The 281,116-nt window shown below is 49.8% G+C and overlaps 2 protein-coding genes and 7 long non-coding RNA genes across 12 annotated transcripts; 6 read left to right on the forward strand and 3 right to left on the reverse strand.

Annotated features, from left to right (window-relative positions):
* Positions 1-384: 384 nt before the first annotated feature.
* LOC147649720 (uncharacterized) lies at positions 385-1,175 on the reverse strand. Its single transcript, XR_015278185.1, has 2 exons — positions 1,086-1,175; positions 385-911 (listed from the first exon to the last, which is right to left on the reverse strand). It is a non-coding gene; the product is annotated as an uncharacterized LOC147649720 (long non-coding RNA).
* Positions 1,176-21,958: 20,783 nt separating this feature from the next.
* On the reverse strand, positions 21,959-23,849 carry LOC111937056 (uncharacterized). Its single transcript, XR_002868393.2, has 2 exons — positions 23,788-23,849; positions 21,959-23,298 (listed from the first exon to the last, which is right to left on the reverse strand). It is a non-coding gene; the product is annotated as an uncharacterized LOC111937056 (long non-coding RNA).
* A 15-nt stretch (positions 23,850-23,864) lies between these two features.
* LOC111937055 (uncharacterized) lies at positions 23,865-27,411 on the forward strand. The gene is made up of 3 exons (XR_002868392.2): positions 23,865-23,918; positions 25,759-25,870; positions 27,122-27,411. It is a non-coding gene; the product is annotated as an uncharacterized LOC111937055 (long non-coding RNA).
* Positions 27,412-67,647: 40,236 nt separating this feature from the next.
* Positions 67,648-200,281, forward strand: COL5A1 (collagen type V alpha 1 chain). Of its 3 annotated transcripts, none has more exons than XR_015278313.1 (66): positions 67,648-68,062; positions 97,324-97,491; positions 102,674-102,887; positions 103,474-103,636; positions 125,764-125,895; positions 127,534-127,680; positions 127,776-128,024; positions 131,025-131,177; positions 131,439-131,495; positions 135,112-135,153; positions 135,372-135,434; positions 141,525-141,599; positions 143,091-143,183; positions 145,764-145,820; positions 146,975-147,028; positions 147,640-147,693; positions 148,975-149,028; positions 150,507-150,560; positions 151,089-151,142; positions 152,430-152,474; positions 155,074-155,127; positions 156,500-156,544; positions 157,197-157,250; positions 157,773-157,817; positions 159,086-159,139; positions 161,471-161,515; positions 162,544-162,597; positions 163,970-164,014; positions 164,687-164,740; positions 165,228-165,335; positions 165,790-165,843; positions 167,574-167,627; positions 171,715-171,759; positions 172,036-172,089; positions 172,909-172,953; positions 173,491-173,544; positions 174,059-174,112; positions 176,106-176,159; positions 177,662-177,769; positions 177,932-178,021; positions 178,105-178,158; positions 178,779-178,886; positions 180,098-180,205; positions 180,745-180,798; positions 181,472-181,525; positions 181,699-181,806; positions 181,901-181,954; positions 182,038-182,145; positions 182,249-182,302; positions 182,646-182,753; positions 183,734-183,787; positions 183,938-183,991; positions 184,896-184,949; positions 185,388-185,441; positions 186,077-186,184; positions 186,569-186,622; positions 186,718-186,771; positions 187,256-187,363; positions 187,804-187,857; positions 188,448-188,483; positions 189,231-189,284; positions 189,637-189,895; positions 190,231-190,343; positions 192,215-192,407; positions 197,104-197,337; positions 199,419-200,281. XR_015278313.1 is itself a non-coding variant. In XM_086858824.1 (66 exons), the coding sequence occupies exons 1-66, from the start codon at positions 67,963-67,965 to the stop codon at positions 199,563-199,565; spliced, it is 5,514 nt and encodes a 1,837-aa protein (XP_086714950.1). In that variant the 5' UTR covers positions 67,648-67,962; the 3' UTR covers positions 199,566-200,281. The 3 variants fall into 3 exon arrangements, 2 of the variants coding, with proteins under 2 accessions (XP_086714950.1, XP_086714951.1); XM_086858824.1 differs by having other exon boundaries at positions 192,215-192,283; XM_086858825.1 differs by having other exon boundaries at positions 192,339-192,407.
* On the reverse strand, positions 128,029-131,025 carry LOC147649721 (uncharacterized). Its single transcript, XR_015278315.1, has 2 exons — positions 130,174-131,025; positions 128,029-128,292 (listed from the first exon to the last, which is right to left on the reverse strand). It is a non-coding gene; the product is annotated as an uncharacterized LOC147649721 (long non-coding RNA).
* Positions 200,282-201,884: 1,603 nt separating the features above from the next.
* On the forward strand, positions 201,885-207,551 carry LOC147649722 (uncharacterized). The gene is made up of 5 exons (XR_015278314.1): positions 201,885-202,514; positions 202,620-202,801; positions 202,911-203,076; positions 204,300-204,406; positions 205,951-207,551. It is a non-coding gene; the product is annotated as an uncharacterized LOC147649722 (long non-coding RNA).
* An 11,408-nt stretch (positions 207,552-218,959) lies between these two features.
* On the forward strand, positions 218,960-221,167 carry LOC111937154 (uncharacterized). Its single transcript, XR_002868459.2, has 3 exons — positions 218,960-219,000; positions 219,534-219,659; positions 219,987-221,167. It is a non-coding gene; the product is annotated as an uncharacterized LOC111937154 (long non-coding RNA).
* A 25,194-nt stretch (positions 221,168-246,361) lies between these two features.
* Positions 246,362-278,425, forward strand: OLFM1 (olfactomedin 1). Of its 2 annotated transcripts, none has more exons than XM_086857892.1 (6): positions 246,362-246,963; positions 259,290-259,439; positions 264,598-264,753; positions 267,129-267,348; positions 273,486-273,592; positions 276,596-278,425. In XM_086857892.1, exons 1-6 carry the CDS (start codon positions 246,898-246,900, stop codon positions 277,268-277,270), a joined length of 1,374 nt encoding a protein of 457 aa, XP_086714018.1. In that variant the 5' UTR covers positions 246,362-246,897; the 3' UTR covers positions 277,271-278,425. The 2 variants fall into 2 exon arrangements, with proteins under 2 accessions (XP_086714018.1, XP_086714017.1); XM_086857891.1 differs by lacking the exon at positions 246,362-246,963 and adding an exon at positions 257,211-257,453.
* LOC147649723 (uncharacterized) lies at positions 247,535-252,951 on the forward strand. The gene is made up of 2 exons (XR_015278125.1): positions 247,535-248,164; positions 248,289-252,951. It is a non-coding gene; the product is annotated as an uncharacterized LOC147649723 (long non-coding RNA).
* Positions 278,426-281,116: the final 2,691 nt, after the last annotated feature.

Here is a 281,116-nt window from a genome sequence, read left to right on the forward strand (position 1 = left end):
ACAGGAAGGGAAGGGAAGGGAAAGGGGGAAAAGAAAAGAAAAGAAAAGAAAAGAAAAGAAAAGAAAAGAAAAGAAAAGAAAAGAAAAGAAAAGAAAAGAAAAGAAAAGAAAAGAAAAGAAAAGAAAAGAAAAGAAAAGAAAAGAAAAGAAAAGAAAAGAAAAGAAAAGAAAAGAAAAGAAAAGAAAAGAAAAGAAAAGAAAAGAAAAGAAAAGGGGATCTTGGGAGCACCATATGATTTCACTTTCCTAAGACAACTGCAATTATGCCTTTGAGGCTTTACCAGTCACTGTAGATTCAAACCATGCTGGATGATGTCAGTGGGAAAATATGAAGGCCCTACTGGCTGCTCAAAAGAAAGAAAAAAGGAAAAAAATAAAGCAAAGTCTCCTTTTCTTGCATTTTATTTCCCATTCTGAATCAGGAGAAGGGTGTTGTCCAGATGGGCTTTTTCTTTATTGCTTTCCTGGGCTTGGTTGGGCCTTGCTGATCCCCTGGGAGAGGGGAAATTCCTCCTGGATCCCTCCAAATGAGCTCCTCCTCTGTCCTGCTGCTTTCTGTGTCTGCCACGAGTCCCGAAATCCTCACGGACTGGGAATGGATTTCTCCCAGCTCAGACACATCCCAGGCTGGGCTCTTCTTGCTCAAGCTGAGCAGGGACCATTAATTTTTGGAAGCTGGTGAATGGGATGAGCAGGAGATGTCAATCCCAGCTTAGCAACCATGAGAATTCCTGTGTTCAGGCAACTTCCAGCTGCCCTGTCTGCCTGACCCTGGCCACTCTGGGGAGTGTGGATGTGCTGAATCCGCAGGGATTGGGGTGTTGGAGAGCCAGAACCCAGCTCCAGCACGGGAAGGGTTTGCCAAAGGCTGGTTTCCATACCCGCTGGAAACACCAAAACACAAAACGTTCCTGGAAAGCAAAAGCATCAGGGCTGCAAATGTGGGCTCAGGGACAGCTGTGGGCTTCAGCAAAGGCAAACACAGAAGGCTCGGGGAGGGAGGGAACAAGAGGATCAGGAACTCGTACAGAGGAGAGGGATGAGCCCAGCAGCTGGGTCTGGTCATGGTGGAACCTCAGACTCACCTTGCAGAGCCCTCAGGAGCAGGAGGGGAGCTCAGCTCAGCAGTGCCAGGACTGATCTGTGCCTGGAGCACGACAATCCCACCCTGTCCCTCAGAGCTCCTCCAGTTGTGACACTCTTTGTGCTGTCACCATTCCCATGGAATTCCAAGAGGCTGTCTCCATTCTCCAGCCAGGGCAAGGCAGGAGAGGAAAGGTTTCAATTTATCCAATATTTGCCAGAAGAGTTGTGTTTCCAAGTGTCACTGGGATGAGATTTCTCAGACCTTGTGGCTCCTGGCAGTGCCGTGTCCTGTAGAGGTGGCAGAGCTCCGTGAGCTCCCCGTTTCTGCATTCAATCCACGCAGTCACTCCCAGCCCAGCTGTCCTGGGAATGTGTGTTTTCCCTGCCCTGACCTTTCCAAGCTGTTTACACTGCTCAGGAGCGATGTCCTGAACCCACTACAAGATTTTTCAGTGGTGACAGCAAAGAGCATCCCCTGACATGTCTGTGGAGATGCAGGTCAGGCTTTTGGACAATGCACCCTGAGCACCCTGCCCAGGCTGCTCCCAGCATCCTGAAAGGCTTTACTGGCCCTTTGCAGACCCCCAGGAGGAGGCAGAAATGCAAATAAGAATTCAGATATTCTCCAGCCCCTCCTGGCAATGGATTCTCCCATCCACGCATCCTTTGTGTCACACAGAGTGCACTGAAAATCTATTTAAGGACCTGATTCCCAGCAGTTTCCACCAGCTGGATGTTGAACAGGAGGTACCCAACCCCTCCAACCCCCTCCAACCCCCCACCTTTGCTTTCTGAATCACCACATGAAGAAAATATTGTTTCTTTGGTGCTGTTCTTGACACAGGCTCTTGCCCTGTGCTATTGCAGCTTGGGTTCCAGCTCCAGCCTCCCTGGCTGCAGCCAAAACTGATCCTAAATCATGGATGGATGGGAGGCACTGCACCCCAGGCCTGGGAGCTGGAGGTGCCTATCAGCCACATCCCAAGTGCTGCTGCTGTGCCTCCTCCTCCTCCTCCTCCTCCTCCTCCTCCTCAATCCCCTCCCTCGGTGCTCAGCCCCAGCACAGCACCCATGGGTGCCCGGTACCTCAAGGTTTTTGGCTCCAAAAGTGCTTTAAAGTACTGAATTCCCCTCTGCAACCCAATTTAAATGTTCTCCAGGACTCGGATTACAGCAATTAACTCATTTCCATGTCCCCAGGCACATTTTGCTCACTTGCTTGGGCAAATTTAGGAGAAGCATTTGGGTTTCTGTCTAATCCCCTGTCTCCAGCTCTGCCTTTGGTGGCTGGGAACTGAGCCTAGACATGAAATAATGAACTCAAACCCTTCCATGCATTGACCAAAGAAAACAAGCTGTCAGCTAGAAATATTCCCTCTCTTCTTTTCCAGGCACAGCAAATCTTCCTCCCATCTGTAGGTATCGCTCTGGCGGGGAGGCAGCAGGAGTAACTCAGCATGAAATTGTCAGCGACAGCGTGTGATGCTGTTTGGAGAGCATAAATCAGTCCAGGAAATGAAAAGCACTATCTTCTCCCTCTTTCCCCCAGGTTTGCTCAGCGTTTTATCCCTCTGCAGGGATGTTAGGATGGAGATTTTTTTTGGCAGCTTAAACCCAAGTCCAACATTTGTCGTTAGGGCCTTAATTATGTTCAGTCTTCTCAGTGCTGTTTGCATTAGCCCATAATATCTCCCTCTCCCGAGCTCCAGCGACTCCACTTGAGCATGAAAATGCTGCTGGAGAGGCTGAACCTCTCCAGGTTTTTCAGCTCTCAGCTCCTGGCTCAGCCTGGAGAGTGACAGAAGCTGGGAAATTTCACCTTTCCCATCACAGAAGCTGGGAAATTTCACCTTTCCCATCACAGAAGCTGGGAAATTTCACCTTTCCCATCACAGAAGCTGGGAAATTTCACCTTTCCCATCACAGAAGCTGGGACGGGTGATAATGGCACAAATTGGGAAGAGATTTCTGGGTGTCGAGAACTGAATGAAGTTTTGGGAAGGGCAGGTTTGGGCAGAGGCTCCCTGTAAATGCCAGGGGTTGGTGCAGGAGGAGCAGAGCTCAGGCACGGCTGTGCTGCAGCATTTACAGCCCGATGGGGTTGGCACTCGCTATGAAACCTTGGAAATGCCTTTTAATCCTGTTTAAAGATGATCTGGGACATGAAACCATGTGCTGAGGGCTCCTCTAGGCTAAATCAGAGAGTCAGAGCATCAAGGAGTATCCTGAGCTGGAAGGGACAGCCCAGCAATCCCACCCTGTCCCTCAGAGCTCCTCCAGTTGTGACACTCTGTGCTGTCACCATTCCCTGGGATCCATGGAATTCCAAGAGGCTGTCTCCATTCTCCAGCCAGGGCAAGGCAGGAGAGGAAAGGTTTGAATTTGTCCAATATTTGCCAGAAGAGTTGTGGTTCCAAGTGTCACTGGGATCAGATTGGTCAAATCTTCCCTCCAAGAGGTGCCTGGGTGGTGATGGCACCGTTGGCTCACTACAGGCTCGTCTGCCTTCTTGTGCCTCGGCATTGCCACTTTTAGGGCTCAACTCATCCCCCTCAGCCTCTTTTCCCTCCCCAAAACCAAACCAGAGCTGATCCCCTCCTTGCTGGGAGCTCTCCCTGCTCCAGGAGCTGCGTGGAGCCGAGGCTGTGAATTCTCCAGCAAAGCAACAATTAGTACCAATTTTCCCAGACAGCTGCTCCCATCTGCTCCGGGGGTTGTTTGTGTTTGTGTTGTGCAGGGAGCAGATTTTTTTTTTTTTTCCTGAACTCACATGGTTCTTGCAGTTGAATTTGTCAGTGAGATGAGCCATTTAATTTAAACCAGTCTCTTCTTTTATTTTTTTATTTTTGCAAAGAGCCTCCCTGAGAGTTTGGGCTTGGTCTGGGTGATGGTGCTGCAGCCACCAGCAGTGGCTGCCCCATCCCTGGAACTGTTCAAGCCCAGGCTGGATGGGGTTTGGAACAGTCTGGTTTAGTGGAAGGTGGTGTTGCACCTTGCTGAGGAGCAGGAGGAACCAAAAAATCAGTGGAGAGGCCTCAAATTGAAATATACACCAAATTCAAATTTTCTGCCTGGTGAAGGGTTATCCTGAGGTGCTGCTCCAGCAGTCCCACAAGGCTGGACCCTGCTGGGCTCTGCCACCATCTGGGATGCATTTGGATAATGTGGGATCAGCCTTGTGTGCTCAGCCCTCAGGTCATGGCCCAGAGAGCCACGAGGCCTGGAGGAGGTGATGAGAGGGGTGGGAAGGGCCAGGAGGAGGAGAGTTCCATCAAACCTGCTGCCTTCTGCAGGGAATTCTTATGAGGGCAATGGGAAGCTGAAGTGTGAGCAGGAAATGATAAGTAAATAATCTGATTTTCATAAAACATAGATGCCCCAAGCTCCCATCCATGTCCTGGTGCTTGTTCATTTGGTGACACAGAGGTGGCTGCTGTGACATTTCTGTCCCCACCGAGCGCAGGGTGCGGCACCTGAGCCCACAGAAGATCCCACATCATTCCAGCGTGGACAAAACATCCCATCCCAAAAGATCTGTGCCAGCCTCACCTGGGAGCCACTGTCCACACCGACCTCAGGGTCTGCTGAGGGGGATTCTGGAAGGGCTTGAGCTGACAGAGAATGAGCAGGGAATGAATGGAGCTTCTGTTGGGTGGGAAGGGCTTGGATTTCAGCTCCGGGAGGGAGGGAGGGCGTGCTGGAGCAGCGCCGGGAGGGGCCCTGGTTTACAAAACAAACAAACCACTGTGGCTTCTGAGTACGAGCAATCTGCTCCCCGGGAGGGACCGGGGGTAATTCAGCACCTGATGTCAACATCGCCTCCGTTCCGAGAGGGAATTGAACAAATGGAAGCTCAGAGATGGGCAGTGTTGTGTTTTGTAGCTCCTTTAGGCCAGGCTGGTGAAGCCCAGATGAGGCTGAAGGTGGCCAGAACTTGTCCCTGACATCAAGCAGAACATTTGGTGCCACCCCAGCTCTGTGCATCCCATTCCATGTGCTGCTGACCCCTCAGTGCCTCCAGTATCCTTTGTCCCACCCCAGAGGCAGCTCCAGCAGGACACGGGGGAACATCCTGAGATGCCACCTGCATCTGCTCTGGGGACAAACCCTGGAATTCTCCAAGAGAGAAATAACATTACTGTAGTTTTTGGCAGCTCCATCTGACTCCCAACAAGCCTGGCCACAACTGTGGCCACCCCTCCCCTGTTTATGTGACACCGTCCCAGCTCGGTCTGCCATGATTAGAGTGGGCCTTTTTTGTTTGGACTGATTTAATCTTCCCAGTTTTTACATTGCTGATTTTTATAAACACTTTAAAGCTCTGGATGCTCTGCTTCCTTGGAATATGGCACTAACCCAGCAGAGCTAAAATCCAATCTGGACAATACCATAACCTCGATGGCTGAAATTCCTGGTGCTGGGAGCCAGCATCCCACTCCTGCCCTGCTGCTCTCAGGGTCCTGCTGGAGCTGCGGCCAAACCCAGCTCTGGGCTGCTCTTCCCTGGCTCTGGCAGCAGGATCCATGTGGAAAACACTAGATGGCAGCTTGAGGCCACGTGTGAGCATCCCCGTGCCCAGCCCCAGAGCAGGGCTGTGTGTGTGGCATCGCTGGTGGCTCTGTTGGCACTGCCAGGCTGCTCTAGGGATGCTCCCGCCTTTCTCCAGCTGCACCTTGGCCTGGAACTTCTTCAAAACTCTTCCCCCGGGGCCTCTGGGCCTCAGCCAGCTTTGGCAGGAGTCGGCAAAGAGGTTTGGGTGGAGGTTTGGCAGCTCTTCAACAAAGGGCAGCCTCGACACTGGCTCTGCAGAAATTCAGGGATGGCCTGAACGAGGCAGATTTGGGGAATTAGGGAATTAGGGAGAGGGTGTTCATAACCCCTGTGCTTTGTGTCACTTCTGAGCTGCTCAACACGACCTGGAAAGAGCCCCAGGGGTCAGAGCCGGTCCCACACCCCAGAGCAGAGGGAACTGCATCCCAAAATGCACCAGGCATCATCAGCACCCCATGAGCCGTGTCAGAACACCCTCAGCGAGGCACCCCACGAACCAGGACAAACTGGGATTTCTGTCCCACAAAGGGAGACTTTTGAGGAACAGTTTTTCCTTCCTCCTTTTCTGACATCTGTGCAAGCTGGAATGACAGATTTTTTACTCTCCAGGGATCCAGCAGGCACATGAGGGGCTGATTAGAGACATTCCAGGGCATTTTAAGGACAGGGACAAGAGGTAAGGCAGCGACCAGGGTTCTGTGTGCCTTTTGTGCACTTTTGTGGCTGCTCTGTGTCTCCAAAGGCTGCCAGGAGCTGTGGAAAACTGGGAAGCAAAGCAGAGAGGTGGGATGTTTCAGATCAATGTGTGATAGTAAATATCTCTGCACCTCTTTGATTTTTGGACAAAACATCACTAAAACAGGAGAGGTGGGAGCTGTGGGGTGCTGGATCTCATCTCGGAGCAGAGTTCAGTGCAAACCCTCCTGGAGAGGGGTTGGATCTGAGGTTTTTATCTGCTCTTGGGATTTTGACTTTCAAGAGCAGCCAGGGGTTGGGACGTGGCTTTTCCAGGCTGATTTTGCAGCCTGGAGATGTTTCACAGCCATGCAGCTGCGGCTGAACTCCTGAACTCCTCCAGGCTTCCAGAGCTGCAGCCCAGCCCTGGACTGGCCCTGGCTCTGGGGACAGCCTGTCCTTGGGGACACTGGGGACGTGGCTCCTCAGGGGTGGCTTTTTCACCCATGCAAGGGCTTGGACCTCACAATTTTGGGTGCCAAGAGCTGGGGGAGGTGACCAACACTGGGACTTTATCCAAATAGCCAACAAGGATGGCAAAGCCTGTGTTCAGCCTGGGCACACAGAGCAGCTGATCCAGGCAATATTTAGTGCAAGATCCCCAGGGAAAAAGGGAAATCCACTGGTGTTGCAAAGGTTTTTGAGTGCTGGAAAGGGGCTGTGATGAGATCTTGCAGCTGTGGGGGATTTAGGTTGGAAGGGACCTTAAAGATCATGTTCTAATGGGAAGGGACAAATTCCACTAGACCAGGTTGCTCAAAATCCCATCCAATGTGGCTTTGAACACTTCCAGAGACAGGACAGTCCCCCCAGGGCCCTTCCCCATGGATCTGGGGGCCCTGCAGGTGCTCAGGTCCCTGTGGGGTTCTGGGGTGTCTGTCAGGAGCTGCCGTGGCCATGTGTCAGCAGAAGAGAATGTTCTCCAGAATTTTCGAGGCAGCCTGAAAGTCAGGATCCAGATCTCATGAGTCACCTCCCCTGCACATGTGGGCTCTGACACAGCCAACATCCATCCCCCAGTGCCAACAGCAACACGGCGTCTCCTAGCAATGGGAGCAACCCCACCACAATAAACCAGTGGAGCAGTGCCCCGACAGCAAAGCTGCATCCACTCAGCGTGCCTGATGAGGATTTTCCAGCTCAGTCCTGCAGGGAAAGCAGAGGGAAACCATTTGTCTGAGGCAGCCTCGAGGTCAGGGCTGCGTCTGCCTGCGGCTCTCACACCTCCTCCATCCTAATTGTCTTCTCCTGTTCTCCCCACATTTATTTTTTCCATGAAAGACTTACTTTTTTTTTTCCTAATGGTCAGGGTGGGTACATCCCACGAGCAAGCTCCTCCTTGAAAATTTGGAATAAATGGATATCCTTGATCCCCTCCTTCAGCACAGGATGGTTCCTCTGCCACAGTCAGGGCAACTACTCTGCCCTCAGGAAAATATTTCATGGGCACTAAGGTGACTGTCCCAGCTCTGGTCATTTAAGCTGTCTTTCAGCTTAAAAAACACTTGCAATTTCCAAGGATTTAATGTCTCCACCTGCTCTTAATGGGACTATTCTCACAGCTATTGCTGTAGGTAAAGACTTAAAGTCAGCCAATAATTACTCCCACGAAAGAAATGCTGTTTTCTTGTCATGTTCCATTAAACCGTTCACAGCAGGAGCCAAAGAATTAACGGCCTTATTATCTGCCCTGTGAAATAAATCATATTAGAGAGGAGAGGAACACAGAAGACACCAGGGGTGCCAGTGCTTAACATGTTTTAAGGGATGAGGGTGGCTTTGGGAAAGGAAAGGATCAAGGGAAGAGGCTGGGCAGGGGTGTTCCCTCCCCGCTGGGATTTGCTGGGGTTTATTTTCCATCCTGGGTAAGTTCCCTTGGCTCCATGCAGGCCTGGCTGGGGTGGGTGTGTTGTGGGAGGTGTTTTTGATGTGGGAGGTATTCCTGGGCTGGAATCCACCTGTTTTTCCCCGGGATGGCAGATGTCAGCTGGGGAAGTGGATGTGTGGCAGCCACGTGCTGGCAGCAGGAGCACGAGGCTGCTTTGATTAACGAGTTTTGTTGTTGAGCTGGAGAACCTGGCAGCCTCAGGATGGATTGGAAGAACATCAAATCCTCCAAGGAAGAGAGACAGAGCTCCAGCCCTCCCCCAGCACTTCAGGGCTGGTGCTGGAGAGGGTTTGGAGCAGGTCTTCTCCCAGACACCTGCAGACACACAACCAGGCACATTGTTGGCCACAGGGCTCCTGTTCCACCTTCCTGGGGCTGAGGATGAAGAGATTTGCTCAGTGGAACAACGCTCAGCTCTCAAGCTTCCCCAGTCCACGAGGGATTTGGACACTGGGTCAGGGCTGTGTCTGCCACCAGGCACTGGGAGGCCACCACGAGTCAAATCCAGGCCAGTTCTGCCTTGGACTTGGTGCCACATTTCCCTAGGACACAGTTTTAGCTGGGAAAGCAAAGTCAGGGCTGACTCCATCTGCATTTCCCTCCTGGCCTGGGAAGTTTCTCTCTGGCCCACGCATCTCCCTGGGCTCCCAAATACATCAGGCAGCCCAGAAGTGCACGGAACAGAAAGGAAATAAATCTTCCTTAAATTGCTTCAAGTTTTGAATTTTTTTATTTATTTTTTTCCAGGTCCTTGCAGACCAAATGTTCTCTCTCCTTTGTGGATGCACAGAGCAGCTGTGACATTTTGAACAGCACCTTCCTCTTCCAGCCACCAGCCTGGCAGGTTCACGTTTACACACCTTGGTCTACATTGATTTCTTTACCTGTTTCAAGGCTGATATTCCTGAAAAAACTTCATTTTTTAAGACCAAGGGCCTCTGGTGATTTCTTTGCAGCTGCAGCCTGATGGCTTTCAGCTGCTTTGAACAATTTTTTAATTAAGGGGTCGAGGCCTAATGGCACTTTAGGGTTGAAAAATGTCCCTTCAGACTTGCAGGGTTCTCCCAGGACATGATCCTGGTCCCATAAATGTCATTTCACTGGAGGAATGACCTCAGCTGAGGACAGGTGGACACTTTGGAGTGACACCAGACAGGTCTGAGCACGGCTGCTGTCAGGGTAGGAAATACCTCCATGAAATCCAGGCACAGGAGGAATCCCTGGACCCCAGCAAACCCCCTGAACCTTCTTCCTTTACCATTTCCAGAAGTTTATTTAACATTCATTCAATTTCTTTTGTGCCCATTCAATTCCTGCAGGCAATGGAAATATTGTGGCTTGGGTTTGTTTGTGTTTTTTGTTATTTTCAAAATGTTCTGCTTTTCCCACTCCCTGCATTTCCTCTTATTCCGTGGAGGCAACAAAAAGCCAAATTGCAGGAATGAAAAGGAAGCCAAGCTGCCTCATTACAGCTTTAGGAATCACTAAATATTCCCACAGTCATACCTGGGAGCTGGGAAATGGAGTAGGATCAAGGAAATGTCTTGGATTTCTTTGGATAGGGAAAAATATAAATCTAATGCCCTCTTGTGGCTCCTGACAGAGTGTGGCTGCTGAGTGGTGCCAGGGCTGGCTCGTCCTTGGGTTGTTTCGGGGTAGGAAAGGTAATTTTGGGGTAGAAAAGGTAATTTTAGGAATTTAGAGCTCATAAAATTGCTGAGAAAATCTGAAATCAACTCAGTGATCCCCATTACTGAAAATTCCATCCCAGCAGTGAGCTCCCACTGCCTGGGGGAAGTTCTCATCTTGGAGAAAGCGTCTTAAAATCAGAGAACCACTGCTCCTGCCTGCTTTTGTTTCAGTCCATCTTCTTGGTAAGAAAAAATCTCTCATTCCGAATAAATCCTGATCTGATCAAGCCCTATCAGCCTCTTGTGGTGCTCCAGGATCAGCATCACTGCTGGGATGGCTCTTCAATTTTTATTTTTTTTTTATCATGAGCAATTTTAGCAGCGACAACTTTTCTGTCAAAATAATGACTTCAGGATTTCTGCAGAGATATTTTTGATTTGAAGTTTTCCTCTGAATGCCAAAAATCAGTGAAAAAATTGACTTTAAAAGATGAGGGTTGGTTGGTTTTATTTTTTTAAATTTTCATTTTTTTGGTAGGGAGCCAAATTTATTTTCTTAGGGAAAAGTGTGAGCTGAGAGAGGGCAGAGTTCCTCTGGTGATCGCTTCACACCCCAGGAGGAGGATGCTTACAAAAATAACACTCAAGAGTTGAGACTGCAGACATGTTTGAGACTCTGCAAACATCCCCCAGAGCGAGCATCCACAGTGATCCTCCCTGCTGGGATCAGCCTTTCCTGCCCCTTTCCTGCTCCCTCTGTGGTCTTGGCCACAAGAAATGGGATTTATGTGGACACAGCACAGAATCCCTGACTGGTTTGGGTTGGGAGGAACCTCAGAACTCATCCCATTCCACGGGCAGGGTCATCTTCCATTATCCCAGCTTGCTCCAAGCCCTGTCCAACCTGGCCTTGGCCACTTCCCCATTTGCAGCAGAAAAAGTAGAAAATGTGACCTCACACCCCGAGGAGCCCCTGGAAGTTTTCCTCAAGCTGGGATGCAGGGGAAGGAGCGAGCAGGGATTTTGGCAGGAAGGCCCCACACATCTGCAGGCCCAGCACTCTGCTCATTTCTCACTTTTTCCTTTCTCAGTGTCCACTTCAGGCAGAGAAATGGCTGAGAAAAGAAGAACCAGCAGCTTTTTTGGCTGCAGGCCTGGAGAGGATCTGCCTGGTGGCTCTGCTGCTGTGGGGGGGCTTCCCAAGCTTTCTTTTATCCTGGCTTGTGTTTGGGAGTGGGAGTGGGATAGGAGGCAAACATGGCCAGCAGTGCCTGACAGCTGCTGGTGGGACTGAGGGCTCAGATGCCGTGACAAGGGAAGGGCTGCAGAGGGGAGTTGGCAGCTTCTCCTCATGTTTTTGGGAGGATTTCCCTCCTTATTCCAGGCTCAGCTCAAACCAGGGTGCTGCTTTCTGCCCTGAGAGCAGAGGCTCCTTAGAGGGGCTTTTCTTCCTCCCAACCAAACACAGATCTATGAAAAAGCACGGCTCTGCTCCATGCCAAGAACTCAGTTTCCTCCAGGATTTCAGTAACTCCATTTCCTGGGAATCTCTTTCCAAGAGCTTTGTGCTGATCCCTTCGCTGTGGGTGTTTGGGGTGAGCACTGACACTGCTGGGCTGGAACCACATCCAAGCTGTGCCTCCACACGGTGCTTCCTCCAGGCCCTGCCACTTTTACTCAGGTGAAACAAAGCCTTGAGAGGACTGGGAGCATTTTCCTCTGGCTGTTTCCCACTGGGGTGTGTACATCCAGCTCCAATTTCCATAACCACAGAGCAGGGGAGTGTCAGGACACAGTGGGAGCATCACCTGGTCTAACACCCAGCCAGGCTGAGACAGGTCTGGGGGAGTGTTACACACTTTGCACCAGTCAGAGCTCCTAGAGAGAGAGACAGGAAGGTGCTACAGGCAGGGAATGGGAATTTTTGCCTGTTGCTGCTGCTCAGACCAAAAAATAAAGATGGAAAAGCCTCAGTCCTCAGGATTTTTTTGTGCCCTGGACAATATGAGTCGTTCTGAGTGCCTGACAGCTGCCTGCTGTCTCCACTGGAATTCTGGCTGACCCTTTGTCCCCCTCAACACGCTCCTGCCTTGCATTCCAGGTGGGAATGCAGAGGGACATGTAGGAGAGGATGGAAGGACAGGGGAATGGAGGCACAACAAACCCCAGAGAGCTCGGAGCAGAGCTGGCGTGTGGCAGAGGGCTCCAGCAGGAGCATTCCCAAGCCTTGGGATCAGCAGTGGGACAGAGGAGTAAATTCAACACATATTTTCCATCTTCAGCTCTCCATGCTGCCCCTAACCTGATCCCAGTCAGAGACACACAGGCAGCAGCCAAGGAACTTTTATGACTCACTGGAAAGGGAGCCTGTGCTAGAGCGGGCGCGTTCGGATCCAGCTGTCTCCTCTCTGGTGTTGTTTAGGGAGGACATTTGTGCTTGCTGAGCTCACCTAGGAAAGGGCCAGCAAGCCTCTGGATGCAGGGAAAACTGCTCCTCAGCCCAGCCTGGGAACAGGCTGCATATCCCTTAAAAAAAGGGAGAGAGGGAGCTGGGCTGGCAGGGAGCACAGCTCAGGATTTGGGGTGTGGGCAGCAGTCCTGCTCTGGGGGAGTCTCCCTGGCACATCCCCTTCACCTTCACAGGCTTCAATAGAGCCATTCCCCACCCCACTGTCCCCAAACCATCTGGGAAGTGGAAATCCGTGGGTCTGGCAGTTGTCCTTTCAAAGCCCTCGCCTCTCACAGAGGTGATGCACCCTAAAAACAGGGTGGTGTTCGGCAGCAGGGCTGAGTGACACCAAACCTTGCCCAGGAAATCCAGGTTAAATGAGATCTTAAACCCATCTGGGTCTGTGACAGCAGCCAGATTCTGCTGCTGGGTGTTCCTGCCCCTATTGAGCCTCATCCCTGTCTTTAGGACAAACAGATCCACTTAAACCCTGAAGAGTGAGACTGAAAATCCCTTCCCAAATGCTTCCTGTTATTTTAACTCCAGTGATCCGTGCTATAGCCACGATCCACAAATTACCTGCCTGTCTGCTGGTGTGCTTTAGGTATGTGGGACAAGGTGTGTGGCATGTCCTCAGCTGGAATTGGGGGGAAAAAACTGGGAATGTGGTGAATATTTTGTGTTAGGAGCTCTGAGCCTGTCAAATGAGGCTTTGTTAGCAAAATTCATCATTTCTGATTCCAGGCTGGTAGCAGAAAGCGGGAGGTTTATCTTTAAAGCCATGACTTTAAAACCAAATAAACCAGCTCCTTGTGAGGGAGAAAAGCAGGTTTTTGGTGTCTCTGCATTGCTCAAAATGTGGTTCTACAAAACGGGGCCTGGAGAAGCCCCAGGATCAGAAATCCTTGTCCCATGCAGGGTTGATTTTTTAGGCAAAACCCCTGACTTGTGAACATTCTACTTGCAATATGCAACAGGCCCCACATTTTCCCTCAGTGCCCTGAAAATTTTCATGGAGTGGAACTGTGCTTTTCCTACTCATCCCTAAAATCCTGTGTCTGCAGCACAGCTTGCACTTGGCTTTTCCAGTTTCTGAACCCTGCCACTCTCTTAGCTCATACTTTCACAAGATTGAAATGGATACTGTTAAAAATAGCTGAGATTTCTGTACATTTAAGTGATGGTGAAAAATGGATCATTAAGAAAAGTACCTGTGACACCAAGACCCTTCCTAGGAAGTGCCATTGTGTCCCCTGAGCCTGGGCAGGATCCTGCTGCCATCTACCTCCTCTGCATTTCCAGGGCAGGGATTTCCAGCATCTGACACAATTCCTCATCCTCTGGGATGAGCTCTCGGCAAGGGCTGTGCCAGAGGCCGATGTGAAGGGGTGGGAAGGGATGGATGAAGAGCTGCAGTGGGATCTGGAGGGCTTCAACCACCCAGGATTTACCCAGGGACAGGATTCCCGAATTTCCCTGGTGCCAGCGCTCCCCTCATCCCTCCCTGGGGGTGGAACGCTGCACCCAGCGCCCAGCAGAGTGGTACCCAACCCATCCCAGGACCCAAGCGCGGCTCCGTGGTAGCAAACCGAGCACAGCCCGGTCCGTGCGGGGCTTTTGGGGCCGGTGGGGTCCCCACGGAGGGGACAGCCCCGGGCCTGCTGCCGGCATCACTAGATGGTGCTCACGCCTGCCTTTTCCCGAGCACCCGGAGCGCCGGAGCCGCGCCCGGGGATGCTCAGGGGGCTCCTGGGTGTCGCCGGAGCCTTGGGAGCCGGTGCCACTAATGACGAGGATGAGGAAGATGTTTCCCATCTCTCTGCTTGTCCCCAGACTGTCAGGGGGGCGGGACAGGGTGGAGGTGCTGCAGGACCTGTCCCTGGGATGCTCATGGAACCTTGCTGCTCCTCGCAAGCATCAGCCCCTCTCGCCAGACCCCTGCAGCTCCCTGGGGCTCCCAGGGCCGTGAGTCAGTGCAGCCGGCCCTGCACCACATCCTGCGGGACAAACCCACACAGGAGCAGGACACGCTCGGGGCACTCTCACAAGGAATTGCTTCCTCGTGACTAAACATCAACGGACAGAAAAAAAATGAACCATGACCATGAATTTAATTCAAACCCATCAGCGAGTGCCCAGCGCAGAGGAAGGGCTGGTGTGGGTGTGAAACAGATGCAGGGAGAGAGTCTGGGTGTGTTGGTGAGGGCTGCTCCAAAGCAGCTCCTCTGCACGAGCTCCCCGTGTCCAGCTGATGACCTGAGTGGCAGGGAGCTCGCTGGGGTGGCCTCTGCTGGGACAGCTTCTTGGCTTTATTTTTATAAATAATGAGCTATTCCTCAGCAGCTCGTCGAGGCACGAGGGAGAGGAGCATCTGGGATTGCACTGACACGCAAAACTGCTGGGGAAGCTCCAAACCCGCCCTGGTTCTCAGCAAGTCCCCAAGTCCCCTTCCCTGGGCAGGCTGGGCACAGCAGAGCATGAGTGGCTGCCAGCCCACAAGCTGAAACTGATTAAAAACCCACTCCAGCCTGCAACTGGGACCCTCATTTTGCTTTATCATCCCCTTCCTCCTTGGCTTTGGGGTTAGAAAAGCGGCAGCACCACGCAAGATCCAGAGTTCTGGTGGGCAAGGCTGGGTGTCAGCCACCCTTGGAATTTTGTTAATGGATGAATTGAGGAGCAAACTAAGCCATTGTAGGTAAAATTGTCACTGCACAGTCCTGCCATGGTCAGGAAAAAATCCAGGCTACATCAACAGCAAATTTCCTGCTGTGGGATCTGATTTGCCCTTGGTTATGCCAGGCCTGGGCTGGTGTTGGGATCAATCCCTCAATAAAAATGTCTGGGCAAAGCAAACCCCATGCTGCAGAGCAGAAAGAGGAATGGGAAGGGCAGAGAGTGCTGGCCATGGGGACATGCTGGCTCGGAGCAAGCAGGGAGGGGAAGGACACAGCTCCAGGAGGAATCTCAGGGAAAACCTAAGGACGCAGAAGGGATGAGCCAGGATGAGTTACATACCCAGCTTTTCGTGCTTTCACCCAGGGCTGGAGCAGACCTGGACCAATTGCAGGAGGATTTGGGATGGTTTTGGGGAGTGCAATGCCCATGGGATCTGATATCCCAAAGGATCCCTGTGCTCTGTGGGCACTGAGAGCTGCCTGACCTCCTGCTCTGCCCTGGGAATCCAGGAGAGAGGGAAAAGGAGCTGGAGCAATACAAGCGAACCCAAATGTGTTTCCACTTAGCTGCTCCTCCGAGGCCAAATGATGTAACTCCCGTGAAGCCCTGCAAGATGTTGGCAGGAGGAGCCCAGTGACAACTCCAACTGTAAGTTCCTGAGCTAATGAGCACAAAAGCTGAATAAAAATAATAAAAATAAAAGGGCTGTTTTTTTTTTTTGGCGTAACACAGCGATCCTCCCCAAGACTGTTTTCTGAGCAGAGAACAGCGCACTGAAGGAAAAGTTCCAGCCCCAAAGACTCCTCTCCTCTGGGTCTAATGGGGCACAGCCAAGGGGTCACCACCCATCAGGACAAGCTTTTCAAACCAATAGAGCTGGGTTTTCCACATCCTGAGGAGATGCTGAGGCACATCCCCGCTCCAGAGGAACCTCCTCCAGCCTTTATGGAGTTAACCCCAATCATTCCTCCTGAGGTTGGGTTTTTCTGTCTCTGTGTGTGTGTGTGTGTGTTACCAGCGAGGAATGTTTTACTACAGCTCTCCACACAGCCACCAGCCTCCAAATGGACCATGTTACAGGAGAGCTAAATATTGTGTCAGGGACCATGTGTTTCTTGTAAGACGGGCTTGAGCCACAACTGTGTAGGAAATTGTTTATCTCTCCCCCCTTCTCCCTCTCCCTGCCTTTATCCTCCCACGGATTGCGTGGATGGCCGGGGCGCTGGAGATGGGAACTTTCCTGGGGATGCTGGCAGGGCTTTTTTACAGCTGGGACTGTGGGGAGGGCAACTGCAGGCCATGAAATATCCTTTTCTGCTGGTGGCATGTCCCTTTCTGCCCAGTGACACACCAGTGCTGCTCCCAAGGGCCACGGGTGGCTCTGTCCCTGTTTGTGTTCCATGAGGGACACTGGGCATGGCCAGCACCCTGATGGGATATGGCTCAGCACCACAACTGCTTGGGGAGCCTCTGTTAGGGGGTTTGGATGGAGCTGCTCCAGGTGTGCACGGGGAGATTTGGGCACAGGAAAATGTTGCCCCAGGGTCAGGGTGGAGATGAATTTTCTCTGCTTTGCTGGAGATTCAGTGGCTGCAGGGTGGGTTATAGAGCCAGAGGATTGATGCAGCAGTAGATCAAAGTCTCTGAAAATTGATTTATTGCTGCTGGAGCCAAGAGGGAGCAGAGCAAGGGCTGCTGCCTGTGCCATGGGCAGGACACAGATGTCACCGTGGGCATGGTGAGGCCTGGGCTTGCTCTTCCACTCCTGAATCAAAACTCAGCAGACGCACCACAGCAAAAGCCCTTTTGCCTTCCCTGAAGCAGAGTCAGCAGATTTGGGATTTGTTTGTTCCCTGCACTGCTCTGCCAGAGGGATGTGAGGGAAACCTGAGCCCCTGGTGCCTTCTCTCCTTGTCCTTATCCGTCCATCTCGACGCCGTCCCCAAATGGAAAAAGGCACTTTTCCTTTTTACTGTCTCTGCACAAAAGCATAATTGTACATAAACATCTGATTTCTTTTACTTTGCCTCAGTAATAGCTTGTAGCAACCCTTTCCAACATCTATTAATGGTGTGCTGTGTATTAGATCCAGACTGCACAGAGCCCCAAATGTGACTGTCTTCCAATGAAGTGGGGGAAAGGCTGAGCCCAGATCAAACTTTTCTCTCTGGTCAGTTTTAGGTGCAGTAAAATCTGCATCTCTATAAATTTAGCAAAAGATCTTGCTTTTAAACACTTTGGACTTTTCTCTTAGTGAGATACTGGAGATGAGGCCCAGCTGGAGGAGACAGATGATCCCTAAATTTCAGTATCCCAAGTTTCAGGCAGCTGAACCAAATGTAGAGCTTAGAAAAGGGGCAGCACTTCCATTGGGAAATTGTCTTTCTATGCCCCCCAAAAATCCACCCAGGTTTTAATGACATAAAGGCATGGTAACCCTCATTGCATTTCTGAGAATGGGAAAAACAGCCAGGTTCAGACTTCCAGCTGGTTATAAACCCTGGGAAGTGCCCTATGCCCTTCCTTGTTAGGACAGCATCAGGGTACCACCCCAGATTTTTAAAATATGAGGGGTTTTTTTTTTAATAAATAAACCCTAAATCTGCATTCTCAGCTCTGTTTTCTTCCCTTGAGCATGACAGCATCACTGGCAGTGGCTGGTGTGAGATGACAGTGACAGCTCTGGACATCCCACTGCTCCCTCAGAGTGATCCAACAGATGATCCTTAACGAGAAAAAGACATGGAAGAGTTTGGCTTGGAGAGAAAAACTGTCTGGGAAGATCAGCTGGGGCTGTCTCAAGGTGTTCAGGCTTTGTAGGGCTGTTAAAAGCCATCAGATTGTTTTTCCTCTCCAGCAGAAGCAGAAATTTGGGGATTTCCCTGGCTCTGCTTTGTTTCTTGCTGCTGTCACTGGTCTAAACTGGGCTGGGTGAAGGGAAGTGGCTCCTGACGCTTGGGATTATTAAAAAGCCTGACCTGAACCATGAGCTGGACCAGCCTTTCAGATGCCAACCTGCTTTACCACCTGCCAAATTTATTGGGCTGCAGCTGAGAATCTTCCCCTTTGATCCACCTTTGCTATTAAACAGCTTCAGATAAAACCACGGAGCTTGTTTCTAGGAAAGGAAAAGGAACAACTCAAATCTTGGAGCTGAGCAGCAGTGGGGAGCCCATCTTCAAACTGCATCTCCTCAGCAGCTTCAGAAGCAGAGCAGCTCATTTTTAACACCCTGCACGGCTCTTCAGCAATGATTAAAGCCCCTTAAACGTGCACCTTTTTCATCACGGGCCCCACTGCTGACAGGGTGCCAAGTACAACAAACCCCATCAAAAGCGCCGTCCCTGTGATGGATTTAATTGTCCTTCTCTTGTTTTCTGAGCAAGGAGAGCTGGAGGATGAATAAAACCTGGAGAAAAATGTCCATCCTCGTGCAGAAACAACCCCCTAAAAGGCTGTGGAGGAGCCGGTCTGCAGGCACAGGCACAAAAAGGAGCGTGGGGAAATAATGCCCTAAAACCCTTCCGAACCCATTCATCACCGTGGCTGCAGTGATCATCTCAGCAATAAATTCCCTTATCATCCGATTGGAATCTGGCATGAATGCCCTGCCTGTTATTTCAGAGGGAGATGGGCTGGAACTGGTGGGTAATTGGTAGGAAAAATTGCTGGTTCTAGCAAAGATCTGATACCATCGGAGGAGTTACCCCACAAGAGAGGGGGATTAGAGAAATCTGTTTACCACAGGGGGATCATTCATCCTGAATAAACGTGTTCACTTCCCAGAGACTTCCCCTCACACCCTGATTCCCCTTCAGTGGCATCTTAACATCAGCACTAACACAGTTTTTTCCCAGTCAGGAAAAGGAGCTGCTGCCTGTGCACAGCTGTCTATAAAAATGATTAAAACCTTCTCATCAAACTCCCATTAATTTATGCATTTATTTCTAAGTTGTCTCAGCAAAGACAACTCTAATTTCTTAATCATTCACATTACTCCCAGTGCTTCTGCAAACACCTCTGCTCTGCAAAATTTTTCTCAGCCAAAGGGTGCCTGACTCAGGTTTTGTTTCTGTTTCTCTGCTGGAGAGACACAATTGGTTTATTAACATTTTTCTTTGCACCTGCAGGTCAACTTCCAGCCTGCTGTACCCAAATAATTGAGCCCAGGTTTGCAGGGAGAGCTTGCAGCCTAAACCAAAAATAGGACAACTGGAGCTCTCTGGAGAGTGTTGGGGTAGAGCCAGCAGCAAATCCAGAGGTAAGATCCTGGCTTTGCTGCAGCAAACAATCCCTGTGCCCTGACTCGATGGGTCTCTGCCTTTCTCAAAGGTCTCCTGCTTTTCCTTCCTCTTCCCAGCTCATATGAGACAGAATTTTGGTGAGCATTCCTGCTTTTTAAATGAGCTCCCCAGAGGATTCTCAAGAACAAAGCTGCAAGGCAGGGCCGCAGGAGGACTGAGGCTGCTGCAGGAGCACCGGCACAGATTCCTAATAAACCATCTGCATTCCTTGCACGGCTCTGACTGCAACTCCCCAGCGTGTCCTTCACCTTTCTGGGAAGGCAGAACTGGTGAGGGTGGTGGGGAAATTGTTTCACTGGAGCCAAAGGGGGTTTTGCAATCAGGTTTAGTGGAGCCAGGGCTGATTTTAACCCTGTGTGTTCCCATCTCTCTGGACCACCCTGTGGGCTGCCAGCACTTCAAGGGTGATGGAGGAAAAATAAATTATTCCCTTTCCATACAGATTCTCCCTGGGTGGTAGGGATGGCTCCAAAGCCTCCCTCTTCAGAAGCCTGGCTTTATTTGCAAGGATCCTGACAAAACTCACCTTCCAGGCTCTACTCATGAGCCCTGGAATGAGCCAGGCTGGGTGTGAGCACAGGATGATCATCCCTGTATCCTCTGTCCTTGGCTGGGAACAATCTGCTTCCTGCCCATGGCATCACCACAGGATGCCAGGATTTGGTGACAAAACACACGGCAGCAAAATCCTTCCAAACCGAGAAAATTACCCAGGGAGAAAATCTGGCTGGAGCTTTTCTCAATATTCTGTAAAACAGAAGTTGGACATCGGGCTCGGAGCAGGGACAGAGCATCAGACCCTGAAACAGAGAGCAGAGCTTGGAATGATGGATGGAAAATTTGAGCTCTGCATGAGGAGCATCTGAGACAGAAGGCTGGAACAGCTGCCCCCACCAGCGCTGAACCTACCCCTCCAATGGCTTTACCAGCAGCTGGGACACGATTCCCACATCCCTGGTGCCGATTCCCACATCCCTGGTGCCAATTCCCGCATCCCTGGTGTTGATTCCTGCATCCCTGGTCCGGATTCCCACATCCCTGGTGCCAATTCCCGCATCCCTGGTGCCAATTCCCGCATCCCTGGTCTGGATTCCCACATCCCTGGTGCTGATTCCTTCATCCCTGGTGCCAATTCCCGCATCCCTGGTCTGGATTCCCACATCCCTGATGCTGATTCCTTTATCCCTGGTGCCAATTCCTGCATCCCTGGTCCGGATTCCCACATCCCTGGTGTCGATTCCTGCATCCCTGGTGTCGATTCCTGCATCCCTGGTGCTGATTCCTTCATCCCTGGTGCCAATTCCTGCATCCTTGATCCGGATTCCTGCATCCCTGGTCCGGATTCCCACATCCCTGGTGCCATTTCCTGCATCCCTGGTGTCAATTCCCACATCCCTGGTGTCGATTCCCGCATCCCTGGTGTCAATTCCCACATCCCTGGTGCCAGCAGAGGTGCAGGTAACGAGCTGTGGCTCCTGCAGCCGCAGGGCTGGAATGTGGCGCTTGGATTCCTCCCCTCCAGCCATGGAAAAGCTGTTCCCTGCCATGGTGAGGACAGAGACAGCATCTGGGTGCTGCTCTGCTTTCCATGAAAAAAAAGCATCCCCAGAATGAATTAAACACCATTGCGGTGGCCACGTTCCCGCAGGCTCCTGGTGCTCTTCACTTGACTCACCAACGAGGAAGCCAAGATATTTTGTGGAGGGTGTTTTGAAAACACTTTAATTGACTTAATTCATAGCCAGAGCCCTTGCAGGAGTTGTCCCCAGGATGGTGTTTAATCCCTGCTTGCCTTGGGCCCATGGAGATTGTCTTGTTCCCTCCTGGCTGCTGCCCCGTGCCTGGGGACTGCCTATTTTCTGCTGCTCTTTGAGGCCATCACAAGAATGAAAACATTTGTGACAGCCTGACCCAAGCTTCAATTTCTCCTGGCCTTGTTGAAAGGCACGTTGTTCACCGCAGACAAACCCGAGATGAACACACTGCAACAAGGCCAGAGGGTTCATAAATTAAACCCGGAATAATTGCAATATCCCTGCAAGAAGGGTTTTCTTATCTTGATTTTACCCCTTTTTTTTTTTCTGTCTCTCCCCTCCTCCACCTTAGATTAATCAATTCCAGACCATGAACCTTCAAACAGATTTGTTTGGAGATTTGGCTGGAGCTTTCTTGCTTTCCCTACAAAAAGCAGAGCCCGTTTGGAGAAGAGGGAGAGGTCCAGCACTAAAATCAGAACCCAAACAGCAAACAAGATGAGAAGTAAAAGGTTCCCTAAACCATCTCTGGCTCCTGCACATCTCAAACAGATCCTCTTCCCAGAGGCAAAAGTGGGGAAATTGGGAATTTAATGTCTTTCTCAGCTTGAAATTTTAATGGAAAATGATCCCAAAAATGACCAGAGTCCCATCCTAAGATGCTGCCCCACTAAGCAGGGGCAGGGATGATGCCTGGACAGGAAATATCTCAGTTTTTTGATTGTTTGAATCATCCTGGTTGTGAACATCACACAAGCTTTGGCTCACGAGTACATCAAGACAGTTCAGTTCTCCTGAACCCTTCTCTCCACCTCTCTGTCCCAACCTGCAAACACTCCAAGGGGGATGATGCAGCAAAGGAAAAAAAAAATCCACAAAAATGAGATTTACATATGTTTTATTGGAAAAATATCAAGTTTTCCCTGTTAAGAAAGGAAGGTGCTGGAAATCAGGTTGTAAAAGGGATTTGCTGTGGGACTGTCACCTGTACTGGCTGTTCAGGAAAACTCCTCGACCCTCTGTCCCAAAGGGAAGGTTGCTGTGGATATTTGATTGAGGGATTTGTGCAGGAGCAAAGCCTGGTCAGGGAAGTAATTGGAGCCTTCCTTGAATCCAGCAGTGGGAGAAGAAAGTTTGTGGAATGCAGAATTACCCTCAGCTTGTTCCCAAGGATCTTGGGAGAGCAGTGATAAATGAATTTCAGGAAGCCTCATGGTTCAGCCTGGCTGAGGGAAAAGCTGCTGGTGTCCATCCCAACACTGCAAAGCCGATTTTCCACTCTCACACCCGACTATAAATCAGCTCTAAATGTACTTCTGCTGACATGCCAAGTTTTCCCTTGGATGTCATTCCACAGGCACACTCTCCTTGTACCGCAGGTGATTTGGTTTGATGAAGGAACCTCCAAGAGGGGAGCTTTGGTGGATATCAGTGGGAGATCTGTTGGATTAGACACCCCAAATGGATGCCAGCAGAGACTCCAACCCAGCCAGTGGAAATCCTCTGCCTCCAAAGCTCCTTGAGTCTGGAAAAACCACGTTGGAAATCTCTTAAGAGGTTTTTGATTAATGCAAATTGATTTTTTTTTCTTTTTCAGCAAAGTAAAGCTTTGGTTTCTGTTCACCTCCCCTTGAGGCTTGTTGAGTCTGAGGTTTCTTTGCTGCAACAAGCACAGCTTTTCTTCTAGATAGGACAGAAAGCATCCCATTCCTGTATTCCCAAAGAATTCCAGTAACCAAAACCAAAGACGTGAGAACAAGGCAGGCACTCCAGGCTCCTGTGGGCGGCAGGAAAGGAGAAACTGGGGCAAAAGTTGAACCAGGATTTAATTTTATCAGGATTGATTCATCTGTCCCTAATTAGTGACAGCTTCCCAGGGCATGATGTAAGAATATGCAGAGGTTTTTAAGGAATAACTCTGGGCTAAGATAAAGTGTAGTCGTTCACAGAGAGTTCTTTTTTTTACGCCAGCAGAGATTTGGGCAGTCAAAGATGAAAAATAGATGAGATTCCACAATCACACATGTTGGAAACTAAAATCTTTTAGAGTACAGATCCTGCCTTCTTGCCAATTTATTGTGGAAAAAGCAGTAATTTTTCCATATCCTCTGGTTTAATACCTGTATTTACTTCTGCTCCTAAAACTGCACAATTCATGGTGCTGTGCAGAGGGCTGCTGTACAAAAATCATGTATGATTGTTCTGGAAGTTCCAAAACCAGCTGGAAAAAAGAAGTGGTGATGTTTAATGGCACTTCAACAAAACAAACAAAGCAGTTAGCTCAATTAAAAATGTCTATTTTCTGGCTTTTCATGGCAACAATATGAGACTAGGCCAGAGGCTGATCTCCCTCACTTTGTGCTGCACCTTCCCTGTGTTTCCTGTGCTCCCAGTCACACCTGTGAGGCCAGTTCCACATATTCCACCTCAGTTCCCTGTGCTCACACCCTTGGAATCCTTCCAGGCTGCTTTTCTGCCCATTCCTCCACCTCCCCGAGCCAGGCTGGAGATCCAAGCTCTAATTCCCTGCTATAAACAGATCCCTCTGGCACCCTGACCATGTCCTGCTATTTCCAGGGGCTGTGCAACATGGGAGCTCCTTCTCCTCTTTCTGACATCCATAAAAACCCAGGATCTTTTCCCAGAGTAGGGGAAAATCAGGATTTTGGGCTCCTTTGGGATGCTCAGGGATGCTATGCACGGCCTTCACCTAGAGGCGCAGGACCAGGCCGGGACACGTTGAGCAGATGGCGGTTCTGGCCTGCAGCTGAGGCCCCAATTACTGTGCTCAAATCCCATCTTTGATACCCTTCCAGCTTTTATCAGATGTTTCCACTCAAGGTTTGGCATGGCTGATGTGAGGGGAAGGCCAGGAGAGCACTCAAACAGTGAGAGCAGCTGAAGGGCCCGGCACAGGAGAAGGGCCCTGTCCCCAAGGCGTTCTCACCACACCAAGTGGGGACATCCCTGACTGCTCCAGCACTTCAATATTTACCCCTCTGTGCAAAAAAAACCCCAAAACCACAGCACTGAGGTGCTTACACAGCCTCTGCTCCCCTCTGCCACATCACACAGCAAGCAGCCTGCCCAGGCAGTGTAAATCAAAGTTTCTGGGAGGATTGAGAGCATGTGAGCATTTTCTGGGAGTTAAAAGCCTTTCCTGCCTGGGTTTGGCTTTGGATGACCCCTGCTCCTAATGCACTCCTCACTTCATTCACCCCTGCCAGTGCCAATGCTCTTATTTATGACTTCAGTAATGGCTTTCTATCAACAGGCCCTGAAAAGCTGCTCCTTCCACAGAACATTCCTCCAAGTAAATCCTGCCCCTGGAGCATTCCCAGTCTGAGCTCAGTCCAGGGCCTGCTCAGGGCAGAGGAGAGGACTTTCAAAGGACTCCCACTGAGTTCAGCTGGCTCAGACCCCAAAAGAACACACATCCACACCCACAAAGCTCTAATAAAGGGCCCCATGGAAGCTCACAAGTAGGAATCCAAAGCTCTCCCAAAGTCTTCAGGAGGCTCTGTGGCTGTTTCGCCATCCTTTTGCTGCTGCACATGGACCACAGGGTTTTACCTCTCAGGCAGCCCCACAAAGCTGACTGAAAACCCTTCTACAACACTGAGCCTGGGCTCTTTTTTCTCCCTTAACTTAAAAGCCAGAAAAACATTGAGAAATGCCTGTGCAGGAGAATCAATCACACACAGAGGAACCTTCTGGGTCCCGTGAAACAGCCTGTGCTTTCAGCCTTGGCAGTTTGTTCTTCCTCCTTTTGGGAGGCAGCACAGACATGTTTTCCATTTGGAATATCCCAAGGGTCTTGCAGCTCATGCTGAGCCCTCAGAAGTAAACGAGCCACTTTTCCCAGCAGCAATCCCCATTACAATTGAGAAATGTTGGGGTTTTTCACCATACCCAGGCTGACACTTGGTTCAGGCCACAGGAAAGTAGAGACAGAGGGTCCACTCCAGAGCAGGCCCAACAAATACATGAATCAGAACATCTTTAGCTCCCCCTCAGCTGTTCCACAGGCCAAACACAGCCCTTTATTGGTGTCATTTACTCAGCTGTCGAGTGGGGGTTTTATCCTAAAGCTCAGCAGTGGGGAAATAGGAACCTGCAATGAGCTCGCCTCAGATTGAAACAGATATTTCAGGAGAATAAACCAGTCCCTGGACTGAATAAACACAGCAGGCACTGAAGGAATGTGCAGTTGACATAAGATCTGGTGGGTGAGTTCAAGGAATAGGAGACTTGGTGGTGGAGTCATAAATCTTCTGGGCTGGAAAGGGGTCAGAGCTGAGCTCTGCACCTTGCTGGGAGCGACTGGAGGAGGTTTGGTGTCCCCATGGACGGGGGGGCTTTTTCCCCACCACAGCTCGTGGGGAGTGTGGATTTTCTCCATCTTCTGTAGCTCAGGGAAGCCTCTGGCAGAGGGTCCCGTGGGATCCTGGATGTTCCTGAGGAGCTGAGTTGGTGCTGCTGAGCCCTGATTCACAAAAATCCTGAAGAACAAAACCCAAGGTCTTTGGGCCTGAATATTTGTCCCAGCTGGGAGAGCCCCAGCTGCTGCTGAGGGCCAAGGCAGGGGTGAGACCCAGAGAAGCTGCTGCAGCTCTTGGTGTGTTTGGAAACCACAGTGTCCTCGTGTGACCCTGACTCTGCTCTCCTTTCCCTCTGACAGGCAAGGATGGAGGAAGGGTGGATCCAGCTCTTGGCTCCTGATCTCCTCCAGCAGCCTGGATGATCTGAGGGACGAGTCAGAGCCCGTTGGCTCAGGATGGTAGCTGCAGGAGGTGTGAATTCTCTGTGGCTGGGCTGGGCATGGAGCACCCAACAATTTCCTGCCCCCTCCCAGGGCACAGTGGAGGTGCTGACAGCCCTAGGGAACCTCCAGCTCCATGCTAAGTAGAGCTAAACCTTAACCAGCCCCGAAATCCCATCTAATTCCATCGGGCAGTGGGACTGTGGGGACAGGCTGCACTAACTGGGGATTGTTGTCACTGCACAACAGAAAAAAAAAAAAAAAAATCAGTTTGGTTATTTTTTAAATGCAATTGCAGTGATTAAAGCCAAGCCTTCAGAAAAGTGGGTATCACTGGAGGCCTTGACACCATCCTGGGATGGATGGCCTGGGATGGCAGGAACTCCTAATGGAAGTGTCTCTGCTCCTGGTGGGGATTTGGAACAAGAAGAGCTTTAAGGTCCCTTCCAACCCAAACCAATCCAGGATCATGTGACCTGTGGGCTTTGATCAGCCAGCCCTGGCAGCTGAGAGCCTTGGGAAGGTTTGGACATGACTTCCTCCACCTGAAGCCCCCGTGGCTGAGGAAGGCAGATCCCATTCCCTGGGGAGGGGCTGATTCCAGCCAAATGCTCCCTAAGCACCTGCAGGGTGGATGGAGCAGTGGCCCACGGGGTGAGAGCTGGGCCCAGCAAGTCAGGCTGTGCTAAAGCATCCCAGATGTTTCATATTCCTGCTCCAAGGAAAGGGAGAGAGGAGCTGCACAGAGTACAGCAATATTTTGTTCAATCCATTCCATATGTTTCCTCCATAAGTCAAGATTAAGCAGCGGTGCTGGTTGGAATAGGAATCAGCCAGAGGCTGCTCGGGGGCTCTGGAGGCAGAACAGCCCCAGCACAGGCCCTGACCTGACTCCAGAATCCATTTCCATGGGGACAAGTGGAATTGTCACCTCTCCTGCTGCTGCTGCTGCCTCTGCAGGAAAGATTGGTCAGCCCTCACCTCCCCTGCATGGTGGGAAATCCTGGATTTTGGCACAGCTGCTGGGAGGATTCGTGTTGTAATCATGGCTGAGGTGACATTCCCAGGAAAAATGCAATGTCCTTCAGATGCCTCAGCCCTGACACACCTTCAGTGTGAACATGAAGGCAGCAAAAACTTCCCAGCTCTGCTACCTTGAGCTTCCAATTACCACCACTCCCACCAGCACACAGAGAATGTGTTTAATTTAAGTAAAAAAATAAAATTCATATTTTTTTTCTGGTTTTTTCTTTATTTTTCTGATTTTTTTCACTCATTTCAGCCATCCCCACTCTGGTTGCTCAGCTCCAGCCACTGCAAAAGCCATCACTGAGGATGGAAGTTCTTCAGGGAGGAGGAAAACCCAGCAACCAGGAGGGGAAGGAATTTGCTCCCTCCTGAAGAACACACTCAGAAAAATTGTGCCAGCCAAGTGTGCCCAGAAATCCTCATTGAAATCATTCTACATGTGGGGGATTTTTTAGGCTAAAGTCTAATTACAGCTAGTCAGTGCTTGATTTTGGTCCTGTTTCTGTAGCCATTAAAGGAATTGTTGAAATGTCTCTGCTAAAAGCCTTTCTTCTTTTTTGCTTTTCCTCTTTTTCTTAAATCATCCTGGAAAAAAAAAAAAAAGAAAAAGGGATCGTGTTGCAACACTGGGAGTTCATGAATGGCCATTAGCTCTCCAACGATCCTACAACAAAGAACCATGGGAAGCCTGATGTTTTCCCAGTGCTGGGAACTGTGAGCTCTTCAATTTTGCAGAGCTGAGGAAAATTCTGCTGTTTGTTAATGAAACCCTTCTGGGCAAGAGGCTCAGTTCCTGGGGGGAGATGGGAGCATTGGAGAGGTTTGCAAACAGGAGGGAAGGTGCCCTGGTTTGGGGAAAGAAATAAATGATATTTTTAGTGTGTGTTCCCTAGGGTACAAAAATAGCCTTGGTTTTGGAGTTTCTCATTATTTTCCTTTCCCTGACCCACATTAATTTCATATTTTGTCCATCTCCTAGAACCAGCAGAGAGAGAACTCTGGCAGGGCACTGGTGAGTCCAGGAATCCACTGGGAGCTTCCCTTGGCACGGCTTGTACCAGGACCATCATTAATTATTTTTCTCAGTCCTGGTTTTTAGCACAGCTGTCCCAGGAGAGAATTAAACATCCTGTGTGCTCCAAATCTGGAGTTCTCATGATCTAATGGCCTGCAGCAAAACCAAACCCTCTCTTATCAGTTCCCCAAAATCTATACACACACCTTCCAGCCATCCCTCCCAATGGCTTTTCCAGGGTTTATTTTTCCATTGGAAAATTGATTTTATGTTAAGGTGTTGAGCAGGTTTTGGGAGAAAGAGGAGAAAAAAGTCAAGTTTTCCTGTCCTGGGAGATACCTCCATCCCCCTGTTTCATCTGGAATAAAAAGGTGGAGTTGGGATTGATGCTGAAAGGTGAAAATATTTTTTGCTATGTCTATTTGGTTTATTCAGCATTTAGTAGATAAAAGTGTCCCCCTAAAAAAATCACACACAAAAAAATAAATAAAAATAAATTTTAAATAAAAAAGGTTTTTTTTGGGCTTCACCACAAACAGAAAACTCAGAGCAGGGAGTGATCCCAGAAAACACAGGATTGCAATGCCAAAGTGATTGGATGGAAAGAGGAGCTGGTGCCATCCCAGCCCTTGGAACACAGGGCCTGTGTTTGCTCTGTATTTTTTTTCCTTTTTTCCCCCCTTTTTCTCTCTGGCTTCTGCCTCTGCTCTGAGAAGCCAAATGAGCTCATGGTCTGAGGCTCCCGGGCTGGACATGAGCAGGAGGAAGATGACATTGGCTGGAAAGAGGAGTGGGAATGGAGCTGTTTGACATCCTCCTTCCCTCTGGCACTGGGAGACAACAGGAAACAACCTCACGGCATAGACATGCACACAACAGCCACCAAAATCACCTCTGGAACTGTGGAATCATAGAGTGGGTTGGCTTGGGAAGAACCTTAAAGCTCATCCAGTCCCACCCCCTGGGCAGAGACACCTTCCACTATCCCAGGTTGCTCCAACCTGGCCTTGGACAATTCCAGGAATGGGGCAGCCACAAATTCTCTGGTTAATGTTCTCCATGTGGTTTCGTGGCTGCTGCTCATTCCCACTCCAAAACCACATCAGCTCCTTCACCTGGAATGTCCCACCCCATCCAATGGACTTGGAGATGATTTCCCAGACCAGAAGATGGGAGCCCGAATCTCAACCAGGAATCCACAACAGACATTGAAAACCACAGTATTCCAGCTGATTGCTTATCCCAAATTAAAATCCTTTCAAGCTGGTGGGTGCTGCCCCCCTGGCCACTGAAGCCTGCATGGATTTGTGGGATATTTTTATCCAGGCTCTTTGAAGCAGGATAATGATATGGTGGTGCCTCCTCCCTGCAATTCTGTGAGGTCTCTGCATTTGGAAGATGATTCCAGCCATGGCACTTCCATGCCAAATAGCAGGAGGGAAAAGAATGAGCTCTTGATTAAAATCTGTCTAGACAGCAACAGCCTCCTCTATTTTTAGGTCCCAATTTAGAGGACCAAGGTATGGAGGGATTGACATCAGTTCCCAAAAATCTGATCACTCCTCAATTTATCAGCAGTCTTGGGATATTTGGTGCTTTTTTGGTGGCCCCCTGTGGCTCCCAGAGCAAATGGGACCTGTGGAGGTGGAATTTAATCATGGAATCATAGAAGAGTTGAGCTGGGAGCTGGAAGCTTTTAAGGTTGGACAACACTGATATTAAATGGGATGTTTTGCACCATCTCATGGATTTTGAAGGCTGGGGGTTGCTGTTCCCACAGAGAAGACCCTGTTAACTTTCAGGCCATTTGTGTACTTTAAAACTCCTCGAGCCCAGAACTTGCAGCTGCCTGTGGAATTTCTTCCCCAGCATCCACCAAACCCTCTGAAGGGAAAGGCTGTCACACAGGGCTGATGCCCCAGGGGACTCCATGCGGCAGCTGGGCCTTCCCACGTGGAACTCAGCTTGTCCCAATCCCAGCCATCCTAAGGATAAACCCAGTTTGAAGCCTGGCCTTGAACTGCTGCTGGCAGGACACATTTTTCAGGCTCAGCCTAAGAGCAATTTTCTCTGCCTGTGGAACAGCATCAGGATCCCAATCAGCTGTGCTCCAGGTGGCTGTGACAGCACAAAACCCCCTGATCTGGGGAGACTCTGAGGCCACATCTCCAGTGCAATTCTTGCTGGTACTCACTGTGATTGGGAAATCAAGTCACTTAATTGCCCCATTATTTAAAGTTGCTGAGCAGAGCCTGAGTTGAGGCTGCATTTTCCATCCCCTGACAATCCTGGTGAGTGGTTCTGCTGCTCTCAGCCCTGGGTTTGGTTACTAACTCCACAATTATTGGCCTCTCAAGCACACTGTCGATCTCCAGGGTTAATCTGGCTGAAACACTTTGGACTCCACGAAGAACAAACAGTGGTGTGTGTGAAGGTGTGGAGAAAAACAGGGTCTGCAGTGTTTGGGTATAAAATTGCTTCTGCCACAATCAATTTCTCCTGCAGAAGAGCCTGATTTGGCCAGGCAGGGGCTGCTGGGGGCTGCTCAGCACTGCAAAAAGCAGTTTTTAAAGTGGTGACTCTCTGATCTCGTGAACTAAACAGAGGGAAATAAAGTTAGACACTAATTGAGAAGTAATTAAATTTATATTAATTCTTAAAAGGGTTAGAAGGAGAAAATCAGAGCTTTTTGGTCCTGGTAGAAGAGCTGATTTACAGTTGCTCTCCTGACCAGTGGCATTAGAAATGACAGGATAAGATGAAAAATGAGGAAATCTGTGCTTTTTCAATTCCTCTGTCCAGTTGGCCTTCGTGGCTCTTTCTTTTTGGGAAATGCTCCATGCCATGAGAGTGGAAGCAGCAGCAGGAAGAGGCTGGCATGGCATATCTGGAATAAAACTTCCTGAGCTCTGTGGAGGTGGTGGGACTGCAAAACCTTAATGAGAATCCCAAGCTTTCCAAAAGTGGCTGGGAAAGAGGGGTAGGGAGACAGCAAAGTGGTTTTCATCCAGAGCTCAGGAACATGGAATGACTCAGTGTGTGCTGACTTTTGTGCCTGAGATATCTTCAAGCCCTTAATGATTCCTCCATCCATGGGCCCACGGAGAAGGGTTTAATGTGCTTTAGATGTGAGTCACAATTCCAGCCCTTCCAAGGCAGAGAAACCCAGGTAAAAAGAAGGAAAAAGGAGAAATGGATCTTTATTCTGCCTGGGGATGGATGAGTAACCCCAGGCACCCTCTAACTTTCATCCCAAGGGTATCATTCAGAGCCAGCCTGGGATCCTCCCAGTGCCACAGGGCCAGTGTTATTCTGGGAGCTGTGTCTGGCTTTCCAAGACCATGATCCCTGCCCCCTTTCCTGGTCAGCATCCCAGGCTTCTCCTAGCCCGGGACCATCCCAGTCCCTTGGATGACAGCTCATTTCAAAGGCAGACAAGGCTTCCCACAGCTATTGTCCTGTGGCTGTCTGCATACTTGAGCCCTTCCCCATGCCTGCTCCTATTGGAAGCTCTGAACTTCAGCTGAAGGCACACAAATTAAACTTTGAACTAAATAAAAGACACCCCACTCCCCTCTCCCCATCCAACCTTTACTGAAATACTCTTTAAAAACAAATCCTGATATATTCTAAACTCAAAACCATCTGGGTTTCCAAGCCTCAGGAAATTACAACTCCCATTCTGGAAATAAAATACATGTTTGTCCATAGATTGTATTAATTAAGCCCTATAATATGGAGAGAGACCAGGGAAATGCTTTCCTGCTGGCTGGCAGATTTGCATAGCAATTTATTATCTTACCAATTGTTATTAATATTATTATTAATAATCATTATCAACATCTTTTCTTTCATGTCTGCTGTGACAGACAGGGTGTTCTGTGTTGATCAAGAGAGAGAAGTAATTGGCTTCAAAGTGATCTAATTATTATTTATCTGCCCTGTTTCCCACTGGGGAATCACAAATCCTTGTAGATTTGCTGACTTATTGATTGCAGGGTGTGAGCTTATAAAGGAAAAGGTTTAGGATTGAGTGACAAACCTGGCAATTTATTAAAAAAAATATTAAAAAATGCATAAAAACAATCAGTGGCTGCCTGAAGGTGACAGATCTGCCCTCCAAGACTGTAGTTGTGTCCCCCTACTCCTGTCCCATGGATAATTTCCCATCTGGGAAGCACTGGATGGGGAGTTCCCTCATGGATAGAGCCTGCCCAGTGCCAGCATCCCTGCTCCTGAGCCGTGTTCCTGCACCTCCCAGTCCAGCAGCACGCTAGGAAATGCCACATCAGAAACATTCCAGCCACCGGGCAAAATTCTCCAGGGATTGGGAAAAGTGCAGACCTCAGTTGTTCTTGGTGGCGTTTGCATTTTTTCCTGGTGAGGTGAAGGGCACGGAAAAACCACCGTGCTCCTTGTGGTCAGAGTTATTCCCAAAAAGCAGAGCAGCTTCTGCTTGTTGAATCACTCTGAGCTCAGGGAAGGTGGGGTCAGCTCCTCCAGCAATAAACACAACACCCAGGGGGTGCAGAGCTCCTGGAGCTGCCCTTCCCCAGACCCCGACCCTTCCTCAGGGGAGAGGAGTCGGAGCAGCCTCGGCAGCAGGAATTCTTTGCAAAGACAGGCCTTGAACTTGTGGATTCTGAGCAGAGGCCAAATTGTCTCAGACTTCAATCCATGCCTTCATTCCCCAGTTGTGTCAGCCCATCCTTAGTTGGAGAAGTCACTGCCAAAGGAAATCTGCATGCAGATTTTGAATTCCAAACCCTGGAGCTGACGATAGTTGTATCAAGAGCTACGAGAAAATTTAGGGAAGATTTTCACGGCAAATTTTTTCTGCCTGGATGCAGCTCACAGCATCCAGGTGCTCCAACACCAATGCTGATTTTGTGAGGTATTTCTATGGCATTTTGCTGTGCCTATGCCATGGGGAAAGGGGCATTATTTATTCAGGAATGATCTGTAGGAAGAGCACGTAGCAAATCCAATTTCTCATCCTCATCCAAGGGGCATCAAAACAACGTTTGGAGCAGAAGCAGCTGCGAGCTGGATGTGGAGTGCCCATCCCGGTGTTTTTAGGGAAGGAGGATTTCAGGAGGCAGCCAAGAAACGTGGCAGTCTGCAGCTGTCACCGCCCTGCCACGGGAGCAGCCCCAGCTGGCCACAGTGTGTTCAGTGCCCAGGAATTGCCACAGGATGGGAACGTGGCTGGGATCCCACCCCAGCTCCTGCCCTCACACCTCAGCCTGCCTTCACCCAGGCTTCCCCTCCCTCACAGCCCCACAGGATCCCTTCCCTGCAATTTACAGCCCAGGAGCTGCCTATTCCATCTGGGACATGCTGGAATCTGGTGACAGCTCCCTCCCATCGCCGAGCAGGCCGTGTTGAGAGAGACAAAACATCCCAGTCCCTCTCGTCCCTTGTTCAAATAAATGTCAGCTCCTCTGATCAGCCTCTGTGTACAAGCACGCAGCCAGCAGGAGAAAATCAAACATCAAAAGGAAGGAAAAGCCCCGAACAGGATATTGCCATCAATAGGAGTTCTGGGGATGGAGATGAAATGGAAAATTGAGGCTCAATCTGGCTGAGAGAAGTTAAAGACTCCCTTAACCCTTGAGCTGACATGAAAGGCAGGAGAGCTGGGAAAAACTCAGCGTTACTTCTTGTTCCACAGGCACCTGGGCTGTGCTTTCCTCAGGCATTGGAGGGAATTTGGCACTGAAATTCCTTGGAAAGAAATGCCACAGGTTCCCTGGGAATTGCCACTTTAATTGCTGCCACAGATCCAACATGGCACTGGGGAGAATCCAAATTTCCTTCATTTTTCTCTCACCATAATTTTTCCATTGTTCTTTTCCTGGTGGGAAGAGCTCTCTGTTGCAGTGATGAGGGGGGAAAAATAAAGGAAGATAAAGGAGAAAGGGAGCAAAGGTACAGGACAAAATTTTCTTCCAGAATTTTTACTTTGAGCTGAGAAATAAGGAACTAAAAGAAGTCCCTGATGAAGAATTCCTGGCAGCTTTAATGTCACAACCTCTGACCTTTGGCCACGTCAGCCAAAAGGCTCCTGCAGACAGCCTGACCTATTCCCAGCTCCGTTCTCTGAGCACTGGGTCAGGATTAATCCACCCTTGACTGGGAAATCAGAGCCCAAATCCAGTCCTGGGGGTCAGCAACCCCACCCCATTCCCACTGAACTGGACACCCCAAGCAAAGACTGTGCCCTAAACAGCCACGACCCCCAGCTGCCACCTGAAATGCACATGAGATCCAGATCTATCCTTAGAAAACTCTATTTCTTTTCCTAACATCTCTTTTTTGTTTATTTTAAGGAATAATCAGCTGCCGAGTTTGTATTAAGGACTGTCTCTTCTGGCACATTTTTATCTGACAGAACAAAGAGATTTATTTCTGCAGTGAAGAAACAGAAAAATAACTCGTAAAGGCGACTGTAATTCTATCTATTTGAAGTTGTTTCGAGCTCTGCAGCAGCCCCAGATAACTCCAGGAATTGTAAGTGTGGAAGGGACTTTTATCTCACTGCCTGGATAAGCATCTCCTTGACTTTATCCGGGATTTCTCGACATGAGACTCTTGTTTAATAACAGGAAGCAACATAGAATTATTCATGTTGGAAAAGACATCTGAGATCACCGAGTCCAAATCCCCAGGTCCAAATTCTCCCCAGGATTTGGGATGAAAACCTGGCTGGCTGGTGGGGAACCCCTCTCCCCAGAACAGATCCATCCCATGGGATGGATCTGGGAGAGACGCAAACCCGGTTGTTTCGCTGGCTCGGGATTTTCCCAGCACTCCAGGGAACCTCAGCACAGAGAAAAAGGAATAAAAGAAGAGAAGAAAGAGGAATAACTCTGTGCTGAGGCTTCCTGGAGCAGGGCAGGGTGAGCAGGACCCAGACAGACACATTCCCACCAAGACTCGGGTCTGGCTGTCCCTCGCTCCGGCCGCTCGCACCGTGCCAGTTCTTAACCAGCACCACTTGCTTGGCCTGAGCTGACCCCGCCAGTACCTGGAAGCAATAAAACAGAGAAGCCACGGAGGCAAAGGGGTTGTTATTTAACAGGTTTGACCAGCAGGGAAAAGGGAATCTGGACCCTCACTCCGAGATCCCCGAGGTGCCGGTGCTGGAGCTCCCGATGCCGGGACTGCAGGAACCCAACCTTGTCCCTGTGCTGCATCCAAAGCTCCCTTCAGGGTTTGTAAGCCTTAATTTCAGGTGTTGCTTCCCCTGTTTTGTTGGAATAGGCTGATTTTTTCCCTGTTGCAGAAGGATTAGGGCAGAATTGATGACCTGCAGATTTTCCTCAGGCACAAATTCCCTCCGTGCCTTGCTGCAGTAACAGGCAGAGCAGTTGGGATTGCACTGGGAATTTTGGGATAAAACACCCCAGAGGGGCAGGAGGAGGCCTGGGGTGCTCAGGAGGAGCATTCCCAGTCCTGTTGTGCCTTTTGGGATGCCGGCCATGCATCCCAAAGGCGGTGACACGGGACATATGGAGCTCTGGGTTCCAACATACATTTTCCTAAAGCTGTTGAAGGCATTCCTGTGCTGCGAGTAACGTTCTGGAAAGGAGCCAGGCTCGGGGATGTTTCTCTAAACACGTCATCCCTCGCTGCTCTCCCACCTCTGAGGGATGTGGTGTTTCCCTCTCCTGCTGTGCATGTAGCTTTGGATTTCGCCGTGCCGTTAAAGCCCAATCTTGCATTTTTGTCCAACCTTCAGGTTGAGCACAGTCCACGTCAGAAAACCTCTGGAGCTTTTTGATATCGCTGGTGCCTTGAGGAGATGGTTTCCTAGAAAAAGCCTCGGATTTCTCCAGCTATGCAAACATTCCCAGGACATCCTGTGTGTGGATGTGATTAAACACAGCACACACACACCTATTGCACTGGGGGTTCTGCTTGTATTTGCTGGAATTGTCACTCAAGAAAGGCGGCATTTCCTCCTTCCAACCTGGTTCCAAAATAGCTGAGTGCCTTAAAAATGGACATTGAACCCCTAATTCCATCTTTTAGGGAAAAACATAAGCACCCAAAGTTGATAGGAATAGCAAATTGTTAGGAAAAATTCTAGATTTGTATTTCTATAGAAGCAGCAAATAAATAAATATAATAATTGAAAATTCTGGATCTATTAGGTTGGGGTTTTTAGTTAAAAGAGGACCAATATTAAAGCTTGGGCTCAAACCTTTGTTCAAGCCAGATGTGTTCCAGCTGAGGAGGAATATTCCAAGCAAAGTTTGGTTGTTTCCCCACCATTTCTAAAGCCAAATCAGCACCTTTGTCTGCCTGCAAGCAGCAGAAAGAGACACTCTAATTAAGATTTTCTAATGAACACAAAATCTCCAGAATTCATTTTTTCTGCCCCCCTGAGGCTCAGGATCAGTGGATGCTGCCCTAAAGGAGGGGATAAATGAGGACATGGACAGAGGGATTGGGGTTTCTTGAAGGGGACAGCCTGGAGCTCAGCTCTGCTGGAAGACGTGGGAATTTTAATCCCTATTTCCCTGCCCTGCAGCACCCAGAGGTTTCTCAGATGGTTCTTTCCCCCCAAATCATGAGGGCCCAGAGGGGACAGAGTCAGGTAGCAAAGAACTACACAAACCCTGCTCATTACTTATTAGGATGTGTTTAATTAGAGTCACAAGGCAATCATTTAGGACCATGTTTTTATTTTATCCTAAAATGTCATTAAAGTCTTTAAATCCAAGCAGAGACCGGCAGCTTCTGCTGTGCTTTGCTGTCCTGTTACAAGTGTGACACTTCCCTTTCAACAGATGATGTCCCTCAGAAATCCAGAGTGAACCGATGGAATTAGAGCAGGACTCACGTGTCTGTGTTCAGAAAGGAAAATCATTAAATCCAGTTTGCATTCAGAGCAGCCTGGAGTCAAATCTAGGGCTGGATCCAGATATCTCCAATTTTATTCTAAATGCTAATTTGAGTCTGGGGCTTCTTTGATTGAGGGAACAAGGAAAAGAAACCAAACAACTACATGCAGTTTCCACAGACAAGGAAAATTGTCCTCCCAGTTTAATTTGTGGTGAGAATCCCTCTGCATAATTTCCAGCTCTTCTTAACAGGGCTGGAGCGTCTTTCCCTGTGTTCTGGTGGGAAGCAGCTGTAAATCCACCGTGCTCCTGGGATGATTGCAAAACTTCCATGGAACCTGACTCACAGTCTAAAAATGTGCCTGTGGAATGGTGGTTGCATCACGTAGGTGCTGCAAAGCGACCACAAATTCAGGGATCTCCTCTCCTCATCCACACTCCTTCCCACCACGAGTTTCCTCCTCCTCCAAGGCACTGGGAAACACTGGAAGTGCATCTCCAGGAATCTGCAGTCTCTGCTTCCACTGTGGCTCAGCAGCAAAAGGATCTGGGATCCAAGAGCTCCAGCCCTTGAGCTTATTCCTGCAGTGGAGGAGAATGTGGGAGAAGGGAGAGGAGAAACATCTGGAGGTCGGCTGGTGGCAGCTCAGCCCTCACTTGCAGGGAGCAGCTCCTGGAGAGGAAACTGCCCCGTGGATAACTGAGAGCAGTGTTTGCTCAGAGGGGTGCAAAGGGGAATTCCTGAATGCCAAGGAAAATACAGGGGAAAAATAAAGCGGATTCTGCAAGAAATAATAGCCAGTGGAGCAAGTCAGCCAGCTGCTTTGCAGGGATGGACACCCTGGATGGGGATGTCCTGGAGCGTGTCCTGGTGTTCTGGCATCCTGCATTCCATCCCTGGGCCCCACACTGCCCTTGGGAATGCGGGCATGGCACGGCCAGCTACAATTTCTCACATTTTTTCCATTTTTGGAGCCACCTTGCAGCATCTCCCAGCTCCTTTACAACATGGAACCAATAGCGAGGGGGAAAGAAAAGAAAAAGGAAAAAAAGCAAAGCAACACCATTTTCTGTGACCCTCCTCTGGCTTGGGCCTCCAAAAAAATCCACCCATAAGGATCAGGTTTTTGAGTGAGTGGCACTTTCATTTGGGTTGTATTAAACCAGCATGTTTTCCATGGACAGCACAGAAAGGGAAGAGGAGGCTCCCGAGAACCTCCTCAGCCCCCAGCGTGTGCCCCAGATGCCATCACGACATCTGTGACAGGCAGGCCAGGGGACTGCAAAGGGGGCAGGAGGGCTCAGCTAATTGAAACCATCATTTTATGACAACCAAATGTCCCACGTCTTGTGCATCTCCTCAAGATGGCAAGGCAGACTGAGGAAAAAAAAAGAGAAAAAAAAAAAAGAGAAATAATAATAAAGCTCTGTCCGAGATCAAAGGAGCTCCTGGAAAGAAGAGCCCAGTTGTCCCTTGAATGCATCTGGGCTGCAGACAGCCTCTGGAAAAGCCTGTTCCCTCATCCACGAGGCTGAGGAATGCTTTCTGGGTGCTTGGAAAGTGCAGGGGCTGCTTGGAGGAGGCTCTGTGTGAAGGGAGCTGTTGTCACCAGGTGCCCTCACCTCCCCTGCCACTGCAGTGGGGTGCTCTGCTCTGGGGTTTTCAGCAGGGGACACAGCTGGTGCTGTGCTGCTTGGAGTGCTGATGGGCCTGGGATGGGATGGGATGGACAATGGGGGAGTGGGAGATCAGTGACAGCTGGGGAGAGGGAAATCCAGTGTGGGCCTGGTGCTGGAAAGCACAGCTCCCCATCACTGCTGGGATACTCTGAGGTGAGAGGCCTTCTCCAAACTAATCCCTGTTAAGACAATGTGCTCCTTGAAAGCTTCTTGGCAGGAACATTCCTTCATCCACGTCCTGGGAGGCAGCTCTGCCCACACCTGCTCCCGGCCTGGATCCGCTCCAGCGGTGCTGGGTGCAGCAAAGCTTTCCCTGCGGAGAAGGAGGTGCTGTCCACACGAATCAGGATCATCCCAGCCCAGCTCAAAGCAGATGTTCCTCTTGGGATGGCCCTGACACGTTCCTGTACAGAACATCTGCTCCTGCACACCCAGCTGCTGCTGCCAGAGTCACCCTCCCCTTCCTGCTCCCAACAGCTCCAAGTGTCCAGGAAACTCTCAAAAATGGCTTTGCCTCTTAAAAAGGGAGGTATTTCCCTTTGTTTTTAGGCTATCACTGTTCTGCAGTGAGGGAAATGGCAGTGCCTGAGCATCAGGTGGTCTGAAGGAGCCCTTAAAGGCTTTAAACTGACAGAGATTTGGGTTAAATGGGATGCTGGGGAGAAATCCTTCCCTAGGAAGGTGGGGAAGCCCTGGTGCCCAGAGAAGCTGTGGCAGCCCCTGGATCCCTGGGAGTGTCCAAGGTCGGGTTGGACGGGGTTTGGAGCAATCCAGGATAGTGGAAGGTGTCCCTGCTGTGGAACTGGTTGGAACTGGTTTAAGGTCTCTCCCAACCCAAACCGTTCTGGGATTCTGTGAACTTTGCTGTGCCAAATTTCTTCCCAAAAAGGCAAAAGGTCACCAGTGTGCCCTAAAACACAGCCCAGACTGAGCCCTCAGCACACGAGGAAAAGGACCAGCCCTTTTCCTCATGACAGTCTGAATCCCAACACAGGAGAAATTAAAAATAACATGGACATGATTAGTGGAAATTAGAAACAGAAGATGGAGGGGAAAGGAGAGACTTGTTCCTCCAAATTTGTCCTTGATCTGGCCCTGCTCTGGCAGCCTCCAAGGATGCCTCTGTCCCTTGCTCATGAAGATATTTCTGAGGAAAATGGGAAGGCTTGGATGATTTTGGAAGGTGTCTGATTGCACCAGATGGTAAATATGTATTTTTTCAGTCTCCTGGGAGGCTGCCCTGTGAATCACCTAGCAGGGTTTTACTGCTTTATCCTTCATCCCCTGGCAAATTTCTGAGTGCAAAAACTTGCTTTTGTTTGTATTTATAATGAGGCTTTTGGAAACATCTGCAAACAGCCACCAAACAGAAAACCCACTTTCCTTTACATGTATTTCAAACAACAGTTAAAATGACAGACCTTCTCCTTCCAGAGCAGAAACTGGGGAATGGCCTCTAGAAACCCAGAGTAACTGGAAGCAGAGCCTGTTTCTATGCGAGCAATGCTGTGAATACAGAACATAACCCAAAAACCCCTTCATTAAATGCACAGCACCGAGTGCAGGGTTGAGTGAAACGTTTATGAGATATTGGAAAATTCAAGTCCAGCCCTCGTGTTTCATCAGCTGCAGCTCGAGAGCCTCAGCGCACATGGACAGGACCCAGATGGCAACCTAGGATCTGGAATTTGTCCCTGCTGCTCCAGAGGGAAGGGAAGGGAGGGGAAGGGAAGGGAAGGGAAGGGAAGGGAAGGGAAGGGAAGGGAAGGGAAGGGAAGGGAAGGGAAGGGAAGGGAAGGGAAGGGAAGGGAAGGGAAGGGAAGGGAAGGGAAGGGAAGGGAAGGGAAGGGAAGGGAAGGGAAGGGAAGGGAAGGGAAGGGAAGGGAAGGGAAGGGAAGGGAAGGGAAGGGAAGGGAAGGGAAGGGAAGGGAAGGGAAGGGAAGGGAAGGGAAGGGAAGGGAAGGGAAGGGAAGGGAAGGGAAGGGAAGGGAAGGGAAGGGAAGGGAAGGGAAGGGAAGGGAAGGGAAGGGAAGGGAAGGGAAGGGAAGGGAAGGGAAGGGAAGGGAAGGGAAGGGGATGCAGGGCTGGCTTTGTAGCCGTGGGAGGAGGGTGCCACATGGACACCGCCAGCTCCTCATCTGCATGTGACTGAGCCACGACCCTGGTGACATGGCAGGGACAGGCTCAGTGCCATGGAGAGCATCTGAGCAAGGAGCAGGGAGTGTCCCAGGGACACCCTTTGGGATTCCTGGTGCCATTATGGGATGGGCAGTCACACCAACAGAGGTGTCACCAGAGCCAGATGTGCTTTGTGGATGGAGTTTGAAGAGGGAGAAAGCTCTGGGAGAATGGGATGAGCCCTTGCCTAAAATCAGGCAGTTTTTCTTTCATCAGGATGTTAAAGGTGATCAAGCATCTTCAGCAAGAGCCCTTAGGAGTCTGCATCTGAGTTTTGCCTCATTCCTGATGTGCTCCTGCTCTGAATGTAGAAGTCAAGGCCTCCTTGGTGCCTTCCACGTTCCTGTGACAGATTCATTTCCAGGTGCCAGGCTGGGGATCAGTAACATTCCCCAAGTGTGCACCGGTTTTAGCACGTCAAGGCGAGCCAGGGAACCAACATGTGAAGAGAAAGAGGAAGAGGAGGGCTCTAAACTCATGCCTAATTCCTAATTTTCATCCTGGAGTCTGCTGGGTCTGTCTTGGCACTCAGTGGCAAACTGGGGACAAGGCTGCACAGAGGGACACCTTTAATGAGCCCCGCACCGAGTGCCCAGAGCAGAGGGAGGATTTGGAGACGATAAGATGCAAGTGTCAGCCAAGAGAGACACTAAAGGCTGCTGGAGAAGCCCCAAGAGGGGGAACAAACAGACTTCAGCAAGCTGTGTTTGCTCACCTCTGTTCAACCTTTTATCCTGGGTGCAGCTCATGGCAAACTCCTGGAGAATTTTCCATCCTTTTCCAGGGAAAGGCGAGTGCAGCGCAGCTGGGTGGGCTCCATCCCACCCTGCCCTGCAATTCCCAGCTCCCTTCCCTGAGCAGGGACCTTCAGAGAGCCCCGTGCAGCACTTGTGTTTCACAGACATATGCTTTTAAAGGGAGCAGATGTTGAGAATGCTGTTTGCCAATTCTCTCTGGTTTAAGCGCTGCTCTGGGAGCTTCCCCCTGTTTGTTACCTTGGGAAAGCAGGAGCGTGGTATCAGCCTTCATGGAGATGCATTTTATTGATCCCACCTTTTCCTCCTCCCCTCGCACTACACAACAGTTTCTCCTTTCCCAAGCCCTTGGCATCACTCAGATCTGGGCACTGAGGGAAGATCTGCATCCTTCCCCTCCCGTTTCCCCCCCACCTCCTGCTCCCCATCTCACATTTTGGCAGGGCTCTAACGGAGAAGGAGAGAGCATTTTTATTGCACACACAGCTCTGTGTATCCTTTCCTTAGCATTTGTTTTTCCTAGATATACATGTGTTTATCCCCATCCATTTCTGCAGGCAGGGATGTTAATTTGGCATCCTACGTGGAAAGTCTGAGGCATCTGATCAGAATCAGCACAAGCTTCTGGGAGCTGCTTGCCAGCTGAAGGAGAAAGGAAAGGCCAATATTAAAAAGAAGCCTTTCCTTAATCAACACAAGCACTGCAAATGTAAACATTTAAAAACACTATTAACTGCATTCAGAATGTCCTGGTGAATCAATAAAGTATGGAGGTGAAAGAGTCAAGCAGAGGCAATGAAACACAAACTTTGTGTTGTTTTCTTCGAGTGCCCTGACAGATCCAAGCTTTAGAAATCCACGTCCCACCCTCCAGGGCTGATTTCCTTCGTGCAGCTTCCAGTGTTTGCTTTGGGCATGACCCAGAGTCCCTCAAAGTCCTGGGGCTGGGCTGCACTGGGGCTTCCCCCAGCACTCTGCCCTGCAGATGCTGCAGGAGCTGCAGCTCAGGCAAAGGATGTCCCCAGCACTCGGTGTCACCCATGGAGTGCCACCAGCTGAGGGTTTGGTAGCTGCTCTTCAACAATTCCCGTCCACACAGAGGTGGAAACCTCTGGGCCAGCCCTTCCTGCACTCCTTCTTTAGGTTTATCCTAAACCAGTTGGGCCAGGTGGGGAGTCTCACATCTGGTCTGGTTTAAATTGAAGATTGGGAAGAAATTCTTCCCTGGAAGTGTCCAAGGTTGGACAGGGCTGGGAGCAACCAGGGATAGGTGTCCCTGCCCATGGCAGGGGGTGGAATGGGATGAATTTTAAGGTCCCTTCCATCCCAAACCAGTCTGGGACCCCATGATCCCACCCCATCCTCACTCCTGCTGGCTTTAGAAGCCATGAAGGCAAAACCTCTGGATTCAGAAACTCTGGCTTCAGGCAGCTCACCCTCCTGCTAAGGGCTCTTGTGAGCTCTTCCTTTTTTAATCTTCTGGATTGTTCCCCCCACAGACAAAGATGTTTGGCACGTCCAGAGCTGCAGGTGCAAAGTGCAGGGGAAGCCTGGCTGGGAAAAGACCACGATCTTTACAGAGGGGATTGGAGTGTCTCAAGGAGGACTTTCCTGATCATGCAAAAACCAAATCCTTCCCAAGTCCCAGATCCAGGGACATCCAGAATGCTCCTGGCTGCTGCCACCCCGGAGCAGATCCTGCCTGTCCCCGGTGGCCACCCACCGCTCCCCCACGCTGTGCCCTCCCTGCAGGGCACGTGTCAAAAAGCCACCTTCATTTTGTGACATGCTTTTCCTGCTCCCAGGGCTGAATTAACACCAAATGAGCTCAGATTCCTCTGTAATTGAGAGCCTCTGTTCCGCATCAGGCTGTCCCTGAAGATCCTCCTGTCCCAGGGGAGCTTGCCCGGTGCTTCTTCTCCTCCTCCTCCAACTCCACCATCCTAAATTTCCTCTTTCTCTTTACATCTCCTTGTCTGATTCCCATGGGATCCAGCCTCATCTTCCCTGCTGTGCTGTCAGCAGGGATGGGAGCACACAGAGCTGATGGATTTATCCCACCACTGCCCCTGTTCCCTGAACCGAGCAGGGAGCACATGTTTTTCATGAATGAGAAAGCAATTGGAAGCCATGCAAATAAAAATAGCAGCACCAACCAAATCTAACAGGACAAATCACGCCTGGGAAGGGTCAGAAAATCCTTGTTTTCTCTTTTCCCATGCAAGCTTCATTTCTTTTCTACCTTTCCATTTTCCAGCTACCAAACTTTGAAATCTCAGGAAAGGGTCGGCCCGTGGTGGCCTAAAGAGAAGGGAACAACCTCTGCAAAGAGCTCATTTGCAAGGATGTGCTTTTATATCCGTGTGATTTTGCAGGTTGTGGTAGGATTAGGGCTTGTCTCCTCCACTTAAGCTCCAGCACATGTTCCTGGCTCCCTTGGAGGCACCACTGGACATCTCATGCCAGAGAGAGCTCCAGAAACTTGACCTTCTCCTGAACTTTGGGGCTTTTTTTCTGCTCTGCGCCCAGCTCCGTGCAGGCAGCGCTGTCTGGCCAGTGGATCCTGGCCCTTCTGGATGGAAAATGTGTCAGCCTGCAGGGGACTTTGCCAGCTGTGTCCCTGACAGTGCTTCCCAGCCTCCTCCTGCTGCTCCCTCATCCCACCAGTGGCTCTGTGCAATCCCTGCACTGAGGGATCATCCTCTGGGACCTGGGGCCAGCTGGCCCATGCCCAGCTTTCCCACTGCAGCCACCAGGGTTCTCCTCAATGCAGCACAACTTCATGTTGGACTTTTCTTTCTCCATTTCTTCCCCTCTCCACAACTGCTCGATGTTTTAGTGGCATTTTCACCCATCTCCTCGGTTTTTGGCACAGGGTTTGGGGTGATCCTTGTCCCTCCCCTGGCAGCAGCTGGGGTTGGATTGCTGGCTGTGGTCCAGCTTGGGCTGGAGATCGACCCAGCAGCACTCCCAGCTCAAACCAGTGTGATCTACCCCAGCCTAAAGCACTTTATGCTGATATCTCAAATTCCAGCACTGAGGACCTGCACGAAGCTTTAATTGAATTTCACAGCAACCTCAGCTTTGTTCCTGGGGTCACCAGCACTCACAGGGGATCCCAAATCTCACCAGGCAAGCCCCAGCCTGGAATTCCTTCCTGGAAGGTCAGGGACACCCTCAATACTCCCAGGCCACTTTCCTGTTTGTTCTGTGCTTGCTGCCTCACAGGGACATCTCTGCCTAAGTGGTTCTTGCAGTAACCCCATTAACGAGCCTTTTAATTAGTGTCCTCCTTTTTGCTAAGTAATTGCTGCAGCGTGAGATCCACTTGGGAGATGCAAATGAGCTGGAAGGAGGAGGATGCTGTGAGGCAGTGGAGGAGCTGAGTGTTGCTGTTAATGCCTTCTGACAGCCTTGGGAGGAGCAGGACAGGCAGGAACCTGCTGCATTTGGAGACTTTTCCTTCCCCACACCTGTCCCCGGTGCCAGCAGGGCCTGGGCAGCTGCCACCCACCTGCCACTGGTGCTGCAAACACGTCACAGGTTGAGTGCAGGAGGGTTCGAGTTGCAAGATTAATTCTGCAGAGAATCAGGGCTCTGGGACAGGGAGAGTTCTCTGGGCAAGAGTTGGAATCACTGGGTTGAACATCCTGGTGTTGTTAAAGCCTGCTCAAATTCCCAAGGAAAAGAAAGAATAAAGGTCTGGAACCCCATTGTGGGGCTGGTGATGCTGTGACAGGTAAAAATGTCTTGGGGGTATTCCCAGTTTGGCTGAGCTCTGCAGCAGCGCTGTGCAAAGCTCCCAGCAACAGGAGCAGCGTTTCCTCTGCCAATCCAGGGGATTTTCCATGAATTCACCCCTCACTCCTCTCCTGGAGGCTGCACCCACATGTGCCTCAGTTCTTCTGCTGCTGCCTTTTATCCTCTGCATCCCTGAGCAGAGCTCACAAGTGATGCTTTGTGCCAGAGCTGGAAAAATCTGAAAGCCCCACGCTCTGCCACACAAAAGGAAAAATCCCCATCTCACCTCCCGCGTTTTTCCTGGAAGTGGAAAGTGCCTTTAATGCATCCAATGATTGGAATCACTTCTCCCCCTCTGTTTGCCTTGGCCCTCGCAGCTCACGTGCAGCAGGCCAAGACAAACCTGTGTGCACCACAGGAATTCCGGGCACAGCCTCTCCCATGGGCTCAGGGTGGGGAACGACTCCCAAAATCCACGGGCTGGCTCTGCTCGGTGGGTCTGAGCAGCTCTGACCCCAATGGCCAACCCTGCCCCATCCAAAGGCTTGGAATCACCCCTCCCAGGGACTCACCTCTAGGAAACCCTCAGCTGTGACATCAGAGAGGGGAAAATCGGGAATGGAGCTTGGATTTGTGGGATATTTTGCTGGGAAGCAGCAAAGGCTGAGGAACATGTGTTGGACTCGGAGCTGTCAGGGATGCTCAGGAGAGGAGAGGGATGATCCAGCCCCCAGCAAATCCAGCTCCTGTTCCCCTCTGCCTGGCACTGGTGCTGCTGTTTCGTTTATTTTATTGTCTTTTCCCCTTTGTGCAGGTCAGGACAGAGTTTGGGATAGCCAGGGCCAGGAATTCTCTTGGGATGGCACTTGGGAATGAAGGATCTGCAGGGAGGGAGGTCCCTGGTGCTGATGCTGGGGAGGAGAAGCAGCAGCCAGAGCCCATTTTGGCACCAGAACTGAACTGGTGTCCAAGAGGAAGGTCTGGGAGGGATGCTCGTGCTCCAGAGGGGTGGGTGTGTCCCTGAATTCTCGATGGGATGTGGAACAAGGAACTTCATTTCTGAAACTGGGATGTGGAGGCAGACCTGAGAGGGGAGCACAGATCTTTGCCAAGCACTGGGAAACCTCCTGTCCTGGAAAGGTGGGTGCTGGACCATGAATCCAGGTTATTAAATAAATATTTATTTTTATAAATAAGTATTTATTGAGGGTTTGCTGGGCTATAGGTACAGCCCCCTCACAGATTTGCTGCGTTTCAGCAGGTATGGTTTCAATAATTGGATAATATTTTTTAAAAAATCTATAAAACCTCTTCTATTAAATCCAGTCCTTGGTTTATTATAAGACATTCATAAAGCAGATGTCTTTAACACCTGAAGAAAAAATAATCTATAAAGGACCTCTTCTTAAACTTGAACCCATGAATGTCTGAAATCATGATGACAATTATTTTTTGTCATCAAACACACACTAATGAAACAGAGAAACCATCATTTGTAACTTTGTAACACACATCATTCAGATATGAAGACATATAAAGGAATTTCCCTGAGAGTGGTTTGAGATTTCACCAGGCAAACGTGTTTAGGTGTCCGTGCATCATTCAGGAGATTTGTAGACAAAGTGGTGGCTTTCTCAAGAAACTGTGGAGCTGTGGAAGCCAGCCTCACTCCTGATCCCTGGTGATTATATTCCTAAAATTGGGAAAGCCCCTTGCTGCTGTCACAGGCTGGATTTGTGCAGAAATGCATCCCCTGGCTGACTGATTTACAGAGACACCAACATCACCTTTCTCCCAGCCAGGAAATTATTGTCCAAATTCTTGCTGGAGAAGAACCACGTGGTTTTCAGATGATTTTTTTGTCTGAGAATGCAATCAGCTGAGGTCAGCCCTGCTCTCAGAGACCTGAGCAAAGCTCCTAAATATTCCTCAGGGAGTTGTTTTTGTATCAAAGGGAAGAAATCAGCCCTGGCTGTGTGCACATTCCTAATGATCTTCCCAGCACCTGATCCAGCTCCTTCTCCTCCCTGCAAAACACATCCACAGGAAATAAAAAGGGAAAATAGGCCATGCTTTCCTTGCAGGGAGCGTGGTTCAGCTTTGGAAGTGGTTCCCCAGGGATGTAAAGCACCCACAGCTCTTGGAGAATTGAAATCCAGATGGGAGGAGATGCTTTGCTCAGAGCAGCTCTCCCCCACAGGGATTCCCCGTGGGGACTGGGGTCTCTGCACCAGCTCTCAGTGGGATTTTGGACAAGAAGTTTGGCCCAGTTCAGCTTCCAGCGATCCCAGTTCAGCTTCCAATGTGACAGCTTTTGTTACAGGGCTAAATCAGTGAGATTTGAGCATGACTGCAGGCAACCAGACCCACCTGCAGCTTTTCCTGCCGTGTTTAATGGCATCTGTGTGGTACTGGGAATACCTGAGGCAGCCCAGGTTCCTCTCCAGCAGCACAGGGGGTTGGGGGGCACTACTGTGGATTTTTTTTTTAACCTTTGATGTGAATAAAATCATTTCCAATCCCCTTAGAACAGCATGAGGAGACACCACCTGATCTTCCTGACTTCCAATTCCATCAGCCCTCAGAATTCCCAAGCTCATGGATGCCACAAGGCTCCACAGTCCCGGTGTTGCTGAGGCTCTGTCCACAGCAATTTCACTTTCTTGTTTTAGGCTGGTGTTGGAGCTTTTTTGGCTCGCAGGCAGATTTTCCCTTCCAAGATTTCCGTGTCAGAGGACTGTTTCCCTAATCCCCAATAGTTGCAGATTATCTCCAGCCAACTATTAATCAAAATCAGAATCTAGCACTGCCTGCTTGTGCACTTGAGCACATAAAAGAAGAACTCTTTTTCCTCTGAAGAAGCACAGTTGTAGTTTTTTCATCTGTCCCTGGTTCCTTCAGCAGCTCCTCAGCCCCAGAGCAGCCACATTTCTCCTTCAAAGCTGAATATTGTGCTAAGATGCCACCTGGACCAAGGGGGGCTTTAAAAACACAGGGAAAACAAGCAAACACCAATTCAGGGAAGGCTTCAAATAAGCCAGAAAACAACAAAGAAACTTTCTTATATTTCCTCCTTCCACAGCCCGCTCCTTGGAGTGCAGGAGAAGGAATTGCCCTATAAAACCCTGGCATATTGATGGGCAATTAACTCGTGCACTGACAGGGGTTATAGAGCAGGAGATGGATTTTTACAGCCCCTTCCATATGCCAGGGTTCCAAAAGCCTTCCTGGAGAAGTGAATTAGATGCCACTGAGTTTTTTAGGGTCGCTGGCTGGAACAGCACCTTCTGCTTCAATTGTGTTTCAAGGTTGGTTGACACAGAAGAGGAATCCCACAGGAACAAGAAATCCACTTAAAGGAGAGTCTGGCTCCTCCACTGACCTGGGAGTGAATTCCATGCACAGGGTTTGTCCTGGGGCAGGGATTTCTCAGTTTCCCTTCCTCTGCTTGGTCATTAAATCCATTCTGGATGGCCACAGACTGGCACCCAGGGACCTGACACCGGGGAGTTCCTCTGAAAATTTTATTTTTGGGTGCACAAAGCACCAGGAGGAGCTCTCTGGATGCTGTGTCCTGGAGAAAGATGAAAATGCAATTCCAATTGCTAAAGGAAACGAGAATCTTTCCTCCCATGCCAGCATCTCACTGGGACTGATTGACACATGGAAATGCTCCATGACCCCAGTTTGGACTCCATCAATCCCAAATCCTCAGGCAGGAATTCCTGCTCTGGGAGACCCAGCTACATCCAAACTTTTCGTACCGCTGCACGCCCTGTGCAGGGTACCCCACCATTTTCCAACCCCACCATTTTCTGATGGGACTCCCACCAGCCCAAGCTGCCCCTCTATTTCCATCTCTTCAGGCTAAAAAGAAAACCCTTCCCCAGCACCCCAAACCGGGGGAACTTGTGCTGCTTTGTCAGATTTAATCCCAGGCAGCTCTTCTCCTCCAGCTGGTCATGAACAAGTGAGGGTAAAGCAGCACAAAAATCATTTCCAAAATAATTCTCCCATGCTGGGTCCTGATCCAGCCCTGCCTGGGATGGGATTTGCATTTGTCCTGCTCATCCTGAGAGCTGCCACAGGGGAGATGCTGCTCTCAGCTGGCACTGGGTGTCTGAGGGAGCCACGTTCTCCCAGGCTGGGTGTTGTGCAGAGCTGCCAGCAGGAGACAAAACCTGAGCCTGGGCACAAAGCTGGGGTTTGAGATTTATTCCTTGAGAATTGGATGTTCCTCTCCCTGTGCCAGCCTGGATGGGGCCAGCTGCATCCTCCTCCCCAAGCAAGGACTGATGCAGGGCTCAGCAAAGCCAGAGGAGCAGTCAGTGGCACCGGAGGTTTCTGCAGCAGCCCTGAGGATGCTGCTCAGGCTCTGTCTCTGTCCCTGGAGCTCCTGGAAGGAATTTCACACCCTCCCAGCCCTGGGCTCAGCCCTGCTTTGAAGTCAAGGTGTGCTTGGATCTTCTCCTGGGGAGGTTTTACCAAGGTTTTGCACAAAACCTGGCTGAAAATGGGAAGTTCCCATAAAATCATCATATAATAACCATGAAGGGCTCAATTTGTAAAGGCACTGTCTGCTGGAATAGTTCTGCCTCCTCTATTTACCAGCCAGCAATTATCCTCACTCGAGTTACTTCTTATTTAGCTGCTCCCGAATTGGAATGAGCAGGAATGGCATTTCCTTGCTAAAGCATGGAATGGAAATCCTGTCTTTGCTGAGGAAGCACCAGACAAGCCCCAGCTCTGGCTGCTCCCTCCACCTCCAGCAGTGCCCTGCCCTGGGCACAGGCTGCAGGGAGGGAGATGCTTTTAGGGAATTTGTTATTTTTTGTCACACCAGAGACACAAAATCCTGCTGGGCTGAAGAGGCTGAGCTGCTCCAGAGAGGGCAAATCTTCAGCTGCAGCTGATCCATCTGTTCATGTCCTCTGTTAAAAGGGGAATTTGGGGATTCCTTGTGGACTCCCAGCATGGTCAGAGGGAGCTGCCAGAGCAAACCTCGAGGGGAGTTACCCAGGTGAGATAAGGGGTGTAGAAAAGAGCCATTTGCTCATTTCTGTGCAGCCCAAACACAGAGCAGTGAAAGGGTCTGCAAAGGTCACGTGAAGAGCTGAGATGGAATCCAGACCTAAAGCCTTGTCCCAAAGGCTGCTCCCCCACGAATCCTCATCCAGGGAGAGGCACCAAAGCTGTGTCCCAGCAGGGCTGAGCCTTCCCCTGCTCTCCTCTTCCAGGGTGGCTCCTGATGTCCTGAGAGGTGAGCTGCAAAGGGAAACTGCAGGATGGGATTTGGGATGGGATGGGATGGGATTTGAGATGGGATGGGATTTGGGATGGGATTTGGGATGGGATTTGGGATGGGATGGGATTTGGGATGGGATTTGGGATGGGATTTGGGATGGGATGGGATGGGATTTGGGATGGGATGGGATGGGATTTGGGATGGGATTTGGGATGGGATTTGGGATGGGATTTGGGATGGGATGGGATTTGGGATGGGATTTGGGATGGGATTTGGGATGGGATGGGATGGGATTTGGGATGGGATGGGATGGGATTTGGGATGGGATTTGGGATGGGATTTGGGATGGGATTTGGGATGGGATGGGATTTGGGATGGGATTTGGGATGGGATGGGATTTGGGATGGGATGGGATGGGATTTGGGATGGGATTTGGGATGGGATGGGATTTGGGATGGGATGGGATTTGGGATGGGATTTGGGATGGGATGGGATTTGGGATGGGATGGGATTTGGGATGGGATTTGGGATTTGGGATGGGATTTGGGATGGGATTTGGGATGGGATGGGATGGGATTTGGGATGGGATGGGATTTGGGATGGGATGGGATTTGGGATGGGATTTGGGATGGGATGGGATTTGGGATGGGATGGGATTTGGAATGGGATTTGGGATGGGATGGGATGGGATGGGATGGGATTTGGGATGGGATGGGATTTGGGATGGGATGGGATGGGATGGGATGGGATTTGGGATGGGATGGGATTTGGGATGGGATGGGATTTGGGATGGGATTTGGGATGGGATTGAGGGGCAGAGGGAGGATCATCCCAGCATTTGCTGTGGCTGCAGCAGAGCCAGAGCAGCAGCCTCAGGTGCCAGGGAGGCCCTGAACCCTTCTGCAAGGACAAACTCCACCTTCACCTCTCACCTACGTCAGAATTGCCTCATGTTCATAACTCCAGGAATTTCCAGCTGGAGCAGCCAAGCCTTTGCACCGCTAAATTAAAGTTTCTACCTCTCCTTGGAGAGTTATTCCCCCCCTTTTTTTTTATTAATAACTGACTAATAACGCATTGTGCTGCAGAGATGTGGTGGGTTTGGCTCCGAGCACGGCAGAGCAAAACAAGCACAAACCTCAGTTTATGAGCACATCTGGCTGCAGGGTCTCGGTACCAAAATGCAAATTCTGCCCTCAGCACTTGCCAGAGCAACTGGAAGGGGTGAGGGATGATTTTACAAGAGAGAATCCCCCTTGCTTCTGCCCACAGCTGGTCCAGCCAGGCCCTGCTTCCTGGTAGGATGGTGGGTGTCCCTTTCCTCTCCTAAAACTAGGATTTCCTCAGGAAACTCCTCTGGGAAATTTTCTGGGAAGGATTCTGGGATCTGCTCCTCATTCAGAGGGTGCTGCAGCAGCTGGGGAGGGCTCCCAGCCTGGGATTGGAAGCAAAAGGAGGATTTTCCTTCCTAAAGCTCCCCAGAATAATTTCCTACCCAGGACAAACCCTGTTCCACCCCCCTGCTGCAAGGCAGGAGGCACATGGACCCCCAGCTTCAGAACTAAAGGAAAAAGGCATGAGCAGGGTTTGAAAAACCATTCCCAATCCCCATCCCAGCAAATGTGTCACCTTGTAGGGTTCAGCCAAGAGAGGCAGGTCCTGGACCTCTGTTCCCTCAGTGTCAGCTCTTTCCATCCTGAGCAAGGGGATTTGGGGATGTGTGTCCTCCCTCCCTGCCAGCTCCCTGGGAGAATGAATCCATCTGTCCTGCCCTGCCTGTTGAATGTTCCTCTTCTGCAGAGAAGTGAGACACTGACTTACACTTTCCAGCACGCTGGGACAGTCTCTTGGCCTCCAAACGCTCCAGAAGAATGAAAAGGTCTATTTACAGTAGCTAAAGCTCCGTCTGTTACCTCCTGGGATGGATTTCCTGCCCTGGGATTTCTCAGCAGGCTGGTTTCTGTCTCACAGTCACTGTCTTGGCAGCTCCCTACTAATGCCAGGTATTAAATTTTTGCAACATTACCATGGCATTTATTTCTCCAAGGTTTGTGGGACCTGTATTTTGAGGGGGAAGGGAGGGAAGCACGGTTCATCCCCCACTCCCAAGGCCTTGGAAAGCTGTGCTGCATCCCAAGCACAGCAGCTTTTCCCTTTGTAGGAGTAATTCTGCTCATGGATTTACAATCTCTGAGCTGAAATTGGGCTTGGAGCTGCAGCTTTGATTCCCAGAACTCCAAGCTCATGTTGCTGGAGGCAGTTAAGGGAAATAAAAGCCCAGAAGAAATGCAAATCCCAGCTGTGGAGTGTGGATAGTCCAGGTCACAACTGGGATGTCACTGGTGCCACTTGTGGGACATCAGTCCCTGAGGGCTTCAGAGTTTCTTCCTTGCAGCTTACAGATCCTGAAAAAGACAAATTTTCCATTACTGAGATTCCTCTGGATCCCAAAGTCCCTGAACTTAACGATTCCTAAAGCTGAGCAGCTCATAAATTTCCCATTTCATTAAATGGATTGCTCTTGTTAAACACCCAAACAAGGTCCCAGCTGTTCCCTGAGTCCATCCCAGCTCTAACAAGGGGAAAAAGGAGCCTTTGCCCAGGAGCCTGGAGCTCTGAAGCTTTTTCCATAGGATATCTCAGAGGGCTCGTGGATTCCTTATGGTGTCTTGGAGCTGCCTTGTTTGGCAAGGCAAAAATTCCCTTTTTTCTCTCCTTGCATCAAAATCTGTGAGAAATGCAAATATCTTGGATGGTTTTGGAAGGCAGGGAAGAGGATGAGGTGTATTCCACAGGGTGGGATTGAGCCTGGCCCTGGCTCTTCCCGTTGTGTGCTGTCAGCTGGAGCTGTTGTCAAACCTCTGGAAGTGATGGAAATGGCAAAGCCTGGAGTAATTCAGCTCTTGGAGGAGGCTGATGCGCTGTGCTGTTTTTTCCGTGGAAAATATTTAATTAAACCTTCCTAAATATCCTGAAAATGCTCATGTTTGGCTCTTCCATGGATGTAAAACAGAAATATTTGTTGTTTTTTTTTTTTTAAATCCATATTCATGCTGCCTGCTCTCCAGAAGTTCCAAGTCTTCGTGCAGGATTTTAACAAGCTCCAGAGAAAAACATTTTTTATGGCACTCGCCTCGTCTTTCCACCTTTCCCTGAAGTGTGGCAGGAGTCTTGTCTCTCACCTCTGAATATGGGGATTTTTCCAGACTAAATCCAGGGAGGAGACACTTCCAAAACACTGGGAAGAGACGGTGGCAGTGCCACGAGGCACAGCCATGACAAATGTGATTTATTGCAGGATCTGTGGCAGCAAGGGTTGGGCTGCTGCTGCTCCCCTGGCACAGATGTGTTCCTAAACTTCTGCTTGGCCCCAAAAGCCTCTGCAGTCACTGACAGCTGGGAAAGGGGGGACACTGGAGAAATTCCTGGGTTTTTTTTGGGAACAAACAAGTGCTGAGTGCCCAGGACGGGCTGTTTGGCAGTGCTGCTGGAGAGGGATGCTGATGGAATTATCAAAATCTGGAGTTCTCAGCCCCTCCTGCTGCTAACAAAGGCCACAGATTATCTCCTGCTCATATTCCTGAGCTTTAATGGGAGCCATGCTATGGAGAGCAGCTCTTTTCCTCCTCCCCAGGGTTTTGGTGCCAGCAGAGCATTTGGGGAACAACAGAGCTGCTGTTAATAACATTAACTGCCTGCCATGGCAGGGGCTGCCAGGGCTGAACTCACCCTGGTAATTTCCACTTGGCCTCAGCTCCGTGCTGGGAAGGCTCTGCCTGCTTTGGGGGACCTTTCCTGGGCAGGAGGGATGGGAGGGAAGGGGAGAGCTCCTGCCTGGGAGCAGAGTTACCAGGAGAGGGTTGAGGCAGCTCCAGAAGGGTTTGCAGCCCCATTCCAGCTGGGGAGAGAGGTGGGAAATCAGTGAGAGAGGCTCTGCTGGGCTGCTGAGGAGCTCCATGGCCATGGAGAGCTCCACATCCATGTGGAACCCCTGGAGACAGCATCTGTGGGATGCTGGGCTCACCCCTCATCTCTTCAGGACTTTCTTTTAGTGCCCATGCTCTCACCACACACCACTCTTCCACAGCTCCTGGCACAAATAATCTGCCCCAGGGGCTTTGTGCAAATGGCTCAAACTTCACCCCAAATTTTCTCTTGATTATTGTTTGATTTTGGATGTATTCTTATCCTCGAGGCTGATTCTGCTCTGTTGTTTGGATAATTCCCAGCAAAGTTTCATTTTGGGAGTGAATTTCCTCATGCTTTGCGAGGATCTGCAGGTGAACCAGCTTTAGTCCCCCTGAATGGACATTTTGAACAGCAAATGTTGGTCTCAACCCTGCTTTTAAAACTGAAATTCTGCCCTGAGCTGAGGTGCTCGGTGACTCTGAAGGCCACAATTTATTACAAAATATTTTCCTGCTGTATTGGTGGGATTTCAGTGAATGGAAATGATGAGGAAGACACAGTTATGGCTACAGCAGATAAAACAGCCCCAGGCACCTTCCTATCATATCCCAGGGCAGGATTTGGGTGCTGAAATGAATCCCAGGGAAAAATGAGCAAAAGGAGTCAGTGCTGGGATTCTGGGGAGCTGCTCTGGGATTCCCCTGGGAGAATGGAATTCCTGCAGTGTCAGGGTTTGGGATGTAGCAAGGAGAGCACAGAGCAGTGCTGGGCTGGCTTTATTCCCACCCAGGGGATCTGTGGGATAATGATTTTCCAGGGGACCACGGGCTGAGGTTTTGGTGGATTTGTTTCCAACCTGGATGAGGAATTTGCTCAGGCTGTGCTTGAGGAATACAAAGATTCAGAGGTTTTTAGTCATTCACTGGGAGATGCAAAAATGCAGGTGCTGGAGAGGCCCAGCATGTTGGGAAAGGGTTGGGCCAGCAAATCTGGGATGTTCCTCACACTAAAACACAGCTCAGCTTCCACAAAACATGCCAAAAATCCCTAACATTTGTATGTTGTGACTGACCAACTTCAGTTCAGCACTGCCCAGGCACCCAAACCCTGCACCCCAAAATTAGCACTGAATTAAAGCTCTCCATGCCTGGAAAACAAAAGCTGCTTCTGAGTTTTTCCCTCCATCCTGCCTTGGATTGGATCAAGTGAAAAGCCACAGGTGGAAGATTTGCAGGATATTTTTCAGAGCTGTCTGAGAATGATTTTGACATGTTTGCTTCCTTTGGGGTTGGCAAGCTCTGCTTCTCTGGGACTGAACCTTGTGGAAACTTCTCATTCCTCTTCAGTGGCTGGGGAGGAGGGGGAGGCCAGGTGTAAATCTGTGCTCTGGATCGGTTCTGCAGCTCAAAATACCCAAAATCAGGGCTTTTCTCAACAGAACTTTCGGAGCCAGTGCAGGAACTGCTGTTCAGCTTCAGGGATTGATTCACTGAGAGTCAGTGGAAGAGCTGGGAAATGTTTTCAGTCTCTTCCCCATGCCAGTGACTCACAGAGACGTTTTTTACCCTTTTTCCCTGGGTTTCCATGGCCAGCTCCAGGCAGGAATCCTGCACCCCTTGCTGCTGGAAGTTCTCATCCCAGTCCCCGCTGCTGTCTCTGGTATCTCCCAGGCTAGACTGCTTCCTGCTGCAGGGAGACAAATCAGCAGAGCTGTGGGACAGGGCAGCTTGCTTGGAGTGCCTGCCCCTGCTCCAGAGGCTTTTTATTTTGGATAAAACCCCGGGATCCAGCAGGACAGGTGCTGCTCCCGCGGGCTCTGCGCTTCCTTTCCCTGTCTCCTGCAAACCTGATTTCCTCCCCTCTCACATCTGCTTCCCACATTTGCTGCCTCCTGCTCCATCCTGGGGTCTTTCAGAGGAGAATTGAATTATTTTTATTTTTTTGGGGGGGGTTTCAAGGGTTTGTTTTAGATTTACTCTGCTTTGGAATCACAAATTTCTCGTGGGTGTCTCCGGTGTATCAGATTGAGCTGGTCCTGGAGGGAAAAATCCACAAATTCCCCATGGAGCCATTCTGTGGACTCTGCAATTCCCAAGGATGTATAAAAAAAATAATCAGGTTAGAGAAAGAGTGAGGTTTTTGGGTGCTTAACCCAGCAGCAACACCCTCCTTCAGGGTACTCAGTGCTGAACAGAGGAGAAAGAGTCCTGATGAAAAGTGAAATTATTTGGAAGTCAAGGAGCCCTTGCAGTGGAAGCAGCTGAGAAAATGATTTGTTTTAATCAGTTTTTCCTTAGGAATTGAGCATAATATCTAAGCACAAAGAGGCTGTTGATGTGTAGCAGGGAGGAATTTGGAGTAAAAGCTGTTTTACTGCAGTGATGCAGCGCTGGCTGTGACAAACCGAGGATGGGCACAGCCCAAAGGCTTTCCTGAGTTATTGGTGGTGGAAGCATGGCCAGGAAAGGGGAAGATGTGGCAGCTGAGTCTCTGCAGCCAGAGAATCAATCCTTACTTGTGGGATTTGTTAAAGAGCTGGAATCACCTGCAGGAATTCTGTGTAAGGCCATTTATTCCAAAGAGGTTTGCGAGGCCCTAAAATCAGAGGGACACGGAAGGATTTAAAGACAAATCAACTTTTTTCCAATATTATTTCCAATACTGTGGAGCCTAAACTAGGATTAGTCTCCTCCTAACCTCTTTAAATGTCAAAGGAAAGCTGTGACTCCCTTTGGAGGGGAAAATGCCATCCCAGAGGTGTGAGAAAGGCAAGGAAAATCAGGAAGCAGCACTGCCTCTGTGCCATAAATGCCTGTGATGGGATTTGCCAGGCCTTGGTGGTGCCAGGAGCTGTCTCTGGGGAAGGAAATGCTGTCACCCTCTTCCCAGATCCCCCAAAACCCTCCTGCAGCTGATCCTTACGGAACAAACCCTTCCAGCAGGAGAGACAGCACAAGGGAACTCTTTGATTGCCCCTAATTGCATTTCAGGGTCTGTGCAGGGTTTCTGCACGAGTTCAGCAGTTTTGGCCGCTGGCTTCCTCTCCTTGCTGACCCACAAATACCAAACAGGGGGAGATTTATGAGCAGCATGAAATTACCATCCTGGAAAAGCCCAGATCAGGGCTATAAATAGGGAGGGGACTGGAATATGCACAGGAATAGGGAATATCCCCTGGGAACAGGGCCTGGCTTTGTGCAGGGCAGCCCTGCTAACCCAACCTGGGAGAAACCCAGTGCTCTGAATTATTTCTTTTTTAAGCTGGCAGAATGCCACCAAACCTTCCCCTAATCCCTCTCCTTGCAAGGATGGGAATAACATCTGGCCAGGCTGACAGTAGTCAGGCTTTGGAGGAGCTGAGAGCTCTGAAAACTGAACCTCCTCGGGCCTGGTGTGCATTTATCTTCCTTTGCAGGACATTAGCAGGCAGAGTTTGTTTTCAGTGAGTTATTTAGCAGAAAGAGGGATTAGACCTTGGGCTAGCATTGATTAACCCCTGCATGTTGAGTTGTTTAACAGCATAATGGATTAGTCATGTTTGCTGCTGACCTTTGTCAATTGAATCCTTCAGCTGGAGTTCCTCGTCTGCCTTTTTAAAATACACAGCTCCTTAAAAAAAAATAAAAAAAAAGAAAAGTGGGATATGTGCTAAAATATCCCTCGAGTGAAGAGCTGAGCACAGAATTGGGGCAAAGAGTCCCAGAATTTCTGGTCTTGGGTTGGGCACAGCCCCCAGTGCTGAGGGCTCTGCAGGAGCTGGGAATGAATTGAATGGAAAAGTGTTCCTGGAAAGGGATTGGATTTTCTGTGGGTTTTGGAGGCTGTAGAGTGAAAGTCCAGTTAGCAATAGGATTTATGGTCATCCTGGCAGTGAAATCTGACATCTTTGGTGATTAAGAGTTGACTTTTTAAAGGAAGGGATGGGGCAGAGGAGCTGTGAGCAGAAACAGCTAAAGCCTCACGGCCTTTGATGGAACCTAATTAAATCAGTTGAGCATCTTAGCTGGCTAAAATATAATAAAAAATACCCATATAATTCTGCTGCTGGGGCCAGGGACCCAAAGGAAAGGAAAAACTGCTCAGTGGGACCAAACATGACACCAAGAAAAGCATCTTAAAGTGCAAAATGGCAATTTAAGGGCTGCCAGAATTGTATAAAGAGCTCTCACAGAGATCAGATTCGGACCCAGGAGAATGTCTGAGCTGAGGGTGTCTCCTCAGACCTTCCATTCCCTCAGCAGTGCCACAAGAAGCTGTTTCACTTGACTTCTTTTAACAAAGAAGTTAAAAGAACTCCTTTGCAGCCAGGAGCTGTTTCTGGGCTCCTTCTGCTGCAGTACAAGTCAGGTCAAGGAGTTTGTTTGCTTTACTAAAACGATCCTCCAGTTCAAACAAAACTTAATTTGTGGAAGCCCCGTGGCCTCTGTGAAACAAGAACCCCTCTGGCCTCCTGATTTATGAACACAGAGCCACGGGGAAGCCTGGCTGGAGCAAAAGGAGCTGGGGACAGGTAAAGGACAGGCAGGAAAAGGGGGAAAAGCACCCAGAATTTGGGAACCATGGGGATGGGAGGTGGAACGAGCTGGAAAAGGCTCTGCTGGCCCAGGGGCTTTGCTTCTGTGGAAAGGGAAAGGCTGGAGTTTAACAGAGGATTTAGGACAGGCCTAAGGTAATCCCAGGTTTTGGGTTTGTCTCTGAATGTGGATAGGCTTGGAAGGAGAATGAATCTCCAGCAGCGTTTTGAGGGTGTTTTGGGGTGTTCAGAGATGGGAGGGACTCAGCAGAAGCTCCTTCCTTTGACTTTGGAAGGCACTGGGAGGGAAATTCCCCCAGTTTGGGTCCTGGGGAAGGGGCAGCAGGGTCTCCCAGCCTCTGTCCCATTCCTCCTGGGCAGCTCCAGGGAAAATTCCTGTTGCTGGGATCACCAGCAGTGCGAGCCCACACATCAGGTCCTGGTCAGGAGCACGAGAATCCATCCCTGCGCCAACTTCATTTGCTGATCTCTATCCCTTAGGATAGAGCTGTCTGCAGGCCTTGGATATCTCTCTATAAATCTCTAAAACCCCTAAATGACACCAGTGCTGCTTCCCAGGGTTAATTAAACCACCCAGAAAATGAAATTATAACATCCAGGGGGAGCTTCAGTGTTTTTAGAGCTGTCCAACCCTCTGAGGAGGGGGCTGCAGGTAAAAAGAAAAGCAAATCAATGTTTGTGTGTTCCCTGATGCTGATACCTCAGGAAAGAAGGATTAGGGCTGGTTCAGAGACTCAAAGGGATGGGAAATGTTGGTGGATAATTTGCACTGCTGCTTTTGGAGATGTGCGGCCAAACCTCCTTGGACTTCTTGGAGAAATGCAGAAATAAATTTTAAAATAAATAAAGGTGAGGTTTCAAGGTGCTGATCTGGTCTGGAACTGAACAAACCAAGGGCTAGATTTAAAAAATAATTCAGGAAGAGGTGAACAACTCATCTGTGGGTTCACCTGGTAATGACCTCAGGGGACATATGGTGCTGGATCCTGGAATTCTGGATCCTGGAATTCTGGATCCTGGAATTCTGGATCCTGGAATTCCAGCTGAAATAATGGACATGTGGTGCTGGATCCTGGAATTCCAGCTGAAATGATGGACATGTGGTGCTGGATCCTGGAATTCCAGCTGAAATAATGGACATGTGGTGCTGGATCCTGGAATTCTGGATCCTGGAATTCTGGATCCTGGAATTCCAGCTAAAATAATGGACACGTGGTGCTGGATCCTGGAATTCTGGATCCTGGAATTCTGGATCCTGGAATTCTGGATCCTGGAATTCCAGCTGAAACAATGGACATGTGGTGCTGGATCTTGGCTATCCCAGCTGAAATAACAGATATGGGGTGCTGGATAATGAAATCCCATCTGAAATGATGGATTTTGGGTGCTGGATGACAAAATTCCAGCTGGAGGAAGGGGCTGAGGGCAGGGGCAGAGCTCAGGGCTGTCCTGAGGTGCTGCTTTGGGTAAATGTGGGTGGATGGGCACTGAGTGCCCAGGGAAAGCTGCCCCTGACTTGGTACCTGGTTCTGGCTCTTTCCAGAGCTCCCCAAACTGGAAAACTCCGTGGGGAGAGGAAGGAGTGGGGATCTGAGGAAAGGTGATGTGTCTGAAGGTGCCTGACTGGAAACACTGGGCTGAGAAATGAAAATGAGTCAGGGCAGAGCCCACTCTGAGCTGGATTGGATTCCTCCAGTGATTCATCCCCAAAAATGATGGAATTTTTTTCCTTTCTGTATTTAGGGAGCAGCTCAGCCTCAGGAAGACTGTGGCCTCTTGTCTGGAGTGCTTTGGGACAGCTGGGTGGTGCCCACAGCTCCCTGAATTCTCATTTCTCCTCATTTCTGCTCCAGCCAGAGGAGGAAAATCCAACAAATGGAAGGGTTTGTCACTCCAGGAGGGTGGGAGGAACCTGGAATCCTGGGGAAGCAAAGGGGATCCTACAGAATGGGACTTTTTTTAATTTTTTTTTTCTTTTTGCCACAAAATCTAGCAATGGAAAGAGCTGTTTTGAAGTTGTGTGCCGTGGCTAATTGACAGAAATATTAGAGATGGGAAATTGGGGATGAAAATTGTTTGCTAAAGGGAAATCTGTAGGCATTAAGTTTGTTTATTTTTCTTTTAAAGGGCAACTAGAGGATGATTCAACCAAAATGTCTTGGGATGCTTTAATCCATTCCTAGACCTGGGAATAATCCTGGAATGACAGTGATTTTGGGTGTGCTTGGATGAACATTTTTCTTAGGTTTTTTGGTTATTGATGTATTTGAAGAAGCTCTTTTTGCTGTTCTTGACCAGATTTAATTCCAGATAGGCCTTGCCCTTCCTTATCTCATTTTTCTTACTCTGATGGCATCTCTTATCAATCAAAATGAACACCCCAGGGGTGTAGATGGAAATTTTGGGATCAGGCAGCCTCTGGAGCTGCTGCTGGGTGATTTGGCTCCATAAATTTGTGACCTTTAATCTTCAGTCATGATTATGATGGACAAACCCAAGCTAGAAAATGAAGTTTGTGGTGTCCAAAGGAGCCCTTGTGGGGTCAGGGGGAATTTAGGAACTTCTTCAGTGCTTGACCCTTGTGGAGATCAGAGGGAAGTGCTCCCTGCTCCTGGGCAGCTCCTGGTTTCACACACTTTGTGTATCCCCAGGGATTATCTCCTGGAGTCCAGACAGATTATCTGGGTTTAGCCTGAGCCAGTGCCTGCAGATCAGAGGGAGAGGGGGAATTCAGCCCCAGGATGTGAGCAGGGAATGGCAGCTCCTCCCTGGCACTGGGCACCCAGAGGGGAAGGGCAGCTGAGTTCAGCCTCCTTACCAGGCAGCACGGAGCAATTTATCCTGAATTTCATGGCTTGGGATGGCTCAAACACATCCAAAGCTTGGCCTCATTACCGTGGAGCTGGAGAGGAGGCAACAAGGCTGGAAAAAGAGGAGGAGTGGAAAGTCTGTTCCCTTTATAAAGCTATTTCCTCTTTTAAACAGAGCTGTGAAACATCCAAACATGCACAAAAACAAACCCCACCTTGTGCTGCCTGCTCTTTCCATGGATGGGGCTGCTCCTGGTGCCACCTCATGGCAAAAAATCCCATTGGAATTCCCACTGGAGCAGCTGGGATTTGGGACAATTGCCTGCCCAGCTCCTGCTTTTTTGGCCTGAAAAGCCCAAACAGATGCTCAGAGGGGTGGGAGTTTTTATTTCTGTGTGTTGTGATTTGTTTCTCTGGGGGGAAAATGTAATTCTTCAAAGAGGTTTTTGTGTTTGGGTGGTACCTGTTGAATATTTTCATCATGCCTGGGTTCTAATTAGAGCATTAATTACATGTTCTACCTGAAAACTTGGGTTATTCTGCTATCAGTGATGATGGGCTGCCCATCACCATCCTTGAAAAATGTGAGTTTGGGATTCAAACCAGAGTTTCCAGGAAGGTTTTGGGGAAAATGCTGCCACTGTGCAGGGTAGGAATGGGTGTGAACAGTCCTGGATAATGCACTGAACTCCTTGTTCAAATTAAAGACCACCCAGAGCTCTGAGTTTGGGGCAGTGTTGAGCTCTGGGATTCCAGATGTGAAGTTTCCTCTGTGGATAAATGGAGAGTTTCATTTGCCAAGCCTCTCCATCCAAAATGTCTCTTCAGGGCTAAATCCTCAATTTTTTTAAAGCTGAATTTGGAAGCAATCCTTTCCAGGCCAGGAGGTGTGGGATTATAAATGAGGATTGGGATTTGGGATCTCATTTGGGAGCAGAACAATTGATAAAAGTGGAGTTAATGGCAGAGATGCAATCGTGTTTACAGATTTTGAAGAAGTAAAGGCTGGCATTAAGACTGTGGAGAGAAAATCTGTTTTTTATAGATGTGTTCTCCTCATAAATGATATTGGAAATCATTCCTGAGAGCAGCTGCCTGTCCTAATTATTTATACAACAGCCCAGGTCATTTTAATTTTTCATTTTAGCCTCTTCCCCTCAGCTGGCCACGGGGTGTAACTGGTTATCAATAATTATTTCAAACTTTTCCCAATTCTTTCAAAGCACACAACAATGGCCTTTTGGCTGAATGCTGGTGATGGTTTCACAGCACATAAATGAGGTTTTTTTTACATTACCTATATCCCTTAAGCCTTTTTCTTTCTTTTGGAAGCTTACAAACCCGTCCTCCATCCTATAAACAACACCCAGCTGGGCTCAAGATGCATCTAGGCATGAAAACACTTCCATAAAATGCTGTTCCTTAAGGAAATTTGGCCTCCAGCCTCTGCTGTGTTCCTCTGGCTGGTCAGACGTGCCCCTGGCTGGCTGCTGCAGGGATTTGGGGTTGGCATCAGCCCCCCCAGCTGCTGTGACCCCTCCTGGAGCTCCCAGCACATCATCTGCTGGCTGGCTCCCCAAACTCGGCACGTGGCTGCTGGAATTTTCCTGTTGGCCACCACAAGCTGATTTCTGAGTTTCTGCTGCTGTTGAGGAGGGGCAAACAGGTCTGTGCAAGCTCCCAAATCACCTGGGAAGCAACTGGGAACTCAGACTTCCTGCTCAGCAGGAAACCCTGGGCCAGGTTTTCTACTTTGCATCTGATCAGGGTCCAGGTTTGGATCTGGGGTCAGTCTGGAGCAGGGAAAAAGGGAGCTGTGGGAATTCACTGCTTAATTCACTTTAATTTCCTTGTCTGCTCTTGGTGCTTCAGGTACCCCCTTCCCACGGCTGAGTGCCTCTGGGAATGGCTGGGTTTGGTGTCCAGGGGTTTGGGATTTTCTCCCACTGCTGGAGAAGGCATTCCAGGCACTCATTCCCAAACACTGCTTGTGTGGCCAGAAATCTGCGAGGGGAAGATCTCAAATCCTGGAATTTGGGGCAGAAATGGGACCCCACACCTGGCAGGGTGAGCAGACATCCAGGGAAATCCTGGACTGAGCGATTACTTTGGTGCCATAATCAGGGATTATTTGGAATCACAGGATTATAGAATGAGTTGGGTAGAAAGGGACCTTAAAGATCACCAAATTCCGAGCCCAAGGGACAAGGGAGGGGATTTGCAACCCACAGGCTCTGCTGGTGCTTTCACCACCCTGGTTCCAAGTCCAAATTCTTGGGATACCTCACAGTCTGAACACATGGAGGGGAGAGAAAGGATCTCCATCGTGGTGTGGAACAGCTTCTGCTCCACAGAGGCAGCTGGGAACCTGTGGGAAGGCCCAGCTGGGAATATTGGGATATTTTAGAGCAGGAGGGAGGATGGATGGTGTCAGCCCCAGGATATTTGGATATTTTGGAGCAGGAGGGAGGATGGACAGTGTCAATCCCGGGATATTTTGGAGCAGGAGGGAGGATGGACAGTGTCAATCCCAGGATATTTGGATATTTTGGAGCAGGAGGGAGGATGGATAGTGTCAATCCCAGGATATTTGGATATTTTGGAGCAGGAGGGAGGATGGACAGTGTCAATCCCAGGATATTTGGATATTTTGGAGCAGGAGGGAGGATGAACAGTGTCAATCCCAGGATATTTGGATATTTTGGAGCAGGAGGGAGGATGGATAGTGTCAATCCCAGGATATTTGGATATTTTGGAGCAGGAGGGAGGATGGACAGTGCCAATCCCAGGATATTTTGGAGCAGGAGGGAGGATGGACAGTGCCAATCCTGGGATATTTTGGAGCAGGAGGGAGGATGGACAGTGCCAATCCCGGGATATTTTGGAGCAGGAGGGAGGATGGACAGTGTCAATCCTGGGATATTTGGATATTTTGGAGCAGGAGGGAGGATGGACAGTGTCAATCCCGGGATATTTTGGAGCAGGAGGGAGGATGGACAGTGTCAATCCCGGGATATTTGGATATTTTGGAGCAGGAGGGAGGATGGACAGTGCCAATCCCAGGATATTTTGGAGCAGGAGGGAGGATGGACAGTGCCAATCCCGGGATATTTGGATATTTTGGAGCAGGAGGGAGGATGGACAGTGCCAATCCCAGGATATTTGGATATTTTGGAGCAGGAGGGAGGATGGACAGTGTCAATCCTGGGATATTTGGATATTTTGGAGCAGGAGGGAGGATGGACAGTGCCAATCCCAGGATATTTTGGAGCAGGAGGGAGGATGGACAGTGTCAATCCCGGGATATTTTGGAGCAGGAGGGAAGATGGACAGTGCCAATCCCAGGATATTTGGATATTTTGGAGGAGGAGGGAGGATGGATGGTGTCAATCCTGGGATAATTTGGAGCAGGAGGGAGGATGGACAGTGTCAATCCCGGGATATTTGGATATTTTGGAGCAGGAGGGAGGATGGACAGTGCCAATCCTGGGATATTTTGGAGCAGGAGGGAGGATGGACAGTGTCAATCCCGGGATATTTGGATATTTTGGAGCAGGAGGGAGGATGGACAGTGTCAATCCCGGGATATTTTGGAGCAGGAGGGAGGATGGACAGTGCCAATCCCAGGATATTTTGGAGCAGGAGGGAGGATGGACAGTGTCAATCCTGGGATATTTGGATATTTTGGAGGAGGAGGGAGGATGGATAGTGTCAATCCCAGGATATTTGGATATTTCGGAGCAGGAGGGAGGATGGACAGTGTCAATCCCGGGATATTTGGATATTTTGGAGCAGGAGGGAGGATGGACAGTGCCAATCCCGGGATATTTGGATATTTTGGAGCAGGAGGGAGGATGGACAGTGTCAATCCCGGGATATTTTGGAGCAGGAGGGAGGATGGACAGTGTCAATCCCAGGATATTTTGGAGCAGGAGGGAGGATGGACAGTGCCAATCCTGGGATATTTTGGAGCAGGAGGGAGGATGGACAGTGTCAATCCTGGGATATTTGGATATTTTGGAGCAGGAGGGAGGATGGATAGTGTCAATCCCGGGCTCCACCCCGTGGGTGCTCAGCAGAGGTGGCCGCAGAGCTGTGCAGGTGTTGCCCTGGAAGATTTCACCTCCAGGCTCCTCCGGGAGCTGGAGCACGGTGTGATTTTCCTGCCAGCCTCCAGTCACCCGGTAAGCCACGAAAGGAGGAGCTGGAAGGGGTTTTCACCGGCGGGATTTGCCCGGGAGAGCCGCTGGCACCGTCCCCACAGGTGCTGAGCTGCTCCTGCCGCTCTGCCTCTCACCTCGCCTGCTGAAAGGCTCTTTCAGCAGGAATCCCTTCCTGCGTGAGGCTCAAGCTCCAGCTTTTCCAGTTTCACAGCGAGGCTGGGAGCTGGGGGAAGGTATCTCAGCAGGTTCAGAGGGAAAGGAGGGATTTCCTGCAGCTCTTCCCCGCTCAATCCTTAGAAAACCTTCCCCGAGTGGACTGGGAGCATCCCTTTCCCATTGCTTGACCCGGGGGGTTTGGCCTCCTGTCCTTTAAGGTTTTGGTGTGTTTGGCATTGATTATCCATCCAATAAACTCTCATTCCACCAGGTCAAAGATTTATGGCTAAAACTCATCGAGGAGCCGGGTTCTTCCATCCAACAGCCAAAAAATCAGGCTCAGGATGAGCAGAACTCCTTCACTACCCTTGGACGGGACCTTGCCCAGGAGTGCTGGGTGACCAAACCCACAAAGAAATTGGAGTCCAAAGGGTGGGAATTAAGTGTTTTTTCCCCCTGTGGATGGTGAGGCTGCTGCTGTGCAGGGAGAGTGGGGAGGGCTGGGATGCTCTGGTGTGGCCTGGGGTGTGGGGCTAGAGGGGACATCAAGGGAGCTGGGACTGTCACCTGGCTGTGACATCAGTGCTGCCAGCAGCGCCCTTCAGGTCTTTGATGGCACTGACAGAGAAAGTGTTGATACCAGCAAGCGTCTTCAAAGCATTTCTTTAAGGGAAAGGGCTGATTTTGCTGTTTTTTCTTTCTCTGGTCTCCATTTAATCTGATTTTGGTGTTGTAGAGGGGTCTGCAGCAGTGTGGGCTACCCAGTTCTGCAGTGTGATGTGTCCCCTCCTGGGACCTGAGGGCTGGGGATGGTGTAGGAAAGGAGATTTGATTTTTTTCTGTAGAATCAGAGAAAGGCCTGGGTGGGGAGGACCCTTAAGGGTGATCCAGTTCCAGCCCCGAGCACTGCTCTGGTACTGCTGCCCCACAGTGCCAGAACATTTCAAGCTGGGTTTCAGCAGTGTGATTTATCAGTTGTCACTGGTGTGGGGAGGGGGGACTGAGTGGAGAGAGCCCCAGGAGCTGGGCTCAGTCAGGTGTGCAGAGCAGGACCAGCAGCTCCATCCTTCCCATCCCAGGAGCTGCATCTTCCATCCAGCCAGAGCTGGGTTTTGCCACCACAACTCCCAAATATCCTGGGAAGGGAAGCACCTTCCCTTTCCACTCCTCGTTTGCACTTTTACCCTTTGTGCGTGCTCTTTATTGCCAAATCCTTGCGTTTTCCACCCTCCACGTGCCCCGTCTGATGGAATCACAGAATATCCTGAGCTGGAAGGGACCCACAAGGGTCGAGCCCAAGAGTCCCAGCCCGAGTAGGAGTCACTGGGGTTTGGGGCTGGGACCATTCCCTGGGGAGCCTCTCCAGTGCCCGGCCACCTTCTGGCTGTAAAACCTTATCCTGATATCCCACCCCAAGCTGCTGTCACAGCTCCAGCCCTTCCCTGTCACCCGCCAGCAGCGGGGACATCAACTCCTCCTGAGCCCGGAAAACGCAGGGAAAAGCGAGGAGACGGGAGGGGGGAAGAGGCGGAAAAACTCCGTCTGCTGCTATTCCAGCGGGGGGAAAAGCGAGGAAAAAGAAAAAAACCCTCTTTTGGGGGCCGGGACACGGCGCTGGAAGCGGCGGCGGGGGCGGGGGCTGGCCCGGGCTGGGGGGGCTGCTCCGGCCGGCCCTGATTTGCTCCCTGCTCCGAGATTGACAAACTCGGGTTTAAAAGAAGGGGGAAAAAAAGGGCGGTGTGGGGAGAGAAGGGAAAACTTTTTTTCGGCAGCCCGGGAGCAGGCAGGGCCGGAGCTGAGCGCGGTGGAGCCCCCGCACCCTCCGCCCGCCCCATGGCTTTATAAAGGGCTGCTCCCGTGGGGGGGCTGCCGGGGGGGCTGAGCGCCTGCTCTGCGCTTCTAGATCCAGCTTGGATTTTAATTATATTATTATAATTATTATTTTATTATTATTATTATAATTATTATTATTATTATTATTATTCTGAGGGTTTTTTTTTTTTAACCCCACCCTCCTCGAGCTGTCCCGAGCTGGTGCCCGGTTTTTTGGGGGAGCATGGATACGCACACGCGCTGGAAAAGGCGCAGTTGGATACGGAGCTGCTCGGTGCCCACTGCGCTGGTGCTGTTGGGTGCCCTGTCCCTCGGCCGGGCAGGTAAGGGGGGTCCCCGAGCCCCCCCAAACCGCGTGGGAGATGCTGCGGGGTCGTGGGGGAGAGGGCGATGGGGGGGGGGGGGCTTTGGTACGGGGCAAAAAAAATTCTTGGCTTTGCTTCCTCCCGTATATTCCAGCAGAAAAAAAAAAAAAAAAGGAAAAAAAAGGAAAGAAAAAAAAAAAAAAGGAAAAAAAAGAAAAAAAAAAGAAGGAAAAAAAAAAGAAAAAAAAAAGAAGGGAAAAAAAAGAAGGGAAAAAAAAAAGAAAAAAAAAAAGAAGGGAAAAAAAAAAAAAAGAAGGAAAAAAAAAAGAAAAAAAAAAGAAAAAAAAAAGAAGGAAAAACCACCCAACAAAACCCACCCAACCTCCTTTAGCTGCCCGACTCTCTGAATGCCATTTGTCAGGGGGCCCGTAAAAGGGGAAAAAACTTAAAACAATTCTTTATTCGCCTTTCTTAGAGCAAGAGCTGCCTCTTGCCGGGCTGCTTTTTCCGGAGGAAAGGTCGGGGATGAGTTTCTGGAGGCTCTGGTTCTTTCTATCTCGCTGTGGATATATATGTGAATGTATATTTAGTCCGGGCTTGCGTAGTTCCTCCTCCTTGAGGAGCTGGAAGTTTTTTTGTCCCGCAGGAATCTGCTCTCCCTCCTCACATCAAAGCTCGGGACACAAAAGCTTTGGAGCTGCTCGGGGATCCCAAAGCTCGCTGCCCCCTCTCCAACCCCAATCCCGCAGGGTTTCTCCCTAAAACTTGGGGCTGAGTACAGCAGGAGGAAGCTCTGAACTTCCAGATGTGCAGCAGCACAGAAAACCACTGGAATGTCTTATTTTTTTTTATTCTTTTTTTTCCCTAATGGTGCAGAAGAGAGACTAAACCCACTCCTGTTTCCATTCGGAAATTCAGTTTGCTGCTCTGCTTCCCAAATTTCTGCCTTCCCCGGGTGGGCTGGGAAATGCCACAGCACAGGGAGGTTTTGTGGGGCTGCTGGAAAGGTTTGCTGGGTGTTTGCAGAGTTTTTTCCCGGTTTGCAGAGGACACTCGGAGCCACCGGCTCTGTTTGTGTTGGATTTCAGGACAACGAGAGCGGGGTTTGTTGGCAGAGCCTGGGTTTGAAATCTGAAAAGTTAAACTCCAGTTCTTCGGGGTAACTTGAGAAGCCGGGAAGTGCCTGAAGAGCTGGGCTGTCTGAGATTCAGCTTCCCTGCCCGGATTTTGGTGTTCTGGGGGTGTTTTTTGGCTGGGAAGAGCTGGCAGTGGGGCGTGCAGGGTTTGTTTGAGTGGTACCAGCACAAACACCGCTGAGATTCTCTGTGTAAAGCAGCGGGGATGCAAATTATTTTCATTTCTGGGCTCTTCAAATGACCTTAAGGAAGAAGAGGTGGGCGTTGGAGGAATGCTTCCCTTAAGGCTTTTCTTGTGGAGGCTGAGCAGGGTGGAAAAACTCAATGAATAAAATGTCCTGAACATCCCTGCAGGGAGAGCTGGGGACGGTGGGAGATCCCAGAGTTTGTCCTGCAGAGGAATTGGGATGTTGGAGCTGTTTTCCAGCTGGCAGAGCACTGGAATGACACCAGCTCCTCTTGTCAGGCCGCCTGCTCAGCTACTTTGTATCAGCTGAAAATTGAATTATCACCAGACCCACTCCGTTTCAAAGAGAAAACAACAAATTTCTCCTTTCACTCTTGCCCCTGCTGACGCTTTAGAGCTTCCAGAGCATCCTCAGGCACTTCCCTGGCTGTGTTCATCCTTCAGAGAGCTCCCACACCGCTTTTTAGAGCCACCAGGTGACTTTGGAAACAGCTTTTGGGGGCAGCTGCCGGAGCAGAGGATGGCTGGGAGCTTTTGTGGGGCCAGCGTGCAGCTCTGAGGAATGACTCTTGTGGTGAAAGGCTTTGAGTTTTCCTAATGAGCCGCCTAATAGGACATCAAATCATTTGGATGAGGGAGGAGCCAGTCTGGGGCTGCTGATGGCGTTGACTAATGGTCTTGATGGCTTTTTTTTTTTTTTTTTTTTAATAATTTTTCCACGTTGTCTTTGGTTTTGTTTCAGCTCAGAGGGTGTTTGAGTTTCAGGAGGGTTGGTTTCTCTGTGTGGAGAGGTGAAACTCCCCTGTAATCAGTGGCATGGCACCTGGCACAGAGCATTTCCAGCAAATTACAGGGAAATAACAATGTCAGAGCTGCCTCCCACCACTGCCCATCCAGCTCAGATTTTCCCATATTTGCACAGATGATGTCACACCAAAATCAAACCCACAGACAAGGCTGGAACCCGTCTCTGCTTTTACAAATCCCTATAAAAACCAAATCGGGTTTCTGGGTGAAACTTTTTGGAGGCAGCAATTTCCTTTAGTGGCAAAGAGTAATGACGATCCAAACTAAAATAAAAATGCTGGAAATTATGTGGTATCCTGTTACCAGCTTCTCCCCTTGGCTCTTCCCCAGTCACCTAAACCAAAAAATCTTTGTCCAGCCAGTTAAAAGTGAGGTTTTATAAAATACTTTGCCAATCAAAAGTGTTGATATTGTTTTACAAGGAGAAATCTGACTTTGTAAGTCTGGACTGGATGGCAGTTCCAATTTCCCCTGTAAAAACTGGATTATGCTGTCAATGCCAGGCTGCAGTGGGAATTTGGAAGTTAAAAGCACCCAGCTGTGGGACATGGCCTGGCCAGGGGACAGCAGAGAGCTTGTCTTGTTCTTCCTGGGCTTGTCTTGTTCTTCCTGGGCCAGGAGGAAAACTCCGTGCTGAGCATCCCCTGATCTCAGGGAATGCTGAGGAGCTGATCCTGTCAGCTTCCTCCAAACTTGGGAACAGGAGGAACCCCATTTCAAATCCCATTTCAAATCCCATTTCAAATCCCATTTCAAATCCCATTTCAAATCCCATTTCAAATCCCATTTCAAATCCCATTTCTTCTCTTTGGGGTGACTCTAAGGCAAAACCTGCTGGGGAGTCGCTGATTTTTGGTGTGCACACAGGGACAGAGTGAGGACTCAGCTGGCTCTGACCAAAACATGTTTTCCATGGCAAGTTTAAATAAAAAAGTTGCTTTGGTGTTGTTCCTAGTGCTTATTGTGCACCCTGGGAGAAATCAGGAGGGGCTGGAAAGGGGTTGTGAATCCTCATTTTAAATGGGTGCTGTCCCTGCCCTTTAGGATTTGGAATTGGAGATGGATTTTTCAGGTTGATTCCTTTTTGAAATAGTTTAATCAAACTGGTTTTGATGTGATTTTGGTGTGACCCATCTCTGCTGAGCTGAGGGCAGCAGTGCAGGGCTTGTGCTGATGTCTCCCACAACTGGGGGGGACTCAAATATCTGCAGTGAGATCTCAGGTGTGGAGCTGGGACAGCCCTGCTGTGCCTGGGGAGTTCATCTCTGTTCCTTTGGCTGTGGCAGCAGCAAGTGCTCAGCACGGAATCCCTGGGGTTGGAAAAGACTCCCAAGGGCACCGAGCTCAGCCTTTGAACACCACCCTGGCAATGAAACACCAGCAAATCACAGCTTGAATTCTGCAGGAGATTTTCTCTTGTTCTCCTGTCCCAGAGGCCCTGAGTGGCACAGAGATGTCACAGGCAGTGCCTGGCTGCCTTCCCTCTGCCCTGGAGCTGTGCTCAGCTCCTGGAGCTGGCTGTCCCTCTGAGTCCTCCTGTCCCAGCCTGTCCCCAGGATCTGCATTCTCACGCCTGCTTTGAGTCACATTTCATTTCTCAGATGAGACAGAGGAGCAGGAGGAGTTGCTGTGGAACATGTGAAGTGTCATTTAGAGTTGTTTTGAGTTTTGTCTGGACTTCAGGAAAGATCTGGGAGTGCTTTCCAGGAAACTGCTCCTCACTCCAAAGGGTTTATCTGCTCGGGAGTTAAAATTGGCCTTTAATTCTCTCTGTAATCGCTTTTTGTGTTGTGTCCTGCTCCCTGGACCTGCTGGATCTGGGTGCTGGGGTTGCCCTTCCCAAAGTGGTGGTGGATGGATGGCATCCATGTGGAAATCTGCACTTGGGAGAACTGCAGGGAGCAAAGAGCTGGGGATGCTTTCACAGGGATTTTGGGGCTTTCTGGCCCTGTCCAGCCTGGCCTTGGACACTTCCAGGGATCCAGGGGCAGCCCCAGCTGTTCTGGGCACCCTGTGCCAGGGCCTGCCACCCTCACAGAGAGGAATTTCCTCCCAATATCCACTCTAAACCTATTTTCTGTCAGTTTAAAGCCATTCCCCCTCACCCAAAGCCCCTCACAAATTTTGTTAACACTTGAAGGGGCTCTGAGGCCTTTCTGGACTCTTTGGGATGAGCAGCTCCATTTAGAACTGGTGCTCTGCTGTCACGGGAATTAACTTTAAAGTGAGCAGCTCCTGGGACAGGAGAAATCAGAATACCAGGATAAAGCTGGAATTTCATCCCCTCTGTCCACACTCTCCCACATCTCCTTTTGCCTGCTGAGTTCAGCTGGGGTTTGATCCTCAGGGTGCAGCCATTGTTCTAGAAAATGGAATATAATTTGGAAGAGAAGGGTATAAAATGTTATTTGGGTCCTGTGGGAATCGTGGTTGTCACTTTGTAATTCCTAGAGTTTGGTAAATGGGAAGTGCTGGTTCAAGTGAGAAGAATTCTCTGGGAAATGAACCAGGAATAGATCCCAAAGCACACCTGAGGTGTTTTTCATGTGGGGGAAGAATCTGTGCTTTTATCCAGCATTGACTTCCCATCATGTATTTAGGACTCTGCTGGGTCTCTGATGCTGCTGCTGCTCAGGATATTTTTGGGAATGCTGAGGCCTTGAACTGGTGGAATTGGGTCAGATTTGATCAGCAGGATTGGTCCCACAGGAAAATCAGTGTTGGGGGATGTGCACACCTGAGCTTCTGGAGCTCAGGGTGATCTTCCCGAGTAAATTCTTGGATTTCAGCCTCTGTTTTGGGTGGAATGTGTCCATTCTCTTGGATATATGGCAAGGCTGGTTGATAAAAGCAGCCCTGGCGTGGTGTGGGAGATGCTGTTAAAAAAAAGGGGATTCCACTTGGATCAGCAGCCTGAGGGGAGCTGATGCCATCAAAAGCATCTCCTTTTCCCTTTTCCCTTTTCCCTTTTCCCTTTTCCCTTTTCCCTTTTCCCTTTTCCCTTTTCCCTTTTCCCTTTTCCCTTTTCCCTTTTCCCTTTTCCCTTTTCCCTTTTCCCTTTTCCCTTTTCCCTTTTCCCTTTTCCCTTTTCCCTTTTCCCTTTTCCCTTTTCCCTTTTCCCTTTTCCCTTTTCCCTTTTCCCTTTTCCCTTTTCCCTTTTCCCTTTTTCCCTTTTTCCCTTTTCCCATTTTTTCCTTTTTTCCCTTTTCCCATTTTTTCCTTTTTTCCCTTTTCCCATTTTTTCCTTTTTTCCTTTTTTCCTTTTTTCCTTTTTTCCTTTTTTCCTTTTTTCCTTTTTTCCTTTTTCCCTTTTCCCTTTTCCCTTTTCCCTTTTCCCTTTTCCCTTTTCCCTTTTCCCTTTTCCCTTTTCCCTTTTCCCTTTTCCCTTTTCCCTTTTCCCTTTTCCCTTTTCCCTTTTCCCTTTTCCCTTTTCCCTTTTCCCTTTTCCCTTTTCCCTTTTCCCTTTTCCCTTTTCCCTTTTCCCTTTTCCCTTTTCCCTTTTCCCTTTTCCCTTTTCCCTTTTTTTCCCTTGTCCTTTTTCCCTCCCCACAGTGAATTCCCTTTCCTTTTCCCTCCTCTCTTCCTTGGGAGAAGTTTTTTCACTTCCAGCCTCACTTTATGTCAAACATTTTACTCTTCCTACTAAATCTGACGTGATAGGGACTGAATTAAAAACACAATAAAACCTTTGTGTGAAACAAAGCAACACCGAGGATGGGAAGAATGAGCAAAACCAGGGGACCAAAAAAAAAAAAAAAAAGGTTGAGACATGAAAGAATGGAAACATTTTGTTGAAATCTAATGTTATATGGAAAAAATTGGGTTGGCAACGTGGTATAATTAACCACTGGTTACTGCTGGCAAGTCCCAAGGCTCTTGAAACTCAGCCTAGCACTGACTGAAGCATCCAAATGATGTCGTGGTTTCTCTGTGGACGTGTCTGGAAAATCTGTGGAACTAAAATAAATAAATGAAGGAACTACACAAAAGGCATTTTTGAGGTTGGTTGCTCCAAGTCTGGGCTGTTTTTTGGTTGTTCTTTTTTTTCTTTCCAGAAGCCAAGAGGATTCTTAACATCATCTGGAAGCTTTCACAATGATGAGATGTCATTTTTTAAAGGGAGGAAAGTTGTATTAATGTATTTACAACAAAGTTTTTCTTCAATTTTGTGTAATAAGCCTGAGAGAAAAAGGAGAGTTTGGGGGTTGAGTGAGTGGAAAAGCTGCATCAGGGCTCATTCCTAAACTCTGCTGTGGATTTTCTCCCAGCCCTCAGGCAAACCCCTGGGTTTGCCATGTCCTGGGGGCTGATCCTCATCCCTGTGTGGAACCTGATGTGCCAATAAAATCTGTGTTTTCAGGCAGCTGCAGGAGTCTCTTTCCATCCCTGTACCTCAGCTTGTGTTGGTGATTGATCCTTTCTACTTTAAAAATGCTTTTGCTCCTTGGACTGTTTTGTTTTCCTGTTGGGCAACACCAGTGCCCCTCACCCAGCAAATCCAGGAGTTATTGGATTTTTTCTTCAGATTTGGGACAAGTTTTTTACAGATTATACCAGGAGCACTGTGCTGTTCTATTGGCTACTCCCAGAATCCTTTGAATTAGATCTAGAAAGGAAATTTGGAGCTGAAGATCCCTTGGGCAGCCACAAAAATCCTTCAGTTTTCTGGGAAAAAAACCCTTTTTGGGGTGCAAATTGAAGTGGGATATGCTGGACACTGATGAACTGGAGTTCATCTTTAATAATGATATTTTACTTTAATAATGATTTTTTACTTTAATGATTTAATAATGATTTTTTTTACTTTAAAAATGCTTTTGCTCCTTGGACTAATTTGTTTTCCTGTTGGGCAACACCAGTGCCCCTCACCCAGTAAATCCAGGAGTTATTGGATTTTTTCTTTAGATTTGGGACAAGTTTTTTACAGATTATACCAGGAGCACTGTGCTGTTCTATTGGCTACTCCCAGAATCCTTTGAATTAGATCTTAAAGGGAATTTGGAGCTGTTTTCCTAAAGAGGGATGGGATGGATGTTTGGAGGCCTCTTGTTCTCCTTCACCTCAGTGAACAGAGGAATCATCTTTCTTTAAATTTATATGATACACATTTATTATTAAATGTATTTATTACACAGATTATTAATAGATATTTGTCTAAATCTCCCTGTCAGCTGGGGGTGACCCCGTGTGCCATCCCTGCCTGGATCCAGCTGTGCATCTGCAGCCGGGGGGCCACGGGAAATCTTTCAGAATAAATAAAGCAAAAAGTGTTTCCTGAGCTCAGCTTTTCAACAAACTGCTTCAAGGCCTTTTTATTTTTTTTTTTCCTCCCTTCTTCTCTTTCTGCTCCAGCTTGCAAAGGAGGGGAGTTTGCAGCACTCAGGAAGGAGCTAATTGGGAAAGGAGAGGTCACTGAGGGGTCTGCTCAGATTTAGGGACCTGATTTTGTGTTTTTTGTGCCTGACAGCTGGAGCTGCTGGTTCTGAGTAAGGAAATTCAGGAAGGAGCCACGCTCTGCCTGAGCTCATGAGCCTGGCTGGCCTCTCCTCCTCTGCTTTTCCTCCCTCCACCCCCTTTTTTGTTTCCAAGACAATACTGGAGTAAGAATTCACTGCAGCCGAATTCCTGGAGATGACACTGCCAGTTTCCCAGGATCTCTCATCCTCCTGCAGCGCTTTACACAGGGATTTTTTTGGTGCAGCTCATTCAACTTTCAAATATGAATTAAGCAGCGAGTTTGTGGGATTTTACTTTATTTTTTTTCGTGCTGGATGTGCTGGAATGAGATACCTACTGTGTGTGCTCTGGTGTGCTGCAAGGGAGAGATCTGCTGCGAGGGCTGCAGTTCACCAGCTGAATAATGCAAGCATTGTTTGGGTGCCCTTATTTCCAGCTTGCACCATTAAAAGTGAATAGAAAGGTCAAGGAGATGAGTCACAGTGAACACAAGTGTCATTCTGCTCAGGAGAAACGCGAAAAAGGAGCTTCCAAGTGAGGTGTTTCAGCTGGTGCCAGCTCTGCTTCGCTGGATTCACGGGGAGTTACGAGAGGAAAGCTTGGCTGGGATCTGCTGGAGTGTTCAAGCACCCCAAAACAGCAGCGAGGGGCTGGGGCTGGGCTTTGGCAGCCGGAGCTGCAGTGGGCTCTGCTCAGAAAACCCGGGTGATGCTCTGGAAAAGCTGGGCTCTGTGCTGCTGGCCTGGCAAGGCTTGGCAGCTCTTGTTCTCTTGTACAGCCACTGGTACCCACAAGGAAACAATTCCTCCAGATCCATGTGGAAATTCCTCAGCCAGCAACACCCTCCCTCAGCTTTTAGAGCCAGGGTGGGGTGAAGGTGCTCTTGGAGAGGGACCTGGGACAAGGACCCAGGGAAAGGACAAGGGGGAAGGGCTTTGAACTGCCAGAGGGCAGGATTGGATGGGATGGGATAATGGGAAGGAATTGTTCCCTGTGAGGATGATGAGGCCCTGGCCCAGGTTGCCCAGAGCAGCTGTGGCTGCCCCTGGATCCCTGGAAGTGTCCAAGGCCAGGCTGGAATCACCCAGGATAGGGGAAGGTGTCCCTGGATGAGCTTTAAGGTCCCTCCCGACCCTAACCATTGTGTGATTCCAGGATTATCCCTGAAATTCTGGTGGGATTTTGAGTGATGGGGTCCCCATCTCTCCCTGCAGCATCCCAGGGAAGGATTGGAGCAGCGATTCCCTGGATCTGAGGGCACCTGGAGCTGAGCCCTGCCCGGCCCTTTGCAAATGCCCATTTGTAAATGAAGCTTTTTGGATTTCCTGCCCAAATCCCGATCCAACACGCCCCAGGCAGCTGGGGAAGCACTGGCAGAGCCCTGGGAAGGGGAATGTGGCTCGTGGGCTGCACGTGTGGAAGGGCTGAGGAGCTGGGGGGGCTGTGCCAAGTGGGTGGGATGGGCTGGGGACCCGGCCAGAGCTTTTCCCTTTAATTGCTGCTGGAATTGCACTGGAACAGCAGCAGTGGCCAGGGCACAGAAGGAGTTCAGGGCTTGTTAATGCTTTTTTAATGGGGTGGAGTTTAAATCCTGGGCTCCTGTACCTGTGGGTTTCCTTTTTTACATTCTCCTCTGGGTTTATCAGTTTGGCTCATTGCTTTTCCCTGACCTGGCAAGGAAACAGCCCCGGTGCATTTGGGATCGTGGTGTGCTGCCACAGACTCCCCTGCACATTGTCCAGCACTCCTTTGGGTTTTGGCAGCATTTGAGCCCTGAAAGTACAGAGGAATATTGAAATTTTTGATTTCTAGCCATTGGATTTTTCAGTTCTGAAGTCAGTCTGCTGGTGTAAAATAGATATTCCCCTGAAAAAGAGCGAAAGCTTCAGAATCCTGATTTATTCTGCACATTCAAAACACACCTTCAGGAGGGAACCAAAGCCAAGCCTTTTTCTCGTCCCTCTAATCGGGGCTAATTTCCATAAACAACTTTGCAAATGAATTTGCCAGTTCGGCTTTGATCCGAGGTGGCCAAAAATTCCTCTGGAATTCCAGTGGATATCAAATGTCTGGGAAGTGGGGCTGGTTTGCTGGTGATGCAATAGAATCATGGAATGCTTTGGGCTGGGAGGGTGAGGGCTGTGCTGCTGACCGAGGGCTGGAGCTGATTTTGGGAGGCTGTGCCTGGTTGTGGGGTGAAACATTGGGATTGTAATCTTTGTGCTGATATTCCATGGAAATGCAGGATTTCTGCAGAGGGATGAGGGGGTGAGAGGAGTTTTCCTGTTGACAGGAAGGGAGAGGTGTGGCACAGCAGAGCTGATTTTGGGGGCTGAGCCTGGCAGTGGGGTGAAACTTTGGGATTAGAACCTTTGTGCCAGCATTCCATGGAAATGCAGGATTTCTGCAGAGGGAGATGGCAGCAGCAGAGCTGGGATGTGATTCCATGGGAGAAGCCCTGAAGCAGGGCACAAGCCTCCCTGGAAATGCCCCTAGGAGGGTTTTCCCTGGCAAACACGAGGCTGTCCATGCCTCAAGCACAGGATCTGCTGCTCAGTGGAAAGCTGTGGATTCCTGGAAGGATCAGCTCTGCTCTCCCTGGGCTCCAAATGCTCATCCTGATGTTCTCCTCATTCCCTCCTCGTGTGTGACAGGGAGGGCAGGTCCCTGTGAGTCCCCCCTGGTGTCTGTGCTCCAGGAGAGCCACCAGGGCAGGAGAGGGAAGCGGATTTATCCCTCTGGCACTCGGGATCCGATCGGAAAAGTGCGAGGAATGTTCTCTCAGCAGGGCTGTCCGGCATCGGGAGAGGCACATTATCACGTCCTGTGCTCTTGGGGGGAGAAAGTCCCTCACTCTGCCTCTCTCAAATGTTTAAATTAAAACAATCTGTCTTTTCTGCAGCTCTTGGATGTTTTCCCTGCTGACCTCAGGAGCTGGGATGGGAGGAGGAGCCAACAGACCCGAACTGGCTCTGGGTTTTTATATTTTTTTTCCCCTTCCAGTCCTGAATCCCTGCAGGATGAGCAGAAGAGCAAAACAATGAGGGCCATATCTGCTCTGGAAACATCCATCTTTTCCCAGAGCTCGGTAATGAAGGAGCTAGATCAGGAAGCTGTGAGCCTGGAGGGAGCAGGCACACGCTTTTCCAACCACAGACATCCCCACAGCAGGGGGATGGCAAAGGCTGGGGAGGATCAGCCTCCCACCCCTAAAATGGGACAGCAAAAAACATCTTGGGATGCTCCAGAGTCTTTGACAGCCATCCCTAAGGATGCTGGATGTGGCCCCTCGTCCCCAAATTCCAAAAGCAGCCGTGCTCTCTGTGCTGGGAATTCTGCTTGGACTCACTGATCCTTCATTTCCCAACTTCAGTGACTCCAAAAGTCATCCCAGGCTTCTGCTCTGACCCTCTGACGCTGAGGCTGAGTTTTGTCCTGGCCCAGGGCCCCGTGGTGGGGCAGAAATGGGATTTTTTTGGCTCCCTGGCTGTGCCTCAGGCTCTTGCAGCTCTGCCCTGGTCTACGTGGAGCTGGGGGTGGATCCAGGGCTGGGAGCAGCCTCTGTTGACTTTGGGAATTTGGGCATGGAAGGAACACGGCAGCATCGCTCCTGACTTACAAAACTTCCCTTCATCTCTTCCTGCCGCTGCTCTTCGCTGCCCACAGGAGCTTTGGGGGAGTTTTTCCAGCTTTTTACAGTCCTGGGTGGGATTCAGGGCAGGAAAATGCAGTGTTGTTTCTTAGAGCAACAGGGATAACACCAAACTCATCCAGATTTTTCCTGTGAAATAGGAACCAGAGCTTGGTTTGGGTGTGGAAATACCCATAGAAAGAACTTCGGGTTCCTCAGTTGAAGGGACATCAAAATCCACAGCAATAAACCCTGGGATGCTCTGAGACACTCAGAGCCCGAGTTAAAGATGTTCTGAGGGGCACTGAGAGCCCAGCAGGGTTTCCCTGCCTGCAGCTCCCTTCTCCAAAGCCTTGGCCAGACCAGCCGGGGCCCTCCTTGCCCTGGGGAGCCGATCCCAAATCCTGAACAGCCGTGCTGCTAACAGGGGCACCAACCCTGCCAGCCTGCAAAGAGCTGAGCCTCTGCTGCTGCTGCACAGCTGCCCCATCCCTGTGGCTGGGATGGAGCTTTTCATGGATTTGGCTGAAACATCTGGTTTTTGGGGGAGTGAAATCTGCCCCGGTCTTTGCTTCAGCTCAGGAACCCGGGGTGGGGTTTGGGGCTGTGTTTGGGTCAGGTTGGTGATTTCTCTGATTGTGGCAAACTCAGTTTTAGTCAATGGAAAGTCTAAAAATTGATGTGAGAGATGGGAGGGAGCTTCTGTGAAACTGAGCTGGGTTCTCTGATGCTGAGTATCAAAAGTGCCCCAAGAAATTCATTCTGGGGGAATTCCCACACTTTCTTCCCGTTTTATTGAGGCAGGGATGAGAGTGGAGGGAGTGCTGGGGCAGACAGGTAGGCCAGGCCTGTGCAGTGTCATTTGATGCAGGAAAATGTGGAAAATTCTTCTGGGAAGTCAGGCCTGGTTGGGAACAATCATTGGGGAACCCTGGAGGTGAAATAACCTGTGAAGACTCCCAGAGTAGAGGGAAGGGATGGGCGTGAGACAGGAGCTGCTTTAGAGCTGAATTTGACCTGTAATATCCTGGGGTTTATATTAAATTATTCAATTACTTGTGCATGGCAGTGATGGGCTTACAGCTGGATCTTCTCTGCATCCATGTCCTGGTGGGTTTGGGCAGGAGGAACCAGGAAAAGGGCAGAGCCCTTTCCAAACTCTCACAGTTTGATGTATTTTTTAGGATGATTTCTCCCTTCTCCTTGCTCTGGAATAATCTCTCAGCATGCTTATGAAGGGATCACTCTGAGTGACTTCTCTGCATTATAAGGACAACATTTCTTTTCCTGTAGCTATGGAAAATCTCCTTTCCCTCTGAGTTAGAAATGAGGGCACAGAAAATGTACTCAGATCACTTTTAACCCCAGTGCCAAGCTGTTTATATACTGCTTACTCAGTGATGAGGAGAACATCAAAATGCTCCATGTAGGAATCAATCTTTGTAAAATACAGGATAAAATAAACCAATAACTCAGCATCTGCCTCGTATCCAGGCTCCTGAATATTTCCTTCCCTCATTTCTCTCACAGTGCCTTTAACTCCTCAGGGTGCTGAGTGCTGCTGGGCTGTCCTTGGCCACGGGGATTGGTGTAAAAACACCAGCCACGGCTTCTCTGTGTTCACAGATGATTGGAAGTGTCATCCTGTGCTTTTCCAGATTGCTGGAATTGTGTTCCTTCCCTCCTTTATCCCAGCTGTCAAACCCAGTGGAATGGGTGGTTCCCAGAGCCGAAGTGGCAGAGGGATTCTTGTCTCAGCCTCACCACAACCAGAGCAGGAGCTGAAAGGCAACCCCGAAAATGTGACCCCAAAGATTTGCAGCAGGATGGACCAGCTGCTCATGGGGGAAAATGGGATTGGGCTGGGAAGGGGTGGAATGTCTGTCAGGAAAGGTGCACTGGGGAGCCAAAGATGAATTTTGTCTTGGATTTCTTTCCAGCTGTGCATGGCAGGGATGCAGCAGCTTCCCTGGGAAGGGCCTTGCAGTTGTCCTGCTGGTTCCCTGACATCCCACTGCTCTCCAGGGAGTTCTGAATCCACCCTGAACCCTCTGCCCTTCCTCATCTGTAAGGAAATGATGTTGTGGGGCTTTTTATTTATACTGATGATAAATCCTCAGGCTCTTTGAGGGAAGGACCCAAAGAAACCCAAAAAACCCTTGGGCCTGATGAACCTTGAAGCTGATATTCCATAACTCTGTGATGATAATTCTATAATTGCAGAATTTGGGCAGGGTTGTAGGGAAGCTGCTCTGGTCAGAAGCTGGCAAAACTCCAGGGGTAAAAGCTGGATTTGAGTGCCCAGGTCAGGGCAGGGGAGGACTGAATTTCAGCTTAAACAGCTCGGAGGGAAAGCTCTGAGTTCCTGGCACAGCTGGAATTCAGGTGGCTGAGTCTCCTGTGGCAATGGAAGCAGTCACAGTGAATTCCTGGTTGCTGCTGTTTTGCTCCTGGTTCTGGGAATTCTGCAGAGCTCCAGGGAGTTTCCTGGAATTTTGTGCAGCCCCTGGGTGAGAGGCAGAGCTGAGAGGCTTCCTAGGAGAAATAACCCTGCCTGTGCTTCAATGTGTTTATTTTGCACCCTGCCTTTTGCCTCATTCCATGTCCTTGGAAAGGCTTTCCTGGACAATTCATCCCAATCATCCCTTGCATTTCTCAGCCACACTTCTCCTTCTTTTCTGATGATACCTTGCAGCATTATTTAGGGACATCCCCACTTTGCCATTCACCTCGAGGAAATGCCAGCAGAGAATTTGTGCCTGATTTAGGATTCCCCATTTTTAACCTCACATCCCTGATATTCTCTGGACTGATCCTTCCCCTTCCTCAATGGCCATTTTTGTTATTATCCCAACCTTAACCCAGCCCTGCCTTGTTTTACCATCCCCACAAAAATAACCAGCCCCATCTCCTTCTGCCCTCTATTGTTCCTCTCTTTTGTGCTAAGTACAGAAATGCCTCTGACCACCCCAGGGCTCCCTGGTTCCCATCCCTCTCACAAAGGCTCTCTTTTCTCCTTCTCTCTTCTCTTTTCTCCTTCTCTCTTTTCTCCTTCTCTCTTTTCTCCTTCTCTCTCCTCTTTTCTCCTTTTCTCTTCTCTTTTCTCCTTTTCTCTCCTATTTTCTCCTTCTCTCTTCTCTTTTCTCCTTCTCTCTTTTCTCCTTTTCTCTCCTCTTTTCTCCTTCTCTCTTCTCTTTTCTCCTGACTTTGGGGGCTCTGGGGCTCTGCAGAGGACCCTTTGCTCCAGAGGAAAAGAGCCCCTGCCTTTTTGTAGCTGTCACTATTTAATTTATTTTATAAATTCCTTTAATTAGACTAGACTCATCTTTTTGTTTCCCTCTGACCCTGCTTTTTTCCTGCAGGGAGGAAGTTTTGGAGGAGTTTGCCAGCTCCTTTCCTACCTGGCTCACACAAGTCTTCTTCTTGGGTTAGGTTGGGAGGAACTTCAATTCCAAGGCTCCAAGCTCTCACAAATATTTCCCATTTGTGGCATTGCACACCCAGAGTTCAGGCTGAGAAAAACTTTATTGCCAGGCTCCAAACTTTCTCAGTATTCCCTATTTGTGGGTTTGCACACCTGGACTTCGGGTTGGGAGAAACTCCAATTCCAAGGCTCCAAACTCTCACAAATATTTCCTGTTCAATTTTTGCACACTTGGAGTCTAAGTTGTCTTTCCAGCTCTTTGTGTGCTTTCCTCCAAATTTTTGCCTCCCTGGATGTGTAGATTCTGCTGTTTCCTGTTTCCCTCTTGAAAGTAAAATATTTATGAGTATTCATAAATATGCAAAAATATTAATAAATATTCGTTCTGGTGGCACCTTCCCTCCTCCTGCCTGGCTGCTTTTCCAAACCCAGGACATCTCCTCATGCAGCCCCTGCCCTGTCTCACACCTTTCTCCAGGTGAGAGATCTCTCCCTGCCATGATTTCTGCTCCTGCTGGGATTCCAAGGATTGATGAACCGAGCTCTTTTCCCACCTCATCAATATCTCATTAGTGAAAATGCCCCTGCTCAGAGCCCTGGCACTCGCCCAGGCACAGCTTTGGGTGGAAATCATTCCCAGCTCTGTTTTCTGTGGCCAGGCTGGGGCAGCATCCCTCGGCCACCTTTGCCATCCATTCCACACCGTGCTTGTCCTTTGGCCGGATTCTTTGGGATATCTCTGCACACCCAGCTTCAACCCCTGCCAAAATTAAAGCCTCTCCTCCCTCTTCCTGTGCTGCTGCCTTGGGCTGATACCTGTGATGGTCCTGGGGTGTTTTTGGGCTGGCTGCATTTCCAGAATCATCTTGGAGTCAGCTGCCATAGACTGGAACTGTTTAGGCTGGAAAAAACCTCTTAATCCCAGCACTAAACCATGTCCCAGAGTCCTTCCAGAGCATCCTTGTCAGCACTGGGAAGGGTTTTCTGATCCTGCTTCCATTCCCTGGGTGACATATTGTTTGTCTGAGTGCCAGGAAAACAGTGTCTGCATCCTGTTTAATCTCGAGGGTTTCCAGAGCCAAATCTCACTCTGAGGTGCTGAAGGAGAAAACCTGGAGGTGAGTTTGGCACAGCCAGCTCTGGACAGGGCAGGGATGGAGGTGACAACAGCTTTGTGTGGATTTTTGGGCAGGGTCCTGTCCCTTGTCTGCTCCACAAACCTGAGGTCATGGTAAAAACTGTCCCAGGTCCATGGGGACATTGGTGGCCGTCCCCAGGGAATGACAGAATCACCCCAGGGCTCTGCTGGAGGCTGGGAAGCTGAGGCAGCTTCTGGTGCTTGAGGGAAAGTGATGATGCTTTTGAGGTGAGAAAACTTCCATTTTCAGGTTTATAAAGCACCTGTTTAATTAAGACATAATGGCGAATGTGGGTGATGAAGGAGAGCTTTATTGGTTGCTCAGGTCAGCAGGGCTGATGTTCAGAGCTGCTCAGGAACTGTCTCTTCACTCTCCCTGGCTCCTGCAACCCTGCTCGAGGCCTGTGTGCCATCAGAACAGAGGAAAATAAATTCAGCAGGGAATTTTGGGAGCCTCTGGAGCAATGAAAGGGATAATGCCAAGGTAAACGCCCTGTGCTGTGCAGAGAGCGGTTGAAGAAGTGGTTGATGTGTCAGGTATTGATTTCTTTGCTGCTTTTTACTCGCCTGTTTTCAACCTGCTGCTTTTTTGCACCCTGTGGAAGGGTGAGAATGATGTGGGCTCTGCTTGTTCTGTAGTCAAGACATGGGCAGAGAACAAATCAACCCCAATCTGTTCAGTCCAGTGATTTGGGATTGATCCTTTGGAGCCAAAAACCTCCTGTGGGGCTGCAGAATTCAGTGCAGGAGCAAAATCTCTCAGCCCTGGGGCTTGGGGCACTGATTTTGCTGCTGGAGATGCCCAAGGTCATTGTGTTGGATCTCGTTTGTGTCTCTGTGCTGTGATTTCACTGCTCAGCACCCTGTAAATGAAGGTTTTTGTGTTGTGTTCTTAGAGAAATGTGGGGTTTTTTATTGCCCATCTCTTAGGGCCAGGTTCTGCCAGGCTCATTAAGGAAATTACCACGGAGCAATTGAGGATTGTTGGAAAGCAAAGCCATATATTCTTCCTCAGTGGGATTTAGGGTCTGGAAGAATTCCGTGGGGAGCATCTGGCTGGGCTGGGCTTCTGCACAAAACCTCCCTCTAAAAGCAGATTTATTTCTAGAGCTGGGGTTTGTTTGTTTCCCTTTTGAGAATTCAGTTATCTGATGGCAAACTGGCTCTTCAAAAAGCAAAATAAAATCAAAATGTGGTCACTGGTCATTCCATGCAAGGCACTGATGGGAATATTGAGTTTTATCTCTTTTTAAATACATTTCACAAGATTGGAAGGGATTTAGGAACCAGCACTTGAAGCAGTGATGGGAATATTGAACTTTATCTCCTTTTTAATAGATTCCAAAAAATTGGGAGGGATTTAGGAATGAGCACCTGAAGCATTGATGGGAATGTTGAGTTTTATCTCTTTTTTAATAGGTTTGAGAAAATTGGAGGGGATTTAGGAACCAGCACCAGAAGCAGTGATGGGGTTTTTAGGAGGCTGCATTTGCAGGGACTGGCTGGAAGAAGTCAGGAAGGGAAAGTCCCCTCTGGAGACTCAGCACCAAGGGATTGAAGTGTTGAAGACTTGCTCAGATTGGTGAATTTCATGGCATTTTGTGTGGGACTGGAGAGTCGAGGTCTGCTTTGGGTGCCCTGCAGGAACTCCAGGAAAGGCCCATCCCAAAAGCTGCTGTGTGAAGAAGAGTGGGCTAAAAACGCCACTTCCAGGGTCCCAGCCTGGAGCAGCCAGGAGTGGGCATTTCTGACCCTCTGCCCATTCCCAGAGGAGGCAGAGCCATCTCTGCTCCATCCCCTTGTCCCAATCCCCCCGGGATTTTCCCAGGGGAGCAGCAGGGCTGGGACCTCACTCCAGTCCCACTCTCCCAGCAGCACTGACAAGGAGAGCTCAGTGATTTTTATAACTGTCATTGGCCCCTAATTAGATGTTTGATGCCAAAGTAATGATCATAAAAGGCTCTTTATTTCAAACAAACCCATGTGAATAATTATGTAAATATTTGTCTGGGCCAGCCTTGGGTTGAATCCTGGGAAAGCTTTTTGGATGAGGATCTTGGATATTTCTTGTTGGCTTTTATAGGAGCATATTTCAATTTTTTAGATGCTATCTTTGGGTCTGAGGCCTCCTGTGTGGAGAATGGAAGACCTGAAATGACATCTCAGCTCTTAAATGCAGCAGACATTTCCAATGTCACCTTGTAACCAGCTTTATAGGGAATATCTGAAAGGAGGGAAGGGAAAGAACATGCAGCTCTGACCCAGATTCCCTAAAATCACCCCTGGAAGCCCTATTGTGACAGCTCTGGGTTCCAGGCAGATGAAGCCAGGATTTTATAGGAATATTGGTGAGGAAAGATCCATCAGCTCTTGGAATGGTAGTGAGGGATGGGTTTTGGGGTGGCTTTGCAGCCTGGGAGAGGTTTGGATCCCCATAAAGGGAATCCATGGAAGGGTTTGGATCCCCAGGGAGGGGTTTGGATCCCCAGGGAGGGGTTTGGATCCCCAGGGAGGGGTTTGGATCCCCATGGAAGGGGTTTGGAACCCAATGGAAGGGTTTGGATCCCCATGGAAGGGGTGTGGAACCCCATGGAAGGGTTTGGATCCCCAGGGAGGGGATTTTATCCCCATGGAAGGGTTTGGATCCCCAGGGATGGGTTTGGATCCCCAGGGAGGGGATTTTATCCCCATGGAAGGGTTTGGATGCCCAGGGAGAGGTTTGGATCCCTGTTTTGGGGGTTTGCATCCCATGCAGAGGTTTCTATTCCCATGGAGAGGTTCCTATCTCACGGCAGGTGGGATGGGGAGGGAGGAGCTGGCTAATTAGCTCAGTAATTAGCTGTGACTGGGCTCCTGAGGGCTGTTTGTAATGCAGATGCCGCCGGGGTGGTTAATGGGGTTGCCTTTCTCCCCTAATGACCGAGGAGCAGAGATCACAAAGCTCTGTCAAGGCTGAGCAGGAGTTTCCCAGCGCTGCCCTAATCCCTCTGGATGTGCTCATTTACTGGGAACAAACCTTCTCCCTGAACCAAGGGGAGGAATTCCGGGATTTTAATGCAAAAAAAACCTCAAAATGTGCCATTTCTGAGCTTGGGCAGCGAGGAAATACACCCTGTACCCGTGTTTTTTTAATAATGGGAAACAGGAAAGGAATAGGAGCTGGATGTTGTGCTTGGATGAGCCTCTGCCACATGTTTAGAATCACCAGATTCTATATTTTCATAAAAAACCGCCACTGGCCTACAGTAAAATAACATTCCCTGGCGATGTTCACAAGGAAATCCATCTAAACACCTAATTGGGAGCAAGACCTGCTGGATAAATGTGGATTAGAAGTGAGAAAATCACTGGAAACTGGGAGTTTAAGCGGTGAATTTCTCCCTGCTCTCAAAGACATCCCTTGAGGGCATCTCAGCTCCTTGGGGGCTGAGGAGGGAATGAAATTCAGTTAATTCTGGGCTTTTTTTCCTTCTGCTCTTCCCGTGAAAGCAGCACCTGCGTGGTGCAGTCTGGGTTATATAAACTCAGGAATTAATGCTCCGGAGAAAACTTTGGGAAACAAGCTTCAGAAACACTTCTCATGAAGTCAAGCAGGTATTAATTTGAAATTTGCCTGCTGGCTGTATTTTTGAGGAGAATCAGATATGAACTAAATGCTCAGAGTTGGTTGGTTTAAACATCTAAGGGAAATAATTGGTTTTACATTTCTCTCCCCGTGTCGAAATAGTGGAGTGTAGAGCAGGGCTGGAAATAATTCAGTGTTGGGCTTTTCTTTTTAAATCAGCCAATGAAATATTTAAAAATGAAATTACTTCTGCCTGCTCCCATTAACTTTGCAGACAACTGAAAAACCCACAGCGCATAAAAATGAATCTTTAACTCCTGAATTCCTGTATTTTTGGGAGCATCCCAGCCAGGTTTACCTGGGCGTGGGGCAGTGCCTGGAGGGGGATTTGCTGCCTTTGAAGTGGTGATGTGATGTGCGAGGCTGAGCCTCAGCCTGGCTCTAGCGGGCTGGAAGTGATGCTAATTCTGCAGGTGCTTGTGTTAATTAATTAAGCTCAGGGCTGGCCCGTTCACTCAGCAAAGGGCAGGGCTCTGGGAAGGCTGGAGAGAGGGGGTTATTCTGGAATAACTCCAGTTCTGCCCAGGTTTGCCCATTTTGGCTGCTTTTTCCAGATTTTTCTTGATTTAGAGAAAAGATGCTCCTTGTCCTTCTTGTCTCCTGTGTCCTCAGGGCTTCCAGCACTTATCCTGATCCAGTTTCTTCAGCATCTCCCACTTTCCCGGAGTGCTGCTGGAAGATACAGAATCCTTTGCCTTGGTGTTTTCCTGGGCACAAAATTCCACTTCAATGTGGCTTTATGGCCCTTTTTGATACTCCTGAGGTGTCAAGAGATGTGTTTTAGGTTATCCTATAAGGCTGTGTGTGTCCTGGAGCATCCTGCTGTGTTTCCACTGGCTCAGGAGGGAGGAAAATAAAACCCAAATTATTGCTCATTCTTTTCCCAAAGTGCCCTGACACCCACAGAGGCTGCTGGCTGCATAGAAATCCCATAGAAATCCCACAGAAATCCCATAGAAATCCCATAGAAATCCCACAGGCATGGGCTGGGATTTCCTGGGTGGAGGACACCACTCTGAGTGTGTGGGATGGCTCCAGCCCGGTACAATAATTCCCATTCCAGTGACACCCTTGGGATGCAGGGAGACCATCACCCACAGAAAACGATCCAGAGGGCTGCAGGAAATGGATTTACAGGGAAAATCCCAGTTTAGCTGTGGATTTTGTTCCTTTTTGGGAGGTTTTGAGAGAGGCTGTGAGGAGGAGGCCACTCTCAACTCTGGCCTAAGTCTCTCTCTAAGTCACTCTCAACTCTTTCTCTAAGTCTCCAGCTCTCCTTTATTCCCTTCCCTTTTCCAGATGATCCTGCCAGCTCTGGCTGCTTCTTTGCAGGAATAACTGTTCCTCACCCCATTAAAACCGGTTGTAAAGCTTCTTGTTGATTTTAATGTGCTGCAAGCTCGGGCCTTAATTAAGCTTTGCAGGGCTTGAAGTGGTTAATTATTACAAATTGCTTTGAAAATGTAGCTGCTGTCCCAGTGCCAGATTGTCTGGGAACACTGGGACTCTTTAGAGCGAAGATAAAAGGTTGAAATTTCCTTTTCCACCTTGAGGTGCACCTGTGTGAGAGGTGCAGGAGGCCCTGTGCTTAGGAATGAGTCCCGTGGTGGTGGAGAGAAGCTGGAAAAGGCCTCACCATGCTCCCAGGGAAGAATGAATTCCTAATATCCATCCAAAGCTGCCCTCTGTGGGCTCTAGGCTGTCCCCCCTCGTCCAAAGTCTTGGAAAGCCTCAATGCTCCACCTGCAGAGGAGTGCCAAGGTTTCCTTGGGAAGAATGGCAGATTCCTTGGATGGGATTTCCAGCTCTTGCTGGTTCGTCTCCAGGTGCTCCCTGAGGGCTGAGCCAATCCAGGGGCCTTGCAATGATGTTAAAATGGGATTTTGTGTTAAAAAAAACAGAGCCTGGGGGTGAGGGGAGCAAAACTTGCATCCCTTTAAGGCTGGTTTTAAGGAGCTGCTCCTAAACCCAGCTCTCAGTGAGTCATTCCCAAGTCGGGGTCCTGCCCCATCAGCTTTTCCATCTGTGGATGTGCTGAGGGCGTGGGTTTGGAGCTTTCCCAGCTCCCAGAATTGCGGCCTCCATTCACCCTCAGTCGTTCAAAGGGCAAGGCCCCTGCCAGGAACGAAACTGGGGCTGGAGCACTTCCCAAAATGTCACAGTGACCCAGAAATTCCTGCTCCACGCCAAGGGGGGAGCTTGGGAAGCTCTCCTGGGATGGGATGAGAGGGGCAGGGTGGGATGTGAGGACAGCAGGGACAGCCCCTGGAGATGCTGATTCACCTCATTCCTCTGATCCCACTGTTAGGATGAGCTCCTAAAAATTCCCTGGGCACTGAGCAGTCAGTGATGTGGGTCAGAGGGTGACAAGCCTTCATTCAGGCTCTGCCCTAAAAGCCTTTGTGTTTTTTACTCCACGAATGAGATTTTTCCTTCAGCCAGGAAGAATTTGTGCCCTGGACCTGTCTTGGGGGCACGTGGGGACAGCCAGGGAGAATCCCAGCGATCCCTGCTGGGATGTGGAGCTGCCCATGAGCAGGGAAAGGGAAATGCTGTGCCCTGAACCCTCAGACCTGCCCTTTTAGGGACCCCAGCACCCCCTGTCCCTGTGTCCTGGGGGTTGCCATTTCCCAGGATTTGTGGTGGTGGGGGGAAACAGCTCCTTGGTGTCCTGGAGCAGCAGCTGTCCCCAGATGTCCAGGGCTGGATTTGTCCCTTGGCCACGTCCTGGCTCCCAAGCTGGCGTGGGACAGGGATTGTCCTGGAAAAGCCCATCCTCCTCCTCTGAGCCATCCCTTTACTGCTGGATTGTTTTTCACTCTCCCAAGGGAGAATCCCAAATCCTCAGCTCTTAAAACGAGCAGGATTTTTGCTGTCCTTGAGCAGGGCTGGGATTTCCCCTCAAATCCTCAACATTTGCCTGATTTCTGGGCCTTGTGTCTGTAAGCTTTTGCATGGAATTTGGAGCAGACTGTGTAATTATATTCCATGAAGGAAAACCTTGCTCTTTGCTCACCGTTAGCTTTGTTAGAAACCCAAATGATTGATTATTTTTTAAAAAACTAAATAAAAATTTCTGCCCATTTCTGCTTAAAGGAACAGGAATTATTTGATTCTTTGAATTTCATGAGTCTCTGAGCTGCTCCAGTGTCAGTTCTGGGTTTCTTTCTTTTCCTTTTGGGATTAGATGTAGGATCCTTCCAATCTGACTGTGCATAATGGTTTCCTTTGTTCCCAGTTGGGACTATTTGGGCTTCTTTAAAAGAAAAAATAAATAAATAAGGGGATGTCATGAGTCATTGGTGAAATATTCTGCAATCTGGAGCAGTGTGAATTGACACAGCTCTGTGGCAGCTCTTGGGAGGAGCAGATCAGTTCTGACCCTTTCTGTAGCTGCCTTTTTATTTCATTCCTTTTATTCTACTCCTTCCTGAGGAGCAACCCTTAATACCTTCAGTCCTGCAGCTCACATTCTTCAATTCTCCTCCTTAAAATGCCTTTTCTCTTTGCCCAAATAAATAATTGTGTTTTATTGGGCTGCTGGGATGCTGAAGAATTTAAGAGTCTCTGTTAAACCCATCCAAGGGATGCTGGAGCAACAGCAGCTGGGGCTTGATATCCTTATTTTAGGCCCTGTTTTATTTTAGCCTCTGCCACCCTGTTTTAGTCAGTTATCCCAGGGCTGCAGCAGGGTCAGCTGTGGTGAAAAGTGTTTAGATAAGGAGTCAAAATTGTTGAAATCCCAGAAGGCTGAAAAGGAGACTCTCAGCTCCATAAAAAAAGCATCACTAAGGGGAAGCAACTTCCAGTCCTCACTTGCTTTTATTTCTTCTGGATCTGACACAGGAACTCTAGGAATAATATAATATCCCTAAATTAGGATATAATGTATAAATACCTCTTGGTTTTAATTCCAAATCTAAACCCAGATATTCAAGGCAACCTCTGGGGACTGAGAAACCCAGAGCCCAGGGGAAGGGCTCTGCCCTGCCTGGGCTGGGCCCACCAAAGGCAATAATTGAGTGTTTATTTAGGGCTAAGAATATCTTGGAAAAGGCTGGTTAAAGCTGGAAGTGGAGCACCAGTCCCTCTGCCATGAGGATTCGCTGCTTCTTCCTGGTGGGACCCTGACTTTGGATGGATTTTGCAGGTTGGGATTGGATCTTTGGGGTCTCAGTGGCTCCTCCTGTCCCTCCTCAGCTGCTCTGACCCCTCATGGTTTGGGTTTCTGCTGGAAAACACTTTTCCCCTTAAAAAAAGCTTCTGTGTGAGGGTGAGGAGGCCCTAGCTCAGGTTGTCCAGAGAAATTGTGGATTCCCCATTCCTGGAATTGTCCAAGGCCAGGCTGGACAGTGCTTGGAGCAGCCTGGGACAGTGGAAGGCATCCTGAAATTCTTCTCAAAGGGATGCTACTCCTGAAGTGATCCTTACTGGCTTTATTTGCTGTCACTGTTTGCTGGGAGATAAATGACAATTTTCTGTTGTTGCTCATATAGGAAAGCTTTATTTCCAGCAGATCTGCATCCCTGCTGCTGGGATGCAAATCCCCAGCCTGGTGGCACTGGTGGTAAATGATGAGGAAGTTGCAGAGGGCACCTGGAATGAGCTGGGAATGCTTTTTCATTCTTGACCCTGTGGCCTCAAGCCATTGCACACAAACCACAGTATGACTAAGAGCTGCATCATAAAGTCCTGGAGGTCTTTGGGATGTCCTTTGCCTGTTCCAAACCCGAATATGGAAGAAAATTCTCCTTTTCCAGGCTGTCCATCCCTCCTGCAGACCCTAAATGTCTCAGTTAAAACAACAACAGGGCAGCTGTGCACAGTAAATCTGTGTCTCCAGATGAATTTTTTCCGCTTTGAAGGGTGGTGGAAGGCAAAAACTTGAAGAAAGATTCCAGGGAATCTCCTGAATTTTGTCACAGAATCCCAGACTGGTTTGGGTTGGGGGGGACCTCAAAGCTCATCTCATTCCACCCCTGCCATGGGCAGGGCACCTTCCCTAGACCAGGCTGGGCAGAGCTCAGCTTTAGAATTCCCTGGAATGCAGACCGTGCTCTGTTTAAAGGCCTGGCTTTTCCTTTTGCCCAGTGCTGCCCAGTTCCTGCACTGGGAGAACTGGGAGAACACAGGGAATGTCTGCTCCAGCACTGGTGATCCTCAGCAGCTCCAGCCCTCAGCTCAGTGACAAGTTTAAACACTGTGGCTCTCCTCGGGGATCAGGATTTAATTAAAGACCTTGAAAAATGAGATTTGTTTTGAGGTCTGTTGCTTGCAATTTGTAATTTTTCAGCCACTGGGAACATGGATATGCACAAGGAGCACATAAGTGACTTATGGGAGTGCTTTGGGGTTGTTCAAGGTGTTAAAAATTATTATTACAGGCATAAATATGGCTTAGATTAATGACTTCTGGCTGAGGCTGGGATTTGCAGTGTGCTCTGCAGGAGCTGCAGCTCCCATCTTGCACTCAATTTCCAGAGCAACATTTCCATTGGGTTCTTGGGGTTTTCTGTCAGGGTTTATTTTTGGGTGTTTTGGTTTGTTGCAGGGTTGGTTTGTTTTGTTTGGGTTGTTTGGTTTGGTTTGATGTTGTTTTGTTGGGGATTTTTGAGGGGAGAATAATATTTAATTCTTTTCCTCACTTTCCCTTGGCCAGGGAAGATGGATTTAGGAGGGGAAACCAAAAATGAGGATGGGGAAATGAAATTTTGGATGGTGATGGAGTGGAGAAAGTGTTTCCCTGGCCTGCAGTAGCTAAAGCAGGGCTGGTTGTGCTGAGCTCTGTGACTGACAGGTGTAATGGATTGAAATAAAATCCTTGTTTGTTATTGCACATATCCTGAAGGATCAGCAGGGTTTAAGGGATCTTTTCCTCTAAAACTTTGTCTTAAAGAACAGTCAGGGGAAGGAGAGTTGGGAATGGGGTTTGCCCCCAGGCCAGGGGGGTTTGGTGGGCTCAGACATTCAGTGGATGTTAATGGTGGCAAAATTCTGGTTTCCTTTGGAGTTCTGGGGGGATTTTTGTGCTCCTGCATCCCCTGGCTGTGTCCAAGAGGGTGGTTTGGCTGTGGTGTGGTGGCAGGTGGATGCCCAGCCCAGAGCCAGGGGTTTGTTCCAAAGAATCCTGCTTGGTTTGCTCTCATATTGAAGTGGGAGAAAGAAAAAAATCTCTGTTGGCCACTTCTGGGTGAGGGTAGTTATAAACTTAACACCAGCAGCCTCTGATCCAACTTCTAACAAGTGTTTGAGGAACCAGGAGACAGGTTGTCACAGGTGGTCACAGAAAGATGGTGGTTAATTGTGGTGATGGAAGAATTGGGGATTTAATCCTCTTCTGGCCACTGGTGGTTCATCACCAAGAGTGATGAATGACTATTCACAGAATGACTGAATCATGGTGCCATGGGCAGGACACCTTCCAGCAGCCCAGGCTGCTCTGAGCCCTGCCCAACCTGGCCTTGGACACTCCCAGGGATGGGACAATCACTTTGTTCCACATTTCCCTGGAAATGAAAAAAAAAACCCAAACTTCTGGCACTGATTTTTATCTCTCTGTCCCTTCCTCTGATGCTCTGCACCATTATTTCTTCTCTGGGCATTGCAGAGCATGTTTAGGCCCTGCCAGCTCTGCTGAGTTAAAATGGGAAGTCAAGCTCCTTTTTTAGTTTTATTGCAGGGCTTTGCAGATTTTTGGTGCAGCCTCTGGTCTGATTTTGGCCTCGTTTGGGGTGTTTGGGGTTTGTGTCTCTGTGTGCTGGGCAGGGACTGAGCTGGTCCCTTTGGGGAGCCCTGTGCACCTCGAGCAGAGAATGCTCCTGTGTGTGATGCTGCACAGGGATGTTATTCATCACACAGAGAGTGAAAAGGAAGCTTTCATAAAGCACCAGCTCCTTCAGCCCTCAGATGGAGGCCAGGCCCAGAGCAAACCTGCAAGAAATCCCCTGCAGTTAGGTCAGTCAGGTCTCTGTCCTCCCTCACAGGAGATTGCTGAGCTTGGATTTGGCTGGAAAACCCTGAGGAAATAACTGAACTGCTTGGCTGGGCAGGAATGAGAGCTGCTGCTGTGTGCAGCTCGTCTCTGTGGGCAGAGCTGGGCTTTTCCTGCTGCTGAGATCCTGCTCAAAGGATGCTCTCAGTGAGGAGGGGGCCGTGGGGCTTTGGCTGGCTCCTCACCTCCTCTCTGATTTCCAGGAGAGGTGGGACACTGGGAACAAAGGTGGTTCCCTCTCCTGCCTGGTTTCCAGTTGGTTTGTGCAGCACCAGATTGGTTTTCTCCTTGAATCTCTCGCCCTGACCTAATTCACCGTGGTTCTGGAGGCACAGGGGATGGTCCTGGGGAATGAAGATGGATTGCAGTGTTTGGAGGCACTGCAGGTGCTTGGATCATCCTCTAGGGATGAGAAGGGCCCCACCAGGGCACTGGGGATGTGTTGGGGTTGCTCACAGGGCTCCAGGCAGGGGCTGGAGCTCCAAACCTGTGGCTGGTGGCTCCTGGAGAGGGTCCAACCCCCCTGAAGCTCCACCTGTGACCACTGCAGGCACTGGTCTCCAACCCATGCAGAGGATGGATTCCTCTGCAGATGTTCCTGTTCCTGCAAGCACCTCTGGCTGGCTGATGTGCACACAGAGCTCCAACACCCCCACCTGGCACAGGGACCCAGCTGATGTCAGGAGTCTGGAATTCACATTCCCCCTTGCATGTGCCTTTTCCCCACCTCTCCTCCCTAAAGAAATGTTGGAGGCAGCGTAGGAGCTGGCTGCTCTGAAGCTCTTGGAGCACAGGGATGTGACTGGAAGCAGGGACGGAGTTTTATTGCATTTTGGTTGTTTAAACACAGCTTGGGCTGTAGATGTGCAGATATTTTGTGCAGAATAAAACGTGGTTGAAGGCAGGGAGAAGGTCCAAGTGGCAAGGACAGCTTAGAGAAATGTGTCCTGCATCCAGTGCCTGATGAGGATGAGGGATGAGGAAATATTCCAGCTGTTTGCTGCTCAGGCCAGGCTCCCTCTGCTCCTTTATTATCTGCACTGTCCCCTTGGCTTTGCCATATGTTTGTAATCTCTCATTGAGAGCCCAATTTTTTAGGATTGTGGAAACTTTCAAGAGCTGCCTAACAACAGTCAGAGATTTTCCGTGCAAATGTTGGGCTGAGCTTCTTGGTAAGCAAAATTTCTGATATTATAAAAGGCCTATTATAAAAGGCTCTGTCTTCCCACTGCTGTTTGTGCTGATGGACACGATGTGGCCCTTCCCCAGGGGTGCAGCCAGGTGGGATGGGGCAGAGAATCAGAAAAAGTGTTAAAAAAATAATTGTGACTTGAGATAAAGACAGTTGAATAGGTAAAGCAAGGAAAATAAATCAAGGAATTCTTCCCCCCATGGGCATGCAAAGCAAGGCTTTATCACAAATAATGATTTTATTTTTTTTTGGGAAGACAAACACCATCACTTCAAGTGTGCACTTCTTTTTCCCACTTCTCACCATGCTGGGCATGATTCCATAGAGCATGGAATATCCCTTGGAATATCTCCACATCACACTGATGACACTGAGGAGCAGAAAATCCTTGGAGTCTGTGCAAGCCCTGCCCAGCAGTGATGAAAGCATCCCGGAGTTATCAGCCCTGTGTTCAGCCCAAACCCCGAGTGCAGCCCCAGATCAGCCCCAGATCAGCTGCTAGGACGAGGTTTAACCCTCCCCCAGTCAAAACCAGCACAGCCCAGTTTGCCTCGGGCCCTGCTGCCCTGGTTTGTATTTCTGACACCCTTTGGCTCCAACTGCACAGTCAAAATTCAGAATAATTTCATTCAAGAGTTTAAAGTCAGGTCTGGCTGTTGCACTTCTGGAGCCTCCACCTCTGCTGACGTGAGCAAGAGCAGATTAGGAATTTAATGAGATGCAGATTAGGAATTCAATGAGATGCAGATTAGGAAGTTAATGAGATGCAGATTAGGAATTTAATGAGATGCATCACTTGCATGACTTAATTGATGTCCTGAGCCCTGGACATCTGGAGGTGAAGCTGCCCTGCCTGTGCTGCTGTGGGATGTCACCAAGGGCTCCTCATTAATCAGAGCCTCAGGACTGAAGCCTGACGGGCTGTGAGGGAGGAAAGGAGCCTTTTGCTCAGTGCCATTAGTTAAAATTCAGATTTTTCCTCTTTTCTGTGAAGCACAGGTGGATTTTTGTCCATCCAGCTGCACCTTTGGGTGCACTGGTGGTTGTGCAGGAATCCTGGTGAAATCATGGAATATCTGGGGGATGATTTGGTGGGAATTGCCTGGACTGGAGCTGCCTGAGGAGGGCTTGTGCAGCATCTTTGCCTCCTCACCTTGCTTCATGTCCCAAAACTTTCCTTGTGGGTTTCCTGTCATCACAGCCACTCTGTTTGTGTGATTATTTTGCACGGTCTCTCTCCCTCAGGGAGGCTTGCTTAGGTGTTTGCTTCCAAATAACTTTTTGCCTCAGTCAAAGAATGGGAAGGTTTGTATTGGTGTGGTGAGAAATTCCTGATTTAAAACCTTTCCCTCAGATCAAGAATTTCCTGCCTGGTGCTTAATCTCCAGGATATACTTGAGTGATGGATGCTGGGTGAAGACATCCAGGAAAATCCAGCTCCTGGGACAAAGAGGGCAGGGCATTCTGCCCTGTGCCCCCGTGCAGACAGCTGATCTGCTGCTCCTCTCTGCCCTCAATCAGTGCCTTTGACCATGTCCCAGATCTGAAGCTGGCATTAACCTTGCACTGAAAGCAGATTTCAGCTGGGTTTAAGGTTGTGATGATTGATTTGTGCGATGCAAGGCTGATTTGGAGCCAGGGGCGCCACTCCTGTCGTCTCCTAATTCTTCTTTCTCCTTTTCTCTTTACAGCTGAACCTGCAGACCTCTTGAAGGTGTTAGATTTTCATAATTTACCTGACGGTATCACAAAAACCACGGGGTTTTGCACAAGCAGAAGATCTTCAAAAGAAGCAGATGTTGCTTACAGAGTAACAAAAGATGCTCAGCTCAGTGCCCCAACAAAGCAGCTGTATCCTGGTGAGTCCAGCTTTTCATTTGTCCCATGGAAATGTCTGATTCCTTCATTTCCCCAGTGTGTTTGCAGAGGTTCTGCTGTTTCAGGGGGCTGCAGATTTCCAGCCATCAAATAATATCCTTTTATCCCTGTGTCTTCACGAGGTGCTGGCTGTCACTGCAGAAGAGATGGCCAGTGCCACATCTGCTCCCTCCCAGGCTGGAAAATTCCCCATCCCCCTTTCTCACAGGGTGACACCCAGCTGGGGACAGAGGAGGAGGAGGCAGAGGAGCCCAGGCTGTGTTTTGTTCTGTGCCCTCCCAAGCACAGTAGGGTCTGGTTCTGGGGCTGTGGTGTCTCTCCTAACACAAATAATCACCAGATAAAAATAACAGGCTGGCCCACAGGAACAGATGTCCCAAGAAAAGTTGTTTGAAGGGATGGGAGGCTCGTTAGAGGAAGGCACAAAACCCTTGAAGAGCACTGAGCATTTTATTGCTGCCTGAGTTGAATTTTTCAGGCCAAGACATAATCCCTAGAGTCAGATGTGTTTGTAAGGTGTGGACCCAAACTCCTCCCTGCCTGAGAGATGCAGTCACCACCAGAATTCTTCCTTCCCAAGCCATCCAGGCATCCCTGTTTCACCTGGGGGAGCTCTGGGGTGCTGGGATTGCTCATGGCAGGGCTTGGGTGAGAAAAGTGATTTTGCTGAGGCAGCTGTGGCAGGAGGCAGAAGGAAGCTGCCTGTGCCTGGTGTGGGAGGCAGGAGGGGATTTAAGCAGAGCAGGCACACACGTCCTCCCTCAGTGTTTGGGAGGGGATGAATGGATTGGCTAAATCAGAGCTAATGGGCTGTGCCACCATCAGTGCTCCTTAATTAACCAGGGCATCCCTCAGCCCTGGCCTGGCAGAGGCACAAATGGAGACTTTGAGGCTGGGCTGGGGATGTGCCTCCAGCCCTCCCCTCCTGTACTTCCCTCGCTGCTGAGGTTATTTCCAGCCTTTTTCATCCTGCTGGAACAATAATTGTATTTAATCCATGGTGAGCAGGAGCACAGGCTGTGTCCCACCTGAAAACTGAGCCTGATGTGAGGACAGATGTGACAGGCTGGACATCACCACATGGGCAACCCTCAGCAAGGGAGCTGCTCAGTCTGGCCTAAAGCTGGGTTTAAATGTCTGCAGAAGGACAAACCAGACCCTAAATTTGTCTTTATTGCTGTCCAGGGCAGGAAAGTTCTTTCTGATCACAGATAAAGTCATTGTGTGCCCCAAGTGCCCACAATGTCCCTTCATGTCATGCTCCTGAAATGACTTAAAGTTTTAGACCTGGTATCTACAAGCTGAGAAGTGTTGAAAGGAAATGTTCCAGTTTGAAATATCCAACTGGAGTGGATCTGAGAGCTTGCCAGTAGTTTCTGTAGCCACTGTGAAGTCTTGCCTGGTCTCTTTTATGTAACAGAAACCAGCAAACAGTGGTGAACTGAAGGTGTAAAAACAAGGCTGGAATGTTTTGGCTGATTGTTTAACAAGGGGATTGGATCACAGCAGTGCTGACATAGGAAACACAAGCAAGGAGAACTGAGTCCTGGTCCCAGGGGAGAACTGAGTCCTGGTCCCAGGAGAGAACTGAGTCCTGGTCCCAGGAAAGAACTCAAGTGTTGTAGAAGATTTTCTTGGTTGTCTCTTTTATACCTTTTTACTTTTATATCCTCACCCTCACTGAGTTCTTGGTTTCCATCTTCCTTGTGTGAGAAGATCTGGATGGATTTAAGGAGCAACTTTTCCATCATTTCATCACCTGGACGACCATGGGGTGTTTGAAGCAGCTCAGTCCCAGCCTGAAACCTTCCAAAGTCCTTGAGGCTTCTCTGCTGCTTGCTCAGGACATGGGCAAGAGCCAAGTGAAGAACTCCCAGTGTTTTCCAGCAGATCCACGGATGTTTCCTCATCTCTTTAAGAAGACTTCAGCTCCCACTCCCAAATGAGAGAAGGGAATAAAGATAACAAAGTAATTGCAGGGCAGTGTCCCAGGGGAATGTGGTTTTAGGGCTTTTGTGCCACCAGGAGGGTGGGTTGGAGCAGAGCTTTCCCTCTCTGCTCCACAGCACCCTTGGCAAACACTCTCTGTACAGAATATTTTGTGCTAATTAGAAGCTGGTGCTTTTCTAAGATGTAATTTCATGGGCTTTGCATTCTGCTGCCACAGCCAGCAAAGCAAGATGTATGTGTGTGTATATATATATAAAACTTGGGTTTTATGCTCAAAAGAGTGAAAAAAATCTGTTGAGATGCTTTTTGTCCTGGCTCCCTGAAGTCTTGCTTTCCAACAAAATCTGTGTTTTTCCAGAAAGAAAAGCAAGAGAAAAAGAAGCAAGAAAGGCAAGGGTTTCAGTGCAGCCAGCAAAATGTCATTTGTGTGCTTCCATCAAGTTTGCAATTGTCATTTGCCTTCTCAGAAATCTCTGTTAGAGCTCAAACAGTCACCCCTGTGAAGAACAAGTCATTGCACAGCTGAGTCTCCTCAGATGAAGGAAAAGGCCAGAAATTGGTGAGACCATTGGAAAACAGCTTTGCTTCCAAGAGGAAAAGTGTAAAGGTTCAGGGAATGCCACCTTCTCACTTTGTGTTTGTGTCAGGAACAGGATCAGCTCACTGCTTCTCGGATTTTTGCTATTTAGCAGCTCAAGCTTTCCTGCCCTTCCCAGATCAGGAGCAGGACTCTGTTTTAGGCTGTGCTTGGCTACACCTGGATTAGGAAGAAGCTCCAGACTTGCCCTGCTTCGAAGACCACAAGGTTGTTCAAGAGCCTTTAATCACCGTGCTCAAGCAAGAAGATGCTCATCCATTGGAGCATCCCATGGATTCAGCCATGCCCACCCTGGAGCTCCTTCAGCTTCAGCAGGACTGGGGGCTCCCCCCGTGCTGTGGGAGGGCCCGGGGGGGGAGTTTGGGGGGTTTTGGCCACGGGGTGGGAGGAGGATGCGGAACCAGAGCCGGCGATGGATGCACAGCATCTCCCAGCGTGAGCTCGTTTGAGGAGCGAGTCAAGGACGAGGACTCCACCCCAAAGCCTTTGTTGGAGGGGTGTCTCCATTGTTTTGGAGGGATTTGGGTCAATTTCTCCGTGCTTGGTGTATTTATGCCGATGTATTTATCGGTATTGGTGTGTGTGGGGATGTGTTTTCATCCCTCGTTCCGCAGCCCGGGTCATTTCTGCCTCTGACAGTGCAGGCATTGTTATTTTGCCAGGACAGCGGAGCAGTAACAGAGTAATGTCAGCTATAATTCATCCATTATGATTATTTGGGTTGAGAAACTCGCATCACCATGGAGACATTTTGATAATAATGAAAAAAAAAATTAAAAGCAGCTTTTTAATGAGTTGGCAGCTTGTCCAAGTTGAAAGGTACTGTATTGTGGGTTCATAATGAAATTTTGGACATGAACTATTTTACATAAAAGGCCCAAATCTGTAGGCTGTAATTGGAGCCAGGAAGGCGTATGGTCCTGACTCAGTCCTCCAGGAGGGTTTGTGCACAGGGGAGGGAGATAAAGCTCCGGGCATCCTGTGGGAGGCACCAAAATTGGGTGCTGCTTCTGCCAAATATCTGGGGCTGAGTCCTGGGGATAAATCAGGCTAGCATGGCATTTAATTCCCGACTGGGAGGCCTCTCTGCTGCTTTCTGCTGCTTCCCAAATGTTATTTATGCAAGGTGATGGGGGTTAACTTGGTACAAAGTCTTTCTCCATAGGTATCCCCAGTTGTCCCCCTTGGAATTCTGCCTTTGCTCTGTAGCAATCCCGGTTTTGATGCAGCTCCTGCCTCATCCCCTTCCCTGCTGTAGGCAGATAAATACATTAAAAACACTTTGTTCCTAAAAATTAAAGCACCTCCCAGTCAGAAGAGGAAGAGGATGAGCTCAGGGCTTCTGTGTTTGAGCTCCAGCTTTGCTGTGGTGCCAAGAACTCCCCTCTGCCACGTTCCTCATCCTCTCCCTGGGTCAAAACCCCCTGGGATACCATCTAGGAAAAACCTCAAGTAGTGAAGAAAATCTATTTGAAGCTTCTGGGCACTAAGCTTGATGGTTTTTGTGGTTTATTTGGCTGCACATCCGCAGTTTAAACAGGATCCCCGTGTTCCCTGGGTGCTACCAGTGCCACACGTGTCACAAACCCCATGGGGGGCTGCCCCACTTTGCTCTGCCCTGCTGTGGTCGAAGATTTCTCCAGAGGTACAAAGCAATCCTTGTTTTGGAAAGCCTGCACCTCCAAAGGGAGGTTCCCTGCAAGCCCCACACTTTGAAGTGCAGCATCAGAGGGGTGGTGTGTATAATTTGATCAAGAAATCTTCTTTATGAGTGCTCCTGGTGGTTTTCAAGCCGCCCTGTTTGGGATGTGCATCCAGGATTTTTAGTTTAGGCTCATTTTTTTCTGTCTGAAGGGTAGAGAAACCCAAAGGAAGGGGAGGAATTTGGGTTTCTGCAAGAGGGTGATGCCCAGATTGCAACTTTAAATGTGTTTGCCTGGCCTTGCAGAATGACCCTGTACTGATGGACTTTAATGGCTTTAATCCCCCAAACCTTGCAGAAATAAAGACAGAAATCACCTGTGATCAGGCACAGCTCTTTCCTGAGAGGAGAAAGAGCCAGGAAATGAGATGTTACTTAATAAGCAGACAAATTAGCATTTTCTATTGATTGCCAGATTTCTTTCCTTTTTCAGATTTTTTTTTGTGTGTCTGCAGCAACCCTGAAAGCCAAAACCACGAAATCATCTGTTCTCATCTGGAATAAACAAATCATGATGCAATTCTCTGCTCCCTTAAATAAAACCCATGAAGATTCTGTTGATGCTTGATTTCCTCTGGCCCCTCAAGAACTTAAATTCATCTGGAGCACCCCATGAGAGTTTTTGCCTTGTGTCCTAAAAAGCTTTAGGGGAGCTTCTTTGGAAGGGTTGGGTGCAAATAATACAAAATTAAGGCAACAACTTTTGCAGAACTTGTGTTTCCCCAGCACAGGGGTTTCACCCCAGAGTATTTGGGGAAAAGCCACATCTTCACCTGGCCCTGTATAAATTTTAGGGCTGCTGATCTGCACACATCTGGAGACAAGCCAGCCACGGCTTCTCAGACAACAGGACTGTTTATGCAGGGATTATTTCCGAGGAAACCTCACTAACCTCTTTGCTTTTCCACTCCAGCTTCCCCCTTCCCAGAGGACTTCTCCATTCTAACCACTGTAAAAGCGAAGAAAGGAGGTCAGTCCTTCTTGATCTCAATTTACAATGAGCAAGGGATCCAGCAAATTGGTGTGGAGTTGGGTAGATCTCCTGTATTCCTGTATGAAGACCATACAGGAAAGCCAGGCCCAGAAGACTATCCTCTCTTTAGAGGCATTAACCTAGCAGATGGCAAGTAAGTGACATTTTGTGCACCAAGGAAAAAACAGTTCATTGTTTGTTATCGATGCCAGCATGTTGAACATTGTATAAAATAGGAATCGTGCCTATAGAAATGTATTTGCACACCCCTGGCTGCTGACAGGTGCTCCAGTCTGTCATTTTGGTCTTTGGGGAATTAATTTGACATCTGTAAGAATTGTAAATGAGCAGTCAGCTCTGCTGTCTGGTACTTGTGGGGATAGGAACATTGATTTTGCTGCGAAGGGCCTTAAAAAAAAATCAGTTTGTCTTGCAAAATCCATGCTGAGACTTGTGCAGGGCTTAAAAAGAGGGTGGAAAAGGGAGGCATCAGTGTGGTTTTATCCCTGCTTCTTGTTGAAGGCAGAGCTGGCCCTCTCCTGCCCGCTTTGGAGGGATGAAAGTTGTCAATCAGCATTTCTCTTGCCAACCAACCCTTTAGGCTCTGCCCAGGGAGGATTTCCAAGAAGCCTCACAGAACATCAATTCCTGAAAGTTCATTTTTTATACAAAATACAAATTGCCTTGTCCTGCAGAGCCCGGGGCTGTGCCTGACGTGTCTGTGGGCTGTGTTCTCACAGGTGGCATCGAGTGGCTCTGAGTGTGCAGAAGAAAAATGTCACCTTGGTTCTGGACTGTAAAAAGAAAATCACCAAGTTCCTGGACCGGAGCGAGCATCCCATCATCGATGTCAACGGCATCATCGTGTTTGGCACCAGGATATTGGATGAGGAGGTCTTTGAGGTGAGCCATGGCAAGGAGCAGCTCTGGAATTGTTCCACAGCGATGATGAGACACTTCCAGCTCGTTTTTTGAATTTTTTTTGTTGGTTTTTTTTTTTTCCTTTACATAGTAGGATGCTGTTGTTTGTGATTTTTAAGTTTTTATTTTGACTTTTTGTAGTAATGATGAAAATTGGGGGGCCAGGTGACCTTGGTGGAGTGAGCTCCTCTGGTTCTCTGGTTTCAAGCCTTTGCTGGGGTTCTAGACCATCTCTACACTGGGATTTTGTAGCTCTTGGCACATTTAAACCGGGAAGGGCTCACAAGGTTTTTTTCATTCATGCCTGTGCTGGGATTCAAAGCTGCAGGGGCAGCGAATAAAGGCTGAGGGAAGCAGATCCCTCCCAAGTCACAGTTCACCCTGGGGCTGTAGGAATTTGCTCTTTTTCCACTCATTGGCCATGGATTCTTGGTTCTTTTGCTCCATGACACGAGGAGACTCTCCTTGACAGCTTGGTTGGCCTGGTTGTCACCTCCCACACTCTGCTTCCAAAGGCAAAGCAAATTCCTGAGGGGTGGGATGTTCCCGTGAGCTCCTGTGATGGAAGCAGAGAGGCAGAGCATTATTTATAGACAAGGTACAGATGGGAGAAGCTTTTTGCCATAGTTCAGCAGCTTGTTTAATGTCTGCATTTCCCTGGCAAAATCAACTTCTGCACTCTGCTGCACTTGTGAGGCTTTCCGGGAGATGAGAATCCCATTCCTGATCTTTCTTGTGAGCTGGAATTGCTTCCTAAAATCAGCACCAAGTGCTTGGTGTAAACCAAGCCCTATTGATGTCTAGCTCCTTATTTTTGTGGAATTTATTTAGAGGAAGAGCTGGATCTCCTGGGCCTCCCCAGCCCAGCAAAGGGATGGGGAATATCTCCTATCCCTGGCTAATTAGAACCACAGCAAAGCCAGTTCTTGCCTGCATTTTGCTGTCACTCAGAGGGAAAGTTCCAGTCTGTTTAATATTACCAACATCTGGGAGCTGGTCTGCTGTAAACAGAGCAGGAATGCCTGGGTTGAATATATCTGCCAAAATCCCAGCCACGGAGCGAGGCCTGGATATCGAAATTGTATTAAATTAAGAGATGTTCCCTGGGAAGTTGAACAATTAAAATGGAAAGTAAAATCTGGGTTTAATGGGCACTGGAGTGTCTTTCGCAAGTGTTGGATGCTCTGCCAAATATTTCAGCACTGGATGCTGTGTTTTGACTTGTTACATAAAAGTGGTGAGTTCTTCTCCAGCCCAGGTCCAGTAGATCCACTGGAAGGACTTGGTGTCACATCCAGGCTGGATGAAAAACCTGCACCTGCATTATGTAAAATGACAAAAGCAGATTTCCATAACTGCCCCTGAAATTTGGGGGATTCCCAGGTGGCTTTTAGGGCTCACCTGACTTTGGGACAGCTGATTCCTCTGCCAGGGAGGGAACTGAATCCAGGGGTCCATGGGTTCTCTCTGCTCCTCTTTTAGCCCTTTCCGTGGCCATGGGTCCCTTGCTGAAGAGACTTTGACCCCACAGGGCTGTGGGACCTCCTCAGTTTTGGGGTAGAGAAAGGAGCCTCTTGTCTGTTCTGGCTGTGAGCTGCAGCTACATGATCTTTGTGGCACTTGTGAGAGCTGGATAATTAGAAAATACTTTTCCTTCTTTGTCTTACGTGTCCTGATATTACACAGGATGGATATAAACCCCCTCTAGTCCTGATATTTATCCTTTTTTTTGGTCACCCAGCACTGAAGCCACCAGCAGCTTTAACTGGGGTGGAAGAAGTTTTTCTGAAAGCAGTGGACTAGAACTTAATTTCCTTCATATCTCAGCAACTCCATTTCCTTTGGCCCCTCCTTTCTCCTTTCTGCCAGGCCAAGCAGAAACTGCAGGCTCGGAACGATGGGCAAGGGGTGTGAGCTGTTCGGTTTCTGTATTCCTGGAAAGCTGGGAATTCTGCAGCACATGCAGGAGCTGCTGCTGCTGCTGTCCCCAACCTGCAAAGCCCAGCCAAGGAGGTTTTCTGCATCCACGGGCTCTGATGTGTTTGTCACTTCTGCTGGAAATTAAAATATCCCAGTGAGGTGGGAGTGGAGACAGGACTGGGCTGGCTCTGTCTCAACACAAGAGCTGTGGGAACTCATATCCTCCTTGTCAGGACTGAAACCAACCCCAAAGAGTTTTGTTTTTGGAAGTTGTCATTAATGAAAGGCTAGGCCTGGCTGGGGTTGTGAGGGGAGCAGCTCAAGAGCCCGGATGGAAACTTCCTCAGTCGTGTTCTGCTGCAAAAAAAAAAAAACCAAAAAACTTTTAAAAAGCCTGGCAGGAAAGGTTAGAGGAATTCCAAAATATTTCTCTAGCTAAACATTCTTCCAGTGGAAAAATTACTTCCTCTCATTAAAATTCAATTAGCTGTGAGGCTGTGAGGGTCTCTGTAGAGCTCTGGGGAGGGCTGACAAGGGGCCAAGCCTGAGCCCAGGTTGTACAAGCCAGGTTTTGTGCTGGGTTTGTTGTCCAAAACAGGAGTTTACAAATGGCAGGAGGAGCTCTTGCAGGGTTGGGAGGTTTCAAGCTGTGCCTGAGGGGATGAGACTGCAAAGGGTTTTTTTTTGAAGGGAGAGAGGGAAGGACAAAAATCCAACCCATGGTGGGAGATAAACTCTCTCTGCTGCAGTCAGAGGTGTTCCTGCAGTGCAGCAGCACTGGGGAAGTCAAGGGAATGTGTCTCAGTTTTAGGGGGATGAACTGCTCCTTTTAAAGTGCTTTTCTTTAACTGTAAATTAGAAACCAAGTCCTGGTGGTTGAGTGTGTGAATAGAGAGAGGGGGGAAGCTTGGGAAAGGCTTTTTCACAGAAAAAAACCCTAATTTTCAGCCTGAAACCCAGAGAGGCTTCCCAAAGCATCCTGGTGATGGCCATTTTCTGCCCATGGTCTGTCCCAGGAGCCACCTGGACCCCAGCAGGGACCAGGGTAATCCCACAGCTGGGGGATCTTTGTGTGGGGAAAGTGCTTCCCCAAAGTCTGGGGCAGGGAAATGTTTCCAGCCCTGGGCTGGATGGGCTGAATTTCACCCCTTTGTGAGGATGTTTGGGAAGAAGTTTAATGAGAAATTTGGTTTCTGCAGCAGGGCCCAGCCTTGTTTTTCTGCTCTGTGTTACTCCATGGATGGCCTGATGAGCAAAACGAGCTTTGTTCAGACTTTGCTGTTTCATTTTCCTGCTGCATTTCCCATTTTGTCTCCTGATTTGCCCATCAGGAATTGCTGTGTGCTGATAGAAGTCTTGAATAGCCCCTGGCTCCAGAGCTAGAGTTGGCATCACTAAATTGTGGTGTGGACATGGGTAAAAAATTGAGTAGTTTTTGGCAGAATTGCTGAGGACAGCCTAGGAACGAGTGGCTGCTTTTGCAGCCAATTATTTTTGGTTCATCTGTGTAAAATTTTGCAGCCTTGTCCCACACATTAAGTGGGGTTTTGACCCTCTTGGTTTGCAGCAGTGCCTGGAGTGGCTGAACTGACTTTTCCCATGTGTGGAAAAGCTCAGGGCATGAATATATTGCTTTTTAAGGTCACTTTTGGCTCCTTTAGAAGACAAGAGGAGTTAATTTTGTGCAGCTGAGTGCCATAACTGTGTCTCAGTGGTGTAGTTGGTGCTGTAAAACCCCAAGAAAAAAAAAGTGGATTCCTCTGATCTTGGCACCTGTGGCCAGGAGGGGCTGACAAAAATTGTGCCAAAGCCTGTCCTGGGATGGGACATGGCACCCTGGAGGGTGCTCAGAGATGCTGCTTTTGATTTCCTCTTCTCCTTTGTGATTTTTTTTTTGTTTTCCTGAAGACTATGAGTGAAATCAAGCCATCAGAAATGGAGGAAAGCGATTTGGGATGAGCCAGAGAGGCCGGGCAGGGTGCCAGAGGTGCTCTTAGGGCTGCAGAGAGTTCCAAGGCAGCACAGGACAAAGCAGGACAGACACATCAATGCTCCCAGCCCAGACATTGGGGCCCTTCAGGTGCTCTTGGGGTTGAAATGCCACTTCTCTTTTCATCTTGGGCCTTGTTTACACTTAAAAAAACAATTATCCCTGTGCTTGATAATCCCAGATTTCATTTCACTCTCGTCAGGGCTTTCTCCTTCCCTCCCCATGCTCTTGGCTGTGGTGTTTTCATCTCTGAGAAGTGCTCTTATTTTCCAAGTCCTGTAGGTTATTTTGCTGTGAGCTTGTAAGGTTGGATCAAAAGCTTTTGCTTTAGTAGAAGGAGTAGAAATAAAAGCACATTTTTGTACATGTGGGTGCATTTTATGGTGTTTTTTGCTGGTTTTTGGGGATGCTGAAGTTTCAGAGCCTCCTCTTGCAGGGAGATCTCCTGTTAACACATCAAACAACTCTGTCTACTCCAGGAGGAGATTTACTCTCTCTCTCTCTCTCTTCTCCCAGGGCTGATGTGCTGGGGTGCAGCAAACTTGGAGAAATTGGTGGTAATTTAAGTTAGACTTTCCCAGCACTCAGGGACGAATCATGGGAGCCTCAGGCCTAAATTCACATCTAATTCACATATGGACCCAATTTTGGCTCAGCACCTCTGTCTTGACTGTTCCTGGTGGCAGGAGGGTCCTGTGCAAATATCATCAGCAGTGCCAGGGTGCTGGGGAACACTTTTGCTAGATGGGAAGCAAGAAATCCCCTGATCCAGGAGGAATTTCTTCATGGAAGGGGTGGTCAGGCATTGGAATGGGCTGCACGGGGAGGTTTGGAACCCCCATCCCCGGAGGTGTCCAAGAAACACCTGGATGTGGCACTCAGGGCCCTGGTTTGTGACAAGGTGGGCATCAGGCACAGGCTGGACTCGATCTTGGAACCTTTTCCCACCTAAATAATCCTGGGATTTTGTGATCTTCACAGCAGGAGCATCCCCACAGCACCCCTGAGCTCAGGGTTGGACCCATCACATCCTGCAAGGTGTGAGCTCAACCCAGAGGCTCAGGAAGGAGAGAGGAAAGGCCCAAATTGATGACATTTTTGTTAAGCTTCAAAAACCATTTTTAAAAATTAATATTTTTTTTTTACTAACCTGGATTTGTCTGTCAGGATGCACCACGGATCCATGTTCCCATTTCTTTCTCCCTGCCTTGGCAAGCTGCTGAAAGTAGGTAATTTACAGAGCTGGCTGCCTGCTCCACTGGCCCTGCCAAATCTGATTTCACCTCCTTTGCTGCAGAGTCTTTCAGGGAGTGCAAAGAGGGGATGTTTTACACCACCACCATATACCACGGTGTGAGAGGATGGAAAATAAAACCTCCTGAGCCAGCATTTAGGGATCTTTATTGAAGATGTCTGTAGCTTTCCCCAGTCTCCTAATAATTCTCAGTTTGCTTGCTGGTTTTCTCGTCATTCCTTCTGCTTTGCCTTTTCTTTTTTAATTTTTTTTTTTTTTTTTCCAAAGGATCCTCTTTAAAACGGTGCATTTGAGACATATGGATTAAATCACAGCTCTGGGTTCTTCCAGGAGAGCAGTGCTGCCTAGAAAATGTCTGCAATTATTGAGGATTATGCCTCTGGATGGGTTTGCAATTAATGGGGAGGTTTTTGGGGCCGGAGTCCAAGCGATGCAGTCAATCTGATCAAAAATGTGAAATTTGGCCCCGTTTGGCAACACCTCAGCCTCAGCATCACCTTACACAGGTGCCCAGGGACGTCATCTGGTTTTATCAGGGAGGGAGAGGCAGCACCTGGGCCAGAATAAGAATTGCAAACCGGCTTGTAGAAGTGACTCTGTGCTTTCATTTCCACCCCAAACTGGCGCTGGCTCCTCTGACCCCTCCGTGCCAGGTGCCAGCGAGGAAAGTGAGAGCATGGCTGGAAACATCAGCTGGATTGTTTGCATACACTCTGCTGAAACTCTTGTTTTCCATTTCGATTCGCTGGGTAATTGCAGGTTCAGCCATCTGGCCTGCACTCAAGCTTGGTGACTGGGTCAGCCTTGCCTGTAATGATGGAGCCTCGTTAGTCATGATTACAAAATACACTTTTTCTTTTGGCTTTTTTTTAATTTTTTTTTTTATTTTTGGGTCGGTTTTTCTGTGGATTGTTTGTTTTTTTGGTTTGGTCAGTGGTAAATTCCATTTCATAAACTGTCGAAGCAACTGTGTTGGCATGTGTGGATAATTAGTGCAGTTTGCTGGTATCGAATGCCTGCGGGCCTCTGATAGCTTACAAAGCACTTTATTGTTCAAACAGATCATAAAAGTGCTTTTATTGATGTTTCAAACACTCCTGCAGTCTATCATTTATCTTTTCAGAGTGCCAAGTGAAACATCAGCCTTAGGAAGCTGCGTGGTCTTAGAGTTTGTCCAGATTTAAGGCCCAGTTTTAGGAGGTGCCACCATCACCACCAGGAGTGAAAAATATGAATTTTTAATGTTCTTCCCAACCCAAAGCAGTCTGGAATTCCATGATTTGGGCAGTTTTTGAGCCATGATGGCACTGTGGAGGGTTTTGTTGGCGAAGGGTGGGAAATGTGAGGAAATGGGGCACTTAGGCCTGGAATCCAGGATTAATGCCCTCGGGGAATTCCTGGTGGAGGATGTGGGACCTCATCCCTGTCTGAGGAACCACTGACCTCCTGCTGCTCCTGGTCACTGCAGCTGGGATGTGCCAGTGGAAAATCAACACCTTTTTTGCTATTGCTCCTCAGATAAGCAATTTGTAGCCTGATGGTTGGGTACCAGGGGCTCCTGCAGCGGAGTTGGTTTGGAGGAGCATTTTCCAAAGGGAATGGGCAGGGATTTCTGAGGGGAAATTTGGATCTGCCATGGGCAGGGGATGCTGCAGGGCTCTCCATCCCTGCTGGCCTGGAGGGGACAGCTTGTACCCCCTTCCCCTGGCCTGGGTCCCTCCTGCACAGTGGGGCAGAAAATTCAGAGGGAAACTGAGAGATCTCTGGGAAGCAAAACTCATCCTTCAGAGCAATTTCCATCCCCCCAGGGACTCTGTGGGATTTGAGGAGCTGTGTCTGGTTGTTCCTGACATCCCCCTGGCAGAGTTCTCTGTTTCAATGCTGGCAGGAGCAGCCCCAGGCTCGTTTGGGGTGATGGATGCTCGGAGGTGCGGGGTCATTACTCTTCCAGCACTGGCTCCCTTTGGAGTTTGTTTCCCCCTTCCTTGGATGGGAGGAGGGAGGAGGGGGATGGATTTCTTCCATGGAAAGTCTGAGGAGCAGGAGGCTGATTGCTGAGCCCAGACAGGCTGATGTAATGCTGGAAAGCTGCTCCTCTCTCCAGTGACATCATTCCAAGGTTTGCAGGGCTGGTGTGGACAGGGGGATCTGCAGGGACGAGGATGGAGTTTCAGGGGCAGGAAAAGCACCACAAAGGGATTCGGGAAGGCACAGCAAATGGATGTGTTTGGGAAAGTTGATTTTCCTCAGCTTGAGCAGTGGGGAAAAGCCAAATCCTTGTGCTTTGGGGGAGAAGTTTCCAGCTGAACGTTTTTGGCAGCATCCCTGAGCAAGATGGAAAAGGGATTTTTGGGAGCAGAGCGTGACAGGGCGCCCTGGCCCAAACCAGGGCATGTTCCACTTCCCTGCTCACTTGGGAACCTCATTCTACGTGGGAGGTTATTCACCAATTAGTCCTATTTGAATAAAAGTTAATGTTTTGCAGCAGAAGCCTGTAAATAAGAAAAGATCCTTTTCTATTTACAAAAGGGTGGGTGGGTTTGGATTGTTGCAGTGAATCTGTAGGAAGTAAAGGCTCATCTGAGCCAAACCCCAGGAGCTGGAGAAAGAGGATGATGAGGCTGGTCAGGGTTTGTTGTCAATCTGGCGGTGCTCAAGCTGCTGCTTCTCTACAATTTTGATCTTTCTTTGCTGTTTTCCTGCCTTTTGTCACTTCTCTGAGGGAGGTTTTCCCGTACCAGGACAGAGTAAAATTCCTTCCCAACCTAAAAACCTCTGGGCTGACTCCATGTTCACCCCATTCCCTCGTCACTCAGGCCCGAACAAATGAAACACATGTTCCTCACACATGGTGAGGTCTTTCTATTCCTTTTTTTTTCTTTTTGGAGGCAGTCTGGGCTGCCTGCCAAAACCCAGAGGAAAATCCAAGCCCACTCCAGACATCCCCAGCGTGCAGGTGTAGTCCTCACTCTGACAGAGTTGAGAGGGCTGAAATGGAAATGTTCCCAATAAACACATCCCCCCGGGATGGGAGCTGGAAGAGGGGATTCCTAATGATTTATGCAGAAGATTGGATGGGGATTGGGGTGTCTGGGAGGTTTCTATCCCCTGCAAGAACATGGAAAAAAAGTCCCTGAGCGTGAGCTCGTTGTTCTGCACACACAGCCAGCCCTGGCTGGGGTTCAGGAGGTCAGACCTGCTTGAACAAACAGAGCTTTGGCCACTGCAGGGGAAAGTGTGGGGAAAATCAGTGCTGAAAGTGAATTTTGGGCACTGTTCTCTGCTCTGGAATGGCTGCAAACGCTGCAGGGTTCTGCTGAGGCTTTGGTGCCTCACAGGAGCAAATTTATCTGCAGGTTTTGTGTGCCCTTCTCCCAGCTTGCTGCTCAGGGCGGTGAGATCCGAGCTGGGGATGCTCAGAATGGGAAAATCCAAGGGTGAAATCCGAGCTCTGGGGATACTCAGCCTCCACTGCCTCCAATCCTGTTATTCATGAGTTTGCTTTGGAGAACCTCATTTCTGGGATGAACTTTGTACTTGATTTTCAGGCCCCAGGGGGCACAAACCCAGCTCCCTTACTTGGGATGAAAATTTGGGGCACTATTTCATGGAACTATGCAGATTTAATGCTTAAAAACAATCACAGAACACCCTGAGCTGGAAGGGACCCACCAAAGATCATCCAAGTCCAACTCTAAGGGAAGATTTTACTTTTTTTAAAAATGCTGAATTTGAGGTGGCAGATGCTGCATGAAATAAATGAAACCCAAATCATTTTTCATGGACAAAAAAATAAAAACCCAATTGAAAAAAATACTTTGGGGTGTGAACATTAGCAAAGGGCACATTTTAGTTTCCTGGAAAAAGAGGGAGAAAGGTGTGTGGAGGAGAGGTGTCACACCTATGTTTGCACACCAGCTCAGCTTTCCATTCCCAGCTCTTTCCTGAGCAGCAAAATTTCCAGCAGTGGTGGGAATTAGCAACAGGAACCTGCACAAAGCCTCCTCCTCGGGTGGTCCCAGCAGGTCCCTGCTCCATGGTTGGGTGATTGTCGCCAGCCAGATGCAGGAAAATTCTTTTCCAACCAAAATTCGGTGTTCAGTTCAATTTTCTGAGTGTGTCAGCAGATCTCCCCAAGCCGAGGGTGTAATCCCACTTCTATCCCGAGATAACTTTGGCAGCCAGGTCTGTTTTCCCCCCATTACCTTTAATCCATAAAACCTGGATTCTGTGTTCGCCTCCTGGGACAGAAAATGTTCCAAGTGCTGATTAAATCCTCTGTGCACACAAAACCCCCTTGATCCTGAGCCACCTTGGTGTGGAGGAAAGCTCAGGGTGGATCTTGGGGGTGGAAATCCTGTCTGTGGGGCCGAGGAAACGGCAGCTCCACTTCCAGATTAATTTAGCTCTGAGGGGAAAAGATGGAGTGAAAGCAAGTTTTGGGTTTTTTAGGAGGCTTCAGCTGCTGTGGGGTGGGAGTGGGAAGCCCTGATGTGCTCTGGAATCCAAGAACCACCCTTTGGCACTGGGAGTGAGCCCAGGTGGAACTGGATCATTTTCAAGGTCTCTTCCATCCCAATCCATTCTGGGATCTCAGGATTTCTTTCCTGCCCCCTCCCTTTCTGTCCAAAGAGCAGCTGCTCCTCCAGCCTCTCTTGTTCACCGCCTTTCCCAAATCCTCTCCTTCCCTTTGCATCCCTGACCTCTGTGTGGCCAGAGGTGGGAATGAAACCCTCTGGATCTTTGGGATCAACACCTCCCAGGCAGACTCTGCCACCCTTTATTAACACTAAAACCCAAGCAAGTGCCTCCACTTTGTCTCTGTGAGCTCTCAAATCAGTAACTCAATCCAAAAGCTTTGCTTTACTCTGTATTTTCCTCGGTGAGAGACCCCCTCACAATCCACTGGTGTATCCATCCTCCTGTGGGCAGCAGAATTCCTCATTTTCCAGAGATGAAAGGGAAATAAATCAACGTGAAACCAGAGCCAGGGAAGGGTGCAGAGGGGGAAGACACAAAGGAGCAGCTTTGTGCTGTGCTTGTAATGAGGGGGAATCTGTTTTTAAACCATCCCTGATGGTTCACACATATGTCATGGAAAAAGAACTCCTCCAGTAAAAAGCCAGCCCTGGAGCTCCGGATTATTGGCTGATTATTTGATTTGGAGGGACAGAGGGAACTTGGAACGGGCGTGAGCAGGGCCTGGGTGAGGTGGTGACACTGGGGGGATGGAGTTTGGAGTGGGGAGAGGCAGCACTGAATGGAATGGTGAAGGAAATCGGGAACAGGGATCTGCAGGAACCAGGAGCAAAGTGCAGGCTGGGCAGCCTCGAGTTTGGGCTTACCTGGAGTTTTTGTAGACTGCACCTCCTCTCCAAGGAGAACTGCAGTTCCCCGTGGGGAGCCTGGATAACAGGGCCCTGCTGAGCTCCTGGGCTGTGCATGGGGACAGCAGCCGGGCTGTGGGGCTGCTGGAGCCCTACTGAGCTGGGGATGTCACCTTTGCGAGGTGACAGCAGGAGCTGGAGAGTGGTGGCACAGCTCAGGCTGGCCTGGGCTACCTGGTGCTCAGAGAGCAGGGGAGGACAAGGGGAAACGGGGCCTTGGGAATCTTCCAGGGATCCCTAATGAATGGGATGAGGAAAATGGAGAAAATCTCTTTTTGAGCCTGGCCTGTGGAGCGCAGGGCATTGAGCGTTACTCGGGGTACCCCGCACACAAAACGAGGGGATTCTTTCAGAATTGCCTCTGGCCCCATGCTCTCCCCATCCCAGCATTGTTCAGTGCCAGTTCCAGGGCTGGCACGGCAGGGCACACAATGCCAGCCATTCATTTGGCCCCATTCAGTTTGCACAGGCCTGGCCTGGGCTTTTGTGGGATTTTTCTTTTCCTTTTCTCTTTTTTGAAATTTCCACGCTGGACACTGAAGGTCAGGCTGACCCTCTCCTCATTTATGGAAATGCCTCCCACAATGTGCAGGCCATGATTCCAGAGGGTCTAAATGAGGTTTTTGGGATGCTGTCCGTGGGATTGAGCCTTGCTTGGCACATGGGATGCTCGGGGTGGCTCTCAGGGACAGCACCACCATGTCACCCTGACCCATTGCTTTGTCCCTGCATGGAAATTTCTTTTCCTGTCTGTCAAGATGAGGTTAAAATTGCAAAATCCCATTTCTAGGTGCTCCCTGAGTTATCCTGCATAAGCATATCCAGGCAAGCAAATGCTTTGAGCAAGGATAAAGAGATTTTTTTTTGGTGAATAGTCTCATTTGCTGCTTCAGAAGCATAATCTGACTTGATGCTTCAATTAGGGAACAAAACCACTCCGTGTGAATGTACCTGAGCCAAATCAGCTCCTGTTGGAAAATAATGGGAAGGAACTGCTGGAAAAACTGCTGCTGAGGGGGTTTTTCACACTGGTGGTTTTGTGAAAGCTCTGGAATAGAGAATAACTTAAAGGAAGGGTAAAAAAAAACAATGTTTGAATTCTGGAGAGGTATCTGAGGCATAGATTCAGGGGTTTGAGGGATCTCTTGCCATGAAGTCCCTCTCAGGGGCTGGGATTAATATTATAAACAGATGGAGGGTGCCTTGATTAAAAAATACCTGAAAATTCACTTTTGAGCAGCCTTTCAAGGATTCCTTTCAAAGTTATCCTCTGGATTTCCACAAGGAATTTACCCTCTGGAGGGGGAGAAGGAAAAACCAGCTGTTCAGGGACCACATCCATAAAAATGGATGCAAAAGCAGCGAGAGCACATGGTGATTGTGGGGCCTCTATTCTTAGGGCTGTAATTTGTGTGTAGAATGACATAAATGCTGATTTGGAGCCACCAAATGAGGAGTTTGAAGGCAGAAATCACAGAGTGCCAGGCTGCTGTGTGGTCATAGAGGGGAAAAAATAACTCCAAGCAGTGTTTGGAGGGGCAGGAATGATTCCAAGTGTGTTGTACAGACGGAGCAGCCACTGGAAAGGCTCATCTGAGGTCACCTGGGTGGCAGTGCCAGCCTGGATCTGCTGACAGCTATCCACAGACCCTTGGCATCTGCTGTATCCCATGAAATCCCTCGGGAATCTCCTTAGCTGAGACCTGGACATGCTCCCTTTCTTCCTCCATCTGTCTTGGGGCTGGAAAATTGAGGAGAACGGGTTTTGGTTTTTTTTCCATGGATAGGCACAAAGGCAAGGAAAACTGCTCATTTTGTGGTGCCTCAGCTCATCTTTTTCCAGCAGCTGTGGGAATTGGGAAGCTCAGAGATGCTCTGGGATTAGTCAGGCCTGGATTCCTTCTAATTTGTGTCTCGTGGTTGTCTCAGCTTCTGGTAGGGACATGAAAGGGGTGGTGGGGACATTAAAGAGATGTTTGGTGCGTGCCTGGGTCTGATCAGATGAGAGGGATGATTTCTTTTCCTGAGCTGTCTGTTTCCATGACATTTATGGCAGTTTAATTATCCCAAGCCTCTTCTCCCTGTCACAAGTGATTGAAATCAGCCATCAGATGGAAGAATTATTGGGATAGACGGACACACCTGCGGCTGCACAGAGGGATCACCCAGGGCATGATTTTGGGGGGAAAGCAGCCAAAAAAATGCAGTGTTATCCTAATGAATTGATGAGAGGAGAGAGTTTCCTCATGGCTGGCTTTAAACCTTCAGATGAAATCACTCCACGTGGTTTCTGGTGCCCATGAGGTGAATATTTAGGGACAAACAGTTGTAAACACAGAGTGAAGGTGTTTCCCTCTAGGAAATGCCTACAACAGCTCTACTCCAAGTGTTTTCTCTGAGTAAGATCCTTGTAGGGAGAGATCCAGCCCTGCCTGAGCTCCTTGTGGGGGTTAAAAATGAGCTGGTTGTGACTGGAGGCCCCATTAATGCCCCACACAGGAGAGCTTTGCTGAGGACCCAGGTCTGACCTCACCTCCCCCCTTCCCTGGGACGTGGTTTGGCTGTGCCAAGCACACCCCAAACCTGCCTAACTCTCCTTCCAGCTCTTCTCAGAACCGAGTTTCCTCCTTCTCAATCAAAACTGGACAGGGGAACAGCAGGTCAGACTCTTTGCTGTGTTCATGGGAGCTTGGGAGCGGCCAAAGAAAACTGAGACACTTTGGGAGAGTGTTCTGCAGGAAGGTTTTTTACCTATTTTTTTCCCCTTCTGCCCCTGAAATCGAAGGGACACCTTGCCCAGCAGCTCCAAACTAAGCCAGCAGAGCAGTTATTTCTTCCAGACAAGCCTGGTTTGTGGCATGGGTTAATTAGATCCAAATTAGATCCAGTGCAAGGTTCCCAACCCAGGGCAGTGAGAACCTCTGGTGACAGCTCCAGCTCCTGTCCTGCAGCAGGGACAGAAATCTTCCAGAATTACCCAAATCTGGGTGTTTTATCCTCTCTCAGTGGAGGAGCTGGTTGAAGACATCTGAAAGTGTCACAAGGACAAATATCCAGGCTTAGAGAGCCAAAATCAGCCTCAGCCACCTGGCTGTGGCATCACTGAGACCCCTCAGGGCTATCAGCACCCAGGGAACACCCAGGCAGGGGCAGCTGCATGTGTGGACATTTATAAACCACCTCTGAGGGGTGACCCACCATGCAGCTGCTGCTTTGGAGAGAAAATATTCACTTCAATGGGATGAAATTTGAACTACAGTTTAATAAAAACCTGTGGCTCAGGTTCCTGGCTCTTCACATGTGTTTCTGATCTGCTGGGGGGGCTCAGGCCATCTGCTCAGAGCACACAATTAAAAAAGAAAAGTTTAAAAATGCTCGTTTTGCAAATATAAAGACTGACTTTGCTCTCAGGTTTCATTTTCCTATAGTGATGTTCTCTCTTTATTGGGATGGAGAGAAGTGGGGCTGTCAGGGGGCTCTTCTTTCCTTTCTTTCTATTCTTTGCCCTTTAAAAAACTGAACTGTGCCATTATTTTTCCCCTCTTTGCAAAAGAGCTGCAGAAACCTCTGGTATTATTTTTGCCTCTCATATGATTTTTGCCTGTGCTAGCACAGGGTTTGGCCAGGGTGGAGAGAAGGAGGGAATATAAAGCAGCCTTTTGTCCCAGCAGCCCCTCTCCCAGTCCACCCTCCCTTCCAGACTGGGACTGCAGAAACCATTCAGCCCCATCCTGCTTTCCATGGCCAGCACCGATTGTTTTGCACCCAAAAACCCCGGGAGATAAATTGTGGTTTGTTCAACAGACATAAATATATAAAAATAGCCAAGCAGGGCGGCTGAGCAGGTTGTTGATTTAAGGATATCTCTCTCTGGGTGTTTTTAACAGCTTTATTATTTTTTTAAGGCACCTTGGCTGCCTTTTCCCTTTCCTGCAGTCCCCAGTGCTTGGCTGCTGCTCTCTGGCCGTACCTCCCCATCCCACCGAGGAGCTCGTGGGCTCGGGGAGGAGAAATGCAGACAAATCCAGTTTTGAGAAGGAGCTGGCTGAGCAGGGAAAGTGAAGTGGAAGTGAAAACCCAAATCTTGCCAATATTTGGTCCCAAAGGGCTGCAGTGGTGATGCCACCAGGCTCCCAGGGCTGATGTCAGGCAGGAGGAAAACCAGAAGCTGTGGGATCATTTTTCCTCAGGGTGGCTCCTGCTCTCTGGTGGAATCCCCTGCAGCAAACACTGAACAACCACTGAAAAACCACTTTTGTGCTGTGAAGGGGAGCTCACAGCCCACGTCTGGTGGTTTGGAGCTCCAGACATGAGTCAGGGGACAGCTGGACACGTCCCCTGGCTGGGAGGGGCCTGCCTGGCCCGGGATGCAGGGACAGGGCTCTCAAACCTCACTCCACTTCTTCCTGCTTGTGTTCCCTGCCTTAAATCTTCCCATTTCCTACAGGAAATCCCAGCTGTGCCTCTTGTGCTCTGTCCCACCGCGCCAGGATGGAGGAGGGCTGGGTAGGACAGTCCTGCTGAGGGATGCTCTGCCCTTCCCACAGTGCCTCTTCCAGCTTGGAAAACCCAAAAAAACCCTGGAGAAATGCACTGCTAGGATGGCCTTGCAGTAAATACTTTGTAGGTTTGCTTTTTCCTGTGTTCCTGCCAACATTCCCTGTTTTCTGAGCTGCCTCTGCCTCAAGGATTGTTTTGCTCTCTGCCCCGTGTCCCAAAAATTCCTGCATCTGAATTAAATGACACATTGTTAATTTGCCTGGGCTGGAGTTTTTCCCACTCTTTTGGTCAATTTTTCGACAAAGACTCAATCTCCAAGGTCTGGGCACTGGCAGAGGGCTGGGGAAGTTGGATTGCTGTGGTGGAAGCAAAGCTCATTTCTGGGACACGGTGTGCAGGCAACGCTTCATCCCAGCACTGCAGCCCCTCAGGCAGGGCAAGGCTGAGGAGGGTGAAATACGAAGGCTGAAGCAGCACCAGAGCTTTTGGGGATCTTCAAAGATTGGGTGTTTCTCTGAAAGGATGGAGGCCTCGGGTGAAGTGGCTGGGGTGGAAGCAGTGCTGGGTAGAAGGGGAGTCTGGAGCTTGGCCTGGGCTCTTGCCCCATCATGAAATGTCCATTTGAGCCTGGTCAGGCTTTTACATTTTTCTGTTGTCTCCAGGGCACCCCTGGTCCCTGGAGGAGAAGCTGTGGGGCAGGAGGTGACACTGAGGGGAGCAGGGGGCAGCTGAGGAGAGGGGGAGCTCAGAGCTGTCACAGGGAACTGCAGGGAGCAAAGGGGTTTGGGGCTGTCAGCATTTGGTGAGGATTCCAGGGAAAGCAGCAGGAAAGAGCCAGCCGTGATTAATGGGCTTGACAAACTTGGGAAGGCAAGAAAATCTTTTCCCCCCATTGAGAGAGGGAAGCTGGAAGGTGGCTGGAAAGCACTGCCATGTAAATAATCCATCCTGGGGTGAATCCTGGGGGTGTTGCCTCTGGGAATGAGCTCTGAGTTCACAAAAAAAAGGACTTTGGCATCAGCTCTGGCTCCTCAGCTGCTCAGAGGGTGCTCGGGGTTGTGCCTGCCGGGGAGTGTTTGCTTTAGGGCAGGGGTTACTGACTCTGGGATTGGGATGGGAAGTATCCACCTTGGATATGGAAATGAACCTTGTGTTGGTGCCTCCTGCCCTGCCATGGAGTCCTTGACTGGTATTTGGGTGTTGGCAGAGCGACAGCTTCTTCAGGAGAGCTTTCCAGAATTAGCAAAGCCATCTGGCTTTTGTTCCCCTCTGAGGGAATGGCTTGTCCTTCCCTTCCAGTGAGGAGTCCTTGCTAAACTGCTCCACAATTGGATTTGGGATAGCACACAGACAGACCTAAAGTGTTCTGTGGGCTCTGCAAGCAGCCCTTTGCTCCAAAAAGCCCCTTAATTTTAAGGCATGAGTCTTAATTTAATTTTAAACAACAGCCACGAGGCTGCTGGCCCGAGGATCCAGCAGTTATGGGTGGAAGAAATAGGATTTGGTCTTGTGTTGGGGCAGGGCTGGGCGCTGGAGCCAGCAGGGAGAAGTCCCAGGGTTCAGGGAAGGGGACAAGGAGGGGACCACACTCCCCTGCCTTATTCCTTCAAATCCAGCAGCCAGGAGGAACAGCGAGCTCATGGATCCTCACATGATGGGAAATTGGCTTCCTCCCAGGGATTGTAAAATAGAAAGGTTGAGAAATTACCAGAGAGGTTAATTACCATCGAGCCAGAGGGCTGATTTCCCTCTTGCTGCTGTGGTCAGGGGAAGAGGCTGGTGGGCTGTGATAATTGCTGTGTTTGTGTTCTGCAAGCCCAACATCAGGGATGCTCCTGGCTGGGCTGGGGCTGCAGGACTGGGCTGAGGGGTTTCCTGGAGTCCCCACACAGAGATCCAGTGAAAACCAGAAACTTTTCCCAGCCCTCAAGGGGGTCTGGAGCCACATTTAGTCCTGGTGAGACTTCTCTCCCTGCTCTGTTTAATTGAAGCTGTATTTTCCAAAGAGGGCTGGGCAGAGGCTCCTCTCTGAGTGCCCAGAGCAGCAGGAGCTGTTCCTGTGGTAACCCCAGAGCTGGGACAGCAGAGCAGCCCCATCCAACCCTGCAGCCCCTCTGAGCAGGATGGGACACAAACATCCAGCTGGATTTAGCCAAACCACCAGGAATCTGTAGCTGAGTCACGGCTGTGTGTGAGCTCCTTTTTTTTTTGTTGTTATTTTTAATTTATTATTATTTAGTCAAACTTTCAACAATTGCCTTCCAATTTTGTAGTGCAGCCACTCTGGGAGCCCAAAGGAGGCTCTTCAGGCACAGGCTGCTCTGTCTGGTGAGGTCACTCCTGTCTGTGGATGGCCAGGAGAGGGCTCAGGACAGGGGGACAGGGACTGGGGGGATGCTGAGGCTTTGTTTGACCCCATTGCTGCAGTTTTGCTGCTTTTCTGGAGCTGTTGTGTTTAAAGGAAGGGCTCTGGGATGCTCTGAGCACCTCCAGCACTGCTGATTTTTGGGGTTTCCATGTGGCAGAGCTGGGGTTGTGGCGATTCCTGAGCCCCTCTTTGCTGATGTCTCCAACAGCACTTTGACTCTGAGAATCCTTGGGAAGTGCTGGTGACAGGATTTATCAAGTGGAATATCCGAGGGCTGCCAGGCTGGCTCCAGGACAGGGATTAGGGATTTTGGAGGCTGAGCTTCCACTTCATCCTGGAGCTGCACTGAACCCCTGCCCCTCTTCAGCCTCTGACTGGGATTGGGGTTCTGGACCCAGGGAGTTTGTCAGGATAAATCCCAATAATTGTGAAGATTTCACGTTACCGTTGTTCACCCTGGGCCTGTGTTTATCCAGTTTAAATGCAGGAGTTTCCAAAAGCACATCCAGCAGGATTTACTCTTAGGGAATCTCAGACTTTTGGGGTGATGTCCTAACCCGAGTCCAGTTAATAATCAATGGGAGCCCTGAAAAATCCCAGGATTCAGGGAGCTGCTGCCAGTGCCAGATGAAGTCACTCTGATCCTCCTCCCCAGCTGTTTTTTTTTTTCTCATTGAACCACAACGATTCCTCCGAGTTCCTGAAGTTGATGTCATTGGAAGTGATGTGACATTTTTTGCACGCATATAGAATAAGTGTTAAAAAATGCTCCAGAAAGAGCTTTTCCAGCCTTGTCTGGGAGCTGGCTGGGGAGTTGAGTTAAACTGGCTTTGATGGAAATTAATCCATAAAGCAAATGAGTCATCAGGCATAAATGGCTTTACCATAAATGTCAGGCAGATCCTTACTGGTCCTGACAGTTAGCACTTCCATCTGTCTGGTGGAGCAAATGAAACCCTCACAACTCACACTCCTGTTCAGAAATGTGCTGTCCTGCCTCTTCCTCTTCACCAGAAGTTTTAGCAATAAAGGCCAAAATGTGATTTATCCCCTTTTTTTAAACACTGCCTCTACTAATGGATGAGATTGTGGTTATTTGCAGGCAAATTTAAAAAAAAAAAAAAATTAAAAAAATAAAAAAGACAAGATTTTTTATTCTCTGCTTCATTTTTTTTTTTTGTTAAACAAGCAAAACACAACTGAGCTCAGCCTCTGGATGCTACCAAGTGTTCCAGTCACTGGATAACTTCCTTGAACCTTGTGCCCAACTCATTGCCAGACCAAAAAAGAACTTTTCCCACTGTGTGGGTGGCTGGAGGATGCTGCTGGTGACTTCTACAAAGCAACACCAGAGTGTTTCTGTCTTGCTCCCTGCCTAAAATAACTCATTACTTGAAAATAAGTCTTTGATTTAGCTGGTCAGGTCTTTAAACCCCTTTATTGGCGCATTTTTAAGTTGTCTCTCAGAAAACCCTGTCCCACACAGATGTGCAGGATTAACGGGATCTTCGTTAGCGCTGCAAAAATCCAACTGGGAAGGGGATTTTGGGGTGGTTTGTGACCAAAACAGGGAAACAAACAGACACTTGAGGGAGGAATGGGAGCAGGGCTGGCTCCCCTCTGCCAGCCAGATCCCTGCATCCCTGGGCACAATTTATTAGCGGCAACACACTCGAGAGGACACAAAAGGCTCCCGAACCTCCCAGCGCGGCTCGCTCTATTTAAAGTCGGCTTTTTAAATCACAGAAATGGGGCTCTTGACAGCAGAGCTTTGTGCAGCTTTTGTGAGGTGCAGATAGTGGGGCTTTTTACTGCGGGCTAAATTAGCCCATTTTATTGTTTGGCGCTGAGGGATGAGGTCAATTGACTGGGAATCTTGCTAACAAGGTTTTTACTCCTGTCTGCTTTTTACAAGTGTTAGCACGGGGTATCCCCCAGTGCTGGGTGCTTGCTGGGACTAAAACAAAGATGAATGGGCTGAGCTCTGCTCCTTCCCCCTGCCCTGAGCTGCTCAGCCCCTGGCTCTGTGCTGGGCCTTGGGCGCTCCCCGGGGCTCTCATTCGGGCCCCAAATTCGGGAGCCTCCTGGATTTTGCACGCTGGAAGAAGACAAGGATGAGCTTTGGTGATTGATTGGGTTTGAAGAGGAAAGGGGAAATAGCAGCCTGTGGAGCGATGCTGGTGAAGCGTGGTGGGCTCTGACGGAGCCGTCTGATGCTTTTTCCCGGCGCTCCCCGCATCCCAAATTTATTCAGTTACACACTGATTTTCCCAAGTTCTTGACCCAGAATGAGCAGGAAGCTTCCCCTGCTCAGCCTCCCCCTCTCACTCAGCACAAACCATGGAGCCCACGCTGTCCTTTGGTGTGTTCAGGTTCAGTTCTCTGCTGTGGGATTTCCAGGCGGGTTTTTTTTCCCGTATTCTCCAAGGATCTCTCTCTCTGAGGATGCCCAGGCTCCTGCAGGGAAGCAGGGTGGGATCAAGGTTTTCTCCCCATCCATAGCTCAGGAGCTGCCATCAGCTGAGACTAAAAACAAACCCAGCTTTAGCAAATTCTCCTCTGCTTAACCTTTGGCACTGTGTTTAGCCAAGATGCCTTTCCTTGCTTTATCTGTTCCTTGAGGAAACGCAGTTCCAGCCCTGGTCACTTATGGGATGCAGCCTATCAGCTCTCCGTGAGGTGTAAATCCAACCTTATCAGGGAGAAAAAGCTTTTTCAGCCTCCCCTGCCTCTTGGAGACAAGTCCCAGGTCTGCTTTGGGGCTGGTTTATTTCAGCTTATCCCAACAATGCCAGGCACTTCCCATCTTCCCATGGAAAACCGGGAGCTTCAAGCACCTGAGGGAGAGAAGGGCACAAATGGCTTAGCTGAGGTGTCAGGGAGGGGTGCCCAAGGTCCTGTGGGCACAAATAGCAGCTGGGAGGGTTTTCACATCATCACATCACATCAAGGAAATTTCACATCAAGGAAATCCACAGATTTCCTTGGCTGGCTTGGGTATTCCCTGCTGGAGGGAATTCCAAAGGAGCAGGTTTGGAGCCCTAGGGTGCCTTTGGAGACAGGGGTGGTTATGTAATTTATAACCTGAGTGCCCCCACTTGGGCTGGGGGATGTCCTGGAGGTCCCACCATGGCCCAGCTCCCCCCTGGGTGCCATGGGCAGGTGGTGGCCGGAGCTGCTTGGAAAAGAGAAATGTTCTACCAGGCAAAACACTTGGGATTTTGTGTTTTCCCAATACTCTAAGCCCAGTTTTGGTGGTTACATTGCAAAAGAAAAAGCTGGAATAGTAATAGCAGGAGTGGATTTATATTTAAAAGAAAAAGGAAAGGGAAGGAAAGATGTTTCTCGTTTTAAAAACGGAAAATTGAAACCCACTTTGCAGAGGTCTCTGTTAATTTTGTAAAGGTTATTCACTGGAAACAATGACTAATGAGCTCCAGTGAATGCTCCTTGAAGGGTGGCTGGGGTAGGTCTGAGAGGTGCCCAGATGTTCATGAGCTGCTGCAGGGAGGGAAGTGACAACCTGGGAATGGAGGAGGGAGCTCCAGGCAGCTCTGAGCTGCTCCTTCCCCCCAGGGCTGGTGTGACCAGGGCTCCTGGTGACCTCCTTTCCCTTCCCAGTGGATCTCTGCCTAAAATGTGATCAGCATTCCCTTTTTTGGGGGTGGAAGTCAGTGGGACACATCCATGATCCAGCGACACCAAGGCAGATTTGGGCCATAATTTCAAAAATATCCTTTTCCACGGGGCTGTTTGCCAGTCTGGCCAGGCTCCCTTTGGAGCTTCTGGTTCCTATTACTGCCCAAATCATCCTCCCAGTTTTGCTGTAATGCTCCTGCTTCTCTCCCTGATGCTTTAGACATGTTTGTCTATTATTAAATAGGAATATTTTTTTCCCTCTCCTAATTAAAGTATCAGCTCAAAGCATCCAAGTAGTAAAGTCTTATGTAACTGTCTGCTGAATGAACTGGATTTTGGCATCGTGGTTGAGCAGCGTGGTGGCTCTTCAGGAACTCAAGAGCAATTCCTGCTCTGACCTTCGGGCTGTGGCTGCAGGGAGCAGCTGCTCCATTAACCAGCCCTGGTGCCTAATGAGCTTCCTCTGCACCTGGTTTTTAGTACAAAAATCCTCTCTTTGGTTCTTTGCTGGGTTTATCAGAGGCATTTCTAATCTCTCGCTGTGTCTGAGGGTGGAACATGGAGGTGAGGCAAGATGTAAAATGTGATGTGAGTGACAGATGATGTGAGACCAGCTGGTGGGCTGGGAGAAGCAGAGAAGTTTTGAGGCCAATAAGCAGATTTTGGAACTGGACAGGGTGACTCTGCAGCCCTGCACAGGGCCAGGTGGAAAGGAGTTGTTTTATTGCTGATTTAGGGGCTACAAAGCTCTTTTCTCTTATTTTTCCTGCACCTACCTTGCTTGGAGCTGTCAGTGCTGTGGTACTGGGTGATTTGTCTTTTGGGGAGGTGGATTTGGGGCTGGGGATGAAGCACAATGGGTTCACACCTCGTGGAGCAGCTCAAGGAAAGCAGCTGCTCCCTGGACATGGAGGTTTTCCCCTGGCTCATGTCAGGAAGGTGGCCCTGCCACGTGTTTTGCTTTTCATTTCTTTGTGTTTCTGGCTTTGGCTGCAGCCTCATGCTGGTGTCCCCAGCCATCCCTGACCCTCTGTGCTCCCCTCCCTGCAGGGTGACATCCAGCAGCTCCTGATCGTGGCAGACCCGCGGGCAGCCCTGGAGTACTGTGAGCACTACAGCCCCGACTGTGACACCGCCATCCCCGACTCCCCCCAGTCCCAGGACCCCAACCAGGATGAATACGTGAGTCTCTCGGGATGGTTTGGGGCAGAATCACCAATATTTGGGTTTGTATCACCCTTGCAAACACGTGGCTCCTTCCTCCTGCTCAGCTTCCCCACGGTTCCTCTCCAGCATCCAAGACTGAGCTTGTTCTTAGGATTTGCAGGTTTTGGGTTTGGCTCTTGGGAGTTCCCTTCTTTCTGAGCTCCTCCCATTTCCAAAGAATGAAAGGAGCATCCTCTTGGAGCTCAGAAACACAGGAGAGACAACGTGACCCAAGTGTGGATCAATGCCCTTCCCTGGCAGCTCCACTCCTGTCCTGTCCAGACCAGCACCTGTTTCTAGATTTCAAGTTGTACTGTTGGACCTGTAAAAGGATTAAACAGTTCTGTCTCAATATTTGTCTGTGAAACAGCAGGTGTTAAAGGAGGGAGAACCATATTTCCCCTGGATTTGATTTGAATTTCATTTTGGCAGAAATGCTCCCAGGTCATCCCTAGAAGCTGCTGTGCCCAATAATTTTTGTCCAAAGGGTTAACCCCAGGGCTTTTCTTTAAAAAAAGAAAACACAATAAAAAAAGCTGGTGCAGGATGCATTTGTATGTTTTGTTGCCCAGTCAGAAATGTCTGGGTGATTTTTAATGAGCATCACCTTTTTAATTTTGCCCTTTTTTAAGTGGCCTCAGCTCGTGGCAGTGGCTGTCTGGCATCCTGAGCCACTCTCTTGGGCTGATTTGCTTTCAGCTGAGCCCAGACCTGCAGGGTCAGGGAATCCCCATGAACCAGTAATGCCATCAGTTTATCTTTGGGATTAGATTAATCCAGCACCTAAGCAGGGCTTTGGGATGTTCACGGTGAGGCGCAGCCCCAGGGAAGCACCGCGACTGCTCCGCCAGCGCTTCTGGAGAAACAATAAATAAGACAAATAAAACAGCACTTCGGTGGAAATCTGTGGCAGCAAGAAAATAAAACTCTTCTTTCAGAGCCAGCAGTCCAACAAGAGCTGGCTTGTCCCGAGGCTGTGTTGCTCCATGTAGGAATAACTCCTCCACGCGCCGGCGGCCGCTGCCAGCGAGAGCTGGGCTGGCGAGGAGCGGAGCCGTGCCCGGCTGGAACCAGCGCCTTTGTTTGGCTGTCTTGCTGAAGAATGACTGACTCCTTGTGGAAAAGGCTGCAAGGAGCTGCTTTTCCAAGCCCTCCTGCCTGCAGGCTGAGGGTGGATGGGAAGCCACATGGATGCTGTCAGTGCAGGAACGGCACCAGAGCGGCTGTGGGGCTCAAGGGCTTTCTGCCCCTCTCTCAGGGGGTCAGGTGCAGCAGATCTGGGAGGTTTCAGCAGCCCAAGGTTAAAAAAATATCATAGAGACGTGGTTTGGGTTGGAAAGATCTTAAAGCTTATTGAATTCCAACCCCTTGCCATGGGCAGGGACGCTTTCCGCAATCCCAGCTTGCTCCACATCCAACCTGGCTTTGGACACCTCGAGGGATGGCACAGGTGACCCACTGGAATGGTGACCCATTCCAAGGCCTTCCCAGGGAAGAATTGCTCCCAAATATCCCATCTAAACTTGCAGAGTGAAGCTGTGATGTCCAAAGGAGCTGGCAGGGACACACCGGGTGCTCCCACCTCATTTCCTGCTTCTCTTCCTCTGCTTGCAGTACACAGACGGGGAGGGAGAAGGTGACACTTACTACTACGAGTACCCCTACTACGAGGATGTGGATGAAGCTGTCAAACCAGAAACCCCCACCACCAAACCCAGCCCTCCTGAAGTGGCTGCTGGAGAGAGACCCGAAACCAAGCAGGTATGAGGCAGGGGTGAAGGTGATGCACCTTTCTAAAGGGGAGGGTGATGCAGAATGTTTCTGTTTCTCTGACGGCGGTGTTTTATTTCCGACAGGATTACCCAGCACCCACAGCAGCCCCTGAAAGAGGGAACCCTGGGAAGCAGCCCAAGGAGGACGGAGCAGTGGATGATCCCCTGGTTGATGAGTACAACTACGAGACCATCAACGAGGAGTATTTTACCCCAATGCCCTACGAGGATCTCAACTACAACGAGGAAATCGATCCCCAGGGTGGCCTCACTGAAAATGCAGTGGAAGCTGAACTCCCCACCAGCACTGTCGTCACCTACAATGAGACTGATGTAATTTTGATTCATTAATTTTAATTTATTTTTATTTTTAATTAAATCTGCTGTTTCATAGCCCTGTAAGTAAAGGAGACGGGAGCGGCCAGATGGTAAATCCGTAACTGGTTCAGGCAGCTGCAAGGAGAGGAAGTTTCTTGTAAAATGTTTTCACTCCAGATTTTTCAGGGTGGGGAATGCAGATATGTAGAATCTGGTTAAGGATTATTCTCCTGGAAAAAGCTGCTCATATTGACATCTGCATTTCCTCGGGTGAAGTGGTTGTCTGACAAAAAGAGAAACAAGGGTTGCTGTAAAAATCTCAGTAAAAGCCTTTTATCCCAAAGTTATTAATATAAATCCTTAAAATGTTGATTTGCTGGAGAACATCAATATTTTTCAGTTTGCCATTTGCACTGAAAAGCATCTTTAAGTTTTTCAGTTTGGGGGTTTTTTTTAAACATTTCAACACTGGGACAAAGCCTTGATTCCAAAACTGCTGCGTCCACCTGGTGTGAGCCCCTTTATTCTGTGCATGGATCTGCTCAGAGCTGGGATCAGCCCAGACCCCACAGCTTTTTCTGTTGGAATATTTAACTTTTACCTTCCCAAGCTTCAATATCCTTCAGCTGAAATGCTGCACTCGAGACTCCCCTGTGCTGAAGACTTGCCCCGTTCTCGCTCTTTATGTCAATGCTCAAATGTGAATGTTGCTGAGACTGAGATGAATTTTAGGGGAGCTGGGTGCTGGGAGCACAGGGAGCAAGGAAATAATGACATCAAATGAGCAAATCCTTCATTATCCAGGAGCAGCAGCAAGGGAATCAATGGTGGGATAACGAGGAATTCTCTGAGAATCTTGCTCTAGTGGAAGATGTCTCTCCCCAGGCAAGGCTTTGGAACTGGATGAGCTTTAAAGTCCTTCCAAGCCACACCATTCCAAGTTTCTATAATGCTTCCAAATCCCATCCTAATTCCCAGGGAAGAGCTTTGGGGTACTTTCTCCAGGAGAATTACTTGTTGTGGAGCAGTCACAATTCAAGGTTGGCAAAAGAGAAAGCAGAAGTTGGCCAGGATCCCTGGAGATGGAAATTTGAGGGAAAAGGTGTCAGGGAAAGTGTCCAAGCAAAGATCTGAGCAGCTGGAGCGAGGCAGGTGCAGATCCAGCCACTCCAAGGGCAGGGGGGATCCTCTCCAGCCAAAATGTGGTGGAGGAAGTTGGACAGCCCAAAGTGATGCACAGGGAGAAGAGGAGAATGCTCCAGGGGTCGAGGGAGCCAACCTGAGGGACCCCACGGATGGGCAAGTTTTCTGTTTCCTGACCAAGAGCCAAAAACCTTTGGCCATGCTTGGACTTTCTAAGAGAGAGGAATTAAAGATTGGATAGAGGGGCTTTAAATGAAAAAGTGGAAGAGGAAGGAGGTGGCTTCAAGGGCCACTTTAGTTTTTGAGGAAAGGAAATAGAGGAGGAAAGTTCAGGCAGGGAACTGCCCATTTATTCCTAATATCATTTTTCCATGCAAATAAACCTGGGGACCTCAATTAGAATATCAAACCAGACATTTCTGATATTCATTTCATGCAATTTGCTGTTATCCCCAAACCCTTAGAGCTGGATGAGATTTTTTAGCTGAGGGTTTTAAGGTTTCAAAATACAAAACCTGGTGAAATGTTTCAGCCAGGACAAAAAGGGAGAGGGATGTGATAGCAACAGATCCATTTGAACCAGCCCAAAAGAAAAATAATCCTGACTTTTCCAAGTTTTTTAATTGAAAAATTACCAAACTATAATTTCTGCCAAGGCCAGTTGGTGTTTGCAGAGGTAAGAGAGGGTGGGCTGGTGATTGCCTTAGTTCTAGGCTTAGTCTTAGTTTAATTTTAGAATTAAAATATAATAATGTAATAAATAATTCTAAAAATATTAAATTTAATATAATTATAATATAAGAATATATTTAAATTATTAAAATTTAAATCCCACCTTCTCTTACCTCTGCAAACACCTCCTGAATTTAGACCCAGATGTTCAATTTATGAGTTCTGAGCAGTTCTGGTACAGAAAAAAGTTGTGATGGCACTGAAGTGACTTTGAATTCATAGTAGTGAGGAGCTATTTCTCCAGGAAGCCCTGGAAATAATTCAATTTCTGGACTATTTTGGTCATTACCTGGATAGGAAAGAAAGCAAATAAATCTCAGCAGCACATGTTGTTCTCTGCAGGGCTGCTCAGAGCGAGGGGTGCCAAGGGCCTGTGCCTGCCAGGCTGCTGGGAGCACAGGGAGATGGAGAGCAGCAAGGAAATTCTGAGCCTTGTCTGGATGTCCTTGCTGTGCTCCGTGGCATCTGAGAGGATTCTGACAGGATTCAGGGACTGAGGCATCAGATTTGTAACAGCTTCTGCTCCTTGGATGAGCCCAGGCGCAGATTGGATCCCAGACTAAACAAACAGGAGGTTTTCACAGGAGTGAACTCGGGTTTTTCCACATTTCCTGCTGTAATTGGACACTCACAGTGACACATCGTGGGGTTGGTGTGTGTCTGAGATCTGGGAACGGATGTGGGACTCCTTGGGCTTGATAATCCTGAGTCTCCAACACCGAGGCCATGAGAAACGAGGAGGATTTGGAGCTTGAAACTTCCATTACCTCTTTCTTCAGGCATTTGGAGTGTGCAGGATCCTCCTGACGAGAGCTCTGTGCTGTGTTTTGTTTTCCTCACTCCAGCTTTTCTACTCACAGTGTCTTACTGGGGATCAGTGAAGAAATCCCAGGGAAAGCCAGGGTGTATATTTGACATGAAGATTCTCCCATCTGTCTTCCTGCTGTTGGAGAAGTCACTGGAGACTTAAAAATTCCAGAATTTAACTTCTCCCCAGGTTTTTCCCTTGTCACTATTATTATAAAGCACCCTCATTTTGCAAAAATCACCCCCCTTAATAGAGAACACATTAATAATATTCCAGCATGCCCAGCTAGGAGAGAATTCCAGCCTGACCCACTGCTGCTCTTTCCTCTCCAGGCTGCTCAAGGAGGGGATGACCTGGATAAGGATTTCACTGAGGAAACCATAAAGGAATATGATGGGAATTATTATGACAGCTATTATGACCGGACAGCCTCTCCCGACATCGGCCCCGGCATGCCGGCCAACCAGGACACCATCTACGAAGGGGTGAGAGGCTTTCTGCTCCATCCAGGAAAATCCTGCTTCAAAATGTTGCTCCTTCCATAATTTAGAACAGAATTAGAGCAAAAAGCCAAGGATTTACCCATGTGCAACTCGTATTTAAACAAGGAGGAGCTGCCCTGGGTCTCTCCTGCAGGAACCTGAGCAGGATTGTGCCAGATCTCCAGTTCCTGGTGGGGCTGGTGCTGGTGATGATGGCAATGTCCTCTCTGACTGTCTGGCTTTGTGTTTCCCTGTGTCCCACAGATCGGTGGCCCCCGGGGCGAGAAGGGGCAGAAGGGGGAACCTGCCATTATTGAGCCGGTAAGGAGCACCTGAATTTGGGATTTTGTTGATTTTTCCCCATGGAAAAAGGTGCAGAGATCTTGTTCTTAGTGGGACAGCTGGGAGGAAAATCCCCATGAAAGAATTCCCTGGTTCATATAATATAAACCACTGCCATTATATAATTTTTTTAAACCTTCAGGGAGCGACCTAAATGGTGAAGGAAGTGCAAGAATTCTCATGAAATCCCTCATTTAGCAAAATAAAACCTGGGGCTGAAGCGTTGGGCAGGGGACAGGTCTCATCCCTCGGGAGTTTGGGAGTGTCCCTGGAGCATCCAGGTCATTTCCTGGGCCACCAATGGGCTCATCCCTGTGAGAATGAGAGGGATATAAAATAAATCCCTGCACACAGCTGTGGAGAGGTTTGCTCCTGCACCAGCTCCACAGTCCCACCAGCTTTTCCTTTGTGTCCTCCCCGGGGTGGAACCCTCTTCCTTTATATTTCTGGCCTGCTTTCGAAGTTGTTTTCCCTTCTAAAGAACAATTCCAAGCTGTCCGTGCCCTCTGCATTCTGCAGAAGCTGTGGGTGCCCAGCCCAGCACCCCGAGGTGGGGAAGGAGCCTCATGGTGGGGATGGCTCAGGGGCTGCTGTGAGCCAGCAAGGGGCTCTTGGTTAATTCCCATTTTTCCCCTCTCTGTGTGCCAGGATGGCCAGGATGCCCCATTCCTGCTCCTCCCCAGGCTGGAACTGGGGATCAGCTCCTTGCACCCACCTGCCCCAGCCCAGTCCCCGAGGGCTGAGCTCCTGCTGGCAGCTCAATTAACCTCATTTTCCTTGGCAGAGGGCCAGCACAGCACCCAGCATGTGCTGCAGCAGCACTTCCCATCATTCTGAGACCATTCTTTTCCTTTCCATGTTTCCTCCTTTTCCTCTTTCACCTGAAATTCCTGCAGGTGGTGGGGAGGGGAGCCAGGGAGGAGCTGGGGTGCAGCAGCATGGCTTCAAAACTCCAATTAAAGTCTCTTATAAAAACATTTCTGACCTTTCCTTCCTTCTCTTCCTTTCTGGGTCTCTCACTCCACAAACAAAAGGAGGAGCCAGCGATTTCCTTATCAGAGGGGTGGGAAGGGAAGAGGGGCAGCCAAACCCCACGAAGATGATGGCAGAAACCCAGCCTGAAAAGCTACAAAGCGAACAAAATAGTTAAGTTTAATCATCCAGAAAGAATTTGGCCGCCTTTGCTATTTCAAAACACTGGAGCACGGATGGCTTTTGCCAAAAAGTAAACAAGACCAAATGCTGCCTTGTCCCTCTCCGTGCAGCCCCTCTTGAGCAGGGAAATTCGGATTTGCTTCGCTCTTTAGCTCTTTCTTTTTTTTCTTTTAGTTTTTAGTTTTTGATGGGAGCTGCAGGAGAAGGGAAATAAAGCCCAAGCACAAAGTTGGATTCTGCTGGATTTTGACTCCTTCCCTTTCAAAGCCAGCTGTCCTTCAATCCTTGCTCTGTGCTGACACTTGCTGGAGGCAGCCGGGCAGGGCAGGGGCAGGAGGGATGGAGAGGAGGGATGCAGGGATCCCAAATATCCCAGCTGTGGGGTCATCAGGCTCCTGGCACCTCCTCAGAGCCCTCTGTCCTTTTGCGGGGACCCTGGTGCTCACCTTTAGGGAGGGTTTGCTCAGAACTTCTGAACTGCAACAAGATTTCAGGCTGATTTTGGGATGTTTGACTTCACTTGTGGGTGCTGTCTGAAGCAGAAGCCTTGTCCTGTTTTCCCCTGGGACAATCCCAAATCCACGGCTGGCTTGGCCCCCTCAATGTCCCTAAAACCCTCCCACGTTTCCAGTGTTCCCACTGATGAACATCCATGGAAACACAGAAGGTTTCATGCCAGGGAGAATCTCCAGATGTCCCCAAGGCCAGAGCTTGACATAAACCAGCAGATAAATATGGGAAGATGCCAGGGATGTTTGCATCCCAAATGGGCCAATTATCCCTGACCTTTCCCCCTGGGGAGGAGTGTCCTGGGGAGCAGAGCCTTGATGCTGTGTGTGCTCACAGCAGCACCCCAAAAACCTCCTGTGTGGGCTGGGGCTCTCTGCACTCTGATTCATTTCTGTTTTAGAACCTGTCACACCAGAATGTGCCATCACTGGTCCCAAAAACGATGGATTTTGGGGTGTCCGTATGCTGGGATCTCAACAAGGATGGATTTGGGGTTGTTCATATGCTGGGATCTCAACAAGGATGGATTTGGGGTGTCCATGTGCTGGGATGGGTTTTGGGGTGTCCATGTGCTGGGATCTCTGGGATTTCCCTGCAGGTTGGAGGACAGGCATGTGGAATTCACCCCTAATTCCCACCCAGTGCAGTATTTCCATGGCTGAAGCTGAAATGGGCAGGGGGTGAAGCCCATGACCTGAATTCCTCCCTGGTGAGGAGCTGCAGAGGCTCTTCCATGATGGCAGCAGCAAATTTCCCCCCACACATCCAGCTGCAGCGGGAGCCAGACCTTCACTGGGATTTTAAATGCCGTGCTCATGAGTGTGGACACCAGGAAAGGCAGAAAACAGAGCTGGCCACGCGTGTTTTGGTGCAGAAACCCTGATGGAAGCAGGGCTGGGTTGTGGCAGGCTGCTTTAGGTTATTTTTTGCTGCTCTGGGCTTAGGGAGTGTGGTTTTTGGGGCAGGAATGCCTGGATTTTCCTGCAGACATTTCAGATTCGTTCAGCTCGGTTGGAGTGGGGTCAGCTGAGGTTTTTGGCACCAGAGCCTGAGAACAGTTTAGGGTGACCCCAAAGCAGCCCCTGCACAGCTTCTCCCACAGGAGCCAACTGCTCCTCCACAGATTTTTACAGGATTTCATCCCTAAGGGAAAATGTCCCTGTTTGCCACAGGTGAGCTGGGAATTGCTGACTCAAGCTGGGAACTGCTTCATCTCTGATCCAGAGCTAAAATGGACAGAGCTCTTCCCAAAACATTACCCTGATGCCTTCTGGAAAGCTTTTTCCAGGTGGATTGGAAGGTTTCATTCCTGCCTCTTATATACTCATGGGGGGGGAAAAAAAAAACCCCAAACTTTAATTTTCCTGAGTGCATGACAGATCTGATCTAAAGTGATGACAAAATATTTAGATTGAAGAGGCTGGAGTACCAATATCCCAGAATTTTTCCTACACCGTGATTTCCTACATTCACAGAGGAAATCACAGAGTGCAGTCTGCTGGAAAAAATCATTTAAAAACCACCTTGCAATTTGATTGCTAACTTCTTGTTCAGCTCTTTAGGGCTAGGAACAGCTTTTTCCTCCAGCTCCAGCACCATCAAGGTTGGATAAAATCCAGGATTTGCATTTTCCCTGGCGCTGAGCAAAGGGAGAAGGTTGTGGTGGGAAAGGTGATGCTGTGCTGGGGCTGATGCTGGGAGTAAGGGCTGTTCTGTGGGATTTAAATACACATTATTTGGCTTTTCCATGATCCTCTGCACCTCTGGGAGAAGTCATCCAGAGGGAATGGAAACCCTCCAGCTCTGGGTTGTCTCCATGCAGCAGCAAGAGCTGAAACATTTAAGAACAAATCAAACACTGGGCTTTTCCCTGTGGTCAAAATGACTTTGAGGATGTGTCTAATCACTTTTTTCCTTTCCTCTTGCCCAGGGAATGCTGGTGGAAGGCCCCCCTGGTCCTGAAGGCCCAGCAGTAAGTGGCATTTTCCTCCTGCTCAGGGTGTGGGATGCTGTCCCCGGGCTCTGTTGCTCCCATCTGCCTCACATGTGCACAGAGAGAGCTTTGGGGTGGATATTCTGGTGCAAAAATAAACAGAGAGCTCAAAATCTTTTCCTGCTGCTTGTAGAAATCTGCTACAAATAATAACACATTTTGGTGGCTTAGGTTTTTTTCCCCATTTTCTCTGCCAGGGCCTTCCAGGACCTCCAGGACCAACTGGACCCGTGGGCTTAATGGGAGACCCAGGGGAGAGGGTGAGTGACCGTGGCTTTCTCCTCTTTGCTGGAGTTTTGGGTGGGTTTGTGTGGGCTGTGGGGTATCCCTGGAGCCCTAAAATCCTGTTAAAATCCTGTTAAAATCCTGTTAAAATCCTGTTAAAATCCTGTTAAAATCCTGTTCATCCTCAATGAGAGCAATTCCCAAAGGACTTGATGGTGGGGTACAGGGCAGAGCTTTGTATCCAGAGGAAAAAGGGTTGGGAAACAGGCTCATTACTCAAATGTACAGAGCCATTTTCCAAGTTAAAACCAGTATTAAGGCTGCAAACCCCCTGATCTCTGCCTGTGCCCTTTGGCTGCTCCTTCCAGTGTGGCACTGGGAAAACAGGAGGGGCAAACACACCCAGGGTCATCAGCACAGGGCAGGGAGTTCAGCTGGGATTCTGCCCCTCATCCCAGCTGCTCCTGAGAGTCCTGACAGAGGGTTTGGCTTTGCTTTGCTCCAGGATGGTCCTGGGGTCATGCCAGGATCTTTCCCTATGGCCTTTCCACGTCCCAGGCTGCTCCCAGAGGGAAAGGAGCTCTTGTGCAGCACTTCATCTTTTCCCTAGGTGGGTTATTGCTCTGTCCCAGCGAGCACCAGGCACTGATTCATGTTCTTTAGCAGTGCCATAACTCAGGTTTGGATGTTGCTGTAAATCAGTTTTGTCCCTGGCAGCCTCTGCTTTGTGAAGTGCTGCTGCAGAGCCTCCAGCTTTGGGATGTCTCCCCAGAGGCTCCCAAGTGTTTCAGGCCATGGTGAGCCCAAATCCCACCCCTGAGCACTGCAGCTCTGTCGGGGTCACGTACCTGGGATGGGCAGTGGTCTGTGTTTTGGGAGCTGCTGAACTCAAACCTCAGGTCAGTAAGTGCAGGAGCAGCATTCCAGCAGCAATCCACGTCCTTGGAAACACCAAAAATTCAACCCCACTGTCCTCGCTCCCCGAGCTGAGCCTCTGAAATGACCCTGGGACTGCTCCTGTTGTTCAGCCTGTTCCTTCCCCCTGGCAGAGGCAGCCAGGTGAGCAGGGACCTGGGTGGGCGAGGAGCCCACTGCCCACTGCTCCCAGCCCTTCTCCAGCAGGAATGTTGGCCTGACATCTCATGGAAAACTCACCCTAGCACTGACAGGGCCGTGGCTTTGCACAGAGCCTGGGCTGCCAGGACAGCTCTGTTTGGGCACAGGGCAGAGGGGTGCCCATGGCCTTGAGCCATGCTGGGGTCTGGGGATGGAGCACCAGAGCTGGGCAGAGCTGGCAGGGCCAGCAGGAGCGCAGGAGGGTGCAGGGGACATTTCCCAGCAGCAGTGTCTCCAGTAAATCCCTGGAATTCAGCCTGGCCGGGGAGCAAAGCAAGCGGAGTTGGATGCCCTGGTGCACGGCGGTGTGGAGGGTGTCAGGTCTGTCCAGAACGGCCTCTGAGCACGGCTGGGCCATCCAGGCTCCACCCAAAGGACCAAAGGATGTCCCTGCAGGTGTGTTTGTGCAGGCAGGCTCGGTCTGAGCTGTGTTTTCCCTGGAAAGCACAGGAGGGAGGGAGCAGCAGTGCCACAGATCCCAGGACATGCTCCAGAGCACACAGCATCCCCCTGCTGTCACTGCTGTCACCCAGCAAACGCAAACACCTCTAGAGGAAGGGAGCTCTTATCAGCAAACACTTCCCTAATCTGATCCCTGAGGTGCTGAGCAGTTTTCCTGGCAGATAAGGGTGTTCCTGTGGCAGGCTGCTGATCCTTCCTGGATCCAACAGCTGATTCCCAAATGGGGAACCACATCCTATTTGCATCCTGGGTGCCCAGAAGAACAAACTGGAGCTGCCAGACACAGACTCTGTGTGTTTGTAGGGCTTCCCGCTCTTCTGGCAGATTTTTTGACTTGGACAAGGTGGGAAAAAAGGCAATGGCCAAGTTCAGATGGGAAGGCCTGGCTGGAGCAGGGCTGGGGTGTGGCAGATGTGTCCTCACACAGCTGCTTGTTGTTGTAAATGCAGCTCAGTGTTTGTGGCCTAGATCAGGTTTTTTTGAGCAACCTAAGACCCAGAAAGAGTAGAAGGCAGAATTCACCCCATTCCAGAAGATCAGAACATTGTCAGATCCCAAGGATCTCCCCTTGGCCTTGTTTTAAACGCTGCCAGAGATCTGCTGTAGCTTCCTCTGCAGTGCCCGTGGCCGTGTCCCCTTTTCCTTCTGATGTGCCCACACTGCAAAATACAGCCCTTGGGAGAGAGAAAATCACTGCTGGCCCACACTGGAGGTGTCTCCTGAGGTTTTAAGGTGAATTTGAGGTGATCCCTGAGGCGTTGGAGCATTCCCAGGCACTGTCCCCAGCCTGGGCACTGTGTTTTGGGTCAGGCCCGTTGTTGTCTCCCTGGTCCCTGGGGCCTTGGCTGGAGCCCTGTGGGTGCTGTGTTCACACTTTTCCCCTGGAGCAGTGCTGGGAAGGTCCTGCCCTGCTCTGCTCTGCTTCTGTGTCTCCTGATGGAGCAGTAATAACATTTCTGGTGGCTGTGACACGGCTGAGGACGAGGGGCCCTGCCTGTGCTCCATCGATCCGAGCCTGCCAGCTCAGAAAGTCAATCCAGGCTCAGCCATGGGGGCTCCTGGGCCTGCCTTAACCCCTGTGGCACTGCACTCCTGCCCTACAGGGAGCCCAAATTCACACAGGGTGGGTGAGCTGAGCGTGGTTTGCACCTGTCAGCGGCCTGGGGTGAGCCCTAAAAATCCCAATTTGGCTTCTGAATATTTCCGGGGTGCTGTTTTTCCCTGTGTCCCTTTTCCCTTCCTCACCTGTCCCCACCATGCCCGCACCCTGTGCAATGCCCAGCTCTCCCTTTCCTCCTGCATTCCTGGCAGGCTGGATGCTGGCCCTGGGGACACTCTCCTTCTGTCCTTTGCCCAGGCAGATGCAGATATTTGCTGGCCAAGCTCCTCTGGAGCAGCCCTGCAAAGCTAAGCAGCAGCAGCAGACACTCTGTCCCTGATGCTGCTGCTGCACGCCCTCCAACAAAAGGAATAATTTGCATTCTAGCACAGGCTGCACAGCCAGCTCTCTGTCCAGCACAGAGTGTAACACAGTGTGCACAGATAAGTGATGAACTCGCAGGGCCAGGAGCTGGATTAAAACCCTCCTTTTCAATTAGAGCAGCTCCTCTTTTAATTTGTTGATTATTAACCCTGAGAGTGCAGCTCATGAATTTACATGACCCTTCCCTGTGTACAGTGAGGAACATTCCCTCTGCCTGCGTCTGATAAAGAGATTTTTTAATCTGCTATCAGGCAGGTGCAATGAATTAATAGCCCAACAATAGTCAGCTCTGTTAATATTGGCCAACACTCATTTAACTCTGGTTTATTCTTTAGAAAAAAGAGAGCTTTATTTATGTAAAGCTTCTTCCTTGATCAGTGATTTCAGGAGGCACAGAGGAGTTTGTGTCAGCAGCAGAGCTGAGGAGCAGCCTGGGTGTGGGAGGTTCCAGAGGGCTCGGGATGCTTTGGGATGACTTAGGCAGCTTTCCTGGAGCAGTGGGAAGAAGGAAATATGGCATTGAGGAGAGCAGAGAGCTGTTCCGTGGGGGCTCCAGACTGGGAGGAAGGAAGTGGGAAAATGTGTGGTTTTGAAGGGGGCGAGCTGCAGCATTAGAGCAAACTGCAGCTCCCTCACCCTCCCCAGGGTTTGTTTGGAAATTCGGGTGTCTGGGTGCTCGGGGAGGGTTCAGCACACCTTGGGGAAAGGCTCATCACAAAATATCTTCACCTTCCAAAACCATTGAATCCCAAAGGAATTACTCCCCTGAGGACAGTTTTGCACCTCAGAAGTGAAACAGGATCCCTAAAAATCCTTTTTTGCCTTCTGAGTACTTCCAGGGTGCTGCTTTTCCCAAGTGCTGCCTTAACCAGGAAACCCCCAAAACTGCAAGAAACATCTCCTATTATGTAATTTTCTGACCAGGACTGAAAGATAACCAGGAAGAGAGAGACACTTGGTGAATTTTAAGGCTCAGCACCGTGGGCTGCTGGTCCCACTCTCACTGCCTGTGACTGAAGGAACCCCCACACAGACACCCCCAGGTTTCAGTTTAACCATTCCATGGAAATATTACCCCAGGGTTTGCTCTCAGCGTGGCATTTCAGAGCACTGCACCAAATGCAAGCTGAAGTCCCCATCCCTGGCTGCTGTATATCAGCAAATCCCCATTTCCATAACGAGAGCCACACAGATTTACACCCAGACCCTGGCAGGCTGCATTTCTTCCAGGCATTCATGAATTTAAATTTCCAAAGTGCTTTATGGGTTTGATTTTCCTCCATTCCACTGCTCCCCCACCCCCTGCTGGTCCATTCCACCAGGAAAAGACCTCCCACACCCAGCCTGAAACAAAAAGAGGCATTTATGGATAAAAGCACTGCATCAACACTTGTCAGCAGAGATAAACAAGCTTAGCCCTGCTCCACCATAGGCAGGGCTGGAGTTAAAGGAGGGAGAGAAAATAAAGTTTATCATATAAAACAAGCCTGGCCTAAATTATTTGTGCCATTTCTGCTCCAACAGATGGGTCTGGGATGGGATCTCGGTGGGGTGGCTCTGGTTTGAGCCAGGCTGAGCAAGCTGGGGATGTCCAGCCTGCCTGGAAAAATGGATGTGCTGGAATTCTGCAGTCCCCCCTGGGCACTGCTGGAATTTTTCCTGGTGTTTTTCTGCTGCTCCATCCCTGGGAGCAGCGCTGTGATTCCAGGCTGGTCGTGGTGCCCTGTCCTTGTGGGGCTGGGGACAGGGACAGCCCAGCTGGGGACAACCCAGCCCTGGCCAGGGACAGCTCCTCACCCCCTCCAGGGCTCTGATGTAGGGCCCTGAAGAGTTTGGGTTTGTTTTTTTAAGGGGAGGGAATGAGGGAACTGTGAAGTTGGATGTGGAAGAAGAGGGAGCAGAGAGGTGTGGGGTGGACAGATCTCACTGGAAGGGTGTGGGGCAAGGGTAATGCACCGAATCTATTTTGGTCTGTTGTGTTGTTCTATTAAAATATTCTGATTTTTAGGCACTTTGTTACCTCTTTGTCTTTTCCTCCTGCCTTTCCCACCTTTACCCACCTCCCTTGCAGGGTGACCTTTCCTGGCTTTTTGGTGTCACCGTGCCAGAGATTTGTGGCAGAATTTTGTATTTACATTTTTTTCTGGGGTCTGAACAGGCTGCAGGCAGGTTGAGGAGAGCGAGAACTACAAAAATGTTCATTGCTTTCCCTTCCAAGAGAGTCAGTTCTCTATAAATTGATTTATTAGTAGTGTTTCCTAACTAAAGGAGTAGCCAAGTCCTCAATCCCAAGCCATTGGCCACAAAATGAGCACTGGGGCTTTTCTTGACCTTGCTGGGATGTGGTGAAGTCCCTGTTGCCTTAAACTGCTGTGAAAATTGCAATTAGCCACACACATTGATGTCACCCTCATTTGCATATGGGAGCACTGGAATGAGGAGGAAATCTGGGTTAACCTCAGCTTTATGCCAGGGAAAATTGGCTATATTTGATTCTTTATGGCTTCATCAATAGATCTTTTACTGCCCACTCCTTGCTTTAGTGCCAGCTAAAGTTCCTCCACTGCTGTTAATCAGCACAGCTCAGTGGAGATCCATGGATTTGGGCTGATTTACAGGTGGAAGGAGCCTCAAAGGACTGAAATAAAATTTAAAAAAAAAAAAAAAGACAGAAGAGAGCAAAGTGAAATGACCCAGCTGATTGAACACGTGTGGGAATGAATTTATCTTCCTCCATTTCCCTCTCACTGACCCTGAGTTAGGAAGTTTTATCTCTTTTTTGGAGTTTTTTTTAATAGGTTTTAGCAGATCCAAGTAAACATTGATTCCATGGAGTTGGAGCATTGCAGAGACTTGGATTGCTCACTCCAAAACTGCACCAGACAGACCCTGGAAATAGGAGGCAGGATGGAAGAGGAGGGAATTCAGAAAATTTAAGAAAAATTGGGATGGCCACAAGCTCAGTCCCTGTCATGACAATATCACGACATAACCACAGCTATTGATGTATGGACAGAACCAAAAGGATATTTTAGAAGTTTATTTTAATTTTGTCTTCTTTCAGGGCCCTCCTGGACGCCCAGGTCTCCCAGGAGCAGATGGATTGCCAGGACCACCAGGGACCATGCTTATGTTGCCTGTGAGTACAAACAGAATTAAAAGAGGATTAAAAACCGGATTTCTTGGTTTTGCTACTGTTAAATGGCCCTTCTTGTGGAAATCTCCCATCTCCTTTACCCCAAGGACACATTTTCCTTGAGATAAAAGATGCATCTGGATGGTTCCCCTTGTAAACTGACTTTTTGTAAAGCACTGGAGCTCATTCACCAGGCAAAAGCACAGACAGGTTAAAATTTCCAGAAGTGATGGATAATGATAAAATCATGGAATATCCTGAGGTGGAAGGGACCCACAGGGATTATTGATTCCAGCTCCTGGCACTGCACAGGACAAGCCCAGAATCCCAGCCTGTGCCTGAGAGCATTGTCCAAACATTTCCTGAATTCTGAATAAGCTGCAGTGCTTCTGACTGGACACAGAGAGACAAAACCATGAAGAAACCACTGAAGACACCTCCAAGAGCCAAATTTCCAGGCAGAACCCCCTGTCCCATGCTCAGGAATCTCTAACACCTCTTCAAAGTGCCAAAATTTCAATCACCTGAACTAATCCACCTCTTTTAATGACCAGTGGTGATTTTGTGTTGTTCTCCTCCTCCACAAAGCCAGCAAGTCCCAAATCAGCCTTGTTGGTCCTGGGACACAAAAGAAATGTCTTTTTTGGTGTGAGGCAGCCAGCTGCTGCAAATGAGCACTTGGGTACTAGAGGGAAGGAGTTTTTAGGGACAAACCTCAGCACATTGTCCAAGCTCCAACGGTAGAGCCTGGGCCAGGAGCTCCACGTGGAGCTTTGCTGGCCACCACACCATGCTTGGTGGCCACTCCAGGAGCCAGCCATGGGCCTGGAAATTGCATTTCTTCCCATTTCCCTGTCAGGCTCGTGTGGTCACACACCTGAAGCTGGCTGAGGTGACACAGAGGTGACACAGAGGTGACAGGGCTGTCCAAAGAGTTTCTGCAACCAGGAGTATCCCTCTTGTAAAACCTCCCAGCTGAGGCAGGAGCAGGCCAAGGAAAGCGGGGCTTTTGAGGGTGGAAGGAAATTTTAATCTCCTTCTATTTCAAATTTGAGGAAATAAAACATTAATATTTGTGAGGGGGGTTTGAATGCTGAAAGCTCCTGGCTTGAACAGCAGCCCAAACTCTGGTGTTCGGACAAAGTGCCACGCTCCAGCAGCTCAGCTTTGTCTGGAGCTGCACAAATAACCTGAGGCAACCCCAGTGCCCAGGGAATGGCAGCCTGGGAGAGCCCCTGTGGGTGCTGAGCGTGGTGTGTGAGGTCCCCGAGCCCACAGTCCCTCATTGTGTGCCACCCCGAGCTGGCAGCGCCTGGGAAGCGCTGGCTTGGTGGCCCTGAGCTGGGTGAGCCGAGGCCTCTGGGGTTCATGGGGCGGGCTGGGAGGGCTGGGGTGGCTTTGGGGCAGCCGTGCTGAACGGAGCTGTTCAGGCTCAGGCTGCTGAGGGTGAGGGACAGAAGCCCTGACACGCTTTGTCTGCCTTGTTCCCACCAGTTCCGCTTCAGCGGAGGAGGCGACGCTGGCTCCAAAGGACCCATGGTGTCAGCCCAGGAGGCACAAGCCCAGGCCATCCTGCAGCAGGCCAGGGTGAGTGCTGGCAGCTCTCAGGAGTGCCTGGGATGGCTCTCAGCAGGCGCCTGCAGCAGCAGAATGAACCTCTCACATCTCTGCACACTCCTCCCTGCTGCTGCTGGTGGAACCTCTCACCTGCCATGGTTTGCACCTGCGTGATTTGGGTTTTATTGACAACCAGCAAGGCTCCAGCTGATGAAAGCTGGTTTGAATTTCCTGAATTTTCCTCTGGCAGTGGCCACACAGAGCCGCTGGCTTCAGTATATTTGTATTTTGAGGGTCCCTATGAACAGCTGGGGGCTGCGCTCAAAGCATTTTCCTATTTTTGTATGGTTTCCCCCACAGTGAATCCTAATAATGAAACCTGTGTCACAGGTGGAAGCTGTTCCCAGAATCTCAGCAGGCAGATTTGTAATTTAGTGTATTTGTTTGGGAATACACAGTGACTATCCCTGGAACATTTCTTTCCTCGGATGACCTTATTGATTGATGTCCAAATCATCCCTGGCTCGCTGGTGAAACAAGATTGGCACATTCCCAGTACAACTCCTGTTTCCTGCCTGGATGGACACCTCAGTGGAAAAGGCTTTGCACTCATCTGCTCAAAATAAAACCTCGTCTTCAGCCAGTGGAGCTCTGAAATTGTTCTTCCCTGGGTGCTCGTGGGAGCTTTCCTGAGCTGATGTTAAAATCAGAGCTGCAGAAGGTGCTGGGGGAGCCCCACAATTCCCAAACCGCTCTCTTTGCCCCCATCTTGCCCCAAAGGGACCAAATTCTGCTGCAAACACACCCTTGCCATGAAGGAGACATTGTTTTAGGGTGGGAATTCCCAAAGGGATGCAGTTTTTTATTTGGGGACAGGTCCAGAGCCCACATCTGGCTGCAGCTGGGATGTGTGGATGGAGCTGCTTGGTCACTCAGAGCTGTCTGCAGACTTTAACACAGAGATTTTTGGGTCTATAATAAGCTAAAACCCCAATTTATTTCACCCTTAGATGGGATAAAAACCACTGGGATCTCCCCCCATCTCCTCCCAGGGTGGCACCTGCCTCTGTTGGGTTTTTAATGAGGTTTTTGCCTTAGCTGGGAATTTTCTGCTTTCCACCCATCTCCCCTTTTTCCAAAGGAATTGGATTTTTTACAGATTCAGGCAGAGTCCTGATCCCCCCAGCCACTGAATTTTCCTGTCCATTAACCTTGTGCTGCCAATAATTTCCTAGATTATGCTCCTGGTGTTACCTTGTCAGTCTTAATTTCCAGCTTGCCCAGCGTTTTCCCATCAGCATTTTATTTTCCTGGGAAATGGGGGGTTTGACCTGATAAACGTTTCATGAAAAGCATCTGCTTTTTCCAGCTCTCTGCGTTTTTCTTCTGCCTGCTGAAAATTGTGATTTATCAAAAAACAAAGAACCTCTCTCCCCTCATTCAAAGTCTCCTTTTTATTTAAATTTTCAAGTTCGGGGAAAAATATTTAAAACCAAAATAAATCCTGAGTAACTGTTGGACTGTGGATGAAAAGCTGAATATTTCTAGAAAGGACAAAAATCAATTTATTTTTTTTTTTGTGAACTTCATTATTTTGGCTAGAAACCACAATGCAGAAAGGGAAATAAATGTCATTTTTGTGAGGAACTACAGGATATGACAGGACTGGAAAACAGGATCCTGCAGCAAGGATAACCTTTTCCTTTTTGGGTTTGTTTTTCTCATTATCACTGCTGTTAATTGCATTATTAGGTTGATTTATCCCCTTAAAATTTGGCTTTCATTAGGCACCGAATGTTGTTGCAGCCAGCAGTGGTTCTGAGCATCTCCTTTTTAATGGGGTGTTGTAAAAAGATGCCACAGAACCCAGCATTTGTGCAATATTTCTGCCATTCCAAGCGCAATCACTGGGTAGATTTTAATTACTGGAGTACACAGATAATTACAACTCTTTGGAAGTGTTGGATTGTCACGAGGGAACAAATTGTCTGAGGGATGTTTTAAAGCATGGCCCGGCTCCATTTCCCACCATGGAAATTACTGGGTTGATGCATGGTTAACACGACTCCTTAATTATGGAGCTAAAAGCCCCCTGTGTTCGGCTTGAATTGGAGTTCAGTTGGGAGGATGTTAAATAGGAACCAAAAATATAAAAGGGAAGAATTCCTCTAAAACTGAACCACCAGGACAATAAAGAAAAAAGCTTCTCCTGAACTGAAGTGGGGTCATAATTATTTCTGTCCTCTCAGCAGATTCATGGACAGTGCAGGGGCTTTCATGGAGTGCTTTGGGCTGGGAGGGAGCTTAAATCCCACCTCATTCCAAGCACTTCCATGGGCAGGGACACCTCCCATGACCCCAAGCTCTGTCCAGCCTGGCCTTGGACACTTCCAGGGATCCAGAGACAGCCAGAGAAAATTTGGGCATGGAGAAGGTGTTTGCCCATTGTGGGTGGAACAGGATCTGGAGTTCCCTGGGGATGTGGGCATTGCTCCAGGGCTTTGTGGGCTCGGGGTGTGCAGAGAACCGAGGTGGTGGCACAGCGGTGGCTTTGTCCCACTGCAGCCACCAAGAGACACCCAGTGAGCCGTGTTTGTCCTTCTGTTGCAGCTGGCACTGCGGGGACCAGCGGGGCCCATGGGCCTGACGGGGCGGCCGGGCCCGATGGTGAGTGCTGGAACGGGGGATGGAAGTGGGGGATGGAATTGGAGGGGATGGAGCTGGGGGATAGAATTGGAGGGATGGAGCTGGGGAGGGATGGAATTGGAGGGGATGGAGCTGGGGAGGGATGGAATTGGAGGGGATGGAGCTGGGGAGGGATGGAATTGGAGGGATGGAGCTGGGGAGGGATGGAATTGGAGGGGATGGAGCTGGGGAGGGATGGAATTGGAGGGGATGGAGCTGGGGAGGGATGGAATTGGAGGGATGGAGCTAGGGAGGGATGGAATTGGAGGGGATGGAGCTGGGGGATGGAATTGGAGGGGATGGAGCTGGGGGATGGAATTGGAGGGATGGAGCTAGGGAGGGATGGAATTGGAGGGGATGGAGCTGGGGAGGGATGGAATTGGAGGGGATGGAGCTGGGGAGGGATGGAATTGGAGGGATGGAGCTGGGGAGTGATGGAATTGGAGGGGATGGAGCTGGGGGATGGAATTGCAGGGATGGAGCTGGGGAGGGATGGAATTGGAGGGGATGGAGCTGGGGGATGGAATTGGAGGGGATGGAGCTGGGGGATGGAATTGGAGGGGATGGAGCTGGGGAGGGATGGAATTGGAGGGGATGGAGCTGGGGGATGGAATTGGAGGGATGGAGCTGGGGAGGGATGGAATTGGAGGGGATGGAGCTGGGGAGGGATGGAATTGGAGGGGATGGAGCTGGGGAGGGATGGAATTGGAGGGGATGGAGCTGGGGAGGGATGGAATTGGAGGGATGGAGCTGGGGGATGGAATTGGAGGGATGGAGCTGGGGAGGGATAGAATTGGAGGGGATGGAGCTGGGGAGGGATGGAATTGGAGGGGATGGAGCTGGGGAGGGATGGAATTGGAGGGATGGAGCTGGGGGATGGAATTGGAGGGATGGAGCTGGGGAGGGATAGAATTGGAGGGGATGGAGCTGGGGAGGGATAGAATTGGAGGGGATGGAGCTGGGGAGGGATGGAATTGCAGGGATGGAACTTGGGAGGGATGGAGATGGTGAGGATGGAGCCAACCCAGCAGATCCAGCTCCCTGTGGGCTCTGGATCCATGGAAGGCTTTTCCTTAACGTGGTATGAATCTTCCCTCTTGAGGAAAAATGCAATAAATCCTCTTCTCTGTCCAAAGGGACCCCCAGGCAGTGGAGGACTGAAGGGAGAAGCTGGAGAAATGGGACCTCAGGTGAGTGTGGAACTGAGGGAGCTGGAGAAACGAAGGGTGGAGCAGCCAGTCCTGCCTGAGAGGCTGCTGGGAAGCAGGGATTGAGTTACCCTGGGCCAGCTGGAAGCAGGAAGGTGTGGGAACACATGTTTGGCATGGAAATGTCCCCCCAAGTGTCCGAATGCAGGCTCTGGACACGGTTTTAAACCAGCAGTGTAACACTCAGCAGGTCCCTCCCTGGAAAATCACCCATGGAGGAGTCCTGTACATAAAAGATAATTTGAAGTGTGGAGAATTCCCTAATGTTCAGGATATTGTTCTTCCAAGCCTTAAATCCTGCATCAAGGGCAAGTTCCCATTTTCTGATGGCAAGGGAAGTGATTTATGGGATGCATCTCCACCATGTGCTTGCAAAAGCTTCCTCACGGATAAACACCTACAATTCCTGCCTGGAGATGCTCAGTCCTGAGCCTTCCCTGTGTGTTTGGAACCACGGGCTCTGCTCCAGGGATTCATTTTGAAGCCCTGGTGGCCCTGAGAGCCCCAGCAGTGCCTGATGTGGGCACTGATCTTTGGGCCTGCCCGTGCTCCCTTGAGGTGACATTTCTTCCTCTCTCCTTGATTCCTTGCAGGGTCCACGAGGCATCCAAGGTCCTCCCGGTCCTGCAGGAAAGCCAGGCCGCAGGGTGAGTGTCCTGGCAGCTGTGCTGACCAGGCAGGAGCTGCAATTCCTGCTGGAAACTGCTCCTGCTGCCAAACAGTTCCTCAGCACCGAGGGCGTTGCACAAGAGCTGGCTGGCAGCCAGGCTGGGCTTGGCCAGGCCCTCTCTGGCCATCCAGGAGGACAAAATCAGGATGGGAGCTAAAATCTGGGAGCACACAAAATTGGGAGTTAAAATCTGGGAGCACACAAAATTAGGAGTTAAAATCTGGGAGCACACAAAATTGGGAGTTAAAATCTGGGAGCACACAAAATTAGGAGTTAAAATCTGGGAGCACACAAAATTGGGAGTTAAAATCTGGGAGCACACAAAATTGGGAGTTAAAATCTGGGAGCACACAAAACTGGGAGTTAAAATTTAGGGTACAAATGAGGATGGGAGTTGAAATCTGAGAGGACGCAAATGAGGAGGAGAGTTAGAATTTGGGAAGCCAAAAATGAGGATGGGAGTTGAAAACTGAGAGGAAACAAACAAGGATAGGAGTTCAAATTTGGGAGGACATAAGGATGTGAGATAAAATTTGGGACACAAACGAGGATGGGAGTTAAAAACTGGGAGAACAGAAATGAGGAGGAGAGCTAAAATCTGGAAGGACAGCAACCAGGGTGGGAGTTAAAATCTGGGAGGACACAAAGAAGGATGGGAGTTAAAATCTGAACAGTGTGGGGGGAATTCAAGGCTGCACATCCCACTCTTTTATCCTGGGTTTTTTTGGCTCCCTGGTGTTGTAGCTGCACAAATGCTTTGAATTAGCTTGGAGTCCTCACTCCTGGCAGTGTGTGAGGAGAATCCAGTCCCAAGAATGGATCAGGTGTAAATCCTGCTCCCTTTCCATCCCTAATTCTGATTTTGATTTCACACCACTCTTTGTCTCACCACGATTCATGCCAGAGGAAGGAACGAGCAAGTCTTGTGTGTGACCCTCTTCTGCCTGCCTTGGAACAGAAACTCTCATTTCAATTTGTGGCCAGCATCATTAGCATCTCTTAAAATGTGCTGGGAGATCATTCTTCCACATAAAAACCAACGACCGTGGCCCTGCAGAGAAGCGGCTCCACTGCCGTTCGTCTCCCACCTCTCATCAGCCCCAGGATGTTCCTTCAAACACAGAGCAGGGATTTTCCCCTCGCCAGGAGAAGCTGCCTGACTTAAATAGACCCTCACTCTGGCTTAACTAAACCCTGTCTCAGCCCCAGCTGTCCCTGCCTTACCCTTTGGAGTTGACTTTGGTGTTCTCTGTTGCAGGGCCGAGCTGGCAGTGACGGTGCCCGGGGAATGCCAGGCCAGACAGGACCAAAGGTAGCGCCGCGTTTTTGTGGATTTTGGGAATCTGCACCTTCTTTTTAACAGGAATGAGCTGAGGGAGCCATGGAGAAGGAGCCCAGCTTGCTGAGAGGAGGTTGTGAGGTGATCCAGAGGCTCTCGTGAAGCCATGGAAGTTGAGAGAGGGAAGTTAAACACATTCCTGAAAGGCAGAATAGCAATTTTTCCTTTTCCTGTTTTTTGTTGTTGTTTTTTTTTTTTTTAATGCTGCTTTTTTAAACTGCTGGATGAAATATCCTGCAGTTGTAGAACAAATATTTCAGAATCCCAATTACAAAAAACAAACAGGAACGAGTGGCTGGAAAGCCTCTAGAGCAGAACCACCAAAAAAACACCTCTTAACCGGGTGAGGAAATGGAGGCGTGGTGAGGAATTTTAATCCCCCGTAATTTTTTTTCATTGGACACAAAAACCCTTCGTTTTGCTGCGATCTGCTGGAATTATCAAGCAGGAAAGAAGCTGCTCCGCTGGAAATGGAATGCAGGGAAAGTTTGCCCAGGGAATGGCGCTTGAGAAGGCTGAAGCACTTTATTCTGGAGATACTTAAGGCTGGAAGTGATGGGGGGTTTGAGACAGAGACAGGAGACCAGGAATCATTTACCCAGCAAAGTGCTTTAATGAGCCTGTGCCCTCCGAGGAGGGAGGGGATGGAGAAACGAGCAGTGCTGGGAAGGAGAAGGGAATTGGCTGTGAGATCAGGCAGGGGATGCTCTGGGAGCTGCCAGAAGGACAGGGCTGGGGTTAAACCTCGCTGCTCTGCTCACTGAGACAGAAGGGAGCTGGGAAAGGGAGGAGCTGCTGCTGTTTTAGTGATTCACCTGCCATGAATATGTGAAAATACGCGAGGTTCACCCCTTTCTGGGGAAAAAGGGGCTTTTTTCTCTCCTGGGTGTTGCTCCCTGCCCCTCTCTGGGCATTGGGAGTCACCCAGGATTTGCAGCCCCCTCCGTGTCCTCTCCCTTCTCCAAGGAGCTGTGGCATTTAGGAAACAGCTCCTTCCTGGCCTAGCTTCATGCCCAGAATTTATTTATCTGTATTTCATTCCTTGGAGGGTTACAAAGGATGTATGGGATGGTGGGGAAGCTCAGGTGTGGGGTTACCACAGTTTGCTCAATGCTGTCTGCAATTCCATGGAAATAAAAAGAAAGAAATCATTGGACTGGGAGAAGCTGCCTGGAAGGGAGATGAAAAACTCACTCAGAGAAACTCTGAAATCCACATGAAAAAGCATTTCAAATTGGGGAAAGAGAGAAGAATTTCACTCCAAATGACCTGGGGGTGGTTTTTATTTCTTTTCCTTGTTTTAATCCCTAACTTTGAGATCATCCCTGGTCTGATGGAAGGCTGAATGTCTGAGGGAGAAAATCAATCCCTGCTCGACACAGAAGGGAAACAAATGGGAAAGGGTACTCAAATACAGCTGGAAATGTGTTTTGAACTGGTTTTGCTTTCAGGGTGACCGAGGCTTTGATGGCTTGGCTGGTTTGCCTGGTGAGAAGGGAAACAGGGTGAGTTATCTCCCACTCCTGCCTGGGATGAAACCTGGGGAGGAGGAAGCGCTGGGAGGGACTGGGATGAGGCACAGCAGAGCCTGAGTGTCCTTGAGAGCCTGTGGGATGTCACAGCACCCTCCCGTCATCCCAGGGAGCAGCAAAATCCCTCACAAGATCCCTCTGGGGCTGCTCCAAATCAGAACAGGGAGGAAAAAATTAACTTAATACAATGCAGCCTAAAAAAACCCAGCAAGAGGCAAAACCTGCTGTTGGGGGTGAAAATTGCTTGAAATTACAGTGAGTTCAAACTCTTTGCTTTATAATTTAGAAATGGGGGGGGAAATGAGGTCAGTTGGTTATCTTGGCAGGCTGGGTGTCCCTCCCCTCCCTGGAGCAGAGGGAGAGGCAGCTCTGAGGGCACAGGGACCTCCAGCACAGGCAGAAAAATCAAACCCATGCCTTGCTTCAGCACCATTCCCTGGTGGTTTCCATTGCCAGGGTGGCTGCACCTTCTCTGATGCATTTTCTGGCTTGTTTTTGCAGGGTGAGCCAGGCCCCCACGGCCCCCCAGGGGCTCCTGGAGAGGATGGGGAGAGGGTAAGTCTGCCTGGGGATTCGGAATTCCTAAGGAACCCCTGGAAACAAGAAGCAGATGCAGCATCAGGCATAGGCATGGCAGGAGCTCCCAGTCCCTGACCCTCCCTGAGAGGGAAGCAGGGCAAGGAGATGGGAGCTGAAGTGGAAAGAAGAATTTGGCTTTAAAGATCTGGTCAGGAAACTCAGGATTGGTTAAAAGAAAAAAAAAAATCAAAAATAATAGCTCAATAAAAAGTTCCTCCTCTCGGTGAGCGAATTATCACTTCTGATTTTCTGAAATCCAGAGGATTTGGGGAGCAGGAATTCCAGACAGAGGTGGGAACCAAGGAATAAATTGTTCACTTCTCTTTCAATCAGAAATGGGAGGTGTTCAGCAAAGCCCAGACTAAGTGATCACAGCTCTGGTTTAAGGGCAGAGCTTGAAAGTGCTGAAGGCACAGGTGTGAGGTTCCACTGAGGATTTCCCAGGCTCCTTCCACGGTGTTTTCTTCCCACTTTGGGCTGTTTGTTTCCCTGTAAAGCTCAGAAAATCACATCTTCCTCACCACAGCCTGGGGCGGGTTAATTCAGTGTGGCTGTGAAGTGCTCTGAGGCTGAACAGAGCAAAGTGGCTGGAGGGGCAAGGAGGAGAGTCAGAACTGGAATCCCAAAGGGAAAAAAAGGAACAATTGCAGGAGTGCAGGGAGCTGGGAAGGCAGGACTGGGAGAAGAGAGAGGAGGTTCCAGCCCAGGAGGAAGATTCACAAGGGCTGGATGCTGGGTTTGATTTCCTGGGAGGGAGCCTCAGGATTGGGGTGATTCCAAAGCAGCTCAGGAGAAGCAGCATTTGATAATTTTGGAGTTTGGGAGTATCCAGCAGGATATGGGAGAGGAGGGATAAAGAATCACCCTTTTGCTGCTCCTGCTTTATCTGAGGAGTTCTAATTTGGCTCAATCACCTTCCCACCCTGCCTTGCCGTTCAGTTTGGTGTTAAATCTTGTGGCTGTTGTCTCCCCTGCCCTGAGTTGTGTCCACAACCCCTTGTCTCATGGCAAAATCCATCTTTCTAAACATCAGCAGGAATTCTGAACTATCCTCAGACCTTTCTAGTGCCTGGTAAATTCACTTTCAGCCCTCAGGCTTCCAAGGTCTTCCTTAGGCAAGGAAACCCTGTCAGTCTTCCAGGGAAGCTGCTTTTCTGTGTGAATATTATTAAAAAAGGACAAAACCCCTGTGAGGTAACTGAATGAAAACTGTTTTTTTTTCTGTCCCTTGCTGCTTCTCTCCGTGCCTCTGCTTCTGCCCAGGGAGATGATGGAGAAGTTGGACCCAGAGGTCTCCCTGGAGAACCTGTGAGTATCCCCTTCCTCTGCTTCTCAGCCAGCAGCACTGCTTTGGGCATGGATTTGGGATGGAAAAGGCATTTTTAGGGCTCTCATGGGGCAGCTCTGCCTTGAGATCCTGCAGGGATTCAACCCAGCTTGAAGCTCCACATGAACAATTTGAGCTGTGCTGGAACAATTCTGCTTTGCTCATTTTCATTAATAATTTTCACTTATTTTCACTCTCATAAAAGTGAAAATTCTTTTGTTTGTTTCTTTGATTGGGGTTTTTGTGGTTCTTTTTTAATGAAAAAAAAATCTCATTTATTCTGTTTGCTCAGGAAAAAATCCTAAGTGTAAATGTAAAACTTAGATTAATATCATATTTTTCCTGCCTGTATCCTTCTCCCTGCTTTGGGATTGAGGTAATTGGGCTGGGGTAAATTAGGTGTGGTAAATAGATACAAAATACAGTTTTTTGTGAGTGCTCATAGCAAATCCCAGTGAGAAAAGGGTTTTATCTCAGGGCAGTGACATCTTCACCACACAGCTCCCACACACTTTGTCCTGTGCAGCGTCAGTGACTCCTTGTAAAGCTCAGGATGAGATCCTGGCAGGATTGAACTCAAGGACACTTTTATATCTGTGATATCCTGTATCTTTTATATTTAGTGGGGTCAGTATCCTGCTCCCAGCCCACAGAACTTCCTAAACCTGCACTTTGTCCATGTTTGGACCCCACGTGCTGAAGGAGGAGCTGGGAGCTCCTGGGGTCAGTAAGGGAGGAGATCTCAGGGGTGTTGGACAAATTCCTTGGACCAAGCCAAAGAAATGCTTTCAAGGAAAATCCCACTAAAAAAACAAAACAACACAACAACAACCAGACAGTTGGGCTGTCAATTAAATAATTAAATACTCTGAAAAAGCTTTTTCCCCCTAACACTGAGTTTTTCTCACTTCCTTGGCAATGCAGACTCTGCTGTGGCTGTAGATTTCTGTGTGGTGCAGTTGTCAGCTGCTGATTTCACCCTGAATGCATTTCCTTTGTTATGAAAAGAACATTATCTATCATTTCTTTCAAAATCTTCGATTCTCTTGTGCTAAGGCCCAGCCTGGTGGCCTGAGATTAATTGATGGGAACTGCTGGACACAGTTCATGGGAGAGAGGGAAGGGTTGGCATTTACAGACTCGCTGGAACTAAATTATAGACAAGATGTCTGATTAACTTCTGGGAAAGATTAATCAACTCAGCTATCTCCTTAGCACATGTCCAAGCAATAACTTATGGCTTATTAACTTCTTAAAAGCCTTTATGTGCTCAGGTAACACAGCAACAAAAGAGGAGCTTAAATGAGGGTAACACAGCAGGGAAGTTTATTTTTATTTCAGCAGCACGAGTAAAAATCTCTGGGATGGTCAGGATAAAGGATTCAGTTGCATTACAGGGAATTTTATCATAAATACACCCACTCTAAAGCTGGGGGTTTGTCTTCTCTGCCCTCAGCCAGAAGAAAGTCATTCCAAATGTGGCTGAAACCAGTGGTGGGACTTCAAAACGGTTTTCCTTCATCCTGCTCCATTTCCTTCCAGTTGCCCCCACCAGTGGAGTTTCTGCTCTGGATTCATGTAGAGCTTTAGCCCAGGAGGTCTCCAGTGACTGGGACAGACCCTTGGATTCATCCAGTTTTTGCTGGAAACTGGAATTTTTTTGTATTTCTGAATCCCCATGACCTCCAAGACATTTCATTAATGTCTCCTATTCCACCCTGAAACATTTCATTTTAATTCCTCAGCCCTCTCTGCATCGTCAAGAGGAGGCTGTGGAATATTTGGGCAGACAGATAAAACTGCCCATCAATCAAGGGTTTTCTTTTCTCCATGGCAAGGAAGGAGCTCCATCCATACAAATTCCCAAGGAAGGGGCTGTGATTACAAGCTGAGCTCTCAGCTCACAGACCCCATCCCTTTCCTTCCACTCCAAACCCCTCTGAAGGCTCCAGGAGGGGCTGGGCTGGGATTTCCAAAACTTCCCTTTGCAGGAATACAAATTCTCCTGCCGTGTTTCCCTTCTTGGATGTGATGCTCCAACCCCAGCAATTTCCCTGAAGACAATTCCAGGTTAAATCTGGTGAGAAAAGCAGGAATGGAAGGAAAACACCAGGAGAGCAGAAGTCCTGACCTGTTAATGCTGGAGACCCAATACCTTTAAAAATGTGCATTTATGGAAACCTTTCCCAGCCTTGATGAGTTGTGTGAATTGTCCATGATAAAATCTCAGTCTGGAGGGATTTTTGGGATGTTCCCTTGGTCATCCTTCATAACTTCCCAGCTGGAATGACTTGGCTGCAGAGAGTGTGGACTACAGGGTAATCCAGGAATAGGATTAAATCAATTTTTAAAAGAAGTTGGTTCAAGGGGAATTTGTTCCAATCCAAGGAATAAATGTCTGTGATTGTATTATTTAGGTTTATAACTGACGGGTCTGTGCCCACAGGGTTTCCCTCTCAGTTTGTAACTCAGGGAAGCTGCTGCAGCACCTGCAAGCTCCTTCCAAATCCTGCTGTGTCCATGTCCAGCGTGCTGCTCATCCTCAGATGGGAATTCTCACCCTGTTTTCTCCCCCCACAGGGACCCCGAGGACTGCTGGGCCCCAAGGGACCCCCAGGACCCCCAGGCCCACCGGTGAGTTCCCTGCTGCCCTCCCCAGAGCCTCCCAGACAAAAATCCCCTCAGCCAGCCCAGCAGACCATCCAGCTGCATAATTTGCCACATCTGGGCAATGAAAAGCAGTGGAATCCCAAAAAGGAGCCGTGGCTCCGAGCCTGCCTCTCCCCCATTTTCAGTGGTGTCACGTCCATGCACGGCAGCGGCAGATTTGCCCCACCTGAGTAAATATTAATGTCTTGCTCAGGCTGGAAGGGAGGAATGAGAGTTATTAACACAGTGCCTTTGCTATTAACTCCTGCCCCAGGGCTCTGAAGCAGCTCCTTCATATTCCAGGCCAGGGCTGAGGCTGGAGCATGTGGGATTTTGTTCAGGAGAGCTCATCCCTGGAAGTGCTGATGCAGGGGCTCTCCCTGAATCACTGCTGCTCCCTGGAATCCCAGGCCTTAAAGCCCAACCCCAAAGCTAAAGGGGTCAGTGTTTAATGGGGAACACTTTGTGGCCTTTCACCCCTCCTGGGATGTGAAGACAACTTTGCTGTGAGCTCCTGGTGCTGCTGGAATTTAATGAGGAGGGATTGAATTCAGGATTTGCTCCCAAACTGTCCCACCTCCCACAGATGGGATGTTCCACCCCACAGCAAAAGGTTATCCTGGAGAAAAGGAGGCTCAGGGAAATCTCATTCTCTACAAGTCCCTGGCAGGAGGTTGTGGGGAGGGGGATCAGTCTCTTTTCCCAAGTAACAAGCGAGAGGATGAGAAGGAAAAGGCCTCAGGGGAGGTTTAGGGTGGGTATTAGGAGAGATTTCTCCTTGGAAAGATTTGTCAAGCAGTGCCCAGGGAGGTGGAGCCACCATCCCTGGAAGTGTTCAAAACCCACCTGGATGTGGTTGGGTGCTGAACACAGTGCTGGGTTAATGCTGGATTTGATGATTTTAGAGGGATTTTCCACCCTGAGCAATTCCATGAGCCTGAAACAGGGGCAGGGGAACATCTCCGTGTTCCCCTCTCCGTGAAGGGGCTCAGGGAGTGTTTGACCCCAGCTGGTTTTTGTTTTGCACAGCTCTGGCACCTTCACCAGCCAGGTATTTTCCTGTTTTCCTTTGCCTGCTCCCTGTGGTATACAATCCAGCCTGGATTTCCTCAGCCTGGTGCTGATTGTGCCTCCCAGGCAGGTTAAACCAAAGGGGAAAGCGCTGAAATGTCTTCTAAAAATTCATCTGGATTCATGGAATTGGCTGCTTTACCAAACACCTTTAGGAAATTATTTCCTTTCCACGTGGTCCAAAGGGCTTCTTGATTTTTTATTATTTTTATGGCAGTTTCCCTGCTTTTGTGGTGTGAAATAATGTGATATTTTCTTACTGCTGTGTTTTTAAATCCTTTCAAAGGGTGTGGCTGGCATGGATGGACAAACAGGTCCCAAAGGGAATGTGGTAAGTTCTCCCTGCAATTTTTTTACAGGCAGTTCAGATTTTCTATAGGACAAAATGCAAAATTCTGTTAGAATACGTTTGCTAATTGCTTTTTAGCCTGGTCTAGATTCCTATCAAAGCCTGTGAAAAACACCAGGAATATCTTCCTGCAGCAAATGGATGTTAATTTATTGAGATTTCTGATGGAATTACACATTATTTCGAAATAATGAAACATTAAACACAAAAGATGAAACATTTACCTCGAGATGCATGCTGGGCTAATGAATATCAAAATGGATGCATTTAACTGAGAGGGAAAAAACCTTTCTGTGCCTGGGATGGGATGGGATGGGATGGGATGGGATGCATTCCCTAGAGAATAAATGCAGAGCCAGGTGGTGTCAGAGCCCTGCTCAGCTCCTTTGGGCTGGAAATCCTTGGAGAGGAGTCAGTGTGCCTTGAAGTCACTTCTCCCTTCCTTTTCCCAGTGGGAAGAGCTGTTTGCAGGAGCTCTTGGTGACTGGGAGCAGGTTCAGGGAGGGTGGGAGGGTGTGGCTCCAGCTCAGGGGTATCCAGGCAGTGGGAGTACAGGGATATGGCTGGGGGCACTCAGGAATTCCAGCTCCCTCTCACCTTTCCCCCCTTCACCCCTGCCCTTGTCTCCTCACAGGGCCCCCAGGGCGAGCCAGGGCCCCCAGGACAGCAGGGGAACCCAGGGGCTCAGGTAAGAACAAATCTCCTTCTCCACAGCTGGGAAAAGAGGGCAGAATTCAGCACCAGAAATGGGAGCAGCATTTTGAGAAATCCAGCTTGAGGCTCCAGGAAACATTTCTGGTCCAATATCTTCTTGCAAATGCCCCAGTGTGGGATCCCCCAGCTCTCACCTGGCTGAGGCACAGCCAGAACAGCTCCAGGAAGTCTCTTTGGCCAAGTCCCATCTTGAGATGTTTAACACCTCTGTGTCCAGTTCCTCCAGAGCCAGGTGGACAACAGAGCTAGCCAGGCTTTTCCCATGGCTCTCAGGGAATCCTGCTCCTCAGAGCATCCCTGTTCTCCTCCTGGGCTCAGCCTGGCTGCACACAGCCCCTGCAGCTCTCCAGACACCTTATTGTCCCTCACAAGACATTTTGGGAATGAATGGAGCTGGGGAAATCCCCAGCCCTCACAGGCACTAAAATAATGCACATTTGGAAGGAGGTTGCTCCTTAACAACCTTGATTTTTATTTTTTCTTTGGCTTTTCACAGGGTCTTCCAGGTCCACAAGGTGCCATCGGTCCCCCAGGAGAGAAAGTGAGTTGAAATTCAGCTCTGGCCTCCCTCAGCCATGGATTTGCATTCTGCTCCTTTGCCCCATGTGCAACATCTGTTTGCAGCCGTGGCCATGAAAGTCTAATGCCTCTCATTCCAGACAGAGGAGAGATCAAGCCAGCTCGGTTTACCTCTAATTCATCATATTTGCATTCATTTCCCCTCTGAGGAGAAACATTTTGAAGGCAGCCTATGGTAAAACATGAGGAGAGGATTGAAAATCATCTTTTTCTGTGGGTTTTGAGAGTCTGAGTGGGATAATAATGGGAAGAGCCCATGGACCCCTTCCCTCTGCCTCTGATTTTCTGGCTGTTGATGTGGGGTTGGTGCTGGCCTTGCACCAGCAGAATTCAAAGGGGGAAAAGCTTCCCCCCCAAAAAGCTCTGGAACCAGCAGAATTAAAGGAGGAGAAGTTCCTCCCAAGAGCTCTGGAACCAGCAGGAATTAAAGGAGGAGAAGTTCCTCCCAAGAGCTCTGGAACCAGCAGAATTAAAGGAGGAGAAGTTCCTCCCAAGAGCTCTGGAACCAGCAGGAATTAAAGGAGGAGAAGTTCCTCCCAAGAGCTCTGGAACCAGCAGGAATTAAAGGAGGAGAAGTTCCTCCCAAGAGCTCTGGAACCAGCAGAATTAAAGGAGGAGAAGTTCCTCCCAAAAGCTCTGGAACCAGCAGGATTTAGAGGAGAAGTTTTTCCCTTCCAAGGGGTCGTTCAGGGTTTTCTCAGCTCCCACAGAGCAGGGACCCTGTGAGTGTGTCCCTGTGTGTCCCCTCCTGCTCGTTTGGAGTGGGATTATCAATAATCCCCCTGGGAAGGGGCACACTGACAGCTCTGTCACACAGGTGGCATCTCCCAATGTGTGGGAAACCAGCAGTTAATTAAAAGCTAATTAAAAGCCTTACAGCAGCCAGCCCATTCACCTGGGGAGCTCCTCTCTTTTGCCGTTTTTCACCAAAAACAAGGCATTTCTTGGCTCTGTGACCCCAGAGTTTGATATCCTCACCCTGCCCTCAGCCAGCACCCCGGGATTTTGGTGGGATGTGGTGCCTGAAGCTCCCGTGGGGCTCCCATTGCTGTGTGTGAGGTGCCAGCACAGCCCTGCAGCATCCCAGGATGCTGGAACACAGAAATAAATGGATTCCCTACAACCTGTGCCAGCTTTTCCATCTCTGCAGCCTCTCACAGCTGGGAAAAGCAGGAATCCTCGTGCTCTGGATGCTCTGGAGGCTCTGATTGATTTTCTGTTTGGTTTTAGGGCCCGCTGGGCAAACCTGGTCTCCCTGGCATGCCTGGTGCTGATGGGCCTCCGGTAAGTGCTCCTCTCCTGATTCCCTGGGGGGCTTCTCCTGCATCCTCCCACCCTGGAATGGCCCCAGGTCGTGATCTGAGCCCCTCACAGCTGAAAAGGAGGGAATGGGAAGGGTAAAACCAAGAAAAGCAATGGGTTGGGATAAAGGTGGTTTAATCTGGAAATAAAGAGAGTTTAGAATGGAAATAAAGAGAGTTTAATATGGAAGAAAAGACAGTTTAACATGGGGGAAAAAAAAAGTTTAATGTGGAAAAAACCAACATGCTGCAAGGTCAGCTCAGCCTCTTTGGAGGCTGGGATTGGTTTGGGGAGCCCCACCACAGCTTTGCTCACCCTGGCTGCTTCTCAGCATCTCTTCAGGCTCTCTTTCCCCTCCTCTTCCTCCTCCTTTGTGCTCTGGATGCCGGCAGCTCCTGAGGCAGGGCTGGATCCTGTGTGTGTTTATTCCCATCCCAGCACTGCCTGGGGCGCTCCTGTCTCTACCCCTGCACACAGGTGATAGGAGCAGGTGGAGATTACCTGTCAGTGTTCCATTCCAGAACCTTCCCCCTCTCTAATCCCACTTTAAACATCATTTACTCCTCACTGCAGAAATCAGCCTCAAAGAAATCCCCGGCCTTTCAACCCCATCTCATTGTTACCCATCTCAGAGAGACATTCATTTAAGAATGAAATAAAAACCCAGCAAAATTGTTTCATTTTGCAAATGCAGAGCACGGCCCGAGAGAAAAAAAAAAAAAAGAGAAAGAAAGAAAGAAAAAAATCAAAATGACATTTCCCAGCCTGGGATCACCATTCCTACAGAGGGCACTTGGAACATCCGTACAATTGTTAGCTGAGTCAACAGAGCAGCTCCAGCAAAGCCCAGGACATCTCTAAATCTGTAGGTTTTGATGTGAAATTCCTGCAGCAGCCTCCTGGGAGGTTCTGCTGCAGAAACTCTTATTTTTGAGCAGCCTGGAGGCTGTGGAGGAGCTGCAGAGGACAGGACGTGTGTCTGTGCATGCACAGGGACCTTCCCCACAGGTGGGCAGCGTTTGAGGGTTTGGGTTGCTCTTTCTAAGGACAAAAAGTGTTCTATTTATAGAAATCTGTCTTGAAAAATCCCTGAAAATCCCTGAGGGCCTCGCTGTGAGAGCTGCCCATTAATTTGTGATCTCAGGACAGCCAGGGAGATGGGCACAGTGCAAATGGGGATGATTTAGTGCAAAATGGACCAAAGCTTTCAAAATCCTGCTGTAGGTTCATCCTGGAGCTGAAGGCAGGAGTGGTTTTATGGATCCTTTGTGCCATTAAAATCACAGGGCAAGCTGAGATTGGAGCTTTCTGCCCTGATTTGCTGATGGAAGAATGGCAGCTGTCATTTTGTTCCTTTATTAAACCATCCTGGTTTAGGAAGTCTGGTTTGTCTGACGTTCCCTTCTGAAACTGATGATGGACAACACTCATCATTTTCTTTGCTATACTGGTAGAAATTTGTGTATTTAAAGGACAGAGTTCAGTGAAGACACCAGTGAGGTCAGAATGGCTTTAGAGCAGCTGGATGTGCTTCCATCATCCTTAAAAACCAAAGGTGCCTGGATGTGCAGTGAGTGCCCTTTAGGGGTCATTGATATTGTAGATATTGCCAAACCAAAACTTATTTCCCATCCCAGCTCCATTTTGGCTCCAGCTGTAGGGAAACCACTCAAAACCACTTTCCTGGATTTTTCACTGACCCTCCCAACTCTACCTGAGGCAAGTCACACTTTGATTTTTTCCCCCAGCAAAAGGCTCTAAAGGCTGGTGATGAGAACATGTTGGAAACTCTGGGATGCTGAATTATTCAGCATCAAATCCCAAGAGGAATGCTGGCCAGCCTCCAGCCAGCCTCTGTCTAGCAGGGATGCAGGGGAGCTGAGCACTTGTCATGGGATCTGGTGCAGGACTCCAGGAATTAATGAGGAGCTCTGACCAGGCTGGGAATCTTGTGACCTTCACAAGGTTCCTGCCACCAGGGTTTTATCTGTTCTCCTACCTGCAAAATCCCTGTGCTGCTTTCCTGCTGAACTCATCCAGGTGCTCTGCAGGGCAGAGAATATTCCAGAATGCTTCCTGCTGCTCTGCTGGGAGGTGCTGAAGGGGAAAATTAGAAATAATGAGGTAGAAAAGCACCGAGGATCCAAATGCTGCTCTCTTCCCTTCAGGAAAAGCAAGGCTTCAGGGGGGCCTCTTGTGTCAGTAGGAGCTTCCTGGGGAGCAGCTCCCTCTGACAAATAAATCCCAGCTACCAAAGCATTAAATGCACCCTAAACTCCAAAATGCTCTTTTCTTTGTCTCTTTTATCCACAGGGTCATCCTGGCAAGGAGGGTCCTCCTGGGGAGAAAGGGAGTCAGGTAGGTACCCACAGGACCCTCAGCTCTGCCAAGAGGAGCACCAGGGCAGCTGGGATGGATCTCCAGAGGGATGGCCAGGGGGTCAGGGATGTGGGGCAGGGCAGGTGCTGAGAAGCAAACCCAGCAGAAATTTGGAAGCTGAGCCCAGATTTGATCTCTGGGTGTCTCTTCTGAGCTCCTCCCAGCTCTCCTGGCCACTAGTGCTCCACAGACCACACCAAGACTGAACCTGGGAAGGGAAGCTTGCTCTTGACAGACACAAATAAATATCCTTTGTGGCACAGGGAACATAGAAAATAGATTTTTTTTTTCCCCCCCCTTCCCCCTCCAAGTCCCTCTTTAACGATATATTTGAGATTATTGCCAGAGGCCAAAACCCTTGAATTATGCACCAGTCTGTCTGTCCAGGAGATTTGCCAGCTGCATTCCTGCTGCAGCCCAGGCTCTCAGAAAACATTGCACTTGTCAGAAGTCTCTGCTTAGAGTTCAGCCCAGCTGGGTGGACACCCAGGAGTGCTGGGTGCTGCTGGACACAACCCACGGGCAGATTTGTCCCACTGGTGTCACAGGAGGCTGAAAATTCCGACCTTTCCTCTGGAGAAATCAAAATGGTTTGGGGCTGATCCCTGTGACCATCACCAGGGTGGTTTGGAAGCAGGGAGGCAGCAGAACACGTTCCTCCTCCATGGTTTTCTTCAACCCAAAACACAAATCATAGCAGGTGTATTAATCCCCTTTCTAACAAGTTTTTGCCATCCTGACCCTCCTCATCCTCCCTTTCCTGTTGGATGGATCTTTGCCACCAGCTCAGCCCACCACACCTGCTGGAGGTGATGCTCCTGCAGCTCCCTGGGCTGTTTTGGGCTACTTTGCGTTATTTGGGGCTATTTTGGGCTATTTTCAGGTGGCTGCTGCTACTCCTTTCCCATGTGGGAAACAGGAGTTTTGTTTCCCATCCCCTCCCCTCATCACTGCACCTTTGGGTTGGTTCTTGACGCATTTTTCTCGTTTGCATCTCGTCCCCTCAGGGTCCCCCAGGTCCCCAGGGCCCCATTGGTTATCCAGGACCACGTGGAGTCAAGGTAAGGAGATGCAGGAGCAGTGTCCATTGGAATTCTCCAGCCTGTGCTGGACACTGCTGGGGGCACAGATGTGCACTCAGGGCCACCTCAGTCACCACCTGCGTTTATTGCTACAGCGACTCTTGCTCCAGCGTTTTATCCATGGGGATCACGAATTTCCTGCTCCTCAACAAGCCCAGCTCAGCACTTTGCAGGGATTTCCCTCCTAATTCCCCAATTCTTCCCAGTTTACAAGCAGAGGAAATCTCAGCCCCAGTTTAACAAGGTTCATAAACCAGAGCAGGCTCTTCCCAGCACAAATCCGGCTTTCCAAGCTCCTGATCCCAAACCTTGCCAGGCCCAGCCTGTCTCAGCCCTGTTCTTTTCCATGCATTCTATTCCAGCTCCTGCCTCATTCTGGCTGCTGATGAAGCAGTGGGGGATTTTTTCCCCATTTTCCTCTGGTTTTACACCCATCAGGATGTATTCATTCAGCTGCAGATGCATCCTGCATCCCAAAAATCCCCTGAATCCACAGGGATCTGCACTGGCAAATACAAACACAGCTTGGGGAGGGGGACAGGTGAGGTTAAACCCTCTCAAACCCATTTGCTGTTCCACCTTCAAACTTTGACGTGGGATGTGTTTCACCAGAGCACAATCCCAGCTCATTTCCTGCAAGGCTGCAGAAGAGGACAGAGTGATCCATTAGGGAATGTTGGATTTCCCTTTAAAGTGGAACTGCTCCACATTAGAGGGAGTTAAAGAAATTGTGTCTTGCACCAAACTCCACAGTCAAGGTTTTGCTTCCCACAGGCAAATGAACTTGAACTGCACGAGCCCCCAGCTTGGAAAAAAAAAAAAGTGTCTGGTTGGGTTTCTAGCCATAAATAACTTTTAGATCTTTCCTCCCTTACCAGAGCCCTGTTCTGCTGCACAAATCTTGATGGATTTTTAATTATATTTTTCCTTGACATGCTAAAAGGAAGAAAAAATTAAAATACCCATGCAAAGTATTATTCCCCTTTTTTAAAAAAAAAAACAAAAGTGGTGTTTTTTCTTGTGCTGGTGTGGATATCTGACTTTTTTTTCCAGTTCTTGTGGTAAATATAGACAGAAAAAAAAACTCATAGTGAATTTTATCCTTGAAAACAGAGCTTTTTGATAGAATCCACCAACCCCAACTACCAAATCAAGAGAACAGAGATTTGGGACCATAAGATGCTCCCTGATGAGCCAAAAGCCAGAGGGCAGCAGCTGATATTTAATTAAAACATGTTTAGGAGCATCACAGTTTGCAGAGATACAATTAAACATCAAAGAAAGCAGAAATCACCACAATTCACTCTAAACTTTACCCATACCCTGGTAACATCTTGGTTTCTCTCTCAAGGGAGCAGATGGAGTTCGTGGGTTGAAAGGCACCAAGGGGGAAAAGGTGAGTTCAGTTTGGGTTGTGTTTCTGCAATTTCTGAGCATTTTTGCAGGTGGATCCCACAGGATCTTCCCTGGGAAGTTTTCTCCCGTGCAAGGGGTTTTTCTTGGGGGGAAAAAACCGGGATTGAGCACATTTCCTTCATTCCTGCCCCTTCCCAGCAATTCAGCAGCAAATGCAGCAGTTTTAGCTTTGGATCTCCCAAACTTTAAAACTTCCTGGCAAGTGTTTTCAGTGCCTGTCAGGGATTGGCTGGAGGATGAGATGCATTATTGATTAATCTGCAATTAAACCTTCTTGGCTGAAGGAAATATTGCAGTGTCCTGGAGGCTGCCTGGGAGCCAGGTGTAAAACCTCCTCTGTGAAAATAAAACCAGTTCTACTTCAGAAATAATTGGTTCCCAGTGCTGCCAAGGTCTTGCTGCTCATGTTGGGCCCGTTTGTGATGCAGGCTGGCAGCCAGGATGGGATGCAGGGCACCTCTGGGGACACCGTGGGGGCTCTGTGGGGTTTGGGGTGGGTTTCCATTCCTGTTTGTGCACCCCAAGGACCTGGAGAAAGCAATGTGTGGACCTCAGCTTGTCCTCCTCAGACAAATGAGGCTTGAGAAACTTTAATTTCCCATTTCTCCCCCATCTCTACACCTTGGGTGATTTTTCCCTTCTCCATTTTCAGGGTGAAGATGGTTTCCCTGGCTTCAAAGGTGACATGGGCATCAAAGGAGATCGGGTGAGAGTCTGGGACCCTTGGGATCAATCCAGCAGCTCGGAGAAGGCTGTTCTCTCCTGCTCCCCTGTGTGACAGTGACACTGCTGTCCCCTGTGCTGGAGCTGGCAGTGTCACAGCCCATGTCAGCAGCTCAGATTTCCCAATAATTCCCATCATTATCCTGCAGCTGCCGCCTCAGCCCTCAATCGAACACTTCCCAGGGCGTGCTCTGCACATCCAGCCACAGTTTGGGAAGTGGGAGGGAGGGAAAAGGGCTTCAGTCCCAGCTAATGAAACCTGGTTTTGTGGAGATATTCCGGGTGTGGATGGGATAACACCTGGATGTTGTGGGAATGAAACCCCGGTGCTTTGGTCACGCTGCACAGTTTGATCTCCCCTGAGCCTCCTGCTGAAGGCCAGCTTTCTCCCAGAGCAGCTCCACAGAACCTCTCTGGCAGCAAACACAGGGACCTGCCTGTCTAATTAACGTTTCTCTCGTAATTAACAGGGGGAAATTGGCCCCCCCGGCCCTCGGGGTGAGGATGGGCCCGAAGGTCCCAAAGGTCGCTCTGGCCCCAATGGAGATCCGGGTCCTCTTGGGCCTGCTGGAGAGAAGGTGAGCCCAGGATGGGAATTCCATGTTTCACACTAAACCCCACCATTTTTGGCTGTCTCAGGGGTGTTTTGGGGTGAAGAGGAGCTGTGGGAGATTTGTGTGAAGGGAGGCCTGAGAGAGGTGAGTTTAGGGCAGCCATGTCGAGGCTTTGGTTTTTTGGGCTTTGTTTGGGTACAGCTAAAAAAGATCAGATAAAAAGATCAGAGGGGAATAAATGGAGAAATTGAAAAGTTTAACTTAAATGAATTTAAATAAAACCCCAGTCTAATTTAAATAAAACCCCAACCATTCCCAGCTGGTTCCCAGCACAGTTACAGCCCTCACTCTGCATCTCCCCACTGGGATTCCCTCCGTGCCCCAAAGGTTAATCCCAGTCCCATCTGCTCCTCCCTGTGCTTGGCATCCCCCTTCCTGCAGGCTCCAAAGGTCTAACACAATGTTCCTTGTGTTCCAGGGGAAACTCGGCGTGCCAGGACTGCCTGGGTACCCGGGCAGGCAGGGCCCGAAGGTAACGGGATGGGATAGGATTTGGGATGGGATGGGATGGGATTTGGGATGGGATGGGATTTGGGATGGGATGGGATTTGGGTTGGGATGGGATTTAGGATGGGATGGGATTTAGGATGGGATGGGATGGGATTTGGGATGGGATGGGATTTGGGATGGGATTTGGGATGGGATTTGGGATGGGATTTGGGATGGGATGGGATTTGGGATGGGATTTGGGATGGGATTTGGGATGGGATTTGGGATGGGATGGGATTTGGGATGGGATTTGGGATGGGATTTGGGATGGGATTTGGGATGGGATGGGATTTGGGATGGGATTTGGGATGGGATGGGATTTGGGATGGGATGGGATTTGGGATGGGATGGGATGGGATTTGGGATGGGATGGGATTTGGGATGGGATTTGGGATGGGATGGGATTTGGGATGGGATGGGATGGGATTTGGGATGGGATGGGATTTGGGATGGGATTTGGGATGGGATTTGGGATGGGATTTGGGATGGGATGGGATTTGGGATGGGATTTGGGATGGGATTTGGGATGAGATGGGATGGGATGGGATTTGGGATGAGATGGGATGGGATTTGGGATGGGATTGGATGGGATTTGGGATGGGATGAGATGGGAAGCCCAGGGACACAGTCCAGCTCAGCCCCCACTTGTGGGATGAGCTCCCTCCTTCCCACTCATGCAGGACAAAAATAGGGATGGACAAAAATAGGGTTTGAGCTGGTGGAATTCAGGGGCTGGCTGTTCATGGCTTCAGTCCCAAAGTGGTGGGAAGAGCTGGAGAAGGGCTGGGATGTGCAGGGATGGATCCAAGCAGGCTCCCTGGGAGCTTTCCTGCTGCTAAAAGGCATTACAGTCCTTCTCCTTGGATTAGGGTTTTTATCCTCCAAGATAGCGCTATCTAATTAATTAAGGAGAATAGCTAATGACTCAGGGTCTCCCTGAAATGAAAATAAAGCTTCCATTTGCATATTTGCAAACATCCTTTCTAGTTTCTCTCCACGCCCACCTCTGTTTGGGCCATTTTCAAGGCATTTTTTTAATTTAAAACTGTGAATTCCACTCCATAGACTTAGGCTCCAGCCCAGTTTTTGCATGCCCTGGAGGCTTTAGGAACTTCTGTCTTTGTTAACTTTTTTGTAAGAATCGTATTTTATTATTCATGTTCACTGCTTAAAAAAAAACCAAAAACAACCAACCCAGGCTTGTTTAATTCTGGAGACATAATTATCTGCAAGAGATTGTTTCCTGCTCGTGGTGGGGCTGGTTTATTTTTTCATTTGCATTTTATATCTGGAGTAGGGTTGGGGGGGGTGTCTTTTTGCATTTCTTGGATTAATCCATATTTTAAAAGCAGCAGCAATTCTCCAGGCACTGACATCAGAAAGGAACAAGCCAGAGTTAAATTTTCATGCGCACCAGAGTGACTTAGGAGCTAAAAATCCCGAATCCTTCCTGGGCTCCCATCACAACCCTGGCCTTGGGTCTTTGCAGTGACTGCTAATGAGCCATGGTTATTTTTTTTTGGTGGTGTTTTTGGAGCAAATTGAGTTTCTGAGGTCACCCCAGGGCTGGTGGTTTTGCTGTTATTGGAGGGAGGTTCAAGGGACAAGGGCTGGGAGCTCTGGGGTCACTCCAGGCCGGTGGGGGCTGCTGGGGGTGGCAGAGCTGTCCCTGCTGTGTCCTGAGCCTCTCCCTCTCTGTCTGCTCTTCCCAAGGGCTCCATCGGCTTCCCAGGATTTCCAGGAGCCAACGGAGAGAAGGGCACACGGGTAAGAGCTCCTTTTTCCGCTTTTCACTGACTGGTTTCTCTCCAGAGAGATGTGGGGAGCATTCCATTGCTGGGATGCTGCTCCAGAGGCTTTTCCATTTAGGAATTGCCCAAAAAGGCTCATCCCAGGACGAGGTTCCTGCTGCAGGACGGGAGGATGGTGGTGGCAGCACAGCCAGCAGCTTCCCAATTAAACCCTGGAAATTTTCCCCTCAGGATATTTTAAGAGGCTCCTCTGAACCTGAATCCTCCCCGTGCTGTCAGACTTTGCTCAGGGCACAAAGAGCTCTTTAATTAACAGTAATTATTAGAGATGGCTGAGTCTGTTCAGAAGCAGCCAAAACCATCTTTCACCTAACTTGAAATTCTAAATGCATGGCTGAGAACACTCTCAGTGCTTTTAATAAGCTGCTCAAAATTCAGAGACACCCTGAAAATCAGGGGGTTTCATCCCCCAGCCTTGTCTCTGCCTCTCACCCCACCTCCACAGCCTTCTCTCAGAATAGGAATTGTCTAAATATACTGATTTATTTTTTATCTGCTGCAGAACATGCTCAAATTAAAGGATTCAGAGTACAAACAAAGTCATTTTCTGCACCAGCTCCGGTCACACTGACAAGAAGGGGGAGTGAGGACAGCAAGTGGAATTAGTTTCCTTTTTACTCTCATTTAAATAGAAATGACTTCTAACAGACGGCTTTGAGAGGAGCCCAGCAAACATAAATCACTTTGCACTGCATTAATATCCTGCCACTGCAATTTGGGTTCTATCCACTCCCCTTTTTTATTATTTCATTTCATTTGGAACTACAAATGCTCATCCTCATCCTTCCTTCTGCTCTGGCTGGGCAGGAGGAGGGAGGCCAGGAAATTCAGCCTGGAATTCCCTGGAATTACTCTTCTCCTTCTCAAATATCCAGCAATAAAACCCCTGGGCTGGGTTTTTGGGGGGTGTAGAACGGCAGGGGAGGGATGTGCTGCTTTGAATCCTTGAGCATCCATGAATGATTTTATTCTGGGATGGAATCAAACCCATCTGGGACAGGAAACCTTCCAGGGAGTGGAGAAGGTACCAGGAGCTGGGCATTTCTGAGGCTGGAACAAACCCTGAGGGGGTTTAGGCTTGAATTTTGGCATTATCCAGCCTGAAAGAGACTGGGGAGGGAGCAGATCCCATGGGAAAGGACCCAGCTTCAGAACCAAGCCATGAGAAGATGAAAATTCAGCGTTTTCCTCACTTTTATTCCAAATGAGCTTTGTGCCTTTAACAGAGGTTGTGAGGATATTTAGTTACACCCTGGCAGGCCACACATTTCTACAGTTCAGGAATGTAAAAATGGTTTCTTAACCTATCAAATGTTGATTTATTTCATGGTAATTCCAATTTCTAATTTTTTATTTTTTTTTAATTTTCAATGGGTGATTAGACCATTTCTACCATTTAATACACAATTCATCAACCTGCATTCACTTTATCAGTGTAGAGAGAGATTTTCATGGACAAATCTTTCCATTAGCAACAGGAGCTCAGCTTGGAAATTTAAGAGTAGCAGCAATACTGATTTTCAGTAACAGCTTTGTGATCCATCTCTATTTTTACTATTTTATTTTCTCCCAAGTATCCCATTTGAAAGAAGAGAAAAGCAATTATATACAGGATTATAGTCTGACCTGGGGTCACTCTGCTCCAGTCCTCATCTTAATTTAAGCCTCGTTGAGTCCAACTTGATAAATCCCCCTCTGCTTCTCCTAAGACCACTCAATTTGCTGGGTTTGTGAGTGTGTTCACATGGATTCAAGAAAGAGAATTTCCAAGATTTCCTCCTTCAGTTCATTGTGGAATAACTCAATTTGCAGCTGCAACAACCCCAAATCATTTGTTTGTCTTTTCTTTATCACAAATTCACATTTTGCTCTTCAATTCCCTCGTTTATGTGGCCAAAATCATGCAAATCCCACATTTCTCTCCCAAAATGGAACTCAGCTTTCCAGCTTGTTGTTTCAGCAGCACCAAGAATCTTCCCAAGGTCTTAAATAATTAAAAAACAAAAGGTGAAAATCAAAGGTGGAAGGGCAGGACCTGCACAGGCAGCTGAATTTTAGTGCTGATGTGCTGAACATCCCCAAACACAAAAGTTCAGCTCGTGGCTGCTCAGTTGTACAAAAAAGGGCTGGAAAGGTAAAAATAGGGAAGGAAAAAAGGGATGAAGATGATTAAAGGATGAGTCTGGGAAAAGACTGGGAGAATTGGGATTGGTGGAGAAGAGAAACTTTGGGGTGAGCTGATTGTGGCCTTCCAGAATTTGAAAACAACCTGCAGGAAAGATGGAATAAAACTATTTAAAAGAGCTTGGAGTGATTTTGGATGGGGCTTGGAGCAACCTGGGATCGTGGAAGGTGTCTCTGCCCATGGGAACGTTTGGAATGAGCTGAGCTTTAGGGTCTCTTCCAACCCAGAGCAGCCTTTGATTCTCTGTTTGGTGCTTTTGGAGAATTCTGACCCATTAAATCCCCTAAGAGCTGCCCATCACCTCAGCTCCAGGTGGGCTCAGGATCATTTCAAGACTTGCTCATGAAATCAATAATTAACATGAATAATAAATCTTATTTTAAGAGCTATTTTCTACCATTTGCAGGGGGAAATAGCGTGGAGGTCCCTAAATCCAACTCTTTCTTGGTGTGCCTCGAAAATAATCTGAATTTAGCTGCCTTCACATCAAAATCCTTGTTTGAAAAATATAGGTCTGTGTACATTTGCAGGGAATATAAATTCTTTGCAACTGTACATGGGGCTGAATGCATGATTAATGACAGCAATAAGCAGGGGGAAATTTAGCTTAAAAATAGAATTGTGGGAGAAGAAGAGGAGTGTGGGGCTACCTGAGGGGAGGCAGCACCCCCTCCTCCCCACCTGCTCCCAATTTAGCCTCCCAGAGCTCCAAGAAAACCAGCTGGAGTACTTTAAAGTGAATTTTGTAATTAATTAACAAAAAAAAAAAAAAAAAAAATGCCAGCAGGCTTTAATAAATGGAGCTGCAGAACAAGGAAGATTCAGCAGGACTAATTTTAGCAGCTGGAAGAAAGTTGATGGTAAAGTTTTGCAGCTCCTGTTTTATGTTCTGCTGGTTAATGAGTGTCAGAGCCGAGCAGGCAGCGCAGTGAGGTGATGGATTTGGGGCAGAAAACGGAAAAGGGATATTTTAAGCACCCAGTGTTTCTTCCATGGGAATCGAGGCTTCCTCCCCTTCCCTTTCACAGGTGATTGGTGCCATGAACGGGCTGCAGGTCCACACGGGCAGAGTCAAACTTCTCTGGGGGTTTTTGGCCACTTGACACAAGGCTGGGCTTTTAGGCTATCCCTTTGCTTTTAGGCACAGCTTAATCTGCTGCCAGATTTCGGTGGAGCAGCCTGTGCTTTTTCCATGGCAGGATTAATCCCAGTCCCAGGGAGCTGAGTGCAGCTGTCAGATCCCACTGAGAAATGACTCCTGGAATTCCTTGTTTAGCTCTGAGTTAGGGAAGATTGGAAATGTGTGGGGCAGCTGGATTGGCCTGTGTGCCTGCTCTGAGCAGGAATCTGCTGTCACACCTGCCAAATCCCACAGCAACACGTGGGAGCAGCGGGGTGAGGACCCTGCCCCGCCTCAGGAGCAGGGATCAGTGGGGACAAAAGGATTACAGGTGTTGGGGTGGCGGAGCTGAAGCGTTTTTGGCTGGGTTTTTGGGATACTGCATGGTCTGAGGGGGTGGCCTCATCTTTGAAAGCATTTTGAGGTTTTAAAGGACTTTGGATGCTTCTCCTGAAGAGATTCATTCCTTCAGAGGGCATTGCTTCTCTGGGCATTGGGATCACTGTCCAGACCTGCCCAAGTGCTACAAATTCAAATAAGTACAAGAATCAGGAGATGGAAGTGAACTTGGTGCTGACTTGTTCATGGCAGATGAGAAGCAGAGAGGTTCTGAGGCAGTTTGTGCGTGGCAGGCTCTGCCGTGGGTTCCCCTGCCGTGGGTTCCCCTGCCGTGGGTTCCCCTGCCGTGGGCTCCTCTTGTGGTGCTGCTTCCTAATCCCTTCTCCTTTTCCATTCCAGGGCACTCCTGGCAAACCAGGTCCGAGGGGGCAGCGTGGTCCGACGGTAACGAGCCAGTTCTTCATCTTTGTGCCTTTCCAAACCTTGTCCTGGCCAAAGGGAAACTGGGATGTGCTTTGTTGTCCTCACTGGGGAGGATCTGACCTTCAGCAGCTGCAGCCACGGGGACACAGATTTGGGGCTGGGTCTCACCAGTGAATGGGGTTTAAATCTTTCTGATGGCTTTCCTGTCACCCCTTGCTGCTGCTGGGATGATCTGTTGACCCCAGGTGCTTGGGGCAGCAGAACGACCTCAAATGTCACCTTTTGTGTCTTTTCAAGGGTCCACGTGGGGAAAGAGGCCCCAGGGGAAGCACTGGAAAACCTGGCCCAAAGGTAAGGCTTGGGGCAGCCTTTGGGGTCGTGTCCCAGCCAGTGCTGGTGTAGAGAGCATCTGGTTCATCACCCTCCTTTCCTTTTCCATTGGATTTGGAAAGCTGAGCCCCCCTGAGGTTCATTCCCAAAGGCAAAATATGTGCCCAGGTTCTGGAGATGGCCCAGGAGCCAACAGGACATCGAGTGCATGCCCAGACCATCACAACCCTGACATCAGCAGAACCCTACAGCCCCTAAACCTCCCCCAACCCCTCATTTTTGGGATTTAAACAGTTTAAACCCCCTCAGAGCCCTTAGGCTGTGTTGTGGGTGAGGGGATGTGGTGCTGTTGGTCTCCAGAGCGAGCCCACTGCTGAGCCAAGCAAAAATTTGGGATTTTTCTCCCAGCCAGCCCAGAGGCTCTGACAGATTACCTGAGCATGGATCACCAGGCCTGGTGGAAGCAAAGCTTTTGTTGTGAGACATTGTCACCACCGTGCTCCCAGATCTAAAAACAAACGTCTGTTTGTGTTGGCATGAATTTTTGTTAAATCCCTCCTCTTTGGGGTGGCATTCATCTCTCCAAGGGAGGTCACTGTGTGGTGGAAATATCCCAATCTCCCCAGGATTTTTTATGAAGGGATGTGGGGGGAACAAGCAGCTGCTCATTTGTCACTGGCTGCTGCTCCTGTCACAGAATTATTATTAGAGAGGGCTGGGGGAGTTGCTGGGCTGGGTGTCACCGTGGGCTTGGTGCCATCTGAAGCCTTTGCACACAGAAGCTGTGATGCTGATTTGGGTATTTTTGAAATGCTCTCTTGTTTTTCTTCTTCCTAAAAGGGCAACTCTGGTGGTGATGGCCCCCCTGGTCCTCCTGGAGAAAGGGTAAGATGAGCTGAGGGTTAAGCAGGACTCAGTCCCGTGCTGTGGCAGGGCAGGTGGGGTTGCAGGGCTGAGGGGTTTCCAAGGTGAAAGGTGCTGGTGTGGAGAGAGGGCCCCCAAGCCATCCTACAGCCCTTAGGTCCTGTCTGAGCTCTCCAGGGAAGGCTCAGGTGGGTGTTTGGTGGAAGCATCACTCGAGGGAGAAGGGAGAAGTCACCCCTGGGTGACTGCAGGCAGCCAGAATTTCAGGCAGTTTCTGGAGGATGTGGTTCTCTAGGACCTCCTGCTGCTTTCTCCAGATCACAATCAGGTGGGAAATCCTGAAACAATGGGACTTTCATGATTTTAGCCTCAATTTCTGCTTTTTTTTTTTTTTTTTCTCCTTCTGGGTTTTGTTCTCTTTGTAACTTTTTCTACACAACCACCCAGCATTTGGCTTTCCAGATCTTTGTGCTTACCTGCTGCTCACACAGAGGTAATATTTCATATCAAGTGTTCCAGGTTCCTTAACCAAGTTCTCTGGCTTGTCTTTCATCCCAGGGACCACCAGGGCCTCAGGGACCTACTGGATTTCCTGGACCAAAAGGCCCCCCTGTAAGTAACTCAATTCCTGGGACATCCTAAGGAATAATCCAGTCTTTCCCACCCAGCCTGAGCTGATTTTCTGACAAGTGATGACATTCCCAATGAAAGGCATTTCTGATACACGCTTATAACAACCTGATGGGTTCAAATTTTAAATAGCCAAGTAAATTGCTGCTGATTATAAATGTTCATTTCCTTCTGAGTCAGGATCTCTGGGATCTTTCATGGTTGTTCTTTATTTTCCCTCTGTGGACATGGAGGACAGCACAGCACTGCTGTCTCTGCAGTTGTTGAACACTGAGGGGGGATCTCAGAAATGGTTTGGGAGTGATTTCCTGAGTGTGGTGAGCAGCTCCTGTAAGATAAATCCTTTGGGAGATGTGTGGGAAGGAAAAGGGTGCAGCTCTTAGGGTTCTGCACCTCCAGTTCCCTGTGAAAAGCTGGGAACTGAGGCGAGCAGGGCTGATTCAATGTTTGTCACAGTTTTGTTACCGAGCACTTGGTGATGCTGCTTCTCCCACAGGGTCCTCCTGGGAAGGATGGATTGCCTGGGCACCCTGGACAGAGAGGAGAAACTGTAAGTAGCCAAATAATCTTGGACTGGACATTACTCCAGAGCCTCCTTTTGGTTCCTCCAAACCCTCCTGTGCTGCTGGGGAGATGCAGCCCCACGTTTGGACTGTTTGCATTCCCTGAATGTCTGTGTCTCTCCAGCTGCTCAGGGTGGTCTGTGGGAAGCAGCCCACTTCTCCTCGCTTCCCAGCAAATGAGCATTAAAAAGGTTTTGCACATTATGCATTTTTCCTCCTCAACTTATCACACAATTTAATTAACTTGCCTGGCATTTGCTAAGCAATGCAGTGCAAACACTGCTCAACCCAGCAGCAGATATTTATTTACATGCTGTAAGACTGATTTTAAAACAAGGTGTTTGAGGTATTTTTGAGCCAAGTCCTCAGGCCAGGATTAACTTAAAGGTGAAGAGTTTTCACCTGCCAGAGCCTGACTGACATTGAGTCTTCCTTGAGTTTTCCATGACATCCAAGGACACCTCCAGCCAAGGTGAAATTTTGAAATGAGAAGTTTGACAGCATCAGCTTCTGAGACTGGAATCAAAAGCATTAGCCTCCAAGTCTGCAGCAAGGAATGGAGAATGGTCTTTTAATTATTATGGGGTCTGAAAGCTCTCCCTAATATCTTTCCTCAATTTGCCTCTCCCAGAAAACAGAATCTCTGTTAACCTGTGCCATCAGCCTTGCAGAGATCACTTTCCCTTGCAGACCCAGGCAACAGAAGTCCCTTTTTTGTCCCCCTTTTCCCCTCACAGTGCAAATAAAGCAAGGAAAGTAACATAAAAATGAATGAAATGCTCTTTCTACGTCCGTAGCCTGATGAGTGCAGTGTACCTTTGTGCAAGATTGAAATCTCTGTGTCAAACACTTCCCCTTGTTTAAGTTCCCACTCAGCAGCAAACAGGCACGCTGAGATATTTGGCCATATTAGATTTGCAAAGATTGGCTCTTAAAAAATAGTGACAGATTCTAAAACCTCTGTGCCCAAGGCTCAAAGAGTACAAAAGGAAACCCCTTTATTCAGGTTAATAAGGAAAGTCCTGCACAGAAATGCTCTAAATACCTGTCTGTGATAAGAGTTTAAATTGCACTTTCATTTCCCAAGGATATTTTGCTGTTTCCCCATCAGTGACAGGATATTTTCTGATCTGCAGACAGCCAGAATAGAATGGAGGAGTTATTTAAGCATGACAGGCTAGTGTTGGCATGGGATTTATCTGATCCTCTTTTGTGGCAATGAGAAAATAGCCCTTGTGCCCTAAATGCCATTCCTCAAGCTTGTCAGCAGGCTGGAGTAACAACCATAATTAATGTACTTTTTAAGGAGTAGCCTGGGAGAGCCAAACAGTTGCAGTGGTGAGAGTTCCTCGTTGTCACTCTTCAAAATGCCATTGGAAGGAGCTGTCATGGAGGCTTCCCTGCTCATCAGCCTTTGGAGACAAACACGGCTGTGGTTCCTTTCAGCAAATGTTGATGGAGGAGATAAAGCTTCACTCAGCCCCCACGGGTTGTGCTGCTGCCCCCGAGCTTCTGGGAGCTGAGCTGAGACAGAACCGAGCCTGAATCAGCACCAGAATGGGGAGCAGGATAAGGGAAATAGCTTTTAAGAATTGCTCAGCATGAAGAAATTCACACTGATTTTTAAGAGCCATTTAATAGTCATTAATGGCATTTTTAATTGCCATTTCCTCTATAGTTTTACAAGCATAACAGATTTTTATATATATATATAAAATATATATGACCAAACCAAAACAGCTCCATCCAAACAGCAGAGCTGAGCTTTAAGAATCCCTTCTTCTTCCTCTGCTTCACCCTTTATAAATGTACAAAGACATTTTTCCCACTTTCTGTTTGATTTCTTATTTCTTTTTCCTCTGGGTGCCCACCCTGGTCAGGGGTTTCTCTGGGGGAGGAACAGTTGGTGGCAGTGTGACCCTCACAGGAGGAGTCCTTGACAGAAGTGTCACCTCTTTGTCTTTTCCCTTTCTCCAACAGGGTTTCCAAGGCAAGACTGGCCCTCCAGGCCCCCCTGGTGTTGTAGGACCTCAGGTAAGAAGCAAATGCTCGTCCCTGCAACTGGTCTTCACTGGTTCAACTGGAGCTGCTTGTGCAGCAGGGACTCCTTTTCCAGGGAAGGCAAAGCCTTGTCAGGTGCCTTTGGAATTCCTGAGGCAGGTGTGAAATACCCCCAGCCACAGCTCACCTTGCTCAGGGGCTGGGATGGGGTTTAGAATGAGGTGAATGAGGTGGTTCCTGCGAACTCAGCACAACCACCCTGCTGTAAAACCGGTGTAGGGTGGGAACCCAGCTCAAAAACACGAACCCAGCTGAAAAACACGAACCCAGCTGAAAAACACGAACCCAGCTGAAAAACACGAACCCAGCTGAAAAACACGAACCCAGCTCAAAAACACGAACCCAGCTCAAAAACACAAACCCAGCTCAAAAACACGAACCCAGCTCAAAAACACAAACCCAGCTCAAAGACCTGAAGCTGACATGGAATTAAATGAGATGTCCACGGGCTGTGCAGCTGCTGGTGGTCAGGGCAGAGCAAACGTGATGCCAGGGTGCTCTTCCATGGTAACTTCACTTACAGAGTTTGTAACAAACTCTTCCATGTCACTGTGAGGAAAATCATCCCTCTCACATCTGAGCCAGGCTCTGCCAGAGCTGGGCTGCTCTGCTCTCAGTCACCACGAGCTCTGTGCAATGAGAACAAGCACAACCTCCAGTGAGCCTACACCGAGCAGGACCAGGCTTCGGCTGGAGCCTTCCTCCCTGAACTGCTGGGGAGCAGCTCTTTAATTAGAAAGTAATTAATTTGTCTTCTCTAATGACAGCGTAAAGTCCCTGATTTGTAAATTCCCTGATTAGGGGCAATTCCCCGACGGCTCTGTCTGTCTTCTCAAGTGCAAATGAGGTTCGGTGGCAATTTCTTGGGGCTCTGCTGGGTGTAGTGGCTGTGATCTGTGGCTGCTGAGTGAGCTCTGCGTGCCCTCAGTGCCCCCCTGCAGCAGGACATGAGTTACAGCCCTGTCCCCAAAGCCACCCAAGGGCAGGGACATGGTGGTTTTGTGCACGTGGCTTTTGTCATCCTAAAAGCTGGCCTTTGGGGAGCCCTGGGTGACACTTGTCACCTTGAGTGCCCTCGGAGGGCACAGAGGCAGCCGCTAATTGCCAGGGACTGCGAGCCTCATGCATTATTTATGCCCCTTCCGAGCAGGAATCAGCAGTGTTGGAGAGTGCTTAGGAAGTTTTCAATTAAAAAGGAAAAGCTAAGCATAATAGTTGTAGTGTTAACATCTCATTTGGGCGAAATTTGCTCTCCTCCAGAGGTTCCCAGTCTGCCGAGGGTGATGTTGGCCACTTCCAGAACGTGGTGCCTGTCGATGCCAGAGGGGGAATCTCTCCAGGGATTGCTGGTGGCACTGCAAGGCAGCTTTTCCATGCCATTACAGCCCAAAGGACTAAACTGATACCCTGCACTTTTTCCTTCCTCGGTTGTTCTGCCAATACCCACCCCATTTTCTCCGACTGGTTTTTTCCAGGGTCCAACTGGTGAGACTGGGCCCATGGGTGAGCGGGGCCATCCAGGCCCTCCAGGTCCCCCGGGTGAACAAGGCCTTCCTGGCCTCACTGGAAAAGAAGGGACCAAGGTAGGGCCTGGAATTCACCCTCCTTGCTGCCCTCCCTGGAGATGGAGAGGATGATTCAGAAAAGAAATGGAGCTTCTGCCTCATCCCAGCTGGAGGCTGAGGAGAGGAGCTGGGCCTCCATGGGATGTGCAGGTGCTCAGCTCTTTATCCCTGTCCTTGCAGGGGGATCCTGGTCCTGCTGGCCTCCCAGGGAAGGATGGTCCCCCCGGATTGAGAGGATTCCCTGGAGAACGAGGCCTCCCCGGCCCCATTGTGAGTAGAGGCTGCTGGCTCCCTCCAGCTGGAGAATTCCCAGCTGTCCCCCTCCCCAAATAACTTTGTTTTCCTTCCTCCAGGGTTCTCCAGGGCTGAAAGGCAACGAAGGTCCCCCAGGCCCTCCAGGCCCAGCCGTGAGTATCCCTGTCCTTGCAGGCACCACCATTTACAAGCTTGGCAGGGCCAGGCCGGGGTTAGTCACAGCTCCAGGCTTTATCCCCATTTTCCTGACGACTCCCTGGATGTTCCTTTACTTTACAAGCCCTGCGTGTAACAGCTCAGTAATTTTGTGGGGTCAGCTGTGGGCGTACGTGACAGGCTGAGGGAACTGCAGGGGTTCAGGACATCCAGGATTTTGTTTCTAATCCACCTGCTTTCCCTCTGGAAGTTGTCTCCACTTGAGATCCCTGCTCAGGGCCACCCTCCTGGAAGGAAACATTCATCATCCAACCCTCCCTGCTGGCTGTGAAGTGGCTCATGCTCTTGTTCCAGGCTGTTTATGTGTCCCCAGGAACTGAGCTCTCTGCACAATCCAGAGGAGAATCCAGCCCTTCCAGGCATTTTAATTCAAAAAACTGATCTGCAGGGCCCCTTAGGCTGGTGGTACCAACCCTTCATGTGGCAGTTATCCCATCAAATGTGCACAAACATGGATGAAGAGCTTGGATTTCTCTCTGTCTGGGCATGGGTGAAGATTGATACTGCAATTAATGCTCCTTTCCTCCTCCTCCTCCTCCTCCTCCTCCTCCCACAGGGCTCTCCAGGGGAGCGTGGCCCTGCAGGATCAGCTGGCCCCATAGGATTGCCAGGGAGACCTGGCCCTCAGGGACCTCCAGGACCTGCAGGTGAAAAGGGAGCTCCAGTAAGTACCAGTATGGAGATGTCCAGTTTTGGGACAGCTGGAGATGTGTACAGCTGGGAGCTGGGTGTGGAACAAGTCCTTGTGGAGATTTAAATCATAAAAAATAAGGAATTCAATTAGGAAGGAATTCAGTTAGAGAGGAATTTTCTGATCTGGAGCACATCAAACCACTGAATGCCAGCTGCTCAAGTGCCCCGTTGGTGACACCCCTGGCTGTGACCCCAGGGACCCAATGTCCTCGGGCAACGAGAAGACCTGGGGGCTGAAAAGGTGACACACAGCCTGTGTCACCTCCTGCTGACAAACAGCCAGAGGCCAGGCCTGTGGGCAGAGAACTGAGCCAGCCCCAGCAGCAAAACCAGCCAGAGGTGGCTTTGGGGATGTCAGGCTGCTCTGGTGATGCACTGATATTGGTGGGTTGATATCAGAAGTGTTTATCAACCACGCTTGCTGGTTTGTTAGGAACTCCAGCAGCAAATCCAGAGGCGAGAATTTCCTGATGGATCAGTCTGAGGAACATCTGTCCTGCTGAGTACCTACAGGATGTGTCAGTCAGGGCAGGGATGAATAGGCAATTTATGTGGCATCTAATTTATTCAGAGGAGAGCACCCAGGATTCGGATGCAATTCAATTATGGGTGCAGAAACTGGAAAATATTCACTGTTCAGTTCCTGTAAACAAACAAATTTGATTGAAGGCTCCTGCTCATAGGAGTACAAGTAGATGTTGACACAAAGATTGTTTTATTCACTTCAGGTGGTTTTATTTGTCCTGAATCTCAGGATGGGCCTCCTGAGAGCCCCCCTTAGTTGGGGGTCAGCCAGGGAGGGAGCAGCAGTGAATGCTGGGGCAGCCAGGACCAGAATCAGCAAAAATTGGCTTGTGGGAGTAAAAATTACTTGGGGTCTTGTTTGTCATCCAGACAGAGATGGCAGAGGGTTCAGATTAAATCAGATTATGTTGCTGCAGCAGTGAAATTGCAGCTGTGATCTGGGTATTCACTGCTTACATTTGTTTGTTCTTTTCATTATCCCTCAAGACAGAAGTTTTGTCTCGTTTCAGACAAGGAGCACAGATGAAATATCAGCTGGAACCGGCTTTTCTGTTCCAATCCAGCCAGGAGTCATTAGCAGCTGAATAAAAGCAGAATGAGCTGTAATTGCTCGGTTGGAGAGCTCTGGGTGTGACCTGCCTGTTTTTCTGCTTCCAGGGGGAGAAGGGTCCCCAAGGACCGGCTGGCCGGGATGGCATCCAGGGCCCCGTGGGACTGCCGGGCCCAGCAGGTCCTGTTGGACCTCCTGGGGAGGATGGAGACAAGGTGGGGACAGCTCCTGCTGCGTGGGGTCACTCTGGCAAGGAACTGGGCAACGTTTCCACCGCAGTGCATCCCACAGTTGGGTGGGATGTGCTGCTGGAGGATTTTTATGGAACTCACAGTCCCATGGGATGATTCACACATTCCCACAAAATTCCCTGAAATCCAGTTTGCCTCCCCCAAACCTGTAGCAGGTGCCTGCCCACAGATGGCCAGCCTCTCCAAATTTATTCCCTTTGCCCCCTCTGTCATTAAGCCCCTCTGGAGTGGAGGATTCCCAGGAAACATCAGCTGGGACAAATCCCTCGTGGCTGCTCACGGGCTCTGCAAGGTTCAGCTTCTTGCATCGTGTGGCAGCCGAGGGATTGAGGGATGGAAAAGGGTTTGGTTGCACCTGGGGTGGCCAAATCTCTGGAATGATTCAGCCCACTGTGGCGTGTCCCTGTGGGATTTGTGGTGAGGATGCAGACACACAGGGCTGCTGCTGGGATGTTGGGATGTTGAGTGGTGGGGGATTAATGTTGTCCCTTTGTTCCTGGCAGGGTGAGATCGGGGAGCCTGGGCAGAAGGGCAGCAAAGGTGACAAGGGTGAGCAGGTGAGTGGAGGGGACTCTGCTGTAGCTGCTTCTCTTGACTGTGGTTCGTTGTGTGACTTGCTGGAAATAGAAATTAAATTTACATCATTTTCTAATGTTGATTCATCTCTGCTTCATCAAATACCCACATGATGTAAAAAAAGAGTGAGAGCCTCAAGTGGGAGCCTCCAGCTCCCAGGAACACTGAGATATTTCCACATCACCCACTTAGCATGGAAATATCTGTGAAATATGGGCAGTGCTGCCATCAGAGTTGAGTCTTTGGCTGAAGTTCCCTTTCTGATTTAGTTGAAGATGTCTCTGCTTTTGACAGACGGGTGGACCAGGAGATTTTTAAAGGTCTCTTCCAACCCAAACCATCCTGTAATTCTGTGGTAATTCCAGTTCCACACCCTCTATGTGCTGCCCAGAGCCTGAGGAACATGAGTTACCCAGGAGTTAGGGCTGAGTGCTGACATTGCTTTGCTGCAGCAAAAATGTGTTTGGATGTGTCTGCTCTCCACTGGCACCAGTGCTGAGGAGTGCTGGGGTGTCCAGGGAGACCTGACCCTGTTCTCCATCTCTCTTTTGGGAATTAATGCAGTTTTAATGGAGATTGTGTTGAAGGAATTCACCTTTTTCCATGTGAATTTGTCACTCTGCTCGTAACACTGACATTTCTTTTGTGTGACAGGGTCCCCCAGGCCCCACTGGTCCTCAGGGTCCAATTGGTCAGCCTGGCCCAGCTGTGAGTATTGCTCCTTATTAGCAGAAATCCCTTTTTTTCCCCAAAAAGCTTCCTGGGAATCACTGGAATGATTCCTGCCTGGCACTGCTTCTGCCAGCAGGAGCAGGGGGTGGTGGGATGGGGTTTGTGTGGCCCCACGTGTGTCCTGGGCTGATCAGAGCCTTTCCTTGTAGGGAGCTGATGGAGAGCCCGGGCCCCGAGGACAGCAAGGCCTCTTTGGGCAGAAAGGAGACGAAGGACCCCGAGGTTTCCCCGGTCCCCCCGGCCCCGTGGGCTTGCAGGTGATTTGCAGCATCCAAGGAGGGTTTAGGGTGGTGAGAGCTGGGGCTCACCTGAGATGTTCACAGCTAAAATTCATCCTCTGCACCTCCACAGGGCCTGCCTGGACCACCTGGGGAGAAGGGAGAAACGGGTGACGTTGGGCAGATGGTAAGGGTCTTCCATATTTCTTTTTTCCTCACTGGCAATGCTCTGAGAAACACATCTGAAATTTGGTCCTCCTTTTCTCTCAGGGTCCACCAGGCCCACCAGGACCCAGAGGTCCATCTGGGCCACCAGGAGCAGATGGTCCACAGGGTCCTCCTGGAGGAATAGGAAATCCTGGTGCAGTAGGAGAGAAGGTAAAGCACCCAGATGAGCCTGAAACAGGAGCTTGCTGTGCCAGCAGAAAGCTCATCCCCCTGCAGAAATGTGAATATTTCCACCCTCTTTTTCCCTGTGCAGGGTGAACCTGGGGAATCTGGTGAGCCTGGTCTCCCTGGAGAGGTTGGCCTGCCGGTAAGTGCCCCATGGGAGAGGCATGGATGTGCTGGAGAGGTGTGGATGTGGATGGGACAGCAGGGACTGAACCAGGCCTGTCCTGGATTTGGGTATTGATGACACATTGCCACGTTCCTGGGTATTTATAGGATCACGTTTAGTCACCAAATCTGGGCTACCCACGACTGAACACCATGAACACCACTCAGTCCTTGTGGGAAGGGACTGTTAAATCATGTCCTTGTGTTTGGAGACACAAATAGAGCTTCTTGCTCAGAATTGATTAAAGGATGATTAGAGATCAGTTGGGGATTTTTTTTGGTTCCTGGATAATAAAACTTTTGGGTTTTTTTCTTTACAGGGTCCTAAAGGTGAAAGAGGTGAAAAGGGGGAAGCAGGTCCCTCTGGTGCTGCTGGTCCACCTGGCCCCAAAGGCCCTCCAGGTGATGATGGCCCCAAAGGCAGCCCTGTAAGTACCCCCTCAGTCTTACCTTGCCTTGCCAGCAGAGATTTCTGCATGAAAAGTTGTTCCCAGAGATATCTGTGGAAATTCAAAATTGTTTCCTAACCATGGAATTGCTCCTCTGGTGATCCATGAACTCAGCCCCTTTCTTTAGGGTCCTGATGAGGGAAAGACCCCATATTTCCCAGAAATACTGGAATTATCAGTGCTTTTTGCAGGCTATCAGGAATCTCACCCCATGGAGAGGAGCTGCAGTAGGATCACTTTGTGTTTGTAGCTTTCCAAGGTCTTCTGCACAAGAGCAGAACTTCCAAAATAAGATCAAGGAGATTTATTGGATTTGGGAACTACCTGCACACCCAGCTCCCTGCTGCTGCTAATTTCCACAGCTCTGGTGAAGCCAGTGGAGCTCTGCTGATTTTACCAGGGGACGATGGCACAGGGTTTATCTTACAGGCTTCTCTGATGCTTGAAAGTTTTGATGAGATAAGGCAGGATGGCACAAAGAAGCAGAGGAGGCAGGGGAGTTTAGTCATCCCTCCTAACAGATGGGATTTGGGATATCTGTGATGGGAAGCAGGCTGCTCCTGGAGTCATGTGAAGCACCCGACAGACATTGTATGGGGAAGAATGGTGAAGTGTTTCAGTCATTAAATGCTCTGAGAGGCTCCTCCTGTGCAGAATGTCACACATTTGCAGAAGCAAAACCTTCCAATCTGCACGTTGCCAAAGCTGGGAGGATTCTGCTGTCACCCAGCCAAAGGATTTCTGAAAAACTGGGATGGAAGTCCCTGTGCTGCCTTTGGAGCTCTGGTAGTCAGGATGCAGGTCTGGACTGGCTGGGACAGGGTGAAATCACTGCAGCTGCTGAGACGGGTCATGATTGCAGAGATTGGGGTTTTACTCCATTGGGTGCTCCCCATGTTGTCACTGGAGCTCTCCAGGTACAACGTCTCTGACTTGGGAATATTCTTCTCTCTTTGCAGGGTCCAGTTGGTTTCCCTGGTGACCCTGGTCCTCCTGGAGAGCCTGGCCCAGCTGTAAGTGTTGGTCACACTGAGCTTTCTCCTCCTGGTGTGGTAAAACTCAACCATGCTGCTCATTCCCAGCAGCTCCCCTGGCATTTCCTCTGCTCAGCTCCATTCACACCCTAAAAAAGCCTCCTTGTTCCTTTTTCCCTCCCTCTTTAGGGTCAAGATGGTCCCCCCGGTGACAAAGGTGATGATGGTGAACCTGGACAGACTGTGAGTACCTGGAGAGAGGAGAGCTGTTCCCCACAGTGCCCGTGGCTCTGTATCAGCTCCAGGGACACTGAGCCTCTCATTCCCACCAGAATTTCCCACTGGGAATTGTCTACTGAAAATCTCATTCTCTGCTGTGTCATCCATCCATGATCCATCCATGATCCATCCATGATCCATCCATCCATCCATCCATCCATCCATCCATCCATCCATCCATTCCTCATCCATTCCTCATCCATTCCTCATCCATCCATCCATCCATCCATCCATCCATCCATCCATCCATCCATGCCTCATCCATGCCTCATCCATGCCTCATCCATGCCTCATCCATGCCTCATCCATGCCTCATCCATGCCTCATCCATGCCTCATCCATGCCTCATCCATGCCTCATCCATGCCTCATCCATGCCTCATCCCTCCATCATCCATCCCTCCATCATCCATCCCTCCATCATCCATCCCTCCATCATCCATCCCTCCATCATCCATCCATCCATCCATCCATCCATCCATCCATCCCTCATCCATCCCTCATCCATCCATCATCCATCCATCCATCCATCATCCATCCATCATCCCTCCATCATCCATCCCTCATCCATCCCTCATCCATCCACCCATCCATCCAGTCTTAGCTCTACATCCTGAAAGCATGAACTGTCTCCTGTGAAAACAGCATCCAAGTCTTTGATTGTAGCTTTTCCCAGCCTTCTGGCATTCCATGGTAGGAAGGGTTAAACCAGGATCCCATCTGCACCCGAGGAGGTGCTGGCTGGGAGTTCCCCTGGCCTCCCACACCCAGGCTCAGCACAACCTGCAGGGCCTGGCTGAGCTCTGGCTGCTCTTTCCCACATCCCGTGGGGCACTCATGGCTTGTTCCCCTCCCCTCTCTCCCTGCAGGGCTCCCCTGGGCCCACGGGAGAGCCAGGCCCCTCTGGACCCCCTGGAAAAAGGGTGAGTTGCTTGTTTAGGGAGATTTTCCCAAATGCATTTCTATTAATTTTTTAAAACTCATGTTGTTACTAAGTCTACAATAAATGCTGTGTAAATACCATGTAAAATGTGTGATAATTAAAAAAAAATAAAATTATACGCCATCCACAGCCTTTGGAAATTGATGGGAAGCTGCCAGGCAAATCCCATGGATTTTTTTTTTTAAGGATATTAACAGCCCAAAGAAAATCCAAGGATGAGGTACTCCTGTTCTTCCTGCTTTGTGGCAGAACCCAGGGATTCATTTAGCAAGGAGATAATTTAAAAAGCTTTTCAGGGATATTTGTCTCCATTTTGTCTCCTTCCCTGGGGCCGGAGCATCATTTTGCTAATTCCACTGGACCGTTGCAGATCAGCAGGATCTGATTGTGTTTCCCATCTATTCTGGGCTTTCTTTAGGGCCCTCCTGGTCCAGCTGGTCCCGAAGGAAGGCAAGGAGAGAAAGGAGCCAAGGTAAGAGCTGAATGGGATTCCACATGTGCTGTGTCCTTGATACTCCAAGAGGAGCTCCCTCTGCCAAGGCAGGGAGTTGATTTTGCTGCGTGTTACAGCAAATTAGCCTGAATTTGGGGCCACTGGCCTCAAATCTGAGCTTATGTTTCAGCCCTTAACAAGCTCTGTGGAGATAATTAGGGCTTGGTAAGGTCATGGGAATGTTTTCTTTCGTTTGAAACATCCAAGTGCTATATTTGGCAATTTAATGTGTTGTAAATAATGGGGTGTGCACAGCCCCGTGTCCTTTCCCAGGGCGAACACAGCATTAATGGGCTGGGATTGTTTGGGTGGGAGTGCTGGGGAAATGGAGATGGGATTGGAAATTACAGATCCTGTTGTAGCAGCACAGGGGAGGGAGGATGCATGGATAGGTGTCCCAGAGCCAAAGAGCAGCTCCTGCTGGAACTCAGGCAAGGCTGGAAACTGAAGGAGTTTGGAGAGTGCCTGAGCTGGAGGGAGCAGCAGGAAACTCAAAGAGCAGAAAATTTCATGTGTTTTGCATGGATCTGCATCCACTCTGTGCCCTCCTGGCACCATCTCACAAAAGCAGCTGATGTCCCAACACAAATTCAACACCCTGCCTCCCCATCTAGGGGGAAGCTGGTTTGGAAGGACCTCCTGGGAAGACTGGGCCCATTGGTCCCCAAGGTGCTCCAGGGAAGCCTGGCCCCGATGGCCTTCGTGGGATTCCTGGTCCAGTTGTGAGTATTCCCACTTTGAGAAAGCTCAGGTTTGTTCCTGTATCCCACCTGCTTGGGAGATGCCTCTTCCCAGTGTTCTGTCCATGCTGGAATGCCTGACAGCAGATAAAGCAAATTTCATGGGGATAATGGGATGGTGAATATCATCTCCCACATGTTTAATTTGAGTCTTGGGTCTTCAGCCGCTCTGCAGGAGTGATTTTCCTTGACCTACAAAGTCCCTTTTCCAGCAGAGATTTGAGCATGGAAGGAACATAAATCTTTTTGCTTTTGCCATCTGTGAAAAGCCAGGACAAACGTTCCCTGGCACAGGTGAATAATCAGAATATTCCCATCTGGGAGCACTGCTGTCACTGGGAGTGAGGAAATTGCACTTTTTTACAGGGTGAACAAGGTCTCCCAGGATCCCCTGGCCCAGATGGTCCTCCAGGCCCAATGGTACGTCCAGAGCATCCAATTCCAAGAGTTTTTGAACTGGATGAATGAGTGTGACATGAATTCATTCCCTCTTTTGTTTTCCCCGTGTCCCAAAGGGCCCTCCGGGTTTGCCTGGTCTGAAAGGAGACTCTGGTCCTAAAGGGGAGAAGGTGAGAATCCACACAGGATCCCATTGCCTGATCCCTGCTGGGCTGTGGGGGGACAAATGGCACTGCAGAGGGGTCCTGCAGCTGGCAGGACAAGGCTGGGGAGTGTCACCAGCCCTGGTGACAGCTTTAGAGGAGAGCAGGAGCACTCTGAGTGTGCCCCCAGGAGCTGAGCTGTGGGTGAGTGTGGAGGAGCAGAGCCCTGGCCCATTTCAGGGGTGATTCTGCACTCTACAAACATTTCTGTCACATGTATGTATTTATATAACCCCAGGGAATAAGCAGCTGCTCCAGTGCAGAGGTTCTTTTGATATTTGTAGCATTTTCTGCTATAAAAATCTCCTATTTTGCTCCACTCTGCTACTTCCACGTGTCAGGGATTGCTACAGATCCTCCTCAGCTCGCTCAGATATTTGGGGTTGGGTCTAGAAATGTCTCTGCTGTCTCCAGTCAGAAATCCTAATTAACATCTGCCATTTTCCCCCAGGGTCACCCAGGTTTAATTGGTCTTATTGGACCTCCAGGAGAGCAGGGAGAAAAGGGTGACAGAGGTCTCCCAGGCCCCCAGGGCTCAGCAGGACCCAAAGGAGAGCAGGTAAATATTCCATAAAACCTTCATGGAAAGTGCAAGGGAGTATTGCACCCTCGAGGAGGTGCAGCACAGCAGAGATAGGCAACCCTGGCAGGAGATCCTTGGCATTTTTGAGGGATATTAATGTGGTTTATTCAATGTGTGAAATACAGATCTGCTCCAAAATGACCCATTTTAGTGGGAAGCAGATTCTCAAGGGTCATATGAAAGAGTTGAATAGACTTGAAGGGATGGTGCCATTAAATATTCATCTAAAGGGCTGGTTCTTAAAAAGTGTGAGCCTAAATGAGATAGGAGCTTCCTTTTCCATGCTCTAAACACCAGGAAAAGCTCCAGATTGGACTGGAATCCTCCAAAACTGGGTGGTCACCTGTGAGCAGGGGTTGGATGTGTAATTTTAGGCCAGAACTGTAAACCAGTATTATTTTGCTGCTGTTTTTTAGGGTATCACAGGTCCTTCTGGACCCATCGGACCTCCAGGGCCCCCAGGATTACCGGTAGGTGACAATCAATGACCTTGGAATTCCTTGGGAGCTGCACAGGCCCTCAGGAGCCACTTTGGTGCTCCCAGAAATGCCCAGCACGGCCCTGACTGCAGGAGGGTGTTGGTCACAATTGTTTTTTTCAGTTGAGCCCTTTAAAAACACTTGGATGAGTCCCAGGAGCTCTGGAAGTGATGTGGGAGATAGGCACAGGGAAATTGTCCCACCCTGTTTCTCTGCCCCCTTCTTTTGGAATAGCCACAATCCCATGGGCATTTCTTGCTTTTTTGCTGATTTTTATCACTTTTTTGGATGCCCAAAGGCCTCGTGCTGCACCCTGGGGTGCCCAGCTGAGTGTCCTGAGCACGGAGCTGGGATCAGCCCCACATTCCAGGAATCACCCAGCTGATTTCCCAGTCCCCACTGGAGGAGTGTGGAGCTCTGCCACAAAAGCTTTTTTTGTCAGTTGGCAAATAAAAGCAACACCCAGCTCAAGTGGATGGGGAAAATGGAAATATAAAAGGAGTAAATTTTTTTTTAAATTTCCTTTCTGAATTCTCTGCTTGGAAATGAACTGACTCCTTTCTGTATTTGTCTCTCCTCAGGGTCCACCTGGTCCCAAAGGTGCTAAAGGCTCATCAGTGAGTATGGACACAGCTCAAGGAAGAGGCTGAGGGGTTTTATTGAGTGTGGGACACACTGGGACTCCCCTCATCAGTAAAATTACTGCAATTAGCAGCCAGGACTGAGCAAACTCAGCTATTCCAGGCTGCTTAAGCCCAGGAATGGTAAATGGGGAAGGTTTCTGTGCCACAGCTGCACTTTCCTGAAGAGCAGAGCAGCAGAGATCACAAGGAGCAATCCAGAGATTAGTCCTGGGGAGAAAAGCTGCTGCTGGAGAGTGCAGGGGATTAAAAATACTCCACGAGAAGCGGGAGGTGGGAAGCTGGAAAGTGAAGAACTCAGTGAGAAATGAAACTCTGGAACTTTGTGGTGCAAACCTGCTGTGCTAAAAATTCCTCTTTTTGGGCAACTTCTTAGTATCTTCTTGCCATCCAGAATTCGATGTTTTATTAATTTGAAGATTTTATTTGACTTGCAAAACTGTTGGATTGGTTCGGAGAGTTAAAGATATTACGCATTTTATGCATTCTGTAGGAAAGATAAAAAAAATCTGACTGTAACTCCAGGTGTTTGATCTTTTCTTTTACCTAAACACCAAAAATAACCAAGAAATACCATTTTCTTGGGATGTGGGTCCAGGGAGACTCCTCTTGTGTGCCTGAAGGGACAAAAATGAAGTTTTAGGCACTGTTAAAATGATGTGATAAAAATACCAGGTGAATTCTCCTGAGTGACTCCTGATTTTCCCTTGTTTTTCCATCCAGGGTCCCACAGGTCCAAAGGGTGAATCAGGTCTTCCTGGGCCCCCAGGGCCTCCTGTAAGTAGAAGCCATAAGGTGAAGGATGAAATGAGGTTCAGACTTCATGGGTGCTGGAACTGGGGAAGCAGGAAAATCTCTGGACAAAGATTCCTTGCCAATCCTAGCAAAGGGTTGGAATCTCCTGGAGACACTGGGGGAGAAAGCAGGGTGGGAAGGGAGGAGTTATTAGTGGGAAGGTGGAAGAGGACAAGGAGGTGGAAGATGTTGAATCCAGAGGTTTTACCAGCACCATCCATGGGTGTTTTCCACGTCCAATGTGTATTTGGGGATGTTGCCGCTTTGTCCATCTCTCGTGTCCTTTTCCCAATGGAATGAGAAGTTGTGTCTTTTTTTTTCCCCCAAAAATCAGGGTCCTCCTGGAGAAGTCATCCAGCCCCTGCCCATCCAGGCTGCCAAGAGGACCAGGAGGAACATTGATGCCAGCCAGCTGCTGGACGACGGCAACGCCGACAACTACATGGACTATGCCGACGGCATGGAGGAGATCTTCGGCTCCCTGAATTCCTTGAAACTGGAAATCGAGCAGATGAAGCATCCCTTGGGCACCCAGCACAACCCAGCACGCACCTGCAAGGACCTGCAGCTCTGCCACCCTGATTTCCCAGATGGTGTGTCCCAGGATGGAGGCAATGGAGGGAACTCTGGGGTTTTCCAGCTCCACGCAGAAGTGAGGGCTGGAAGAGGAGGAATTTGGGGAGTCCATGGGGGATGTGGCTGGTGGAGAAGGAATATGTAGAGCTGGGATGGATATCATTGGAGAGCCCTTCCAGCTGAAATGGTCTGATCTAAAAATGGGGATATGGGCTGAAAAGTCTTCTTCAGCTGGCACCAGAACATGACTTTTCAAAAACTACATATAAATAATAACCCAAGAGAGGTGAAACATCCCAGGGTAGGAGGTAGTGCCCTCTGACCTGATCCTTTCTTCCCTTCCCTCATCCAGGTGAATACTGGGTTGATCCCAACCAAGGGTGTTCCAGGGACTCTTTCAAAGTTTACTGTAATTTCACAGCTGGTGGAGAGACCTGCATCTTCCCCGACAAGAAATCTGAAGGAGTAAGTCCACAGCACCTTTGCTTTCCCCTCTGTCCTGGTGATATATGGTTTCCTGATATGAATATTCATAGACAGCAAATTTCAGGAGGATTGAACAGCAGCAAGGAATATCAAAGACCCAGCATGTTCTTTTGTTGCACAACATTACCTTCTAAAATACTATGGAATATGTTGACAAAGAAAAAATCAGATTTAAACTGTGATTTGGGACAAACCTCTGATGATTTCCCAGGCACAATAAATGCTAAAACCTTCATTTTTTTTAACGTTGCTGTCCAAGGCAGGGGTGTGTGTTGGTGCAGGAATTGGGAGCTCTGTTTAACTCCTTCCCTCCCACAGTCCTGCTCCACTGCCTGCTTGCCCAAGCACCACTGATTGCCCTCCCCTCCCTGTTTCTCCAGGCACAGCAGATAAATGTTTACCTCCTGTCATTTTTCCTGCTGTTCCTTGTGGATAAATGATCCTAAATGATTGCAGGCAGGCTCAGAGCTCTCCCTGGCACTGCTGCACAAGGTTGATGAAGTTATTTGTGTAATGATGCTCTTAGCTCAGCCATACCCATCATTTTTGTCCTGTATCCCTGCACTCTATTTTCCAGAGCTGCTCTTCCCGCTGCCTGGGGACCAGCTGTGGCACTGGCCAAGCAGAAACACAACAATTCAGCCTGGGGGAGCTGTGCCAGTGTCACAGTTGTGCTCCAGCTGTGACAAAGCTGAGCTGTTCTCCTGCTGCATTTCATCCACCAGAAATGTGTGTCAGCACAGGACAAATCACATGCGACATAAATCCTCCCTGAGTTTTTCTTGGGGCTGTTTAAAGAGGAGATGGATTTCCTCTTCCTTTGCATCAGTGTGCTGTGTTTTAACTCAAGATTTGACAGCTCAAAAAGCAGAGTCTGGCCATGATCTTGCAGGGGCTTGAGCTCCTGCTGTGCTGGTTCAGTGAGGGGCTCTGTGGAGCTGCAGCACTTGTCAGATAAAAATTCCATGCTGGGATCCACAGGAAAAAGCTTCTCCCATCCAGAGGGATGCAGACAGCCACCACCCCAGGCCTGGGCAGTGTCTGAGTGGGTTTGTGATGAGCCACAGCAGAGTTTCAGCCCTGGCTCCTCTCAGCTCATCCCTCCCCCAACACAAACGCTGAGATTTGCTCTGCAGGTCACCTCCTGCAAAGGGGAGGACAATCCCCACACCTGGAGCTGGGCTGCTGTTTTTGGAGAGATTTCCAGCACAAATGAGGGTGTTGTGGGAGGCTGAGGGAACAGCCACACTCCTTCCTTGGGCTCTGACTCAAAAAAGCTTCAGCTGCTGAGCTGGGGCTGTCTTAGGGATGCTCTGATGGCTGATTCCTTGTCCAGGTCACCCCTGGGTACCAGGGGCTCCATCCTGTGTGTCCAGCACCTCAAATACAGCAGGCAGGCAGAGGCTTTTCCTTAATCCATCCTTTGCCTTTCCCAGCCCCACAGCACTGGATTTGGCATTAGAGAGGCAACAGGCTTCTCCAGCACCAGCACTGCCCTCCACATGAAGATCAATGCACCTTTTCCCAGCCATGCTTCCTTTTTCCCTCTCTGTCTTTCCTTTTAATTTTCCTGCCGCTGCTGGAATTGCATCCCAAGTTCCTAGAAGGCAGAGACAGCCCTTAGCAAAGGGGGTTGCTGCCAGAGCAGCACCACTCCATCTCCTCTGCTTCAGAGCCACCTTCTGCTCTCATTACTGATGTATAAAAATTTAAAAAACAAAACATTTTAAAGCAAGTTGGACAGTTTCAATAAGACATGCAGACTCTGGAATGAAAGTAACCTTTTTAATTTTGATTGATTTTTTTTTTTTCTTTCTTTCTCTCTTCCCTCCTTGCCATCCACAAACTAGGCTAGAATTACTTCCTGGCCCAAGGAAAACCCAGGCTCGTGGTTCAGTGAATTCAAGCGCGGTAAACTGGTAAGATGCATCCTGGTGCTTGCTGTTTCCTTTAACCCCCTGTCATATTTTACAGAGTAAAATGGCTCGTTGGCCCAAAGAACAGCCTTCCACATGGTATAGTCAATACAAGCGGGGGTCCTTGGTAAGTGGCTAACCCTGGCCCTGGATCAGAGCTTGTCACCTGCTTTGGTATGGCCACACTGCTGCCCTCTGCATGCCCGACTAACCCCCCTCCCAGGCACATGGAAATGTTTAAGGTGGAATCCTGAGAGAGACCCCAAACTCACTGCAGGTGCTTTCTTCCAGTCTGCCTCCCTGGGACCTTGGGAACTGAGCTTTGCCCGGGGTTAGAATGGGACACGGGGGTGTCCTGGGGGACCCTGGGGCAGGTTTGTCTTCACAGAGCCCTGCAGGGAGTGCTCCATCCCACAGGGAATGCTGCATCCCACAGGGAATGCTCCATCCCACAGGGAATGCTGCATCCCACAGGGAATGCTGCATCCCACAGGGAATACTCCATCCCACAGGGAGTGCTGCATCCCACAGGGAATTCTCTCATTCCACAGGGAGTGCTCCATCCCACAGGGAATGCTGCATCCCACAGGGAATTCTCTCATTCCACAGGGAGTGCTGCATCCCACAGGGAATTCTCTCATCCCACAGGGAATGCTGCATCCCACAGGGAGTGCTCCATCCCACAGGGAATGCTCCATCCCACAGGGAATGCTCCATCCCACAGGGAATGCTGCATCCCACAGGGAATGCTCCATCCCACAGGGAATTCTCTCATCCCACAGGGAATTCTCTCATCCCACAGGGAGTGCTCCATCCCACAGGGAGTGCTGCATCCCACAGGGAATTCTCTCATCCCACAAGGAGTGCTCCATCCCACAGGGAATTCTCATCCCACAGGGAGTGCTCCATCCCACAGGGAATGCTGCATCCCACAGGGAATGCTCCATCCCACAGTCTGAACTCTTTCTGTCTCCTCCTCTGTCCCCATTTTGGGTGTCCCCTCGTTGCTGTCCCCCGGCAGTGCAGCCTTACCCCAAGAGCTGAGAGCTCCATGAAATGATGCTAAATGATAAAAATGGATAAATGATAAAATGGATAAATGATAAAATGGATAAATGATAAAATGGAGCCAGGAGCAGGCCGTGGTGCTGCCATCCCAGGGCTGGAGTTGCACATCTCTGGCCTCTCCAGGACAGCTCTGTCCCAGAGGATGGATTTTGTTTCCCACGTGGAGATGAACCACTCTGGGGGCTCCCATGCTGACCCCAGAGCTTGGGAGAACCAAAGTCATTTATTTAAAGGAAAATTTCCAGCCCAAGCCTAGTGGAAAGGAATTTGAGTGAGTCACAATTAAGGATTTTTTTCACAAGGGAAGAGCTGGTTTAAGGTCAAACAGCGTTTGATGTCAGCAAGGCATAAACCAGGAAAAGCTCTGTTTCTTGTCTTGTAACAGGACATCCACATTGTGGGGAGATCATTCCCACAGAGAGCCAGGCCTGGGCAGGGATGTCAGATTTGTGTCTTAAACCACAGAAAAGTCCCCCTGGTGCATCAGTTCCTGTGGAATTAGCGGGATGCACATAACGAGCTCAGCCAAACCAGGAGGATTTGGGAACAGGCAAATATTCCATGGATAAAACCAACCTGCCCAGGGGCAGGAGATGTTGTGCTGTGTCCCACTGAGTTGTCCCCTCCCCAGGGCAGGGGGTTCCTGCAGTGCCCCAACTTCCACCTTAAAGGGCAAACAACCCAACCCCCTGCGTTGTTTCCCACATTTGCTGCATTCCATCGCCACTAAAACACGTTTTGCTCTGATTCTGCCCTCGAGGAGGACACGGCTTCTGGGGCTTCTCTGCATCATCAAATCAGGCTGCAAAGCCAAGGCTTCAGCCTCGTGGCTCCATGGAAGGCAGCTACTCATAGCTTAATTACAGAGCACTTCATCAGTTAATGTTCCAAATACCTCCACTTCTCCATCTCCCCTGCTTCTCTTTTTCCCAGCTCTGTTAGAGGCTCAGTTGCCAGCCTAGAGCTTAGGGCTTATTCTTTTTTAGATAAAAACATTTCTGGTGCTACTTGGAGCTCTTTTTTCCGTCTTTTTGTGTAGTCATTTTCTTGCTGCTTCTTTTTTATTTATTTTTTTACCTGTCCTGCTTTTTTTCTATTTGGAAAAATAAAAAAGCCACCAGTATGTGGAAGATCTCCCTAAGCAAATCACAAAACAGTCACAACACACAGACCATAAAAGGTTTTATTTCTTTATTTATTTTAATATTAGCTCTGACTTTGCCTCAGTCAGTACTTGGAACCAATCCACATTTGCCTGATGGATCAAAAATCAGCTGAAATTTGTGTGTGGATGGGTAGAACCAAAAGAAATTTGAGTTCCCCTCTGGGTGTTACTCTGCTCCTGTTACTCCATGGAGAAGGTCCCGGTGTCTTGAGGGGCTGAACCCTTGGGGAACCCCAAAGCTGAGGGGAAGATTTCCAGTGCTGCTCCATATAAATCCTGGGATTGCACAGCTGGGCAGATGCTGCCTTTCTTCTGGAGACACCTGGAGTAAGAGGGATGCAGTAAATATGAAATGTAACCAAACCAGCTGGGTTTGATGCTCCCACACCATCATTCAGCAGTGCCACAGAGCACTTGGAGCCAATTCCTTACCTTTCTTCAGGATGCAGCTGAGCTGTGTTTGGAGGGATAAGAGGCTTGCAGATGTTTTCTCTGCTTCCCTTCTGTGTGTGTTGCACACAATTCCCAGCAGCTGTAATGAGGCCTGCATCCCATCCCATCCCATCCCATCCCATCCCCATCCCATCCCATCCCATCCCATCCCATCCCATCCCATCCCATCCCATCCCATCCCATCCCATCCCTCCCAGCCACATGTGGTACCTGCCAGCACAGAGAAAAGAGGAAAGGATTGGATTTTCCAAAACTGAGCAAACATTGTGCATGAAACCATCTCCAAGTGGCTCCAGTTGCAAAGCTGGGACAGGGCTTCACAAAATCTGCACAGGCTGAACAACAAAAGACCCCTTAAAAGGCAGCCAGGCTGCAAAGCAAGCACTGGTTTGAAGTAAAACCAAATAAGAGAAGGTCCTGCAGAGCAGCACTGCCACACTGGCTGTGTGACAAGCTCTTGGCATTTTTTGTCCCCTTCCTTCCACGTGCTGGTGGTTTTCTGGTAGCTCCTCCTGGCATGCGTGGCTCTCTCCTGGTCAGTCACATTTAACTCTCAGGAGGACAGTGCAGCAGCATCCTGACAAACCGGTTGGTATCTTGATTTATTTGGATTTTCTCTTTTAATTCAGTGTTTTATTGTGGTTACAAATCTCTTCTACTGTTTGCAGCCTGCACCACAACTCAAGGGTTCGTGGTACCTGGAGGAAATCCACGCTGGTTGGGTGCCTGTGTTTTTTCTCCTGGTTGTTTCTAAAGAAACCCTCAGCCCATCCAGGGCAGTAGTTTGGAGATGCCACCTGAAGCCCAGTCAGTTCATACCTGCAAAAAACTCATTCTGTGGGCCATGAAAATCCCACAAAGTTCTGAATCCCCCAAGTGCTGGGATTGGGTTTCAATAATTTCTTTTTGTAGGAATATATTCTCCTGCAAGGGAGAGAAGGGAGCCTGGTGGGAAGAATGGAGCAAACCCCAGTGTGCAAGACTGGGAATCACAATCTGTGTTCATGACAGGGCAGCAAATCCATTTTCCTTTCCCTGAGCAGAGCTTTTCCAACCAGGGCAGCCCCCAGTCCTCACCAGCAGGGCCAGGATAGCTGCAGATGAGTGCAAAGATTGCTCCAAAGCCCAGGCTCTGGTGCCCAGGAAAAACGAGTGGGGAATACCCCAGAGTGTGCAGAACAAAACACCCCTAGCAGTCAGAAATTAGTGTCAGACAGGACAGGAAAATAAAGCCCTGAGCCCTCACAGAAATTCACCTTCTCTCCTCTTCAAAAGCTGGAGAAATGCATTCAATATTGGCTTAAACTTGAGACATATCCCCAAATTTCCACCCTCTTGCCACCAGGGCCAAAACCCCCTTGGTTTCTTTTTTTTTCCCTGCCCTCCTTTTAGATTCAATTTTTTTGCTCACACCTTCACCCCGTCCAGCAGGAGAATGAAAAATTCCTGGGTGAGCAGAGCAGCCCCATGGCCACAGTGTGGCAGGAGCAGGGGCTGTGGTGACACTGCTGTCCCTCAGAGCCCTGGGCCAGGAGCAGTGACACTGGTGTCCCTCAGAGCCCCGGGCCAGGAGCAGTGACACTGGTGTCCCTCAGAGCCAGGAGCAGTGACACTGGTGTCCCCCAGAGCCCCAGACAGGAGCAGTGACACTGGTGTCCCCCAGAGCCCCCAGGCCAGGAGCAGTGACACTGGTGTCCCTCAGAACCCCCAGGCCAGGAGCAGTGACACTGGTGACACTGGTGTCCCCCAGAGCCCCAGGCCAGGAGCAGTGACACTGGTGTCCCTCAGAGCCAGGAGCAGTGACACTGGTGTCCCTCAGAGCCCTGGGCCAGGAGCAGTGACACTGGTGGCACTGGTGTCCCCCAGAGCCCTGGGCCAGGAGCAGTGACACTGGTGTCCCTCAGAGCCCCAGGCCAGTAGCAGAGATACTGGTGTCCCTCAGAGCCCCGGGCCAGGAGCAGTGACACTGGTGACACTGGTGTCCCCCAGAGCCCTGGGCCAGGAGCAGTGACACTGGTGTCCCTCAGAGCCCCCAGGCCAGGAGCAGTGACACTGGTGACACTGGTGTCCCCCAGAGCCCCCAGCTGTGTTTCCTGCCCCTCACTGCCCAGTGTTGTCCCTTCTCCACCTCTCCCAGCTCTCCTACGTGGACTCTGACGGGAACCCCATCGGGGTGGTGCAGATGACCTTCCTGCGTCTCCTGAGCGCCTCGGCCCGCCAGAACATCACCTACAACTGCTACCAGTCGGTGGCCTGGCACGATGCCACCACCAACAGCTATGACAAGGCCATCCGCTTCCTGGGCTCCAACGACGAGGAGATGTCCTACGACAACAACCCCTACATCCGGGCTGCCCTCGACGGCTGCGCGGTACGTGGGTGCTCCTGGCCTTGGGGACACCTTGGGGACACCTTGGGGACACCTCTGTCCCCTCCTCTGCTTGGCCAGCACCATCTTCCCCCCAGCAGATCACCCCCAAATGTGCTTCAGGGTTTTCCTTAACGTGGCAGACATCAACTTGCTCTTCCCTGCGTTGGAAATAAACGATTCCATGGGAATCCATGATCCTGCTCGAAGTCAGAGGAAGCTGCAAAACCTCCAGGAATCAAATTAATCTGATTAATCCAATTTATCTGCCTAAAAATGCTGCTTGCTTTCAAAAGCCTCCCTGTGTTTTGGTTCTTAGCCGGTTCCTCGCACAGGGAGAGGAGAGAGATGGCACCCAGTTGAGCAGGAAATTTCCAGGGCTTGATCTTTTTAACTGTTTCCAGAAATTCTTGGAGGCAAAGCAGGCAGGGTTTGGTTGGAATTTTCGTTCTTGCAGCCCCAGGAAGGCTCTGGGCTGTGCTGCTCATGAGGTGCACAGCCACAATTTCCAAAGGTGCCTCACATCCTCCCTTTTCTTCTAACTCCTCTTGGATGCTTGATTTGGGTTTAAACTCTGAAAATTCTGCCCTCAGGAGATAAAAATTTGGCAAAGCAGGTGCTGCCTGCATTTATTTTGAGCCCCAGCTTGCTGGTGTAAAAACATTCATAATTCCCACCCTCTGGAACTGCAGCACTTGGAGCCCACGGGACAGAAAGATTGAGATGTTTGACAGAAAAAGCTCCTCACGTAATTTGAGATTGAAATGCTTCTGTTCTGGCACAAACAGATTTTTTACTGATGGAGCAATGAGGAAAATCAGATTAGAACTTTTAACACATTCCTGGAGAGAGAAAAGGCATCCAGCCCCCTTCTGGAAACACTCAGGAGAAGTTTGTCCTCAAGTTTTTCATGTCTCCTGCTGACATAGCATCCTTGGGGAAAAGGACCTTCTCCTCCCTTCCCCTTCTGAATCTCAGAGCTGCTGGAGGACCACGTGTTGAACATTTTAAAGTGGATCAGCCTCCTGAAAACCTCTACCTTTTGTGCAGATAAATTGGATTAATCTGCTACCCTGGCAGATGGTGCTGCCCAAAGCGCAGGCAGGATATTTGAGATTTATCTATTTGCTTAAAGGAGTTTGGGGTTTACAGTAGATTCTCTACATTAAAGATTATTTTAGTCTGGCTCTTAGACACATAAAAAAGCCATTAGGAACTTAGAGAACTCCACCAGGAGTTTAGAGGTGCTTTTGCTTCTTTTTTGAGAGTGAGTGCTGCAGCCCATCCAATTGCTGGGCTCGGCTGTGCTGGGTTAATGGTTGGCCTCAATCATCCCAAAGGTCTTTTCCATCCTAAGTGATGCCAGGATTGAGCCCTACCCTGGGTTGGGCTTGTCCTGCTGTAGTGGGGAGGCTGCTGAAGCCAGAGGAGCTCCAGGGCTGATGTTCTTCCCATAATTTGTTTTTCCTGAACTTCCAGCCCTTTCTCATAGCTGTGCTCCAGCCTGTTCTTGTGAGCCACACAAATCACAGGGAAAGGTAGAGCCCAAAGCTGCTCCATAAATTCTCTTGTTTGTGCAGCTTTGTACGCCCTCAGGGGGCACTTCTGCTTCTCTAATAATTATTTATATTTTGGAAAGAACTCTGTGGCCACCAGGCATGATAAAAAGACAGCAGCACCTTGTGAATTCCATCAAACTTTAAATGTGATCTTTTCACTAATATATTCGAATTAAATCGCTCCCATTTGCTCAACAAGCCAGGCATGTCCTGGGGGAGAGGAAACAACCCTTCCACAGCCACGATTTTTCCAGGCTCCCATTCCAGCTTGGAAATGTGCTGGAGCAGAGTTCGAGTGTCATGATCTGCTTCTTCCCCAAGGTCTGGGCATCTCTCAAGGGTTTTGCAGCTGGGGCAACACGTGTTAAAAGCACAAATAAATTTGTTTGGGTGGTGGTGACTCCGATTTGGGTCCAAAAATTCCCGGGAAAAATCAACACGGTATTCCCAGCAGAGTGGTGATTATTCAGATGTGCTGATGTAGGCTTGGAGGCATCCTCAGAGCTCCTCTTTCCCTCATTCCAGGCAAGGAAGGGCTACCAGAAAACCATCCTGGAAATCAACACGCCCAAAGTGGAGCAGGTCCCCATAGTCGACATCATGTTCAATGACTTCGGAGAAGCGGCACAGAAATTTGGATTCGAGGTGGGACCAGCTTGCTTCCTGGGCTAAAAGAGCCACCTGAACCTAGTCTCCAAATGAGCAACCTCGTAACCTCATTGCGCCATTTAATTAAAAACAAAAAAAGAGAAAAAAGAAAAAAAAAAGGAGAAAAAAAAGAATTCCTCGTCACGTGCACGGTCTGAAACTGGACAGCGATGGGTTATTATTTTTTTTTTTTTCCTCCCCACCTATTTTGTTGCGTCCCCTGGTTTTGCCCCAGCCCCTCTGTGCCCCCTCAGCCATTCCCAGGATGGATATGGAATCTCATGACCACCAGCCACACACGGAGACCTGGCCCTGTCCCTGCTGCCACCGCTGCTGCCCCGCGGCCACTGAGCTGAGCCCACCTCCAGCACACTCCTCCTTCCTCCTCTTCTCCTTCTCGCCAGGAAGCGTTTGTTTGTTCCTAAGGAAAAAAAAAAAAAAAAGGAAAAAACTTGAAATTCCTCATGTCCAGCTTGATGTTGAAGTCCCAGCAGTCCTGGATCTGAAGCTTCTTGGAGGGGTTTTGTTGCCTTCCACTTCTTCCACTTCCACTTCTGTTTGGATCAGCTCCAGCAAGGAGATGCCATGGCTAATTCCAGAATTTTCCATGTTTCCTCCACTGAGTTTGCCTCATTCCACGTTTTCCAAAGTGCTGACTCAAGGTCACACTGGGCATCTCTTTGCCGTGTCTTAAAGGTGCTTCTATTTTTGTATGTTTGTGAGTAAATATTTGTATCGTATTTTATTTGAAATGTTGGAATGTTTCCGCCTTCAAACCATGCAAGTGACCTTGTCTGTATTAAAGCCACCCCATCCCAGCCAAGCTTCCAGCTGGGAATGAAGACAGCAGCTCCTGTCCCCACTTCTGCCTCTTCCCTGCCCCAAACTGGGATCTGGAGGCGTTGGAATTACCCCCAGGATGAGGTGAAACCAGCCCCCTGAGCCACAGATGCCTTTTGCAATGATTCCTTTCAAAATGAGGAAATTAAAGCCACTTTTTAACAAATTTCCTACAAATCCCCTGATCTAAAAGCAGGATCTGCATTGAGTCTCTGCCTTTTCATCCACTTGCTTAACACCTGCATTTTAAATTCATTCTTCTTTTTTTTTTTTCATTTCAGCATTCCTTTAAAATAATAAGAATTAAACCTGAATCCATTCCCAGTGGCAGATTCCAGTGGCAGGGGAAATCCATTTGTCCTCTCTGAATATCAAAAACCAAGAAAAAAAAAAATGAAGAAGAAAAAAAAAAGGTGCTTTTTATAGTTATTTTTACATATCTCTGTGGTGCTGATAACTTTAACACAACACTGGGGATACCCTGCCACTGGCCAATCTCCCACTTGGATTTTTAGGCACTTTCAGGCAGATTTTGGCTGCTGATAAATGCATGGCACCTTCTTATCTCTTCTATCCAAATCCTGCTCCTCTCCTTCCTTGGATGGGCCCGTGTAGTAAGAAACATTAAATGTTCTTACAATTATTATTATTTTATTTTTATTATTATTATTATTATTATTATAATAATTATTATTTGGTTTTCCCAAGGATATCCATGTCTTTTCCCAGTGGGAAGCAGAGCAGATTGTCCTCAGTGGCTGAACGTTTGTGGTGCTAATTTATGTTGGGTGTCCTGAAGCCGTGGGGGTGCTGCCCGCCCAGCAATCCCGGGAATTTGCAATTTTCCTCCTTTTCTCACTTTTTTTTTATTCCTTCCACGGCTCACAACGTGCTGACACCCTCTTCTTTTACCATTTATTTTTTCCTCCTTGCCCGTTTTCCTTCTTTAGGTCTCTCAGCTGGAAAATAATTGTTGCAAGGTGGGTTTTGGTTTTTTTTTAATTATTATTCTTTGGCCTGGAGCGCTCAGCTCAAGGGGGATTTTTCACCACGAAGGAAAAGACATCACATTTACTGTGAAAAAAGCCTATATATGATGTCTTTTCTCCCCTCCTGCCCAAACTGAGAGCAGCAGCATCCGAGGAAGGGAGGCAAAGCCGTGCTGGAGGGAGCGGCAGTGCCAGCGGTGCTTTTGGAGTCCTGGAGGAGCCGTGTCCATCCCTCTCCCTTCTTCTCCTCTGCTCTCTCCCACTTAAGGGAATTCAAAAAAAAAACCCAAAAGGTGCTACCCTAAAAACTGCAGACTCCGGCAGCAGAGCAGTGAAAAGGAATTTAGGATAATAAATAAGGAATTCAGCTTCTCAGTCACCTTGGCAACAGCGGGAAGGGCGGGAAAGGTTGCACATCCCAGCAAAGCCATATCCTGATATTTCTGATATTTGTCCACACCTGTGTGTCTGCCCAGGTCATGGGATTCTGCTCTCAATTTTCTCATCAAGAGAGCTTTTTTTTTTTTTTTTTTTCCTTTGATTTCTCTGCTTGAAGAAGAAAAAAAAAAAAAAAAAGAGAAAAAGAATAAAAATAAAAATTTCCTGTGTTGAATTCCACAGTGTTGTAATTGTACTGAGCTCCAAACTGTTCCAATCCCCCCCAGACCACTTAGCTACGGTATATTGCAATAAAATTACTACTTGTATTTGCAGACTTTCTTTTTGTGTAATTTTATTTCCCTCCTCCCCTTAATATATATTGACTTGAACAAATGTTGATAAGAAAAATAAAACCTATGGAAAAAAAAAAAAACCAACAAAAACAACAACTTTTAGTACATAAAGGCCCTTTTTAAAATATAGTGTCAAATGCCATATTGTACATTTCTTCAAAGTCCAATAAACATGTCATAAAATTTAAGTGTAATGCCCATAAGAGCTATTTTTAAATATTTTAAACCTGTGTAATAAAGGAATAAATGTAATAGATTTTTTTTTTCAATAAATCAAGTTTACTGTTTCCACCTAAACCCCCGTGATGTGAATCTCTTGTTGGAGTTGATTGCAGCGGGATTTCCCCAGGAGCCCCCTGCCCTGTGGAGCCTGGAAAGTTCATCAGAGGAGCAGTGGAAGTGGTTAAAAGGTAAAGAAATACTGTAAAATACAATCCAAACCCATCTTGGGAAGAAATTCCATGCCTGGAATCTTTTCTTTGGTTTGTTTTTGTTTTTGTTTTTTTCTTTCCCAGTGAGAAATTCCAGTGCAAAAATCCAACCTGGTTTTGGTGGCTGGGACGTGGAGAAGATTGTGTGGCCACCAGCTCTTCACCTTCTCCACAGCAGCAGAAACATCACCAGAGGAGCTTTTCTCTTCCTGATCTTCCCATCCCAAGACAAATTCAGGAAAAAAAACCATTTTTCCAGCTTCTTGGTGAGCTCCTCAACCCCCAGATTCCCGTTCTTGGCCCCAGGGCTCTGCTGTGTGGAGGGGAGCACCACGGGGGACACTTTGCTCATCCTCTCCTCCTCCTCTCCTGCAGGTTTCACTCCAGGATCCTCTGGAATTCCCTGTGGGAAACCACACCAGTGGCTGCCACCGGATCCGGGTCACTCTGGTTCTCAGGGGCTTCTTCAAACAGCCCCTGGCTGGTGCTGCAGTTCCAGGAGATGTTGGACCTTCAGGAGGAGATGTTTGGAGCACTGCAGGTGGGTCAGGTGCAGCAAGCTCAGCCCTGCACGAGGCTCTGAGGTGACCAAGCCAAGCTCTGTGTCCCAAAAGTTTGTGCCCTTCATTCTTCGGCTGCAGATCTTTGATGATTTTCATTCTTCGCTAAAAGGTGTCCAGAGAAGGAGCCAGAGCCACAGATTGGGCCAGTTCCATGGGCAGGGACCTTCCACAGCCCAGGGAGCTGCAAACCCCATCCAACCTGGACCTGAAATCGTTCAATCTTTAGTCATTGGGTCTGTCATTGACTTTGAGGAGCAGTTTTGGGAAATCTTGGGGTATTATGGCCCCAGATGGACCCCAGGAATGCAGAGGTACCACAGCTGCAGGGAGAAGTGAGGGCAAAATAACTTTATTTACTTAAACCCGGCTGGAAATACCTCACTTGGACCTTGCTCATCCTTCAAGGTGACCCCAGCCCTTCTCACCAGCTGTGATTTGCACTCAATCACTGCTGCTTGCAGCAAACGCCTCCGTGCTGAGGGAAGCTTTGATCTGCTATTAGGGAAAAACAGAGATCTGAGGAGAGATCTGACTCTTTCTGGCACTGCCAGACACGGGAGCCCTGGCACATCTTTCACCTCTTTTTGTAGAACATGGCCATGATTTAGTGCTCCAGCTCCAAAGCTGTAACTCCAGCAGGTGAAATACTGAGGGGAATTTGTAGAAGAGCCACAGAAAGAGCAGCAGATTATTGAGACAGTGTGAGCACCCAAACCTGCTCAGTTATGGGGTGAGGATGGGGCTGCTCACCCCAAATTCCAGCAGCAGCTGCCTCAGGGATCCCACAAGGGCAGGACCAGGAGCCCAAAGCTCGGGATGCAGCAAAGAGAGGATGAAAACCACCAAGCTCAGCACCCAGGGGGAGCAGAGCAGAACTCAGCCCAGGGAGTGGGAATTACCCAGCTGATCCCAGTGGGGTTAAAAAGTGCTTTTAAAGCAGGGAAGGGGAGGCTGCAGAGCTTGGGGCTGCTGCTCTGCCTTGCCCTGCATGTGAGGTTTTATTTGAAATGCCTGGGCTGGGATTCCTGCCCTGCAGGGTGAGGAAAGCAGGAGAAACCTGCAGTGTTTTCCCCACACAGCTGCCTGAGCTGACCCAGGCACAAGGATGTGTCTGTGTGCTTCCCACTGCTTCCAGGGGTAAAACAGGAGCTGCTGTGGGATTTGCTGTAAAATGGGAATTGTTCTTTGGTTTGGTTTTCAGCCCTGCTCTGGAGGAAGAGGCCCAGCCCCTCGTGCTGCTCTGTGACTTGTGACTCCCTGGTTTTTGGATTCCCTTGGCTTGCTTCAGCTGCACTCCATCACCTTAAGGTCTTTTTCAGCCTAAAGAATTTTGTGATCTAACTGGTGGAGCACTGGCTGTCCCTAAAAAAGCCCATCCTACATGATTTGTTAGAGTGGGATAGGGGGTCTTACCAAACACAGCTCCCCCAGCCCTGATTTGACCTGGAGCTGCACCAGCAGGGACCAGCTCATCCCAGTTCCTCCTGGGAGCTGGGAAAAGGGACCAGGATCACAGCCCTGCCACGTCCCACTCCCTGAGCCACTCTGGGGTCACAGCTTTTGCTCTCCACAAGATGTCACGTGGGATTGGGATGCTCTTGTTGCTGTTGCCTCTCCAAGAGATGTTCCTCCCCCATCTCCTTAAATCCTGTGTTTACAACAGACTGGTAAAAATAACCAGTAACTGATAAAATTTAGAGAGCAGATCCTGGGCGTCCCCTCGGTGTCTAGGTGAGTTTTGGCAAACAAGAGAAGCTGGGAATGGGTGTTTTATACAAAGGGTTGAGCATCCTTAGTGCCACCAGAGCTCCCCTGGAGAGACAGAAACAGCAGGAGCAAGTGGGAGGCTGGAATGAGGAGGGGAGAGGATTGTGCATGAATTAGCATGGAGAAAATATGCAAATTGTTGGGTAGAGTGAGGCTCTCATGGCATTCAAAGGAGCTGGAGCTATTCTTGTCCTTCAGCTGCTTTTTGTCCTGCGTCTTCTCCCAGCCAGGCTGGATTTGACTTGGGTTTATTTTTATTAATGTCTCAAGCAAAAAGTAGAATTGATCTGACCCACAGCTCTGGGAAAAAAAAAAAGAAAATACAAAAAAACCCCCAAAACCCCACAAAATCTCTCTCATGTCTTCCTGTGAGAAAAAACAAGTGAGCTGGAGGTGCCTCTGGCAGTTCAGCACCACCTGTAAATTAATCTCCAGAGTGCCCAGAAAAGCTGATGCAGTGCAAGTCAAATGTGTCCCCTCTCTTCACACCTTGCCCAGGAGCTGTGCCTCTGCAAATTCCCTGCTCTGGCTTTCCAGCCAGACAATTCCCATGGTTTTTTTATTATATTTTTTTATCAGGACTGCTCAGTGCTGTGTGTGTCACCACGAGTCCGGTGTCCCTCTGCCATGAGCAGGTGGGAAGCAAGGATTTATCATAATTTTCCATCAATTATTGTATCCCTGCATAATCTGGATTTCCCTTCATTTTTCTTTTCTTCCCACGTGTTTTTCCTTTAAGGCAGGAGCAACCTTTGAGGCCAAGCTGGGCTGATGTTCCCAACATCTGTCAGGGGCTGTTCAGGCAGGGCTGCTCTCCTGCCACTGTGCAGTGACCCAAAAACAGCCTTGGAAATAATTGGCTTTTAATTCATCCTTCCCTCAGCACTTCCAGCTCTGGGGAATCCAGTCCCTTTCCACATCAAGGGAATCTTCAGCATCTTCTCTGGAAGTGCTGGATTTGGGGCTCTTGCACTGAAAACCCATTTTGCTTTTGATCTGAGAGCAGGAGGAGTTTAGCACGCTGCACTTTTATTAATGGCACTTACTGCCACTTCATTTATTCCTTGTAACTTCTCTGCTTGCAGATTTTTCCCATCCTGGGGCATCGTGGCAGCAAAGTGATTTTCTCCAGAGGCACAAACCCGGTTCTTCCCACAGCTCCTGCCTGCTCCTACCTCGGCAGCAAACAAAACCCTCCCAATTCCCTCTGGTACTAATGGCTTTCCTCAAACAGCCCTGAGCAAAAACAAACACCCCAAAGAAATCAAACACACCAAAACCCTGCAGAAAGCAGCTGTTCCCCTCCTTCAGAGAGGATCCAACGAGCTTGTTCCTTCAGAGATGCAGAAGGAGGGGAGCTGTGAAGCGCTGAAATTACATCTTGTAAGGCTGCGGCTGTCACGCTCACAGGCACCCCTGGAACTGCTGCTGCACAGCTCAACAGCCACAGCCAGCCTGGCAGCCCTGGGACTCCGTGTTCTCATCCTGCCTAATTATTAATATGTTAATTTGACAATGAGATGTTGTTCTTTGTGGAGAATTTCCTGCGCCGCGCTTGGATTTTTTTATTATTTTTTTTTTTTCCGGCTGTTTCTCAGCTCGCGGATTTTTTTGTTTTCTCTGTTTCCTCGGCTCAGGGCAGAGCAGAGCTCTGAGGGAACTTTTTGCCCAATCCCTGGAAGTGTCCAAGGCCAGGTTGGAAGGGGTTTGGAGCGAGCTGGGATAGTCAAGGTGTCCCTTGGGGGCACTGGATGAGCTCTAAGGTCCCTCCAACCCAAACCATTCCGGGATTCTCTGATTCCCTGAGCATTCCAAGGTGCCAAGAGGGTAGCAAAATAGGAGAGCATCGTGCTGGGGCTGATTATTTGGGAATATGCCACAACCAAGCCCTCCAGAAGGTGGATGCTGCCCCACGGCCGTGGTTGTGCCGCTGCCTGGGGATCCAGAGGGAGAGAATGCCCTGATGAAGTTTAAAACTTCACCTGTTCAGCTGAGCAGGGACCAGAAGCTGCTGGGGGTCTGCCAAAGGTGCTCTCACACATCCCAGGTGTGGTGAAGAGTCTGATCTCTTCAGGATTGTGGCACAAATTCACATCCAGAGGTTTCCTGGGGGCTCCCAGATGGAAAACTGGGCTGGGAAAGTGCCCCCCTTCAGCCCCATCTCCCCCGGAGCTGAAGGTCGGACCCCAGCTGCTCCTCACTGCCACCAGCACCATGCTGAATTTCAGGAGACAGCAGCAGCCACTAAAAAAAAAAACCCAAATTGTCCCTTTTTAGGATTTTCCCTTCAAGCAGGTTGATCCAAGACCCTGTTGAAACAGAATTCAAAAACCTGCCAGACTTGAAACATTAATTAAGACACACAACGGGGAGAGAGGGGGAGAAGGAAGGAGGCGAGCATCCATTCAGGAATTCTCTGCTCTACGAGGCAGCGTTTGTGGCTCCACACACATCCATCATTTTTTTTGGGGGGGAAAGCAAGAAATTAAATCCAACCCCACAGGAAGTTTGTCCACCACCATGGATTTAATTTCCCAACTTGCATCAAGCAAAGATTAACCTTGCTGAAGGGCGCCAGCAGAGCGGGGAGGAATGTACAAATTAATCCCTGCTATGAGTTTCTTCAGGAGGAAACACTGAGCAGGATTAAATATTTATTGTATATAAATATTTTCTTTCCCACCTCCCCCGTTTCCTCTCCTGATCTGTATTTCGGGCTCCTTCCAGCAAAGCCAGTTTGTCCAGCAAGAGTGCAAGTGTTTGTTTTTCCTCCTGGATGAGGAGGAAGATTTGAGGAATAATTCATTTGCCACCTTGATTTTTCCCTTCCCTCCCCTCCCAAGATTGATATCGTGGCACTTAAAGGGGAGAAAATCAAGTTGTGCTGATCTATGACCAGACACTATTTATTCTCATAGAACCTCATCTGCAATTTTCTTCAGCATCCTCAGAATTAAAACCTCTTTGCAATCTCTCCAGCTGGCTGAAAATGTACCATTTCCCTGCCTCCCCTCCTCAGATGTCTTTTCCCTCTGATCAGGGCAGGGCATTATCGATGATGTGATTCTGCTTTACATTCAGATGCTCGTGGGGTTTTTTGGACCATAAATAATATTCCTGTGCAGCTCAGGCAGAATCATTCTGAGGTTGGTTTTTTTTCCCCCCCTTTTCTTATTCCTTTTCCTTCTCTCTTTCCCTTTCTATCTTTCTTTCTCCAGCTCTTGCAAGGGGTGATAAATCCATCATTTCTTCCCCCGTAGCAACCGCCAACGTGCAATATGGAGCCCATTCCTTCACACCTGGGATTTACACTCGGGGGTGACCCTGTAAACAGCAAAAAAAAACCCTTTTCCATGGATCCTGGGCTTCCTGGGAGAAAGAAACCAGCCTGGAACAGAGGATGGCTCAGCACTGTAATCCTAGAAAGCAGCAGAGGGGCCTGGTGTCCCTCTGTTGTCCCCAGCTGGGGACAGCCTGGTCCATGCTGGGGGCATTGCTGGAGCAAATGAAGATGAAAGCTGGTTTTTTTACAGATTAACATGTTTTCCATGAATTTTCTATTGATATTCCTCCCTGATGGGATGATGGGATTTGGGCTGGATGGATGTGCCCTCTGGATCCTGCCCCAGCCTCCTGGAGCACAGAAGATGTGACAGCAAGGCTGGCTCATTGAAAACATTTATTTTTGTCTGATTAGAAATAGAAAAACATCTGAAAGCAGCTGGAGATGAACCATCCCACCAGATCCTTGCACCCCTTCATTCCCCTCTCCATGGCCTGGGGAATATCTCCCTCCTCTCCAGGGACATCAGTTCCTCCTGCTGCCCTGGCTTTGCTGAGATGAAGTGTCCCAGGGAGAGGAAACAGCCTTAAGTCGTGCCAGGAGAGGGTTAGACTGGAAATTAGGAAAGGTTTATTTGCTGAAAGGGCTGATCAGTGCTGGAAGAAGCTGCCCAGGGAGGTGCTGGAAGGGTTTAAAAGACGCAGGTGTGGCACTTGGGGACACGGTGAAGCGGTGGCCTCGGCAGTGCTGGCTTCAGGGCTGGATGTGATGATTTTTGAGGGTTTTCCCAGCCTTAATGGTCCTGTGATTCCATGAGCCAGCCCTGGATTAGCCCAAACCCACCCTGGGGGCTGCAGTGAGGGGACACTGCAGGTCCCAGGGGCAGGGACTGGTTTGTGGCACTGCTTTGGAGCTTGGGGACAGATCCTAGGTGGCCCCAGCTGAGTGAGGGGGGCAGGACCCCCTAAATCAGCCCCAGCATCACTCCAGAGCTGCAGGAGTGAGATCATGGGAGAGACTCAATTCATCTCCTCTCCCTGCTCCAGAGCTTTCTTCCCGCTGCCCAGGGCTGGGGAGAACTCCCAGGCTCCATCAGGATGGAATTTCCAATTGTTTGGGGGATCCCTACCTTGAATTTCCAGCATGAGCAGCCCTTGGTGGCTCAAAGGAAACCCACCTGCAAGTGCCTGTGCCACTCTCCCCACTTGAAAAGGCTTTGCTGGGGCCCATCCAGCACCCTCCACACGGCTGAATTCCCGTTTATTTTTTAAAAGCCCAAGATTTCATGTTGTTTTGTCTCTCATTTTGCAGAGTTAATCGGATTGGCAAGCACAGAAAGGAGCTGTCAGGGGAAGCAGCTGCCGAGCAGCACAAAGCTGGGTGTGTAATCCAAGCTTTACCCACAGCCTTATTAAGATCGAGATGTCTCATTACAGGCGTATTTCCAGCTGGATTTCACAGCAGCTTTTGTGATTTCTCCCTTTCACCCCCTCCCCTTCCTAACATTTTTTTTTTTTTCCCCCCTGTCATATAATTCGCTGCTTTTTGCTGTGGGGGAAAGAGTTTGGTTGAACACGTGTTGCACTGAGCAACATCCTCAATTTAAATGGAAATTCTATCAATAACAAATGTTCTTTCTCTCCTCACCCTGGGAAGGGCTTGGAAATATCATTCAGAGGAAAAAAAAAAGCCCACCAGAGCTCAGAGCCAGCACAAGAACGACCCCAGTCCTCTGGCAGCGCCAATTGCAGATAATAAAGTGCCCATTTGTTGCAGCTGAGTTGGTGTAAATGGGCTGGAGGAAAGAGGAGTTCAGGAATCGAGGCTGAAAAATCAAATGAAGAGCGAGGGGAAGTGGGAATCTCGTTATGGAGTGACTGTGGGCATTTATTGCAGCTGGAAATAGGGGCAGGGAGAGGGAGCCGGGAGCTCGAAGGAGCCTGGAACAGCTCCTGGAAGGAATTTGGAGTGATCCAATCAAGGGCATGAGGAGTTTTAGGTGGATAAAGGGACAAAAGGCATGACTGGGTCCCAACCTGTCGCCCTCTCCAAGTCCTGTTCTCTTTTCCCATAATTAATTTATTATTTCAAGCCTGGCTTGTTGGGGCAGAGATTTTTCTCTGCCAGGTAATCTGTAACACATCTGTGCCCTGTAACACATCCCTACCTGGGAAAAACCTAAACAGAACTAACACTGAGGAGCTAAATGGTATTAAAATACATTTGTCCCTTCTCTCCAGGGAGACAACCTATGAAAAAAAAAATAAAAATAATCAATGTTTCTGTCATCACCCACAATTCCAGAAATCTTCATAAATTACTCTTTTCTGGTTGAGAAACTTTTCCCAATGAGAAACTTTGCCAGGTGTCCTTATTGCTAAAAAGCCATTTACTCCTAAAAGAGATGCTCTGAGGGAAATTTTTCAGCTGGCTGTAAAAATAAATCATTGAGCATCGCTGCCATTGACTGCTGAGATTTCCAGGGGCTGGGCAGGTGATTTATAGGGGATTGGAGGAAGATGCTTTTTGACTGCAATCCATGAAGCCAGTCCTGGACTCCTCCCCAGCTGGATGTGCAACCCCTGCACGGGATGAGGATCAGATCCATGGATTTCCTTCCAGGATGCAGAGTTTCATTTGGGTCAGGCTCTTTTGGGGATGTTGGGGTGCAGGGAGAGGTTGCCAAGATCCCCCAATCCCACATTTCCTACTGTGCTGGGGCTCCCCTTTGTTTGCCAGAGCCAGAATTCCAGGAGCAGAGGTAAATCCCATCCCAGGTGTGTTTTAATCGATCAGGATTGCTCAGGATGCCTGAGGTTGGGAGGGATAAACATCTTTTCCTGTTTCTATTTGGTTTATTTGTTAATTTAAGCTCTGCTGTCCCTGTGCTCCCGGCCCAAGCCACATCTCACATGCTCCTGCTGCAGGGCAGGTTTCTCCTCTGAGCTGATGCTGAGAGGCTCCAGCTCCTCCAAAAATGGGAAAAAAATTAAAAATTCCCAGTCCCTGCCCAGCTTTGGGGTGTAGCTGCTTTTCTAAATCCATCTCGCTTCATTTGTCACGGTGATGGATCCGCTGCCCATATGTTTAAATACCACGGAAATGCAGCCTTGCAAATATCTGCTCACCCAGGAGGAATCATTTTGCCTGACAGGCAATCAAGGCAAGATCAGTATTTTTTCCTCGTCATCACCAGCTCTGAAAGACTTTGGAGAAGTTTCCATGTCCTTCTCCCTGTGTGGGGCCTCACCATTTGCTGCTGCTGCCAGGGTCAGAGCAGTTTTCTCTTTGCAAAACCCATCACCTTCCTCCAAAATAACCCAAGCAGGGCCTTCTCCCCCTCTGTACCATAAATCACAGCAGGAAAAATGAAATGTAGGAGCTTTCCAAGCCCCAGCAAGGCAGGGATGATGCTGGATTCATCAATCCCACGGCGTGGCTGCAGCTTAAGCTTTGCCCTTTACGAGCAGTGTTGCATTTCAGGAGAGATTTCTGAGCCCATGGCAATGAGAGGAGAGAGGAGAAACGAAACATAATCACCCTCAGTGTCTGCCTGGCCTGAGTTCCTGCAGGAAAAGCTGGAAGAGCCACCTGTGTGAAATAAAAGGCTTCAAGGAGCAAAGGAATTCATTTTATCCGGAGTGATTTTTCTCGGAGGCTGAGGGATAGATCTTCTCTGCCCCAGTGCACACCCTTGGTTAATGACTGGAGTCTTCAGCATGAAATACTGGGGGAGAAAACTCCATTTCCATCCCTGCAGTTTGGAGAGAGGGAAGGAGCAGCACTTCCCAAGGAGCACGAGAGCTGTGAAAGCTCTTCAACACCTTTAGTTCCTGCCTGGCATCTGCTGATATTTTATTTTTGGCACCTATCAAGCATCTGTTATCCCTGCTGAGATTTTACCCTGTCGTGTTTGTGTATGGAAAAATAAAATCCACCAAATAATGAAGAAATGCTGGCAGTAAAAGAAATAAAAATGCAGATTCTTCTGGGCCTGGAGCTGCGAAGTGATGGATTGAGCCACGGATAGGAACCCCATGGATTTGGGGGAATTTCAGCCACCCAAAGAGTATTTCAGAACATATTCCTTATTCTATAATTAATGACTGGATCAGCTGGGAGATCCTCACCCTTTCTACTGACCCAAAGGGGTGCTGTGATTTTCCAGGGTGGAGGAACAAGGAAAGGTTAACCTGTTATTAAAAACTTCATTATTATGTTAATGATGGAGAAACTTCTGCTAAAACTAATTTCCAAGCCATCAGCTCTTCCCCTGTGTGTGCCTACTCCAGCTCAGGGCTAAATTACATTTTCTAGGATCAAGGAATGGCTTGGAAAGGACCTTAAAGCTCATCCATGGGTTGTGAGACACCTGCCACTACCCCAGGGTGCTCCAGCCTGGCCTTGGACACCTCCAGGGATGGGGCAGCCACAATTTTTATTCTTTCCTCAGCATTTCTGGGAGCATTTTCTCTGGTCGGAGCTTCCAGGGACGGATCCAGAAAGCTCCCAACCACGTGAAGAATTTTCCTCCCAAGGATCACACAAGGATGGCACTTGGTTTCCCAAGCTGGCAGCCAGGGAGGGGTCAAGGGGCTGCTCCTGCTCAGCTTTCCCGAGTTTTCCTGGCAGGGATGGGCAGCCAGGCAGGTTCACCCTGTGGAGTTGTTTTCCCTCCCTCACTGGCTGCCATGAGGAGTCTCCACTCCAGTACCACATCCAGGGCCATCTGTCCCCACTCCTGAGATTCCAGCACTCAGTCCCCTCCAGGAAAACCAACGGGAATGTTCCTTTGGAGAAGGAGCAGCAGAAGGGGGCTGGTATTTAACCGTGGCACGGAGTTCTCACCCTCTCCTGCTCGGAGGAGTTCTCTCATTACTGAGCCTGGCTGCTGCTGACTCATTTATTCCGTGGCTTTCAGGCTGGCTAAATATATTCCAGCACTAAGGACTAGTGCTCTGGGTTTGGGGAATGAGGGGGGAAAGGGAAAAGAAGCCAGAGGAGAGAACATTGCAATGCTCAGCTTCACGCCCAGCCTGAGCTTCGCTGGGATGGGTTGCAAATGAAAGGATGTCCAGGAAAGATAGATTTAGAGGCTTCTCACAGGCTGGAATTTGTCATGGTTCCAGCTCCAGGGAAGGGTGATCCAAGAAATGGGGATCCTGGCCCAGAGGAGAAATTTGGGGCATTTTGCCATCCTTTCCTTCCACATGCCCCCTGTCTCCTCCACACCATCACAGCTCTGTCCACATCAGCCTTCAAAGAATCCCAGACTGGTTTGTGTTGGGAGACCCTAAAGCTCATCCCATCCCACTCCTGCCATGGCAGGGACACTTCCACTGTCCCAGGCTGCTCCAAGCCCCAATGTCCAGCCTGGCCTTGGGCACTGCCAGGGATCCAGGGGCAGCCCCAGCTGCTCTGGGCACCCTGTGCCAGGGCCTGCCCACCCTGCCAGGGAACAATTCCTTCCTAAAGCCCAATGTAAATTTCCCATCTTTCAGTTTGAAGCCATTCCCCTTTGTCCAATCACTCCATAACAAAAGTCCCCCTCCACCTTCCTTGCAGCCTTTCTCCCTCCCTGTTCATCTCCATCCACTCCCCTTTGCTTTCCAATCCTTCACTGGAAGCATTTCCCAGCTCCCATGCCTTGCACACTGAATTATTCTTTTCCTCTGCTATCATTTACCAGGGTGACACTCCCAGATGTGTCTTTTCTGTAGAGAAAGGCTGTGGAAACATTGTGGGATCAATAAAAAAAGGGAATACATCCTTTTTGGCACAGGCATCACATCCTGGGGGTTGTTTGCTGTCTCCTCAGAGAGGTGGGACCAAAAACATTCAGAAGCTGCTGAACTGAGGGGCTCCAGTTTAAGGGCACACCTGAAACTGGTTGTTTTTGTTTTAAATAAATGAAGAGAGAAAAATTTAATCCTTTGATTTAATTTTAGACTGGAGTGTTAAAAGGAATTTAGGCACCTGTAGCATCTCCTTTCTGGTATCATCCACCAGTTCCCCATCTCAGAACCGGGATCAGAAGCTGCATCCATGGAGGATTCACCCTGGGAAGCTGAAATAGCCAAAATCAATATTTGGCTTTGATGGTTTTCATGCCATGAAATCCAGCCCAAATCCACGATCAGGAATTACACCCACCCCTGTGTCCGTGGCCCTGGTGTGTCCTTGCTCAGCGTTGGTGGCAGTGTGATTTTAAAAAGGGAAATAAATAAAACTGAAATAAAAGGGAAATAAAAGGGAAATAAAGACAAGCAAAGTGTCTGCTCTGGGTCTGAGTCCGGGGGTGGGCACTGCCAGAGTTACTGACCCGAGAGTTTGCTGCTTGAAGGGTTCTGCAAATGCCAGCTGGGTGTTCATAAATCAAGCAGTGGCACACATTTCTCTCCTGGAGCCAGCAGAGCTGTGGCTCTGTAAATCACTGTGTACAGAGCCTTTATTGGGGGTGGTAAATCTCAAAGCTCTCACCTCTATTTTTTTTTTATTTTTTCCTTCTTTTTTCTTTAATTATTAAAGGCCACACTGAGAAGGAAAACGGCTCAAACCCTTTGTAAAGTTTGGAAGTGTTTCTGGAGGGTCTGGAGAGTGGGAGACAGATGGGAGAGGTGGCTCAGACCTCCTGCGTGTGAATTTTTTCCTCTTTGAAGCTGAACTTTTGATTTACAAAAATCACCTGTCTCAACTTTAAAACCGAGAAGATTCCACCACAAAAACAGGAGAACTGCTGCTGTTGTTATTCATCTTCTGCCTCAAAAATATCAATTATATTCCTAGTCAGGAATAAAAGAAATCAAGGATTGATTAGTAGGAGACCCTAAAATTTTGCTGTTGGGAAATTCACATCATGTGCTGCATAAAACAAGAGAAACTCGGGGGTTTTTTGTTCTTTCATGGGGCTTCTTTCCAAATTGGAATGAATGAGATGATGATAGGGAGATAAGAAGAGGATATTGAAAGAACAGTGGAAATTGTTTTAGAAATAGATCTCAGGGGGGAAGGCAGTTAGAGAAATTAAGCCAATTAGGCTGGGTATGGTTGATTCTCCCTTTCCTGAAGAAGCTCTCCAAGGTGGATAATGAAGGCCAGGCCAGATGTAAAGATTTGCATTCCTGGCTGTGGAGCCTGGAGTTTTAATTAGTCCCGGGGTCTTTCTGCAGGGCTGTGCTGACAGCCAAGGGTGTGCTGACCTTTTCCTTCCTTTTCTTTCCTTTTCTTTCCCTTTCCTCAGCTTCATTCCAGCCCTGCTCATCCCAGGGGCTGTGACATTCCAGCTCTGTGCTCCCAGCTGTGCCAAAGGCAAAACGAGAGCCCCAAACCCAAAAGCAGAGCAAACACATCCTGCAGGAGGGAGGAGAGGGAATTCCACCCAGGAATTCCTTCAGGGGCATCCTTGGGGTGAGGCACAGGGAGCTGGGGATGGGCAGAGGGACAAGGGGACAAAGGGACAGATGTTTTGGGGTCTGCTGGGCTGGGAATCTTCCTCCTGTTGGAGGGGACAAAGGGACAGATGTTTTGGGGTCTGCTGAGCTGGAATCTTCCCCCTCTGGGACATCCCAAGTGCTGAGGGAAGTGTCCCCTGCTCCCCTGCCATCCCCCTGCTCTGCCCACAGGCAAACACTGATTTCTCCATTCCCTCTGCTACCTTTTTACTGCTTCCCTGTTATCTCCAGCTCCTTTTAAGAAAACTGCTGTGAGACTTCTTCTTAAGGAAATCTGAGGGAAGCAAAGGCACCTTTTAAAGTGCTGATGTTTTCAACACCTTGTCTTGCACTGCTCCAGCACATTCCCCAAGAGCTCTTTGAAATACCAACACTAATCAAGAAAAGTTAAATTTTCTTCATGTGCTACATCCCTGGCTGGTGGCTGAGCTGTGTCTGCCACGGCAGCATCTTCCCTGGCACTGTCTGCGGGGAAAAACCTGAACTCCCAGGAGAGAACAGAGAATTTCTGTTCCCACGGCACTGCTGGAGCTCTCTGGGGATGGAAGTGAGACTGGAATTTAATCTTAGTGCAGCGGGGAAGCTCAAAATGCCTTTGTGAAGGTTGATGTTTGAAGGGTTGGCTGAGAGCAGAGTGAGATCCAGGGAAGTTCTGGTGTCTGATAAAACACTGAGGAGAAACTCTGACCCACACTTGCTTCCCTCGGCACAAGGAACTTCCAGCCAAGTGTGATAAAAGGGGGGGAAAATCATTTTATAAGTAATTTAGTTCAATAACTGAGTACAGATGAGGGTCTGGAGCTTCCCAGCTCGGGATTTGCTTTGTTTTGGGAATTGGGCTGGTTTTCCAGAGGGAAATCAACTTAGTGCAGCTGGCCCAGCTCATTGTCACCCTCAGCATCACCTCCAGCTCCATTCCCAGGATCCAGGAGGAGCTGCAGACACTGCTCCTCTTCCTCCCAAACTTCCTGAGGGAGAAACCTTTTCCATCTTGGGGAGAAATTCACTCCCAGCGTGGCACAGAGATTTGTGTGTGTGTGCTCAGAACTGCCTGGCTGCTGTTAATCTCCGGGGTTTATTGATGCACAGCGATTATTTGCAGGTGTCTGAGATGGGAGTAACGTTCTCATCCCCTTTGTAACCACGTCTGGACATGCACTGGGCTGGAGTAAATCAGCTGGGCTCACTCTGCCAAGTCCCTGCTGTTACACCAGGGTAAAACCCACAGAAATGAGAGCAGAATCGAGGCCAAGCCTGCCAGTAAATGAACTGCAGCAGCAAAAGCGACTTTAATGGATGTGTACTGCAGCTTAATGGATATGTACAGCTCTTGTTTTATTGCTGGGCTTTAGGAGAGTAGCAAGCCTTTAATTGACTTTGATAGAAGAGGGTCTCCTTAGCGCTGCAGTCGAGGGCAAAACCAATCATTAATATAATTAAGGCATTTACTTCCAGCATGTGTTTGTTCTTTCTTACTGAAACTCCTGCCTGGCAAACTCCTGGCTGCAGGATGACCTTGGAGCCAGGCTGCTCCTCACTTTGTTGTGGGGAAGAGGGGAATGTTCCACGCACAGGATGCTGCAGCCTCAGGGGCGTGGGCTTTGTGCCTTTACCCAGACACAGTCAGCACCCAGGGGTGGTTTGGAGGCTCAGGGAGTGCAAGGTGCTGGCCCTGCCCTGGGTGCCACACGGGCCTTGGCTTCTGAACAGAGCATCCCTCACCTGCCCGGGCCCTGAGCTGAACTGGAGCTGCATCCTGTCCCAAACTGTCCCAAACTGTCCCAAACTGTCCCAAACTGTCCCAAACTGTCCCCCCCTCTCTGCTTCCCTTCCCTGTGTCCTTGCCGGGAGCTGCAGGGATGGGGGTGGGCAGGGGCTACCAAGGAAGAAAATCCAGAGCTCCTTCTCCTCCTGCAGAAAATCCAGGGTTCCTTCTCCTCCTGCAGAAAATCCAGAGCTCCTTCTCCTCCTGCAGAAAGTCCAGGGTTCCTTCTCCTCCTGCAGAAATTCCAGAGCTCCTTCTCCTCCTGCAGAAAGTCCAGGGTTCCTTCTCCTCCTGCACAAAGTCCAGGGTTCCTTCTCCTCCTGCAGAAAGTCCAGGGTTCCTTCTCCTCCTGCAGGAAATCTAGGGCTGGGAATGTTGGACCTGCTTCACTCAGGACCATGGGTGAGTGGGGACAAGGAGCATCCCACCTCCTCATTCCAGGCTGGGAATTCCTGCCTGGGGGGATCCATCACACTCTGGAGTCAGGGGATGCTGGCCCCAGCCTTTGCCAGGATTCAGCCTTGGAAAAACCACCTCATTCCTGTCCATTCCAACCCCTGGTGCTGGGCCAGGTGACACAGCACAGCTCAGCTGATCAGGGAGAGGTGGCTCCTGTCCCTTCCAGATTTTCCCAGGAGCAGATGACACCACCACGGTGGCAGCTCCCTCTCCCAGATGGCTCCTCTCACTTAGAACAGGCATCTCTGAGCAGAGAAACCCTTGTGCTGTGTGTGTTCAGAACCCCCTGAACATCCATTCTTTCAGCTCTCTTTCCCAAAAAAAAAGAAAAAAAAAAAAGAAATAAAAATGAGTGCATAACCGCAGGACAATTATCACTCAATTAATTCCTCTCCTGTCACCATAACACTGTGTTTGACCTTATTCACAGTTACTTGATCTTCAGCTCTTTAATATTTCAGTTGACCTTTTGGGCTGCAGAGCTGCTGCTGCTTCTCCCTGGCATTCCAGAGCCAACCTGTGCATGCAGTGACCCCAGGCTCATTTATCATTCCATTTCAGGTGTCAGCACAGCCATTATTCAAATGACTGGCCGCACATGTAATCAATCTTTAATGAAACAATAATTGCACCATCCCCTCCGCCAGATCCCTGCCTTTCTTCGAGGTATCTTGTATATTAATTATTGAAAACAAGGGTGTTTTACCAGCAATGGGTTGTGTTTCATCAATCAAGAGAATTTTAACTGGGAGATTTATGACCTTTGGTTTCACAGAGGAGCAGGAAAACAGCAGCTCCTGTCGCTCTTGGTCTCACCTTGTGATTCCTGTAGGTTTTTTTCACGCTGCCAGAAGCAGAAGTCTGGGATTGAGGGACTGCTGGCAATAAGAGGTGACAAATGTACATGGAGGAGTGTCCCTGTGCAAAATGCCCCTGCTCTGGGAGAGGTGATGCTGTGACAAAACAAAGAAAAAAAAAAAACAAACAGAAAATCCATTTGAAAATAATTCAAATTTGCATAATTCCCCAGATTGGAGAGGGTTAATTCAGAGACACCTGGTACTAAACCAGGCTTTCTTCAGGTGGGGTTCTTCATTGCTTTAGCCCCATAAAAACCCAGCAGCTCCTGAGTTTGTGTTCCTTTGCAAGCTGAGAAGGCTCAGGGAGTCAGGTGCAGGTAAGGCAGGAGGTTTAGTTCTGCTAACATTTGGAAAATGGAGGAGAAAAAAAAATAAAATGCTGAGGGAGGTTTAGGATTTTAAAAATTAATTAGAATAATAAGCTTGGGCTTGTTGGGGTTTTTTAATGAATGTGAACAAATTTCTGGGAATTTATAGACTTCTCTGTCTAGAGAAGATTCATGAGAAAAATTGCAGTGGCTGTACCACTGTTTGGTTTGGTGGTAAATTGCTCTGTGTTGGAGCCACATTTCGGCCAGTGGAAGCAGGGAGTGTGGCAAGTGCTGCTCTTGGTCCTGGAGGAGCCCAGAAATAGCAGCAGAGCCCTGCTCCCTCTATAGCAACAGAGGAGTTAATGCTGAGAAAGTCGCTCTTATGAGCCTCTGTTTTCTCAGTACAGCATTCTTTTATTTGTGTGGGTTTTTCTCACCTTGTTTGCAACCTTCAGCAGCGATTTTAATGGGAGATTTGTTGGGGTTTTTTTTTGTGGTTTTTTTTTTATTATTTTCTTTCTTCCTGAAATTACCATCAGCCTTTTTGGAGGAGGGCACGACAGCAGCCAGGGACCCTGAGCTGTTTGCAGTTCCATCCCAGCGGAGGAGGGAGAGGAAAATGAACCCTCCTATTTATGCAGTGACTCTAATGATGGTGGGGAAAGGTAAATATGTGAACAAAGAGCCTCTGTTTGCCTCTGCTGTGACAAGGCAGCGTCTGGGGGAGCGATTGCTCCTGTTGTTGAGTTTCCCTCCCGTCATTATTGACTTTCTGTGCTGCACTGAGGCAGCTCTCGCTTCCCAGCCCCGAATGTGATGGATAAAATGATGGATAAAGTGATGGATAAAGCAGCCCCTGGCGCAGGGAAAGCTCCGTGCAAGGGCTCTGTGTGTGGTTTGGGGGTTGGGTTTTTTTTCCCCAAAATTGTTTTCATGCAATTCCTGCTCTTGGCTGCCCTTGCTCAAGGTTTCCCTTTTTGTTCAATCTCCAGGATAAAGGAGGAATTGGGGAACAGCCTCAGCAGGAATTGAGGAACAGCCTCAGCAGGAATTGAGGAACAGCCTCAGCAGCACAGCCACACATTTTTTTCTCTCCTGGAATTCCCATTTCCCACATCCTCAAACCCCCAGTTTGGAGCAAGGAGCTCATCTCACCTCCTCTCTTCCCCACCTTTGGATCTGGTCAGTTGATTAAACTGAGGATTTTTCCTGTTCTCCCTGAATTTGGAGAGGGAATGCTGCTGAGGCATCCCATGGAGAGATCCCAGGCTGGGCCACCTCCATTCCAAGGTGTTTCCAGACCTGCCTCAGTTGTGGGGAATTACCTCTAGAACAAAGCTCCAGGTGGGAAGGGAAAAAAAATTTCAAGCATTCTGCTGGCACAGGATTACTTAGTGCAAGGCTAAATCCCACTAATTTAAAAGCCTGGATTGCAGGGTGATAAATGGCCCAGCTTCCTGTATTGTTTGATAATGAATTTTTGAATCCTGTTGTATTAAGGGGTGGAAAAAACAGCAAGATACAAGAGGAATGCCCTTTTCCTTCTGTGCACACTGAACTCCATTTGTTGGGAAAGGATTTATGGTTTTCATCATAATTTAATTCTAAAACATATCACTTAATTAAAGGGATTTATTAAAATCCTCTGGCAGTGCCTTTTTACGATAAGCCCAGGACTCAGACCCTGAATGTCAGGGAGAAAATTCATCAATTGATTTGTTGAACTACACAGGTCTCACCCCCCTCTCTGCTCCAGCTGAGTCAGGGTGGAAGAAAGAAATCCATAGTCAAAAGCCTAAAAATCTCCAGGATGGATTGGTTTGCTAATTCCATCCGTTTTTCCCTCCCCCTCTCCCTGGGCCTGGCTTCTCGAGGCTCTGTTAATGAGCAGATTAATATTGATGCTGGGAGCTGTCAGTCTGGCTGCCAGAGCCCTCCAGGAGCCGGGCTGTTCCCTGATGTTTCCCCTCACAACCTCTGCTTTTGGCCCATGGGACCCCTTTCTCCTGCAGTGGCTGAATTTCCCTGATTTTCAGCTCCCAGGAAAACCCTGCTGGGAAGAGGCTGCCCAGTCTCCAAGGAATTATCCTGGATGGATTCCTGCTGGGATGGAAGTGCCCTCCGTCCTGTGGGACCTTGGTCCCTGTACCAATAAACCTGAATTATCCTGCAGAAGCTTCCTGACACTGATTGCTCTGTGAAATGCCCCAAAATCAGGGAGCTTCTGAGGTTTTATGGGATAAAGGCCAAAGCCTTCCTGCTGGTGCAGCTGAAGGAAAAGCCTTGGAAATGTTTCTGAATTGCCTAAAGGTCCAAAATATTTAGGGCAAAGGAGAACACTGCAAGCTGGGTTGTGAATCCAGCCTCTCCACCCTTTCTCCAGCTTGCAGACTGCTCAGGGAAGGAGGAGAATTGTTCAGGTTGTGATGGAGAATTGGGAACAGGAGCACATCCAGCTGCAGGAGCCAGCTCCCTGGCACTGCCCCCGCCACTGCCATTTGTCTCCCAAAGAGCCATTCCCCTCCAGCTGGGATTCCTGATAAAATGTATTGAGAGCCTCTCCTCTCTAAGCCCATAAATCCTGCCCTAACCCAAAAGGAGCTCTTGGGAATCTTATTAAAAAAACTTCTGAATGAGTTCCAAGCCCCTGTGCTGACACTTTGGAGCCTTGCTCTGTGGAACAGGGAATTTCAGCTCTGCTCCCCGAGCCCACGGCTGGGGCTGAACACAGACCAGCTCTGGAGGAATCCAGCTCTGCTGCCAGCCCTAAATGCAGTAAATCTCAGGCTGGAGCTGTCTATTAGCCTTGTTTATTAGAGCTGGAAGGAGCTGGGAGAGAAAGGAAAGAAGGAAAAGCGCTCAGAGAATGTTTTTTAGAACTCTCACTGTGCTTGTGAACCCAAAATGATAAAATGCTGCTTTGGGAGGCACCTTTGCAGCCTCTTTGGGCTGAGCTTTTAATAGGAATAATCCAAAACCAGCAGCTGATTCCGTTTTGGGGTGTTTTTTTTGTTTGTTTGTTTGGGTTTTTTTTTGGCAGGGAGCAGCTATTCCTGTCAGGCCCACACAGGTGTTAAAGGCCTGGTGTTTTGGGTAGAATATATTAAGGCTCTGAAAGTGTTTGGAGAGATATTTTTGATCACTTTAACGAGGTTTTTTTGCCCCTAAATGTTGTCTGCAAGCAGGAGAGGGTCAGGAACACCACATTTGTTCTGCCTCCTGCCCAGCCTGAGGATGCACATCCAACCCTGTGGTGCTCAAGGCCTCACCAACCCAATTCCTGCTTAAACCCACCCAAAAAGGAGGGCTCATCTTCTGAGATGCAAAGATGAAGATAAAAAAGGTCCCTTTGCCTGATTCTTCCCCTCACAACCTCTGCTTTTTGTCCACAGGACCCTTTTTTCCTGCAGTGACTGAATTTCCCTGATTTTCAGCTCCCAGGAAAATCCCACCCAACCGAGCAGGGCTGGGGGGAACACTCACAACTCCCACAGCTTTGGGAGCTCAGAAAAACTGTTTATTCTGGATTTTTTCTCCAAAATGACCCCTCAGAGGTGTTTTTTTCCAAAGTTTTCCACTCTCCCACCTTCCCTCTTGAGCAGGGGGTGAAGGTTGCCAGTGCAGCATTTCATTTGCAGTAGAAAATGGGAATAAAATATTGTCCTCAGGCTTGTGAAATCCTGTCAGAGGCTGAATTGAAATACAGTGCCCCAAGTCCCTCTTTTCTAATTTTTTTTTTTTTTTTAGTATTTAATTAAGGTCTTTCATTCATCATTTATTCCTACTTTCCCCCATCTTCAGTAATTTATGAAGAAAGAGGGAAATCAGGTTTCTGACAAAATGCTGATAAGTGTTTTCTGAAGGCAACAGATTCTTCTGGCATCTTTATTTCTGCTGAAGGTTCCCTTAACCCTTTTTTTAAAATGACACAGCCACTTTTTATTTGCTTTTTACTAAAGGGACTCCTGCCAAATTTATCAGAAATAAAGGATGTTCTTTACCCCATTGTGCCAAAGTCTCCCTGCTGCTCCTGACACTGGTTCCCAGTTTTTTGGGGAGGGTAGAGAATTGGGTTTTTGGACAGAAAAATGAAAACCAGTGAGGAAGAGACAACTGTGGATTCCCTGTGGTGGATCTGGAGTCTTTCCAGCCTGGCTGTAACAGTGCTGGTGCGCACCAAGCTTTGGGTTCTGCAAGGATTCCTTCTGAAAAGGGATTTAGATTTGTGCTCTCATCTCTCCTCTGGTTACCAGAACACCCTTTCCATGCAGATAATGCAAAAAGGCACCCCAGGAAGGGCAGAAAAAGGGAAGGAAGCAGCTCAGCTGCAGCCAGCCATGCCCACTGCCCTATTTTACCCCTTGAACTTCCACAGACTCCAGGAGAACCATCTTTAGAAGGCGATGAATCGCTTCCCCCCGCTTTGTTTGTCTTCTTTTGAGAGACTGTGAGCATTTCTGCTGGCTGTGAAAGCGAGGGGGAGGTGGTTCCAGCCCTGCTGGGGTGTGGGGAGTGCAGTCTCTGCCCTGGGGATGCTCTGAGCCCTTCTGAGGGTGTCACATCCCTGCCAGAGCCCCTCCAGCCCCCGGCAGAGGCTCAGCTTTGTCCAAGCCTTCATCCCCACACGCCTCGATCCCTTTTGTTTTATCAAACCTCATCCCCATTGTTCCCCATCCTCTCTCCTGATTGTGTCCCCTGCTCTGCCTTCCCCGAGCAGAGCCTGGTGCTCGCTGGGGATAATCAGGGATCTCCATCACTGTCAGCAGGGAGGCCTTGGGGTTTTCACAACAGCTCCCTGCCCCTGCTCTTGGGCAGGTCCTGCTTTTCCACAGGCTTGGATCTGGATCCAGGATCTGCCCTGGCCTCCCTGGAGCTGCGGCACGGCCGTGGTGTCTCAGAGCTGTCTCCCTGCTGCTCTCAGCCCTCCTAACAATCCATTATTTAAGGAATTAAATCTGAAGTGCGGATGTGACCGTCGTCCTGATTCGCAGGGGCTTTGCAGGAATAAATAGAAGCTTCTGCTCTGGGTGTGTGGGTACTGTGGCCTTCATCCCAACCTTCCCTGACAGCTCTTATCAATTATTTGAGCCTCCACCAGGCAGGAAAAGCTCTGTGCCCTGATGCCAGGTGTGCCCAGCCTGAGGGCTCAGAGTCAAAATCCTGGTTCCCCTGTGCCAGCTTTGCTGCTGGTGACAAGCAGGAATTCTCTCCTTTGTGTGACCAGCAGAATTTCTTATCCAGCCCCACACCAGGACTCTGGCATCGTCACCACAGCTGTGCCTCATTGTTGATGGCAGGATAATGGGAATGGGGGAAGATGGGAGGAGAGCTCTCTCCCGTGGGCACAGGGAACAGAAGATGCTCTTCCCTCTCCCTGTTTAACCTCCTGCTGCTTTTGGCTCTGCCCAGGCTCCCGTTGTGCTCAGGGAACGCAGCTGGGGAGGAGAGAACAGGGGGAGGAGATGGGGGAGGCTGCTGGATCCTTGGGCAGTGATAACTTATTTATTTCAAGATTTAAAAGGTGTGTTGGCTCTGTGGTGGGTCTGAACACACGTGGGGTGGTGAGAGCTGGAGAGGAGAAAAAAACTGCATTTTCTGGTTGGGTTTTAGAAACACAGTTAAAATGGTGAAGGGGGAATGTTTAGAACAAGTGTAAGGGTTTAGTAAACAAGGCTGGAAATACGAATTTCTGGTTCTGCAGCATTGCTGCAAAGCCCAGCTCAAACTGAGAGGGAATTAAGCCAAATTTATGCCTTTTAGGAGCCTCTGCTCAGCCCAGGTGAGCTGGAGCTGCAGCTCCCCTTCCCCAGGTTGGTATCTCAGCTGAAGGTCTCAAGAGAACCCACGAAAAAACCACATTTCTGTTATTTATGGTGATCTGAATGGATTTGGTAGCCAGGCTGTGAGACTCAACTTCTCTTCTATCTCTGCAGATTGTCCTCCAGGGCTGGGCTGGGGGAAGCACGGAGCTTTTATGGCTGCCTGGCTGAATGTACCTGTTCAGGAGATGAATAAAGGCCACTTTTCTCCACTGCTGTCAGCCAGGCTCCTTTTACCAGCGAGTTTTTGCCCATTTTGTTCTGACACTTAATAAGAGCTCTAGCAGGCAGAAACCTTGTAGTGCATTTGCTGAAATCAGCTCCTGCCCAGTAAAGCCTGGTGTTAAGGAAGCACTTAAACCAAGACATGTTTACACGAATTTTGGAGAAAAACGCACCCAGATCCCCAGCCAAGCTCTGTGTCACAATAAAGCACTGAAATTCCCTGCTTTGGAGGGGTGGTTACATCTCAGTTTATGTCATTCAGTTCCCTGCAGTTGTGCCATAAAATGTTCCTGCAGTTGTTAATGTGCTCTACAATTTACCCACCTGAAAGGCTCATTTTGGGGGATGAAACAGTGAATTCCATTCTCATTGCTTGTTTTGTGCTTTGCTTTTTTGGCGTCCTTGGAGCATCCTTTGACTCTGGTTGATCACAGCCAGGTCCTGCTGCCCATGCTGGGAGGGACAGGGGTGAGCCAGGGCAGGTGAGGGGCTCTGTGCATTCCCTGCAGCGATGGATGCAGGGAAAATGCTGGGAAAAAGGGCACCAGGAGCATTTCCCTTCCCTCAGAGCCTCGTTGAGCCAAACTGGCTGCTCCTTTCCCTGTGGCAGGAGTGGTTTAACCCTTGGAAAGGTGTGAGCTGAACCTCAGGGTGTCACAGGGAGGAAGGAGCTGTAGTGTGAAGCTCCTGGAGTGGGTCCAGCAGAGCCTAAAGATGATTTAGGGCCTGGAGCATCTCTGAGAAGGAAAGGCTGAGGGATCTGGGGCTGTTCAGTCCCGAGAGAGGAGGCCATCACTGCCTGTCCTTGCCTGCAGAGCTCACTGGGTTTAACTGAGCTCAGACTCTCATTGATTCCCTTTCTTCCCTTTTTTTTTTTTTTTTTTTTGTAGCTCATTACCCAGCAAGTCATTTTAATTAACACCATCTAATATGGGTTGAGATGTATTTTGCTAATGTCAGCACTCCTTTTCTTATTTTTTTTTTTTTTAGCTCTTTCCCTGCAGGCCGAATGCGGAAAGTTCCGAGTTCCAAAGCAAAATGATTCCAGTTGATTTAGCAGTGGTAAAGCAAGTCGTTAGCAAAGTGCTTTATGAAGCCATAAATGTCCTTTCCGAGTCCTTTATGGGGTTCTTGGGGAAAGTCTGCTTGTCACAGAGGGTTTTCCATTGCACTGCTCCTGATCAGGAGAGGAAATGGGTCAGAGAAGATGTGGGACTTGTGTTGGGGGGGAAAATCCTCCCCAGAACAGGGGCAAGGCAGATCCTGGTGCCCCATGGCCCCATATCCTGCTCAGGAAACTCTCCTGGGAGCACAGGGACCCCTCAAGTGTGAGAGCAGTCCCCGACAGGAGTGAGGCCAGCTCTTCTCAAACCCTCTGGGAATCAAATAAAGCTCCTGGCAAAGGCACTGGCAAAGCTCTTTGTGATCTCAGCTGTGTCTGACAGAGCTCCAGGAACAACCTGAGCCAGCCTAACAATGAAATCCTGCACCAGAGCAGGGCACCACCAGAATGGAGTGACAGAAGGCACTTGCTGCTTGTCACCCCTCGGCTCAGCTCTCAGAGGGTGAACATCAGGGAAAAACCAGCCTGAAATCCTGATTAACCCCTGGAAAGCCACAGCCAGCGTTGCCTGCAGGGATGGGAAAAGGGCTGCAGGGATCCAGCTGTGTGTGGGCACACGGATGGGTGAACAGCGCTTCCTCTCCTCGTATCCCTGGCAGTGCTGCACCTCCCTTCCTCCTGCTGCTCAGATGGGGAAAGGAAAACTATAAAATGGGATATCTCCATCAGAAAGCTGCTCTGAAATGGGGCAGGTGCTCCCACAGCAGCAGATAAAATCATGTCAGGAGTGAAGCGCTGAGGCAAGCGGTGACCACGGAGCAGCTGATTCCTGGGGTTTATTTAGGTCACTTTTGGAGGCAGTGTAGTAAATGATTTGCTGCTTCCAAATCCCTCCCAGAGCTGCCAGATCCAGGCTGATAAAGTGCAGTCAAGCTCTGTGGATAAAGTCCCCATTCATAAATCAGTAAAGCATCCTCCTCCTCCTTACAGGGCTCCAAGAGGCTGTGCCAACCCACCGAGGGGTTTGCTTTGACATCTATCCTGTTCAACATGTGCACAGCTATGTTTTCCAGTCTATTTTCCTGGGATTCCCAGCATCCTGGGCCTAAACTTGAAATCCAGCAGGTGCTGCACTCAGAGGTGCTGCCTCTCATCACCCACAGGTGTGAAATTATCTGTAATATTTAATGTCCATTCAGCAGGCAAGGTTTAATGCAGGTTTAAAGCCCAAGGCCTGGGGTTTTCTTGTGTTTTGGGGTATTTTTCTCTTCTCATTTACATCTGTACAACTTCCCTGGCTTCAGCTCAAGCTTCATTAAGAGCAGACTCTTCCCCAGCACAGGTGAGAATGGATGGCTCAGGGTTTGCAGGATTCCTCTTCTCTCTCCAAGCCAGGAAAGCTGACCCTGCTTCATCATTTTGGGTTGTAAATATTCCCTCCCAGAGAAGTGCTGGGTAACCCTCCCTGTGCTGCTGGAGTTCAATTTAAATTGGGAGGGTGGTGTACCCAGAGCCTTGAGCTTTCACCTCTAATTCTCACCTTTCAAAAGTGGTTTTGCTGATGGAACAAGTCCCTCATTCATGTCAAACCTCTCTTTCATGGAGTCACAGAATAGTCAGGGTTGGAAAGGATTTAAAACCCATCCCCTCCCACCCCCTGCCATGGGAACCTCTCACTATCCCAGGCTGCTCCAGGCTCCATCCAACCTGGCCTTGGGCACTTCCAGGGATCCAGGGGCAGCCTGTGCCAGGGCCAGGGCCTCCCCACCCTCCCAGGGCAGGATTCTTTCCCAATATCCCATCTAACCCTGCCCTCTGGTTAACCCCTTTCAGTGCTTCCTGCCCAGTTCAGACCATTCCAGTTGATATTTTATTGGGAAAAGCCACACTGGGCTCCAGAGCTCTTGCCCAGCTGGCTCTGATTCATTTAGACCTCATCAATTTCTGACCAAAGATTTCCTGACCATGAGCCAGGTTCAATTTGGAAGTAGATAAAACACTGTCAGTGATTAGGAGGAAATCTCAGAAACGCTTCCCATCCCAAAGTGCTTCAATCCAAACAGAGCCTGCCCAGGGCTCCCAATCCTGGTTATCTCCTCCAAGGAGGAGGAAAATCCACAAATCTTCTCTTTTTTTCCCCTCACACCCAGCACCAGCTGCTGGGGGTTAAACCACAGCAGTCTGTGAGAGCAGACAAGGAGCAAAACAGGAAATCTGAGGAACTTTCTCCCAGTATCAGCACTTTGAGAGTGGTGGGGTGCAAGTGAGATTGATCCTTTTTTTCCAGGGGGCTTGGATGATTTAGTTCATTCTCCAGCCTTGCTGGAGCTCTCCCATAAAGCTGTGCTGATGGGCAGTGGGGAGGTCAGAGCAGGGAATTTTCAGTATTTCCTTGCCATGCACAGCATTCCTGGGGCTGCATCCCTCCCTCAGGGCAGCATTCCTGCTTTCCTGGCAATCCTGAGATCCAGGGGAACAGGAAAGGGCCCTGATCTGATTCCTCCCTGAACCCCCAGCTCCCATTTCCCCCCAGCTCATGTGGGAAGCTGGGTGTGAGGCTGTCCCCATCCCAGGGACTTCTGACAGCATCTCTGGGCTCCTGGGGGTTTGTGCTTTGGAAGGAACAGTTTTTCCCCGTGCAAATCCCAATCTTGACTCATCCTGCAAGGCTTCCTCCTGTTTTTTCCATCTGCTGCTGCTCAGGTAGTTGGAATTGGTCGTGCTGCTTCCCTTTTCCTCCCCCCATTCCTGGTGCTTCTCCCTGGGAATACTCAGAATCAGGCACGGGGAAAACTTGTAATTGTGGGGGAAAAAAAATCAAATTTAGCCAATTCTTCTTGGATTCCTTTCCCTTTCTTTCTTTGTTTCTGAGCCATTAGCTGTGGCACTGCTCATGTTTTTCCACTCTAAAGGCCAACATGAAAAGCTTTTCTTTTTTTGAAGTGAAACGTGTGATTCCCAGGTAACAGCCCAGCCTTGAAGCTGTGGGTTTAAGAAAAACACTGAATACCTCATAAATCACGATAAAAACCCTGCCAGGGATCAAAGCAGCTTGGGCAGATTATTTAACCTTGAAGAAAGGGAAGTTCAGGAGAGGTATTGAGGAAAATTCCAGGTGGGAGGGAGGAATGGCTGGCCAGAGATGGGACTGATTCCATGTGCCCAGGGCATGGAATAAAATTGCTTTGCTTCCTATATTTTGAGGCTGGGATGGTTTTTTGCTCTGTGTATGCAAGATGAGGGGTAACAGTGGATTTAGTAATAATATAAAAATAAAAATAAAAATAAAAATAAAAATAAAAATAAAAATAAAAATAAAAATAAAAATAAAAATAAAAATAAAATAAATATAATAATAAAATTAAAATTAAAATTAAAATTAAAATTAAAATTAAAATTAAAATTAAAATAGAACTAGCAGTTCTCCAAAGCAAAATGGAGTCCAGAGCTCTGGTTGAAAAATTCAGGGGTCCCTGAGGCTGAGTTTTGGGGGGTCACAACCCCACTCCCTGCTCTCCATCCTAAAGAAACCTGTGAGGAACTGGTAAGGGCAGAGCTGGTGCTGTGTCCATCAGCAGTAAATTCCCAGGAGCTGCTTCTTCCCAAATTCCCTGTCAGATCCCTGGGCCTGGCTGACTCTCCCACCTGATGAGCAAAGCCAGCAGGAGCTCAGCAAACCAGGAAAACTCCTCCTGGCAAAGCCTGACATCTCTGGCTCACCTTTGTCCCACATTCAGCCTCAGAACCTGTTGGGTTTTTGCTGCAAAAACCCAAGAAAATGCAAGAGAGGGGCCAGTCCCTGAGGCCTGGCCTTGATTTAATACTCATGGCTGCAAACATCCAAACTCTGGCTGGGGCTGGTTTTAATTAAAATGACAAAATAGGGCAGCCATGGGGATGAATTACAGAAGGAAAATGTTATATTTCCCTCCAGCCTGTTTAATTAAAAAAGGCAATGCATCAGGCCTGAAGGGCCCTGTCCCCTGTGCCAAGGCAGGCAGGGCAGGGCTGGCACAGGTGGCCGTGTCACCCTCTGTCACTAAAACCTCTCTGCCAGCCCAGAAACCCCTCCAGTGCCTCCTCCCAGCCACATTTGCTGCAGTTTTTCCCCTCTCTGCCCTTTTCCTTGGATAAATCCACACCTTTCCCCGGGCTCAGGCATCTGAGATGCTGCAAAAGGAGAAGGAGAAGCCGGGAGTGGCTCCTGTGGCCAGGCAGCACCAGCTTCTCACTGGCCTGGCTCTGTTACCCAAGATCTGAAGGACAGGAGGGGTTTCCATTCTGGGAGGTGCTGAGGGTCTCCTGGATCTGGATTTGAAGGAGCTGATGTTGTTGGCTTTCCTTCTTGCAGTGGACCAGCAGAAAACAGCTCTTAGCAACAGGAGGATTGAAAAGCAGTTTTTTTCATCCTGTTTGATTTATTTGCCTTCTTCATCACCTCCAAGCTGGCAGGAGGAAGTGCATTTCCAGCACCAAACTCACTGGGGTTTCCTAGATGCGTTTTTTTTCCCTGCTTATTGGTAGAGTGCTATGGCTTCTTCCCAAGGCAATTTTCTGACTCTTTTTTGGAGCAGAAGAGTTTCTCTGGATAAATAATTCTTGACCTGCAGCTTGACACGTGCGCTCAGCTGAACCCCAGCGCACAAGCCTGAGCTCTCCAGAGACACCTGCTCCCTTCTCCCATGGAAAACACCATTTTCACCTCTCCCTTCACTCTCAGCTGCCAGGATCAGCTCATTAAAGGCAGCTCATCCCATCCCTGCTCTCCTGGCTCTGGATGTTCCCTCAGCCCTGACACTTTTGGCTGTTTATCCATCATTAATTGCCACCCAGGCTGGCAGCCCAGGAGCTCTCTCAGGTTGAGGCAGAGGGTTGGCACAGCTCCATCAGATGGCACAGGCTGTCTCGTGGCTCCTGCGCCACGCTGGAGGATGAACTCATCCTCTGAGTCAGGCCAGGCGTGGCTGCCAGCGCTCTGCAACCATGGTTACAGGCATGGAGGTGCTGGGATATTTGGGGCAGGCTGTAATTTTGGCATCTTCAAGAGATGAAGGGGGATCTGCTGGGAAAGATTCTTCTTCTGGGTGTTTGGGAGAGGGAAAGTGTTGGGGTTTAATGGTGACAAAAATCTGTGAACAGCGCCTTTGTGTGCAGTATAATTCGCTTTTTTATTTATTTATCGCCCTTAAACAAGGAAGAAATGCCCAAGAGAGGAATTTCCTGCTGGCCATGGGCTGTGATGGGGAATTACACCCAAATGACCCACTTGGAACCTGGCTGGGCTCAGTGCAGTGACATTAAACCCATCCCTGAGTGCCACAAATCCCACTTGGCACAGAGGGCGAAGGAAGCTGCTCCTGGAGGTGCCTGGAGCTGGGAATTCTGAGCCACCAGTTGATTCAGAGATGCTGAGCCAGGTCGATAAAGAAGCCAGGCTCCAAAAATGGAATTAAATAATTATTCTCACTTTCTTTGACTCCAGGAAGATCCTATTAGAGCAAAGAGCCTGGATTACTGGCTGGCTGACATTTTCCTCTGAGCCCGTCTCCAGATTGGATTTAGCTCTTTTATCTCCTAATCCCCAGAGCTTTTTAATGTAGAAAGTAATGGCATCCAAAGGCAAATTTAATTTTGACAAGTAATCTGACTTCCTTTCCTTTTCTGGAGATGGCTTTTAATCCTGTTTGCTGTCTGAAGCTGCATTATATGGATGTATTTCAAATCCTCACCGCTCCGAGATCTTTCAAAGAGGGGGGAAAATAAGAGGAACTGTGAGCCTGGGAGCAAGGAACAGTTCCTTATCAAACACTTCAAACATTTCATTGCTGCTGCTTTGATTAACCCCTGCACTGCCCTTCTTTGGCTCTGTGCTTCCTTCTTGGCTCCACTGTAAGGGTTGGAATCACTCAAGGAATGAGGATTCCAGGTTTTCTCCAGCTCTGCTGTTTGTGTTTGCGAGCTGGGGGTGGACCATGAGGGCTGTGACCCTCCAGGGGATGTCACTCTGTCCCCAACACACCCCAGGATGCTGCACTGGGCATCAACCAATGCTAAAACATCCCAAAATCCAGTTCCCAGCAAAGGAGGGGTAATGGAGTTTCAAAGCCGCTGATGTCAGCAGAGAAAACAGAATTTTATGCTGTTATTCCATTTCTCAGGTGCCAGAGGAGCAGCAATCAATTGAACATTGAACATTGAACATTGAACATTGGCTATTTCCAATTCTGACACCTCACCCTGTGCTGTTGCCCAGGTCCATCCCAGATTCACATGTTTATTTGAAAATCTCAGTTGTAAAAAGGGTCTCATCCTCCTGAAAAAACATTTTCTTATTTTCTTCTCAATATTTTCTTATATCCTGGGCCTGTTGTCCCAAACAGCCATAAAATGCAGAATGTCCCTGTCCCTCTGCAGCCGATTCCAGCACAGCAACACCAAAACCCAAAAGTGCAGCTCAAAGAGGAAATGTGTGTCTGCCTCACTTTAAAGGCTGCTTTAAACAAAAACACCTCAGCAGAAGCAGGGGCTGGGTGTAAATGCAGAGATTTGCAAATGTCAGCCTCAAAATAAGGGGGAGAACTCGGGAGCCTGGCAGGGATGGGGAGGGATTGCTTTCCTCCAGCGAGGCCAGAAGGAACTCAGAGGAACAAATGGGGTTTGCTGTGGGGTTTTTGGTGATGGGGAAAATCAGGGAAGTCAAATCACACCCCAGCACATTCCACCAGGCTTCAGAGCAGAGAGCAAGTGTACCACAGCTTTAGTTAGCAAGGGCTGGAGCAGTAAAACCACTGCCTTTTGCAGTTCCTCAGGGATTTTTTCCCCTCTTTCCTAAGCCAGCAATCCATCTTGTTCAGGCCCTGCCACGGGAAGTGGATGGTGAGGTAAAGGATTAGCAGTGCTCCGGGGATGCAGGAGCAGTTGGCTGGGTTAGGAGCAAGGGAAAGACATTTGGGAAGGATTTTTGCTTTCACCTGAGCTCTCTGAATTAAACAGAGCTTTCCCAACCTCTTTTCTTCCATGAACAAGCCCACCTTGGCCATGCCCTAGCTGCATCCCCACCTCAGTGCACATAGGGAGGGGATTCTGCTGTGGAGCTGATTGGAAGAGGATGTTCAGGAATGAGAAGCTGCTGCCCTGGTGCAGCTGTAACCACCCCAAACTTGATGGCCAGGCCAGCATCTCCATCATGGACCTGTGGTTTGGGGTCTATCACTGCTCTTTGGTCATCCCAAAAAGAAGGGAAAGCAGGAGCTGCACCCCCAGAGATGCTCTGCCCTGGAGTAGGGAATGCACTGGGAATCACAGCCAGCTGAGCCAAAATGGGAATTGAGGCACTAAATCCCCCATTCACCCTCATTTCTCAGCTCCCACCTGGCTCCTCCAGGACCAGCTCTGCTCCTAGAGCCAGAGAAGTGGAATCCACTCGGATGCCTCGCAGCAGCTGCCTGGTGCACAGGGCTCTGCACATTCGGGTCCGTGACAATGATGAGCCCTGGAAATGTGTCTCATCAGGAGATAAGGAGCAGCTGAGCCCAAACACCATGTAAGCCTCATTTCTTTCACAAGGCAGATCGCTCGGGCATGAAATATTGTCACGCTTTCCCCCTGGATGAGTGATTCCAGCCCTGACCCAGCACAAGGCAGCGGAAGCAAACACAACTCCCCCGTAAATGATCTAAACAATCCAATGCTGGCAGTGAGGAGAGGAGGGAAAACGCACTCCCAGTGTTGCTGTGTGAGATTAATGGGTTTTTTTCCTTGTTTTGGATCCATGTCCCTCAGAGCCCAGAGTGTGGCTCTGTGGTGGGTGTGACGTTCCCATCCGGCTCACGTGTGGAGCCTGGGGATGATTCATCTCAATTCCAAGTCCCTTTTGTCACAATCAGCCCAGCCCCCAGCTTTTAGAATCGTTTCTCCAAAGCTTTTCCAAGTGCTCTTTAGGACAGAACCGAACTCTCTCCCTGTTCCATCGCTGAGGGTCCAACGGAGGGTCCCTCTCTGTGAGTGCTGCGATGGACAGAGCTGAGGAGCACCTCATAAATGCAATAAATCATTGTTTTTCTTTTTGGTACAGCATTTAAAACCTGAAATAGCCCAATCCATTTGTTTATCTGCAATAGATGAGGGTCATTGTTTATTTTTTATCTCACGTGGTTTATCAAAACACAAAGCTCCCAAAACACCTCTGCCCATGGTATCCCAAAGGAAAGTGCAGGGAGGGACATCATGAGGATGTTCCCCTTCCCTGGGAGGGTGGGCAGGCCCTGGCTGCCCCTGGATCCCTGGAAGTGCCCAAGGCCAGGCTGGACAGGGCTTGGAGCAGCCTGGGACAGTGGGAGGTGTCCCTGCCATGGCAGGGCTGGAAAGAAGTGTCTTTAAGGTCCCTTCCAAGCCAAACCATTCCATGACTGCATTAATTCAGTAAAGATTACTCAGGTAATTGATAACTGGGGTGACAATTCTGCCTCACACCTCCTGGTTTGTATTTTCAGGAAAGGGGTGTGAAGCTGGGTTAGGATTTCACTCCATCTGCAGAAAATACAGATTGCAGCTGGACAGGTCAGTGCCAAGCTTCCAGAGAGGACAAACAGTGGGAATAAAGGGTCCTGGATGAAATGGATAGGAAATGTTTATGTTTTACATGAGCAGGAATGAAAACCAGAGAATAACCCCCCAAATCATTCCTGATGCAGGAACTGCTTCCCATCAGTGCCTATGGATTAGCAGTGGGGGCTCGTCCTAGGGCAGCACAGGAGATTCCTGGGCAGGTGGTGTGTGCTGCTCTGGTTGGGATGTCTGACACTTCCCCAGCTGTTCAATAACTCAGAACCAGCCAGCTCAAATGCCTGCAAGCTTATCCAGGGATGGATGGCAAAGCCAGGAATTCTTCAGAGCAGGGCTGTGAAAAGGAGAGGCCGTTGCCTCTCGGGACAGATGGAGAGGAAAGGGAGACAGCAGGAAAAACCCACAATTCCAGCCAAGCCATATGTCCACTTCCCCTGCCTGTTCCCTTCCATATTAACGCAATAACAGCACGTTCTGTGCTGAGAAACCCCTCCCAGGGCTGGGAATTCATCCTGTGCAGTCTGAAGGGTGAGTGACACACCAAGACACGTCCCTGTGCCTCTGGGAGCCGGTGACAGACAGCAGAGCCTGTCCCCATCATCCCAGCACTGCAGGGAGCAGTCACAGCAACCTGCCTCTCTCTACCTTCTTCTTGCCTCTTTTATTTTTTTTAATAACTAAAAATATTCCCTTTTTTGGGAAATTTGCCTTCTGTGAGTGCCTCTGAAGGCAGGCTGAGTCCGGGCTTTACAAATTTCCACGGGAATCTCTCGGGAGCCTCGGAAGAAGCAATATTTGGATGGGAAACTTATGTCCTCCAAGCTGGCGAGTCCCAGCACTGACACACATTTCCTTGTAGCTGCAAAGCTCTCTGGAGAAAGGGAGGAAAGTCCCTCCTGCCTCCTCCTCCTTCTCTCCCCACTGTTATTTAACAACTGGCTATGATTTACACGGTTCATTAATGCAATGGTAACACTGCCACAGCCATTCCCAAACAAGCCAGGAGGTTCATATTTGACCTGGGCCCTCTGCTCGCTGCAGATGCCCCAGAGGATTTGAAAAACAGTGATTTGAAGTGATTGCATTGGATAAGGACATTACTCAGTGCAAATACAACTGGATGCAAGCATTTAATTTTTAAAAAACACGGCTATTGCAGTGCCTTTGAGGCAGTGAAAACAACAGTTTAGCTCCCTTCCTGGCCTTAGCTCTTTATTCTCCTTGAGGACAGGGAAGGGAAGCAGGCCCAGTGTCAGACTGCAGAGGTTTTGGCAGGTGGCTTGGCTGGGATTGCTCTGAAATGATCTTCAGGGCTTCTCAGGTGCCACCCTGGGGACTGGCACCCCAGAGTTTGGGGTGGCCCTGGGCTGCTCCCCCTCCCCAGGCAGGGCAGAGAAGCTGTGATGCTCCCATGAAGATTTCCACCAGGAAGGGAATCATTTGTCCCCCTTGAGCTGGGCTTTTATTGCTCCATTTGGGTTATTGGGGAGCGAGGGGAAGAAGAAGAGGAGAGGCTTTAAAGCGATGATTGCACAATAAACAGCAGCAGCTCCCAGCCAAACACCCACAAAGGTTGGCTTTGATGAGGGACATAACCTTCCCCTTCCTGCCTTAACTCCATCCCTGCCCTTTTCCAGGCAGGCAAGAAAAATTCAGGGAGCTGGAGCACCACAAATCCTGGGACAGCAGGTGGGGAGGGAGGGATGCCCAGGGAGCTGAGGGCCCTGGGGGCCAGGGAAGGGGATGGAGTGGAAGAAATCCTGTACAAACAGCAGGAATGGGAGCCAGGATTGCTGAACACACAAGGGAATGGTGAGAACATTCCCAAATTCTCCCAGGCCAAAGATTCCCCAGTGCACCTTGGGCGGCTCTGAGGAAACATTTCCCTCTGCAAAATCCATTAAAGGGGCTCCCAAAAGCACCAGGAGAGGAACAGATGCTTTAGGGACATAAACAGCTCTGGTTCCACCTATCCAAAAGTTTTCTTTGCCTTTTTCACCCCAAATGAGAGCTGGACCCCAACAACTGGAATCCCCCCAAAGCCAGAACAATTTCTTTGCGTCCTACAGCCACTCCCACATTAATCCTTCTTACACCTGCTAAATCCTTTAGTGATCCACACAGCTCTTCCCATCTGGGCATCTCCCGAATATTTCCACACACAATCCATCATTCCAGCGTGTTTTTCTGGCTCTCCAGGCTGCAGGAACCATCACTGGCTGCTTTGGCAGGCAGGAGTTTCCTGGGGAAGCAAGGACAAGCAGTCACCTCGCCTCTGTGCCAGCTCCACCCCCAGGAACCCTGGCACCATCCAAACTGCAGAGGGATTCTGAGGTTATTTCCTAAGAAAAAAAAACCCTTGGGTTTGGACTGAAAGGCTCCAGTCTTTGAGCACCTAAAGGTGCAGCCTGGCTGTGCACACCAGGGGATTTTCAGTCCGGGCTTGGGGTGGCAAAAGGTTTCTCTGAGTCGGTGTCTCCGTGAGGAAACAAGATGGGAAGAGTGGAGCCGCTGTCCCTGCTTCCCCTGGCAGCCCCTGGAGCTGTCAGCAGTCCTGGGAGGATGTCAACAGCAGGAGAAAGGCAGATCCTGGTGGCTCTCCACAGGGAGCAAGCTTGGGATTATCCCCAGCAGCTTTTGGCTGGCTCTGCAAGGCAGCACTGAAGCCATTGCAAAGGGCTGCAGACACTGGAACACTTCTCCAAACACCCCCGTGGACCTATTAATTGCAATATTGGATCTTCCTCCTTTTCCAGCAGGTTCCCAGCAGCGGGCACGCAGCCAGCTTGGCTGTGGGTTTGTTTATTTTCCAGCTAATGGAGCAGCAGGAGCAGCTCCAGAGAAGGAAAGTGGGAATGTCAGGAAAGCGCTGTCCAGTTCCCACAGATAATTTGTGACAGGCACCTGGTAGACAGTCGTTAGCACCATAATTAATCCAGCTCTGTGGCACAGGAGCAGCGGATCATGGAAAAGCTCATCAGCAGGAAAGCCCTAAAAGGACATTTTCCCCCTTGGAAAATCCATCCCATCCACCGGCTGGATGGGAAATTGCACTTGGAAAGAGGGGAAAACAAAACACACCAAAATTCAGCTGCAAAGCCAGGGCTGGAGGTGGCATCACCGTCCCTGAGTTCAGAGTGTGACAGCCCAAGTGGAGCCACCAGCATTAGTCAGCAGCCCCACGGAGCTGTAAGCAGCTCTGGAACCTTGCTCCCTGCTCACCCCTGGCTGTCCCAGCTCTGGCACACAGGCTCCAGATACAGCAGGAGCTGCCCAAATCCCACCACTCACACCTGCAGCCCCAGCCCTGCCACGTGCTTGGGGAGGAAAAAACACCAAAGTCTGGAGGGGGGAAAAAGAAGGGGGGCAGGGGCAAGAGTGAGGCAAGAGTGAACTAAAATGGATTTTAAAATCCACAGATTTTGCCTTTTGCTGTAGTTTGGATGGGATTTCAGCAGGTGCCACCTTTGTGGGGTCTGCAGGGCAGCCCTTGCCTTGCACCAGCTCCTCCCTTTCATCTCCTCGCCTCTCTCTTATTTTTAAATATGCAAATACATCAGAGGAGCCTTTCAAATTCCTGACTGCAAATAGATCTGAAGGGCTTTTGAGCTTCTGAGAGGCTCCTGCCTTCCCCTAACCAAATAAACAGCCACAAATTGGTGGATGCTGCGCATCCACCGTGGAGCTGTGTGAGTCCAGCCCCGGCTCCTTTGTCCTGCCAGCTCCAGCATCACCTGCCCAGCTTGTGGGGAATTTCTGGGGTGCACAGGAGGGACATTCCCCTTTTTATCCCTATCCAGGGTGGGATCAGCCCCGTTTCAGACCAAGCTTTTGAGGAGGAAAACGTTGGGATGATGAACAGAGGGAACGTGAGAGTGAGGCTTTAACTCGACAACATCGAGCGTGAGTCATAATTCTCCCAAAAAAATGGAACAAATAACAACTCCACGCCAGCTGGGAAGCACAGGGGTTCTGAAAATCTCTGATTGGCTCTGATTGAAGCATTCAACAGCACCAGGGCTGCTGGAAAATCCTGAATGAAGGCGCTGAGGCCTGGATTTGGCTGAGCACACCGAGCTGAGCCTTATGGGCACCCAGCACCGTAGTGGAACAAATCCACAGCAGCAGAACTGGCTGGAGGAAACCCCAAACCCAAGTGATTCCTGTCATTCCTGATACTTCATTTTTCCCTGCATTTATCACCTCAGCCAGCTTTTGTTCATTGATCCCAGTGCTGCTTCTCACTCTGCTTCAGATGCTGGTAAATGGAGGCTGGTGGGGAATGTGTGCCTTGGGAGTCCAACCCTGTGCTCATCCCTGCCCAGCCCTCCTCTCCCTGCCTGAAATCCCTATTTATGGCACTCTGTTTACCACAAGAAACCTTAAAAGTGCTAAATGCTTCCAAGGTTTCAGCTCAGATTTGATCCCCAGCTGACCTGTGGTGCACAGTTAAATAAAGCTGGTTTATGTATGCTGCACCCTAAATCTAAAGGTCAAGGGTTCGGTGGCCATAAATATTCAAACCTCACAGGCTGGGTCTTTTCAACCTCCTTTTAAATATTTATGACGGTGCTTCCACGGCTGCGGGAGAATGTTATAATAGTATTAAGAGGGGAAAAAAAAAACCCTTCTCCATCTAAAAGCTCAGCATGAGCCATTTTCATATATTATGCATTGCTAAGTGCTGTTTATGGCCATTTTTGGCACTGGATCCCGGCAGAGTTCATGAATCTGGGGCTGGGCAGGGCTAGGGTGTTGGCATCAGCCTGGGGTGGGCACAGCTGAGCTGCTGTGACAATCCTTCTTGTCCTGTCACAGACCCACAGAAATCTTCCCTAAACTTTTCCCCAAGCTCTGGAGATCCGTGGAGTGACGATGCCACCACGGCTGGTCCCTTCCAAAAGGACCAAGCTGCAGTTTGTGCCAGCTGGGGGGTGGCTGCTGCCTCCCCTCTTGGGATATTTGGCTGGGAAGCACCGGGGGGAGCATCAGCTGCAGGAATTCTGCTCCCAGCCTTTGTTCCAGCCCAGCTGTGCCCTGCTGGCTCCTGGCACAGCTCCACTGATTCCCTGGAAATCAACTGGGTGGGGGGCAGAACTGGGGTTAAATAACAAATCCCGGGATTTGGGATTGCCCGGGAGCAGCAGCATCGCTGGTGTCTGTGGAATGAACTGGGAATGAGCAGAGGATGAGCCGGCAGGGAGGTCAGCAAAGCTGAAATCCCTCCTAGACTTTGATCAGCTTCTAATTAAAATTAAGATGGGCTTTTGTCCTTGGGTAGAGCAGAATTCAGCCTGATTTTTGGTGCTTCCTACCCTTATCTCTTTCATTTCCAGGAGTGGTTTAGGGGAAAGTGCTGGCTCAGCTCTTTTTCCCTGGACTCATGAACTTGTATTGTAAATTAATCTCCCACATGAAGTCGTTTGGGGAGGGAAGAAAACTGGATTTTCCCCCATTCCATCGAAACAGACCCTGGAGCTCTGGAAAAAAATAGGAGAATGATGGCCAAGCAAATGGACACCCAGCATCCATGGGCATGCATCCAGAGTGGGATGTCACAGGCTTCATTTCCTTAGGAAATCAGGTTTCAAATTAAGGCTAATCAGAGTTAAAAAACAGTGCAGTTTTCGCCAGCCCCAATGATGCTTGATGTACTCAGTATATTACATCCTCAACAGCAAAGCAGCATCTGCTCCATAAAATGAAATGTGTGTGTGTGTCACCATATGCAGGCAGCATAATGTGGGCTCAAATTAAATAAAAACATTTCGGGGTATATGGTCCAATCTGCAATCTGGGCCCTGGGAAAGGCTGAGATTTACTCCAAAGTTCTCAGCAGGTGGCTGAGAAGCTGAGCCCAAACCAGGCCACATTTGGGGTTTTATCAGCAGAAGCTCTCTCTGCACTTTCCTCCCTTTGAGCCAATAGTACTTCTGGAAATTCAGGAATTATTTGTCATATTTTGAATTTGTTTTAATATTTTATTTTTTTTTTTAATCTGTGGCTTTTTGCACCTTTCCACTACTTGGAAAATCTCCAAGGTGGCAGAACCTTGAGTGGCAGCAAATCCTGCCTTCCACCTAAGAGCTGCCCTCCAGAAATACCATGGAAACTCAGAGAGCAAGCACTCAGCCTCTTATCTGTGTAAATAAAGAGGTAAACTCTGCTAAACCACTCGAGTCTCACCTTTCCCACCTCTTTTTCCCACTGAAATCTCTCCCAAGCGAGGGAGATGCTATTTTAGAAGAGATCAGGTGGCTGAGCTGCTCAGCCAACCTTCCCTGGGTGACTCGGGCTCTCTGAGGCTCTGCTGATCCTCCTTAACCCCATTTATTGATACAAAAATGTGTGGATTCCCTCCAGGTGCCCAAAACACCGGGAATTCAGAGTTTGTTATGGTGATGGTGATCCTTGTGTGCCTTCAGGGCTGCTGGGAAGCTGCAAACCCTTTAAGAGACGCTAATGTGAAATTCATTTGCTTTCCAAGGTGCAAAAAACAACTTTAAAGAGCCAGGAAGGGAGGGGATGTTTGCAGAGAAGCTGCTTCAGACAGTTCAGGTCTGCCTGGTGTGGGGTTTTATCTCCTTTGCTCAGGTCCTTGAATTATTTGGATAATGAAAAGCTCAGGAAAAGCAGCGTTCTGCTCTTCAGAAGCAGCAAAAACAAAATTTCCAGCTGTGAGGCTCGGACTGAAGCATTTGATGGCAGGGGGAAGCACAAGTGGAAAGCAAAGGAAAACAGTGGTGCTGATGGAACTGGCTGTGGAACCATCTGGAAACTCGGGATGCACCTGGGAAGGGCTGGGAAGTCACTGGGACGAAAGGAAGGATCTGTTTGCACCGGGAAAAGGCGAACTGGAGATGAAAGGCAGGGAGAGGAGAGTGACAAACCTGTCCCTGCCCAGGCACTGCCTTCATGTGGCACAGGAAAAGGATCTGGCAGCTCCCAGAAATCCTCGGCTGCAGGGCCAGGACTGGATGTCACCAGGGCTGGATGTCACCAAGGCTGAGTGTCACCAGGGTTGGGTGCCACCAAATCTGGGTGTCACCAAATCTGGATGTCACCAAACCTGGGTATCACCAGGGCTGGGTGTCACCAAATCTGGGTGTCACCAAGGCTGGATGTCACCAGGGCTGGATGTCACCAGGGCTGGATGTCACCAAGGCTGGATGTCACCAGGGTTGGGTGTCACCAAATCTGGGTGTCACCAGGGCTGGGTGTCACCAAAGCTGAGTGTCACCAGAGTTGGGTGCCACCAAATCTGGGTGTCACCAAATCTGGATGTCACCAAACCTGGGTATCACCAGGGCTGGGTGTCACCAAATCTGGGTGTCACCAAGGCTGGATGTCACCAGGGCTGGATGTCACCAGGGTTGGATGTCACCAGGGTTGGGTGTCACCAAATCTGGGTGTCACCAAGGCTGGGTGTCACCAGGGCTGGATGTCACCAAATCTAGGTGTCACCAAATCTGGGTGTCACCAGCGCTGGATGTCACCAAGGCTGGGTGTCACCAGGGTTGGGTGTCACCAAATCTGGGTATCACCAGGGCTGGATGTCACCAGTGCTGGGTGTCACCAAGGCTGGGTGTCACCAGGGCTGGGTGCCACCAGGGCTGTCTCACACCCATCCTGCTCCCCAGCCATGCTCTGTTTCAGTGCAGCAAACAGAAACAAAACTCAGCCTGGTTGGGGTTTGTGTTTTCTCCCTCCTTCAGTTCTGTTTTTCCCAGTTCCCTTCCTGCCCCTGCCGTTTCCTGTGTTGTTCCTTTTACCATTCCTTGTGCACACTCCTGGATCCTGACCTGTTCTCCCTCACTCTCCCTGAAGCTTTCATGGATGAATTGAAGTCTGGCAGTGTCTGCTCCTCAGCCCTCTCCCGAGCAGGGAGGTGAAGAGCTGCAAAGAATGAGAGATGTTGGCTTCAAAAAAAACCCTTCCCCTGTTTTCAGATCTGAGTATGAACCTTGCTTTTCATCCCCATCCCCTCTGCCCTCTGGGGGCAGCTTGAATTCCCAGTGCTGAGGGACCGAGTGAAAATGCACGGAACTGGCTTGGTCTGACTCCAAACCAAGAGATCAGGTCCTAAGAGAAGATGATAAATCCATGGAATTTGCCTGAAATCAGCTGAAATTGCTGAATTCAGGGTATGGGTGGATCCTGAGGCAGTTTTGCCTCAGGTCCTTCCTTGCTAACAACTCTCTTTGGGACCTGGGGGTGTTGTCACCTTCCTGCCTCACTAACCCACGACTTTTCCTGCCATCCTCATGCTCTCTGCGTGGCCAGAGACTCTCCTGGGGTGGTGAAGGTGAGGAGGGACAACCCCAGGAGGGGCTGAGGCTCCTGAGGGTTCTGGGGGTGAAAACAGCCCCCAGGAGCAGAGAGAGAGCTCAGCACAGGGAGCTCTGCCAGGAGCCACAGCCTGTGTCCATCCCTGAGCCTGTCTGCATGGAACGGGCTGGCTGGGGCATCACACAGCTCTGAATTCCTCAGGGATGCATTTCCCAGTCCCCCAGGATCAGACTGTGCCAAACCATCCCCATGTGTGGGATGAGAGGAGGAGCAGATCCTGCTGTCACACAGCCTGAATCCCCACGACAGCGTTCTCCTGTCTGACATCCCTGACACATTTCTGACAAAGGAATCCATGGTTTGGGTCTGTTTGAAAAATCAGTTCAGCACTGGACAGCCCTTGAAGAAATTCCACCAAAATATCAGGCGAGCCAGCAGATCCAGGAGGAGACAAAATCCATCTGGACTCAGTGACTGTGCAGGAGTGGTGAGCAGGGGAAAGCTCTGCAGGTGCCTTTGGTTTCCAGCACAGAGGAAGGGGCTGCCTGCTGTCCCCTGCCCTCCCCTGACCTCCCCTGATGTCCCCTGTCCTCCTCTGATGTCCTCAAATGTCCCCTGCCCTCTCTTGATGTCCTCTGATGTCCCCTGTTTTCCCCTGATGTCCCCTGCTGTCCCCTACCCTCTCCTGATGTCCCCTGCCATCCCCTGCCCTCCCCTGCTGTCCCCTGCCCTCCTCTGCTGTCCCCTGCTGTCCCTGCCCTCCCCTGCTGTCCCTGCCCTCCTCTGCTGTCCCCTGCTGTTCCCTACCCTCTCCTGATGTCCCCTGCCATCCCCTGCTGTCCCCTACTGTCCCCTGATGTCCCCTGCCCTCCCCTGCTGTCCATCTCTGGCAGCTGCTCCAGAGGACAGCAGGATCTGGAGAGCCAAGCCCTGGCCTGCACCTCACGTTATCCATCAAGAAGAGAAAGCAGATGCAGTTTGCTCTGCTCTCCTCCATCACACAGCAAGAGTTTCATGGAAGAGCCTCTCCTCTCATTTCTGGAGGAGCAGGGATGCAGCTCTGGGCACGGCTCTGGGCTCTGGTTTAACTGGTGCAGAGAGCACTGTGCCTTCAGCTGAGTTATTTCACAGCCTGATTATCCTTCCCTGAGGGAAAGAAAAAACCCTGGTTCTACTCCAAACTGTGGACTCTTGCTTTACCTTTTTTTTTTTTTTTTCTTTTTTTTTTTACAGAAGATAAAAGAGCCTTCATGTACAGAAAGCTTCCCCCGGGCAGCCTCCTCCCAGCCCTCCCTTTTTCCAGGGAAAAAGCCAAAGCCTCTTTAGTCTCACTCCACGGGCAGAGGTTCTCCAGACCTTGAACTCCTTCCAAATTTCGAGGAGGTATTTTTCAAAGTCTGAGGAAGACACCATAGGAATCAAAAGATCTGAGCTGTGCTCCCACTGGGCGATTTTCTTCCCCTTTTGATTTCCCTTGGCTTCTCTGATTTCTGTCCTGGGAGTGGAGCTCCCTGGGGCAGGGCTGTTCCCTGGAGGAGGGACCATGCAGGGCCTCCCCCTCTGGAGCCCCAGTTCATGAATGAGGCTGTTGATAAAACACTTCCAAAGAGGAATAAATTAAACCAATTGCAGGGCTGATGCTTTTGCCCAAGTGCAAGCCATGAAGGTCGATAAAACTGGATGTGTATAAAACCAAAGGAGGGGGAGGAAAAGGAGATTCCACTTTGGTGCCTTGGGAAAAGTCCATTTCAGAGCCTTGTCTGTGTAAAACAAGCTGGGGTTTCGTCTTTGAGGTCTGAACCAAATTGAAATCACCCTCCATGGGTGCAGCAACTTTCCAAGTGGAGTTGAGCTGCTTTGTTGAACATTTGAGTGAAAGAGCTCTCATTGCTGGGTTCTGCCTCTCTCTAATCTATTTTAAGCCCTTGAGCTGCACCAAGCCCGTGCTGCCTGTACCTCGTGGCCCAGGGTTGATGAGGAGCTGCTCAGGTAGCTTTGGAAGGTGCTTTAAACAGTGCAACATCCACAGAGCCACGTGGAACTCACTCCTCCTCCTCCTCCCTCTGAATCTGGGGATTTTTTTTTGCCCTGCTGTGATTCCTGCCAGGGGGAAGGTGGTGCCCGTGGCAATCAAACACCTCCTGAGGTGCCAGGGGAGGAGGTGTTCAAACCCTGGAGCTCCACTGCTGCTTTTGGCCTCGTTGTGCTGCTCTCCATAAAGTCAAGAGGAGTTTAATGCTTTTATTAAAAGTCCTCAGCTTTTTATGGGCTCTAAAGCACCGACTTCAAAGGCAGGTGCTGAGGGAAGTATCTCAGGAGGGATGTCTGTGGGACAGTCAGACATGCCAGCTTCCCCACAGCTGCTCCCTGGGCTGCCTTTTCCAAGCTCACTTGAAAAGTGTGGAAAGATTCCCTGTCTGGAGCTGCTAAAACCCTCCTAAGAGGACTGGGACAACTTTCCCTTAAATATTTGCTGGTAGAAACACGCAGAAAGATTTTTCCAGTTTGTCCCCACAGAAGCTCAGTCACAACACTGCAAATTTCCTGGTTCCTGCTGAATTCTGTGATCCCAGAAATTGGAAAGCATCAGCTCATCCCTACACTGATCCCATGTCCTGCTCCACTTGCAAGGGCTCCAGGTAAAGAAATGCTGGAGCAATCAAGAGGGGGAAATCCTCTGGTGGGGCCTTTGCTAATTGTGGACAAGGAATTTCTGTTGTGTTATTAAAGAATCACAGAGATATGATCTCTGGAGCAGGGCAGGTGATGCTTTTCACTTCCAGCACCACACACGAAAATATTCCATCGTATTTTTGATGGAAGAACCCGGGGTCTGGAAAGGATTCAGGGGCTGAGAGAGAAATGAGGGCAAGAATCTGCCAGTGTGGGGTGGGCACTGCCTGCAGCCCCTGCTGGGGCACCTGCAGGTGAGGCTGCTCTGGGACAAAAGCATTCTCTCAGCCTCTGGCTGCCTGGAATTCCTTCGGAGCTGAGCCTGGCAGAGGATGGAGCCTCCCGAGGGGGCGATTTGGGGTCGGTGTTTTGGGGGGAACAGGTCCCTGCACACCCCTCCTCGCCCCGAGGGATCCCCGGAGATCGGGGGTTAGGGATGGGAATTAAGGATGGGGTTAGGGATGGGAATTAAGGATGGAGTTAGGGATGGGAATTAAGGATGGGGTTAGGGATGGGAATTAAGGACGAGCATTAAGGATGGGGTTAAGGATGGTTTTAACCCCTTGCTCCCCGCGGGGTCCCCGCAGCCTCACCGCGCTCCTGCTGCTGCCTTTCCCCCTCTCCCTTTGCCGTGTTTAGTTAAATTTCCCCCGCCTTACTTGATGTCACATCCTGTTCCACAGCCATCCCCTGCTAGTAGCCAGCCCTACCAATTCCTTTCTTTTTCTTTTTTTTTTTTTTTTTTTTTTTTTTTTTTTTAAATCCCTGTCCTCTCCCCATCACCCCCCTTTTCCAGGCAAACTTTTGGCAATAGCAGAGATAATCACTGCGTGCTCCGCTGAATTTCTCTTCGCAAATGTCTTTGGAGCAGGGGAGCCATTAAAAAAAAAAAAAAAAAAAAAAAAAAATTAAATAAATTACCAGACAGCCAGCACCGAGAGCAGAGGAGAGAAACTGGGATCCCAATAAATATGCAAAGTGAAGGCTCTGCTGAGCAGATTTCTGGCATCGCTTCCCGAGGGTGCTGAGAGCCACCCGCAAAATCAGGCTGGTTTTTGCTTTTTTGTTTGGTTTTGGTTTTGTTTTGTTGGGTTTTTTTTTAAACCGCGTTTTGTTGTCCATATTTTTTTAAATTTTTTTTTTATATATCTATAAATTAAAATATTAATAAGAATAAAGGAGTGAGGAGGCAGCGAGGCTCGGGGACGGCGCAGGGAGGCTCGCCCGGAGGTGATCTGTATGCGAGGTGCCTAGAACGGGGTGCGAGAGATGCAACCGGCAAGCAAGCTGCTGACCCTCTGCTTCCTCATCCTGATGGGCACAGAACTCACCCAAGTAGGTCCATCTCTTCCTTTCCCCACTCCCCCTCCTCCTCTTCCCTTTCTCCCCAACGCCATTTTCTGCTAAACCTCGAGAGCACCGAAGAAATCTGCCGGGAGCTGCCGCACCTGCCGAGCCTCCCCTTCCCCCGGGCATCACCTGCGCCCGGCCCGGGGGGCTGGGGTGGGCTGGGGGGCACCGAGCGGGGCTGGGGGACCCCCGCCCCACCAGCGGGGTTTGTCCCGTGGGGAGGGGTCGGGGACACCGCCCCCGGCAGCAGCCGCGGGGTGGGGAGGGAGCGGGGGGCTGCGGGACCCCCGAGCGGGGCTCGGCCGGGCTGGGAGCTGCTGGCCCGGGTGGCCTCGGGGAGCAGGTGGCAGTGCTGTCCCTCCTTGGCACTCCTCGTGTGGGGGTAGCTGTGCTGCTTTTAGGTGACATTTAAATGTCCATTGATGTTTCCATCTGTGACAGCCTGGTGGGAGATAGGAGCAGCTTATCCCCCTCTCTCCACTCCACCTGCTTCATTTTATTTATTTTTTTTTTTTTGCCTGGATTTTATCTATCCCCCTCTCTCCACTCCACCTGCTTTTATTTTTTTTTTATTTTTTTTGCCTGGATTTTCACGCTTTTCTTTCCTGTCCCGGCCCCTGGGCTGAGTGAGTCGTGGAGCTGTGGGGGGAGGAAAGGAGGCACCCAAAAGCCATCTCTTTTAAGTGGAATTAAAACTCCATTTGACTTCTTGAGGCTGACTGGGGGAGAGGCAGGCAGGGTGATTGTCTTTTGCGTTTTTTTCACCAGTCGCTGAGGAAAGGAAGAAAAAAGTAATTGCAAGAGGATGCTCTAGATTGTGGGGTTAATTGTGGTGCTGCCTGGAAGCAAAAAAAAAAAAAAAAAAAAAAAAAAAAAGGAAAGAAAAGAAAAGAAAAGAAAATAAAAAGCAGCTATAAATAGGAGAGGAATGGAGGCTTCTTAGTGTAGGAGCAATTAGCAGCTGGGCTCTCATCCTGGATGCTTTATGGAGATTATTTTTCCCTTTCTCCCAGTGACAAAGCTCTCCCTGTCACTGCCCTACTGCTGAAGTTTGAGGCGCTGGAGCCTTTTGGCTTTGCACCCTGCGAGGGTTCGTGCTGCCCCCAGCAAGGAGAGCACGGAGCAGCCTGAAGTGCACGGAGCTCTCCGGGGCAAGGCCGAGCAGGGAACCGGGGCATGCAGGGCTGTGGATGAGGAGGGCTGGGAGGAAGCAGGGCTGTGGATGAGGAGGGCTGGGAGGAAGCAGGGCTGTGGATGAGGAGGGCTGGGAGGAAGCAGGGCTGTGGATGAGGAGGGCTGGGAGGAAGCAGGGCTGTGGATGAGGAGGGCTGGGAGGAAGCAGGGCTGTGGATGAGGAGGGCTGGGAGGAAGCAGGGCTGTGGATGAGGAGGGCTGGGAGGAAGCAGGGCTGTGAGGAGAAGCCCATTGTGTGTGAGGATGCCGAGCCCGTGCGCATGCGCCGCGCTGGACAAAGAGCCAGGACCACCAGCACAGGGTCCTGGCCACCAGGGCACGGCCAGTGCTGGCCACAGTGCCGGGGGTGGCAGGGATGTCGCTTGCCTCAGTGCCCCTCCAGCTTGCCCAGGGGTCACAGCCACAGCCTGGGCCCCTGGCTGCTGTCACCTCCTGCTCGGCCTTGTCAGCGGCGCTCTGCTCCGGGGGGTTTTTCCAAGGAAAAACCAAGGAAAAGCCAAGGCTGCCGCCCTGCCCGGCTGCTTTTTCCTCTCCTGCCTTCCTCTGCAGCACTTCAACTTCGGCAGCAACTTTAAAGCGGGGTGTGCAGGGGGAGCCCGGCCCGCCCTGGGTTGGGGCAGAGCGCCCTGCCCTGACGGTGACAGGAGGTCTGAGCTCCTGCTAAAGCCTGGCTTAGCTGGGCCGCCCCGCTGGGGCTGGGTTCAGCTCTGCAGTGCCCAGCTGGGCGGGTGGCCGTGCCCTGCCAGGCCGTGTGGAGCTGCCCTGGTGCCTGCTGGCTCTCCTGGCACTGCAGAGCCCTCCTGAGTTCCAGCTCCTCATTCCCATGGCACAGCTGCCAGATGCAATCCCCAAATCCGCCTCTCGGCCCGGGCACCGCCCAGCTCTGCCTCGTCCCTGCTTAATTCCGTGCCAGCCTCGTGTGTGGGTGGCTGGGGAGCCTCTCCCGTGCCCTGCAGACACCCTGGGCAGGAGCTGGGCCGCTGCTCTCAGCAGCTCTCCCTGCAGAAGGTGCTGCTGTCCCCTCGTGTCCCTCGCTGCAGTGACAGGCCAGCTCGCGGGGAAGGGAGAAATGGGGGAGATGTGGCTCCTGAGGGGCTGGAGGGGCGAGCAGGGGCCTGGCCGTGCCCTGGGGTGCTGCTGCCGTGGAGCGAGGGGAGCCTCTGGCAGCTGTGGGTGCTGCAGCAGCCTCGGGGGTCCCCCAGGTGGGAGGAAGGATGCTGGGGGGCTCAGGGGGGTGATGCTGAGGGCTGCACCCCTGCTTTGAGGTGTGTGGAGTTTCACCTGGGTGAGACGAGGGGGGAGCTGCCCCTAAATCCCCCCAGTTCTTTGTCCTGTCCCTCCATCACCCACGGGCAGGGCTGAGGGGGTGGCAGGGACCCACAGTGAGACCTGCACGAGGCTGTGGCATTTCTTCTCTCTGAGCTCCTTCGTGACCTCTCCAGGGGCCGGACTCAGGCCCTGAAATGCCCGGTTTTGGCTGGGTGCCGGGGCTGGGCTGGGGGTGCTGGCATGGGGCAGAGGTGCTCTGGGCACGCTGGGTGCAGCCCCTGGCTCTGGCCGGGCACACAGCCCTGGGCACGGCCTTCCTGGGCCAAGTGTGGGGCTCCCTGTCCCTGTCCTCTTCTTGGGAACACCCAGGGCCTCTCTCCTGGTGTCCATGGAGGAGCAGAGACAACTTCTGCTCTCCAAGGATTTTCCCGGAGGGCAGAGCTTGGGGCTGCTGTGGGACAGGCAGGACAGAGCAGAGGGGGGCTGGGATGCCAGCTGCTGTCTGTCTGCATGTCTGACCTGTCCTTTTGTCCTTTTGCTGGGATATTTCAGTGAAAACCTCCTGGTTTTCCTCGAAGTTTCCTCAGGAGCAGCATGATGCTCCCACATCCACCGCCCCAGTAACCATGGGACCCACACAGGAAGCAACACCTTCCTGGAGCAGGCAGATAGGAAACGTTTAGGGCTTCTGCAAGAGGGGAAAAAAACCCTAAAAATATTAATTCTATTCATTTACCATTGATTTTCCTAAAAGAACCTCAAGGGCTGTTTGCAGGGGAAGGGAGAGCCCTGCCAGGGCTCAGCAATGCCCAGCCCTGCTCCCTTATGCCAATTGAGAACTTCCCAGTGCCCAGTTTGGTGCCCAGGCTCTTCCTCCCCCTGCCACGTGGAAAGGGCTAGGATTAAACTGCTGATCTGCAGCCTGGAACAGGAGGCAGCTGTCTCATAAACCAATTTGTGTCTCGTCTCGCTAACTTCAGCCCAAACCAATAAAAAAGAGAGGTAATTTCCAGCCCTGGGTTGTATTTATTGCTCGAGTTATCAGTCCTTGTAATCAGTATTAGCATCATACGTAATACAAAACTAATTACTATCAGAGGGAATTAAACACAGGAGGGCTGGCAGTGGGGAAAGCTCCTTCTGGAGCTGTCAGGGGGAAGTGTTGCCTTTGCTGTGGTGGAGCAGAACAAAAGGGAACAAGGCTGGGATGCCACAGGAGCGCCCAACTGGGATTTGTGGCTTTTTGGGATACCTGAGAGGATGGGCCAGGCAGGTGGACTTGAAGAAACAGAGACACAGAGATGTACCTTGGCACCAGCAAACCCCAAATGTGGGGGAAGAGCAGCTGGAAATCCTGATTTTCCTGCTTTTGTAGACTGTAGCTGTTGGTTGTTACTGCTGTCCTGCAGCTGAGCCCTGCTCCCAGCCTCCAGACTGACTTTAGTTATTCTGACCTCCTTTCCCAGCTCAGGGACCCCTTTTCCCTGCTCAGGGACCCCTTTTCCCTGCTCAGGGCCCAAGCCCACCCTCCCCTTGCTGGAAGGATAACAGGGGGACAATATCAGGGTTCAGCCCAGGGCCAGGAGCAGAGAGCTGTGCTTGCTAGAAAGCAGCACCCAGAGCAATTCCTCCCTGGGAAGTCACTCTGGGAATGGAGGTGAGTGCCTGACCCAATGAAATGTGCCCCAAAAATCCTCCTCCTCAGCCACAGCATCCAAAACCAGGAACCTGGGGAACCTGGGCTGGTTTGTAGGGGCTCTGCTGTGCCCCAGAGGCTCTGACAGGTCTTGGCACCTGCTGGGAGATCCTGGGCTTAATGACAAGAGCAGCTTTAGCTAAACACAGATTTAGACACGTGAAGCCCTGTGAAGGGGATGTTTCCTTCCAGAGTTCTTTCTCCCAGAGGAGAGGAAAGGTTTTGGAGTGCTTTTCATGCAGGAGAAGGGAGTGTCCAGAGCTGTTTTGGGCAGCCCAAAATGTGGCTGTCCCTGGAGTCAGCCACTATTTCCACACGGAGCTTTGCCAGGAGCTGGCAGGGATCCCCATCATTGTGGTCACTCTTTGAGGTCTTTAATTGACATTTTCTTTCCTTCCTTCACTTTTATTTGCTCTCCATCCCTCCCTTCCCATGATGAGGGGAAAACTTGCTCTGTGATGTGACAGCATCTATCTCCTGGACTGGGGCTTGTGCAAGTGGTGGTAGCAAAAAAGTGACTAAAACCAGGCAAAAACCTGGGGAAATCTGGAATTGTGACCCAAAAACGAGGGGAAACTCGGTGCCATTTCCCGCTGTGGCAGCTGTGACCTGCTGGGGGCCAGGGGCAAAGGCAGCAGAAGGTTGTGCAGAGGGGATGGGTACAAAGGGTTTGTTTGAACCAGGACGGGCTGCAGGGATTTTGGATGCTCAGAATGAGGAATGCAAGGGAAAGGGTGAAGGTTTATTGAGAGAGGGGTGAGAAACCTCCCCCTTCTGCCCAGAGCACAGTCCAGGCCTCTCCCTCTGCGGCTCTGAGTGCTGGGCAGGAAGAAAGAGGGCACAGAGTGGGCTCAGAGCTCTGGGCAGGGCTGGCATCCCTGTGTGCCCAGCCTTGAGCATCACTCAGCAGCCACAGGAGCTGTGTGGTGCCAGGGAGCTCAGCCCCTCAGCCTGGATTTTAGGGATTTTTGGGGTTCTCTCCTCCCCACAGCTCTCCTGTGCCAGTGCAGCCACAGCCCTGGGGGCAGGGGTGCATCAATCAGGGATCCAGGAGGGATGGGAAGAGTCACTGGAGGCAGCAAAGCCTCCAAAGGGACGGTTCAGAGCCCCTGCAGCAGCTGCAGGAGGGAGGAAAAATCTCAATCTAAGCTTTTATGGAGGAACCCCGAAATTCCACAGCCAGGTGCTTCCAGAGAGGACAGACCCCGAAGTGTCGAGCCCATCCCATCTCCAGGACAGAGAGGAGGAGCTGGAAGAATTTGGGCCATCCCAACCTCCCAGGGCACCCTTCGAGTGCCCGGCCGAATTCCCGAGCCCTGTGCCAGGAGCTGCCAGCCCTGGGAAGGGCTCTGGGCTCATGGCACAGGCAGCTCAGCTGGCATCATCCCCCTGGGGTGTCACCCGAGGTGTCCCCAACGCTCCCAGCGAGGTTTGGGGCTATAAAATCCAGACGGGTGCGTTCTACAGCAGCTCCCACCGTGCGGTGAGCAGGAATTCTCTGTTTGGGGGTCCCTGGACATCATCCCCAGCAAATTTGGGAACAAGAGGAATTTGGGCACCTCTTCTCTGAGCCAGCCAGGAGAGGGAGACAGTGACCGCCGTGTCCCAGCCGCTGCCGCCCGGGAATTGTCCCCGTTCGCACACCCTGACCCTCGCAGGGCTCCTTCAGAGCCTCGCTCTGCGCCTTCCCTTCCCGGCAGAGGAATTTTCCACCCAGCAGCTATTTTGGAAGCCCCTGTTCTCTGCTTTTATCTCGCGTTCCTGCTCTTTCTCTGCTCGGAATGCATGAATGCAAAAAGAAAAAAAGAAAAAGATCTTTTGTTCCTCGAGCAGTTCTTTGCCTGCTGTTTGCTCGCTGCTGCCAGCAGGAGAGGAATGGAGGGGACAGCCCTGGAACCCCTTTTTTTGGGCACCCCCTGCTCTCGTGGGAGGGGACACAGGTGCGTGGGGACAACAAAAACACTGACAGGAGAAGGGTTTTCTTGTGCAGAAACCCCAGAGTGACCAGGAGAAAGGGGAGCTCCATCAGCTCAGGGATTCCTGCAGATGTGGTGATGGAAAAGTTGCTTTTTAAGGAGCAGCTGTGCTCTGGAAAGCCCCGTCAGGGAATGCCACCAGGTCAGACAAGGCCACCTCAGTTTCTTCTTTACTGGTTTCATGCAGGTTTCTGTGCTGTGCTCCAGCATGAGGAAAGGCAGGTCTCCCACATGAAATTCATTGGATTTTTGTCAGTTTATTAATTTTTTTGGTCAGTTTAATTTATTTTTTTTATTGCTTGTTAAAAGCTCGAGCTTTTAAAACCAGGCAGGTGATGAGGGTGAGGCAGAGTTTCTGTGGTTGCACATCACCTGTAAACACTGAAAGAGAGGAAGGAAGGAAGGAAGGAAGGAAGGAAGGAAGGAAGGAAGGAAGGAAGGAAGGAAGGAAGGAAGGAAGGAAGGAAGGAAGGAAGGAAGGAAGGAAGGAAGGAAGGAAGGAAGGAAGGAAGGAAGGAAGGAAGGAAGGAAGGAAGGGAAGGAAGGGAAGGAAGGGAAGGAAGGGAAGGAAGGGAAGGAAGGGAAGGAAGGGAAGGAAGGGAAGGAAGGGAAGGAAGGGAAGGAAGGGAAGGAAGGGAAGGAAGGGAAGGAAGGGAAGGAAGGGAAGGAAGGGAAGGAAGGGAAGGAAGGGAAGGAAGGATCCCCCAGGATTTCTCTTTCCCTCCCATTATCACAGGTACAGCTCCTCTTTCAACTGACATGAAGGGGTTTTCTCCAGGGAAACGGAGCAGTTCTGCCTCCCTCCCCCTGCACAAACCCTGGGAAAACATTCCCAGTACTGGTCCCCCTTAGCAGGGACCCGTGGCTGCTGCTCCTGTCTGTGCTCTGCTGGCCCTGTGTGAAGGAGCTTTAATCATGGCACGGCATGGAAAGGGAATGGGGATGAAATCACCTCTGTGCACTGCTGGGAAATGAGGTTTTAGCCCAGGTGGGATCCAGGGCAAAGCACAGGAGTGATTTTTATCCCACAGAATCCAGAACAAGGCACAGGAGAGATTCTTTCTCCCATTTAAATACCGAAGTATTTAGTGCACAGGACTGATTCCCATGTGTGGAGCAGACAGACATGAGGGATAAACTTCACAGGCAAACTCCGTTCCCAGATGAGCGCTGGGATGATTTCAGTGCAGCACTCGGGTGTTTGATATGATGGGAAACCAGAAAAGCAATCAAGGCCTGGGCTGCCACAGTGCTGAGCACAGCAGAAGCACCTGGGAGAGCAGGGAGCTGAGATTCCTCCTGAAAGGTGGAAGCTATCTGAGATTTTTCTGCCTGAGGAAGCTGTTCCTGCCCCCCAGCCTGGAGCAGCTGCCCCCTGCATGCCCAGCAGCAGTTTTGCCACGGAAGGGATGTGGATTCCTGGGAGAAGCTGATTCCATGGAGGGGAGGCAGTTGCTGTATTCCCAAAGCAGGACAGTGTGGGATTCAGAGGGCAGCAGGTTCCCGATTCCAGCAGCTGGCTCAGCTGGACTGGAGCTGGGCAGGGGGGCACGGATGGAGGGTGCTGGGGAGCAAGGGAAGGGATTTCAGCGGCTGCAGCCTGACACAAACCAGCTGCCAGTGCCCTGCTGTGCCCTGGGTTTGTCACAGGGACAGGATCCAACCTGGCAGCAGTGCTCCTGCTCAAACTTATCTCGATTTCTCCACCTGGTGGAAGCGCTAAATGTGATTTATTTCAGGTCTCCCTGCAGGAACAGCTCCACTGGGCTGTCCTGGTCCTGCTCCCTCTGCCCAGCCTGGCTGTGCTGGGATGATCCCACACCAAGGGCCCCATCCCCAGCAAGGGACAAGGTCCTGGTGAGGTGGGACAGACCAGCTCAGCAGGGATTGCACTTCAGGGCTTCCTGCTTCCCTGCTGGGATGTGCTCTGCACATCACCTGCATGTCAGCAGGCACTGCTGGGTCAAGGTTTTGGGGCAACAAAACCCACACCCCAAAATTCCAGGCCATTGGAGCAGCAGCTCCGGAGGGCTCAGGTTTGGGGCTGGGCTGATCAGACTGCAGGGGGAATGTGGTGGCTCCCAGGGCCAGGCCGTGGAACAGTCGAGGCTCTCCTGCACCCACATCAAGGCTGGGCTGTGCCACAGAGCAGGAGATGTCACTTCTGTCCTCTGGAGAGGGACAGGGGATTCATTTCTGCGTGGCTTTGCACAGGGAGTTCCAAGGTTCTCTTGGGGAGGGATGCTCAGGAACTGTGGAGTTCTGCTTGTTGGAGATTTTGCTTCTGAAGTCACCGGGACAAATGGCTCCGGGACACCTGAGTGGTGACCAAGCCCAGGTGACATTCCAGGCTGGCCAGACGGGCTGAGTGCCCTTAGCAAACCTCGGCAGGGAATTCCTGCGCTGGGAATGAGGCAGGAAGGGCTGGCAGGGAGGTTTGGATTATCCTTCCTGCTGAGGAGGTGCTGTCCTGGCAGGACGTGGCGAGGTGACAGTCGGGGCTGTGGGCAATGCTCTGACAGCTCCCTTGGGCACCACAGGGGACCCGCAGGGGTCCCCCAGCCTGCGGGTCTGTGCGGGAGGGGTGCGGCCCTTGCGGGTCCACTGCGGGGAACTGCTCCGGCTCTCCTCGGTGCTGACACGGCTGCTCGTCCCCGCTGTGTCCCCGCTGTGTCCCCGCTCTGTCCCCACTCTGTCCCCCCGACCACCGAGCGACCCCGACCCGCAGCGCCGCCCGCAGCCGCCAGAGGGCGGCACAGCGCCGCAGCGGGGGAGCCGCGACCCCCAAAATCCCCTCCACCTTCTCCCCAAAATCCCGACCCCCAAAATCCCCTCCACCTTCTCCCCAAAATCCCGACCCCCAAAATCCCCTCCACCTCCTCCCCAGAATCCCGACCCCCAAAATCCCCCCCACCTCCTCCCCAGAATCCCCTCCACCTCCTCCCCAAAATCCCGACCCCCAAAATCCCCTCCACCTTCTCCCCAAAATCCCGACCCCCAAAATCCCCTCCACCTCCTCCCCAGAATCCCGACCCCCAAAATCCCCTCCACCTTCTCCCCAAAATCCCGACCCCCAAAATCCCTTCCACCTCCCTAAACCTCATTCTACCTTCTCCCCAAGCCCCTTCCACCTCCTCCCCAATTTTCCTGCTCTCCTCGTTCCTCTTGCCCACCCAATTTATCTCCACTCTTTTTCTCCCCGAACCTTTCTCTCCCTTTCCCACACCTGTTTGCCTCTGCTCAGTCTCTTCCCCTCTCCCCAATTCTTTCCTTTCTCCCCAAACCTTTTCTCCCTGATTCTTTTACCTCTCCCCAAGCCTCTTATGCAGAAACCTTTTCTCCCCAATTCCTCTCCCTAAATCTTTTCTCCCCAAATATTTTTTTTCTCTCCTTCCTTCCACTTCCCTGTCCCCCAATCTTTTCTCCCCATAATTTTTCTTCTCTTATTCCCTTCACTCCTCCTTACCCAGGTCTTTTATCCCCAGATCTTTTATCGTCAAATCTTTTCTCCTCTTCTTCCCTTCACTCTCCTTTCCCCAAATATTTTCTCCCCAATATTTTTTTTCTCTCCTTCCTTCCACTTCCCTGTCCCCCAGTCTTTTCTCCCCATAATTTTTCTTCTCTTATTCCCTTCGCTCCTCCTTCCCCAGATCTTTTATCCCCAGATCTTTCATCTCCAAATCTGTCCTCCGCAAATCTTTTCTCCCCATATCCCTTCCTCCTTCCATCACTCCACCCCCCTTCCCCCAAACCTCTCCTCCCACTCGCTTCTCCCCAAACCTTTTCTCCCCTCCCTCCCCGCGCTCCCCCATCCCCAAACCTCCCTCCCCGCTCTCCGCTGTCCCCTCCCTCTCCCTCTCTCGCCCACCGCAGTGTCCCCGGCTGGTTGGGCGCTCCCGCCCCTCCCGGTGCCGGTCCCGCCTCCTGCAGCCGCTCGCTCCGGCTGGGGCGCGCCCGGCGGCGGCGGCGGGCGCAGGGACCAGCCCCGCTCGGCTCCGGCTGCGGGCACAGCGGGCACAGCGGGCACAGCGGGCACAGCGGGGCGGCAGAGGAGGAGGAGGAGGAGGAGGAGGACGATGGGCCGGCGGCGAGCGGCGGCGGCGGCCGGGCGGCTGGCGCAGCCCGAACCCAGCGGCATGGAGCCCGGCGCCGGTGCAGAATGAAGGGTGCCTGCCGCCCCCCCCGCAGACATGTCTGTGCCTTTACTCAAGATTGGAGTCGTCCTCAGCACCATGGCCATGATCACCAACTGGATGTCGCAGACGCTGCCCTCCCTCGTGGGGCTCAACACCACCAAACTCACGGCGGCCACGGGCGGCACCTTGGACCGCAGCACGGGAGTAAGTGCGGGGGGCGGCGGGCACGGGGAGGGCTGCCCGGAGCATCCCCGCATCCCGGAGCGTCCCCGCATCCCGGAGCATCCCCGCATCCCGGAGCGTCCCCGCATCCCGGAGCATCCCCGCCTCCCGGAGCATCCCAGCCTCCCGGAGCATCCCAGCCTCCCGGAGCATCCCAGCCTCCCGGAGCATCCCTGCGGCTGCTCCCCGCTGCCGCCCAGTCCTTCCCCGCCCGGGTGTCCCCCGGGTTGTCGCATCTCTCCCTGCCCAGGTGTCCCCGTGGCCGGCAGGGTGCCCCTGCAGGAGCCGCAGCGCCCCGGGGAGGGGCAGGATCGCCGCCCCTCGGGGACATCGCGGCCAAGCGTCCCCGCGGTGGTGCAGGAGCGGGGATGGGGGTAACGGTGCAGGGAGCATCTCTCCCTCTGTCGTCCTCTCCTCTAGTTCAGCCATCCCTCGTTCATGGCTGGGGGCGACCCGGGTCGCCTTCCCCATGGTCCCTGCGGCCAAAGCGGTGCAAAGTTTCCCTCGCCGCCGCTGCGAACGCCGCCGGGAGAGCGGCTGCGAGTCCCGGGAGGCTCCTGCGCTCCCTCCCTGCCCCGTCCGTCCTCGCTGGGATGGAGATGCAGCCGGGCAGAAATCGCGTCTGGGGCTGGACGTCCCCTGTCCCTGCTCTGCTGGAGGGCTGGGGCTGTGCCTGAGCTTCCCACTTTGGGAATAGATGGGAAAATCATTCCGGTCTGTCTGTCTGTCTGTCTGTCTGTCTGTCTGCCCTGAGCAGGGAAAATCGGGCACCTTTCTCCTGCAGGCTGCACGCTCTTGCCTTCTGACGGAGCTCCGCCAGTGCAGCTCTGCTGTTCCCAGCGTGTTCCGTGTAGTGCTTGTGCTGCTGACTCAGTGAAGCTGGGATTTTTATTTCTTTTTTTCCACCTTGACAGGGTTTATGAGATCCATTTATTTATTTTCCCCCCGGTTGTTTTAGCCAGGGAATCCAATTGTGCGTCTGCCTGGGCATGTCTGCCAACGTGGGCATTTGCAAGGTGATTTGTTCTGTAGTGAAACGGTGGAGAGAACGTTTTGGGGACACGGTGGCACCTTCAAAGTGCTCCGAGGCTGGGCTGCGATTAAGTAATGGCTCATGCCGTGAGAGCAAAGGAAAATTAAGACCAGAGAGGTTTGGAGAGCACGAGAGGAGCGCTCTGGGTTTGGGGCTGGGCTCCCTTCGCTGGCGTGTCCTGGGAGCTCAGAGGACTGCATCCCATCCATCCCTGCTGGAGTTCTGCGCAGGGCTCGGGGCTCTCCCTGCCTGGGATGGGGGGCAGAGGTGTCTGGGGAAGCTCCTCACCCCGGGGACCCTGGCAGAGCAGAGGGGCAAACGCAGCTCTCGGTGTCCGTGCGCTGAGCAGAGCTGGTGATCCCCGGCTGCTGTGCAGAGCAGGGAGCAGTGCTCAGCCTCAGCAGGGCTCTGTGCCCTCCTTGGGGGCTCGGGCACGTCCCTCTCCCGGCACTAAGGACAGGCCAAGTGTTCTGTCCCCACAGCAGGGCAGGGTCCCCACCCCGGTGTGCTCAGCGCTGGCCAGCACCGGAATTCTCGCTGTCGGTGGCTTTCCACGCTTTCCCACCGGCGTTGCCTTCGTGTTTTCAGCTCTTGCTCTCCTTTTCAGACCCTTCTTTGATTCGTCCCCAATCCATATTTTTGCATTCCAAGTGAATTTTGCCAGCTGGGCCCTCGGAGGAGCCTCCACTCTGCCACGTCCGTCCTGCTTCCTGCACTCCTTCACCTCCCACAGCCCTGCCAGGCCTCTCCTGCTTAATTAACCCATCTTTCCCTGTGTTAATTAGGTGTTGCCTACCAACCCAGAGGAAAGCTGGCAGGTCTACAGCTCTGCCCAGGACAGCGAGGGACGTTGTATATGCACAGTGGTGGCACCTCAGCAGACGATGTGCTCGCGTGATGCCAGGACAAAGCAGCTGAGACAACTCCTAGAAAAGGTAAAGCTTGGCCCCTTCTGGCAAAACTGGTTCGGTTTGGTGGGGTAAAAACCTGAGCTGAGCCTTGGTTTCCAGGGAAGACCCCCCCTGGGATGGCTTTTCCATGCTGTAGTTGTCCCTGTGTGTGTTGTGGGGAATAATCAGCTGCAGGCAGAAGGAGAAATCTCTTTAGTGTTTGGTGGGAGGAAAGCCTGGCCTAAGGTCAAGGGAAAACTGCTGAGATCAAAGCACCAATATTGAACCATATCTCTAAAAAATAAAAATAAAAAATTGAAAAAATAGAAAAAAATTCCCATTTTTTCATTCCTTTGGCACGAGCAGTTTCAAAGCAGACTCAGCAACAGGAGAGGAGAGAATTAAAAGCCCAAAGCCAAGCTTTCCTAGGCAAGGTGGTATTAAAAAGGTCAAGTAAAACCTCGCAAGCTGTCGCCAGCAGGTAGCACAGAGATGACACTCGGTGGTTTTCTTCCTATCATTGACATCCTCTTGATTAGTTTTTAATAGTCTGCTGTCCAAAAAGATCAAAGAATCTCATTAGGGAAACATCCCCAATAACAAGAGATTTTCCAGATAATAGATTTCAGTGAAGAAATGCTGTTTCATGTGAAATTGTGCTCTTCCCTTGCAAATATGAGCTGGCTCCTGTGCTGGATATATAATTAAACCCCATCCCCTAATGCTATATTGGCCTGTGCCGTGCATGACAAAAGAATTTTCATCCTGCTGCTTTGGGGGAAGCTGCTGTATTAATTCCCTCTAACAATATTAAACCTCCACTTAACTGATTTCCCCATGTGCTGAGGACAATAAAGCCAGCCAGGAAACATTCAGCCCTAAAACAATTCTTTGGGTTGTCAGAGGCTGCTAAAAATTCTCCCAACTCAAGCTTTTCTTTCTCGCAGCAATAACGCCCTGGGTGCATTTGCTCCTGAGAGGCAGCAGGAGTTATGAACAGCTCAGAGGGGTTCCCAGAACTCTTCATCCACTCTAAACAATCAGGATTTGACCCAATGCCCCCCACTGATGGGCAGGAGTTGGGAATGGGAGACCTGGGATAGCATCAGGAGGGTGGAAGTGCTCAGTGGGGTTGTTGGTTTTTTTTTTAATGCAGCTCTCTGGCTGCCAATGGATCAGGAGTGAGGGAGGAGCAGGATTTCTGGGCATGTGTTGTGGGATATGTTACCTGCCTGCTAATCTGGCTGCATCTCACTCCCACGCTAACCTATATGAAAAACCCCAAAATAAGGAATAGCCTCTTAGTGCCAGACATCTGATCTTGATAGAAGCTGAACTGATAATCCCTGGAGGTGAAAACAACTGCAGAGCAGAGCTTCCAGCTTCCCAGGAAGGATTTCAGTCCTGAAATCCTGAAATTCCCTCAGCTGGCATTATAACCCTGGCTTCGTGATGGGGAAAAACTGCAGCTCCTGGTTTCTCCCTGGCAGCAGAGGAAGCAGAGCAATGTGTCAAGGAGGTAATTGTGTTTGGATTTTCCAAGGTGCAGACGTGGAATTCACCTATGGAAATGATGAGGTGTTGCAAGGGATCAGCTGCATTTGTGTGTACACAAATTACAGCATCTTCAGGGGAAATCTCCCTGCAGAATCTTCCGGAATTTGGGGGTTCAGATCTGCCACCCATCCATGGGGATGAGGATCTGTGTAGGAACTGCAGTTCTTGTGGCTGGAAATGAGTGCTGGGCATGCTGGCAGGTTAAAGAGGGAGGGCAGGCAGGGCTGCTCAGGCTGCACAGAGTGTTCAGCCCAGGGTTTGACACTCGAGGTGTCTGAGCTCATCCTTGGCTGGGGTACCCGGAGTCCTTCCAGCCTTACGTGTGGCAGGTGCCGAGTCCAGACCTTGGACTGCACCCAAACCAAGGCACCACCTCAGTCCTGCTCATCATCAGATTATGTTTGATCTCCAAACAGAATTTTATTTATTTATTTGTTTGTTCTGGCCCTGTTATCGGGGACAACTTCCTCCTCTGATGGTGAAAGCGTTTCTGGTTCCCTGCCAATCCTTGCTCTCGGCCAGCGCTGATTTCCAGATTTAACAGTTCTTTTTGCTCCTCTGGTGGCCAGTCCCAGGTGTGTACAGGGGGTCAGTGATACCTCAGCCATCACTCTGCCTTCTGCAGACCTTGTAGGGTGAACTTTTTATATCCTGGACCGTCAGCTGAGTCCATTTCTCTGCTGATTTTGGTCTTGAAAATCTCCCTCAAGATTCCTCTTGCTGTTGCTCCATCAGTCTGTGCAGCTCCCCAGGTTCAGCCCAGGTTCCTCCCAGCTGAAACCCCAAAGCTGAGCTCAGAACAGCCCTTTTGGAGCTGGCAGGAAAGGCTGATCCACAGGGAAGCTTGAGCAGGGTTTAAACCATGGATTTGACCTTATAAACATCACTGAGGTCATCAGGCCAATATTGACTCCCTGTTACTCTTGCTTAATTGTGAATCAGCTCGTCAAACAGGATGACAAGAGCAGCACTGGAAGCTTCATTTGTATTAATTTCCTATTTCAACTGCTAAAAATAACTCTTTTCCCCCAGACAGCCACAGGTATCTGTCTCACATTATCTCGGTGAAAATGAGGTTTCAGGCTGAGAGAGGAGGCAAAAAGCATTTTCAGGCAATGTTTGAGGACTGCAGCTGATGGATGGAGCTGAGGGAATTTAAGAGGCACTGTCCTTGGGCCTGAGTTCATTAGAGCACTTCTGTACATGCTTCAGCCTGAGCTCCAACAGGCTCATTGAAACCTAATCATGTGCCAAAGCACTTTGCTGGATCAAGGGCATAATATGCTAATGAAGGAAAACAAGATCCTCAGCACACGGGGCTGTCAGGAATCTCAGACTCATTCCCTACAAATCTGGCCCGGATCTTGCCTGATGGAAAGCAACACAGGCAACAAATACCCACTCTGGGCTTGTAAAATCCACCCCAGAATAGCACAGCAGCTAATTTTAGGCATCTCTGTGCAGAGGCACGTGAGGAGGTTATTTTCCTCTGCTTCAGGGAGGAGCAGAAACATTCCAGAGGTGTCTGAGGGCAGCAGCCTGAGCGAGGTGCTCTGTGTCTCTCCCTTCACACCACCTCAGAAAGAGCCCCCCAAAATTTTACTCAGCAGACTCAGATATTGGTTTGTCATTACAGGAATCCTCTGCTCTGATTATTTGCAGCTGGGGTTAGGCACTAGTGGAATAAATGGGATTAATTTTGCATGAGCTCTACAAGTCATCCCTCTCTCCGCTCCTTGGAACAATTCTGCTGCTTGACTGGAAGGATAGGCTGGATAACTGGAATAAAAGTAGCTTGGCAGCCCAGTCATGCTTGTCTAAGGCTTCACTTCTCCTGCCTCAGGGCACAGAGAGGTCTTCAAACTCCTCCACATCCAGCCCAGGTGAATTAACACCCACTGAGAGCTCACATTCCCTGCGGGAGGTACAGCTTAATGGGAGCTGACCAGGTTCAGGCTGAGCTCAGGTTTGCTCTTTTCTCCTCCAAACCTTGTTCTGCACTCCCTGCTCCTCACACCTCCCTGAGCAGGTCCTGGGAGGGGGTCAGGGTGATGCTGGTTCATCTCTGAGGCTCGGAGGCTGCAAATAGCTTCACCTTTGCTGAGGAGCACTCTGGCTCCCGGAGCAGCTGTACAGAACACTCCAAAGCCTGCTGGCCTTTGCCACACAGCTCATCCATACATTTTTAATAGCTCCCTGCCATAGTTTCGGTGTCATCCTGCATGAGCAGAGGGCACTGTGATGGTTTTTCCAAGCCGGAGCTCCCACGGTTGGCATTTGCGGGTGTCCTGCCGTGCCCTCGCTCTGCCGCTCTCAGTGCCAGCCCCGATCCTCCACAGTGGCATTTGCCAGAGGAAATGTGGGATTTGCACCTCTCCTTCCTTCCCCATGCCAGCCTTGGCTGCGGCGAGGACGCGGGCGGGAGAGGATGTGGCACACGGGGCACGGATCCGCAGGGATGGGGCTGGCTTTGGCTCAGCCACCCACAGCTCAGCAGGCTGGAAGCCTTCCTCTTCCTCTTCCTCTTCCTCTTCCTCTTCCTCTTCCTCTTCCTCTTCCTCTTCCTCTTCCTCTTCCTCTTCCTCTTCCTCTTCCTCTCTTCCCCTTCCTCTTCCCCTCTTCCTCTTCATCTTCCTCTTCCTCTCCCAAGCGAGGCCCTGACGCAGCAGCAGCAGCAGCAGCTGGCTGGATTCCTGATTCACTTTGCCCATGGACGTCACAGTGGCGGTGGCAGTGCTGGGGTGACGCGGTGGTGGCAGGAGCGGTGCCCGTGGGCTGAGCCCCGTCACGTCCCCACCGTGGGACAAACGCGTCCGGCCCCGCCGCTGAGCCCTTAAATATGGCTCGGTGCTAAATAGGAGCTGACGTCAGAGCTCCGTTCCCCCTCTCCCAGCCTGGAAAACAGGAGGGAATATCTCAATAAATCAGATGGCAGCCAACCTTCAAAATCAGGTCAGCCTCGCTGGCGTTTCCCTCCCCTCCTCACACCTTCAGCTCGTTTTCTCACTGTGAGCCCAGCCAAGCTCCTTGCATCATTCCCTGGCGAGGCCAGATGGGCTCCGAGCGGGAATGCGGCACCGCTCGGCTCCGGAAGCTGAACCTCCCGAGCAGGAGGGCTCCAGGGAGGTACCAACCATCCCCCGGTGCTTCCCGGCTGCAGGATGTCCTCCCTGCCGCTGGATTTGTTGTGGGAGATGCTGCCTGAGCAGGCTGGGTGGATAATGAAGTTCTGCTGGTAGGGAGGGAGGTTTGTGCTCACGAGGAGATGGAAATGTGCACCTGGGCAGAAGCTTTTCCTCCCAGCCAGGTGTGCTGCTGTCACCTCTGAGCTCTCCTCGTGCCTGTCAGAGAGGCCAGCCTGAGTGACACCTTTAACCTCAGCTACATCCCTCATTTCCACGCTGGACTGCTGAAATCTTCTGTGCAGCGCAGCAGGAAAACAAAAATCGTTTATGAAACCGGTTTTGCTGTGTTTTAGAGTGCGGGGTCATAATCTGGGAGCTGCTGTTGATGAAGCAGTAAATAATGCATGGGCTGATTGCCCTTTAGCTGTGCTGAGTGTGTGGAAAAGGTCAGCGTTGGGATGCAAGGGGGGCTGCCTCGCTGCTGGCAGCACCTTCTTAATGAGTCCCTTCTCGTTTGACAGGTGCAAAACATGTCCCAGTCGATAGAGGTGTTGGACAGGAGGACTCAGAGAGACCTACAGTACGTGGAGAAGATGGAAAACCAGATGAGGGGACTGGAATCCAAATTTAAGCAAGTGGAAGAAAGCCACAAGCAGCACCTGGCAAGGCAGTTTAAGGTAGGTCTGATTTCCAAACTGCTCCGGGGGCTGTGGCCAGGGAGCTGTCGGGATGGGCACGGCACTGTGGCCCTGGTTCCCATCAGGGGACCAGCTGTGGGCTCCCTCCTGTCCAAAGCACAGCCAGAGCCAGGTTGTGGCCTCACATCCTCAGCCCTGCATCCTGTTATAGGGAAAAAAGCACAAATCTCCGTGTTCCCACGCCCAGCTGGGTGCCCTAAATAGGGCAGTGCAGGGTGGTTCCATCGGGGGGTCTGCAGGGAGACACCTGAGCTCTGGGTGAGCTCTGGGAGAGCTCTGGGTGAGGTGGGATCCCCTCTGTGGCCAGGCAGCTTCTCCATGCCATGCCCAGCACCCATTTCTTGGGAAAACCCAGGAACTGCAGCCCATGGCAAACCACAGTGGGCAGTCACCAAACCACATCTCCCCTGGAGAAAGGAGTTCATCAATCAAATATCATCCCCCCCCGAAAAAAACCCAAAAATACAATTATAACAGCTGTCCTCAGGCTGGCAAACTGCACAACCCCAGGATTTTGTCCAGTTTTGGGTGTTGGCAGCAGAGGCAGCACCTTCTGATGGGTTCTGTGTGGTGTCCTGGTGCTGGGCAGAGGGGCAGCGGAGCTGCAGCCTCTGGAATGCAGCTGGCACCAGGAGCAGTGGCCAAACCCTCAGGAAGTTGCTTGAGGATGAATGAAATTGCCAAAAAAGATGTTCTGAGCAACACTGGGATCTTAAATTTTAGCACTGCTGTGGGTTAATAGATATAAAAAAATCAAATGGAAAAGATTTCTGGTGGAATTTGGGGACTTTTCTGATCAGCCACCCAGCTGATTCCCACCCTCGTTTGCAGGCAGCTGGCTGGTATTTTAAAGCAGATTTTTTTTAATGCTAAATACTGAAATACCATGATTATCTCATAAAAAGCTGGGAAGATGGTTCTTAAAACTTTTCACCAACTCCACCTCCTCCGCTCCCGATCTCCAGTTACTGCAGGACCCTAAATTTAGCTCTGCAGTCTGGACGGGAAGACTTGAGCATGAGTTTCTTTGATTTAATTATTTCTTTATTTCAGTTATTATCGTTTTTCCCCCCTCCTACCATTCTGATGAGTTCAACCCTTCCCATTGCCTGCCAGGGAACTTGAAATGAAATAAAATCAAAGCATTCCCCACGTGCAAAGCACAGGAGGGGAAAAAACCTCGTGGTTTAAATAGCAGGGGATGGATTGGAAGGAAGGGAAGGAGGCTGAGGAGGAATTCCTGATCCTGTTCAGCCCCAAAAAAGCTTCAGGACACAGGCAGATGTCACAGCCCTGGGTGCTGGGAGCTTGGCCACTGTAATTTGAGCAGCACCAGGGATTTTGGGTGTTCTCACACGCTTCATTAACGGGTAGGTGCATGCATATTAATGTCTACTCATTAGCTGCTGGAGCAAAGCATCTGCAACAAAATGCTGCATTCTGAGCTTTTAAATGAGAAAAAAAAAACAATTTTTTTTTAAAAAAAAATAATAAAAGAAAATCATTTCTGCAAAATCCATCTGATAATGAATTTTACTTTTCTGTTCCGCGCTTGAAACCAGTGAAGAATTTTTGTCTAATTTGCTGCCAAAGCAGCATTTGAAAGAACAGCCACAGCATTTTGTTCCTGCTAATGCCAGCATTAAACTGTGAGTGCTTTGCAGCTCTTGTGTTGGTTTTTTTTCTCTCTTTAGTGCCGTAAAAGTATTTGTCTATGAATGGCTATCTATATAAGGCAGGTTAGTGAGCTAGATCCTCAACAGTATTTCATTTTCTTGCTTACAGGGCTAACTAAAAAGCAAGTTTTTTCAATGCTGCAGTGACTGAAGAAGCAGTTCACTCCCATGTAACCATGAAAAGAGGGCCTCAGAGCATTTTGCACCATGCATTGATTTTTTTGATTATTTTCCAAATTAGCACCATATCTCACTAAGGAACCTTGAACCACACAACCGAGATCTTCCTTTGCATGCAATTGTAGATGCATTCCATGAATAGTTTGAAACCCTTGTCAATGCATATATATCTTATTTTCTTTTATTTTTTGGAAAGAAAAAAAGAAAAAAAAAACAACAACTCTTTGTGTATGTGATCTGAAGCATGTAACCCTAAGATGTTGCATTCTAAAAATGACAAATAAAGGCCTTTCCCAAATATTTTGGTGTTCTGCAGCCTGTTTAATATGTTCTTGCCAAGACATCATTCGGACCAAAAATAATAATTGAGCTAATTTTAATGCTAATAATTGTGGGATATGTGAACATTTCGCTCCCATAGGAAGCACCCAGGTCAAGGCAGAGTGTTGCAGATTTTTGCACGCATAGCACTGAACCGAGCTTATTTTAACCTTGCAGGCAATAAAAGCGAAAATGGAGGAACTTAGGCCTTTGATACCAGTGTTGGAAGAGTACAAAGCCGATGCCAAATTGGTATTGCAGTTTAAAGAGGAGGTCCAGAATCTGACGTCAGTTCTAAACGAACTCCAGGAGGAGATTGGCGCCTATGACTACGAAGAGCTTCAGAACAGAGTGTCAAATCTTGAAGAAAGGCTTCGTGCATGCATGCAAAAATTAGGTAGGCTCAGAACCACCATGGTGGCCCTGGCTCCAACGCCACCGGCGCCAACGCACGCATCCCGGCCGGAGGCAGAGATGCCCCGCTGGACATCTGGTGCCGTGCCCGGCCGCGAGGGATGAGCTCCACACAGCCAGGGGCGATCCTGCCAAGAGTTATGCCACCAGGAACATTCCTCCTGGGAGTAGTCCTGCCCAGGATTACTGGCAGGAGTAATGCTGCTCGTGGTGTGAGCGCTTCAGGATCCTCCCCCCGGAGCGGCCGTGTGGGCAGCGCTTGCATAAGTGGCAGCTCACGCTTATGCAAAGCCAACGTTTGCACCCCTTTTGCTTCTGCATCCCTGGACCTGGCCCGTCAGCAAAGGGCTCTGCTCGTGGTGGGGGGTGTGGGGCTGTGCAGGCTGTGCCTCGGTTTCCCTCGGTTTCCTTTCTTTTTTTTGCATCTTGCCCGTCCCCCCGGAGCAGAGCATGACGGAGCTGGTGCGCGGTGTGGTCCTGCCCCTGTGCGGGGTGTGAATCCTCCCTCTCCCATTCCCGGAGGGAGCAGGGAGCCCTTTCCATCAGGCTGCTGCTAAACCTCCAGGGATTCGTCTCTGACCTCGTGCAGAGGGTTTGAGTTGACTGAAACTCGTGGGGCTGTTGTGGGGAGGCTCAGCTGTCGCCAAACCCAACGTGTGACCCCCAAACACAGGGGGAAGGAGGAGGGCACTGCCTTCCACAGCTGCAAGGACTCTCTGCACCATTTGTTGGGCCAGCTCTGACTTGATTTAATTTCTCCTTCCATTATTGACTTTCTTGCCACGCCATTTAGATAATCCAAACACATTAACTGCTCTGCAGTCTATTTTGGTAGCACATACAAAATTACACTCTCAGGTAACTTCATGGAAGATCAGATCTCTTCTGGGCACTTTATATCCTTGGCAAGGTAACGTTTGTTTGTCTCTTGGCTCTGCTGCTGGGGTTGCTTTTGCTTGTTTCTAGATGCCTCCACACTGTGAGCAGCCACCTCCCCTCTGTTCCCTCTGCATTTCCATCCTCAGGTTCCTTGGACATCCCTTGTAGGCTCCATCTTGCTCAGAGAGTAAAATTCCCATTTAAATGTGGATGCTCAGGGTGTCTGAACAAGTCAGGCACCAAGGTTACCCTTGAGACAGGTGAAACTCCCCCAGCCAAGAGAGATCAGAGTTTGATTTGATTAATTAATGAGTGCTGGTGCCCCAGGTTTGGTTGGAGAGCAGGACAGGCCTTTCTGCCCCTGTCTGGTCCATGATGGTCACAGGGAGGGCAGCAGGGCTGGGCGTGGAGGGAAGTTCTGACCTTGCCCTCACGCTCTGGAACTTTCCCCTGAAGGCCTGATGGGGACAGGAATGAGCTGGAACGGCTTGGTCCCGAATTCCTGGAGCTTTATCAGGTGGGCACCATGCTGTGGGATGACAAGGAAGGATGAACAGCTAAGAAAGAAAGATAAGAAAGGAGCACAGGCTCAGGAGGGTGGGGTGGGCACACAGGGAGCTCCTGGCAGCCCCACACCCCCAGCAAGGGCAGCTCTGCTCTGAGAATGAATCCTCTCATCCCCCCTGCTGAAGGCAGAGGAGAAGGAGGAGAAGGTGCACAAGGAGGGATGTCCTTGCTGCACCCAGAGCCTTCAGCCCATCCCTTGAAGATGAGGAGGAGCTGTGGGTCACAGGAGAGGAGCAGCAGGAACAGGGATTCCAGACTTTAAACCTGGGGACTGTTCTTTAAACAAAGCCACGCTGGCCCCCACAGCCCCCTCCAACCAGGGGGGCTGGGACAATCCTCCCATGACCCTGGGCAGGCTTTAAGGAGTAGCTCCCAAATCATTCAGAGCTCCAAAAAAGTAGAATTTGCTCTTGGACCATTAACCCTTTCTGCTCATTCCATCCCCTCACGCTCAGGTTCAGTTGGGACCAGTAGCTCAGGTAAGAATGAGGCAGGCAGGGATGCTGAGCTCTTGCAGGTAACTTTGTCTAGAAACTTCTGGGTGTTCTTTTAAATCTTTTAGAGTCTTCAGCTGGGCTTTTTGGCTTCTTCCTACCCTTGCTGTCTCTCTGGGGTCAGGGCAGCTCTTTGGCAGCAGCCCTGGGTGCTCACAGAGATGGATTCTGTGCCTCCCAAAAGCTCATCCCAGAGGATTTGCTGCTCACTCAGGAAGGTGATTTATTTGGTCACTTAAAAGAAACGGCACGGATTGAATTTCCCATGCCGTTTATCTCTCTGGCATGTAAACCACTGGAAATGGTTGTTAATTGAGTTAAATTCAGATAACAGCCTCACAAATGCTTTGCTGCCACACAATGAGGCCCTGATTGCTGAGGATTTCACTCTGCTGCAGGTTTTCTGCTCAGCTGGGCTCACTGATGTCTCCAGGAGAACGTTTTAGCTGGGATTTGCTGCTCCCCTGGAGTGTGTGTGCCCCAAACAGGATCAGGGAGCTGCAGCAACAAGCAGGGGCCAAGGGGAGGGAGGGATGTGGCACATTCCCATCCAGCTCACCTCTCCCAGGAAGCTCGGTGGAGCCTTGACAGTGCAGCAGCCTTTTCCTTAGCCAAGGTCCTGGTTTGCATTTTGGGTTTCCTAAGCATTATTGATGGATCAATAGTGAAAACACTTCCTGACCCTGGCATGTGTGTGGAGGGGGGAAAAAATCAATAATGGCAGCTTCAATCTGTGTTTCTGTTTACACTCCTAAAGATCCTTATTTATACAGGGATTTTAGCTTTTCCATTAATGTTCCTAAGAGGAAGCACAGAGGTTGTCACTCCTTGGATCAAGAGGGAATTTGACTCAGGCAGGACAAGATTTCCTTGGGAAAAATCCTGGGGGAGGGATGGGGATAGAGCCCCATCCCTGATGGTTTTGGATCAGGCAACAGAGGCAAGATCCAGGCAGAGCTGAGCTGCCACAGCCCCACCCCTGCCCTGGAGATGGGATGGGGGCATCAGTCCTTGGCTTCCTGGGAAAGATCCCAGCTGGAGCAGCAGAGCCCAGAAGGAAGGAGCTGGTGCTGGTGCCTGTGCCTGCTGGAGGAGCTGCCGAGCAGGACCTGTGGGCAGGATCCCAGATCCCAGATCTGGAGCGGAGGTGTTGGCATCCTGGGAGGAGCCAAGTGCCGGGTTTCACCCAGTCCTGCTGGAAAATTCCTGGAGGAAGGGGCTGCATTTCACTGCAGGGTGCAGGGGTGCAGGACAGAGTCAGGTGGATGGAGGGACGCTTGGGAAAAGGCTGATTTGTGTCCAGGGAAAAGGACCTGAACAGCGCTGGGCAAAAAGGAGTGAAGGCAGCTCCTAAAATCTGCTCCTCACAGGTTTCCCCTGTCCTGGACTCCTGGTTGAGCACCAGGATGTGCTTTTCTGTGGCACAATTGTTCCTGAGTGACCTGGAATGCCCCTAGCATCCCAAACTCAGGGATGGGGGATTGCAGAAGGCTCAGCTGCTGATATTCAGAGCGTGGTGAGGATCTCCTGAGGGTCCCAGGGGCTGGAGCTCTCCATGCCTGCCTGGCAAACCCAGCAAAGCTAACTCAGGATCTTAAAGGATCCGTGTTAAATTCCCACCAGCAGCCTGGGATGGGTTTACACCAGGAGAGAGAACACGCTGCCCTGTGTGAGAACAACCCTCTTGCATGAGGAGCTGGGCTGTGTGTGCCTCTAGCTAAACGTGTAGGAGATGTTGCAAACAACACTGGTTTACCCTTATCAGCTGCTGCTGCTTTTTTTTTTTAACTGGTTTTTTTTTTTTTAAATCAATGAGCTTTTATACCACGCTCCTCTCCAGGGAAATGGGAGGAAGAGATAAAGCGACAGCAATGTAGGGCTGTGATAATGGAAGGCAGCAGTGAGCAGATCTGGGATTAGGGGAAGGCTGGACCCTTGCAAGACATTTAAATTTGTCATTTTAACCCATTGCATCTCTTCTGCAGTACTTTGCCTCTGAGCTGAGAGGTTTGGGGTGCAGCAGGCAGGAGGGCAAACTCCTGTGCCTTGTGTCTCAGGAGAGCTTTTTGGTGGCATCTCTCTTTATCTGCCTGGGTCTGGAGGCTGTGGCAGCACTGATGGTGCCCTTGGTCATGTCCTGCTGGTGCACATCAGGAATATCTTTCTCTGTTTTCTGCCCTGGGCTAAGGGGATCCCTTTGGCCACAGCTCAGAGTTGAGGCAGATGGATGTGTCTGATGTGTCTGATGAGGAATTAAAATGCAGGTGAGAACAGGCCAAGGAGAGAGGCAGCTGAGAGAAACTGCAGAGTTCTGGAAATGCTCAGGGTGTAAAATCTGTGATTCTAGGAAGGTCAGGTTGGACAGAGCCCTGAGCAACCTGATCTGGTTGAAGACATCCCTGCTCATTGCAGGGGGCTGGACTAAACGACCTTTAATGGTCCCTAATAACAAACCATGCTATGATTTTACTTGGTAATTTGGAGCAGGGTGACCTTGTCCTGAGCAGGCAGAGCTCTCCCTGTGTCCCAGCAGCACCTGCAGGGGCTCCCACCTGCAGCCCAGCCCTGGGTTCTGCTGAGCAGGTACTGCAGTGCTGCTCCTCCACCCCAGCACTGCCACCTTCCCCAGCCTGCCACAGCCTCCCACATCAAAAAGGAGAGCTCAGGAAACACCCCCTGAGCTTCAGGTGGTGGCTGTCACCCGTTGCCTCTGCCCTGAGCTTGTCTTGCTCTGCCCTGGATGTGTCTGGGTTTTAAATGAGCTCTCCCCGCCCAGCAGGAATCCCCCACCAGCCCCAGTCCCTCCCGAGGCACCTTCATCTCCTCAGCTGTCTCCTCACTGCACACTCGTTGGAATGTTGGTGAGGCAGGGAACCAGAGTGCCAGCTTTGCTGGAACTTGGGGATGTTGTTGGGAAAAGGAACTTGGATGTGGCTGCAGCTCCCGTGCTGAGGCTGCAGCATTGCACATCCACGGACAGCCCCAGCCAGGGATGGGGAGTGAGCTGGAGGAGAGGTGCTGCTGCTTCCCCTCGTATTTAGGGCTTGAAAACCCAGCAAGGCACTGCCCTGGCTCCCTGAATTCAGCAATGTGGAGATCAGAGATCTCCTGAGTTCAGCAGTGTGGAGATCAGAGATCTCCTGAATTCAGCAGTGTGGAGATCAGAGATCTCCTGAATTCAGCAATGTGGAGATCAGAGATCTGAATTCAGCAGTGTGGAGATCAGAGATCTCCTGAGTTCAGCAGTGTGGAGATCAGAGATCTCCTGAATTCAGCAATGTGGAGATCAGAGATCTCCTGAATTCAGCAGTGTGGAGATCAGAGATCTCCTGAATTCAGCAGTGTGGAGATCAGAGATCTCCTGAGTTCAGCAGTGTGGAGATCAGAGATCTCCTGAATTCAGCAGTGTGGAGATCAGAGATCTCCTGAATTCAGCAGTGTGGAGATCAGAGATCTCCTGAATTCAGGAGGTGTGGAGATCAGAGATCTCCTGAGTTCAGCAGTGTGGAGATCAGAGATCTCCTGAATTCAGGAGGTCACATCTGCAGCACCCGAGCGTGGCTCCAAGCTGGCTGGCAGCGCTCGGCCCGTGCCCATCCCTGTGCTGGGGAGGCTGAGCTGGGCAGGATTCCCGGGACAGCTCCTGAGGGACCCTCGGGACGCTCCCATCTCCATCCTGCTGTGTTTGGGTTCCTGTCCCAGAGCTGGCTGGAGGAGGCTGGTGGATCCAGCAGTGAATCCTGAGTGTTCAACACGAGAGAACAGGGAGAGCGGCTGGGAAATGATCTTTGCAGGGAGGAGATTTATATTGCCTGCCATTATCCACCTTCCTCTTTTTTCTCCTCTGCATAACTCGTAACAAACGCACATTTCCAGCAGGGCTGGAATAGCCACGGCTGCCTTTTTTATCTTGGCTGCAGCCGCTGGATCAGAGAGGCTCCTTCCTCCACCTGGCTGCTGCTCTCATTCCCAATTCCGTGACATTCACAGCTCAGCAAAGCTCCTTTTCTCGGGGACAGCCATAAGGACAATTGTCATTAAGAGGTGTGAAACAAACAAAAGCATCCGACCCTGGTGTCTGACCCGATTTCTGTAATTAAAGCAGCCCTGGGCAGGGCAGAGGGGAGCGGGTGGGACTGGAGCCGGTGGTGATGCTCACCAGCCTTCCCCTCTTTTCCAGCCTGTGGGAAGCTGACTGGAATAAGTGACCCGATCACAATTAAAACCTCGGGGTCCCGCTTTGGATCGTGGATGACGGATCCTCTGGCTCCTGAGGGAGAAAACAAGGTAAGAGCGTGACAGCATCACCCGTGTGTCCCACCAGCGTGGCTGAGGACAGCGGATATCCATCAGAGCCCGGACTGTGCCCTGGGAGAGCTGGGGAATGTCCCCATTCATCCCACAGGGCTCTGCTGGCAGCAGGAGGGGGCAGAGCATCCCCCAGGGAGGGAGGATGAGGAGCTGAGCACAGATCCCTCTCCTGGGCAGGTGAAACTCATTGCAGCCATGAGGGTCCGTGGGCTCAGAATTGTCACCACGAGGTCTGGGTGGAAAAACCCCGAGTTTTGGGTTTCTAATCTGTGTTTGACAGCCAGGAGGGAGCTGGGGCTGAGCAGAGGGACCCGTGGTCCTGGTGCCTGCTGCTCTTCTGCTGCCAGCACCTCTGATAATGTCATCTGCCTGCATTTGCCCTCCATCCTCCACCTTCATTGTTGGGAGGAATTAACTGACTGCAGCCAGAGAGAGAGATTTGTTTTGCTTTGTTTTGGTCTTTATTTTTTTTCCATTCAGACCATTCAATTTTGATCCCAAGGAGGTAGGAGGCCAATAACTGGCTGAAAATCAATCCCAGCTCCCCATGACTGATGGAATGGAAAATATCTCGAGTGTTTGCCGAGGATTTGCAGGCAGCAAAACAAAACAAAAAGCACCAAGCTTGGCTGCCCGTAATTCCCTCCTGCATGCAGCATCCTTCAAAGGATGAAGGCACCAGCAAGGGCTGGATCAGGGCACCTATTTTGGGATCTGTGCCCTGACATCAGCTCTGTGGCTAAGAGAGGACAAGGGATGCTCTGGAGAAGTCACCCCTGGGTGGTTTCTTTGAAGGTGACTTGAGTTGTCAGGCTCTTTCCCTCCAGCAGCCACTGGCTGGTGAACTGGTCCCCAATTCAACACCTCCATATTTTACAGTTATTAAGCAAAATTTCACCTCCAGCCCAAATAAAACTCTGCTTAGAGGTGAGATGGGAAGGTTTTACCCACATCAAATCTCGTTTTGTTCAAAAGAGGGGACTGAGTTGTCCCCTTCAGGCTGTGTTTGCTGCTTCCCTTGGCACTAAGACAATTTTCAGCTGAAGTTGGTGGTTCAGATGCTAAAGATCCTCTCGTATCTTCAGAGACTTTTGTCTCAAACTGCTGTTTTTTGATATTTTTTTTAGCCATGCCTTTTTCTGCAGTGTATTTTTGTTGTACAAGTAGGCTGCAGACTGGAGCTGGAACTTCCCAAGCCTCTCTGTGTATTTAATATATAAAACCTGCTGGGAATTTTATTAGGAACACACCATTAAGTGAACTTCACTGGCTGCTCAGCAGAGTGGGAAAGTGAGGATGGGCAGTTTATCAGCCCCAGCTCCTGTCCCTGAGCCCCAGGAGGTGTTTGGTGTTCATGTGATCATTTGTTCATGTCATGAAACCATGGAACACAACTGGGAGAGATTTGTGAGTCCTGTGGGAGCAGCAGGTGGATGCTGAGAGCTGGGATTGCTGTGTATGGGCAGGACAGGAGGAGGTTGCTCAGAGACAGCTGCTGTGATGGGACATCCATCAATCTCTGCCTTTCCAGAGTTTGGAATGCTGCTGAAATACCCTGCAGCCCCTGCCTGGTGACACGGGGCTCTGCTGGGCTTTAAAAACTGAGCACAACACATTTTCATGCTGAATTTTTAATACCAGATAACGAAACGGGAGCAGCAAAGAGTCAGTTGTGTTTTGGATATTTTTTTCCCACTATAATTTCCCAAACTGGTTCAGCTGAAGTTTTGTTTCAGCTCTGGGTGCTCTCTGGTGCTTTTGCAGCCACCCCCAAGGTTTGGGGCTGAGGTTGGAGCCATTGGCACCCGTTCATTCCCCACCTCTGCAGCCTTTCCAGGCAGGTAAGGCTGGAAGGATGAAATTCCCTCCCAAGTTTTTGGAGACCCCAGCTGACTTCCCAAAGGCAGCAGCCAAATGTTGGGCTGCCCTTCTCAAAGACTGATGATCACACTCCAGACACAGAGCTGTCAGATTTTGCAAGGGGTTTGCAGAAGAAATATGCACTCCATCACCCAAATTTGCAGCCTTAAAGGCTTTCCTCTTGCTAAATTTACCTTTTCTCCTTCCTAAATTTACCTTTTCTCCTTCCTAAATTTACTTTTTCTCCTTCCTAAATTTACCTTTTCTCCTTCCTAAATGGCTCTTACAGAAAGCAGCTCTCTCATTTTCAGGCAGCAGCCGCATCCAGAATGTCAGTGGCTGGCTGGATATTTCTTGTGGATATTAACTGCACAGCTTGGTCATTTGCCTCGCAATTGGTTTCATATAACAAAAGCACTTTTTTTCTTTTTTTTTTTTTTTAAGGAGTCTAGACAGTGTCCCCAGTGAACTGGCACTTAAATGATGATCTAAAATCTCTCCCCAATCTACCCAGAGCAAGATTTAGATGTCTTTGTCTCTTATATTTCAGCAGCCTCGCTTTAAGCTTTTGATGCAGCAGTGTATGATTTTTAAACCAATATGGACTTTTTGCCTGAATTTGCCTGACAATGAGTGATTGCATCCCTCGCTCCCGCATTCCAAATTAATGGAGTTGTGCACAGCAGCTGCTGTAATTTACTGAGTGCTACCGCGGGAAGCAAAAGCAGCAGCGACAGAAAATGTTGGGTTTAGCCAGGGAAAAGCTGCTAATTGTCCTCGGGAAGGGAGGCGGTGCCAGCCAGGCAGCGTTCCCAGGGGAGCACTTAAACCAAGGAGATAGCGGGTTATCCCCCAGGGAAGGCTTTGCTGTTCGCTTGGCTGATTTGGGGGTACAGAAATCGGGGTTATTTCTGGGTGTAGGTGACAGATGCTGGCTGGGTTCAAAGCCAGATTGGACGGGATTTGGAGCGGCCCGGTCTGCTGGAAGGTGCCCTCGTCAGGGATGAATTTTAAGCTCCATTCCAAATGGTTTCATGACGATTCCACGACCCCCGGCTGTGGAATTTTTTGAGTTTTTGAGGCGATCCCTAACCCCCCGAACGTGTTTGCGTTGCGCAGGTTTGGTACATGGACAGCTACCACAACAACCGCTTCGTCCGCGAGTACAAATCCATGGCGGACTTCATGAACACCGACAACTTCACCTCCCACCGCCTGCCCCACCCGTGGTCGGGCACGGGCCAGGTGGTCTACAACGGCTCCATTTACTTCAACAAATACCAAAGCCACATCATCATCAGGTTCGACTTGAAAACGGAGACCATCCTCAAGACGCGCAGCCTGGACTACGCCGGCTACAACAACATGTACCACTACGCCTGGGGCGGCCACTCGGACATCGACCTCATGGTGGACGAGAACGGGCTCTGGGCCGTCTACGCCACCAACCAGAACGCCGGCAACATCGTCATCAGCAAGTTGGACCCCAACACCCTGCAGAGCCTGCAGACCTGGAACACCAGCTACCCGAAACGCAGCGCCGGAGAGGCCTTCATCATCTGCGGCACCCTCTACGTCACCAACGGCTACTCGGGCGGCACCAAGGTGCACTACGCCTACCAGACCAACGCCTCCACCTACGAGTACATCGACATCCCCTTCCAGAACAAGTATTCCCACATCTCCATGTTGGACTACAACCCCAAGGATCGGGCTCTCTACGCCTGGAACAACGGGCACCAGATCCTGTACAACGTCACCCTCTTCCACGTCATCCGCTCCGACGAGTTGTAGCCCGGCCTTGGTTAGAAACTGGGTTTGGGGGGGGGGAAAAAAAAAAATTCAATGGAAGTGAAAAGTTAAAAACAAACAAATAAATAAATAATAAAAAAGGGAAAAAAAAAAAAAAAGGAGAAACTAATTTAAAAAAGATATGCTAATAAGGAAACATACTCTAAATAAGTAAACATATAAACAGCTGCCAAAATTAAGACCAACGTCATGGAGGATTATTCAGCATAAACCTGACAGATCAGCATTACCTCTACATTTCTAGAAGTCTGGCCCTGTGTTATAGACTCAAGAATAACCATGTACTTGCAGCTGGAACTGCACTCAGAGAACCACTTCAGTTTGGGGTTTTGTTTTGTTTCTGTTCTGATAGCAAACCTAGAGAACATCCTCAAGCAGTAAGGCAATGACTGTTGGAAGTTCACCCTCGGGAGCCTCGCTCTCCTCCGTGTGTGGGTTGCATGGACATTCCCCCGGCGTCACGGGCAGCTGTGATGGATGTGTGGAGAGGAAAAGCAGGAAAAGCTGACCCGTGAGGAGCTCTGGCTGTCTCAACAAGACCTGTCACAGGTTGGTTTTCTTTGCCTTCCATTGCAGCTACCGTCTCTCTCAACTGTGTTCCTGTCACTTAGATTAACTGTGCTGAGACCCGAAGTAGCTCATGGATCTGTGTCTTAGTAACTTATTAAACACGATGGTTTAAGTATGTATTATGAACAAGTTGTTGTACCCATATTGTTTGAACTTATGTATTCAGCAACTATATTGTATAATGTATGTCTGTTATTTACCAGAGGTGGCAAAACTTTGTATGTCCAGTTTATGCAATGAATGTTGTAAATGCAATGATGTAGTTTGGATTTAATAAATGATGGTTTTTTCGTTTCTAAAAAGGCAAAAAAAAAAAAAAAGGTCAGTGTTCACCCTTATACACAGGTAACCAATTTCATGTTGATAATTACAGGAATATTCTCTTACTGTTATACTATCTGCATAGCATTATGGTGGTTGGAAATCGCTTCCGTGGAGATTCTGTGGCAGCAGATTCCCATGGGAAGCTTTGTTTATGGAAGTGTGAAGGTAATTAATTTTTTTTAAGAGGAAAACTTTGTACTATCCACAGTTATCTAAGGAACAATAAAACTATTAGGAGACTTCCCTGCTTTGTTTGTTGTTTTCCCTGTGTGAGTGAGTGAGTGAGTGAGTGAGTGAGTGAGTGCAGGGGAGGGAGAACAGGAATTTTTTGGGGTAAATGCTGAGCAGCCATCCTGAGTTTCCTTCCAGGGAATATTTCCTGATGTGTGGCTGGGGCTGGGGGCTGGCAGGGCAGAGGGTTGGCTCTCTGCTCTGGAGGGACTCCCCATTTTCAGCTGGAGCAGGCACTGCTTCAAGGAAATAAAATCCTGTGGCTGCTCCTGCTGTGGGCAGGGTCCAGCCACCCCCTCAGGGACTGACAGTGTCCGGTGTTGGTGCCACAACTGGAGGAAATCTCATTGCCTGCCACCTTTAGTGGAGCTGCAGGCTCTGCTTCAGACTGCTGAGGGCAACTAGATCCCATTCCTTCTTGGATTCTTGGAGTCCTCCCCATCCTGAGTGTGCTACAGGTAAAAATCTCCTTTATTTAACTTGTTCTAAGGAGAGACTGGCACTGCTGGGGCTGGGCACCCAGCACAACCAGCCCTCCTGGTTCTGCCAAGGCAGGGTCCTCCTGGGGTACAGGATGCTCATCTCCCCCTGGTGTGAGATGTGGGCTCTCATCTCTCTTTGCTGCGAGATTTGGGGTTCCATCTCTCTTTGCTGTGAGATTTGGGGTTCCATCTCTCTCTGTGTGAGACGTGGGCTTGTGTCTCTCTCTGCTGTGAGATGCAGGGTCCCATCTCTGTGAGATTTGGGGTCTCCTCTCTGTCTGGTGTGAGATTTGGGATCTCTCTGTCTGGTATGAGATTTGGGGTCTCCTGTTTGTCTGGTGTGATATTTGAGGTCCCATCTCTCTCTCTGTGAGATGTGGGGTCCCATCTCTCCCCTGCACCCCCAGAAGAACAATATTTAGCAATTTCCACTCCAGCCAGCTCCAGGTGAAGGGACAGCACCTTTCCCACCCATCCAGGGAGCCCCTTGGGGCAGCTGGGGCATGGTCCCTGTGCAAGCTGCAGAGGGCTCACTGGTGCCACTGGGTTTTGTTCCCTCTTCCCCCACAGACTGGCCAGGTCTAGCACCACCAGGAATGACAATTTTTCAGCCAAGTGGCCCAGTGAGGCTCAGCAGATGGATGTTTTAGGGCCCTGGGAAGGAGCAGGGATCACCAGGGTCAGGAGATTGAATATCAGCAATCGGTGTTTGCTTTAAGCTGCACGTACGGATTTCAACCTCTCAGCCTTTGCAGCAGTTCCCTGCTGGGCTCTTCAACAGGAGGAGGGGAAAGGAAGACAAAATAGTGTAGAAAACAAAACAGTGTAATGTGGTTTCTCAGAGCTGGATTAAACCACAAGCATGGAGCAATCCTCCCCCTGATGATGTTCCAGGCAGTTCCACGGGGCCGAGCCTGCCCTGTGTCAGCACTGCTGCTCGCACCGAAGCCTTGGCTGGATGCAGAATGGGGACAGCTCTCTGAGGACTCATTCCTCTGCTGCACTCTGTAATTCCAGCTCTCTGGACTGCCAGCTTTGTGGAGAACTTTGCTATTTAGCAGTGGTTTTCCCTCCAAGAAGCTCAAAAAGGGGAGCTGGAGACCCATCGTGTAATTGGCAGCAGTATTGATCCTCGATGCGCAGGAGAAATCAGTTAAGCCAAAAAGCAGGAAGGCACCTGCAGTCATTTCTATTTAATTAATGTATTTCTTCAGAGCAAACTCACTGAGGGGCAGCACACTGTTACTGTAAGGGCTGGATTTGCTGCAATCGATGGGACAGAGGCTGATGATGGCACCAGGGCTGAGCTTTGCACTGGAACTGCTCCTGCCCAGCTCCTCCAGGGATTCAGGATGGGAAAGCGGGTGGGAATCCTGGCTGTACCACGTGCTGGGCTGCTTTGGGGTGTGGTTTATTGTCCCAGCAGCCAGGCTTTGTGTCCTCCATCCTAGAAGTTGTTCTAATGAAGAGGAGGTTCCTCTCCAAGATGTCACATTTCACAGTAAAGAGAGATGAGACCCTGTTGGGAAGGTAGAATTAGAAAGAAATTATAAATATGACTTTGTAGCCAGAAAGGCTAAGGAAGAAATACAAATGATAGCACGGTTTGAATAATTCAAAGAAACCGGGCTGGTATGCCAGAACACATTCTTTCCTGCAATAAAACCAAGCTGAGACCCCTCATCCCAGCCTTATAAGGAAAGGTCTGAAGGACCCTGAGATAACTAAAAATATGCAAAAATAGCGATTTCTATAGGTTGTACACAAATGTTACTATATTAGTATACTTAGAAAGATTGGTTAGTAAAGGAATAGAATATTCAAAGGTATAGGTTATATAAGTAGTGGTATAGAAGAGCTCTCGCTCTTTTTCCGGCTCTCTCTTTTTCCGGCTCTCTCACTTCTGTTATGTTCTGTAACTCTCTTTCGTAGAAATCTTAAGTCTTAAACTCATGTATTCGTATCTTACCCTCTTTTGTATTGCTCTCCCTGAGCCCGCCTTGAGCTCTATCTGTTGGCTCATAGCAGGCTCTCTCTCTCTCTCTACCCCACGCCCTGAAATAAACTTCTAACACTTAACTCGATTATAGAGGTCTTTGCCGTGTCTCTGACCGTCCCCAGAAAGCGTCTCCTACAAGACCCCAAACCTCACAGCAGGGGAAATGAGACCCCAAACCTCACACAAAAAGAGATGAGACCCCAAACCTCCCAGCAGAGAGAG

Source organism: Cyanistes caeruleus, chromosome 20 (genome assembly GCF_971803275.1).
Source record: "Cyanistes caeruleus chromosome 20, bCyaCae1.hap1.1, whole genome shotgun sequence".
NCBI classification, from domain to species: Eukaryota; Metazoa; Chordata; class Aves; order Passeriformes; family Paridae; genus Cyanistes; species Cyanistes caeruleus.

Excerpts from the sequence above, each read along its gene's own strand:
- COL5A1 (XM_086858824.1), top strand. The coding sequence starts at position 67,963 with ATGGATACGCACACGCGCTGGAAAAGGCGCAGTTGGATACGGAGCTGC. Across the intron at positions 164,015-164,686 it reads AAGGCACCAAGGGGGAAAAG|GGTGAAGATGGTTTCCCTGG; the intron begins GTGAGTTCAGTT and ends CTCCATTTTCAG. Across the intron at positions 189,896-190,230 it reads CCACCCTGATTTCCCAGATG|GTGAATACTGGGTTGATCCC; the intron begins GTGTGTCCCAGG and ends TCCCTCATCCAG.
- OLFM1 (XM_086857891.1), top strand. The coding sequence starts at position 257,304 with ATGTCTGTGCCTTTACTCAAGATTGGAGTCGTCCTCAGCACCATGGCC. Across the intron at positions 257,454-259,289 it reads CCTTGGACCGCAGCACGGGA|GTGTTGCCTACCAACCCAGA; the intron begins GTAAGTGCGGGG and ends TGTGTTAATTAG. Across the intron at positions 273,593-276,595 it reads CTCCTGAGGGAGAAAACAAG|GTTTGGTACATGGACAGCTA; the intron begins GTAAGAGCGTGA and ends TGCGTTGCGCAG.